The sequence below is a fragment of the Ptychodera flava genome, chromosome 18 (assembly GCF_041260155.1).
Source record: "Ptychodera flava strain L36383 chromosome 18, AS_Pfla_20210202, whole genome shotgun sequence".
NCBI lineage: Eukaryota > Metazoa > Hemichordata > Enteropneusta > Ptychoderidae > Ptychodera > Ptychodera flava.
Genome location: NC_091945.1, coordinates 15,892,542 through 16,161,317, shown reverse-complemented (window position 1 = coordinate 16,161,317; position 268,776 = coordinate 15,892,542). Strand labels below are relative to the sequence as shown.

At 37.6% G+C, this 268,776-nt stretch overlaps 6 protein-coding genes across 33 annotated transcripts in view; 5 read left to right on the top strand and 1 right to left on the bottom strand.

Moving 5' to 3' along the window:
* LOC139116983 (uncharacterized) overlaps positions 1 to 3,070 on the top strand; it is a 26,058-nt gene extending 22,988 nt beyond the window's left edge. Inside the window, exons 8-10 of the mRNA XM_070679765.1 lie at positions 428 to 504; positions 965 to 1,058; positions 1,631 to 3,070. Coding sequence (XP_070535866.1) covers positions 428 to 504; positions 965 to 1,058; positions 1,631 to 1,812 — 353 coding nt within the window. The 3' untranslated portion in view covers positions 1,813 to 3,070. The remainder of the gene's footprint in view (positions 1 to 427; positions 505 to 964; positions 1,059 to 1,630) is intronic.
* A 4,273-nt stretch (positions 3,071 to 7,343) lies between these two features.
* Positions 7,344 to 14,051, bottom strand: LOC139116985 (calmodulin-like). The gene is made up of 5 exons (XM_070679770.1): positions 13,994 to 14,051; positions 13,869 to 13,899; positions 12,209 to 12,349; positions 11,722 to 11,907; positions 7,344 to 8,907 (listed from the first exon to the last, which is right to left on the bottom strand). Exons 1-5 carry the CDS (start codon positions 13,994 to 13,996, stop codon positions 8,795 to 8,797), a joined length of 474 nt encoding a protein of 157 aa, XP_070535871.1. The 5' UTR covers positions 13,997 to 14,051; the 3' UTR covers positions 7,344 to 8,794.
* Positions 14,052 to 14,152: 101 nt separating this feature from the next.
* Positions 14,153 to 31,224, top strand: LOC139116984 (mitochondrial coenzyme A transporter SLC25A42-like). 4 transcript variants are annotated; one of them, XM_070679766.1, is made up of 8 exons: positions 14,153 to 14,285; positions 14,798 to 14,930; positions 18,955 to 19,108; positions 22,724 to 22,832; positions 23,803 to 23,986; positions 24,632 to 24,748; positions 25,320 to 25,471; positions 27,744 to 31,224. In XM_070679766.1, exons 3-8 carry the CDS (start codon positions 18,998 to 19,000, stop codon positions 28,070 to 28,072), a joined length of 1,002 nt encoding a protein of 333 aa, XP_070535867.1. In that variant the 5' UTR covers positions 14,153 to 14,285; positions 14,798 to 14,930; positions 18,955 to 18,997; the 3' UTR covers positions 28,073 to 31,224. The 4 variants fall into 4 exon arrangements, with proteins under 4 accessions (XP_070535867.1, XP_070535868.1, XP_070535869.1 ...); XM_070679767.1 differs by lacking the exon at positions 14,798 to 14,930 and having other exon boundaries at positions 14,192 to 14,285; XM_070679768.1 differs by lacking the exons at positions 14,153 to 14,285; positions 14,798 to 14,930 and adding an exon at positions 16,415 to 16,584.
* A 5,612-nt stretch (positions 31,225 to 36,836) lies between these two features.
* LOC139116982 (uncharacterized) lies at positions 36,837 to 44,948 on the top strand. Its single transcript, XM_070679763.1, has 5 exons — positions 36,837 to 36,919; positions 38,808 to 38,863; positions 39,131 to 39,356; positions 39,877 to 40,099; positions 41,252 to 44,948. Exons 3-5 carry the CDS (start codon positions 39,198 to 39,200, stop codon positions 44,479 to 44,481), a joined length of 3,612 nt encoding a protein of 1,203 aa, XP_070535864.1. The 5' UTR covers positions 36,837 to 36,919; positions 38,808 to 38,863; positions 39,131 to 39,197; the 3' UTR covers positions 44,482 to 44,948.
* A 3,425-nt stretch (positions 44,949 to 48,373) lies between these two features.
* On the top strand, positions 48,374 to 96,712 carry LOC139116981 (tropomodulin-2-like). Of its 2 annotated transcripts, none has more exons than XM_070679761.1 (10): positions 48,374 to 48,565; positions 75,937 to 76,126; positions 76,475 to 76,634; positions 85,960 to 86,085; positions 86,810 to 86,911; positions 88,903 to 89,033; positions 89,812 to 89,919; positions 92,610 to 92,753; positions 93,303 to 93,447; positions 94,200 to 96,712. In XM_070679761.1, the coding sequence occupies exons 2-10, from the start codon at positions 76,004 to 76,006 to the stop codon at positions 94,244 to 94,246; spliced, it is 1,086 nt and encodes a 361-aa protein (XP_070535862.1). In that variant the 5' UTR covers positions 48,374 to 48,565; positions 75,937 to 76,003; the 3' UTR covers positions 94,247 to 96,712. The 2 variants fall into 2 exon arrangements, with proteins under 2 accessions (XP_070535862.1, XP_070535863.1); XM_070679762.1 differs by having other exon boundaries at positions 48,392 to 48,565; positions 75,940 to 76,126.
* A 15,844-nt stretch (positions 96,713 to 112,556) lies between these two features.
* LOC139116979 (transcription factor 12-like) lies at positions 112,557 to 259,228 on the top strand. 24 transcript variants are annotated; one of them, XM_070679737.1, is made up of 21 exons: positions 112,558 to 113,137; positions 113,364 to 113,445; positions 114,549 to 114,642; positions 158,805 to 158,872; positions 167,034 to 167,148; positions 185,467 to 185,540; positions 199,583 to 199,733; positions 205,210 to 205,247; positions 226,690 to 226,783; positions 229,014 to 229,150; positions 230,812 to 230,965; positions 231,840 to 231,943; positions 241,990 to 242,068; positions 244,190 to 244,260; positions 244,903 to 244,980; positions 247,259 to 247,495; positions 253,638 to 253,761; positions 254,530 to 254,746; positions 254,868 to 255,091; positions 255,424 to 255,534; positions 256,395 to 259,228. In XM_070679737.1, the coding sequence occupies exons 2-21, from the start codon at positions 113,371 to 113,373 to the stop codon at positions 256,721 to 256,723; spliced, it is 2,574 nt and encodes an 857-aa protein (XP_070535838.1). In that variant the 5' UTR covers positions 112,558 to 113,137; positions 113,364 to 113,370; the 3' UTR covers positions 256,724 to 259,228. The 24 variants fall into 24 exon arrangements, with proteins under 24 accessions (XP_070535855.1, XP_070535838.1, XP_070535850.1 ...); XM_070679749.1 differs by having other exon boundaries at positions 112,560 to 113,137; positions 256,375 to 259,228; XM_070679735.1 differs by having other exon boundaries at positions 112,560 to 113,137; positions 114,549 to 114,654.
* The last annotated feature ends 9,548 nt before the right edge of the window (positions 259,229 to 268,776 follow it).

Sequence of the window (268,776 nt, the reverse complement as noted above, 5' to 3'; positions counted from 1 at the left end):
ATAATCTCCAATTTTTAAAAACATCTGCACATGACCTGCCACAATCTGCTTCTTTGCATAGAGGACGGCAGATAATGCCATTGTGGTATTTTTTACCAGTATAGATGAAAAGTTGAAAATCTTATGTTGTCTATATTTAAGCCAAGAAAGTTTGACCATACCTTCCCAGTTTAGCAAATGAATGTATAGTTGAACTTATTTTCAGGCATCAACACACAGTAATACTGGTTAAAATGTGATTTGCCCCCTATTGAACATACCAGTGTATAGTTCCCCACAGACATGAGACCTTGGGAACTGGAGCACACTTGAAATCAATACATTGTGAAAACTGTGAACACTTCATATATAAAAATGTCGGTGCTAGGATTTGTTGGTTCATTTCACAAAATAAATGGGTTTTTTCCCTTATTTGCATTGGTTTCAGAACCAGAGGAAGCAGATGAAGAATTATTGAAAGTTATGGAAGCAGACGCAGTGTCTCAAGCTGGAGACTTGGCAGCGGTAAGATCATATTTTGTCACTGGATTTTTGGTCCAAAGCTAACTTAGGGAAAGACTGAACATTATTAGTCCTTGACCAAATGCAGTATGGATTTCAAGATATGCATTTTGAGCATTGAAATGGCATATCCTTGGGCGAAAAAGCTTACAAATTTCAGATATAAACAAATAAGCTTTGAATTTGAAAACTGCCACGTAATCTTTGATCTTTCCTCGGTGTCTTCTCCATTGGACTTTTTCTGTCTTTCATTTTGTGGGGCCTATCCTGTCCACCCCTTTGTTTCGTTCTGTCTCTTTCCATTTCTGTCTCAGTCTTTATTCTTTTTCTCACTCTTTACAGTCTTTGTCATCACTTTTCTCCATATACCTATCTCTTCCTTTTTATGCTGACTTTGATACATGGTTTCTCACTATATCTATTTTAAGAATGATATGTGAAACATTTCCAATTTTTCATACAGGATGTGACTGATGGTGCTGCGGATGATGCCCCAGCACCCACTCCACTCCCACAGAATGAACTGGCACCTCCTCCAGAGACTAGTGATATATTTGGTAAGTATCATATATTAGAATTAGACTGAACTTTATAGTGCTGCCAAAATGAAAGTGGACACACATTTAATATGATATGGAAAGTGTGTATACAAGTAGAAGGCCTTTAAAGACATAATTTTATTTACATTTGGTCAACCAGATATACTCATTCATTGTAAATGTTATATAGAATATTCTAATTTTGGAGAAAAAAACTCAAATATTGATCATGATATTCAAAGAAAGTGTCTCACAGAATCCAGCCATCTGAATTTTGTGATTACAGTCAACATTTTACCAATGTTGAGGCAGTGCGAATATTAACAGATATGGTCACCATTGTTCCATGAAACTTAGATAAACCTGCATGTTTTTTAATGCTTCATACAAGAAAACAGAGTAAAGTAAAATTGATCGCTGCTGTTCCCGAGAATGAGATTCTTGAATTCCTTCACCTTTAAGACATCACTCCTTTGTGGTCACCAACTTCAAAAATTAAGGTAAATGATCCTGTAAGTGCCATTCAACTCCCCTATCCTCAAAAAGCTGTCAATTCTCAGACGACTTTAAATATTGTCCTTGTTTCACAGGCAATATTGAAGAGTTGAAAAAGCAACATGAAGAAGAAATGGCGCAACTAGAGAAAGCCCAGACAGTTAACAAGGCAAGAGCTGATCAAGACCTACAAGAGAAACTTGCTCAGAGGAGGAATCGTCGCCGTCGCATTCAACAACAAGAGTCTGAAGCACAAGCTCTCATGGCCAAGTATTAAGAGTCAGTACAGTGCCGAATGTCAGCTTCTCTTTCATTGGATAGAGCTTGGAGAGAGTTCTATCAGCAACCAATCACACCACAAGACTCTGAAACATGTGTTTGTATCATGGCTTCTGATTGGTTGTAATCTCTTCGCTGTCTTTTGATACCTGTCATTTATTTTGAATCTCTTCTCAGGCATTTAAATTGACCTGTTAAACATTTACAGATCTTACTTTTGGGTTTTAAGTGATGTGAATTTCATGGGAGGAAAATAAAAAGCGGGTCATTTGCTTGAATAAAAAAATAGGAAATGCCTTATATTTCCAAACTCTCTGTTAATCCACTTTCTTGGAGGGGGTTACAGCCCTTTGCAGTTTCATTTCAGAACTTTCTTTCCATCAATTTGTCCCATTTGATACCGTACATCCTTCAAGAGGCCATACTGGATAGTAGACCAGTATAGATGTTTATGTCACCAAAATTGCACCGTTTTTAAAATTTGTTTTTGAACTTGTATGTTGACCAGTTTAGGTACCTAATGGCAGACACCAGGTGTTGAACAACATTAACAGTTAACAAAAATTAACACTGGAATATAAGGCAGTTGTGAAGTGCATATTTTGCATATTTCCTATTTGCTGCATTTGGGATCATTTGCAATAGCACCAGTGTTCAGCTGTGAAAATAAATATCAGTTCTTTAGGTCCTGGGTGTTTTAGAATTGGTTTCAAACAATTTTACTGAGACAGGGTTTCACCATATTAAAAGGTGTGCAATGTGTTTTTGCAAATGTGTCTTTAAGTTATAAATTGACAAGAGCAAGGGTTGTAATTTTTCCAAATCTGGCAAAAGAAGTTACTCGATGGAATGAACTTTGCTGATTGCATATAGATTATTATCTGTAAATATTTGAATCAAAATTCAGGTATATATTTGTGTGTTCATCTTGTTCATCTTCTTAAATGTGTGCTGTTTTTTTATATCGTTTAAAATATTGATGGTTCTGCTCTTAGGGTTTAAGTTTATGGTGCTACACTGGAGAAATGTACGATTGTTCCTCTGCGTCCCTCAGAAATTATGCTATTCTGTGGAGTGGTTTTGAAACTCATTATTCCATAACTGCAATTCCATGATTGTCTTTCTCAAGTTTTCCAAACCATTCTGCTCAGTTGAAAGTGTAGCACCAAGTTAATTCACAAGCAGCCATTGTCATTTTGAATTCAATTTTGATATAAAATTCCCTACAGGGGATTCAATACTATGATATCTTATCATAATTTATAAGGGTCCTTGGACTTCATTTAGCGGAAAGAAACTTCCTTATTTGCATCCTTACCCTTTCAGGTTCGACTTTCTTGTAACTTACCAGAACTACCCCTATAGATAGGGTTTGAGGCCTGAAAGGTTAATGGTACTTTGTTTGAGATTATCATCAAGCGTGTCATGATTGACTGATTTATAACTCTCACTCCATTTCTGTGTTTATAAATCCGACCAACCATAGAAAAATAAGAGATTGCATCAAAGTTCAGTAGTTGCAGGAAGAGTGGTATTTTTAAAAGTGTTTCCCTGTGGCTTCCCTATGTGTAGCAATTGCCATAGTGAATCTCTATCTGCAAGGTTTTAAATGGGTCTACCAAGAAAGTAGAGGCAGGGTTTGTGTAGAAACAAATCCCAGAGCCAAGTTTCTGTCCAAATGTGCTCATTTTGTGGTGAACATAGAATAATTATATTGTTCAAGTCAATCAGATTCCTAGACTGAAGATCAGTCACTTGAGGAGGCTCCCTACACTCCCCGCCTCTTTAAGAGGGGGAGGTTAGAGAGTGCCCTCTATCGACGGCTCTTCCAGTCTATCAGATTCCTTGATTATTGTTTTCTTGATTGATTTGTAGTTTGTGATGCATTTTTCTGTCCAAATGTTGTTGCCTCATTAGTTTTGATTTTGCCATACCGTGTCATAGCACACCAATATGTATGGATCAAAAACTTTCCAGACAGAGATCAAACCCTACATGATCAAAAACTTATCAGACAGAGCGGTCAAACCCCACAACTCTGTGCCTGCAACTATTTGTAGATTGACGAAATTTACCTTCCCTCTGTACCTGAATAAGGGATGATACAACTTATTTCTAGTAAGTAGAATGAGACAAATATTGAAAATAGAACTTGCGAAAGAATGTGAGTGAAGTCAAGAGTTCAAAGGACAACCTCTTGAAGCTATCTGAACTAAATGATGTGAATGAATCAAAAAGTGCCAATAATAACATAAAATTATAACACTTTTTGTCACCTATATGATTTCTGTGAAACCTGCTGTTACAATGAGATGGATTGAGCTCGCAGTCTGAATGTAATAAAAATAAGTCGCCAGTATACTGAACAAACTTTGATCTTATTTCAATGGAATATTGAACCAAATTCCTAAAAGAAGGTTGTAAGAATAGTCCAATCCACTAACTGCTCCACTGAGTAACATACAAAAATGTCACCAAACAAATTATATTGCAGAAATGAAATCTTCCAAATAGTTGATAATTTGACATTTTATGGTTTAGAGGCATAACTTTATAAATTTCTCAAATAGTATTGTGTTAGTTCATTAACTTCAACAGTACATAACAAACCTCAAGTTTGGGCATTTGGCAATAGGGACTGGCAGACGCTGGATTATTTTGCAATATATTTTGTCCTGAGATATTTTGTACTTCATGTCCAGAAATGTCATTTTATTCAGACAAACTTTCCAACAATATTTTACGACGGCAGACTTTTCAATGTCTTTTTCCAGGTCTACTTCATATATTTCTTATCTGTCTTAATATAACTAACTTTTGATTGGCCAACATGTCAGAGGTCAAAGTTCATGTCTTTCAAGTTTTCAGAGTATTATGGTCTACATTTCATTTTCGGTATTCGTATGTATATAGTTTCCCTGACCCCTATAGTGTATATTTTTTATTCCTGACTATTTTGATCAGGAAGTGTTTAGACGACCAAAGATACATATCAGAAAATATTGTTTGACTTTTGTAATCACTTCCTCAGCGTTGATGATTGCAAAGTCTGTAGAAGTTTATTTGTAAATAATATGATCTTTAATACCCCTTTGAGTTATTCTAATGAGTGTATGATTAATATTTATTGGTATTGATTGATGTTCACCTCTGTTAATCAATAATCAAATATTTATATACTCTCAATTAATTGTTCTCCTACCAAAGTGTGCACTTTTTCATGACTATATCAAATTTGTTTGCTCAAATTTATAACTTGCAACTGCACACCCCCTTCCAATGATTTGAGATGGTACTTTTGTGATACTTCTCTGTGCTCTCCAGGTCACAGATAAGTGTGTATTTTAATCAGGGCAATGTATTGAACACTTGTAATATAGAAACAGTAGAACACGGTCAGGCTGAATTTGTAGTTTTCCATCTACCATCATACCTTTATGTTATTGTCACCTTTTCTGATAATTTCAAAAGTTGATATTACCGTTAATACTGTCTTAGCAATTCCACGGTTCCTCTTTGGAGGAACAGTGGTAATTCACTCTCTTTTTAAATGGATTTTAAACTTAAAATGGATTTAAACTTAATCGTATTTTATCCAGCAGGCTGACCATTGTTGAAAGAATACCTGTTTTTCATCATTAAATATTTACAAAACTGTATGTTCCATTTGTGAGCCATGTTGTAAATATTTCCATCATAACATAGTTATATATTTATGTACTTTTTCCAATGTATCAAATCGAAAATGTTTCCAAATATGTCGTTCCCAGAAGATAGCTCTGTTCACACTTGTACATTAAAATACTCCAAACTTTTTCTTTTCTGTAAACTTTTCATGATATTCTGCTGATTACTACAGGCAGTGCGGAATAATTTAATATCATCTTTTCTCGAGCTAGTTTCAGGCGAACAAAGTGCATGTATAAAAAATGTATTCTGCAACAGTTTTTGTTCGGTGCACCCGGCAAAAAGATGTTCACGCTGATTTTTGTTTCAGTAGTTCATTCTACATACTGCTTTGATCGTAAAGGGAAGGCCAATATTAAGTATGATACCATTGTGAAATTGAAAAAAAAAGCCACATATCGACTCATACAGGCTTTGATGATAGAATTATTGGAGTTGGATGAAGCATTACTCCTTGAATCACACACTAAGCTGTAAAAACTTCTTGCACTTCAGGAATTGTGTATTTTGATGTAAAAATTATATATGTCCCATAATGTTGAAGTGCCATGATTTTGATTTCTTTCGTATTCATATACTGTACATTTTTTATGTATATTCTAGATTGTGAAAAATTTTCCCTTTTTTCTGATTTTCAATGTTTGTAATAAACATACCAGTGTTTTAATTCAGGTGAAGTGTTTTGTTTTCTTGTGTGTATTTATGTCCCTCAAAAGTCAAATTTGCTCTTTAACTCATTGCTCATTTAACCTGCATTCTGCCTTTCATCAAGTTTTCACAATGAGATTTTTTTCTGTCATTGTTCTTTCAAGATTCATGAAAGCACGAGGTTTGGAGATCCTTGTCAAGATACAACTTTCATCAGAGTTTTGCTCTCTCTCTTCAACACTGAAGGGCTGATGGTCAAAATTTTGTGTCAGGAATTACTTGGTTTAAACGTTTTTTGACAATTTTGAGAAGCTATTACATTGGTACTTCAAAACATACTAAGAGGTGTCTCTTGGCAAAAGAAATAGGATGTCAGATTCTCACTACCTTAAATCATAGACAGTAGAGAAACTACTGTCTATGCTACAATAGCTTTTGTCTTGTGCTAGAGGGACAAACTACATGATATTGAAATGCAAATGCATTGTGGGTAAAATATCTACTATTCACCACAGCAAAGAGTTTGAGACAGTGATTTCACAACACAAATATAATCACTGTCGTGGCAAAATGTCTGTTTGTTCGTGAAACTGGCTAAACTCCATCTTTTCGTCTTTATAAGCATTTCAAGCATGAAATTCCTATATAACATAAAACTACCTTGACTTCTGTAGAAATCCACCATGTTGAAAATCTGGTCAACCTCCTGACACTTTTATGACTCAATTCGGTGGCAAAATTGTATTTCAGGTATCGACAATTGAAATTAGCTGATGTATCATTTCACAATATGAGTGGCCCTTGCATATAGTATTGTGAATTATATCATACTAGTATATTGATGGTGCAAATACAGCGATCTGATTGGCCGAGACGCGAAAAGAACTGTGGTATATTGGCAATATACCACGGCTGGCATACGCGCGAGCTCTCAGCTTGAGCAAAAATCCACTTATGACGTTGCATGCCAGAATTTCAATATACTGTTATGATATAATGGCAATAAATCACACCCAGCGATGGTATACCACTCGATTTTGACCAGTTCACTCCATATATGCACTCGCTATCGCTCATGCATATATGTCGTGAACTGGTCAAAATCTCATAGTATACCATCGCTGGGTATGCTTTACGGACCTTGCATTCTAGTGCTCTGTACACCATTCTGAACGAAATGAAATCTAGGATAAGTACAAAAGAAATGCAAGATTTATTGCAATGATGTATCATAATATATACAGATAGATCCAAAGGTACTACAAAAATGAGGTTTGATCGTTTTCTATTTCAGAGTATTTCTATCAAGACAAAAAAAATTGAAAAACAACTGTAATAGTAACATATGGTTTGAATTATTCAAGGTGGACATAATATTCTTTCTGAAAAAAGAAGTTATTCAACGGCCTTTTAACTTACAGTTTATAATACACCACTATTCAAGTTCTCTGGTTTTTTGGGAGTTTTTTTTTAGTTAATACAGTAGCGCCCTCTATGATCATAATAATGTCTCTTTTGTTTTACACAAATATGAACACACCTGTCTGTTGGAATGTCAACTATACTGTTCCCTATCTTCTGACCAGAAAAGTAAAATGGTAATAATAATGGTATGATTGTGGCATGCAGTTTACTGCACTTCTTGCACACATAAGCTTAAAATATCCAACAATTCCTGCAGGAAATTGAATAAATCAAAAACTTCTTGAAGAGACCAGTAGAAGGAATTTACAAAAAGTTACATTTTCCACAAATATTTGTTTCTGAACAGATCTTTCTGCTTGTTTGAGTAAAATGTAATTAAAGTATACAACACTATATTACCTATATTCACAGATATCTATTCCAAGAATAAATGTTTTGAATACAGCAAGGGAAAATACTACAAAACATACAGTATAGTACCTTACAAGGGTGATGATACAAACATGTATGATGAATGTATCATTTGGTTATATCAACTTGCAAAATCTGAAGTATTGCTACGACTTATTGAATAAAGTGACATTTCAGAGGATTGCTGATATATGTAATCATGAAATTTGCATGAAATTGTACTGTTCAAATAGTTTATGAGGACAGAGTGACCATTTTTTATGTCTCCTCTTCTTGTTTTGTTATTTTGTATCCATTGGCTCTGCCCAGTTTTGCTTTCAAAAAAATTGTGGAATTTGTTGTTCCTTTACTGTTGTCATGCTCAACATAGAACAGTTACTGGGTCACCATAAATTTGCATATACTCATATAAGGTAAAAGAGATATGTAGGCAATTTTTACTCTTGGAACTATGCCATGTTTGGCAACACACTTTTCTGTGCTCTACGAGTGAAAACGCTGATGGGCTAAAATAAATAGACGTGATTTAATTCCTTTAGCGTGACTTCATTGGGTAAGTCACTTTTACATATATCATATTAATAGACAGAATAATGGTGACCGTTATACATTCTGTGCCTGTGGGCAAAATGACGACAGAATTGACAGTGACTTTCAAATGAACTATAGTAATCTGTTCTTGAAGTAGCTTTGACAGCAGGAACAACATTCCACAGAATACCAAACTAGGAAGAACAAACAAAAAAATGTTTACCTGTCCCCGTTAGTAAAGGCAAATGACATGCACAAAAATAACATATAGTTGGAAATTAAGCATTTGGCAGCATGGAATCTTGGATTGGTCGTGTGAAAATCTTCACAAATTCTTCGTACTTGACAAAGCCGTTTTGGGGAACGTCTGCTTCTCGCAGAAGGTCATCAACTGAAAAAAAACAACAAAAAAAACATGTTACCATGGTTATTTGGCAACAGTGAAGATTATTGGATACTGGGGTCTTGCATTAATCTCCAGAGACCTAGGGAATCTGAAGAGTTCAGGTTAGAATAAGTAGCTTCAGGGTCAATAAACGGAAAAATTCAGTCATGCATGTGTGCTCTGCCATCTTAGGGTCAGACATGTTTGAGTACCCAACCACAACTAAATCTTTCAGTCTACAGGCCAAAGGGAAACCCCTTTTGAGTTTGTATCCAAACATTTACATACACTAATCTTCACTCATATCAGTCAGGTCACCACATTAAGGTGTAAAGCACACTGAGAGGTACTTTTCATCATAACCAAATGATGTCGCACAGTAAGTGAGGCTACCCACAATTCCCGTTGATTTGTTCACTCAGACATTTTTGCTAAAGGCTTTTTCAATTTTATCAGTTTCTTAACAATTTTTAACTTACAATTCAAGTTCAGGTTATTTGTTAAGACTATGTTCCAAAATTATTGATTATGTTTAAAATTCAAGAGTAAATTGAGAAGTTGATGTTTGGAGGTGCTAAAAATTGCACACTTGTCAAAATAAAGTTATCAGCAACTAAGATGGTCTCATCATACCACCTGTCAGACATGCAAATTTCCTTTGTTACGAACAGTAAAAAAAATCAATACCCTTTCTTTCGCCAACACAGATGCAACTTATTCCCTTCGTTTCCTTGAAAATATTGTGCATGGCTGTCAAAAATTTATGTCGACAAAATTACAAAAATTGCTATCTCCTCCGTGGAAAAGGGTTGATCTTCACATTATTCACAGTGAGAAATCAGAAAATTATGATGATCAGAACTATGTTGCCAGAATTTTGAAATATGGTCTGAGTTGTTCTGTGTACAGAAGAAATTTGCTTCAGTTCAGTGAGTGATCTCCGTGTGTACAGATCATGGAGAATTGTGGGTAGCCTCACTTACTGTGTGTCGCAGTGAGGAAACTAGGAAGACACGTGTTTTAATATCCAGAATACATATCATGTAATGAAGAGTACTAAGCTGTAAACTCATATTGCCTGTTATCAGTCTTATACTGTCACTGAATAAATTAGTGAGGAAAGTCAGGAAAACCTTGAAGGACATTTAATACTGCATGTGACACACTTTTCACTTTATGATTGACATTTTGTGGAAGATATTCTGTTAGGAATGACCTTCACAACATTTTTAATGTTTTTACATTTTTTTTAAGTGGCTGATGGTTTTAAGCACAATTCCTGACTACAAAAACTAAAACTAAGTGAAATAAAGAATCAAAAAATAAGACAACTCATGTACAAAGTAACCTAAATATCAACTGATGATATGAAATTTTCTAAAAGTTCAGAAGTTTATTTTTCTCAATTGATCTTGTACATTCTTTACCATGCTATCTATCTTTGACTTTAAAATCTCCCTGACACAGATTGAGAACAATTGGCAGAGGCAGCAAACCATAAATCAGGTACTCAGTACAACAGAACTACATGCTCATTCTGTATGCTCTATTAGAATTCAAAGGGTTTAAAGAAGGACAACTGTAAAAGAATGCTCCTGAGGAAAAACATCATGCCATTGAATGACACACATTCTGTCTGACAGACTGTGACCAGTTCACCTCAAATTCCCTTTTAACAGGTAATCACTCACCATGACTACAATGGTGTTTTGTCAAACCATGGTTGTGAAAGGGTTAACCCTTTGAGGGCTGTAATTTTTTCCTCCAAAATTTTAGTGCATCATTGTACAAATAAATTTTTACTAAGTTTTCTGTAAATTTTTTTGATAATTTTGGACCAAATGGACATAGCATTTCATTAGCTACAGTTTTTTGTCAATATTTTTGCAAAAATCTTAAAAAAAATTGACTGGGTTGTATTTTTAAAAAGGCAACAAAAACTGACCTCTGTGCTTTATGGGTTAATGCAACCGCGGAATGGTGCTTCATCAAGAAGCTTGAAAACCACAGAAGAATGCCCCAGGGAAAAATGACATAACATTGAGTCTGACTGACTTTAAAAAATTTTTTAATCTCATCACGGTTCCTGCATGATCATGATCTAATCTAGAAACAGTACTTCAAGAAGAGGGAAAACCACAAAAGAATGCCCTCAAGGCAAATGACATTGCCCCAGACTTACACACATTCTGTCTGATTTGAGACAATTTTTTTCATATAACACTGGTATGGCAGTCCCTGAAAGGAAAATTCCAGAAGTTTTGCAACTCAAAGAGTTGAGAAAGTGTGTGCGCATGCTGACAAAAACTAGATTTGTCAAAAGTCTGTGGTGTGACCTCTTACTTCTAACATGCCAAACTCTTTGAGACATGTTAAAAATTTCTTGAAGTTTCCTTGGGTGAGATCTGTGTAATACTTTTGATATGTGAAATGTTCCAAAGAGAAAGATAACACTTTTAAGTCAGTGGCATGTGAAGCAGGCTTACAAGGCAATCTTACTACAACTAGTTTAACACTGAAGCAAGAAACAAACACAAGAATATTCATATCATATTCAATTACTGAATGAATCTGTCAATCCTAAAAATTCTAAGAAATCAAATTAGCTATTTTATCTGAGAAAGAACGTCATTTTCCACAGTTTTCAGGTCCAACCTTGTCATAAGAACAGCTGGCTTTTAACCTTTTCACCACCAGGTTTAGCCCAAAACCCATTGTTATCAATGGTGATTGTGGACCTGTTTACAGGGAATTGGGGTGAACAGGTTAAATGATCAAACTTGTTGGTAAATTAGCGGTGTAATTCTTCACACAACATACCTTCTTTTGAAGTAAGTTTTTCACCCATGCTGGTCATGATGTGTTTAAATTCTTTTGCCAGGATGAAACCTCTGTTCTGCTTGTCAGTCCTGCGGAAAGCCTCCAGGATTTCTGCTGTGGGGTCCTCAGCTTTCAATTGTTGGTGCATTATCACAAGGAAATCATCAAAATGTATCTTTCCATCAGCTGAAATGGTAAATAGAAGAAAAGTCTTGAATCAATATGTTTGAAGTCATCAGAACTTGTGTAATATTCTTAAATATATTTTGAAAATGAACTTTCATGTGCATAGATGTAGCAAGGAAATAATTAATGTTCCAGATATGGAATGCAAATCATGTTAAAATGAGAACAACTTGAGTTGGATGGTTTCCTAAATCATTAATGCATTCTTCAAAAATGTTTGCAATGGCTTTTATACATAGCCCTGTACTTCAGATCAAATATATATTTTCGTATACCAGAAGGAATTAAATGGTAACCCTACCTTTTTCATATTGCTTGAGGTATGCTTTTATTTCAACGATTGTAGGATTAGTGCCAAGTGACCTCATAACCGTTGTCAGATCTTTCTTGTTGATTGCACCTTTACCTGTTCTGTCATACAGGGCAAAACATTCCTTGAACTCTGACGGAAAATAATTCAAAATATAAACATGCTGAGTTTTCACATGTCAATAGTGATTCAAGGTAATACATCATAAAAAGAGAAGGGAATAATCACACGCAGTGTTTCAAATATCCAAATGTACCACAAACCACAAGCTAAGTAACACTGTCTCAGTCTACTAAACTGAGAATTTGAATCTAATAATTTTGTACTGTAGATGTGAGTTTGTCTAGTATGTTTTCTTTACTGTGACAGTTCGTGTGCCTTTCCTTTCTCAAAATTGTTAACACTATTGTGAATTCTTTGATGAAGTATCTGTAATGTACACACGTCTTTCAGTTACTGTGACAATGCTGGTGTTGATGACTTTTTGTATCTAAACCATTTGTACTATATTCGAGCTATTCACTTTTTCTGTTAATGCAACAGGTAGACCAAACTTTTCCAAGAAAAATATTGGAAAGTACCAAATATTGTTGGTCAAAAGGTTAGTTAGTGTCATATAGGGACAAAAAATTGTACTTCTTGGGTTGTGTAGAGCTTTGCCAAACAAAAGCACTGCCCGAAAGCCTGCTTTGTCTTCTGAGACGACAAAATGTGAAAACAGCTCAGAGCTATACAATCATCACGCATCAGTGACACATAACATGTAGTGCTGTCCTTGGCCTTTTACTGTCAGCCAATATCGGCCTAACCCAAATATTTCATACAGTATGATATGTTTTGATATATGTACATGGTTCTCCCGACTTAGTTCATTAACTGTATGACAATCGAGCAAAACGCATATTACAAAAACTATCTTTTTTAGTCAAGAACGTTGCAGAATCAGTACAGTCTATGTATCTATCAGCAATACCACACTCAGGTGGTGTATGTGAATAACAAATTCCAATTCAATACAATATTATAGCAGTTGTCATGACCACACTGTTTGCTGGCAATACACCTATGGCGAGATGGAAAGGTTTAGTGGTGTCATAAAAGTTTATGCCAGACCGGTAACAATAGTAGTAGTACACAGGAGATCTAGATGACAGTGGCGACAGGGCTTGAAAAGGGTGTGGCTCCAAAGTAAAGATACATCTGAAAGATGTGAAGGCCAACATTGACCTAAATTTTACAACGTTTTCAGAAAGTCTGGTAATAACGAATTTCGAGAAACAAACACTTTAAGATTTACTAAAAGATCTACAATGTGGATGTTATATGGAACTTGGAGTGGGTGTGGTGCACATGACACCTGTTTGATTTTGTCTGCGAGTAACTTTCTCATTTTGCCCAAAAGCCACTGGCACTTTTCGAGAATTTCACCTATTTTATGGAAACAAAATAGTGCAAAAGGAATTCTCTTGTATTTTTTTTCAAACTCCACCCGGATCCTAAAATAGCAGGCATTACTACAGGTATAAGCCGGGCTTCAGATGCATGAGTAACTTCGTGATATTGTGCCACTGAACATCACTTCCGGTTTTACGCTGCGCGCCGGTCGGCAAAATCATTAAACTGTCGTAAAACACCACACAGATACACTTACCATCGATCTGCTTCTGCGTTAACACGTGTGCCTGAATAATAAAAGAATACAGACATGTTAGGGTTGGTTGCAAACAAGTATTATATTTTGAAGAGGGTCGCGCAAAGTTCCCACTCTGTACCTACCATCTTGAATGTTTAAGATCCAACCTCTGTCGCCAACATAATTACATTCAAAACAATGCTGGGAATAAATATGTGAAATTAGAAAATATGGTCTCTATTTATTACTAAGATATGTTCTGTAACTTCTTCATATCACCACTTGAGGTGACGAGTAAATCTGAATCTCGTCAAAAATTTCACTCTATTCAAAGTTCGAGGATAGCAGAATTGTCAATATTATCCAACATGGCCGCCTACTTGACAACTCCTGGGATGTCGATTGTGCAACGATGATTTTCGGAGATTTCGACATGTAAGTGTTTCGTCTACAATCTTGTGGACTTTTTATGGTGAAGTAGGTGCAGACAACTTTCAAAGTGTACACAAGTTTGAGAGTTAATTTGTCGTGGCGAAGTATTAAGCCTGTGACCCCATCATAAAGGTCATGCTGAGCATGAGCATACTGTGAAAGTGTTATTAGGTCATGTAATAAGAACTGCGTTTCCTTGAGCCTCTCGCGAAATTTGAATGAGTAGAAGAACTTTGCACTCGTCAAAAGACTATCCTCGAGATTAGAACAAACAGTACTTTGATCGAAGTCACTCCTTCGTTGTTATGACCAAAGGTCATGGACTTTGTCTCCAGTAACGCGTTTATACGGTGCGTGCGAATGTTTCCCAAACTCAAACCATTTCATCGCTGATATTAGTGCACGGTTGATCAGGCGAAAATAAACCTTGTATGACGATCAAATTCTTCCACCTGCGGGGCATAATTGCCCAAGAACGTGAGGAGTACTCACGTTGAGTATTTTAATACGTTTAGATTTCAAGACTGCGTGCATTGTCGGACCTTCAGATCACATGATGAGAGAGAAACAGTTGAATATAATTCTTTGAACCACCACGTGTATAACCATTTATTCGAGTCTCACTGCGCCAGGAAAACAGAGTTCAAGGTATGTCATCTAGCTTGTCCCATAGATGGAGCTGCACGATTGGAATTTTACTTTTATTTTGAGCATTTTGTTCTGCCATGGATGTAACTTACATCCATGGTTCTGCCAACTCGTTTTTAAATGATGAATCTCCCTTTTTAACCCAAATTACGTCAATCACAAATGAAACCATAATTGGTGATGAGGATGTGCGTTTGTCAGAAATTAAAGTAGGGTGATGTAAAATGGAGATGTAAAAGGACATAGGATGGATGCTAGAATTGGAGAACAAAGTGCAAAATAATTCTTAAAATTATATGGTTCTAGTTTCGTCAAATCTAGCTCTGCATGGCAGGACTGTGTGTTACCGGCGTTATACGGCCTCCCTCCCTGTGGTGGGAGGCCGTATTACGCCAGTAACACACAACCCTGCCATGCAGAGCTACGTCAAATCGCAATCTACTCCAAAATTGAATTGGCAAAGAAGGGGTGTGTACGTGGTGCATCCAATAAGATCAAATCCAAGGTTTCTGTAATCTTTAACTGTGTCTGAATTTCATATTCCTGATCAATAATTCAGATGGGAAACAATGCATTGACAGTAAACATACCAGTGAGAGAACCAAGGACAATTCAGTGGCTTTGCAAGAACTATGAATTTGTTTTTAAAGGCAGAAAATGTATAACATACTAGATTTGTCATTTGATATTGCGCATTGTCAATGTTGCTTCCTCTCTAGTATTCAGAAAATGAAGTGATTTCATCAACAGAAATGAAAAACTCCTCAAGTTTATCTATAATGCTTGTCTGTATGTGCATAAACAGATAGATAAATATAGATATATGCACACAATCAAAGTTCCTCTAAGGGACTGTGACAAGACAGATAGATAGAGAGAGAGATATTTTATTCTGAGTTTCATTACAGTTGTAATCTCAGTGATGTCATAGATTACATTGTTTTTAACAAGATATTTGGGGGGATTTTCCTAACCTAGCATATAGAGATGAGGATGTCATGCTGATCTGTGTACTTTAGACTTCAAAGTGTGTCCTTATAACCTGCAGTATTTGAACTTTTTTAAGGGAGAGATGCTGATCAATTAAGGAGTGATGCTGTACCACATAATATAAAGAGTGATTAAGAAAAAAAGAAAGTCCTGAAATCCTGTAGTGCTGCATTATACCGCCTTTACAGTGACTTTATGATGGAAGAAAATAGTTTACATGCCATTTTCGATATCGTACTTGAAATCATCAATTCAATATGTATTAGAGTTAAAACTGACTGACAGCATTGAGAATTTCAGATACTGACTCATTTGGTTGCCTTTTCAAAAATTTGTATATTCACTCTGTCTTTTTGTTTTATTAATCGCTTACAATTTACAATCTGCTCTGTAATTTAATTTGTCAAAATACCATATCCAGGATGTAATTTTGGTAAGGTTGAACCATGGTCACTTCACCCCTCCCAAATAGTTCATTGCACACTTTGCCCAGTGTAAACAAACCTTTGTGATTGTTTTTGTGATATTGTGCGCAATTGTTTAAAAAGTATGTTATCAGTGTAGTGACTCACAAACAACTAACTTGTTATGCCAAAGGCTTCAGAAGACATTGTAAGTTGTATCTTGAAAAGGGCTTCAGCAGTTTCACCATACTTTCCTCTATGTAAGTCCACTTTGAGTGTTGAAAATAGTGGGGTTGTTTGAGAATTGATCCCAAAGGAGTTGGCAGTGTGAGTACCTTTGTGTTGATTATTGATGAACTTTGAAATTCAAACTATACAATAGTTCATACTGATTTGCCAAATCTGTCATGAGGACACGAAGTGACATAGGCTAGATGAACTGGCTTTTTAGTCCAAGCAGATACGTGAAATATTGAATTTTAGCCATTCTTGTTTATGTTGTCATTTGCGAAGGTTGCTCCAGTTGATGAGATAGCAATCTAACCCCTGTCATTATAAAGTGGTTGCATTTAATTTACATGCGTCATTGTCAGAATTTAGATGGAACTCATTGTTTATGATTCTGAAGTATAGAAGTGACCTCGAAATGAAGGTTAAATGGGGTCAAATTCACGGTTTGGTTTGTTTTTGAAGTTCATGTGTTTATACAGTGTCCTGAAGGACAAGGATACAATAGTGAGTTTGTAGTCGATGTAGCAAGCTATGTTACAAGAATGTAAAGAAAAATTCAGGCTGTACTTTTCCACATTTGGAGACAATTTCACTGTAATGCTAGACTACTTGTCACTTGACATTTCTCATTCATACATGGTAGTCACTTGCCCCCTCTAGTTGCTTACTTGTTGGTTTCACATTCGCCCCACCAGCTACACAACAGTCTGGCAAAATATATTGCTTCAATTTTGTGATAACCTCACCATCAATGGGACAGTCTGCAGAAGTTTATTCCTTCTATTTACGCCGCTGTGATATTGATAAGCCCTAAAACAACTTGGGGCAAGTTTACCTAAGCATGTACTGCTACTCACTATCACACAATAATCTGTAATACCTGCTGGGACCTATCTACATAATCAAGATTATTTAATTGCACATTTTATCCAACAGGCAAAATGTTCATCCTTATATATTTTTCAATTGTATTTGTTTTCATGTTAAAGGTAATATCAATTATTGTATTCTGCTCACAAAAAAATGCTTAGTCACAAGCAGACAACATATTTGTCTGACCTGCTTTAAGGCGTAACATTGTATAGCTTTGTGATGTCATCACATCGACATACCTGAAATGACATAATCAAGGATGTTACCAGTCATACTTTATGTAGGGCTTTGATATTTAGAGTGTCAAAGATCGAATCTCAGTGGACAAAACAACGTTACCAATCACTTCTTTGTCTAACCAGATTAAATATTTGAATAAAATAGAGGACAACTATATTTGCAAAGGAGAATAGAAACTGGCATTGGGAAAGTTTAGCCAGATATTGTCAAATTAACCCTTTGAGTGCTAAAAGTCAATTTTTGTCACCTTTAGAAAATATACTCCAGTCAATTTTTTTCAGATTTTTGTCAAAATTTTGATAACAAACTGTAGCTAAGGAAATGTGATGTCCATTTGGTTTAAAATGATCAAAAAATTACAAAAACTTCATAAAAATTGGTAAAAATGTTGCACTAAAATTTTGGTGAAAACAATTACAGCACTCAAAGGGTTAAGGCTGAATGTGTGCAATATTACAAAGTTATTATAGATTCAGTGAGGCATGTGAGCAATTTAGGTTTTTATGCATGGTTTTATGCTCCAAGCATCAGGTATGTAGGATATGTTTTTCCAGTCATACCCTGTGGACTATATGTAATAGTGACACATTGCTGAGATGCGTTTCTGTCTCTATGACATTGACATAGTTGGGAAGAGAAAGGCTGGTTTTGACCCAGAAATAGACAAAGAAGAAACATGATATGTTTAGAAGTTCCATTATTGAACCTGTTCACCCCTATTAGCTGCAAACAGGTCCACAATCAGTATTGATAACACTTGGTTTTCGGCCAGACCATTGTTGATAAAGGGTTAAATGGATGTGAAATCCTGTAAAGATTTTTCAGTCACCTAATGCAATGTTTAGACGTATTGAAATAAGGGTTACGAGATGGTAGTTTGTTGACAGAATATCTGCTTGCACATGTGGGTTAACACTTCCAGCTGATTTCCCTGAATAACTTGCAAAGCTAAACTAATGAAAACCAAAGACAATGTACCTCTAGCATAGGCCCATCCACCTGCAAGGATGTATCAAAATGTTGCAGAGATAGGGTTGAACCCCTTCACTACAGTGGTTTGGCCTAATCCAGTTGTTTTCTGTGGCAAAATTGGACCTTTATATAGGAAAATGGGAGTGTTAGGGTCAAGCCATGTACAATGGAGGATCTTTAGTATATGATGTTACCTTAATGTCCAATGGGATATAGTTTGTCGTACATGTACGTACATGTACGATGGAAACAAGGCAACAATTTTTTTGGATACACATGTGAAAACATCCCCTATGTTAATTTTTATATTCTAGGTAGTGCAACATATACTGATGATGTAAAGTGTCGAGTCAAGATATGATTGAATCAGCCACTGTGAAGGAGGATCCACATAGTTTGGACATTGAAGAAGTACGCTCTGCAGCCAGTAAGGCAACCACAAGACTTCAAGATGTAGATCAGGCAAAGGTAATGTATGGTGTCATCGTTGCATCTAACTTCTCTATGAAACCCTCATTTTTGCCAACGGGCATAATGCAGGTTCTGGATCAAGTCAAGATCAAAATTCGTCTTGCCCCACGAATATGACATGACTGTGCAAGCTCATACAATCGTAGATACTCATGAAACATATTATGTAGATGCAAGGAATCATAGTCTTGTCTGTTCTGCAAGTCCCCCATCTTGCAATTTAATCGGGGTACTTTCAAATGTTTTACAGCGCATGCCACACGCATGAATATTTATAACAGCTGAGACTGTGCAGTAGACTTCAGTCACTCAATCTGGTGATAAAGTGTGATCCTGTATTAACCCTTTGAGTGCTTTGTTTTTTTCCCTCCAAAATTTTAGTGCAATATTTTACCAGTTTTTACTCACATTTGGTATACCAATGTGAGGTTATCGTATAAGCTGAATTGATTTGCATGTCTGTATATTTGTGGGTATGTGCAGATGTATGTCCGTCACACACAAAGGCTCCCATACTGCCAAAGCTACCGTCTCAGTATTTGGTGTACAGGTAGATGTAGGGGTTGAGATGTGAATTTGTTCAAATGAACACATCAGTGTCAAAAATGTGCAAATGAGGTAAGAAAAAGGGAAATCCTGCAAATGTGCAGGAGTGCTGGCATGTCAATTAAAGACAGGCTTACTCCACTGACTTGACTCATTTCCTGTCATTATGAACTGTTACATATTAACAGACCTGCTGAAACCATACACAGAAGAGGGGAGGAAGACCATCAGTAGTGGGGAGGAAGACTGTCTATGGTCAAACTAAGAGGGGGCTAGCTGCCTTTCTGCTATGCATGTTGCTAAAGTTGGCATCCAGTACCTAAAGTTTCAGACCTTAATTACTTTTGTCATTCTTGTTTTTCTGGTTTAAATATTTCTTGTTGTTTTTCTGGTTGTACTGTGCAGAAATCATTGTCATAACATCAACGTAGAATTTTCCTGCACTGAACAGATAGAAACAACATTTATTGTTGATCTTTGGTACCCATACTGGTATATACCAATTTTGATCAAATGTGAGCGACACCGTATAATTGCGGTATTTTTAGATTTTTTCTGTAATTTTTTCAATAACTTTGGACCAAATGGACATCACATTTCATTGGATAAAGGTTTTTGTCAAAATTGTGGTAAATATTTGAAAAAAGTTGACTGGGGTATATTATATAAAGGCAAAATTGACTTTGGCGCCCAAAGAGTTAAATTTTGTGTTTGTGCTGGGCTTGAAAGTTTCAGTATCAGCGCTTTACTCTTTACATCCTACTTCTTGATTCAACTAAACTTTTGAAAAGCAAGTTAGTTCTATGAAAGCAAAATCATGAAATAAGAGAGAAATTGTCAGTGAACATTGCATTATTTTATTTATCGATCTAATTAAAATCTGAATATCTGTCTCAAAGGCACATTCTACCTTAGAGGTTGTCACACAGAAAGATTTAATTTCTGCTCAGTACATTCAGCATTCTTCATTAAAATGTGTGAAATTCCATTCAATCATCACTTTTATGTAGGATTTTGAAATGGTGAGAAATTATTCCATGAGTTGTGTGTCCAACTTCCAAATGCATAAAGCAAAGTGTCATGGGTAGAACTATCATGAGAATCGTTGAATACTAGTAGTAGCCTTTCAGATGGATTAACTGCCTGTTTGACACATTAAATTTCTTTGTGCTGCTGGAAAGAAGTGAGCTTGTCATGATAATTCAATAATGAAAGCAGTCAGCAGGGCATAAGTAAAAACACTCAACATACATTCCTTCAGCGAAAAAAATTCAGAGAGAAAATCTCACTTATATTTTGTATATTTTGTTAATAGTCGCGCCAGTGCTTACTGACTACGCATGTGCAGATTCATGATATACTATGCGAGTAACCGGAAGTGTACCCTACTTTCATGGGGGCCGCCATGTTTTTTTTTGAGTGCTCGTAAATAAACAAACATGAAACATGCAAATTATTATATAACATGCCATTTGTAAAATATATTTCTTTTATTAGCCAGTAAATATTATTAACCACCTTGTCTCTGATACAAAATATCATAATAATATAACGCATAAAAAATAGAAAAAGGGAAAACTGTCGTGCATATGAACAGGGCATGCGCAAAGAATACTGGGATTGAATTTGAGAAAAGCGCCCCCGTGTCAATAACTAGATTCAATCATTGCCAGTTTTTAGACAGAACGCTATAGTTTTCAGCTTGCAAGTGGAAGTTGGGCAGTGCGGTTACCATTGCAACAATAATTATTGCATGATACGTCCCTTGTTTAACGCAATAGGCTGTTATCATGGTAAAAATTGCCAATTTTTGTCCAACATTTTACACATTACAGAAAATCTATACTTGCACTGCTGCAGGGTTGTGTATGTACATGTACGTGAACTGCTTTGATCAGAGGGAAACTGGGCATAGTTGTCATATGAAGTAACAATCAATTATATTTATCATGAATCAATACAAATAACATTGCCAATCTTAACCCCTTGCGCGACAGCAAGGCTGAGCCCTATATATATTAATTATCAAATGTTCTGTTTTAAATAAATGTTAAATCTTATTTTTGATATGATGAACATTCACATATGACGTGAAAACTGTGCTTATTATCACATACTATATCTGGCAGACCATAGTACGCAGAATGTTTCTGCATTTTTCTCACTGACTTGTCAACTAGGATTTGTTTTCAAACTGGTGATCAACCATCATATAATGGCCATTCTTGTGTAGCGATTCAGTGACATTGATTATAGAGCACTTAACAAGTCTCCTACAACAAATCATTTCCCGAGAGATTTCCTGTCAGTGTCTGCAGTGTGTCATTAAGCAGTGTTGTAATCCAGAATTGAACTCCATTGTTGTATTGTCAAATGTTGTTAATATCTCCCTTAACCATTTGATTGGAAGTTTTGAGTGTTACAGGGGCGAGACCAATACTGAAGAATTCATAAAACACATGCAGTCAACCTATGATACTTACCAATTTGTTAATTTGAGGATATTTTTGGAGTGTACTGTTGTTGATCAAAAAATAATTCCAATAATTCATTGGTACAATTCTATAGGCTATTTGAGATTGTACCGTGTTGTAAGATCCAAAAATAATTCACATGAAGGGAAGATATTGGTCTACATATAAATAATACATTTATTTTACAGTTTTCTTTTCTATTATTTTGTTATGGGTTTACTTTCTGTACATGTGGTCAGTAAAATGTGACTTTTTTAATTTCCAAAATCATCAAATGATATTGTTATTCCAGGAAATAATCAAAAGTTTATAGAGTTGTATATGCTTATGCACATCTAAATCATTCTTGATTTATAATATTTCATGCATGCATGATACTGTTGTTTGGATTTTAATCTTTCATCAGAATATACATAATATCCTTGATATAAAGTCAAATAATAGAAAGCATATGTTTTTTTATCAGATTGTTGTCATATTTCCTAGATTCGTGATATGAGTTTTTGTTTTGTTTTGTTTTACAGGAGTTATTTACTTTCATAAGTCGATTCATTCTTTTTCATTAAAGTTTATTTTAAAACATATTTTCCAGATAAACACCAGAAACAGGGTGCTGACGTCACTCACAGCTGGGGCCATTGCAGGAGCAGTTGCCAAGACAACCATTGCACCTTTAGACAGAACAAAAATAATATTTCAGAGTAAGTGCAAAGCAGTCATTTATCTGTTTGTTTCACGAGAGTACTTTTATCAGAGCTGTACACCCAGCTTATCATGATTTGTATTGACCCTATTGTGTTTGGACTGATTAATTAAGAAATAGGGATGACAGGTTTAAGGTATGCACAGTTGTGCTTCTGTAAGTCGTACCTATGTAGGTAGCCATTGAGGAAAAGGAAGTCAATCTATTGCTGTTACTAGTGTGAATGGTTTTTACACGTTTGAGCTTCACAAGGAACAGTCTCAGATTGGATATGTTCAGGCACTTGCTTAACCCTTTCACCACCATGGTTTATCCCAAACCCATTGTAATCAATGGTGAGTGTGGACCTGTCTACAGGGAATTGGGGGTGAAAAGGTTAAAGAGGAATGATCATCATTTTACCAATTTCTGAATTCTTTAACAGCTGTGCCCTCGACATCTTCTAAACATGTGGCAAATTCAAGTTCATACCAAAAAACGATAGAAAATTGTTCTTGATGTTCCAAATTTATACCACTCTTCTTGATGGATGGTCTATCAACTCCAATAGAACTTGTCGGAGATAGTTTAAATTGCGTGTTCACTGAATATTGGGCAGGTTTTAACTTGAATTCAACCATTCAATAATGTGGTATAAATTCTTGGCTGAAAGCAGATGTGAATTCCAAGCTGAACATATGTCAGGCTTGTTTATAGGTCACAACATAAATATATGTGACAGTATTGTTTGCCTTCAATAACCACCAAATGAATGATTAATGTTTGCTGGATGAAAAATACATATTTGTTCACAATTCTATTGAACACCACAGGGAAGAAAGGAACTTAAAAATGTCGATACGGCATATCTAAATTGATTGTGCTTTCATCCCTCAAGCAATACCACAATGATATAATTACATAATCATAACGGTTTCATTTCAGATCATCTAACGGTATTATCCATCTATTTCCCCATATCTTCACAGCCTCACACAAGGTGTTTTCATACAAAGCGGCCTTGGAGGTTCTCATAGCCACTTACAAAAGTGAAGGTTTCTTCAATCTATGGCGCGGCAACTCAGCTACCATGGCTAGGATCATCCCCTATGCCGCAATCCAGTACGCAGCTCACGAACAGTACAAACGGTTACTGGGAGCAACGGATGGAAGGTGCGTATTCAAGGAATCTTTGACTCTGTCACAACCATAATTTGGTACAGTCCTTTGTTTTCAGTTGGATGGTTGGATCAATGTACAATAAAAAGGATAGAAAGGTTAATTTAATTTGTTGAATGTTTTGCCTCTGCGTGCATTTTACAAACTTGATATATAAATGCAGAACTTTAAAAATTCCTAGGCTGTCTGGGATAAATTTATTATGTGGACTTGTTAAATCCCCACTTTATTTCATATGTCCTTTGGACTGACCCAGTTTGGTAGACAAATAAATGCAGACATCCAGATATGTATTCACAAGCAACAGAAATTGTATTGAAACTATGTAAACTGTAAAATAAAAAAATATTGTACCGTAGTACTGGTATGTGGAAGTATCATATGGGGATGCCGATACCATATGTTGAGGTGCAATGTTGACTCTTAACTGTACCATAAATTCTTCATTTGGTTTGATGGCAGTATATACATGTAAGGTCATATGCAATGTGTGAGTTAACATAATTGCTATACAGCACTCAGAAAAGGACATTATACGCCCAATACTAATAGATGTGTCTAGCTTGTTATTAAATCAGAAAATGCATAGGATTATCTTTAATCTTTCTCACATTTTCCCCCTATTTTTCTCTCTATCAGAGCATTGGACCCTGGTCCTAGATTTCTAGCTGGTTCAATGGCTGGTGCTACAGCAGTCACATTTACCTATCCACTGGACCTAGCCAGAGCTAGAATGGCGGTCACACAAAGACACATGTAAGTACTCTCACTTCAGGTGGAGAAGCTGCATAGAAATCATCAATATCTCGTATTCTAAAAAGTTGATAGCCTTTCTCAGATAATCCACTACCTTTTACAACATTTCACTGAGTTTTCCTGATGTTGTCTTTTGATTATGAGGCCAAAATAAGTAACTTCTTTGAGGTGCGTCCAGCTAAAATTCCATGAGGTAAGCGGGTAAGTGGTTAAAATCACACTTGATTGACTTTGAAATATGTTCGAATGGTCCACCTATACAAAAGCGTTGATCGCGATTTCAGGTTTGTCACCTAATATAGCTGCATGCGCATGACATCAGACAACACTGCTTAAAATTCAGAGAAATTTTGTTGTTGTATGCACAGCTGTTGTTGCAGCTTGTAGTCTGAGCCATAAGTTCATATGACTTAGTGTGACTTTAAGTAACCATTGCAATACTAACAGGTTTTATTTTCATCGTTTATGTGGAAAATGGGGAAAAATATTTATTTATGCATATCAATGAGAAAAATATTACGTCATTTGCGATCAGCGCTATTTTATCATTTTAACATTTTGTTTCCACCAGGTACAACACACTCTCCAGCGTCTTTTGGAAAATTTACAGAACAGAAGGAGCCAGGACGTTCTACAGGGGTTTCCTTCCCACTGTACTTGGTGTTCTTCCGTATGGTGGCATCAGTTTCTTCACGTATGAGACACTGAAAAAAGTACATAAAGGTATGGTGGAAAATAATGTTGGGGAATATGGGCCTATAATTGGATGTGCGGTGACTCAGAAAATTTGTGGTCTGTAGATGCATAAAAGAGTGAGATAGATTGATATGTAGCTTATAGGAATTTAGTGACCTACGTGACATGCGGATTTTGTAGATGTCAGTGTTTCCGTTAACGCAAAATCCTGCGTATTTTACGCAAAATTGTTCGGAAATACGCAAAAAAAATCATGACTGCGTAAACAAATACGCATTGAGAAATGCCGCCCCATGACACAGACGTACTTGGCTCGCACTACATTGCCTGAACGTGATTCAATGCAGGACAAAAATAGAACATATGCACCTGCTTGCAAGTGACATTTATCATGATATTGCAACATTTTAGACTTTAGCAGACCGCAGCACTTTATGCAACATTGTATTTCATCATCACAAAACGTCATGTCAATCAGTTCTGTACAGACAAGGGCACTACAGATGCAAAAAAAATTGAGAATCGATCGAGTCTACGTTGTTGGTAACACAATACAGTTAATGGTCATTACGTCGCATGTTATTTGGAAAGTGTTTACGGGTGACCATTTAGACTCTGTCGGGTTGCATTCTTGAGAGGTCCCGCTGGACTTTGAACAGTATCTGCTTTTTGTTGGCCCTTTGAAAACACTAATTTCGTAGTCAGAAGGTATTTTCTTTGAACATGATCTCATTGGGCTGCTCAACGATCATATACGGGACATGCATCACGGCATGGCAAACGTTCAGCTACACCTTGAAGCCCCCAGGTTGTTGTTTTTTGTTAATAGAGCATGCGCATTACAGGAAACCCTCAAGTTCTACAGAAAAGACTGCCCAGCTCACTTCAGATACTGATTCCTACCGTACGCATTTTGAATACATTTTACGCAAATAAAAACTCAGTTGCGTAAAATCGTACGCAAGTTTTGAAATTGTAACGGAAACGCTGAGATGTGATATGAGAAGTCACATTTTGACCCGATTTTAGAAACCAAATATTATGCATGACAAGAAGTCACGTTTTGATCCGATTTTAGAAACCAGACATGCATGACTTCAAACCTGTTATCTCCACCAGGCAGAAAATTTGGAGAGATGTGGGATGGATATCAAAAGATGATTGGGAAATTTCCCTGCGTGATTTCATGCACTAACGTATCGCAAATTATGATGCAAGACATGACTATCAGTCGAATACTCAGTGGTGCCATGGTAGAACAACCATAACTATATATGTGTATTGTGTCTATGTATTTATAAAAAACACCAAAGTCAAATTTCGTCGCTGTGATAAAATATACTCGACTCCTGTCAATTTTTTTCAGATGTTTGCCAAAATTTTGATAAAAAACTGCAGCCGATGAGATGTGATGTCGCTTTGGTCAAAAATTATCAAAAACATTACAGAAAATTCATAAAAATCAGTAAAATGTTGCATTAAAATTTTGGTGGGAAATTTGCAGCACCCGAAGGGTTAAAAGGCCCATGAAATTGTCTCACTCAATATTCTTAGGGTTACTCTGAGTGGCCACTTGGCGTGATGTTATCATTTCCATTGCCATCTATTGTGCGCATTTGCTGAATAACAGAAAAGGAAAAGTGAAATTGTCACTTTCTAAAAAATTTACAACTTGATTTTTTGTCACCTTTCCAAAGATTGCCTGATAGTTAATGAAATGTATTTTTTGCCAGCTAAATGAACTTTTTGGTCATGATATCGTTGTGAAATCTCCCATTAAGTTATTCCAGTGCAAATATTAACTTTGGAAAGACCATTTCATATTGGTCCTTTTATTTCCCTTTGTGAATTTTTCATGCAGGATGGCAAAATATGATAAAAGTATGATGTAAGAACACAGCTTATATATTCATAATCACATTATGCTATTAAATTAGCCATGCCATAGTTTCTATGGCAGTATTATCTAATCCCGTTTTTAACAAATTTGTGGAAAAAAATCTTTTTAGCTATATGCAAACAAGGTATGAAGGTCAAAGTTCATGATATGATTTATTCATACCTATTGCAGCTTATTTAAGGGATTGTTCTTCCCTCACACTGGTATGTCTCACCAAATCTCCAAATTGGTTGACTTAGACTGAACTTTCGGTCGCCATGATTTTGACAGTGTTGAACTTGTTCCATGCTCAGTTTCAGGTCATTGCTACTCACGCAAGACATCAACGAAGGGCTTCAATCCATAATCCTAGAATGTTTCTGTAACAGTTACACATTCTCCTTTCTCAATCTTTCACAGAACAATCTCATGGTAAGGAACCTTCCCCGATAGAGCGGCTGGCATTTGGTGCTGTGGCAGGCCTCCTGGGACAATCAGCGTCCTACCCACTGGACATCGTCCGTAGACGGATGCAGACTGCCGGCGTGAAAAGCCACGGACATCTCTACACTACAATAGTCAACACTGTCTTAACTGTCTTCTCCAGAGAAGGCATCGTGCGTGGATTTTACAAAGGACTCAGCATGAATTGGATAAAAGGACCAATAGCTGTAGGAGTTAGCTTTACGACCTTTGACCTCACCCAGAGGACTCTCAGGCAGTATAAAATTTTCCATGACGACTCATGATGATGCGACAGAAACTCTGACAGGGGAAACTTGGATGTTCACAAGATTTAGAAACCAAGATTGTATTGGTTGTTGATGCTATTTTTAAGTTGACAAAGTGTGATGTGTCCCAAAATGACAGACTGCGGGAATGTGCATGAAGTCAGAAATGTACATAGAGTAACTGTAGATTTGATAAAATAACATAAGTGTATGTGATTGCAGAACATTGCTGTGTTTTACAATAGAAGTCTATAAAGTTTAGTTTGTAAGTAAAAAATTGACCCATCATTTGATAGACAGTTGCCTGTAAATAGAAAACAAACTCATACTATGAATGTAAGGACAAACATGGAGCAATATGTTTGATTTGAACAGCGCCCTCTACGGTGTGTCGTTTGAAATTCTGATCTCAGAGGTGCTAACCATTGACCCAAGTAAAAGACCAAGGCTCTTTTTCCTTGTCTCTTAGTGCTTGCCCATTCTTGGTACATAATCTATTCTGAGTATTGATCCAAGCTTTTTCTGGTCTCCTAGTTCAGCTATAACTTCTCCACCCATCATTCAATTACTCAACTACCTGCTGTTGAGCTCAATAATCGACAGATAAAGAGACAAAAACTGAGGAAAATATTGGAATTCATAACTCATATCTCACTCACTTTTGTTGAGTTCTGAAGACAGTCCATTAATCGTATTACCCGATAACTTACAATTTCAATACTGAACTTGTAGCATATTTTGTTGTTCGTTTTACAGTGACAACATACCCTGGGTGTCAACCATACCAGTATATAAATTTAGAAGAAGATTTTATTTGTTCACACATTTCTAATATATTATCAACCCACTTAGAATCTAGAGTCACGAAAATTTTTGCCCCAACTGACTAAGATGAAACAGCAAAACAGACCGGAGAAATTTGGTCCTCCATGAATGCATATATAGATAGATCAATTTACGAAGTCAAGTTTGATTGGCCAATTTGAAACTCAAACAAGGGCAATTAGCCAATGATCAATCAGCATTCCAATATGAGGTGTTTGATTCAGGTATTAACAGATATTATTACCCTTCTGCCGTGAAATTCATTTAGAAGTTGTAAGTTTTGGCTTGATGTATCAGATGAGACCAGTCCGTTGTCTTTGCTGTCCGTAAGCTGACACCTTTGTGATTTGTATTGTGCCATTTAGATCTGTCTGTGCGTCCAAAATATCAAGACTGAATATTTCAAGAATTTTGCTGACATGAATTGGGGGACCTTTGTTATGCAAAGTGTAATTCCTACTTTAAATTGTTGTTTCATTGTTGGATTGAGATTTGTGTGCTACAATATGCAAAATCTATATACTGCAAAGACTTTTCACAACAACTTTGTTCTCAACAACAATTTGCAAATTCTGCCATAAAATGTTCTAATGGCGCTGATCGCGATTTCAGGTTTATAACTAAGTATAAGCAGGTGTGCGACATTGGACACTGTCTTAAATTCGGACAAGTTTTGTTGCATGCATGGCTGTTATTGCAGATTGTAGTCTGAGCCATAAATTCATATGAATGAGTGTTACTTTTAGTATACATTGTAACACAAGCAGGTTTTATTTTCATTGTTCTTGTTCTTTGCATATTAATGAGAAAAATGATGTCATTTGCAATCAGCCCTATTGTTTCTAAAATGTTGAGAAACTTTATACAACTCAAAAGTAATACTTTTGGTAAATGACCTTGCTTAAACAAAGACTAAAAAATGCAGTGTGGGTAGGATATTATTGGACCTGTCCATGCATCAGAGGGCAATACGGTAGCAGATGACTGGAAATGAAAGGGCATTATTAATAAGGTGCAAAGTAGATATGAACTGGGCAATTCATAAGCAACACAGAAATGCAATACATTGAGTAACTTTGAGCTAACAAAAGAATGGCTAAATGCAACTTTGATGAGGAAATAGGGCATCATAAAGCTACGTTGGCCTGATTGCTATATGCTGTGCTGATGTAGACTTCATGAAGTTAGAAAGCATCATACGTGTGTACCGGTATATGTAGTTAGGAATATTGACCTGGTTTCTCGTCTCAGGACAGTATAATAATTATTTACCCATGTCAAGATTTCAGAATATGATATGTTAATTTCATACAGGGCAATATGAAATACTGATTCACCTGTAAACCTAACAAGGTTCAGAGAAGAGTATGTCCTTAATAATACTGTGTACTGAACAACGATGCAATAAATTTTTGTCCATGTATGATAAAAATCGCCTTTGAATTTTTGGTGACTTTGTTAACTGGCATAAGAATTGTATTGTTTTTAGCAAGCATTCAGTTAGATCGTCTCTTGTGACGATGTTCCAGCATTCATGTAAGTATTAAAGAAATAACCTCTTCCCATTATTTTAGTTGGTTTGTTGGACCTACAAACCGGCAGTGAGGGGTGAAAATGTCATAGATAGAGATAGGTAGTGAAGTGTATTACGATAATTTGAGGAACATATGTCAAGTACCCTTGTATGGTACTGTTGAAGAATAGAATTTAATCACAGTGACAGCCCATTGGATGATTGACTGTGCACATGTAAATGCGGCATTTGCATATTTTTATGAGGTAGAGATTTATCCCACATGTTTTATGATCATCTCTGCTGTTTTGACAGTTCTGACAGACTATTACCAAATTCCTGCAAAGGAATTTGTTTTGTCTGTTTACAGATTGAGTCTGTGCCTTGTAGCGTGTTTGAGTCATACAACATAGACTCAAAATACTTCAATTGTTCAAATTGTGAGAAATATGTTCCCTTGATTAAAGGTAAAATTTAAATTGCTACAAAACACAAATTTTCACCTGTATGCTTTTTATGCTGTAATGGTTTGCTTTGAAGTATGAATTCAGCTGTCAATAAAAAAATCAAGATTCATTCTACTTTTCATTCAGAATTTGCGTTTTATGTTCTTTTCAGTGCCAAAACTTTCCATCACCACTTGAACAAAACGAGAATTTTCCAAATGAGAAAAAAATCTTCATCATAGTTGTTTCATAGTCTCATTACCCATCGATTAAAGTTTTGTATTTTAAAGGTGGAACAACGGTTACTTATACTAAGCAATATTTATTTGATTGAGGGGAAAATTTTTGTATTGAAGCCTTCAATAAACTACATGTCATGGTCAAAATGGCTCATCAGTTGTGTGTATATGTACATGTAGTGTTTTGACATCACTAAGTATTCAAAATCCCCAAAAAATCCAAGACTTATTCTTACAATCATGGAAGTCAATGCTTGTGTTGTGCATGTAAAGTTTGTCTTCAGAGGGTTAACCCATCTGAGCAACCCCTCAAATGCCAGATAATGTATTACTTTTTGAACCAGCAGCACTACCGTATGTATTCTATTGTACCAGTGCATATACATGTCGACTCCAATTTTTTTTAGTAAAACAGAAAGTAGACTCAAAATTATTTTGTAAAGTGGTAGCCCTTAATCCTTTGTTCGTGCACTTGATGCTCCTATTGACATGGACTATTTACGTCTTGTTAATCTATCATTTTCCTTTGAAATTGTTATGAATTTAACCAATTTGTTGCCAGATAAGCTGATAAAACATGAGCAGTTGTGTAGTATGGCCGAGAGTATTCTTGAAAAGTACTGATAGCAAGATGGAACATTTGCATAACAATGAAAACAATTGTTATTCACTATTTGGGAGAACATTTAAGGAGGGGTTACAATGTTTTGCCTTTTAGACTTTTTGACTTACATCCAGGTTACTTGCACCAAAGCAAAGTGACCTCCCCTCCCCTCTGAACCAGCCAATCTGATCATTCCCCTGCATTGAATAGCTGGACTACAAACCATTCTCTGTGGGAGGATGCATGGGCAATAACAAATAATTGATAATCAGCGCCCTCAACGTCAACAGTAAAACTTATAGGGGGCGTATGTACGGCGCTTATCTGACAAAACGTGCTTATCTGACAAAAAATAACTAATTACTGCTTGTAGCCTTACTCATTTGTGGAAAGTAATCCCTCACACAATACTTCGTCAGTTAAAACACACAAACGAAACCTTAATTAGAGCAGCCAAAAATCATAAAATAGCCATATAATAGTTAAAAAATACAGTAAATTTCACTGATTGCGTAAAATCGAGCACCTCAATTAATCACTGTGTATACATCGACCAACACACAGAGACTGTCTTAAGGGGTAGAGGAGAGGGCACGAGGTCACATGAGGTCGTCCGCTCTCACGGTGGCGGGGGTATCAAAATCACCACAATGGCAAGCAGCTAGCAGAGCACTTGTGTTGTTGTTTTTGTCACCTTCCTCGATCGCTAATTTTGCCATTTAAGTACATAAATTTTAATCAATAAACATGCAAGTGGATGAGAAGAGAAGCACCCACATGTAAAAATACGGAGCTATCTCCATGGTCTCTACTACAGTAGGCCTACAGTGAGCGAGCCCGAGCCCGAGCCCGGCCGATGGAAGAACAACCACAACTAAAAAAGAATATTAGGCCTACATGTCAACAATTTGAGAGCAGTTTACAGAAACAAAATCCTTCGTATAGAAGACTTCGTACTAACGTTAAATTAGCACACTCCGTGTACACAACATCGTAAGAAGCGCGAAGCGACAAGTACTGCGCGCATGGAGTGCGCTGGCTAAAGTGACTCCCCAGGGTATTGCTAAAAAGAGTTTTGTCAGATAAGCACGTTTTGTCAGATAAGCGCCGTACAGGCGTACTTTCAATATCCATTCTTTTTATTTCAAGAGATCGACTTGACGAAGGCTTGATGTTGTGAGTCTGAAGCCTAGAAGTTGAAGATAATGTTGTTGTATGTTCCTTCAATTTTCTTCTAAAACCACCTGTTGAAAATGATTTTTTGATTGTACTTATCATTCCAAGCATGTGCATGTGCCTTGGGAAATTCCAGTTTAAACTTTAGGGAAATTCATCGGCAAGGGAATAATGGAGGGAGAAGGAGTATATTTTTGATTGATGTTTGCACTCTCACATATCAATCGAGTTGTTGAATGCGACAAAGATACTCCCCACAGATGATGATAGTGGACGTCACGGTCACGAATTTTACTCAGGGATTGATTCAGCTGAAGATTTCGACTTGGGAGGGAGCCAGAGTTAAGTTCAATGACGGATATGCCCAACTACACTCCAGACGTGTTCTGTAGGTTCAATGGCCCATTTTCTTTCCTGACTCGTCTACCAGTAAATTCCTACATGGCTTTCAGGTTGAGTAACTGTATTGGTAGCTTAAATGACAATATTGCCTACATGAGTTTTAAAGTAATGCATTTAGTTTTCTGTAGCACGGAATTTCTTTACAGTTGAACTTTCTCCTCTTCGTCTTTGTGTGACAGTGTCTCCGAGCAGATTGTAGTCTAGTGTCATTGAGGAATAGAAACCAAAGGAGGGAGATCCATCAGAAAATTAACATTCTGGCATGAAGCAACAAAGTCTAAGCGGATTTTGAAGGCTGTTGCATATTAACCTGTTCATGCACATTCCCAGTATACTGATCCTCAATCAATTTTGATATTGAATGATAACAATGGGTTTGTTCCGATGATGGTGAAAGGGTTAATTACAGGAAAGGAGTGTGGAGAATTAACCATCAGATTCCTATGATAGGAAACATCCTCACATCCACCAGTTACATGTGGAATGATCATACTTTACATGCACTGTATATCATTGATTGTTTCTACATTTTGTTTTTGCATTTCAAGAATCAACATTTGACCTTTGTGCAAACATCTTTTATTTACAGGTAGTGACTTCAATGATGTAAGTGGGAAGATGGCAGAAGCAGTAGACAACGCTGTACCATTATTCATGATTTACAAATCCCAGAATCGCAATGGTACCGTCTATGCCAATGACATCATAGAGATTGCTCTACAGTGTCAGCACGAAATTACACTGCCTTGTTTTCACAGTTTTGTATACACTTCAAAGCATGTGACATTCCTTGGTAAGTCTCATGAAAATAGATTATTGTTGAGTGTTAATTGGAAGTTCTACCTGTTTTCAGACTATTTCACAATAAAATGATCCAATCGATCGAAGAAAATTTGATCAATCAATACTTAATGGCTTTGAATTATCCTGCCAGTTGTATTGGTTGAAATATATGGTTTCTATGATTTGAGGTGTCTGTAATTGCAGTGTGTGTTGTAAAGTATCGCCTGCCTGTAAGTATGGTTTTATAAAGTGGAATTATTGCCTGCCTGTATTCAAAGGGGTGTCCATTGTTGATTTGTACCCCATGTGAAGAGATATCAATGTCCGGTGTATAAAAATAGTTGCAATTTAGCTGATGATCAGTGTAGCACTAGTCTCAACTCACTGTATGGACATAAACGGCAACCATGAATAAAAGTTTTCTTTTAGAGCAAGAAAAAATATTTGTTTTTTGACGACATGAGGGATGAGTGGCAACTGTATCATCACATAAATGATAATGATGACATTAAGCGTATCTTTTGTTGTTCATATGAAAATAGACCTTATTTTAGCATACATTTACGCAGCATTCCATTCTGACTTTTCATCAGACACCACTTGTCACTAGATAATTTGTTGTTTAATGGGTAAATCTGATATGCAAAACCTCTCTGCTTGTTCACTCAACAGGGAAGCGTTTAGGAATATTTTGTAAGAAGTTCATGAAACAACCTAGATTTCCAGAGGTGTTCACATCACTTCTTAACTGGTGTGCTCAGACTGTCAAGTTTGTTAACAAGGTGACTGGGCAGGCCCATTTTCCAGGTAGGGTGTTCAGGATTAGGTATTCGTCCACAAACCCACTGTCAAATGAACAGGATGTAGTAGGCCAGATTTTTGACTGGAAAACTTTGCTTTAGCTCTGTGATTAAAATCAAAAGTTTCTTCTATATCAAACAAAAACCAATCAATGTCAGTCTGATCATTGTTGAAGATGAACAGCATTATAGTAACTAATAATGCTTTGAAAACGTCTCGTCGTGATTATTGTGCCAGATTTTTGCTGTGACCATTTCACAGTTGAAGAAATTTTAAATTGACCACCATGCCAATATAATTCAATGTTTTATTCTCTACATTGCTTCCAGTGTTGTTGTCCCACAGTGGTTTCTTCCATGACTTCATTATTCTGTTCCAAGAAATGGAAAAACACAACATAGCCTTGGATACTTTCCGACAACACAGCATCCACTTTTCAGATTCACATTTGCTTTTACTATATGTAAGTACTCTGTGGTTAGTGATGGTTACTAAGTCTTTAACCTTTGACCTGTCACACCATGTGGAAGTAAAATATAAGTTCCAAGGTTAGACTGGTTAAGTTTGAAAATTAAGTATTTTCAACAATGTGAATCATCTTTCTAATTATATCATAGACAGAAACTAGACAACTGTCTATTATTTTATTGATTTTTGCACATTCATAATTTTTATCTGACATTTCTACGGGCATGCTGGTTAACGAATTATTTCAAAGGAGCTGTCCTAAAATGCCAAAATAACAGCATTGGTGATGTTTTTGTTCAGGCTGTCTTGGCTGCCATTTTTTTACATTCTGCATCATTTGTGCAGTAGTTGCTTGGGTACTATTCAAATTTATGTTGAACCTTTATTGACCAGGTTCCTAGACAGTCGACTGACATTTAGCAAATATACCCTAACCATACCTGGTAGGTGAGAAATACCAGGCAGTGTAACGTTCTTTAGGAAATGTCGTGATACAGAGAAATGGCAGCCTTGAGAAATTTTAAAATGATCTATGCCTCATACATCAAACATTTCTACAGAATACTCAACCCGTACGCCCTAGTGTGGTACAAGGTCTCTCTCCTGGATCAATGCTCACATTTACTTCTTTACAATATTTGTGTATCCTGTGATTTCGAAGCAAACTTATCAAAACTGTTAATTTTAACTGTCAGCCAAATTCCAATCTACCTTTGCCACATGTCAATGTTCATGCATGATTGAATGTTTAACAAATTTTTATTTACATTGTATTCTTCAGGAAAAGAAGATATCGTGCCATCCATTGTTGGTGGACACAAAGTCCCTTTCTCTAGAGAATCTGTTGAATGATTGGTTTCCGGGACAGTTCCGAGAAGGTTAGTTTACACTGGTTGGTGGAAGGACTGTAGTTAGTTTGACTCAAAATTACAAGAAGTGCTAACTCTTCTCAAAACACCTAACATCACTCTCTTTGTATTATACCTTAAGTTTACATGTATATTACTAGGCATGAATAAATCTAGCAATTTATAGTTTTTAGCTCAGCACAAACATTTGCTATTCTATGTGTGTGTGTATGTGTTTATATATATATATATATATATATATATATATATATATATATATATATATATATATATATATATATATATATATATATATATACACACACACACATACACGCGCGTATACACGCGCATAGAATAGCAAATTGGTCGTTCTGAGCTAAAAACTATAAATCGCTATATATGCATACATAATCATAATCATATTGGTTGTTATTATTGTGAAAATGATATCACTATTCAATCCAATGGCAGTGTTTCTTACTAAAGTGTACTGTTCTGGATATTTCTGTCATATGGTATTTGTTTCATACTAGTAGCTTGCTGGAATAGTTACATAGCTAAAGCTGACCTTGTTTGAATAATTTTACACATTCTTAGAAATTTTGGTTAGAATTCTTGCAAGTGTTTACCATTTTCTATATTTCTTTGAAGGAATTTACAGACCCCAAGAGGTTAACCAAATGGTTGTCAAACTGTTCACAGACTCTCCACTCGCCCAGTTTGCATCTTTTTTCCCAGTGATCTCTCCTGAAGAGAGGTGAGTTTTGTTTCTTGTTTGTACATGTATGTGTTTACACACCTCAACTGGTGTGGACGCTCCTCAAATGTTTTGCGATTCATTTGTGTTCACATCGTTTGTGACTTTGCATGTGCAACTTTGCTGCAAGTTAGTCATTTTTGTTGAATTTTCAGAAACTTTCTGTTCATTCTTTATATTGTAAAGCCTTTCATAAACTTAGAAGTTTGAGTATTCAAATTTGAATTAAAGATGTTCATAAGTTAATCGTCAATCTTTTTAAATGAAACCTCTTCAGAGTTTCTGCAGTATTTTTTGTCAAAAATGGGTATATTTGAGGAGAGATCCATTGCTTGCTTGAGCAAAGTCTGAAAAACAAAAAATGCTTAAGTTTGGGTGTTAGTCTCAGATAATCTTCAAAAGTTAATAACTAACTGGAATAGGTAAGGTACAAACCCCAAGTTCCAGTTTTTAGCTCCACTGTCAGCGACGCGGAGCTTATCAAATAGGTTGATTGTCCGGCGTCCGTCGTCATCCGGCGTCCGTCGTCCGTCGTCGTCCGTCAACAATTGCCTTCTCCTCTGAAACCACAAGTCCAATTGCTTTGAAATTTTATATGCAGTTCACTTGGGATGACCTCACTTCAGTTTGTTCAAATCATGGTGAAATTTGCATATTTGTATTTTTGGGGCATTTTTTGGTGTTTTTGGTAAAAAAATCTTCTTCTCTGAAACCGCTTGTCCGATTGCTTTGAAATTTGATATGCAGTTTGCTTAGGGTGACTGAAACCAGATTTGTAAAAATGGTGGTGAAATTTGCATATTTGTATTTGTAAGGCAATTTTTGTCATTTTTGGTAAAAAAATCTTTAAAAATCTTCTTCTTCAAAACTACTGGTCAGATAGCTTTTATATTTGGTACATATGTCCCTAGGGATGATCTATTTCAGATTTGTTCAAATTGTGCAGAAATATGCAAATTTGCATTTTTAAGGCAATTTTTGCCATTTTTGGTCAAAAAATGTATTTCTCAAAAAGTACTGGTCTGATAGTTTTGAAATTTGGTATACAGGTTTCTATAGACGAACTAAGTAATATATATTGAATTTCTGATGAAATCTGTAATTTTGTATTTTTGGGGCAATTTTTGCCATTTTTGGTCAAAAAATGTGTATTTCCAAAACTACTCATCTGATAGCTTTGAAATTTAGTATACAGGTTCCTACAGATGAACTAAATGATATTTATGGAAATAATGATGAAATCTGCAATTTTGTAATTTTGGGGCAATTTTTGCCATTTTTGGTCAAAAAATGTGTTTCTCAAAAAGTACTGGTTAACAGCTTTGAAATTTGGTACACAGGTTTCTACAGATAAGCTACGTATATATATTTGAATTTCTGATGAAATCTGTAATTTTGTATTTTTTGGGCAATTTTTGCCATTTTTGGACAAAAATGTGTATTTCCAAAACTACTTATCTGATAGCTTTGAAATTTGGTATACAGGTTTCCATAGATGAACTAAATGATATTTATTGAAATAATGATGACATCTGCAATTTTGAATTTTAGGGCAATTTTTTCTCATTTTTGGTCAAAAATTTTAGCCACTTTTTTCTGGCCACTGCATTGAGTTATCAAAGATTTCCACCTTCTTCATCAACATGTGTCAAAAATAGTTATTCTGTACATAAACACAGCGGAGCTATATCGGCCGCTAGGTCGCTTGTCTTTGAAATATAGTAACTTCAGAAGTGGAAGTTATCATCCAGGAAAACATACCTACAGTGGAAAATTGGTAATGAAATTTTAATTTTTATCACACATCTTTAGATAATAGTACCGATTAAAAATTTTATATTTCAGTAATGAAAACTAAGATACTTTTGATTTTTTCTTTAAAATACAGCATTCAATATTACAAAGAAAAATTAGAGAAGAGAAACAACAAGCAAATGTTACTTGGTGAGTTGGGTTTCCATCCATATTTGAAGATGAATTTTCATTTCTGTTGAAAGTTGATGTACTAGAATGTTGTTGCATGCTGAAAATATTCTGATATTGTTTGCTCAAGAGATGATTACAAATTGCGTGACTCTGCTATAGAGATGAAGTGAATATCAAAAATGGCAGTTTGTCCAATTTGATGGCTTCGATGAGTTAAATGCATTAAGATTAATAACCCACAAGTCAGAAATCTGATGAGTTTCCTATTTTTGTTTTATAATAAAGACAAACTTGAGTCATTGATCAACCAATAGAATGCATATTTGTCGTGAAAGAGCTGTTGAAGAACGGAATGACGTATGAAAAATTGCTGGAGCTGTATATTGGATGTTCGTCTCCTGAACACTTCAAACGAGAACTGGCAATGTGCAAAGTGAAGTCTTCATCAAGAAATAGAATTTCCAGACATTTTGAGGAAATGGGACTTGAACAGGAAGGAAACATTCAGCCAGTAAGTCAGTGATACTATTTATTTTGCTCATTTAGATTCTCTAAAACCTGGGACAAGTTTACTAATTTCTAAGAGAGTGTCTCATTCTTGTTATGAGACCAACCGTCATGACATACTGATTGCAAAAACAATGTACAGATGCTATGAGAATGGATAATGGATGACCATCACTTGCTATCTAATTGCCACCCTGAAATTATGAATAGATTAAAATACTACCAACAATAACTGATAATTGAGAATTGTACTGTTACACCTTTATGACAAGCACTGTCTGCTACCAATAAAACAGCTTCAAACCCAAAAGCCAGTGATGTCAATATGATCTTGCCTTTATATGCTTTGATTTTCATGTTTGTCGGATAGACCGAAAGAAATTCCTGCTAATGTAACAGAACAGTTGACAGTTGTTTACATGCAAAATTTAAAACCATTGAGCAGTCATAGCCACCACCACGTCACATATTCTGTTCCTTCTGCATCATAAAAGTTGGAATAAGTCTTTTCCTCTGACCAACAGCGACCAGCTTCAGTGTTAGTTCACCCACCTGTCAGGATTCAACCAGTTGAAAATCCAATACTTGCTGTGGCCCAGGACGTTGAAAATAGTGATCAGGAACTTGAATATGAATGTGAAGCTGACAATGAAGACAACAGACAAGAGGTTGATGGAGGATGTGAACCAGGAGCTGCAAATAATGTGGCTGATGTGGATAATGAACAATCAGCCAAACCAGAATCAGGTAAGAACTGGAAAACTGAAAAGATGTATAATATAAGGGATGCCTCAATCCTCTGATAAATTTTTGCATAATAATATGCTGTCTGTTACAAAGTTGAGTTTGTTGTGATTTGTTTAAATATTACACAAACCATTTTTATGAACAAGCAACTTTGGTCACCGGCTACAGTAGCATAAGCACACTCAGAGTTCTGTCCATTCCAGGGGCCTCTGATACAACTGAAAAGCCATTGATATGAAAACAGTGTTTAACCCTTTGAATGCCTAGGTCAATTTTTGTCCTCTCTATAAAATATAATCCAGGCAGTATTTTTCAGATTCTCAGACAATTCTTACTTAGATTTTCCTCAAGATTGTGATCAAAAACCGTAGCCCATGAGAAGGGGTGTCAATGTGGTCCAAAATTATCAAAAAATTACAGGAAAATTCATAAAAAGTGGTAAAATGTTGCACTAAACTTTTGGTGGGAAAAATGAAGGCACTCAAAGGGTTGATAAAAAAATTAAAGGCTAGGCCAACAAGAAGGAAGTCAAAGCTGTCCATTATTACCTCCCTGCCATGATTAGGAAATTTCCTCCTCCGCTTTTCCCCTCTTCCCCCTCCAAGCGGAAAACATTGTCCCCTTAACAAAAGCTCCTTACTGCCCTCTCTGCTCCTTGTACACTCCCACAAATGTCAAAACTTGCTTACCTGCCTGCTTACTTGGCTTTTCCAAAGCTGCCAACTGAGCAAAAGAAATAAAGTTTTTCTGCCTATCCTTTCCATGCTCATTGAAGCCAGATATAACTGCCCTCACACTAGCCAGGAAACCACTTGGAAACACCCTTTTCTGCAAACAGCCTTTGCTAAAATTCCTTCTCACAAATCATTGGTGAATTAATAACAAGAACTCAAGGCAACCATAAATGCATTGATTCAATTAAAATTAGTTGGCAGTCTCCCTTTGAGTAGGACCCTGAATTATGTATTATGCTTTATATGACTGCCTATTGTGAAAGGTACCCTTAAAACAATAAGATGACAAAAGTTTAAAGTATATCATAAAATAATTGTAAAGAGAGAAATAATTATAATAATCTTGGCATGAAGGATGGTTTTGTTCCTATGTGAACAGTTGATAACATTTTGTTTGGTTTTTCTGTTTTTTTGACAGACTGTGGTTGGCATGAATCTGCTCATGCAGAGCTTGACTTTTCTCTAATGAACTGTACGGGAATACCAGATATCATTCCTGCGTTTGAGCTGTCCACTCCAACTTTGATCCGGACAGGACAGAAAAGCAACCTGTTTGACGAGGACTACGAGGAACGCCACTACTCAGCATGCCGTCCAAAAATAGATTGGAAGCTTGCTGCGAGACAAAGCAGTGATAAGAAACACAGAAGCCATCTCAGTGATAACCATAGACATTTAAATGCAGCCAGGGAGAGACAACAGGAAAACGCCCCCAAAGACAGTGATGAGTACAGGAGAGCAAATGTCATGATCTATGCAGCTGGAATGGCCATACAGCCCCTGGCATCCAAGAAGAAGTCAAAGAAACTCATGAAATGCACTGGAAGACAGAAACTTCAACAAGGAGCAACAGAATGTGGAAATCCTGGAGAAAAGGATATGAAGCAGAACTTGGATAGTCACAAGCAGAGTGTGACTGAATCTAAACAGGAGTGTAATGATAATTTAGTTGGCAGTAAACATTCTGTAGGTGATGAGAGAGATTTTGTATCTTCTAGACATAATTTTTTGTGGGAAGCACAAACAACGGTAGATAATAACAGAGGATGTTTCAAATTTAAGTATCCTGAAACAGGCAAGGCAGAGCAAGACTGTGATCTCAGGACAAAAGTGCGTGGACCAGTCCTGCCCACCAGAAAGAGTTGTGACGTATTGGAAAGTGATGGGAAGATTGATGTTCAAGAGAAGGACACTGATAAGATCAGTGAACTGAATCTTGATGAATCTTGTAGAGAAGCTACAAATGATGGTGATATGCGATATTATTCAGCAGAATATGATGTCAGTGATCAGAGCACTGTGAATGCAGAATTTGAAGAAAGAAATCTTGCTGTAGGCACATTCCAAAGAATCCTGCCTGGCGATTACCTGACTGATGGCTTCTCAGATTTCAAATTTCCATCAAAAACCATCAGTGCTTGGAATAGATGGTCCTGCACTCCGGACGTAGTGAATGAGATTTTACCAAATCATGATATTCGTAGGGCAAGAAATAGACTTGCCTGCACCAGCGAAACCCAAGCTTTCAATGCTACAGATGATTATATCAGTTTTGCTGACTTAAATGCACACCCACTGATGAGAGAGGCCTACCAGATGAGACACAAAGATGATGCATCTGTTCCAGGCTATGAAGATCATGATCTTTTCCCGTCAGACTGTGCTGGTAAGGATGACTTTCCACATACACTGGCATTTGGAATACCCAACACAGAATCTCACAATGATGGACATTATGGAAATGATAAAATGAGTACTTTGATCTGTCAGAGCGAGATGAATGATACTGACGATGGTACAGGTGCTTTGCAGAGTGAAAATTCAACACAGAGTGGCCAACGTCCAAATCAGGATATCTGTCAAAAGAAAGATGTTGCAGTGATGAGGATTGAAGAGTCAAAGATGAAAAATGAACAACAGTGTGACAAAGTATCAAGAGGATTGCCAGAGTCGAAGCAAGTTTTAAAGAAAGGAAATTCTGCAAGCCAAAGTTCAAGTGTTGATAAAGTTCCGGGGGCAGATGCTGGAATTGGAAAGTCTTTAGGTTGCAGAGGAGATGAATCCAAAAATGGAGCTGAACTTAAAGAGGCTTGCAGGGAGGGTTCATCATGTACTGGATCTAAGCTGTATGAGAAAGGCAGCATTTGCAGAGGAGATCACAAAAATAGGTTCTCTGCTGACAATATGGGATTTAGGGAGTATGGATCATCGGGCAGGAGTTGTGAAAATGTGCCTTCCAGGGGTTGCTATTCAAAACAGGAAAATAACAACGGAATACAGGACAGTGATATTCAAATCCAGGAAATGCAAAAGACTGTCAAGAACAGGAAAGCAGATACATCATATAAAGCCGATCTAAGTAAAGCAAAAATTACCACAGTTGGTGAACAAGGATCTAGAAAAGAATCCAAGAAACGTCGGTCTGGGAGCAGTATGCAAAAACCAATATCAAAGTCATTCTCAGAGGAGAACAAACTTGACAGAAAATGGCCATCAAGGGACTGGACTCCCCATACCGATCAAGATTCCCACTGGACAGCAGGACAGCAGTTTACTGGACAGGAGGAGAGGAGACTGACAGTCTGGGCAGGACAGAACCTCGAATCTCCAGCTGTGCAAAGATCAATGCCTGAAAATCATGACAAGAGAAAATTTGGAGGTAGATACTCATCGGCATGCAACAGAGAAGGAAGATATCACAGCTCGAGTAGTAGTACATCTCACATAAGTCAGCAATCATATGCAAGGCACTTTCATATGAATCAAGATGGTCTCTCTGGCCATCTGAACATTGAAAGAAATTCTGCTATTCCAGAAACAAACAGAAAAAAAGAAATCATTCGGAATGATACTAATCTGTCAGAGCTAGGATTGGGTCAGAAAGATGAGAGACTCCATCTAGGAGATGGGGCACATGTAAGACAGTCTGGTTACCATGACAATGCTGATGATGGATGCCGAAAATTGTACAGTCAACTTGACAACAACAAAAACGATGCTGGGCACAGGGAAATGGAACAGGGTGATCAGTGGAGATTTGATACAAAGTACCAAAATGCCGGTGAATGTGCAGTTGCCAGTGGTACTCTTTCCATCGCATATGATAACCGTAGATCAAAGGCATCTAGTCCATGGTATGAAAACAGGAAACAAAACCCAACAGATACAAGACCGTCAAAGGATGGCAGGAAATTTTCCCAGCACTCCGGAAATTCTCAGAAGAAAGGTAAGGTTGTTTATGGAGGAGACGCTGCAAGCCAGGAACAATGTAGTCATTACCAACACAAAGATAAGGACACAAAAAGAGATAGTTTTAGTGATGCTATAAGTCAAGATTTTCAAATTGATTTTTCATTCTTGAATGTAGAATCATGCGTGACAGCTGCCGTGAGGAAACGGCCTGATAATGATCAAAGCCGTAGATTCTACTCCAGGAACGCGAAGGAAGGAAGTAGCCATTTCCCTGTGGATCAGAACCACAATTGGAGAGAGGAAGACTTTGACATCAGTGAAATTCTTCCATTTAAAAATGAAGCGTATAATTTGTTACTGGGCTGCGGTGTCACTGGAGACGGAAATAGTCAACTGTCATCCTGTCATGATGAGCTGATAAAGATGTACAACAAGGAGTTCTTTGAGAAGAAATGAAACCCTACCATTGAAATTTTGAAAACCTGTCTCATAAAGTGTACTGAGAACAAGATGATGGTTGCAATCTAGACAACAATAACAGCTTTTACAATGGTCAAGGGCAGCTTTAATTCTTGTTGGTTGTTGTTCTGGTTTATACAGGTCTATTTTGCCATTGAAAGGCCAGTTTAAGTTAGAACTTAAAATTCAGCATGGCAGTGCTTTTTTACACTGATAAAATATAGGTCTCAATCACTGCATTCAAAACTGATGATAATTGTCTGCTATGCATGTATTTCCAAGTAGGCCATATGTGGTAGGTTGCTTACATGTCACAAAAATATTGAAAATATCAGAGAAACTAGAATTTGCAAAGGAGGATGTGCGGATAGAGAAAGTACCGGTAAGGTGAAAATTTCTTTGTGCTGGCAAGTTCCCAAAATAGCATAATCTTACTTCAAAAAGAGTTTCAAAGCGCGTGTCTATCTTCAGTGATACATATGTTGCCGTTATACGATCATGTATACTTAAATCATGACCATATGCTGTTTTGAATGTATGCAGATGTGTGATTAGAAAACATACCGTTAATACTAGTAAGTTTTCAAATTCATTTTTGTTTTCAATATGTAAAAAAGGCCACAAATAAAAAGAAGATGGATGGCTCATGTTAAGTATTTTTTTTTTAATTCTTATTCTGAAACATTAAGTAGATTTATGAGAAAACAGCAGTCTATGATGTCATCCATGCAGACATGATACAAATATCTTTAACCAACAGGACAATCATATGCAAAAAACTCTGCAATTTTTGTATTTCTCTCAGGCTTTTGTTGACATTTTCAGATAGTTTGAATGAAATCTTTGATCCATCAGAAATGTTATTTTTTTCGAAAAACAACATGTACCCATGTTATTGTAAACAAGAACTGTAAACATATGTCCTTATTATGTTGAGAAGGGAACCTCATGTTCTTGCATTGAGAAATGCAACCAGGAGAGTTGTAAAATTAAATGATTTATTATGGATAAACTTATAGCTTGTGGCACAACCTCAGTTGTGACATGCTCACTTTGCTTTCTGCAAATGTCAGTAATCTATCATTGTCACCGTAATATCAAAGATTCATTTCATTCTCATTTCCTCATATTACAGACCAACTAATTTCATCAATTTCCTGAGACCTCCATTCATTGACATTCAAATTAGGGTCTATGTGTTACGCTATGATTGGACATAACCTGCATGTCAGGAAATCAGGTCAAAGAATCAAGTCAAGCATGATTTGTTTAAAGCTCCAATAGCACTAACTTTGATGTATTTCCAGTATTTTTACATTGTCTGTAAATTAATGTTTCCTGTTGTGCATCTAAAGTGATGTCAATATGCCTCGCATTCATCTTATCAACACAGCCTGTATGTGTATATGAATGTTGTTCAGCAATGAAATTGGTAAGACTAGAACAACATTACACATCGCACACTATCTTTGTTTTGAACATTTATCAGGGAGAAGAACAGGAAAATTTAATTGTTTCTGGAACAAAAATAATTACAATATTATTAAAAGTTATCGCTATGATCTCTTTGAGTAATTGCATCATCTACTGAACAAAAATAGCTGTTTTAATTTTTTCTTTCTCAAACCTCTGATATTATAATCATTTTCATAAAAGTTAACAGATGAGTAAGAAATAGTAATTTTTTTCCAACAATTCAAAGATCTTACTCTTCTAGGCTCTGCTGATTGGTCTGTGCTTTCAATACTGTGTGTGAATGTATTGTCATCAGTTGTTTTATCATCAGAACATTATAATGTATATGATAATAACAGTATTATAAAACTTTTAGTTTCCAAGTTCAAGTTGCAGTTTCAATCAGTTGATCTTCTTGCTTATGAATGACTGGCAGGCTAATCGGAATTAAAGTGTTTATTGAGAAGATAATTGCATAATTGTTTTAAATTACAGTATTGGTCTTCCGATTATTCGTCTTTTTCATGTTACGTTTTCAAATCAGTACGAAACATGTGCCTTGTTTGTACGTGATCACAATCCATGGTGCCAATAACTGTCAGGAGGGAGCATCTGACTTGATGTCCAACAAAGTCATTATTTCAGATAATTGTAGCTATGTATAAAACTTGAAACAAATTGATTGCTGTTTTTTACCAGTCAGGGAATCATCAAAATGACATACTCAGGTAAATTTTTTCCAGGAAAACAGTTATCATATAAATTATTTTGTACACTGTTCAAAATAGTTACATTTGAAAAAATCATGTTACTATTCAGTGATAATCATGTATAATCATGACATTAAAATTTGCTATGTTTCCATTATTTCATTGTAATTCAGCTGTTTTTACAAACATATTGGTCATTTATTTGTCCACCTAACAAAATGCTCAATGATGTTAACCTTTATATTTTTGGCTTTGAAATATTTGTAGCGTAGCAATTGTAACTTTTGGCAGTTTCACAGTAACACAACATTAAAGTTAACTAAGAATATTATATAAACATATGATATATATAAAAATAGATTGAAATCAAACAACTAGTTTGAATATATATTTACTTGCTTACACGTATTCCTGATAGACTTTAGAGTTCTAGTATGTAATTGTGACAATCAAGTTTTTGCTGTTTTCAGATTCATCTTCACGGGGAATATGTCACAGATTTGCATTCTCTGTGATAATGTTAGAATTCAGATTTTGATTCACTTACAGTGTTGTTTGATGAAACTTTCCCACATCAAAACTACATGATAATAGACAAACTATTGGCAGAACTTGTCATGTCAGGAAGTTTCTTTGAATTGTTGAAACAACTTAGTTTGAATCAGAAATTATGTGCGTTCTTTCTTCAACATTCAGTTCAAGATTAAAATTAGTCTCCCTCATCACTTGAAAACAGACAATGTTCAGGAATAAAGTTTTGATTATAACTATACAACCTGTGGTGTGTTGTGTGATGCTTGAATGTTCTGCTGTACAATAGTTACTCTGAAGAGCTGAAAATGCTCCAATAAGTCTAGCATGAGAGATTTATATGTTGTCGCTGATCTACACTGAGGGTAAAAATTAGAGTCATAATGCTATTAAAGCAGAATTTTTTTTTGGGGGGGGGACATCATCTTAAGATCTTAAGAATGTTAAGATTATAAGATCTTCAGAATCAACAGCTATTCAGTTGGTTCTTATGGACAAGACATTTTTTAAGTGTAAAATATTTACATACCTGCATACATTCTGCATATCCAATCAGATTTCATCTAGCAGCCACTACTGACGTAGTGCATACACTTATGGTAATAAAAGTCACAATTTGTGCTAAGAAATTGTGAAATTAAGCAGTATTACCCATGGTACAGATTACAAAATCATCAGTATCTGATATACATTTCGATTGTAAATGGAACTTAAATTTCACAGAATCAACAGCTATTCAGGTTCTTATAAACCGTTTATGTTTGAGAAGAAGGTTTAGGCCTGCAAGGGATGCTTCTAACCCTTCCATTACTTATTAAGTTTATTACAATTCAATCATTTCTAATGTATACATTTATTAGTAATGTGTACCACTATGTCAGGAGATAATGTGAATACTTAATTTACTTGCAAGAAGAGGTATACCCTAGAAAAAATGTGAAATTTGTCTTGGTTTTATAATTTAATTGAAAAATTTGAAACAACGTTCATATTGTTTCATAAAAATTTGGGATCCTACTATCGCCATGGAAATTGACAGGTTTGGCTCATTTCCTGATAGATTCGTTTACAAAAGATTAATTTCCCGCTGGAAATCGGTAGAGTCATTTCAGCATTCACTGTTATCTATAGATACGTTGTTGTGAAAGACACTTGCAAATTACGTTCCAGGGCTGGGTTTTGTTGACGCCACCAACGACCAAGCTTGCACGAACATGTCTCGCGGTAACGCACGAGATCGTTTGCCTTGCCCCTGATGCTGAGGTCATCTGTGTGTGTGTCTTTGCAGTGTACCTGTCTTCCTATCGAATAAATCGCCACCGTAACGTTCCGAAAAGTGATCTGGTAGTCTTGACGGGAGCGAAATATACTCAGGAGTACACTTGGTGAGTACGAAACCCACGCCCAATAGAGTCGCCCTTCTTTGGGTGGAGCTCTCGTCTGAGACTCGTCTATCTTGGCTGTTTTCAATGTCCCTCGTCTGTCCGTGGATCGACTGTCTGTTGCGTGCAGGAGGTGGGATGGGCTCTCGTTATACTGTATCGTGTTCGATAAGAATCTGTCCTTATCGCAATCTTGTATTTTGTCCGTGTTGAACTTCATCGCATTGATTTACAGACACGCCGATTGCCTCCAATACTAGCTAAACCTTGCACTGTTGGCCACCCGCAGCTGGCATATTGTAATAATATTGGCTTGAATTATTCTATGGTTTTCCCAGCTCGGGCCTCTCGTGTAAGATCTATGTGAAATTTACATTCCTAACGTGTTTCTCGACAGTACTGTTTCTTTTCTAGCTAAAATGAACGCCATCAATAATTCTCAGCTAATTTCCAACAAGTGATTGGTTATTCTCACACAAAGAGGCACATTTTTATACATATTTCCTATGCGAACAGACGACTCTGCAAATTTGTCCACACTAAGACTAACTAATTCCTTCATACAATCCTTGCTTTTTAAATACACCAAACCCCAAGACTGAACTGTAAACATGGATAATCTTAGCTTGTTCGCCGGTTTCCAAAGTAAACAACACATGTGTTACATTATTTATTTATTGTATTCAACAGCAACATGTATGATGTAGTCAAAATGAAGTCAGTGGCGAGACACCCTACATGAATTTTTTAATTTGTCTTGAGTTTGAAATACATTATAACTCTGCAAGAAATGTTCCGTTCAAAGTGCAATTATAAAAGCTTTCCCATGGGTAACATAAATCAACTTCCATTCTACCTTAGTATCAAATGTAATCAAGATTTAGAGTCCATATGATCTTGTTTACATTCTATTGTTAATCTATATGAGTACTGTACTGAATGGTGTTTTACCATTGAACTGAAATCAGTGCTTAAGTTTTGTAAATTCTTTCAAATGATGGAGCCAGCCTAAATAATCAAGACATTTTTATGGCTTCCTAACAGATCATCTCATTGTTTTAGATCCAATTTGTTTTGCTGGATGAATTCCACACTGTGGCGTGATTGATAAGACAATCAGGGTCATTGGATGAAAATAGATTAATCTTTAGATGTGATGAGACTGCCCATTACTGCTTTCCACTTGTTTACAGACATTCAAGGGTTCTTCAATGTCACCTAAATACTGGATTATTTTTAGATCTGTAACACAGCAACCTATCTTACATTTGTGGAGGTTGTGTGATACAGTGCTTGACATTGATTATGTCAAAGGTCAAAGAACAAACCTCATTGTCAACTTTATTCTAATATACCTTAATCAATCCTGGTTCCAGTAGATTTATAAAAAATCATGTCAACAGGGTATTCCTCACATTTGTCACATCTTGTCAACAATTATAACGCTGCCATATAACTTGAAATATAATTTCAGTGCCATTTAATTTCAAGTGTAAGTTCACTAGATAATGTCACAATGGCTCTCCAGTGCAAACAATTTCACACATGACTAATACATGCTAACAGGTGTTAGAGATAAACAGAATGTTTACAAGCCAATCGGGATAAACTCATGAACTCATGCCAGTGACATTTAAAACCTTTGGCTCATGTAGACACCCAAACATATCCCACATCCACAAAACCTTGATCGAGATTCCTTGATCAGGATTTCTGGAATATATATGTAGGTTAAAACTGAACCGTAAACTTGTTTTGGTATGCTCAAAAGGGGATATTCATGAATCTTTTCAATTTCAAACAGGTATAAATCAAATTGAAGCTCCCGTTTTACAATCCTCCTACCGTATACTGTGTTTATAACCATGGAGGTAGTCCTTCTTTCTTTCTGCCTCCATGTTATAAAATACTAGAGAACTTGACCATGGTCACTCCACAACCATGATTTGACCAATGGATGTTTTCTGGGAAAAAGAAATATGCGGAGAAACGAAATATCATGTCATTCCTCCATCAGTTTATCACGAAGGTGAATCATGAGCTGTGTCAAAGATACACCTGTTGTTTTTGAAATTTCAGTTCATGATAGGTTTCAGGCATTTAAATGTGACCCCAAAGACACACAGATCAAATGTTATCGCGTGTTTTGCAAGGTGTTGCTCTAAACCGGTGTTATTGTACATAAACAAAGCACCAATATTAAATCACTTGGATTAATATCATCTTTATAGAATGTTATGTTTGTAATTAAGTGGTTTTAGACCTATTTCCACATGTGGTCCAAACGGCACGTTATAAACAACAAAAGTCGTACAAGTATATTGCAGTTAGGCAAGATTAACAACTTGTAGAGGTGTGCACAGCCTTGCACGTTTATCAGTGGTTGAAGTTTATGTTAAATAGCAGCATTTTGGTGATTAATGATGCAAGTAAGAAAAGCCAATTGTGTTGCTGTCTAATTACTCATTCACTGAAGGTCATGAATTAGACACATTCCCGGGTAGTATCGTGATTTTGATTGGTTTTATATAATGCATCTCTATCAAAATAACAATGCAAGCCTTTCTAGAGAACTACTTGGAGGACTTAGGCCTTTTTTCAGGTGTATTTTTTGCAAGGCTGATCATGGAAATACGGTATGATTATTTCATGATGTGACATCTTGGTTGTAAAGTGAAAATCAAACAGATTAAACTTTAGAAAAATGCATTTTTTGCTCTGTGATTTAATATAGTCCAACAAAAGTGGAATAAAATTGTGCGGGTTTCTTTGCTTTGATATCAGAGTTTTTGCCTCAAGTTTATCAAAGAATGCTAAATTAGGTCTTAAGATCAAAGGTTGATGTCACTCACAAATGGCTCGTGCTGACATACTGTGATGACCTTTCACCTTTATCGTCACTTTCTCTGTCATGATAAAAATTATCAAGGTGGTTGTTTGGTGTAATGCCAGGAACATTGCATCTGTCAGTTGTACCGTGACTTCGTTCCGGAATCTTTCCCTTGCCAGACTTGTTTATCCGATATCATGCTCACCCTTCAAGCACTGGTTATCAATCTTGTCATGGAGCATGGCAATGGCATGCAGGAATGGTGTGCATTTGGTTGGACTTTGCTTTTAGTCAAAGTATCAGCTGGGTTAACCCTGCAATGTAGTTTTTATCACAGAGAAAAATTTTTCAATATTTTGCCAAAAGTATGTTATTGCTCAGGGCAATATTAACCCTTTTCCTGCGAGCGCCCCTGTCCGTTATCCTGCCAAGTCGGTCAAAACCGGCCCCCTTTTCGTGTCTACAGAAGATAGGCTCTCCTGCACGCTTTCCTGCCAGGCATTTGGCGGGAAAATACCGCATTTTCGGGGTACGATTACCGACCATATACGTGTTAGACTTCAAAAATTTTTGCATGCCCGTATAGAGGGGCAACCGCTGATGAGGTTGTGTCCAGAAAATGACGAGGTCACGGGCGTTGTTTGCCCCGGGGGACGTGCACTTTTATGCCCTTTTCTAGCTTACTTTCGCGGAAGTAAAGCTCGTTCGCCGGCACGCACGGCCACACCGGGGAAACGTCACCTCTCTCGTGGGTTAGTAGAAGACCCAGGGGTTAGTGCTATGGGTGCGGGAGCACCCTCAAACCTGTCCTGTTTCCCCTGGGTTGTGTCACTTGGCCACGTACTTTGAACGACTTGGAAGAGTCGCACATTGCAGTCTGCTTTGACGTAGTGTCAACGACATAGTTCCGCCATTGAAGGAAGGCGTGTACGTAGTTTGGCCAGTTCAGTGAACACTTAGCTCGTTAGTGTTACCGTTTCCTAACAGGTTAGTTGTGCAGTTGTTACTAAGGTGCAGTTTTGTACCACCTTAGCTCTGGACAGTGCAACTGCTCTATGCACTAACCCCAACGACAGATGGTTGGTACAACGTCTACGTCGCACGAGCACAGCCTCCGTTGGGCTGTGCCCCTCCCACGTGATACAACGCACGTTCATCCATTACTATAGCGTCCTTACGGATCTGCCAAAAACGAAAGTGGGGGTAAAAACAAAACAAACGAAAATATGCGATCCATAGATAGTATTTTATTCGGGAATAATTTACATTATGCCGAACAATAAATCTCGGAGTCTGTCTCGACGTCCGAGTGCATGGTCCGTGTTTCAAAAATTACAATCGGGGTGGCAGATCCGTGTTTCAAAAATTATAATAGGGGGAATTGTACAAAATAATCCGTCTAAACAAAACAAACGAAAATATGCGATCCATAGATAGTATTTTATTCGGGAATAATTTACATTATGCCGAATAATAAATCTCAGAGTCTGTCTCGACGTCCGAGTGCATGGTCCGTGTTACAAAGATTACAATCGGGGGATTGTACAAAATAATCCGTGTTCAATTTACAATCAGCGGGATCGTAAAGCACAAACAAACGGCACAACCGTGCTCAAAATGTGATCATGGTCCGTGTTCAGAATACAGTCAAGCCACTGTTAGGCGAAGCTGTCCCCTGTCCGTTATTTACGTCGGGTTCTCTTGCTGATGGGTGTCGTCGGGGCTGTGTGAGTAGAGGTCTGCACGCCAATGCTCCTCTTACCTCGTAGCATCATGCGATGATGAAAAGCCGCAAAACACTCGCCCTCGTGAAGATGAACCCGCACAGACTACATCCTTTGGACGTCTCAGACAGTCGTCCGCTCGCAGTGGTCTTACCCTCTCTGCTACATACTTTACAGCATTTCTGCCGCCCCTCCAAACGGCTGACAACGTGCATCGGCTGATTTTGTGGATTGATGTACGAGGCAAGAGAAACAGTGGCCTCGACCTCTCTCACACTGGGCTGCGATCGCCCACAATAACCGCCAATGAGTTGTTTCCCGACACGCAGATGAAACATCTTATGGGTCAGCTTACTATCAGGGTGTACATGCTTGAAGCATATATATGCATTTACCAGGGCAACATCAATCAGGTAACATGCCAGATATGTCCACCATCTGTGGTTCTTGCGCCCAGTGTGAAAGTACTTGCGCTTCTGGTTGGCTCGGTCGACGCCTCCCATGTACCGGCGATAATTATACAGCGACAGAGGCACTTGTCGCCGCTCGTCTCCCTCCCCCACTGGCACGCACTCCAAGGGTGGATAGACCGTATTCAAGATCAGCACCTGAGCGTTACTATCCTGATAAGCAGTGATGTTAAGACGAGAGTCCGTTCTGGTCGTGGCTTTCATATCCCCAACAGACAGAGGAAGGCGCTTCCTCTTACCGGCGGAATTAATTGAGGGGGCATGGTGCGACGATTACGGCGGTTTAAAACTCCCGACCATGTAGATCCCGGTCTCCATCAGCTCTCTAGCAGTAACGACCGTGCTAAACAGGCTATCACAGAATAGGCTGTGATTATATCCACAGAATGGCTGGACCAGCTCCATCGTAATTCTTTTCACCACACCTCGCTCCTGCCGTCTCCCATCAGTCGATCCCGATATTTCACACCTAGGTACGGTGCAAAGTTAGCTATGTATGCAGTGGTGGAGTCGCACAGCTGCCATATCTTGAAACCGTCTCGATCAGGCTTATGCGGTAATCTCTGCTTAAATTTAGAACGGCCCTTAAATCGCACCATGCCCTCGTCGATGGAGATCTCTCTACCCATCTTATAATTATTTACGCACCGGTCAACTATGGGCTCCATCCATGGATTGATTTTTACAGGGGATCCTCCTGACACGACGTCGGCGGCGTGCCTCATCAGGATCACGACGTGGATCGTTCTCGGGTCTGCCAGATGAAAGTATCGCATAAGCTGCTGAAAGCGACTGCGGGTAATCACAGTAGAAATACCCTGGTTTCTCAGAAAGGGATCGCTAGACCAATAATCCTCCACTGATGATTTACGGTCGATACCCATACAGACTAAGACGCCAATGAACGCCTGCACCTCTCGGTAGTCAGCGTTACGCCAGTATTTATCTATTTTCCTAGCGATATGTCGCTGGTGGAATTTGGCGTATTTATTAGTCTCGTCCTTGGCCAATCTGATCAGTGTAGCTGGAATAAACTTAAAAAGTAATCGAGCTCACGGGCGTGGCTGGGCAAGGTGAAAGTCGGTCCTCTCTCATGGTCAAAATCGGTCTCCTCAAATATATTAGCATCGGTAGTCTCCGACATACGCCAGACAGGAGGGGTGTCGTCCTCCGCCAACACAGCAGCAACGTCATCATCGTCGTCAGAGCTTGCCTCACCTACATACTGCCTGTCATAAAAGTCATCGTCCTCTGCCGCATCCTCGTCAACCTCCGAGTCGGACTCAGCGGTGATATCACCGTCGTCTGGGCGTCTGGGCCTGAACTCGCCCGTAGCGGCATCAAGGATCATATCTGGCTTAAAATCAGGTGGGCTATCCTGATAACGAACCCTCCGCACTATCTTTTTCGGCGGGGACATCGCAGCACACGAAACTATGGCAGGAGCGGGCTCGGCAGCCTCTGCTGATGACGAGGACTCAAGCTCTTTCGCACTGGGCACAGGAACCTCTCCTGACGCAGGATGAGGGCCCATTGTAGCAACAGGTGGTGTCTCTCCCGGAGCAGCCGGGGGGAGAACCAATGGCATCAGCCGTCTCATTACTCACTGTCTCACTAGCAGCAGCAGACGTAGTCTGTGCAGGTGAAGTATCTCCCACAAGAGCAGATGTAGTCTCTGCAGGTGAAGTAGTCTCTCCCGGAGCAGCCGGGTGAGAACCACTGGCAACCGGTGACCCGTCATCATCCTCATCGGCAGAACGATCGGTCTTGTTTACGCTTACCACTGGGTTTTTCAGCCGGAGATGGCTTCGCCTTACGGGAGCGTTTCTTGCCCGACTTCTTAGAACGTTTACTAGGGACATCACAACGATCGCTACCACTACCGCCCGGAGACTCTGCATCTTGAGCTTCAGTCGTCTGCTCGCCTTCAGAAAACTTTTGCGGTCCGTCAAGCTCATGTCTGGAACAGTGTCGACAGACTAGCAGGTCCCTCCCTTTTAAAGCCACAGGGAAACAAAGCCCTGGACATGATTGGACGCAGGGGTGTTAATATATGCATCCACCTGTTATTATAATGGACCTACGGCAATCAGTCCACCAACCGGCGCTGACATTCCTACCCGTCATGTAAATTGCCTGTCCGCACCATTTGATATGCTAATAATACTCATTTGCGATGCAAATCCTCGAGCACTTAGCATAACATAGTCAATGTCATTAGCATCTCAACTTGACATTCCGTCCAGCTGGGTACGTGGCATGCGCACCTGCCACCCAAGGACGTTGGCCCAAGCCCATGTTTAGTACGGGTGGGAAACCCGTATCTTTAACCTCATGTCCCTTCTAAGTACGCCTGCGCAGGGCGTATTGTCATCCAAGTCGGTGACAAGCCAACCCGACAGATTGCCCATTAAGCAGTAATGGACTGGCCGTCTCGTTCTTGTACGGCAACGAACAGTGCTTCAGCGGCTTGTTTAGGTCATAACCGTCGCCTGCCGAGCGGCTTACCCAACTAAGGCGGTCAAAGATGAAGGATGCCAAAATTGTCAACGGCTGTCTCGGCCTCGTCCGTTGGGCAAACATGGCTCCTTCAAATAACGTGGCCAGCACGTCTACGTCATCAGCGGTGATGACGACCCGTCATTGACGCCCGAGTGCGTAAAACTCGGAATATACCGACAGGTACCTCTACCTGAGTCGGTCATACTACGGTATAAACCAAACACAGGTCTGCCAACTCCCGTTAGACTCGGCCGTTAGCCGAACTTCACAGGGACAACATAGGCGTAACAAGTCGGTGAACAACGGTTCACGCACCTAACCGCAGCCGCCAAGTCGGTGAACAATGGTATCAAATTTTGAGGCCATGTTCCTGAATGGCAAGGCTGAGGCGGTGTGTTTCGTTGCACGGCTTGAACGTCTAGAGCCAAGTGCAGCCGACAACGTCCGACATCTGAGTGGGTAGTCTTTCGAGAAGGTAACAAGTCGGTTAAAAGCGGTGGTTACCCTTCACAAATGTCGCTCAAGTCCGTTCGGATCAGTTCCATGTCAGGGACTAATCAAGCCGAGTCCGTCAAATCCGTCCGCACTTCCCGTCAATCAGGACCAAGTCCGTGATTTTCGTCTCGCACCATTGGCAAAAAATTGCACCGCCAGCTGAGGCGGTCTTAGGCGGTTGCCTTCGAGAAAGCCGAGTCCGTCAAATCCGTCCGCACTTCCCGTCAATCAGGACCAAGTCCGTGATTTTCGTCTCGCACCATTGGCAAAAAATTGCACCGCCAGCTGAGGCGGTCTTAGGCGGTTGCCTTACAGATTAGCGTTGCCGAGACGGTCAATTTCGGCCGCAATCTATGTAGTGCCTCAGAGCCAAGTTACCCCAAACTCCGCTAGAATACGTCAACGTGCTAACCTGCCAAGTACGCTACTCGTCCCCAAAAAAAAAACCAGTCCCCCACCGGGGTGGGGGACTGGCTGGGTAGCTTCCGCACCTTTCCCTGTCGTTGGACTCTCTGTGAACCCATTTCGAGAGCAAACGCCGTTCCTCGCCCAAAACCTGTCCTCGAACGACCCCTAGCGCGAGCAAGGGTTTGCTACACGTAGTTCCGTCGACTAGGCAGGAAAGGGGGTACCAAAAAGTAGCCCGATTTCCACCGCCTTGGCAGGATAACGGCCGTGGCTGCTCAAAGGGGGGTACCAAAAAGTAGCCCGATTTCCACCGCCTTGGCAGGATAACGGCCGTGGCTGCTCAGATTCTAGCTACACCGAATTTCAAGCGGATTTTCACCGACTTGGCAGGAAAAGGGTTAAAACCATTTCCATTCATAGTCAAAAATAAAAATTCCGGTATCCACTCCACACCAGTTTGTGAGTTTAGTAAATTTACTCATATTTGAAATTTAAAATTGCTTCCACTCTCTGAGTTAGCTTTATTTTGATTTGCAATTTTCACTAAAACTGGATAGCAAAAACTGACTATTTTTGCTACGTACTTGCAAAATGAATCAAGCTCTTGGCCCCGAAAGAGTTGTAAGATTTTTTTAATCCAAATATCTGTTCACTCTGCTAAAAAAAGTCTTCAAGAACAATATTCCTCGGCTTCTGTGTATGTTGTTTTCTGTGGTTAAATTAGACACATGAAATTAAAAATCATTGGTTCAACCATTACAGTAAAATTTAACCTTGAAGTAGTCTTATCTAGGTCATTATATCATTAAGCTACAGAAAAAGTTAAATCATATATTACATATTAGTGATCAGAAGTACTACATTTTAGCAAAGAGGTGTTTTTTGATTTACTGCAATTTTTTTAAAGATCTGTTGTCTAAAAACAATAGTAAATTTCACTTTGCAGTAAGACAGTATGGGAAATATTTTTGTCCGACAAAAATCCTACTGCTTGGAGTTTTCATATCCCAACTGCAAATATTTACAAGCCCCAAAGTGTCTCTACCTTTCCTGGTTCCATTGTGTACAGTTATGCCACAGCAAAGACAGTATAAATGCATTGGTTTTGAAATATGGTGTCACTTTTGCAGTGTTAGCATTCTAACTGTGGCTTTTGTCATACAGTATGATATTTTCACTGTTTCTGTCAAGCTGTGTTTTTATCCATCTAATAAACAGGTTTAAGCATATGTCCAGTTAGTTTGCAAAAAAACTATATATAAAGTTATCGGTCAGCTTTATCAATAGCAATATTTGGTTGCTGAGAAGTATAGCTATTTTCATTTCAGTGATCCTTAACTTTTTATCCAAAAGGGAAAATCCTGTTTTGCTTTGTTTACAGACACAATAAATGTTACAGCGCATAATACTTATACTTGTGGAGGCAGTGGGTTAATAATATCACAAGGTTGATTTGTTAGGTTATTATAGATCTCATCTGACTGGTGAGGTCATTTACCTTTCCCCTTGACCTGCTCACTGTGTCCATGTACACTTCACTGTATCAAGTTTCCGCGCAATTGACATGGTTGATACTGTACACAGACTTGAACTTGGGCATTGGAACAGTCATCCCTGGTTCTCCGGCCACCTACATATATAGCATTCACAGCTCAAAATGTTTGCAGACTTGGAACATCTGACGTTAAAATCTGATGTTGTCTTTCCTGTTTGTATGGACTTTTTACGTATGTGGAGTTTCACAATATTGTTGTCATCTGTATTGCGTGAAATCTATCTGGTCACAGACCGTAGAAGCAAAGCTTTTGCTTCTACTGTCTATGATATGATCTGATCCAATAATCCATGTTTGTGTGTTACTTGACTATCTTTCCCAGTGCCCTCGATTCATTGCATTGCAATGCATTGTGGGTAGTCACATGGTGTGATTGTATCACTCATTTGTCAGTTGGCACAGGGAAACTCCAATGGCATGTGAATACCAAAATTTTGTACATCAGATGATCAGAAGAAACATTTTGTGTCCATGAAGAAAATGTTTTGACGAGTCAATATTTGTCCAGTGAGGCACACTCTTGCTTCTATCAATATTCACTCTTACAACATACTGTATGTACTTTCCAAATTTCATCAATTTTGGTTGCAAAAAGATCCAGACGGTTGTGTCAGCTTTTTTCACACTCAGTAAGTGACAGTGCTAAGCACTGCAGAAAATTTTGCTTGTATATCTATAGCAGTGTGTGTTTACCCTACATACAATTGTGAAGAGAGTTGCCATCAGACAGTTGTGTATCAGAGTTCCCTCTGTACATAGATGTTCCTATTTTGCTGTTTTCAAATTGGTACTTAGATGTTTTGGCTCAAACAAAAATAAAGTGAAGTAAAACTTTGTCACTAGATCATTATTATCAGAGACCTAGGATGAGATACAAATAACCTGAAATTTCTCTTTGCCATAAAGATTATTTTTATCTGTGAGTAAATCGGGTCATCTTCAGATATTTGTCTTTGTGTAGGTTGTGAGAAGAACACACAAACTCAGTCAGTGACTGAATTACAACACACAATGGCTGTATTATGTAAATCCTTTGTTCCTGTGGTTGTGCAGAACTTAGGTTCTGTTTTTCTGAAGTATTGTTGACAAATCTTATGTGGCAAAGAAATTCAATGTGCAAAAGAAATGCCAAATGGGTAAAATAAGGCGTCCTCCGTTGCCATGTTTTTATGACCTTCAGGTGCTTAAAGATGAAAATTCCATGAAAAAAAGTGTTTTAGTACCATGCAGGAAAGGGCAAATGGTAAAATCCAGTCACCAACTCTACAAGAAATTAAAGAGGATTAAAATTCTCGGACAAGATTTGTCTCAGTGAAATACCAACTACAGAAATGCATGATAGTTGTCTGTTATGTCCAGTCTGTCGGCCTCCGCAGATAAAGATTAAGTTGTGAAGAGAAATTCAAATTTCAAGTCAGATTTATAGATTGAAGCGTACATCCTATCAACTTCAAGGTATGCAACTGCAAATTTCACAAAACTACATCGATACAGTCTTGGCATGATTTTTTACAAAACCTGATAACAAGCACATTTTGCATAATGAGTGCGCATGAATATTTGAAGATCTTCTCTTAAACCAGACAAGTGCTTCCTCTTATAAATCCTATTTACGCACAATTTGCATATGAGCCCTGAGCTATGAATTGATCAGTTGAAATTATGGTAAATTATACCTCACCTCAGGGACGAGCCAGCATATTTAGAACTAAATTATACATTTTGAAACATAACTACCAGGGTACTTTAAACTCTATTCACTTTTTGTCATTGAACATGAAATTGACACTCATTTCGAGCCCATTACAAAGTTTCAAAACAAAATGTTTGTCATAATACATCCTAACATCCACAGTTGTTGATCATCTTATAAGAATATTGAAGGACATTGTTTTATCATGATGAGTGAGCAAGCAACACAAGTGTGAAACTAAAAAATCACCAATACATCTAGCACAGTCATGCCAAGATTAGAATTAAATGGGATGGTATGACAAACAACTGCCTATACAGCTTTTTTGAGTCAGTGTGATGTTTTGAAAATTTTTTTTATTTCAGTTCAATACATAGACATTAAATTTTCCTTGCTTCCAGGATACATGCAACTCATCTGTTATTAGCATATTATGTTTGTTTTTTAGACAATGCAAATAGGCTGTTTCCAATGAAGGTTACTCTCTACTTTGTACCAAACAAAACAGGGATTTCATCAATGAAACCTCTTACTATGATACTTACAGTGAATGAAAGCGAGAGGGATTTGTAAACCGGTAGCGTAAACAAGAATAGACAGTAGATAAATTGAATCACATTGAAATGGAAATGAGATTTATAAGAAAGAGCTTTGCCTTAGGAAGAATGAAGTCAAAGTCAAACAGATGGTAGATTAGTATACTGATTAGCAGCATGATTGGTTCAAGAAGAAAAAGACAACAATATAACAGGTGTAGATGTATCTGCTAACCCATGTTCCAGTGTCAGTCAGTCATCAGTAGACAGGGTTATCCAGGTAGGCCATGATTGTCTGAGTCATGGTACAGGTAAGTGAATCATCTGGACCCTTATTCACTTACTTGCAATTTTCCTATGCACCACAGCAGATTATCAGTTTCAATACTGTGTACTGTGGGATAGCAGTCTATGCTGTTGAAGCAGAATAATCAGACTACCCTTTCAGTCAACAAGGGGGATCTGTGTTTATCATGCAGTTTTCCACGACATTTTGAATAAATATGACAGAATCAGGAAAAGAAATCTTGAGTTTCTCTTCAAATAAAGGCAGTGTTGGCTGTTATTTTGAAACGTGACACTTCACCATTGGTATACCATGAATCATCAACACAAACAGCAATGACAAATCAAATTATTTACTGTGCTCATCATAAACTGTCTGTGGCAGAAATTTGATGTTTGCAAAAAAAGACAGCTTGGTATGCGAAGATAGATACAAGTTTTTGTGTCGACGCTGATGTTCCATTCAGCTGCTTGAAAGGCGTCATTCCATGACGTGGTCTTGTTTGTAGTAATCTCCTACCTGAGAAGCAGAGGTCAGCAAAGGTCAAAGTTGACTCATTGAAAGTACATATTGCATTGAAGTCTGTCGCCAAACAACCCAGCCCATACAACCCAGCCCATACGTGTAGATCATGGTGTGGACAGCTGTATTTTCTAACTTCTTTTCAAACATATTTCCCTGTATATTTTTACTTCAGGCTGTGTACGTGTGTCCATCCATTTCTTTGGGTCAAACAAATTTACTGATCTTAGAGGGGTCAGAAACTGATGGGAAGAATTTTTAAAATTCTCATCTGGCAAACAATTGAATCTAATTTAACCCACTCTCTCTGCCCAAAACACTTCTAAAAATATTACTGTGCTTTACGTAACTTTAAATATTTACATGTGATTTAATTATATGCTTCAAAAATAAATCATCAATTCAGACTATCCCAATGCCTTCGAGGTACATGTAGTTTGACTTTCAAATTCATGGTATTTTGGTCTTGCTCTCACCTAACTTCAATATCGCACTTGCAAACTGTAATGCCTTTTGATGATTAAGTTTATTCAGGACCAGCATCATCACCAAAAAAGATGTCATGAAGACAAGGTATAATATTTGTTGTGGTGTCATTGTGACAAATTTCACCTCATTTCTTGCATAACTTTCATACAATTTCTCAATTATTTTATCCCTGAAAAGAGCATAGATCAATAAATGGACTGAACTTTTGCATAAAGTCGAATGCAAAATCTTCAGTTGATATTTATTGTGCAGAATGTACAGTCCAGCTTAAAACTCACTTTCCGATTCGCTAACGCAGCGCTAACGCAGCACCGGCACAGGGTTAACGCCACGTTCTGAAAGGTGTGAATTGGTCGCCAACGCATAGTAACGCATTTTGGCGCACAGTGGCGCAGAATGGACCTCATTAGTCTAACGCACTGCCCGCACTGAACAAAATGTGCCCGCACAATGCGGGTATATGTGCGCTCAGAGGCAGTTGTCGGTGACAACATCGCTACACTTGTATGGTCATGAAATCAATAAAATTGTCATCTGTATTTTGTGCACTACAGAGAGATCAATTTCACTAAAGAAAAGTCAGAGAAATCTGAGAATAAATCAGAGTCTAAACCAGTGTACAGGGATGTGGGAGATGGTTTGACAAAGTGATATTTTTTGAAGGATGCAATGAAGGTACTTTGCTATTATTTTGATACCGTATTTTCAAAAAGTTTGTAAATCGGCTGTAAGGTCGCATGCTCTTCTTTCAGAGTCATTGTTTTTGCATCATGTTTTGTTGAAAGTTAGTATGGTACTGTCTGCAGTCTATGTACAGGTGTTTCAACAGTCGTCTGTGACTGCTGTATATGATGTACAGTTCAGTTACAGTGAGACCGACAGATGGACGCAGTTGAATGGTTGCAGGTGCTGTCTGCAACCATAGACCCTAGGGTCCATGGTTGCAACAGGTTTCACAGGTGCTCCCCAACCGTCAGAAAAAAGTACTGCAACACATGTCATTGCTGAACAGGACAGCATCACTTTGTCTTGGACAAGCTTACCATGTACTCCATGCGGTGGCAGGGTACTCTCTACTCACAGACACAAATTATCAAGTGCAACATCTGACAAATAAGAATCACAGACAATACTTTAGCAGGTTTATTATCCAACGTTAAACACAAACAAGGCTCCCTCAGCATCACAACAGGAAGCTTACCAGGACACCTTTCAATAAATAGAGGTGCCATTGATAGAAATCATACCAGTAGATATATTATTAACATACATTATTTATTCCAAAAACATTAAACATTGGACTGGGAATAAATTATCAGTGTTTTATACCAGCAAGTCTAGGTCGATTAATGTGTATAGAAACTCTATAGGTTCTGGGCTACTCTTACGAATATGATTGAATATGAGAAACATAAATTTAAGTGTCATTCAAACGGAAAAATAATTATTCTTATTTCTTTGTACCGAGGCTAAAGACATCAATTGAAATTACTTGAAATTAGTTAATTGATTATCAGTCAAGAAGAATTTAAAACATTTGTTTTACATTTTACAGGCTTTGCTAAAAGGTCACTGTTGAAAGCTTAACAATTGTTACATTGTACAAGTTTCAATATTTTCTGTTCCTGTTTCTCAGTCTTTTGCATTAACCATGTTGTAATGTGCCGTATTTACATGTCGGCTGTAGTCTGTATTTCCAAGGTACATTATTACTGATGACAATGGAATTTCTGTCTGTAAGGTGTTACCTAACTGTGACAATACTGGCAGTACAACATTCACAGCCTTTGTTGACAGGCAAAACACAGGGTGTTCTAACATGATAGACAAACGAAGCTGCATTTGTAAATTCAACAAACAAATTGAAAACAAAATAATTTCATTAAGTTGTGGTTCACTGGCCCTCTAATTGAAGTTAGTTCTTGAGAACTAGCTAATGCATTTTCACATGCAGGTGTACTAATAGTTCATGCAGTGTTAGATTCTAGACTGAGTAAAGGGATAAAAACAAACACAGTGGACACTTTCCTTGTAGACTTATTTCTGCCACACCTTCCCATAGACTTATTTCAAAGCTATCATGGCTCTCTGGATGGCAAATTTTGTCCTGTTATTTCAGTATTGACATTCTATCATCTGCCCAAACTGCAGAATTTACACTAACACTCTTGAGTTCAGACTTCCCAGACATAACAGAATTGATATCTATGACAAAGTTCTTAAAAAGGTCTTAAATTTATGAAATATGAGTCCCCACTTGATAAAGTCCATTACAGCATGGTAAACATGAGACAAATTTTTTTACCTCCATGATTACACAAGGGTATTCACAGTATCCAATCTAAGTGTCCGGTAGTAACAAAACAGAAATTTATTACAGGATTTCAAAATGTCTGTCTAAAATGTCTTCACAATAGAAGAATATCATGACAATTCATGACATCATCTACCACAAGGTATTGCTATATATCTTTGTTCTCATCCCAGTAACCACCACATTAGTTCACCATTGTTGATTTGCAAGGCAAATTTAACTTCATTTAAGGTAGTGGCAAGGAGAATCATCTTATGTCATTGTTGAAACCATACGCCTGTTATTTGATATGTGGTTAGCATCTTACACAGCCAGTGACATTGTTGTGACTTTGTCGACCAAACTTATAGTTGACTGCTGTGGGGTCATCAGAATAATAAACACGTGCAGTGCAATTGTGAACTAAACAAAGACAAAACTGTTGTGAAAACAATGTTTGCTTTGTCTGCACTGTTATGAAACATGTGCATCAGCAAAGAACCCCAAGGACTTTCACAGTGGCAAACAGTTTTGAGTGGTAAAGCTAGGAAACAGTTTAAGATCGTGATAAACAATGTGAAAACAAAAAGAGAGTTTATGGTCACGATGCCAACATCAGTGCTGAAACAAAACCTTTTGGGAAAAAAATGTTCTGCAAGCACTTTATTTTATTTGGGTTTTTGTAAAACGTAACTGATTAATGGTAAAGATCTTTTCATAAGTTTAAAATTTATGACCAACATTAAACACCGTGAGTCATTATAGAATTGCCAACCTGAAATTTGTGGTCACAATGCTTCATTGTAGTGGTGTATACCGTAAAAGCTATTGTGCAAATTTGAGCATGTGCTCCACATTTTGTACATTGTCAATGAAGGTATGCCATGGAGTACCATTGTTTGATTCACTGTGTTGTTTATCAAGCTAAACAGTTTTGTCTTTGAGTATTTCATTCTTGTCATTTCGCAAGTCTTGTGCAGTTTTTGACATTCTTGAAATGCATAGAAAAGGAAGGGCTAACAAAAACTTCAGCTCTTCATACAGACAAAACGATATTAAAGAAAACCATGAGACAATTTCTGTTTTCTAAAAATATGAGTATATATTTGATTAAAAATGAGTGAAGATTTCCTCCAAAGCATTGTAAAACCATTATAAAGTACCAGTTGATATTCATCACATCCAAATTAATTATTGAATTCATTATTAATTTATGGGGTCATCTTTCTATTGCATTAAACATTCCAAACTCTAATGTTTTCTAATGAGGATATTTTTAATAATTTACCCCCTCCCCCAATCTATTCTTTTTTGATATGTCAGGGCTTGACCTACATGATATAGAGGGGGAAAGTGCAACAACCTCTCACTGTGGGTTATTCCATTGTTTTCAATAGGGTGGTCAGACCCTTGTACAATACAATGTGGGTGAAAAGGTCAACACAATGCCCAAGACAGCTCGTCTATGATGTCATCACAGTTATACCAGTGTCACAATGCTTGGTTCCAGATAGTGAGTCATCCCACATTGAGAGATAGGTTAAATGACTGCTGTTAAGCATTTGTCATGAAATCGCCGCACTCTGGGCTGTCATTCCAAATGACAGCTTTCTATTGTTAACAGAATAAATATTTCAGAATAAATGTTTAAATGACCGAAATTTTTTTACTTTCCTTTCAAAACGTCACCTTATAAGAAAAATGGTACTGTGTGTACTATTTTTCCCATGTTAGGAGGGAAACAAGTTTTTCCAACTTTTTATCCATAGCCACCAGTGTTGCAAAAATTCATCTTGATCAAGGGAAAAAGTGATGACACTGTGATTCAGTCAAGTTGTCTTTCCATCGGTGTCTGCAGAAACTTCACACAGATCTTTTCCTCTTTACTTCAAATGGAATTCACGTCTGTCACTCTCCACAGTTCACACATTCCAAACAACCACGATATAAAAGCTAGCAAACGCAGGCCCTCAGGCACTATTTAACCTCAATCAAGACCTTGAGCAGTTTGGCTGGTGTTGTCAACAGTGAATCTTCAGTCCCGGTTATCTCACTGGTGTTATTTGTCACCCGTATTTCAATGTTATTGATGTGATATTTACTGCCCTCTATGTAATGGTACACCGAGGTATTCATTTGTGATACTGACCACATTTTCTGTAACTTTAGATGCTAGATATCATGATGTAATTTAGTCATTATTCCCGGTTTCAAAATAGTGCCAGTATTTACTGTAACCTAGTACGCTACCTTGTCTGAGTTTGAGTGAAATATTACAGTGTAGCTCTCTGTGACATTAGTGTTGTCTTTCCAAATGTTTACAGTCTGTTTGAGCATTTCATTAGATTTGAACATAAAAACCAGTCTGTGTGTGGTCATTCTGCAACATAAAAAAAAAATCGAGTGGTAGTGGTTGGTCTTGATTTTTGCACTCAGCATAAAAATTAACAGGATAATGTGATTTTGCCCTCTCAATTTACACCATTGTTTAAAGCATAGATAGTAGAGCGGAACATCCACTGTGTATGTTTCAACTAGGTCATATGGCAGACTGTGTACATGTAAATTTGTGTGATTGAAAGAGCGTTCTCTATCGTCTGACAAGTGTATTTGGAGTCTCATTGATACATTGGAAACAAAAAATCCTAAAATAAAACATGAAAAAAATAGGAAATAATTGTCAAAAGTGGTAACTTTTATCATATTTGGTGGTAGACCTTTGCCATAAAATCTGTCAACTCTGGGCCTCTTCAAATCTAAACTATATTTTGTAGAAAAAGTGCTTTTGCATTTTATGACCGACTGCAGCCACAAAGAAGATTGCATAGCACGTATAGTTTGCCGGGATATTTACAGAGCATAAGGTCATTGATTTCGGTCAAAGGTCATTGGAAATGAGGTCACCAAAAACAATCATGGCCTCTGTATAGTAATGCCTCAGAAGATGCTGAATTGTCGTCTTGTCTATATTCTATTGACATCATGACTGTTTGCATGTCTGCAGATCTTGTGGCTCTGTGTATTGTAAACTCTGGGCAGTCTGCCAGAGGTCTGGATTTATCAGTAGACTCCTTTGATAGACACAAGTGTCAGTGTAATCTGCCTGAAGAGTATGAAATGTGCGTCCATGTAGTGTTGCAGGTGTTCAGGTCACATGAAATATTGTTTTAAAATTAGAATAGAAATATTTCAGACAAATATTTCAGACAGGTAGCCCATTGTGTCAGTAGTTTATAACATGGACATCACATACATGCATGTGGCGTTACTGATCTTTTTACCGACAGCAGATTTATAAAATCATCTAGATTTCTTCTGTTGATAGAGTAACTACTTTGACCGGCCATCCTCTACTCAATGCTGTCAAAATTTTCCTGTTGTCATATATATACTGTAAATTAGCAATATGGTTTTATGAACAACAGTTGTGCCGAGCATGATAGTTCAAAAGGTTATTGGTGGTCACCCAGTCCGAGAATAATTTGTATCAATTTCATCCAAGAACAAAAGCTGAGGTCATGACCTTTATAGTTTTACCCAGCAATTGTTGCACCCCTATATGACACTTACAGTCCATACTAGGCATCTGAGTTTGGGTGGGGGCACTTCTCAATAGAGTGCAGCAAAAGGCAAGCAAATGCATTGACCTTCGCTGTACCAAGGTACCTTGCATACAATCCGATAGAGGGCGCCCTTTACTATTCACTCGCCACTCACAGTGTCCCCTTTTGTTGTCCGTAGCTAACTGTATAGGACAGTGTCCTCCAACCTGCTACAGTCTGGTAGTCTCTTTCATATCATGTCTTTGTGTTTCAAATATAGGGAGATTCAGTCTGCAGTGCATCAATGGTGATTTTAGCAAACACTGTAACAGCTGCTCAGTACATCTGTGGAAAATTATATATCTGCAATTTTGGTTGTTGGTAATTTCATCATACCTGAATTGCCTACTATGTTTAAATGTAAAGGGTACTTTGTATCTGAGTATTTGGTACTAATGTAATCATAATTTTTTTCTGTGTGTACATTGAAATATTTGTCCCCTTTTATTATGAAATGTAGTGATTACTCATTGCCATTTAAATAATTCAAAGGAAAGACTGGAGAGTCTGGCAAAATATTTATTCTTGTAATCATAAAAAGGAACAAAAATGGGCTCTATATGCTGACACTACTGATCAATACATATTGACGTCATTGTGGTATAATCATTGTGGACAGTTGATTCACTGCGCTATATTAACCCTTTCAGTCACCTCCACCCCTATCCTTGGGCTCAACCTCATCAGTTAAAACAGTAGGACAGCACCATTCTCCAGGTCGAGAGTGTGGGCATTGTTAAAATATTGTTAACTCATTGCAGAAAGGCTGCAAAATAATTGCTTCAGCTGTACAAAAAAGCTGTTACATACTTTAATAATTTGATGGTTCAACCTTCACAAAGCAGCACGCTTATACGTTAAGTATCCGAGAGACCATCATCAACTCATCCTCTGTGGTGTGAGAAACTTGTCTGTCGCCCTCTAGTGTTGAGAAATGTCTAGTGACTAGCCGCTGAACACCGATGCCATAATTCACTTGGCAAACCTTACGCTTCGTGTGTGTCATGTGTGAACACATTATAGAAACCACCAAGCACCTGTTTCAGAGGTTATATTTTTGACAACTTTTGACACATTCATTTTCCCTCCTTATCGGTGTTACTGCTCCTCTGGGCAAATATTAAAAGGTCATCTTGCGAAAACATGTTTAAAATCAACTTCCAGAGCAGGGTGACCGCTCTGACTTCTGAACTTTGAAGCTGTCAGCATGCCTCTCGAGCTAGATATTAAATTGCCAGAGAGCTTTAAAAAGTCTGCATTTGTCATGGAATACATGACGCTATTTCAGTTCTAAGGGAGCTTTGCAGTCAAATGTGTATTGGCTTGTCTCATTTTATTCCTGTTTGGTGCATGACTGTAAAAGTACAACAATGTCATTAAAGCTTTACTTTAATTTTGAATAATATTTTCATTTTGTTCTGAAACAAACACATTTCATATTCTTTCCCCCGGAGTGTGTTAAAATACAAATTACCTCCGTGACTTTTTCCCAACATATTGTGCACACATTGTGCACAGTACAACATGCAATTTTGCTGTTGAACAAATGTACATGAGCTTTGACAAAAATTCATCAGTTGTCAACAATATTGATGTAGTTTGGGGACCAGAACAAGAAACTGTACTTTACAGAACAAAGGAAACAAATCAAGAGTTACTGTACAGCTGATGGCGCTTTAATTACAGAAGTAATTAGTATCAGATGGAAAAATTTGTGTTTTAATGACATTGTCAGAATTCATTATGTAATGATTGGTATGATCATCTGAGTTATATTACGCCATGTACTAATGTTGAACGCAGTCTCTCCACGAACACTGTGCATTGAACCAAAGTCCCTCTGTGCAATATGGACCAACTGTGATTTAGCCAGCAATCTTCAATCCCTACTTCTCGCATTAGCGCTTGTTGCTATTGATTGTTCGTGTGAAATCAGCCCATAGTTCTCCTTGGAAAGTTGTGTTCAGTGAATCTATTGGTTGAGAGATAAAAATGATAATAAAAAAACCTGCCCATTTAAACTTATCTGCAATACTGCATACATACATATTCATATTCAGGATATTGAAATACACGGCAAGTTTTCATTGGATGGTTGGCAATAATGGGAAGTAATTCCGGGACTATCATCGCTCACAGATGAGAACATTTGGAATGGGAAAACAGGCATCCAAAATCAATAAATAGCCGGTTGATTTGTCCGGTAGCAAGCAGGAAAAATGAATACTCAGCAAGTCATAGTAATATTTGTTCGTGTTTGGACAAAGAGAAGTCAACTTTCTAATGACACTGGGCTGCAGACTGAGTTTTCAGATTTCAATCTCATAGTCCACCACTGACATTTAAGTATCTCATAAATTTTTTTTTGGACTTTTGTCTTTGATTTGGCACACGTGGCTCCTTGAAAGAGCATGTGTCCACCACCTACAGACAAAAGACTTAATCCATGTGAAGCCTCGTGTAAGAGTGTGAACCCAAACTCCCCTCGAAACATTAAATGTTTATTTGTGAGCTGAAAACTGAGTGGAAAAGTCAAAAAAATTAATAAATGAAGCACAGCTGAGGCCGTAAAATTTGCTTTCCCCACCACCCGGAACCATAAACCAAAATTAATGGTTATTTTTATATCACCCAGCACGTGGAAGGAAATGTTTAGTTTGACCCCATACCATGCATACACACGTGCTGTAGATTTAGCATTGGTAATTTTCTAACCTGGGGTGACTTTCTTACTCTAATTTCGCCCGGTAGCATGAAAGCGGCAAAATGTCAGACATTTTCATTTTGTCAGTCATGTTATAGGAGACAACTTTTGTGCAGACCATCTAAATTTAACTGTATTGTGGAATGCAGAGGAAGGTAAAACATTTAATTTGTGAACATTTTTCACCACAGTGCAGGAACTTTAGTCTAGCGCCCTCTACAGTTTACCCATGTACATTTGGTGAACCAGACAATGTTTCGGGTCAGTTTGGGAAAATAAGCAACTCAGTTGGTGATCAGTTTACTTGAATTTAAACACATTACTTTTTTGTAAACTGACAATTGTTTGCCTTTTTTCCTTAATTGCATATTTTTGATGATCGATAATTTTTACCATGGTTGTATTTTCTAGTGTGTGTTCTGCCAGCCGTTATAAAATCTCAGTTGCCATGCTTTCGTCGTGATAATTACTGCTTACAGAACATTTCTCTTTTCTCATTTCTGATTTTTTTCTTCAAATGAATGTTACATTTAATTTAAAGTGAAATAATGAGTTGCAGTCAGATAAGCTCCAGACATTCATACAGTACTTGAGGTGAAACATTTGAAAACTGACGACTATAGTGATAGGCTGAATATGCAAAGCTGGTGTGTTGTGCTGAAAGTACAATGAGTTTTATGACAAATGTGCAGCATTTTTACAAGACTGCAATATTATTCATTTGGGGGAATTATTTTGCCATAAAAATGGGCAAATGAGTCAATGGAAACCGCAATAATTGATAAATATTCATCCGGCGTGCAACATGTTGATGGTGCGGCCAGCTGTCACCACATGATCTTTAATCCCGCTGACTGTTTACGCATTGTTGATCACAATTAGGAACTCAGGAGTGGGAGTACATCCACGGAATGGAAAGAAAACACAGACTCATCGCAAATGAATGACTCTCCATGGTGATAAAAATGTTAAAATCCAATTTCCCTGTTGTCATGGTGTAGTGCCGTCAGGCGTAACGCGAATATTCTTTATCTTTTGAAAAAAAAAAAAATTACACATGCTGCCCTAGATCTTGAAGGTTCAATTTACATCATTTGATATATTTTTGCTTGCCTAATCAGTACAAAGTTCAGAAAACAGTAATGGACATTAATAATTTATCGTGAATAGTATTAATATGTAACAAAGTTTTTGTTCAAAGCTGGTCATCATCAGGATTTACAGTCTCACCCGTGTTATCGGCTTAGAATTATTGAATTAATTCTTTTCAAAAGAGCATCAGAGATGGTTTTAATTTTATGTCCCCATGGACATTTGGGGGCCGATGCACTTGCTTCCATTGGTCCATTCATCGGGAGTCGGACTCAGATGAGCTTTAATCAATGTAAATATAATGCAAACTTGGCTTTTGGACAATGGACAAGTACACGTGTGTGTCTGAATCTGTTTGTCTTGTAAGGCAATCGCAAGTTTTCTCTACGGTGGCCCAAAACTACCTGTTCTCCGTATTCAAAGTCTGCGTCGCATTCAATTGTTTTCTCTCACATATGTCTCCGCATTCAAAGTCTGCGTCGCATTCAATTGTTTTTCTCTCACATATGTCTCCGCATTCAAAGTCTGCGTCGCATTCAATTGTTTTTCTCTCACATAAGCTTATGTCTCCGCATTCAAAGTCTGCGTCGCAATCAAATGTTTTTCTCTCACATATGTCTCCGCATTCAAAGTCTGCGTCGCAATCAATGTTTTTCTCTCACATATGTGTCCGCATTCAAAGTCTGCGTCGCATTCAATTTTTTTTTCTCTCACATATGTCTCCGCATTCAAAGTCTGCGTCGCAATCAAATGTTTTTCTCTCACATATGTCTCCGCATTCAAAGTCTGCGTCGCAATCAAATGTTTTTCTCTCACATATGTCTCCGCATTCAAAGTCTGCGTCGCAATCAAATGTTTTTCTCTCACATATGTCTCCGCATTCAAAGTCTGCGTCGCAATCAAATGTTTTTCTCTCACATATGTCTCCGCATTCAAAGTCTGCGTCGCAATCAAATGTTTTTCTCTCACATATGTCTCCGCATTCAAAGTCTGCGTCGCAATCAAATGTTTTTCTCTCACATATGTCTCCGCATTCAAAGTCTGCGTCGCAATCAAAGTTTTTCTCTCACATATGTCTCCGCATTCAAAGTCTGCGTCGCATTCAATTTTTTTTCTCTCACATAAGCTTATGTCTCCGCATTCAAAGTCTGCGTCGCAATCAATTGTTTTTCTCTCACATATGTCTCCGCATTCAAAGTCTGCGTCACATTCAATTGTTTCTCTCCTAGATGGGCGTCGCAGTCAGTGATTTTGTCACCAACACATGAGGGCGCTGGCAAGTTTTTGTGAGCGTGACCCTCGCTCCATGACCCATGATTGCATCCGGAAAAAGTATCACTCTTTCAGTGTTCGTGATCGCGAAAAGCTCATTTTATTTCGAAGGTAAGTGACAAAGTTATTCATTGTATTGTAAGCTTATGGGTTAATGATCTAGCCACCGTCTAGCCCTGGATGTATTGGCAGTTGTGGGACGGGCTGCCGTTTTACATTCGGACGCTCATGTGGGACCCATTATGATGCGCCCATACTGGTGAGCAGCGTACCCCCTGGCTAGATCATTAACCCCATAAGCTTACAATACAATAAATTACTGTGTCACTTACCTTCAAAAATGAGCTTTTCGCGATCACGAACACTAAAAAGGTGATACTTTTTCCAGATGCAATCATGGGTCATGGAGAGAGGGTCACGCTCACCAAAACTTGCCAATGCCTTCATGTGTTGGTGACAAAATCATTGACGGCGACGACCATCCACAGGCGGCCCAATCACTATTAATAAATCTTATTATTGAGTTTTTCTCAGTTTTCTCTGTCACTATCAGTCCCTCTCCTTTTCTTCATGCTCTGACTGATCGTAGTAAATAAAATAAATGACTATATAGCCTAACCTAGCCTCTTGACTCTTTATTTATTTTACATCCCATTACAAGGATGTTTATCTCTCATATACACATCTTGTAATTAATTAGTCAACACAACTAATTATGCTAATCCGTGGACTTATCAAGGGTTGGTAAATATGGAAAGATAGAGATGTAAATGAAAAAGGAGTTTTAGTAACCTTTCCTATCTTTCGCGATGTTGACTAACCTATAAAATCTCTGATAAGTCCACGGATTAGCATAATTAGTCATGTTGACTAATTAATTACAAGATGTGTGTGTATGAGAGATAAACGTCCTTGTAATGGGGTGTAAAATAATAAAGAGTCAAGAGGCTAGGTTAGGCTATAAAGTAATTTCTTTTTATTTCCTACGATCAGTCAGAGCGTGAAGAAAGGGAGAAGAACTGATAGAGAAAACTGAGAAAAACTCAATAATAAGCTTATTAATAGTTTAGGCCGCCTGTGGCCCATCTAGGAGAGGAACAATTAACTGCGACGCAGACTTTGAATGCGGACACATATGTGAGAGAAAAACAATTGAATGCGACGCAGACTTTGAATGCGGAGACATATGTGAGAGAAAAACATTTGATTGCGACGCAGACTTTGAATGCGGAGACATAAGCTTATGTGAGAGAAAAACATTGATTGCGACGCAGACTTTGAATGCGGAGACATATGTGAGAGAAAAACAATTGAATGCGACGCAGACTTTGAATGCGGTGACATATGTGAGGGAAAAACAATTGAATGCGACGCAGACTTTGAATGCGGAGAACAGGTAGTTTTGGGCCACCGTATTTCTCCCTGAAAATGATAAATCTACAAACACCAGGGTATTTTCATCGGTAAACTTTGTATTGTACAATTTGAAATGTTGTATTGCACGATGGCTGTTGTTCTCAGAAAAATAATGGAATTACAGAAATGTGGACTTAGAAACTCTCCAGAGCATCCTCCATGTATTCATGAAAAAGATTTTTGATCATCCCGACAAGCCTGGTTTAGTGAATTAAAATCTCTACCACAGTGTGTGCAGAATGAAGTGGGTGACAGTGATATACATAAAATGCTCTACTGTAACTGTACCTGTAATTTTCATGCATTTTCTAGTGTTTTTATTCTCTCTGTAAATTTACAGTTTCTGGTTCTACTCCCCAAAACATGTCAAAATGCATTAGTGTTCAACGTCCGACACAATCTGTATGTTTACACTGTCCAGTGTTTGTTACAGAATTTCAGTCTTGATTTGAATTCTTTTATCAGTAATAAAATTGATACTGCAGACAATACAATGTGTTCGGTAGGTATTTACTTCATATTTCTGCATGCCTCAGGGAGAAGAAGAAGCGAAATATAATTCTGTTTCGGAGAACAAACATACTGAAAATGTGGTGAAAATTTTAAGCTATCGTCCCTTTGGTGAGTGGTACAAAGTGTCCTGAGTTCCAGGTTTTCTGACACAAAATATTTTACCTTGATGTCTTTCTGTTCATTTTTTGACAGTTTTTCTAAATGTCCTCTGTACCATCCAGGTTTTTGATGTCAAAGTCACCCAGGCAGCTTAATGCAAAGACAAAGATTCTTAAATAAAGTCTGAATTATTTCTTTCATCTCAAACTTTTCCACTGTTCACACAATGAATTCCAGGCATGAAGTCTCCAAATTTTCACAATGTGTGAAAACATAATCCTTTCCATAATGCGTGTTGAATAAACATACTGTGTAAACTGACATGGCCATTGAACTACCCTGTCACACCCCCGTGTTTTCCAAAAAAAATCTGCCACCATGCTCTCAAACACCAAATAATACACTTTTTATGAAAAAATTGAATATTTTTGTAAATCCATAATCTTTCAACATTGACCTGATGTATTTCAAGTGTTAGCCAGGTTCCATTGGTTTTGTCCACTTCCACAAAAATCATAATCAATTCTTTGAAAGTTTTTCTTTCCCAAAATATCTACAAAAAGACCATTTTGTTCTTTTTGGTCTTCAAATGTTACAGCAAAGCATTGACATTAGTACATTCCAAATGACTTGCACTTCAAAACTTTGGTGATTTCTCCACATCTCAGTTGACAAGTATATATTCTTTTAAAAGTAACATTTCATTTGGTAACCTGCGATAAGTTGTTGACTTCCGGCACTTTGTGCGGTTAATTTCTTTCACTGATATAAATACCACAATTTCATAACAGAATACCCTTACTTACAAGTGAAGAGGCAAGTTATGTGTTGCGAGCCGTGCGATGTAACAACTTTGGTTTGTTCGTCTTTCAGAAGTTCTGTAAGCCATCCCTAAGCCGTGCGATACCTACCAAAGAATACCCAACTCCAAACTCCAAACATGGCACAGAAATACAATATCTGGCAAGACCTGACCAAGTACAAGGACATCGATGAGGATGAGATTTTGGCCAAGTTGACACCGGAAGAACTTGAGGAACTGGAGGCCGAGTTTGATCCAGATGTAAGAATGCCACTTTGATCATAATCTTGAAACAAACTTGCCAAAAAATAGTCCTTGCTGCCTTATTTAAACTTTTTAGATGTTCACTCATCCAATAATTTTGTTTGTCAAAGATAATGAATTGGCAAATTATCTTCTTTAATATTGCGGTCTGATGTTTTGTGTGCCTAACTTTTCATGAGTTTCAATCTGTGATATTTGAATTCAATTTTTACTTTCCAATCATCAGAAAAAACACAACAGTGTAAAAAAGTGGCAGAGACATGGCAATGATATATCCTGCGTTATAGTTTTGATGCATCTCTGTATTTTTTTCATGTTAAAACAAATTCATCTTGGTGTTTGCAGAATTCACTACTTCCACCTTCAGAAAGACAGAAAAACCAGACAAACAAAGAAGCAACTGGTCCGTTTGATCGTCAGCACTTGCTGGAATATCTGGAAAGAAAGGCTAAAGATGAAAAAGACAGAGAGGAAAGAGTACCGTACGAATCAGGAAAGAAGAGAGGTGAGGCATGACCTTTGAACCAAAGGCTTGCTTGAACTCTGACCTTTGCTGCAAGGGGCTCCTTGGCTTCCCGAGAAAAACTGCTTTGCTAACAAGTTTGCTTACTTGTGTATTGACCATGCTTCTTTTCTGTGCCTCAAAGTTTACTTAAGTAGTAAAATTTACCATTTATCTCTTACGATTTCTCATACTTCCCTTATTGCAAGTGAAATTTTCACAAAACCAGTATTGCTCAGGTAAGGTTTCAGTGTAGCTGTGTGAAATGCAGATATTGCTCCAATACAAGAAAGACTACCTTCAAAGCCTCTCACTATTGAGTTTTATGCTGGTCCAGAAAAGTTTCAACTTTTGGGTCAGACCACAGTCTGAAAGATGTGGTGGAAGGGATAAACCCATTCGGCATCAGAAAATGGAATAACCCCATCGTTTTTAACAGCATGGACAGATCTCATTACAGCATGACAGGGTGCTGAGGCTAATGAAAACAGCTTGGTAGTTTGTTATTTTTTGTGGTGGTTCCGTACTCCTTTTCCTCAACAAGATGTAAATCTTGCTTCACTTTGTTAATGCTCTACCGTATTGAGAAGGGGAGTATCTGGTTAAAGATCTACCTAGCTTGTCCACCCTTTGCTGCATTGTGTTGGTTTCCTATCATAAGCACTGGATAAATCACTGTTACCAGGGATGGGGGTGTCTTTCCAGATGGTCGCTCTCTTCTTCCCTTCAATCCCAGAGCCCACTCCTGTAGCCATCCATTCCTGCTGTACCAGATCTCAGTCCTGCCCTCACCAGGCTTACATCCAAATGTCTGGTCAGATATTTAAATCTTTATGCAATCCTCAGGTGAACTTCCATTGTGTTATACCATGAAGTACTGTCAGAACAAAGCTCAGTGTGATAGACAATGTGAAAGTGCTTTAACTTTTTGTGAAAAACATGAAAGATAACCATTGACAATGAACTTGCCACTCACACGATGTATACAAAAGTCAATGTATGTGGAAATCAAGGTTGTTCAGGTGCGTATATATCGACGTCCATTCAATTGAAAGTCTTTGGAATTCTATATCAGAAAGTGTTTCAGCTAGACTGCAGATCACTGGACCCATGTTTGGCTACTGTACAATTTTAATATCTGAGGGAGGCATATTTATTTAATTATCATTTAAACACCCTAGGGCAAGCACTGTTCAAAGGGCTATGCCTAACTTCTGATGATTTTCTCATTACAGATATTTTTTTATGTTAACTTCAGTTTCTTGTTCTACTCCCCAAAGTATGTCTAGGTACAAAGTGTTCAGCTTGTCAACTCAGCCTGTACATGTGTAGACTGCATTGCTATTGTTGAAAAGTGAATTCTGGTCCAGACTAGAATTCAAATGTAAACAATAACAGTGCATTTTAAACATATGGGCACTGTGTTGACAAGCAAAATAGTGTTTCAACATGCTTTTTGGAGTAGAACAAGAACTCACAATTGACATACAAAAGAAAAATGGTGAAAAAAATCATCAAAAGTTACAGCTACTGACTTCAATACCACTTGGAAGATAGACCCAATGTTCTGTTGGTGTACCAGTGTTTCATTGCATCAGCTCTCTTCAACTACATTCCTCAGTGTTTGTGATGATGGCATGAAAATTCCACTCACCTCTCCCCCACTCATCTCAGTGAGATATTCTAACCTCATTGTTAACTGGTATGGCAGAATCCATTCTCAGGTGAAACGCAGGGCAATAGGGCAGAGTGATGATCTCTAACAGTATTAGCTTCAGCAGCTGCATGTTACACAAATTGTATTAACCCTTTGACTGCTGTAATTTTTCCCACCAAAATTTTAATGCAATATTTACCAATTTTTGTGAACTTTTGTGTAAGTTTTTTCATAATTTTGGACCAAATGGATATCACATTTTATCGGCTACAGATCTTTACCAAAATTTTGGCAAAAATCCGAAAAAAATTGACAGTGGTATATTTTATAAAAGTGACAAAAATAGACTTTAGCACTCAGAGGGTTAACCTGTAAAATCAGTGCATTGTGTTCAGATGTTTATCAACTGATCTAGATCAGGGCATCGCAGTCAGTTAAGAATACAGAAGGAGTTTTTAGCTTCCAGTTGGCATGTATTTGGATGTTGTCAGGCAACAATCAACAGCCATGCTTCTGGGGGTTCCCCCTCCCACCCGTTAAGGGTGTTCCCAGAAATTTTTAAGATCTCTGAAGATTTCTCAAAGATTTCTGAATCTTTGAGTCTATTTAACCCTTTGAGTGCCAAGGTCAATTTTTGTCACCCTTATAAAATATACCTAAGTCAATTTTTGTCAGATTTTTGCCAAAATTTTGGTAAAAATCTGTGGCCAATTAAAGGTTGTGTTCATTTGGTCCAAAATTGTCAGAAAAATTACAGAAAAGTTCATAAAAATTGGTAAAATGTTGCACTGAAATTTTGGTGGGAAAAAATAAAGCACTCAGAGGGTTAAGACTTTGAAAAATGCCTCAATCAGCCCTAGATGAATATAAGAAATGTTTTTAAAGATTCTTGCATTCAGAAGGCTCATGAGTCAGTGGCACATCAGCTGGAATGAGAAGCATACAAAAATCCCTACACAGAAGCCAAGACAATACTAATATAAAACCCAGTTCCTCACGACCCCAATTTCCAAAAAGATATTTCAAGAGGTGAAGACTTTCACTGGTTGCACATCAAATTAGGATATTTCATTGCACTGACCCTATTTGAACTCATGAACTCCCCTCTTCGACACATACCTGTTTCCGTCAGTGTCAAATTTCAAGTTGCAAGTTCAAGGTGTGGGATGGAAGATAAAGTTGCAGCAAATGTGCTTGTGCTATTGCATGAATGTACCTCTCTTTTCTGTGATGAGGTCAAATACTTTCTCCAAGATATTACTGAACATCAACTTTTATATTACAGTGTCAATAGTTTACTCCAGCAAAACTTCAGTCAATATTGAATCTAGCTTCTGCCTGCCAAATCGCTGCATCCCCAAAAATTATTGACCAGTGAATAATCACAGACTGTTCATTTTTACCGGTTTATAGTAAAAGTTTTTTCTCACCTCACTTGATATCTCATTTCTGTTACTCAAGGGAACAATGTTTTTTTATCACAATGGGGAAGTTTTGTAGGAATTAAAAGACTTGTGTCTTCTGATTTCCATGCACAGGCAGAAGCAGGATTTTAAATTTTTCTTGACAATTCACAACTTGAAACCCCTTTCCACTTTTTTGTGTAAACCTCAAAACTTCTGGCTTCAACGCTGCTTTTACTTCCAGACCTAAAATGCTGCGGAACCAATACACTGACGACTTTCACTCTAAATGTCTTTGAGATCACTGCTTTCTATGAATGAAAACCGCGACATCTGCAACTTAGAAGAAAAAAAAATATTGCTACCTCTCCTTTCTAAGACATTTAACTCAAGACTTTGCCTGGCAGCCCTCTCTGAATCTAGTCTTAAGGCGGTTTTTGTTTTCTTGAAATCAACCTGCAAGGTGTACAGCTATTTTGCCTGGGCCCCATCAATTCAGTCGATTTTTCGTTAAATAAGTAATGTCCCCCCACTGCAGCTAATGTTAACCTTTCTCCATTCTGTAATGTCTCTGGGCAAAAGGGTGTGTTGTTCCTCAATAATTTATTGCGCTCCGAAATTAATTTCGACTCTAAACTTTGGTGAACATGGTGTGCATTTCACATATTGAATTTCCAATTTTTTTTTCCTGAATATGTGATCGACAACGTCAGACTAACTTCCAATTTCGCACTCAAAATTTTTTTTCCAAAACCTGACTTTTCGTTCCATGCAGCATGCAGATTTGTGCACATCAACGGTAAGGAAGAGAAAACAGAAGGCACAGTATAAAGAGTCTTCCTATTTTGCATGAAATCATGTCTTTCTGAAGTTTGTTCTCAACAGAAGAAAAAAAAATGTAGGGTTATCTTGATCAAACTTTTACGTCAAAATTTGAATATTTGTATTTATACTCAACCATCGTAAAAGAGCAATTATTGTTTGTTTTTTCTGCAATAAAACACGTCCAGGACTAACATGGCAGTACTAAACACAAATGCAAACACATCTAAGTTATTGATATGGGGAAAGCTTTGCTGAGTATCTTTGGTTATATTGCCAGTCGTTCATCACGGTTTTTCTGTCTCAGTGAAGATTAATGACAACTTTTGAAAGCGTAACGAATTTTGTGATTTATCATCTGACAAGACCATGTGTTGCTTCTTTCAAGAAGAATGAAATATTGACATAAGTTATTGTTCTTGTTAATTTCATGGGGAAGTGGATTTAGGGGTTGACTTTTTATATTTTTCGTGGTTTTACGATGACATTTAGTCTCCGAAACGTCTCGATGAGATACCCTGTGTGAATCTCACCACGATGCTTTCACTGTGGTAACAGGTGATCTGGTGATGCAATGCATTTCAAAGAAAAAATCAGGGGAAGATTGCGTGATATTTGAATCCATGAATGGCAGAAATTTGATCTACGATAATCAGCGTCAACGACATTGTCACAAAAAATTGAGGCCGGAAACAATGTCTGCAAACCACATTCATATTTGAAAGCAATTCAACGTGTACATCGCAACCGAATGCATAAACACCCAATATTTTCTTTATCACAACTCTGGTCCTAATCCTATCATCCTATCAAATGCCTCCATTGAAAATCGTTGAAAAACATATATATTTGTTTTTTCAGTTCTCCTAGTCCTGTCTTCTGTGCCAGCTGACACCATCTTTCCTTTTTCTAAGTGCAAAATGTCATTTAATCTTGTGTGGTTTTATGTCAAATTGGTCACTGTAAAAAAAACTCTCTCATCGAGTACAATTATGACTGTAAAAGATGCAAAGGTCGTGTGCAGTGGTAGAAGTAAGGCTATGCATATATCCTATGATGGAAAACATTGATGGATGTAAGTTGCTACAAAGAAGTCAATACAAAACTAAAATGCACTTATTAAAGTGAGAATCAGTGGTACACAGGTATATACTGGCCTCATACTCTCATAACACTTGTATAGCTCAGTAAGACAGGTTCTCAGTGGAGTGTTGGATTCAAAATAAAGTATAATTTTTTGAGTCCGAAACCCACTGATTTCAGGTTAGGCTTCCAAATAAGTATGCGTAACCTGTATGGACCGCCAGTAATTACTTGTACAGGATTTCTAAATTGTCACAGAAATGTTAGTAACCTGGTGAAATAGAATGAGGCTAGTTCCCTCGATTACATTGTCATTGAGTTAGATATATTTTTATTGTGAGATGAAAGATAGCAGGTTGTTTGGTCCACGGTTTGTACAATCCATTTCAGCCATACCTTAACCTCATATTGAAAGATGAATGTTGTTCAGCACAAGGTGAAACCACTGGGAATCCAGGCTGTTAGTTATTAATTTTAATTTTAACTTTAAAAATGTGAAAATAATTGTTATTAATTTTAATAAAAATATGAAAAATTTTATCATCATCATCATCATCATCATCATCATCATGCAGCAAATATTCAAACCAAAGTTCGCTAACCTTTACATTTAGGACTCTTCCCTCACACTCTTCTGTAATTTTTCCTGCATGATGATCATGATGATGATGATAATAATAACAATAATAATAATAATTATAACAATAATTTTTGTAATTTTTATTCAAATAATTAACTAAAAGCCCGGATTCCCTGTGGTGAAAGTAGTGTTGTTAGACAACATTAATTCAAATCAATGACATTTCAAATTGCTCAAGTTTGTACAGATTCTTAGAAAGGTGTCTGATGTCCATAAACATTTCTAAATAACCCTTTTCTCTTTCCATTCTTGCCATCAACATTTATTCTGGCAGTCTATACAGATCACCTTACCAAAAGTTTTAAATGTTAACCCTTGAGTGTATGGTGACAGATCCCATTGATCCAACTGGCTACATCAGCCAGGAACTGTCAAAAATTTCCTCAGTTACATAGCCTACATGTGTTTTGAATGTCCTAGTTATAATACACACAGCCACAATTAATCTATATTAAACAATAAACCTGTCAAATTTACCGTGTTCTTTACTTTGTTTATTTTACTTTTTGTTCATTTGATTGGTTTTGATTAGATGTGATCGTTTTGTGATTTGTTCTGGAATTTTTCACCCTTCCGAAGAAATTCAAATTTATTCATTTTCAGAGGATGTGATAATCCCTGTCTGAGTATCAAAATGATTTGAAATAATTTTTTTGCATTAGTAATACTTTTTATCTATATGCAGATTCAATTTTCATATTGCTGTGGGTTTTTAAACTTGGCAAGCTCTGACATATTTTAATACTTTTCTGAAAATTATCACATTGTGGTGCTTTTTTTCGATTGCACGTCAAAGTTGTTAAAAAAACGGGAAGTAAATATTTATACTGCCATAGAATTAGACATCCTTCTTTAGTACCGACTGTAATCCGATTTTTTTATTTGCTGTGTAACATATGGTAGTCTGTGGGCTGCTATGCAAATCCTGATATTTCTACCAAAGGTCATTGTACAACCCATCTATGCCCTAGGATCATCTACCAAACTAAATTTCAATGAGGAAGTATCAAAAATGTGAAATTTAGATTGTGTTGTTTGAAAATTGTCTAGGAAAAATTGTGTGTTCCTTATGAGATAGTCTCCATACTGCCATATTGAAAGTGGAACTGTAATATGTACCCGTATGACTTGGAATAGAAAAAATATGTTTTATTTCATTCTGACATATTTTTTGTGATGCAATGAGTTGAACAGACATTCAACAATTCAGCAATTACATAATCAGAAAGGTAGTATTAGGCAGCATTATCAACTCTTGAATTTTTGATTAAAAAAATAACCATTTATAAGATGCGGCTACTTTTCAATCGGGTTCGAACCCACAACATACGGCATCAGTCGCCTAGCGGAGAGGCCACAGAGAGAACCGCTCGGCTAAATCTCCACTCCCAAAAAAGAGTGGTTCAATACCAATAAATTAGAATATTCAGTGGTGTATGGTGATTTGGAATATTAGATAGGACCATATTCAAAGCAATGTACAATGGATATATTCTTCTAGTTTTCAGCTCCAGTTTGCCAAATAAGTAAATTTTCTATTGTGGATCATAGACAGTATAACCTGTAGCCGGACACGCCTACAGCTTGTGGCAACTTTACCAAAATGCCTGTGGTCGTGTGACATTAGCGTCATCATGTGTATGTCTGCATAAACAGTGGTGGTAGTTTGTATTTTGAATCAGTTTAGAGTCAGTTGTGAGAAGAGCAGAGACAGAGGGGATAATACGCTGATTTTTATGTATTGCACTGGCATCGGATGTGTTTTAATACTTCTTACCCACAAGTGTAACAAAAAACCCTGATGCCGTCGACATATGTTTACCAACACCTGCCGTAGTCTGCTGTCTCTATCCCCCCGACTGTCCAAATCCCACTCCACGCCGATCACAATACACAACGCAGAATACACATAACACAGTCACAACCTGATGGTGACTTTAGAAAAAAAGACAAGCTGTTTCGGCCTCTTTTTTTTTCAATGCTCCTCTGTCATCAGGCTTGTGCAACACCCCTGCCTTATGCTGTTTGTTTATGGTTCTGTGAGCAAACAGAATAGGACGATGTGAGAATCATGATAGATGGTAGTTTCATCGATGCAGCACATTGGAATTAAGGTGCAGGAGCATCCTAAACATGTGTTTTGGGTTCAAATTAATTCCGCATCAGATCGTATATAAAGTTGAAAACAAATATGGCACATTGTCATTTGTCCGTGTCATTTCAAAAATATGGACTCTGCAAGAATAGGAGAGAGCTATCCATCGTAAGTCAGGTGATCAACACCCCACTGATGTCAGTCAGTATATCGTGGCCAGTGGTTCTTTATGACCCTATATGTCATTATTAACAAAGCTCACAGCCAGTTTGTTTACAGAAGTTCTCCACAAGGTACAAAAGCAATGTCAATCAGGGGAAACTTGGACCATGCCCTTTAATATCCTATAGGAATCCCATTGAATAACAATAAGACCAAAAGTGTCATGTAGGATATTACCATAGGATTTCTGTAAGACAACACATTTGGACTATTTTGAAAACATGTAACCCTGCCAACATCCAAGAGTAGTCCAATTTTATTCCTATGGTACTTTGTCCCGTGGAAATCACTGACTTTGTGTGGGACTTTATCCTAAGGTAATCTTTAGTTTCTTGCTGTATTTTGCCCAACATGAATCATTAGACTGTCCTTTTGGATTCATTGAATTCCTGTTTGGTGTTTTCCTGAAGAAATCCTTGGATTTGTGGAAGACTTCGTCCTATAGAAATCGGATTCATGTGATGCTTTGTCTATAGGAATCCTTGGATTCAAGTGGTGCTTTGTCCCATAGGACTCCTTGGATTCATGCGGTGCTTTGTCCCATAGGACTCCTTGGATTCATGTGGTGCTTTGTCCTATAGGAATCCTTGGATTCATGTGGTGCCTTGTCCCATAGGACTCCTTGGATTCATGTGGTGCTTTGTCCTATAGGAATCCTTGGATTCATGTGGTGCTTTGTCCCATAGGAATCCTTGGATTCATGTGGTGCTTTGTCCTATAGGAATCCTTGGATTCATGTGGTGCTTTGTCCCATAGGAATCCTTGGATTCATGTGGTGCTTTGTCCCATAGGAATCCTTGGATTCATGTGGTGCTTTGTCCCATAGGAATCCTTGGATTCATGTGGTGCTTTGTCCTATAGGAATCCTTGGATTCATGTGTTGCTTTGTCCCATAGGACTCCTTGGATTCATGTGGTGCTTTGTCCCATAGCAGTAATTTGGTTCCTGTGAGACTTTGCCCAACAGGATTCCTGATAGATATTTTTAAACAGACCTCTTGTTTAGGTCCAAGGATTCTTTTTTGCTCTGTGAATGTAGAATCCATATTGAATTTTCCTACATCATTCCCAAACTCTGAAATGCTATATAGTTCATATGTCAACATATGGTACTGATATTGTGGTGATATGTACTTTTGACATTGAGCGACTTTGACCCTGACTCTTTATAACAACCATCCTGTATAGATCTCTTTGAAATCTATCAAAAGTGTTTTAGCAATGGTTTATGAACATTCACTGGTGATACACTGAACATGACCTGAGTGCAATCATGCACATACTGTACCCCAAACACATTTTCTTTGTTACATAAGACACGGAAAAAATAGGCAAAACAAAACAAAGACAAAATCAAAGAAGTTAATTTTGATCCCTGATTGACTTTATGTTTATTGAATTTGTCAGGCAAAGTATGGAAACCCAAAGACGAACCGAAACCTGTCGTCCAGGACGACGGTGATGTCATTCTGGGTGAGGACTGGGAAAGTGCATTGGGCAATGCGACTGAAGATGAACTTGTGGAGTTAGCAGGTAAGGATGAGGTGGACCTTGAGAACAACTTGTGTTCAGTGTTACATTCAGTTGTAGAAGTTTTCAGGGGGGTGTCAATACACTCTGTTGGCCAAGTGCTGTAGAGGTGTATGGCTGCCTCTCCCATGGAAACTTATTTGTGCTAGATGCACGCTTCTGGTATAATGATTCACTAATGAATGTGTTTTGGATGCACCTCAAAAGTGAAAGACTTCAACTTTGGCCCAAACTTTACTGAATGAAACTATAAACCACTCTCTCACCACATCAAGAATAAAAATCAATGGTCACCATGCAAAATATTTTACCAGGGAAACAAATTACCTGACAGTTACTGATATTTGTAATTCTAAATGGCCGCCATTTCTATGTTAACTCTACGGGGGAAATAAGATTTTCAGTTTTCGAAAAGCTTAGACAGTAACATTTTTTCTTACTCCTATAGCTTTTAAATTAGCCCCCACAAGTAGCAGATCAGAAAAGAATTGTCAGAATTTGAGAGTCCAAATATCTGTCTCCAATTTGCAACCCACCTTTAACTTCAATCACACTATTTAACCACTTTTGGAAACCATCTGACTTATTTTGCAGTTTTGAAATCCAGATGTAACTGGCTGAAAAATAGCGGGAAAAAGTGCTCAAAATTTGAAATCCTTTATTAAATTAGAAAATGCAGAGGAAAGTTGTAATTTTGATGTTGATATCCATTTTGATGTTTTTACAGCTGTTCTGGGTTTGCATAGTATGTTAAATCAAGTCCAGTATGAGGCCTCAATATCAAATAAAAAAGTTTCGGACATTGATGAAGAAGCCGGAAAATTTGCTGGTAAGTACAGTACACCCACTCTAGTCTGAACAAACCTTAAAGGGCCAGTAGCTGTATTGTTTGATGATTGTTTTCACTATTTTTGTTTGTATGTCAAGAGCTAGTTCTTGTTCTACTTCCCAAAGGATGTTGAAACACCAGCTATTTAATTTTGTCAACACAGTGTCGAGACGTGTAAAATGCACCGTCATATGACATTTCAATTCTAGTTCTGACCAGAATTCACTTGTCAACAATAACAATGTAGTGTACACATGTACAGGCTGAGTTGACAAGCTGAATACTGGGTATCTCAGTATTCAGCTTGTCAACAATAACAATGCAGTCTACACATGTACAGGCTGAGTTGACAAGCTGAATACTGGGTATCTCAGTATTCAGCTTGTCAACAATAACAATGCAGTCTACACATGTACAGGCTGAGTTGACAAGCTAAATACTGTGTATCTCAGTATTCAGCTTGTCAACAATAACAATGCAGTCTACACATGTACAGGCTGAGTTGACAAGCTGAATACTGGGTATCTCAGTATTCAGCTTGTCAACAATAACAATGTAGTCTACACATGTACAGGCTGAGTTGACAAGCTGAATACTGGGTATTTCAACATGCTTTAGGCAGTAGGACAGGAAACTGAAGCTTACATTAAAAACAAAAATATTAAAAAAATTTATCAAAACGGACAGCTACCGGCACTTTATTAAGTTGCCATACAAGTCAAATCCATAGTCTTTGTATCTGGATGTCTCTACACACTGACCTGGTGCTGTGTCTTCTCATAGCCAAGGTCAAGAATATGTCTGACACTCTTCTACCATAGGAAGTGACCATACCTTGACCTACCCACAACGTACCGGTATCCAAGCAGTCTTGACTTCCATTTACATAATGATGTGACGTCAAGTCCTCAGATTTTCTGTTCTTCTCTTCCTTGTCACATGTCACAATTATTCTCCCCTCCTCCCCCCCTACCCCCCAGGCATCTGGCAAATGTCATCCTAATCCCTGTCACTCTCACTAAAGTCTGAGACTTTTGTCTCTTTGTTTCATTTTGCCGTATTTATCAACGTCACTGGACAGGGTACGCACCATGTAATTTTCTTTAGAAACTGGGTGTGGGCACGTACCCAGCACCATTCATGACATGTTCAAAAATGAATTGGTTTAATTTGTCAGCAAAGAAAAGGCAGAAAACTTGTGACATTTGCTATGTTGTTCAACACAAATTGTCAAATTTGTTTGAGATCAAATGCACAACAAACAGCCCTTTTAAGAGCCACCAAATTTGAAAAAAGAGCTGCAGAGTTGACGTAGCCAAACTATGTAAAATAATTCACACACAATAATATGGAAATTTTTTTTTTTATTTCCCCATTTCTCCAAAATACTGAAAACCGGGGTGGATTCTTGCCCGAATGTTACCTCAATTTCAAGCTTGGCGCTTCCCCGAGCATGGGCGCTTACGAGGATGAATTTGGTATCTTTATCTTTCATATGAACTATTCATCCAAATGAAATAGTCCAGACTTGATCATTAAATCAGACATGGCAGGCCAATTTATGAATTTATAAACCATAGCAACAATATCCAATGCAAATATTCAGCCCTGGTATACAGACAAAAAGAACAGATGCTCCTGTGATTTCTAAAGTTTTTACAGATTTTTGCATGGAGCATGTTTACTTTGGGCAGTGTTTGCATGTCTGTCAGCAGTGTCTGCCATCAAAGTGGTACAACATATGCTGTTTCTGCCTCCTATTTTGTAATCTGACAGTGTGTCCTTTCGATTGACCTTTGACCTTCAGGGAGCTACCCATTTGTGTGTGTCAGTTCATTCGACCCTTAACCTTCTAGTGGCCACAATTTAGCATTTAGTTCAAAGCTTTTGTTTAGACACAGTGAATCCTGTGCTTTGTAGATGTGAAAAACAATTCATCGCAGTGTACAAATCCTGGTTATATTATTGTTGTACAATCCCCCATCGCACAGGTGTTGCCAAATATGCAGCTGCTAAGAAACTACCGATGGAGCCGCCAAATGACACAGATGTGGATAAAAGTGTCCAGCAGGCCAAGGACAATGACCCAGCATTGAAGGATTTGAACCTCAACAACATCAAGGTAATCGGCTAATAGAGAACAAAATGTTTCAATTTAAATTTGTAATGAAAAAACCAAGATTTCACCATTCTAAATTGCCACACAATTGCCATGATAATCCAGTCCGACAATTATTAAGTGATGAATGATTGTGTCTATGTGTGTCTTCAAATACGACTGCTGTTGCAGCTTGGGTAAACTGACTCAGAAAGCCCTTTAACATTTACAGTTTACCCTTCAAATCAAAGGCATCAATAATAAGCTATAAAAATATGTATCACCCTTACTTCAGCCACCAAATGTACCACTAATCTTTTACAGATAGCCTTGATCTGATTCTCAGTTGTAAAATTGTGTCACTCATGGATTTTTTACTCTGTTTGTTATATGTTTTGAATATTTTTTGTGCAGTCCAGAACTTTCCCATTCTGCCAATGAAATGGGAACGTTTCTGATTGTTATGACTGCCCAGGAAGCCCTGTAACATTAACAGCCGCCTCCTCCCCCTCCCCCTCCCCCCCTCATGAAAGTAGAATGTGCCTGGAGACAATTATTTGGGCTTTCAGTTATTTTCAATACTTCTCTGGTATACCACTTGTTGGGGCTCACTTTAAAAAATCAAAAATTTATTTTCCTCATTTAACACAAGCATTTTGGCCATATTGAATATCAGATATCAGTAATAATAAGTAAATCTCAGTAAATGTTCAGTAATTTGTAAATTGCCATCCCAGTTTTCCTAAGCTGTTGAGAACCCTGCAGTTTGTCATGTTTGTTTGTTTGTTTGTCTCCAATTCAGAACATTCCTATTCCACCACTGAAAGAACTAGCGGCTTCCTTGAAGAGCAACACCAACCTAGAGAAACTCAGCATGGCTAACACAAGACTTACTGACGCTGTCGTGCTCGTAAGTATGCTATGAAAGTAAAACTGCCCAAACCACCTTTCAAAGGCAGGACCGTGATTCAACCCAATAGGTCTGAATGGTGATCATGTACCGACTTGATGAGTTAAAAAGAGGGATTTAAGGACAAGCATACACCACCAAGTGATTCCACATGTGATTTCAATGCCAGTATCTTCACAGTATGTCTCATTGCAGCACTGAGTGAGAAAAAAGTCGCAAAATTTGTTGTGTATGTATTTACTGGGGATACTTAAACTTTCCTGTGATAATTTAAACGCATTGCATTTACATTGATCTCGTTTAGCCTTTAAGGATGGGGATAATTCTTATAAATAAACAGGAAATCGGGCCTGCAAAAGTTGAGGACAAAGTCAATGTCAGGGAACATATTTACATCTATTTTCCATCTAACAAAGTGGTATTGCTATTTTATGACAAGATGCTAAATAGTTTTGTATGGTCTTTCAAGTGTTATCAATGTTAGACCTGTTTGAAGCAACAACAGTTTTAATCCATTGTATAATGTGGCATGGTTGGAACTTGAAAAACAGGAGTGGTAGCTGCTATCATAGGCATTATCCAGAGTAAATAACAATTTCAAAGCCCTGGTCAGGAAGTATAACCCTTTGAGAGCCAACATCAATTTTTCTCCTCTTTTACAAAATAAATTCTAGTCAATTTTTCTCAGATTTTTTGCCAAAATTTTGATAAAAAAGTGTAGCCAATGAAATATGATGTCCCTTTGGTCCAAAATTATCAAAAAATTTCATAAAAATTGGCAAAATGTGGCAGTAAAATTTTGGTGGGAAAAATTTACAGCACTCAAAGGGTAAATCCTGTTTTAGATCAGTCACTGTGCAAGAAATGAGACACATCCAAACCCCCACTGGCAAATTAATTCCAACTTTTGTACAGAAAATATGTCACCATGGAAACAACTATCTTTTTAAAACAAAGTGACGTGGTCGGAGCTAAAAGTCAACATAACTCTGTACTCTAGATGTACATTTTCATTCATTAGCTGTGAGATGCATACGGGAAAAGATAAATCATTATCCGGGAGGTAAAAAAAAATATTTCTAGCATATGGATACCAATCTGCTTGGTATTCATTAATCTTATTTCAAATACCCTGGTAGAATATATCAGTCAGCTGATCATTTTTCTTTTGAGCTCATTCGTAAATATTTTCAGCCGTTTTGTACATTTTTTTGTATAAATCATGTTCCTTATGGATGTTTTTTCAATATCTCGTAAATGACATTTTATAGTAACATCAAAATTTTGTATTTCTGAGCATTCAACGATATGACAAAGGAAAAATTAGCAAATTTTGCAGACTTGTCAACCGTTCATGTAATACTTTGTAACACAGAGTATTCAGAACAGGTATTTTTAAACCCAAAATTTATTTATAAGGTGTGTTTTAGGGTGTTTTTTAGAAAAATCCAGTATAATTTTTTGAGAATCAGAACAGACATTTGCGCATTCCACATTTAGACCTAAAAAATGACAGTGCATATACCTGAGGGCATTTTCCAGTCCACCATGGCAACACATCTTTGTTGCTAATTAGCAGACAGTGTGCCACACCCAAGCACTACCACGCAGAGAATCCCGTCACACCACAATACAACCACCAAGAGTTCTGTTTATCAGGAAAATAAACGCACATGTTACCACTTTTTTTATGTCGCTTAATTTGCATCTCATTCAGATCGTTAAAAACCCATGATGAAACGGACACGTGGTCGTTATTATTAATGAGTGACATAATTTTAATTCCTAGTTTTTTAGGATGTGACTTAAGCAAACGTCACTAGTGCGTACTTTCATCGCCATTAAAATGAATGCACATCTCCAATAAAAAATGCAGTATCCAGCAGGCTTTGAGAGGAAGGTGTCAGGTTTTGTAAAGTATAGTCATTTAGTCATCTAGATCTTCTGCTCACGATGGATCTTTGGCTAGCTGCAGAATTGTAACAGAAAGAATGACAGATACAAAGCATTTCTATAAACAAGCTTTATTGTAAACTTTGGGATAAATCCAGTGGGAGAAGACCACACATATGATCTCGCATATTGACAAGCTTGTATGCATATACATTATCGTATCAAGGTTGTCAAATTTTTGCATGAATACATATAAATAATAAGCAAGCAAGATGGTCAGGCTTAGCCCTGGTTATTGTTCTCAGAGATAACTTATTGAAATACGCAAAATATGCACCCACTGATAAATTATACTATCCCATGAGTAATGTTGACAGAATCCCATTGATATAAGTTCTGCTGCTGGAACCATGTGTACAGTTATAATGGAGAGCAAAGGCATTTTACAGTATATTAAAGATATATCTTTTCACATTTTATTCCCTACAAAGATTTACTGCAACAGATTATTGATGTCTATTGTCCATAACACCCCCATCACTAAGTTTTGGTATGGCCCCTTTGTTATCAATGGTGGATTTGGATCCATGTATAGTAAAATGAACTGGAAAGGGTTAAATTTGTGCTATGATGTATCCTTTGTTTTCAAGGTCAATCAGGAAAGTGGAATTTCAGCGGCATATACACTGTGACAATAACTCCTGGCCCCCCAAAACCCTAGGCTTAGCATGTATGTTGACACGAAGAAAACACCACTATAACTGATGTTAAGCCTTATTAATATCTTTTATTCACAGGAATTAGCAGAAGCACTGAAAGAAAACAACACACTGAAAGTTTTGAACTTGGAATCAAACTTCATATCTGGTGCTGGAATAAAGGCTCTCATGGATACAGTCTCTAAAAATACCTCATTACTCGAGCTGAGGTTAGCCAATCAGGTAAGCTGTTTTTTAGACATCATCACATCCTTAACCAATGAGATTGATCCTCACAACAGCTCATAAATTACAGTCTCAGCATGAGAATTGCCAAAATATGACCCTTGACCAATCAGGTAAGACCTTTCCCACTCCCATGACACCCTTGACCAATCGTGTCATTCCTTACAGCAGCTCACAGTGTCAGTTACAGTCTCAGAGTGCATATAAATTTATGACATAGAAGCGTCGACAGTAATGGCTGATCTATGGCATGACTGAGACATAAAAATAACAAATATTTCCATCAGCTCCCCGCGGACTTCAAAAAAAATAAAAGCAGACAAATACTAACCAGTGACCCCGATATTCCATATTGCATCACCTCATTCGTACAACGTAAATTTTCACCAATATAGTGACAAGCATTTATTGAACGTTTCACTTCCTTTCCAGAGACTTAAACAAATCCAAAACATCATTACTTCTACTCACTCTCTCTGAATAAGCCATTGGTTGTTTTTTTTTCTGTATTTAACAATTTTCTGACCGTTTCAAACACTATCTCAGAGAGCAGTACTTGGCAACAAAGTGGAAATGGAGATCGCCAAGGCACTGGAGGAGAACAAAGCTCTACTGAAATTCGGTCTTGCCTTCGAACAAGCAGGTCCCAGATCGAGGGCCCATGATGCAATCTTGAGGAACAATGAATTGCGTACGTATTCATTTGTTGCGTCATATGAGCTTTGTGACTGTAGCCGAGCAGATAACGTTTACTTTTTATGAACTGTTTCATTCAACGTCTGCTTCATCAGGCGTTTGTAGTTGCTACAGTATCTTGCAGATATTTCCCAAAATGAGTTAATTTAACCCACGTTAAATGGACAGTAATGTGTATATTGCCCTCTTATGGAGTCAGGAAATCTTTACCTGCTTCTTTCCTGTCAAAAAGTGTACCATCCCATAGTGTAGGTCAATAAGTGGATATTTTCAAGTTAGCATTGGTTAGGGCACTTGCATGCTTTGTTGAACTCAGTTGGTAGTATCCCTAACTCAAGTCAATAAATACGTATTTTTCCTCCGGATCATGTCAAAACTCCAAAGTGTCGATGAATTATACATCACTTGCCCACTTACAGTGTATTGAATATTTGCACTCCAAATTCCAAGATAACTTATATTGCCCTGATATTTCCTGATTGGTCAATACACATTACCAGTCTCATTTGGATTGATCAATAATAATTTGTCACGCTATCAAAAGTCAATATTATTTAATGTTGTCCTCAGTATTGACCAACAGTTTTGTTGTTGGATTGGTATTGATCAGCCATCATGAAGTTGTTATCAAAGGTGGTCGATAACAGTTTTATTTTATGTGTATGCCAAATTAATTTTATCAATATTTCACCGGGAACTTAAACTTCAGTATAACTAACCATTCTTTGTGATTTTTTTTGTCATCAGATCGCAAGAGGCGTGTAGGAATAGAAGACGATGAAGCAGAAAAATAGAGGAAAAGTAGATTTTCAATTGAAAATTTTAACTTGCATGCAGTGTTTGAAATTTGGGTAGAAACAAGAAATAACTTTTGATTTATCAAAGCACTTTTCATAGGGCATAATCTATGCCTGATTTTTGTGCTTTCCAGTGTATCAAAAATTTGTGTGTAAAAATTTCCTTCAGATGCGTTTCAAAATATTTCATTGCACTTCCAAATAGGTGGTAAATTCATGCTGGCAAGAGTAAAAGTTGTATTTTGCCAGTAATCAGGAAGGCAGCTTTGTAGGGAACTTCTATTCTGTGAAGAAGTAGTTTAGCATTAAACGTGCCATTTTAATTATGCAGACTGCCAACAACATTGCTGCTTTTCAACCCCATGATGACTCTGAAATTGGTATGACCCACTTTAGATTCTTTTGATGGATTATACCAATTTATATGGTACAAGGGGTGGAAACATGTGATATGTCTGAAGTAAGAGTAGTATATAAAGACATTATAATAAGTAGAGAAGTGTTTTGCGGTTTTACATGTGCGTGTTTCTCTACAAACTGAATATTGTTGCCTTATGAATCACGTCTATCTGCAACAGATACAGACATGAAAGTTTTTAATGATAACAGAAACCTGTCAAGAGGCAGCGACATTAGTTATCCCATCATGCATCATATTTTGAAAATATATATTTAAAACAAAGAAGTCTTCAGCCTGCTTGCCATCTGTTTCAAGGGTCGAAGTTCAACTGGTGCCACATCCTCTGTTGTCAAGCGGATGTTTATTGTCATGTTGTAGAACAGTCATTGCTGTCTCATGTGTAGGTTTTGTGATCTTTTGGGATGTATCTGAGTTTGTTTTAAAAAAGGCAAATGTTCTACAGGAAGGGGGTTCGTTGCCATTTTTTTTGTGTGTTTCAGTTGTAATTTATGAAGAATACGACACCATAGGACAACTCGTGATTTCACAGGTCACCATAATGACAGCGTTACACAATGCTCAAACATTTAATTACAATGGTAGTTGACTTACGTCAGCGCAGTGAGGTTCATACATTTTAGTGTCAGTCAAACATGAACACTCGGAAATTGTTAACCCTTCCGACCCCTTTTCCTACAGATAGATTCACCCACTCCCATTGAAATGTGGAGGATGTTCCAAGTTCTTGTGGGGGGAAGGGACACATCTGACCTAAGCATAAATCACAGATCAGCAAAGGAATATGTGTGTTAGATTTTAAATGGTGCATAATCTATTTGATATTTCAACCACTGTGATATATCCGTACTAAGGCAGTGGTTTGTAGAACATCAACGCCATCTTCGTTGTAGAGAGTTGTATTCACCAGAACATTCAGTGAAGTGCTTGGGTACATGACAAACTAGACTAAGTATACCACTTGGTAACTTTAAATACATCTTTTCTTGCTACAGAAACCTCACCATCTCATAAATTAAGAACTTTAGTAATAGAAGTTTATAGCAATTTTTAAAAGTATTTAAAGCTATTTTTCATATTCTTATGTGAAAATTTTTGAGCAAATTGTTTTATTCTACTTTAAGAGGAAAGCGTCCATGCCACAAGTCCAGTATAAGAAATAGAATATAGAATAGCATTTTTTGAGATAATTTAGTTTAGGCAGGATACAAATCGATTAGGTGTGCTGTCATGAAGTTTTTGCGGTACTGCAATGATGGAGTGAAAAACTGCTTGGCTTTGAAAAAAATTAATTAATATTCATTTTTATAGGACATATTAAACCAACAGGGGAACATAAACACAAAGCAAATGCCACTGAAATATCTAGAGTTGAAATTTGCATAAGAAATATCAAATTGAAAAATTTGTTAATTTTTTGTTTTTGTTTTGATAAATGTTATGTGAGAAACATTAAGTAACTTTTGTTTTTGGTTTATTTTTTATGATACAGGAAGTTGAATTACTTGTCAGAACATCTTCTGTACACTTGATATAGTAGCTTTCACATCTGTAGAATTTTATTTCTTGAATTTGAAATCTTTACAGTGGCAAGTTCTGTGGCAAAATGGATTGATATGGCATCCGTAATGGAGATTTCTTGTGACCTTTGACCTTGATAGCCCTGACTCTGTGAGGGGGGACAAGTAAGCAGACTCCATTTTGTCGAAAAAAAATTGAATGGAACATTGTGAACAATTTTTACAACGGTACTTGATACTTTAAACCATAAGTAGGTTTAGATTTCCAAAAGTCAAAAAAGTAACTGTGTATATGAGCAATATGTAGTTGAATTTGTGAATATATAGTCTGTTGTAATGTGCAAGAAAAAAGTAGTTAAAATGTTGTTTTAGATGTGTAGGACCCCAACCTGTGTAATGTTATCTTTATATGCTGTGAGCATAGTTTAGTTTGTCAGAAATTTTGTGTCATGCGCACTTTTCACGCTATATGTAGGAATAATAAGTTCCATTCCATATTTGGATTAAAGTTTTACATTAAAACAATGGCTGTGGGTTTTTTTATTTCGTGACGTCGGCATACTGTAACTTGTTACGATATCGCTCGCCCATTTATGAAGATCTCGTGGAAAAGTCGCCCTGTCATTCGTGTAGCGCCCTCTATCATAAAAGGAAGACTGCATTGCTGGACAAAATTCCCGTCCTTGCTCTGGACTTGGACCGTAACACTCATTATTTGCACTTCGAGCTCAGTAAGTTAACCTTGCGGTTCCGAACTTATGCCAATAGAATTTGATCTAGCGAGTGTCTCAAGGATAACGGCGTCTTTCTCACATCTTCTTTAGCATCGGCTAGTCCAGACATGCAACGTCATGGACCTGGCAGTTTTACGTGGGCTTTATCGCATTGCTTCTTTTTGATATCGTTATTATTGAAGATGCGCAACTTGGCTGCTTATACATCCCGATACACATCTGTGGCCACTTACAACGGAAGCCGAATTACTTGCAACCGTGGTCATGTTTTCCCATTAACTGTGATTCAACGCCACATATATGCCTGATCCGAGAGGGGAAAAGCAATACGACCCCCCCCCCCACCCCCGCGCAAAATTATACCGACCGCCCTTGCGAATACACGTGAAACAATTAGATCTACAAAGTTCAATTTCGTGTAAAAAATTGCAGCCTTTTCATCATATCTTTGGCATGGTATAAACATCTAAGCCGTTTGTTTCTTAAAAGTGTCAAATCATGCATATGTAGTCGTGTGAACATATCCGGATATTCACGGATCGACAGAACTCACGGTGACAGAGTCCAGAGTAGGCCAATTTAAATGCACAGCCCCGCGTGCAGGTCTGCGTGTTATCCAGATGTGATAGGGTTTTGTGCACAACCCAGAGAATACACAGGCAGAGTATGGACCAGATGCACTAATGTAGTCACCACAACGGCACACAGACAGAAACCTCAGGCTTCTTGTCGGGGAAATGTAATATTACGGTTGTAATAGTTCCTTGGAACAAGTTTGCCTTTGTTTGTCACCAGAGTCTACCTTTTTACGGAAAATTGTAAAAAATGGTTATTTATTTTTTCGAAATGATTATTTATTTTTTCGTGGAAGATCAAATTTTTATCGCATCAACGGCATTGTTTGACACATAACAGAGACAATAGCAATATTGCTTAATGAGAGAGTTAGAGAATTTACCAATTACATCTTACTAGAAGTTCAGTGATTAAAATGCACCACAAAATGGTACAACTCGTTCTTTAATGAGCTGAAGAAGAAATAATTGCCAGATCTTGCGACAGCCTTCCCAGCGCTTTTATAGCATGTATAAGGCAAGTGGTAATCAACGCCCTCCGAGCTCACCCGCTGGTTGGCAACCAGGTGTGACGAAAGAATGGAGAAAGTTTAACAGTCGTAGGATGGAATTTTCACACTGTTAGATTCACATTTGTCTGTGGGTGACACGGGCAGCTCGCCGGTGTAGTCGCCACGACACAGGTGCGCAGATCATGTGGAAGAATCCGGTAGTTGTCAGAGTTGTCGATGAGATTGCTTCATACCTATTTTCACGTACCAATAAGCTTACCAGATAGTTTTGGCGACCTCCGTACACCGAGGATAAACTTCAATCTCACAACTGTGACATCGACCACTGCATGTCTTCGTTTAGGTCGATGTAAGCGTAGTATAATCTCCAAAGGGCTCTCTGCCCGAATAATCACCCTTGGCTAGCGAAGTTGACAGGAGGTTACCTGTTCTAAGTAATAACTCGGATCTCTCTCTCTCTCTCTCTCTCTCTCTCTCTCTCTCTCTCTCTCTCAACATACATTGGCATATCGTGACTGGGAGTGTCCATTAGCTATAAAACGATTAGGATATTTGTAGCGCCGATGAAGTCAAACTCTAGCAAATTTTACACATTCCACAAACTTGAAGTTACCGAAGAATGTACAAACAAACATTTAGGGCTGTTTAAAAAAGGTGCTTTCCATCGGACTTTCTACTTCGAGAAGAAGTGGTGAACTCCGGACAACATCAAAACAAGCGATTTCGCTAAAGAAATACCCACGCAAAGTATCAGCTCCGTTGACGATAGACTGCGTGGCAGACGAAATTCTATGCGTTTTTTTCCTTGGAAACAGTATTACCGATGCCATCCCCTTTTTAATCCGTGTAAACATTGGCATTCGAACCAATATTACTGAAGTGTCTTCTGATGTACCTTTTGCGGGGCAAATATAGTTGTTATGATCAACCCAGTTAGAACTGGAAAAAAAAACCGGTATGCTTCATTGGTACGGGTCGACAGCTGGAATCTCTACAACCCTTTATGTCATTTGATGTTGTGTGTGCAATTTTGACGATGAGCAGAATTTCTCCAGAGTTCGCTAGCTGTTACAGAAAGAATATACCTAACCGATGGCGTGACCTGGCATAGGTTAATTGTATATGTCGTGTCAATATCAGCGTTCCCATGACAACCGCCCTGCGCTGAAACAGAAAGTGCAGTGGCAGCCGGGAGGAAATTTATTACTACGCGATATCTGTATGTCGACATTTAATATAAGAAATGATTGGATTTCCATTAAAATTTATATCAGTCCCGCTCGTATCGCGAAGTCTCCCGTTATAGGCCAATTACTTGAATTGAATCTTGGTATAAATACCAGACGGACGAAAAACGGTTTAGCTCCACGTCAAATCATCTTGCTTACGTCACAGCTCGGCCGAACAGCGACCTTTTTGCTGGCGTTTTAACCTCCTGGCCGAATGTACAAAGTTTTATTTTCACAAAAGAGATTTGGTGCTTGCAATTAAAGCAGAGTCACTTTCCTGAAATTTCAGACTGTAAAAGTCACGAAATTGGTGAAGTAAAAACAACATTGCGGACTAATGTGACATGCCTGGGAAATTGGGCGGGGAAGAAGTTATAATTAAAACACGTATACAGCAGGAGTTATAACTACTGGACGGACTATGTGGCGTGTTTGGGATATTTTCTAAGATGACATCGGATCAGATGAGACAAAATTCAACCAGGTTAAAATAATCCATTTTGAACGTGTCAAGTGCATTTTGGTTTTACTGTCAACGATGCAGAGCAGATGACATAGTATTCTATATTAATTACGCCATGTACACAATTCTCTTAAACAGAGGTCGCACAGGCCAGAATTGAATGATTATTTTCAAAACCTTGTATCTTTTTCCACTTTGCTTGCCCCCAAAATACCATCCAATCTATCGAGAGCGTATTTGATACCTGTTATAAAGCCATATATTGTCTTTGAAAATTTCACTATTTTCAATCCTTTGAGCTGGATACGGGCGACTGTTCACATTTTTGTGAACTTGCTCGCAGCAGCTACGTATGACTTGCAAGTCGGAAAATAAGTTTATTTAGTTGTTAAAAATCTAAAACCGTACGTTCGTCGCAAAATTTTGAAAAACTTTCTGTGGTCACACTCCGGTAAGCACTTTTACAAGTTGCGTTTGATTCCAAACCAAAATGTGCAAAATGATACAGCTATTAAATGGGACTTTAACCCTTTGAGCACCTAGGCCCAAGTCATTTTTGTCACCTTTAGAAAATACACTCCAGTCAATTTTTTTCAAATTTTGTCAAAATTTTGATAACAAACTAGCAAATGAAATTTGATGTCCATTTGGTCCAAAATTATCAAAAAATTACAGGAAAATTCATAAAAATTGGTAAAATTGTTGCGCTAAAATTTTGGTGGGAGCATCACAGCGCTCAAAGGGTTAAAGCTAGTGTCTTCGGACTTGTTATTTAGGCAAACGTTGGTATTGATTCGTACTTTTTCCCGCCAGGCATAGCTTACTTCAATCCCGACATTCCGCCATTTGCCATCACTTAGACATGTACTTTTAAGATGACACGCGAGAAGTAAAATTAAAAGTGACGGATTACCAAAACGAGATGGAGTTATTTAAGATTTGTTTGCCTTAATGCTATGACAGATCGCATCTTTCTTTTGTTGCCGGACGATAATTCACCGGTAGAGCGCTGGTAATTGTCGAAAATTAATAATTCTGGACCGGATAGCAAAGTGAAGCGGATTTTGTATTCTATGGATTGGCAAAGTAGATGAACTCCAAACCCGGAGTGATTCGTCATTTCTCAAAGCTTGGCTCTACAATGGTGAGTGAAAGAACGCAGGCCGGCCCGTGTGCGACAAGGTTACCGGAATGCAGTAAAGTTGGAAACCGACTTCCCCACGAGAGAGTTACAATGTAGCGAAGTTTGATACCATGACAATATGCTAATTTATACTCCGACAGGGGCATATTTAATGTCTCAGCCCGTAGTTTATTTCGTTCTGTGTTGGTGTCTCCCATATTTGTATTTACTTTCTGTTCACATGAACTCTGCAAACTGTTCTCAGATAATTTCAATTGTTTTTTGAATATTATGGAAGTACTCCCTATGTCAAGGAATATTGGTTTTTTCGATATAAACAGTCCCCTATGATATGTATTGTCTTATCTGACGGTCGTCAATTTATGTTATTCTGTCTATCTCAAAATCGTTAACCCTTGGGAAGCTGATCTGTCCTTGGCAGAATCGTTGTTTTTAAATAAATGTCATGACTTTGAGATTGTATTGGGCGATTTGCGTATTCTGTAATTGTGCAATATTTCATACATAGCTCAGCGCTCATACAGTAGTGTCTTTTGTTAGGTATGTTTGTTTGGGTGTGGGCCTGTGTAGGTGTGTATGCTGCAAGCCCATCCCTGTAAACAAACCAATTTGACTCTTTACTGCCTTTTCCCTTTTCCAGATAACTGTAGCTTTGTATATTATCTCCGTGAAGAAACGGTCTGAAAGAATTGATGGCACTGAATCACGTACACAAACACCTACAGACCAATAGTTCTTTACTTGTTTCGTCATCGTTGTCAGTATTATTGTTTGTGGCGGCTGTTTTTGATCAACATAGAACACAGCGACTCTACTACAGGTCTGCCCTATACCCTCTGTCTATTAAATGTTGCTGATTTCATCGCTATTGCGTTCCTCGAAGCAAAATCGACATTCTATTGTTTATATTGTACTCTGCAACGTTGTTTGGATTCAACATCGACAGTAAAAACAGGGGTGTCATTTGTCTTGGGCATTCTTAGCATTATAGACACGTTTTGATAAGTCTGGTTTATTTAACAACAAAATATAACAAAAAAAGAAAATAAAACAATTACTTTAAAACTAAACAAAAAGGCAAACAGCTGCATGGAGAAAATATTGTTTGGAAAAATCACAAACGCACACAAGAAAATCAGTAAAAAGAACAACAACAAAAGCAACTAGCAAATAGTTGAGATTTTGTCTGTAATGAGCAGGATGGCAAAATAATTTTGAGACTGGCCTAACGCCGGATATAGTCGTCGGAACTTTGCTCAAAGGTCGCCATACGACCACTGTATCCAAGGTACGATGGTGATTGATGAAAGTTACAACATGTCTGTCATAATCTCAGCATACTCCTTCTCCTACTACATCTATATTGCATTGATGAGGTGCATCTAGATTTTGTGCACGAAGTATATTGTTTGTAAACAAGAAACTCACACAGGCGCAGTTCCGACGACCGTTTCCCTTCAATTAAGTGTTCGCATCTCTTAATCCCAGGTAAAGCATGATACTACAGAGGCTTAGAACTGAGACAGACTGTGGTGTCAATACCTGATATCAAGAGAGGAATCTTCTGAGGATTCGTTCTGTCGAACGCGGATGGGTAAATATAGATATGGTTTTCACGGTACCACGTCTTATCTTTTACAGGTGCATAATCAACTACGTTTATCAGTGACCCTGTCACTTTTTCCGGTTAGGCTATGTCTGTATAGTTTGTCTTTGTTGTATTTTGTTTGTTTTCTGCGTTTCCGTTTTTGCGGAATTGTGTCTGCTAATCTGTCTTCTACAGTTTTTAGGGTTTTTCGGCAAAACAAGACTTGATAATCATGAATTCTGTGTGAGCCACCAGATTGCACTGAATTCCCCGATTCGAAAGCCCATCGCACTTCCCATAACGCTATCACCAAGCATATGATTTGCACTCACAAGCGAACAGTGTTGCCAAGGTAAACTGAGAAAACCATCTGTTTGTAGATCTTGGTGCAGCAGTGAAACATTGCGGAAGTAAAGACGCGCATTGTGTGATGGGAAAATCAAAGCACGCAAACACATCACGATGAAAATGACAACAAAGATGTTCTCAACGATGTAGACACTGTAAGAGTTCCTTAAGGTAGTATGCACCTCGAAAATGATAGGTTTTAATTTTTGCTAAAACTTTTCTCAATGACTCTTTCAACCATTGTCTTTCAAAATCAAGAATAAAAGTCAGGGGTCGCCGTGCAAATTTTGGTTCTAGAGAAACAAATAATAACCAAAGATTTGCCGATATTTAAAAATTTAAAATGGCCGCCATCCCTGTGTTAATTCTATGGAGAAAAATAAAATCGTCGATTTTCGAAAAACTAAGCCGGTGAAAAGTTTTCTCACACCAAATGCTTTAAAATGAACTCCACAAGTGGTATATCAGAAAAGAATTGTAAAAGTTTGAGAGTCCGAATATTTGTCCCTGAGGCACCTTCTACCTTTGGGCTGCGTTCAAAAAATCAGGGGGGGGATTCGAAAATTCTGGGGGTAGTCGAGGGGGAACTTGAAAGTTTTGCTCTGTCTAAGGGGGGACCTGAAATTATTTTGGTTCCCAACATTTTGATGTCGTCCAAAGGTTCTAATGTTAGCAATAACTAAACAAAATCTAGAAGCGTTTTGTTGCATTTCATGACTTTAATCTCGAAAAAATCTAAAAATGTATGAATGCCATTAATTTTCGTAAAAACAACAAGTTGGCCTTGTAATGGGGCAGGAGCTGCTGCTGTTTATAATGTTTTCAATATTTCTACGCAATGTATCAAACAAAGTTTCTTGGTGTCTCTCTACAGCATGCTGAAAAACACAATATTCAGTTTGTCACCAAAGCCTGCTTGTCTAAATATTGGTGCTAGTTGAATTAAAATTCAAACTAAAAGTTATTTGTCGATCTATAAGTTATTTGTCAATGATACAAATGCGTTGTATATACAATTTATTCACAGGCTGTGTTGGTAAGGGGCCGTCGATAATAAAAGCTGACGCACAAGAAACGTAATTCCTTCGTTTTACTTGAAACCCCCTCCCTCCCCCCTCAAAACGAAAGTTCTTATGCGAAATCAATTTCGTATTATGATGCCGTTTCTGACAAACCCACACCCACCTCTCCGATCCGCACGCTCATGAAAAAATACTGGAAGTGCACATTAATTAATAAACCTCCCTTTTACGCGTTTCACTTTTTAAGACACAGAACATTTTAATGCATTTCGCACGTAGGAAAATGTTTCACGTACATGTTTCACGTTGAAAAAGCATACAGGTTTTTATTTCAAATTTATGTCTTTTCGTTGTCTTTTCTGTCTCCGTATTTTGTGGTCAATCTATTCTCGATGAACGCGAAGGTAGTATTGCGCTCTCGCTGCAAAGTTGCACTTCGAAAACAATATACGAAAATCCTTATGCGATTTTGACGCACACAAAACGAAATGAGCTTTTACCCCCTCCCCCCCTTTAAACGAAAGAATTACGTTTGTTGTGCTTCAGCTTTTATTATCGACGGCCCCTATGCTGTATACTGGACAGTTCAACACGCTGTAGAAAGTAGAACAAGCACGTGGTTGTATAAACTGAACAAAATGTTTAAAAATGCAACTACTGCCCTGCTACTGCCTACGGGCAGTGTCACTGTCACTGCACACAGGCAGTGACAATGATAGCTCTGACTCTGATGTACTTTAAGAAGAGTTTAGGTCATAGGACACTCAATTAACAGTGAAACATACATGTTCTTGTACACAAAATCAGGTCCAAGAGCAACACATAGAAGACTAGGAGACTTAACAGTTACCATGGATTTTTGAATTCTGATATATGAGAAATTTAGAATAATCAAATATTAGAGAAAAAAATGGGATCACCATGCTTGATTTTATACAAATGTACGATGAAAATCCAGAGTTTTGCTAAAATCACTTAAAATCAATATATGAAACCATCATTTAAAGTTCATGCAGTGAATAAAATTTTCTCATCTCATCATACAATAACACAAAAGTAAACTTTTGAACAGTGAAGACTCTCATTTAAATGAAAAAATGCGTGATTAAATGGAATTATGTTTTTTTTTTACCAAATTTACCATTAATACACCCAAACTTTATTAGATTAAAACATTTATTTGATGGGATACTTAAACCTTCCAGTATTGTCAATTTTGTAAAACATTTACTAGTAGAATTTAAGTTGTATATGCCTTGCACTTTTGAAAAATATATTTTATCGATAGATCACTGTTCTCAGTTTTCACACTTTGGTAAAATGTAGACAGGAATTCACAATTTGCATACTCTCTCATGATTGTCATTTTGTGTGCTCTTCAGCTGGTGCCATTGACGTGGCCAGAGTTGGCTAAACTCAAGTCGGCTTAGACTGATAAATCCAAAAGTCTACTGATGCATTTTAAAATGAATCAATTTAAGAACTTGCCTTTAGAATACATGTATGGCTCTACAACCTGCTGAAAAGAGGTGGTGTGCAGAAGTATATACGCAATACTGCGTGCATTCCCAATAAATATGCATCTATATGATAATGGGGGGATTTGAAAATTTTTGATCATAGACGGGGGACTTGAAAATTTTTTAGGGTGTGGGGATCTGGAAAAAAAGATTTCAATCGCAAGTTGGCTTAGTGTCAATGTCATCGTTTGTCAACAAGTAAATAGTGTGGAATCGAATTTGTTTCCTACACAACACTATTAGTGTACCAAAGTGTACCAGGATAATTCATACATACCACGTTTTTATGTTTTTTATTTTGTGTTTGGCTTTTGCAACAACACTGGATCACCTTGGAGTAAGAATAAATTCTCGTAACGTAAAATTGAAGACGTCGCTCAGAAATGTCATTTTCCCTGAACAGTTAACAATTGTTATTTATTCCTATCGTTCACCAACAACCTCGACTAAACTTGTATAGTGTTACTGTTATTTTAACCCCTTCTGTGCTGTAATTATTTTAATTATGCATCTAGTCTCAAGATTGTGAGTGCTACTATTTCTCAGTATGAGCCAGTTATGTGTATATCGAACGTGCATGAATGAGTTTGGACCTATAATTCCGTTTGTAATATTATGACCGTGATGTATTTAGGGCCTATATTTGTGTTTGTGTGTTTTTCGAAAAAATCCTTCGAACATTTAAAACTTTGACGATTTCTGAAGCCATCAATGTTCTTAAAGCTCATCCACGGAAGTGCAATCCCTTAAAACGCCAACCGACAGTGTTCTTAAGTCAGCGAGGAGAGGAAACTACTGGAGTGTGAAAAGTCAAGTAATGGTCTCAGCCGCTGCCTACCTACGGCCGTAAAAGGGTACGCTCTCTGCAGAACATCCTGTAAGACGCAAAACTCAAAGGGTAGAAAAGTAGTCATATTCTTGAGTGGCGGACTAAACCATAATCTTTAGGGAAATAGAAATAATCAGGGTATAAAAACTCTGGTTATAGTATGCATTATAATCGCATCATTCAGATAATACGAGATTTCCTATTTCAGATAGCGTCGATCACCCTTCCTCTCAAACTGCTTATACTGGATCCGTTTATCTTTCAGCGATTCTCAGAAGCAAACTTTGGTCCAAACGATCGAAATCAGGAAGGGCTTAAGTATTTTCACTTGGCTCTCAATAATTCAATCTTCTTTCTTGTTAGTGTTATCCAATCCAATTTATAGGAAGAACTGTGGCGATTCTGCTGTGTGGCCCGGGAGACGATCCGTGCACCGACCGCGGTGATGCGCGCCGTTTCCTGTGTGTCCGCATTTGTTCCTGCGCAAACAAACAGCACAGTTAATGGTGTAATCCAGGACTGAACGAAAAAAATATTTTACAAGCGTAGGGACTTTCGTCCAATGATTCTTCTCAGTCACGTGTCTTCCAGGGGTATTTTTTTAAAATTTCTTCGTCTCGGTCCACACACTGCTTGAGATATCGAATAAAGACTGAATACAGTTCTGGAACGTTCCGTATTTCCTTACGGGCTTCCCTTGGATGATAAATCTACTGTTTTTATTATGAAAAATATAATTTCCCCTACAATTACTGTAATCTGACTCCAAAATTCATGCCAATACACACTTACACTTAACCTTGATCTTTTCTTGGTCTTGTGCTTTTATCAAGTTGCACTTCTTTCTGGGATATTTGTCAAACTCCGTTACACCTGCACCTTAAAGTTAACCTTCGCATAGTGACTGCGTTTCACTTTCAGCGGTCGATTTTATTTGCGTGTTCAAAATTACATACGTTTTCTTAATACACACAGTCTCTCTATGGAGCCTCTTTTCGCCCACTTTCCATGGGCAGAGTTACCAAGTGCCGGTCAATTTGCTACAACTGTCCCATGGCGTCCCCTTTCTGGTACCGTCCTTCCCCGAAGGATGGGCGGGTGTCTTTTTACTAGCCGGGCTCATCGTCTCCAGCTAGTTAGAGCTTTTGAGTGTCGGCATTATCTCTTTCTCGTTTCTCTCAGAGCGCAACGCGGCCTTTCTTTACTCCCTTGTCCCCAGACAACTTACAATTCTAAACTTACTGAAATTATCTGAATTTGGAAGTAAGGTTATAGGAGCATTTAACAGCGGAAATAAATACTGCGCTTATCAATAAATATTAAATTAGTGAAACAAACAACCCGACTTGCAGTCAAGCGCTCATCATTAGAAACGTGCGCGATAAAGTGTCTAAACCGTGACCGATATATCTGCAGGGACTGGGGGTTGCAAAACAGAGACTTGCCGGTTCTCGAACTATATTATTTGATATGCCACGGTGAACGGATAAATACTTGGATACACACGATACATGCGACGACAGGGTCCTCAGGATGGTGCCAAGCAAACCAGCAAACATACAAACAGCATAGACGAACAAAAGAAAAGAAAATAGTAAAAAGACAAACAAATAAAACGTTATAAAAATAAACACTGACAGAAATATATATCGACTGCGTTAACATTTAATGGTATACAAATGACGAAGATAAACTGAAAATTTTAATCAGTCCACACGGACAAGTAGTTTTCAAAACTCCTGTCAAAGGCAACAAAGTGCCCAGACCACAGGCAATTTGAGTTTCTGTATAGACCCATAGACCCTCGACGGTCTATGATAGAGCAACGTAACGGTTATCACTTGATTATCTTACGAGCCGCTAACGAGTTGTTTAGCCAGGGTGATAATCATATATGCATTGGTGATCAGTAAAAAAAACTAATGAATGGGAATAAGGGAGGGTAATTAACAGATGTAATATGTTTTCTCTGAAATACTATACAGGGATACCTAGGGTAAAGCTGTAGGCTCACACATGATACAGGTAAGGCTTGTATGAAAAATGTTTAACACATGAAATGTATTTATCGTATACCGAAACAGGCAGACAAGTTTTATTTCGAGCCTTGCCTGGCCGCATTCTAAACCAGCTTCATTGACAATGCCCATAGTACGTTTTACCTCGTACGACCACAAGAGCCGCGGGCCGAATGATAAACAAGTAAACATACAAACAAACAAATGATCGTCTTCTCTCTAAGATATCAAATTCTTGCGAAGATTATAACAAGTGGGAAGGTATAGGGCGGTTGCAATATCGTGTAAATTTTGAACTCAGCAAAGTTCATCACATTGGAATCCACGAAACCTGCTCCTACCATACACCTTCGAATAAGACGTGGCGCCAGAGTGGAACAATTATAGGTGAAAGCGTTTCCATGTCTCCGGACACGCCGGTCGCCGTCTCCATGGTGACAAGGACAAAACTCCGCAACATGGTCATATGTAGCTTGTGTGCAGTGGATACAAAGAGGGTACCGTTTTACGACGGATTGGAGATGTAGTGGATTTCACATCATATATACGATATAATATTGCGAAAATATATATCGTGTTATCAATTAACGTTTTGTGTGTACAAGCAAATGACGAGCTTGATTGTTCCGTGTATGTAATGTTATCAATATATATGAGTCAGTGAAACGCATTCATATGAAATAACAACCAAACAATAGAGGAGTGCTCATAAAGTTACAACGAATAAAACCTTATGAGAATCTTTTTACGACTTGCCTTGCGAATTGAAAGACTAATGATGGCATTGTGAAGGTGTGGTGTCCAAGAAACAATTCAGTGAGCCAAATAATATCATATCAAACTGCATAGGAAGGACCCGAGCTTGCGCCAACGAGTGTGTCATCGTTTTAAGCCGGTTAAACGTAAAACACAAGAGATAGAAGTCAAGAAGAGAGAGATACATGGCAGATGATGACAATTTCACTTGTTACTCATCAACTTTGGTAGAGTATCTGAGTTACAATTGTAAAAGAGATGGGAGAAAAGGTAAAGTATAGTATTTACAAGCCCATATATATATATATATATATATATATATATATATATTATATATATATATATATATATATATATATATATATATATATATATATATATATATATAAAGCATAAATTACATCAAGATTACTTGTATCTGAAAGTTAAGTTTGGTGCAACTCCCAATCGTCAGACATAACTGGCCGAACTATGGTTGACATATGCAGTTCTTCATCTTCATAACTGGGCAAGGTGTCTGACAATTGTAAGATGTTACAAATATTATCATTTTGTACTTGAAGTCATTAATGTTTATAATAAGACTTATGCATGTGTATATATATATATATATATATATATATATATATATATATATATATATATATATATATATATATATATATATATATATATATATGTGTGTGTGTGTGTGTGTGTGTGTGTGTGTATGTGTGTGTATGTGTGTAGTGCTATATATCTACATAGTCACCTACCTACCTACTTACCTACCTACCTACCTTCCTACCTACCTACCTACCTACCTACCTACCTACATACATACATAAAGACATACATACATACTTACATACATACACACACACACACAAAAATAAGCCGACGTCATTAAATGCTCAACACCCCGAAACACGTACAGATACATTACTGGGGAGTCTCTAGAACGTGTACAGTCTTTACTTTTCTATCTTGTTGAACTTGGCAATGACAGTCTATTAGGTTAGAATCCATGCATGAGTACTTGACGGCCGATGTGTAAGTCACCGGTACTGTAATATGAATACAGTATTGTAGTCTGTGACCGATGTAATTCCTGTGTGGATATTGGAGAGACGAGCTTTCGCCTGTCATGGGTTTTGTTCGGTTGTGGCCTTCTCTCCGACTCTTTCTCTCCGAACCGCATAATATCATGTTTCATTTTCAAGTAGTCACGAATTTTCGCTTCGGCTTTCATATGTAAAAAAATTCATACGACTATTCTTCCGTTCCAGAACTTCCGCATTCCTGGGATATATAGTATAGCTGTGGGAAATCGGAAGTGACTGGGTAGTTACAAAGGCACTCTTCTTTAAAAGACTGATGAACATATTTCCCAAGCAGTCCCCCCTCGGGTGCTTTGAATAGAGTGACTTGCCATTCTTTGTCGAGAATTTCAACACCATAGAATAGATTTTAAGCGGATGTTGGGAGGGGCTCGACAAATAAATTATTTGTGTCTTTTTCAATGTTCGATTTTATATCACCGATTCGCCATCAGAACCAACAGTTTAATTATTTGTACCAGTTATTGGCCGCCATTTCTAACAGTATTTCGTCTCCAAGCTTTGAACCCTTAATCAAATGAAGCCGATTAAAATATTCAGTGTTACAGTTACTCAATTTAGTGTTAATTAATTTATTAATTGGCTGCACGGTTTTCAGTCGAGACAAAACGGACCCGCAGTTGTCAAGTTTTCTGTTTTGCAAGCTGTCTGTGAAGCTGAAAACGCTGGTGCGCCTTCTCCCATGTTAAGTATCATTCTGATCTGGTTCGGTTTAATTCGCACTAATGCTTCGGAGAGTTGAGACCCCGGTCCCGGTAATTATCCGTAAATGCCGATATCGCCGACATTTGATATTGCCCATAGTGGCTCGCATCACCAACGACACGTGACCAACGTTTGCTCATAAATTAGGGACCGATAGTCACGTGACCTCAAATTGTTAGTCTCCCAAAGAAATTATGAAATGAAAGTCACCGAAAGATCATTTCGATTAACGTGTTGTAAGGCTCGCTGGCGCGTAAGCTCGTCCACACACTATCTCTGCAACATGTATTAATTACATAAAATCGATTTATGCGTGTAATTGCGTAGAAGTTGAACAGGCATTCACTAATTGGCCCGCTTGTTTTATAATGATTATAATTTATTTCACTCATGAGGTGTACGAGTGAGTGTGTACAGGCAGAATAATACGGAGTATCAAGGCACAGAGGGAAATAAATATATAAAAAAATGCAAACTGAAAGTCATAACAAGATTCAAATAGGCCTAAATATCGGTTCTGTGGAAGAAGGACACACTTCATCTTCTGCCTAGTCGTCAACAGGAAAGATTGGTTCGTGACAGCAAACGTAATATAATTCTCGTCCCTATTCGCTTACGTTAGCAGGCTAAGCAACACACAAATACACACATGTATGCATTTATATAATTATGTATGTATGTATGTATGTATGTATGTATGTATGTATGTATGTATGTATGTATGTATGTATGTATGTATGTATCAGAGAGAGAGAGAGAGAGAGAGAGAGAGAGAGAGAGAGAGAGAGACTCTCGGAGAAAGAAACAGCGACAGACAGACAGAGTGACGGAGTGGAGGGGACAATTTTATCAAGTGAACGTTTTCTCCAATAGAAGCGTACAGGCTCATCGATATTAGACAGGTGTGTAAAACAAGACGGTGACATTTCTATTACAAACTTTCATTTTTACGCAACTGACATAGAAATCGAGGACAGGCAATATACAATACAAATTTGTGATGTTGAGTACATGGGCTTTGTGTATTTTCCAAAAGTTTGTACATATATATATATATATATATATATATATATATATATATATATATATATATATATATATATATATATATATATACAAACACAAAAGCACACGCACACTCACAAACTTATATATATATATATATATATATATATATATATATATATATATATCGCGATATTTGCTCGCCTATAAACTTGTTATATGTCAACTTTCGCTCAAAAAGCACCTGTTGTCATTGGCAGAGTTGTCAAATTATCGGATGTTTTAGTTACTATTACTTCCGGAGTATTTGCTTAAGTGTAATAAGTTATCAGATTTTTAATTTAAAATATTAAAGTTCGTAACGCACGGTAGTTCTACGTTATTTAAACGCTTACTGTGTGGGAGTGCGATTGAACGGTGTTGTGTTTAGATAGGGAGCCGTCTTACAGCTGATTGAATGGATAGCGGGCTAAATGTTATTCTTTTGTAGGATTTCTCGCTTCTGATTGGTCAGTTGTGCGACTAAACTGTCAATCAATTTATCAGCTGTCAGTCAATGGGAGGCTGTTGCACACTTTACCTCATGCACATGAAAACATTGCGACTGTTTACCACGACCCCATCATGACCTTGATTGCGCTTAAAATAGTTCGCGAAATATTTCTGATTACTCTCTTTTGTACACGACATGGAAGAATTTTGAAAATTTAAGAGAGATTCAAAATTAATTTTAGTACACTTTACAAGATACTTTTTAATTTCTTTTGCGAGGAAGTAATAAATCATCGGTACAGTTCCCCGGATGTCGCGGAATAATATTTGACACAGCCTCTTAACAAAGCCCAAGCAGAAGAAAATGTCGGCCAGCACGCTGTAGTGAAAATTAGCCGAGTGTTTGTTTCATTCAGCGTGTGTTGTTGTAAAGTTAGTGAAAATTGCGACGATCCGAGCGAATTGCGGCCATCGAGGAGAGGTTTTCCACTGAGCTATGATTTATGAAGAGACGCCGGTCAACTCGTCGGGGTCATTGCAACGATTGGTAAACTGGTGTACCGTGCGCGAAGTCAGAAAGAGTTGACCTGGTGGTGGCTTCATTTCGCCCAAGATTTGTTATGTGTTCGCGCTTTTAGTTTATCAAACCATCTACGAGTTAACGCCACAGAGGAACATATTGTGTCTCCAAGTACACGTGGATAGCAATACTCGTGAATTTCTACTGCTCTTGACGGCGTATAGTACGCGCCGCTCTGTTGTTGTTGTGAGTGGACCGGATCAGCTGACAAAAAGAGTTGGACTGGCTGCACAGTTGAGTCGAACCGTCTTTGATTGGTGTGCTTGTCCCTCTTGGGGCCGAGAACTTTACTCAAAAGTAGCTGGATACGCCGCTTGTTCCTGAGAGAAGGTAGTTATTGGTGATCAATGATAGACACTCCACAATGTCATTTTAGGACGTCGAGACGTTTTAATTGACCTGTGTGCCAAAATAATTGACCAAAGCGGAATTGTACTCTCGAAAGACGAATAAAAGATCGGAGCTCCTTGTCAGTTTTTCTCCAGCAAGTTAGTTTGCTTGGTTCATTTGGACGCTCGAAACTCACACAAAGCCACGTTTATTTCTCTGCTTGCAGGAGCAAAATGCAGAACAATCCGTCGGCTCGACGTGGTTACAGCACCGATAAAGAACTGAACGATCTTTTAGATTTCAGCGCGGTAAGTAGTTAGAATACGCGTGGCGTGTGCCTTACTGCTTTCTTCATTCAGGAAACAAAGTCTCAGTCTAAAAAAAAATACCCAATTTAGCGTACGTTCGTGACGTTCTGACTAGAACATTTGTTACATTCATAATCTTCGGTGTCAGATAAGAACAAACTGGTATTGAAAAAAGTAAAGGCAATTTGTTTAGTCAATGAAGTATTACCGAATCTTTGATTATACTACAAATGCGCGCTTGGATTGTGAGGGAGACTTTGTTGTACATCGCAAGCGGGCTATTTGTTTTCGTTTAGAAATAGCTACATTCGTGTTGCACTTTTTAATTTAACAGCGTAGGTCGAAGGTATTCGTTTTCGTCGATCTGCGGATAGAGTTTAGCTACTCTAAAGTAGGCCAATTCAATCTTGGAGTGTGCGAAACACTCCCGCACTTATGAAGTTATTATATTAATAGATTGGTGAATGAAATTGTGAAGCAGGTCTGGTTTTGAACGGCATGTGCCGCATCGTGCGTTGAACAATACTCGAACTATAGTAGCCCGTCTTTGTTCGCGCAAAATTGACTATTTTGAAGAGAAACAGCAAGGGATTTCGACTAAATTGTCCGAAAATGATATCGCCGAGATTGGATTATAGCGTTGAGTGTTGATTTTATTATGAATAATAAAGAAATCAGACAAAAATTACTCAACATGTAAGGTTGAGTCATCCGAGCTGATCGGCTTCTGATGGCGATGTTTTCGTATGTAAATTTTTATTAAATCACAATATTTTCTGACAGTGGTGCGAATAATTTTGCGTCGTAAATAAAATATACGCAAATTGAAATAATTTGGTACTCAAAATCGTCGAGTAATGTAATGGAGCGGAGTAATTTCGATCATAAATGGACGCAATTTCGGTAATTCTGTTAAACGCCTTTGAAAGGTTTTGTGTTTCGGTGGAAACTCCTGTTTGCAAAAAGCATCCAGCTAATGTATGTGCATATTTCATCGCTATTTCCCTGCCAAGTGGGTAAAATCGATTTTTCCCTTCAATTTCGGAAGGACTCTGTTCTTTTGTTTGCTTCCGATTTTAACACGTGGTTTTTCTGTGTTTCAGATGTTCTCCCCACCAACCGGTGTCAGTGGACCGAAAAACGGTGCAGCTTCGTCGCTGGAACACCGAAATGTCCAGGGGCCTCACTATAAGACAGGTGCTTACACCAGTATGTAATTCTATTAGGACTCTACTACTGTTAGAGAGAGTGCTAGGACGATGTTGTGAGTGTATTTTCGTGTGGTGTTTGCCTTAGCCTTGCCTTAACAAAAGTTTTCCAGTCTGTGTGTCGATGACTGAGGTAGCTGTCATCGCGTACTTCTCGCCACTTCGGCGTGGTCTTTGTCTTTACATCTCAGTTGGCCGGCCTTTGTGTATGTATAAAACGGCCTTTGTCTCAGAGCTGGAGTCCATTGGGGGCCCATTTAGGGGAAACTGGCACAGCGGCGTACATGTGTCCAAGGAGTGCTTTGTTCCAAGCCCCAAAAGACACTACCACAGAACCCAACATTAGTCATTGGTTTGTCTGTGTGCGCTACAACGGACAGTGCGATGTGTGTCTGGAGAGAGTGAGAGAAAGTAGCAGTTTGCATGTGTGGAAAAATGGGGCACCTGCTGTGAATTATCAAAATACTGAAGCTTGCTCTCCAAACATGTATTATCCAGACCACAAATACACCACCTCTAGAACATGTCATACCTAAGGGTGGCTTAGGTCCCTGGTGCCTAATTATCCATCATAGGTCTACAGATTTAATTAAATGAAATTATTTTTGTTGCCCTATACCCCTCCTACACTTGATAGTTAGGAGGTTGCCATAGTAACTTCTTAAATACCCATATCATTACCAGAAGCTTTTAGAAGTTTGTAAACTTGGCAGTTGGGCTACTGTATTTATTCTAGAAGTGAGAGAGCAAAGGCTGAGGATGTTTTACAGGGTAGAAATATTTGTATGAAAGAGCTCACATTCAACGCACAAATGTTGTGGCATGAAAAGAGTAAACTTCAAAACAACAAACAACACTGATAGGATCACTTCCTGTGCCTTGTTGATATAAGCCCAACAAACTGAATTTTATCAGCTTTTCATTCTAACTTATGAGTAATATTTCACTGATCTGTTATCAAGTGTTTCGTTGTCACAGAAATTATACTGTAATAGAAGTTTACAGAAATATTTATACTGTTCAGTTTAACAAAGGTTAAAGTAACTCACCAAGTTATGGTATTGATGTAAATTCGCACTAAAACTATATTTCACAAAAGGAGCAGAAAGTGACTTGTTTTCAATATCCAATAATGTAATTTTTCGCTTTCACTTTTCCCCCGGTATTGTCATAATTGTTAAATGAAATTCTTCCCTTTCGTTTCCTCTTCTGGGTTGTTCCTGTGGAAGTGAAGGAAGTTATTTTGTATAAATAGACACATTCAAAGATGTTTTGAAAGTTGTATTAGTGAGGGGATTGTCTTCTTTATTGAGTCAACAACTTCAATTATGTAACTGTGGGTAGTTTTACTTCTGTAGTCTTTGTGATATCGTCCAGGTTTTCCTGTCTTTTGACAGTTTCTCAGTTGATGCAACATTTTTGGTAATGGTAAAAGCTCCTCTACATACTGTTCATGTTAGCAGTCTGTCAGGGCGAAATTTGGAAAAAGTATTGATTTACATGGCTGTTGGTTGACGTGATGCAAGAGTTCTCTGTGAAGTTGAAAAACCAATAACGTGGTTTGAAACTTGTACCATTGGGTTCCTGGCTATTATGCAGACAAGCATGTCCCTTGTCTGAAATTGCTACTTGTGAGAGAACTTTCCTTTAATATTGTGAGGTTGTTCATATGTATGGTTTGTCATATTTGTTTATTGATTTTTGATATGCCATCAGTTGTCATTTTTGTATGCCATTAATGTCCTTGCCACGTGAATCAAATCAGTAACGAAAATGTCAGTGTATGAAAATTTTTTCCAACGTTGAAAAGATTGTACTGAATAAATTGAGAAAGGAAATATCTCTGATGAGAGAAAAAATAGTAGAACAGTATCTGATCTTTAATTACTTAGACTTCTGAAATTTCAGCTTCATTTAAAGAGATGGCTGTTGGCCTAATATGATCTCCTCCCACTGTAATAAACAAGCCACACTAACCGTAAAGATGGATCTTTTGGTCATTTAGATTTTTTTTTCATGAAATCACAGCAGAAACTTATTTGAAAGAGAAAGCATGGGAAAATGGGGGTGTTTACCCTCGCAGAAAGAATGAAAGTTGCAAATTAAAGAGTCAAAAAATGCTTCAAAAGATACAGGAGGAAAGATTTGATAGGGATGAGTATTATGCTCATAAAATTACTAATGTGTAAATATCTGATTTTGTGCGTAGGCTTATGGAAGTTACAGTGGTATAATAATAGCTGGTTCTGTGTTGCACAGCTTACCTAGAAATCCTCTCCATTTGCTGGCGTTGATGTTGGTTCAACAATTTTGATGTTTGTGTTGATTTTACTCTACTCTGTGCTGACTTTGTTTCTTTTGGCAGCATTTTGGTACCTTGCCTTATTTATGTTCTGCCGATCACAATGAGTGGAAAGGAGTTCTTTATTGCCACATTGTAAAGGCCGTGTTCGCTTCAATCCAAAAGGCCTTTGCGGAAGCCAATAGAAAAAAACTTAGCCCCGTTAAGCGTGCCCTAGGGGTCTGTTTTGTCCTGTTATAGTCAGAGGAGCGTGGCTGGCATGCGACTCGTTCAGTCACTTGTTGCCCAACTTTGCCAGTCTGAAAAGATAGACACCATTGTCCCTGGTCAGTGGAGCTGTGACAAAAAGCAGCCAATTAAATTATAAGACCGGGGGAAAAGTTTGAATAGATGCGGGGAAGATGAAATGTAGAAACAAAAAAAAAGAGAGAACGAGTTCAGATCGTAGGAATCCAGTGGTTGGTAGACTCCTGGGTGAAAGGACTGACCTTGCTGTTGTTCTGCCTGGGTTTGTTTTATGATTTATGTATTTTGGAGCATTGATACTCTCCCTGCCTTGGTCATTATGCGTGCCTAGTCTCCTGAGTGGGGCACCTGATGCATCGAGAGGTTTTTCCCAGTAGATGAACCTCTGCGTGTTCATGTCAGCAAGCATTAAATGTGGAATTCACAAAATCAGGAAATTTTTTTTCAGTGTGGTAATTTTCATGTAGAGTAATACTGGACTTCATTACATGGCTCCTACATCCAAGGTATTATCCACCTCACTGAGCCAACCATAGTAATAACTCGAGTAGTTAGTAATAGTCACACAGTTTATAAACAAACAAGCAAAAAGTACAATAGTGGCAGGATTATTTACCTAGCACCTTCAGTGCTGTAATTTATGAATACTAAATTATTGACAAATATTAGAGTATAAAGTTTCATATTTTAGGAAGTGCACTAGCTTACACTGGTACCCATCTTTATTGGTTAAATAAACTTCAAAAAAATAAAGCTTGCTTCTTCCGTTAGATCACTCCCTATTTCTGCAATAGATACTTTCTAAATAGAATGAAAGAGGTCATACATCCGCTGTGGGTTTTAATTCAATTGTACGTTCACAAGTACAATGACTGTATAGTCAAGACCAATTGTTGGTATACTCTGTTCTTTCAATGTACTGAAATACATGGTGTATGCTAATTTCTACAGTTATTTTGATAACTTATATCCACAAGAGATCTTGAAATCATTAGTTTAACGTTTACCAGAGCAGTGCATCTTTTCCATAACTTGCTTTCAGTCCTGAACAGGTAAATAAAAGTCTTAAAAAAACCCCAAAACAATCAACATTGCCCCTGCTTTAATGCTGAAAGTATATTTAATCGGATTTTGGAATCATTCAAACTAGATAATCTGCCCAGACAAAGTAGATAAATATCTTTTAATATTGACCCAATGATTAATATTGACCCAATGATTATTGCCCAGCTTTGAAAATAATGTCCCCAATTGACCTTATGATATCATTATTAAATTCATTATCGTACTTCTAGGTTAGTAATGTCCTGAACATAAGAAAAACTGTTTTCAAAGGGAACTAGAAAATGAAATTACATATAAATTTTGATGTCCTACTCGAAATTTAATGGTGTATATTTGTTTTAACTGTTTGCAATAGTTCTGTTTAAAAATGGAGTGTGTAGACATTATTTAATCAACTAGGTACGGTGGGCATTGAATCAAACATATAAATTGTTGAAAAACTTCCAGAATGATTTAAATTTTGTCATGTTAACTTAATTTCATCTTTAAATTTATTAGTTTTTAATTACCAGCTGACTTAATTTTTTTTTTGGTGGATGTGTTGTCAATTTAGTTTATCTTGACAAGTCTGCTTTGTTGCTATAGCAACGTCCTGGTGGTATCCTGATGTGAAGATTGTTTGGTTCTTGTCTGAGTGATAAGTGTTTATCACATCACAGAAGTCGTAAAATGTAGGGCTGTCATCCTGTATGGTGTAACTTCAACGAGGAGAGAAAAAAAGTGGCAGCGATGAGCAAAGGAGACAGATTTCAGGAATCTGTCACAATCTGTCTAACCAGTATGGACACATGTTGTGCCACCATGACATACTTGCTAATTAACTCAGATGATTTCCAAAGTCTGGTTTCGTGTGTTTTAAATACTGTGTCAGTGTAACAGGTGATGGGGCTGTTGTTGAACCACTGAAAACAGCTTGCCACGGTAACCTGTCGCAGACAGCAGTGAAGAAACGGTCGTTTCCAATCAATGCTGGTAGAGAGTCTCGCAGCGTACAGGAGAGCCACTTCTTGATCTCTGCAGTCAGGTGTAGTCTTGATTTTCAGCCGCTCAGTAAATGCTGCTCAGAGGATGAATTGCGTTATTCAGCCATACTGTGTTATTGTCTTATTGAGTCTTTCATATGTACTGTCCAACTGTCCAGAGCTGTGCGGTTTTGATACTTTGAATGTACTGCCCAAATGAAATTTATTGTGCATGCACTTCAACCACCCTTGTAGGGCCAATATAACTTCAAGAGAGTTGATAATCGCACAGAAGTGGCAGCACCCAGGAATCTTCTTAATTCTGCCAGTGAGGAAGTAGTTACTTTCCCTATGAAGTGGGTAGATGGGTTTCCCTGTTTATGTGAGTTAGCTCCAGGAACAGCTCATTGCGAATTGGTTTTTAAACTGACCAATATTCAAAACAGACGCCAATTATAAGAAGATATGGAAATATGTTATCAATAATGGAAAAAAACACCGCAGAATGAGATACAAGTTACAAACGATGAGATTGTCTTTTGAAGGCAAAGTTGGGCAGATCTTGAATGTTTTACATGTCTTGAAGGGAAGAGAATGCAATAGATAAAAAGTAAGGAGTTATTGACGACTAATAAAAATATCACACTGTATGCACGAGCAGTTCCATCCTGTTATCTTGTCTCAACTTTAAGATGCATGGTAGTTCTTGAAGAGAGGAGAGCGACTAGACAGCAGGGATCATTCCTGGAATGGTTGAAATTGACGAGTGAAGATGATGAGTTTTGCTGAGAGACTAACACCTCTTCATTGAGATCTCAGCTATGAAACTTTTCAGCGGTGAACTATTCAAGCAATTTCGGAATGAGAGACATTTCTGACTTTAGAGACACATGCAAATTAGTTACAACGCAAAGGTTTTTTTCTTCTCTTTGTATGTGTGTGTGTGCATCCAAGATGGCATTTATACTTTGTACAGAGACAGCAGAGAGAGACAGAGGGAGAAAAAGATACTGTAACCCCCTGTTGGGCAGTGAATTAATACCCTGTCTCTGTTTGTTGCTACTTGATCGTACAGGCTATTAACTTTAGTTTTAATATATGCTTCATTTTGCTTTCTGACACACTTTTACTTTGGGGGGAAACTGCACTTTGGAACAAGTTACAGCCTTGTCCCCCCAGGCCTCCTAAATGAGGAAGGGAGTATTTGTTTTCCTTGGCACCATAAGTCAACCTCAAACTGGCTCTCTCTCTCTCTGATATACTCATTCAACAGCCGTTATCTCTTGCTCATACTCAAATTGCCGTCTATCATATGTCAGTTGTTTATAAAATGTGTCACACTCCCTTGATTCTGAAGATAGTGATAGAGACCTTGGCGTGTGCTCTCTCTCTCTCTCTCTCTCTCTCTCTCTCTCTCTCTCTCTCTCTCTCTCTCTGACAACCAGTATTTTCTGTTCATCTGAAAAAAGTTTCTGTATCTTTATTTATCTCTTATCCTTCTCAATATTCTGTCCAAGTTTAGTTTTCTCTTTTATAAAGTTAAGTACCGGTAATATAATTGTGTCTATGTGCTTGTACATTGCCATGAACATGCAAGGTCACAAAAAATAATCTAAAACATTACCATGTAAGTGTAAGGTGTCTCTTGTGTGTTGTATATCATGTGTGTGTCGTATGTGTTCTAATATGACTTGAGTGTAGAGAGAAACTAATTTTGACATTTACATATCTAATGAGCCTGGTTATGTGAATTTCATGTGGGTAGAATGAACCTGATTTTTAAGTGGTGTTCTTGCAGGACAGCAATAATCATGTGTTTTTTCCGGTCATGGTTCCAGTTATCTTTCTGAAGGAATGAAAATGCATGCTCAAGAATTCACAAGAAATACAGAGGTTTGTCGGGAACATTAAAAAATAAAATAATGATGAATATGGTTTAGCTGCAGTAAATTTCCCCCCGTGAATCAAATAATTGATGAAATGAAATATGTAAAGCCACTTAATAAAAATTGCTGTGAGCAAGGAACGGGGACTGAAAGAGAGAACCTGCAGACGTCATTATGAACCGCTAAGTAATTAAAAGAAAAATCCTGAAGGGAGAAACATTTTGGTGGGGTTTTCAATGGACAGTTCAAAGCTTAATCTGCAAGGGTGAACATGAAAGCATTCCCCCTGCAAGGGAGACAGGTTACAGATAAAACTGGATTGAGGGCAACGTTTTAAACATGCTGTATTTCAATAATGTAGAAAGGCTAGTAAATTACTTCCCGTAGTTCCCTCTAAGTGGCTTTTTCGCTGGCAGTAGTGTTTGACCCACCATTTGGAGGTGCTGTCCCCCTGGCATGTTCTTTGATAGTTAGTCCATAGACACGAATTGAACAAATTGCATTAGCTAGGGAGTTTTGAGCGAATTGTTGTGATTCTGAGCGCCCAGGGCACAAGATGTAAAATGAAAATAACCCTACTCGGGTTTGTCTAATTGTAGGCATTAGTAGACGCACCGGAAATACGCAGCCCACCCCGCCACTTTTTGAAGCAGCTTCAATAAATGCAATTACAGCTCCGCAGAGCAATAGCGATGTTAGAAAAGCGCAGACTCCTGGTTTGATCATTTCCTTACATGTACAGGTTACTTTCCCAACTGGGGGAAAAAAAACTGAGTTTTCATCCTGTCATTCTGGGTAATTTGAGTCATGTAAATGGCAAACAGAGCGTTTAAAAAAGGTTATGTTCGGGCAGTTTCCCTAATGGTGGAAAAACAGTGTCACTTGAAAGATTTACTTTATTGTGAAGTGGAGGTTGGAAGCTGTGTCAATATTTTGTGGCGAGCAGATATCATTAGATTGCAAAAACGTCACAGAGCGTACAAAATATTATTGCATCAGGGCTTTATTACCAACTGTCAAGTTAGTTTGTCTTGATTGTGGCCACTGAATGTTACAATAGGAAATTAAGTGATTACATGAACGCATATCAGTAATGTCTTTGTAATACGACTCCAAATGTAACCTCCCTTTGTCCATGTGTGAGTTGCATATAATCATATGCAAATGAGTGAAGTCAATTCCTCTGACCATTTTGTGTACTTGATCTGCTTGGATGTAAAAGATTGTCTTGCTGCCTGGTGGAAAGTGAATTTTACTGCCAGAAATTTTAGGGGGGAGAGTAAAATATGGCTGGTAGGTTAAAGAGCCATTGAAATACCCTTATCTAAGCCCCAGTTTCTACTTGTTTTCTTCAGCATTCGTACTTTGGTCCACATATGAGTGGAAAAATTCAATTGTGAGCCCTTGTTTTCAAGCTCAGCTATTGCTTGTGATACTGAAGAAGCATCACTCGGGGAGGCATAAAGATCTCGTATCAGAGAAACCGTACGTTCGTTTTGTATGCTCACTGTGAAATATTAAAAATAAAACTAGCGCTAGGGAAGACTGCAATTTCTGCTTGGCAGCATTCAAGCAAAATGCATTCAATGTTACTCCCACATTGAGTGGCGGAGTAAAAAATGTGCAGCACGCAGAACAGCAACAATTGTCCACACATTAGGAACCTATAGGTCACCACTAATGTAATCTAATATATGAATTATTAACGTCGGAGAGCTACAGCAAATTATAATTAAAATTTCTATAAATTCTGTTCCAATTCCCACTTGGGATGTCTGATTTATTTTATGGAATCTCATTAAGGGTAGGATAGGTTGATTTGCGTTTAGATGATTAACCATATTGAAATTATGATATAGATTAATTTTGGTAGTCATCCATGATGTGAATTTCAATCTTTGTGGCTGTCCTGTTACATGTCACTTTCTTTCTCCGCGATTATTAAATTCTATTGTAAACCAAATTAGGCAGGATAATGGCAGTTTTTACAAATTGAAAATAAAAAATGGATGGGATCAAGCCACTGTTTTTTGATTGTACAATTCTAGTTTTTTTAGAGCACATTTTTGTTCTTGTCGTATTTTTCTAGCGCTTATATCATAAAAAGATTTCAGAATTTGAAATTTTTGACCCAGATTAGCAGATGTTGGTAATCCTTTGTATGTCACAACCTGAAGGAAACCAGTGCTGTTGATTTGGTAATGTACTCAGTTGATGCATTAATTTGTGCCAAATTTTTTATAATTTTCATTGAATTAGACGTTCTCCTATTAAATGTATGTTATTTAAAAGCCACACAAATGTTATCAGTTGAAATTTTGATTGGTATTCATCCTTTGTTCCAGCATGGGAGGTGTGGAGTTGTCTGTTTGCATCTGTTGAAATATGTGATTTGGTATTACTGTCGGCACCTGAAACATCAAACAGATTATTTTAATTCTAGATCATCTCTCTCTCTTCAACTTCCCAGCATTTCACCAATGGTCCTTCTGTAAAACAAACAAACAAACAAACAAAAATTGAACCACAATAAGCATATGGTCAAAATCGACAAATAAAAAAAACAAACAACAAGCACAAGGTGTAGTTATTGGATGATGATAACTCCTTGGTGCTTCTGGGGAGTTATGTTGGAATTATTTTGATTGCAGTGTGTTGAGGTATTTTATCTTGTGTAAAGACACACTGAATCTTAGAATGTTATGCAGAATATTTGTCTTTTTCCAGAAGTAACAAAAACTCAGTTTAATCTCACCAAATTGAATATGAAGCTACTTGGAACAATGTCCTTTTTGTCGAATAAATATTGAACATTACCTCTATTTGTCATTATGAAATTACAGTCATCTTTTAATAAAGTATATCAGGACAAAAGCAACGGTGATTAATTACTGTTGTGATAGTCTCATCAAGTATATTTTGGCATATCTCTGTTGCATATCTCGCACGCGATTTTATTGAAAACTTAAAGATTTTTCCATCGAAGTGTAGCAATGGAAGAGTTTTTATGAACAAGTGTGTTCATAAAACAATTTTCACGTTATTTTGAAGTCTTAGAATTACAAACTGTAAGTGACTTCAGTGACCATGAGTACCATAAGACTCCGAAACTACTTTTCAGTTTTTTAAACTCCTTTCTTTCTTTCTCCTGTTCTGACATTCCCCCACCCGCCAACGCCGTTTGAAAAATGATGGCAACAAAAGGATAAAAAAACAGAACAGAATATATCAATGTATTTTCTAAATCCAAAATATTTCACGTCCTGAAGGTATTTACGATACGTGTATCTGTCACCTGTCAAGCTTGAACAGCATATTCAACCCTTGTCCATGTTTTCTAAACTTTGGAAATGTTCACATTCTCTTTCATCATCATAGTCACAATGCCACAGTCAATGATAAACATTTGCTGTTTGTTTGTTATGAAAGTCTGCCACAAACAAACCTGATAATATTTTTCTTGGATATTAAGACACAAACATATTCAGTGTTTTTATTGTAGATCATGTAAGTACATCTCTGTAATAATTGCTGTTCTTCCTGTGACATTAATCAACTGTTTCCTATTTTGTGTCTAAAGTGTATTTTTAGACGGATGTTAATTGATGAAATTCCTGTTTCTACTTTTTCACTCTTTCGTTTCAGGGTTGACCTTGTACACTAACAAGACTAGTACAGATGGGAAAGTGTGAAAATTATAGTATGCCAGTCAGATTGTGTGACTGCCTTGCTTATTTCACGATCTCATCCCTGATGTGAAACTGTAAATTGAAATTTTAATCCCCTGATTTATGGTTCTTTTAACAAAATAATGTCAGTTTTACCGTCCTGGGTTGTGGTTTAAAGCTGGACATTTTATAAACAGTAAGGCCTAACCCATATCCTGGTACAATGCAATAAAAACTATATATAAATTGTGCAATTTTAAAAGAGAACAGTTGAAAACCTACAGAGGAAAATGTGTCAGAGCAATTAACTATGAAATATCTCGTAAATTTTTTCCTTGCTGAGATCTTGCTTCATTTGTAAACAAATGACGAATTCGGAAATGACCAAACCCCTTTTGTAGGTGGAATAAATGAGCATGTGTGACACTGGAATGAGTTATTGGGGAACAATAAAGTGTTCGGTCCGTAATTTATATTCTGTTTCAGTCAAAGGTGATCCTTTATTAATTTTATTACTGGCCTCAGTAGGGTTGTTATTGTAAGTTCAAGATGACTGCCACGGCAGTTTATGTCAAATTCAATTTCAACGATAACACTTCAACTTTAGGGAGTTTCACGACCCTACTGTCTCCAATGTCTTGATGTCTGTGGATTTAGTTTGTAAGCGGAGGGAATTTCATGTGAAAAATAAACCAAATGCAGTGCTCTGGAGAGATTGGTTTTTCTGCACCTATGAAAATGTGAGATGTGTTCTTAATAATTTTCAGTGATAGCTTTTTTGGCTGATTGTTCTAAATGTTTCCATCATAACTCTCATGTTCACAAATCTCAAGCTGAGTCTTCAAACATCTTGTAAGGAGCTTACCAAGATGAACAGAACATTTGATTTCTTTTATGTTGGTGTTAATTTTGCAAACAGTCATGAGACTTGTGTTGAATTGTAAGGTTTGCTGATTAATTGTTGCGTACTAGAATTTACTATGGAATGGGTGCCGTGCCTGCTAGTGCCTAGCTCAGAGATTTGAGCAGAGGATGTCCTGTCCTCCATCCCTCCCCTCTGTTTGATTTTCTGGAGTCTGTATTGTGGCGTTGACAGTGCAGGTATCCAATAGGTACAGAGATCACACTGCGACCAATACCCATGAAAAGTTGTGACATTGAAAAATTATTCTTCAGGGTTGACGGCATGGGATTGAGTCTTTGATTTTGTATAGGCATGTGATGTAGCGTGACCTCAGAGCTTCTTGGGTTTCCACGAGACCCAGGCATTGGGCGTATCAGTTCCACAAGTCGGCAGGGGCTGCTTTCATAGTCTTGGCCTCATCCAATACTCTGCCCATCAACAATAAACAACGCAAGCATTTTACTGGTCGTTTACCCTTCCAAATATTGAACAAACACTGCGCTAGTTTCCAACTGGCTTTTTGTTAGCACCCGTCCGTGGTGGACTTCGTGGATTTCCAACTGAAACGTCTCGTCACTGTATTCAGAACTCACTGAATGTTGGGTTGTCAGAGTTGAATGACGCTGAATACAAGTTTGATGTTGACAAACACATAATAGCTTTGGTGACTTGATTTGTATGAAAACTGCCAAAGTGGCTTTTTCCCATTACCGACTTTTTTTTACTCCACAAATACTCAATAGTTCCAAATTGTGGCACTCACTGAAAACCTCTTATGTTGATAATCCTTGAAAAACGTTGAAGCTTTTACTATGGGATTTATGTACTCTGTCAAAAGGGAGTATTCACCACCAACTCAAAAGTATCTCTCCAGCTCAAAAATACAAGGCTGGAAAACTGACACAAAACTTTGTTTCAAATTTTTTTTTTTGGTTTGCATGAAAAGGAGTGTTGAGTTAATGCATTGATGGAAATGGACCTTACAAAGAATCGCGTCAGAATGCATAAAATGCATCTGTGCAAATTTTCTTCTGATGATGGTTTCCCAGACTACTGACTTTGGTTGCCATGGAGAGTAAGAGCTTTGGAGCCTAGCATAATTTTTATACTGTCATGTCCGCAAAATAACAGAGCAATTATTTTTTTTATTGAAAAGACACAAAATGAAAAAGCCAGATAAGTATAGCGGTTGTTTGACCTGATCAGAAGTTTTATGTTTTCACATATTTTTTGACAACATTGTTTGAATTTCAGTAAAGAGGAAAAGTGTTCAGTGTTTCTGGAGTACTACTAGTGTCAATGGTTGAAATCTCCCATATACTTTATCCCTGAGTTGCAGCTTTTGTATTGAGGAGACTGGTATTTCAATGGTGTTGGGAGAACATCAGCAGTTATAGTATCACAATGTGCCTGGATTCTGTTTTTGGCATGGATTAGCTCAGAAAACAGACTGTTGTGAGATTTTTGAGGGAGCTTTGGTGAAAAAATAATCAGTTTTTGGGTTTAATCTGTGATACTCTGAAAAAGATGAGGGTTGTAGAGGTGTCTTTTTAGCTCTGTAGTTAACAATATGGAGTTGTAAAATTGTTGTCTTTGTTTATCGTTCATTGTCCTTTAGCTTGATAAATAATAGTCCTTTATATCAGTGTATACTTTTGTGGTCTCAAAGGATGCTGTTTTCAGATTTGTTCAAAGTTTGACAAAAATTTGCAATTTTTATTTGTATGCTTGATCAAACTTTGTCAGAAATCTCAAACATTTGTTAACCCTTTTCCTGCCAGACAGTATTAAGACTGTTACTTCCCCATCAGCCAAGTCAGTAAAAAGCGGTATTGAGCTCAAACATGACGTCTTTTCACCCGCCTGGCTTGGTATGTTATAGCATCTTTAGTCAAAAAAAGTCAAGTTTACAGTATTTATGTTTTCAACAGCCTTCAAATGTACAGTATTATGTTAAAATACACCACATGGAATATGTTGTGTTTCATTAATTTTAACCATCTTGACCTGATAGTGAAATATGGACTTGGCAGGAAAAGGGTTAAAGTATTTTTTACCTTAATTCTAATAAGAATTAATGAAATCATTTCATGTAGGAGTGACCTACGACTGAAAAAATGGGTTAGTAATGAGGTTTTGGTCTTTGAAATATTGTTCATGCTGTATGAAAAATCATGGAATTTTTAGAAACATTCTTAGATATGTCAATATATTAGTTTCAGTTTCTGGTAAAAATGATATAGGACTTCACAGATATTTTTTGTAACACCCCTGAAAATAATTAAAAATTTCAAACAGTAGTTATACAGCTTTAATAGCAGAGTTTTTAGGTAAGGATTGGCATATTGTGATTTTAGATAACATACCAAGGGAGTTCACCCATGTATGTATGATCGACTCCTGCATATCATCATGTACATGGAAAGCATGAAAACCACACTGCAGTACCTGTAACCTTTACAAAAGTTGTCAGTTTTGACATCAAAATATTGAATTTCCACCTAAAATCTGTTCAGTTATTTTGCAAAATGCCGTTTCTATACCTTTTGATGTTCAAGTGACTTAAATTACAAGCAATGAGGCATTCCGAGAAATTATTGGCGTGGTCTTATACATTTGCCTTGGAGCAGTAATATCCTTTTTATTTTACAAAGCTGCCTTTCCAAAGAAGAAGACGAGTTTGTCCGAAGGCAAATGTCATCAACAGAGCCAGCGCTATTGCTCTCTGGAAATGTAGCTTAAGAAGCGATGTTAGCAACCCGATCAAAGATGCATTGTCATTTCAGAAAGGTCTTCAAATTAAAATTTTATGAGTCGTGTCGTAAACATTTCCAGTATTTGGAGGCTACCTCAGCTTAAACGTTTCTAGAACAGTCATTTGTAAGAAATTTAATGAAATTGCCAGCATATCTGAATATTTTTCCCCCCAAAAGAAATTGTAATACACCATTGCATTTGAAATCACTCTTAGATGAATAATTACAGTGTTGCTTTTTATAGTCTTACAAACTATAGAGAAAAAATAGTAGCTTGGTGCAATTAAAATTCAGCGGAAATAAAAGTTGGCTAATTTTGTTGTATTTTAGTGCCCTAAGACATTAGTGGGGTTAATGCCCATTTGAACATCAGTGGAAAATGTAATGAGGAACCTGCTATAAATTATAAATGAAATGTGACAAAGCCTCCCAGTTTGTCTATCAATTTATAGTCAGAATGGAGATGACTTTGACAAATGAACAATGGGAACTGTTTGCTAGGTTTTTTAAAATTCAAAACGAGTAGAGGTTTACTTCAACTTGAAGTGACTCCTGAGATGACCAAATTTGGGGTCTGAATAATTTACAATTATGCCTGATGCCGCCCGAATATTTTCAGGAAAAAATTGTTTGCTTTTCTGTACTTGCATTAAATATCAAAATCTCTCGCCGTTCACAAAATCCATTCAGTGATCCAGCCAGGGTGATGAATCACTGTGAAGTTCATGCACACAGTACCAGGAGAGATGAGTTACCTGCATTTTTCTGACCTTGGTAGAGCCTCACTGTTTTCAGTCAGATTTTTCGATCCCAGTATTTGGAAATAGGGTTGACAAGGGCTCGTGATATTGTAAAAGAGGGTGATGTCATATGTAGGTATGGTGTTCCAGCAGGGACGAAACTTCGTTAGACATGTTGCAGTGTACATCTTAAGTGTATTTCCAGGAATCCATAATTAAGGGAAACGGTTGTTGGAACTGCAACTGTGGGAGTTTCTTGTTTACAAACATGTATATCGTGCATGGCATGATATCTAGATACACTGCATCATTATAGCGGCAACATTTAAATTATACGATGTAGATCATGACAGACATGTTTTAACTTTCATTAATCACCGTCGTACCTTGGATACAGTGTTTACATTGGTCGTATGGGTCCCATACAATCTTGGAGTGAAGTTCTGACGACTGCATCCTTTTAAAGTCGTGTTGGTGCAGTAGTTTTCTGTATCTACAACCTTTTTTGAAACCTATGAGCCACTTGAGTGAAGCCTGAAAACTGCTGGCACAAATGTTGACAGCCACATACTGATCAGAGTGGCTTTACACATATCATTCAACGTTTTCTCCTGTAAAAGTACATTTACAGCTTCTCAGCTTTTGGAGAGTTTGTATATCAAAGGATCAAATCTTATCAAGGGTTTTAACAGTGTGATGGTGGACAGAACGTCCAAATTTCATCAGAGAGATGTAGCAATAATATCAGAATTACTGTCATCCAATAGGATGCAGATTCAAATGGACTCTGCTGATTTAAAACCTACTCAGAGAATATAATAGACATGAATTTTATCATTAGATCATCTTTAGTGTATCTGGGCCTATCTGCAGTAGAACCATGCTCATACTAAGCACTACCATATCACTGACCGTACAATAAGATGTATAGTAACCTCTTTCGACCCCAGGCAACATGATTTTTTGACCAGCCCCACAGTTCAAGGCACCAGCATTCCACTTTCCTGTGACTGGAAAAGTGGTCATATATTGTCGTTGGCTGTATTTTTGCTTTGTTGTTGTGACAACTAGGTGCGACAGGCGTTGATGCTGCTGCAACCATATTGTGACAGCAGCTGGTAAAGTTCAAAGTGCTCTAGTAAAATATTATTACTGACACAACTCTGTAACAGCTTGAAAGTTCTATTCAGAGTAATTTGGTGAAAATGTAACTGGCAGGACTGCTAAGATATAACTAATCAGTGTTTTTGCTTCCCATCCCAAGCTTTTCATATATTTTTAATAAAGTTATTCTGCTTTTTATGCGCCTGTGCAATGACAGTATGCACAGCAGAAAAATTAAAACTTGTACAATTTTTATGCTCACATGCATTTCCCACATTATAAAGTTATGTTGTTGTTTTAAAAATCTAACTGATTTGTGACTTTTTTCACACTGTCAAGTTGCATTTAATAATTATGCTATCTTTGTCAGGTGGCATGGCTTTTTCGATGTTGAATCTCATGCTGAAACTGGGTCTGCTAATGTGAGAAACGTGATCAGCTGTGTTTTGAATCTGATTCAAATGCTCACCCTTCTATCATCACAGGTGTTAAGGAGCTTGTGCAAACAGCTCAGAATTTATTTTTATAGGTTTTCTCTGAATTTGAAATTAGGCATGTTTAATTTCAGGGTTTGATTGAGGAAGATTTCTGTATTGTATGTTGATAAGTGCACAGGCTTCAAAGTGTTTTGTACCTCTATAAATGTGTGAAACCCCTAAATATTGAAATTCTGAAATTTTTTTTGAGAAGTCTCTCTCACGAAGTTGCATTTCCTTTTGCTTTGAAAGTCTCCTACATTATCATTTCTGATGTGCATGTTTTTAAAAAAGTACTGTGTATTTGACTGCAGTAAAAAAATAATCTTTTTCAGCTTTTGAGTAGCAATATTTTTTGTTTCCAGTTGCTACACATTTAAATATGGCAAAAAAAAAATCAATATTTTTTGGTTTATTGAGAATGTTGAAAAGTTTTGATATGAGTGTATGAGTTTGCTGTATCCATTTTTTTCCAAACCTCCTCGGGAATAACTCAAAGATGAATTCACACAAAAAATCTTTCCCAAGACCAGAAAAATTCTTTCAGGTTCAGCTCTCCCTTTATGCCTTTCCAAACCATGAATAGAATTTGTCTACTTCACAGAAACTGGTCTTTGACTGTGCAGTAAAAGCTCACTGCTTGCTTAAAATGCAATGGATGTAGTAAAAATGCGTAAATATACCCAGGGAGAGTTATTTGAAGTTTTAGAGAGCCATCAGACTAACTCAAATTGATAGTCTTTGCATAGGAAATCGACATGATTCTGAGATGGTGCACTGTTGACTGTAGACGGCTTTGATGAAGAAACACATGTTTTTTACCCTCCATTAAAGTACCTTTATCTGGTTACAATTTCCCAAAGGCATCTTTCTTGATATCGCTTATCCATTCTTCTGAAATTTTCCTTTTGTCTACCTGTCCATTGGATCATTCTGTTGTGTGTAATACACAGGGTTGTTTTTGACATCAAAGAATTTTCACAACCATTAAATGTTTACGTTTGATGCCTAACTCAGTAAGGGAAGGGTTCTAGTTATGGCCTTGACTTAACAGTCAAAGAACATAAAAATGACTTAGCAGTCAAAGAACATAAAAATTGACCGCTTACCCTCAGTTTGAAATGTAATCCATGAAATTCTAGAGAACAAGTTGAAAACAATCGATTGGACCAAATATATCCTTAACGTCAGTAAGGATACTTACTTACCTTTCAACCTGCCAAAGACCTTGATAGCTAGGTGAAGGTAGATTTCAAAATGGGTAACAGTGAGTGAAAGACCTTGGAATTTATGAAAATTAACAAATGTTAGATAGCACTGGACAAAATTCTCGGTTTTGGCAAGGGTTTCACTGTGATTATTCCATCCTAAAGTATACTTGATTGAATATTGCTAGTGTCAGTAAAACTTTTAGAACCACGATGTCGAGTGAAACTTACATTTGCTCTTTGCTCTTGATACCATGACAGCATGGAGGTTGGCAAATTTATTTTCTGTCTTTGTTCATTTGGCTTTACTTCTTGATCTTTTCACCTATTGTACCACAATGGTGTGGCCCGTTCGTATAGTTTTCTACAGCAAAGCTGGACCTGTATACAGGATGACAGGGTGACCTCTCCAGGGGTGAAAGGGTCAAAGGGTAAATCTCATCCCCTCCCTCCACTTAACCTCCTCTCCCATCCCATCACAACTCCAGTGCATCATGAAACATAGTTTCACAGTTTTATGCTAACTCTTGAGATATAAATTGTTTGTTAATTTTGTTTTCCTGATTGATTTTTGCTTACAATTTTAGTGATGGCCTCTTTTGAAGCCTCTTCTGAGAACTGTGCAAGTTGAACATGTTTGAAAGATATGAAGCAAAACTTGTCAAAACTTGTTCAACTGGAAACATATCATGAGAACAGTAAAGGAGTTTGACAAATTTTAGATAAAAGAGCTTACACATTTTCTTTTTTCATTTGAAGCCTATAATTAGAGCCACATTTAAGTTCAATAGATTTGGAGACTGAGACAAATGTATTTTGTAATTCAGTCCGTATTTAATTTGTGAAAGTTGAAGTTTTTTATGTAATTAGCAAAAATGGCACAATAGAATACAGCATCACACACATACAGGTTGTGTTGACAAATCATACACTGTGCATTTTGACATGATGTGGGGGGGGGTTGAACAAGAAACTGTAAGTTAACAAACAGGACAGTAAAAAACCATCAAAATTGAATACTTGTGGAGCGTAACTTCAGAATGTTGAACTTTGTAATACTGCGTAATACCCTAGAATAATTAGGGTCTTGCGTGAAGGGTGATACTAGAGTTTGTGCTTGTTCACGTACTAGAAGTTCATACTTGGGTAGTGGATAGTAGGTCATACCTGTCCACTGATTAACTAAAGGTATGCCCTGGTGATCTGTGACAAAACGAGTGTCATCATTCGGTTTGACTATATTCACTATCACTAACACTTACTTGGTGCAATGGCTAAGTAGGATGTCAAGAGAGGACGAACTAGTCTTTGGATCTTTCAAAATGTCAACTTCATTGATAGACCTCAGGACATCAGGATATCGTCATCGTAATATGCTTGGGTACCATGTCATGTTATGGTGTGAATATTTATATCAAGACCTGTCTGTCATCTGGTAAAAATGATAAAAAATGTCTGTCAAACATGTTACCATGGGGATGTATGGAAAAGTTAATACCTGTATTTCTGTTTCGGATCAAACTTCTGCTTTATAGGAGAAAAAATATTAATATCATGATGTGATCTGAATTTTTAATGTGTTTCGAATATTTTATACCAAGTCTAGCGGCAGCCATCACAATCTAATAGTTGTAACTAGTGATTGATGTAATGTCAACAAAATCGACAAAATTGTCATCTGAATTGATGGTTTCAGAATATATACATGTAGCTTGCAAAATCACAACTGCTGGCATGTTTTGAATGTCAGGAGAGAACGTCTGCCAGACTGTGGGCTCCACCCAACATTCTGGCCTTTGAAGTGAGCATTGTGTAGGATTTGATCTCTGAGAAAGCCTGAATGGTGTAGTCTTGATTGTTGTCCCACAGATCACAAAACCAATCTTAATTTACCTTAAGGAGGTGTTAACGTGTACACCTCTAACACCTGCGAAAGGTCCCCCAGTGCGAGCACGGAGAAGAAAAGAAGGCGTGGAAAACAGGAGGGGTCCATGTAATGTCTTTGAAAAGGCTAAAGAGACAGTGAACTTTCTCATATCGCAAGACCAATGAGCCGTACAGGATACTTGGAACCGGCTCAAAAATCCTGGCTCTGTTATTCAAAAAGCACCTGGTTGAGGGCAGCCCTGGTTGATTGTTTGTCATGGCCTGTAGGGTGCTGTTCTGTTGAAATCAAGAGAAAAAAATACCATGTTGAGGAGACTGAATGTGATAATAGGCACACAGAGAGAAGCCAATTCATCGTACTTGCTGGTGTTGCCTACTGTATGGGTGACCCATGAAGCAATACACTAAGAAACGGTCAGCAGTGGGCATTTTTGCGTTCCTGATATGAAAATTGCCAAAATCGTGACTTGGAAGTGACAAATAGCTTGATAAATGGGAATGCGGAGACGTTCAGGTATTCTCCGACCATGAAAGATCAACGTTCGGATAGGCGGAGAGTATATTCCGTTACGTTGAAATTTATGCTTCGCATTTAACAAGTGATACAGGAGTGCAAAACAGGAAAGACAAATTGTAATCTTGGTATCAAGTATGTTTTCAAATTTGTAGCTTTCGTCGCAGAAACTACATTCAGTAGGTAGACAAATTTGCAATGCTCCAAATGTGTCCAACGAAATGTACAGGGCAAGTTTTTCCATTCCTCCTGAGAGTTTTCTCCCACTCACAAGAGGAAAAAAATGGAAATTATCATCTCAGAAAGATCTTTGTTGAGATGGGAAGCCGCTTTTTAGTGGACTTTATTAATGGTTGTTGTAGACATAACGAAAATGGTTGCATTATTGGAGAGAATATTGCCTGTGCGCCGATGTGTAACCATCTACAATTAATGATTCACCAATTTTGCTTGTGTGGGTTCCTGCAGAATAGGAAATTTTCAACTAGTTACGCCACATTGAGCAGGGTCTTTCTGTAGCTGAATTATCTCGTCTGACTGCGGCCAGTCGAACTCCTACTGTTGTGTGTTTGTATCTAATAAGTAGCACTGACAGTGTATTGTGGGCAGTGAAATCCTGTGACACCCTTTATCAAAGCATTAACTAACCACAATCGAAGTAACATTTTAGATTTTACTTGTGTGTTTATTTGTTTCTTTGAAAATAAAATCTAACGTAATATTCAGGGAGCTTTGGTATGGATGTTTGTGTTGCGGAAAAAAATTTTAGCTCTAGACTTTCAAAAATGTGACACGTGAAAATATTAGCCACATTAGACACAAAGGGATTAAATATTCACCGTATTTGATATAAATGATTTATGCATATGAAGTTGTCAAATGATAGAAAGAGTAATGCAAGTATGATATGCCAGGTTGCTAAGCCATGGAGGGTTTGTTACTATGATAAAACCTTGCTGCTGTCCTTGCTCTGTTCCATCATTACAGCTGACATTTCTGCCATGAAATTCAATGCTCCGTTTTTATGGGAGAAAAAAGTTAAATATCATATTTCAAGTGAAGCTTCCTTTCGCTTCAGTGTTTTGAAACTCTTTGCGACAGGGAAGTGTGCGAAAGAAGAGAATTGGAGAGAAAGAGAGTGAGGACAGAGTAGATCATGGATATAGCGTGTCATAATCTCAGTGATTGTTTCTGTGAAGGATGTGAAAATTCTGCATTACGGCAGTCAAGAGAGAGACCGTCTATGCTTGCGCAAACTCGGCCTAGCGTTTTTGAATTCAAAGTATGAGAGTCTTCAATAATACATCAGCTATGAAATATAGAATCCTCAAACGTTGTAAATATGTCACAAATTCAAGTTGTCTTATCAAATGAATTATGTGATAGACTAACTTCAATTACTGTTCTGCTTGATGGAGTAGTGTTAGTGTTCCAACTCCCAGTGGCCTATCGTAGGACTATACGGCCCTATTATACTATGATTCTGGGAATTTCTTCTCATTTCAAGATAACCATCTTATTTGGCTTTGTGTGGTGGAGTTACTCACATTGTGTGTTGCTGCTGCGTAATGCTCCCAAGCCTTTGTGTGCACAATTACTGTCAAATATTTACCTGTGCAGTCGTTCGGGTTTTTGTATCAGCGTTAGCTGCTGTGACTGATAAATAGGCAGTTTGTCGTTAAGGAAATATGATTGGCTAAGAAGTTGAGACATTTTAAATCACCCAAGTTTGATGGGTGTAAATTGCACATGCAAAGCAAATAAAGTAGCTTTATATGGTTTATAAATTTTTGAACCTACCAACTTGTTTCAATTTGTTTGTACAAATTTAACATTTTTTCAGATTTCCAGACTCTTTTTAAAAACTATCCTTACCGTTTCATTCTTCAAATTTTCCTGAATATACTTCATGACAGATAAGGAAGGTTTTTGAAAAATTTGAAAAAGGAATCACCATTTAAAAAATGTCCAGTGTTGGGAATGGGTTTAGTTATTTTGCATGAGATATTTTAATTGAGCATTTTCTAATGAACAATGGAAGAGTCAGTTGTAGTTTTCTCTGATTGTATACGCATCCTTTCCATACTGCTGTTATGAGTGAGTTAATGGCCATATTTCCTTCACAGCCCACAACGCTATTTGTACATTCTGATTTAAATTCAACAATATGTTTCTCTCATGTGTGACAACAGGTAGGTGTACACACAAGAACATATGATGCGCCAGTTGAAATGGCAAAAAAAAATCGAAACGATTCAAACGGGATAATTAGTAACCTTCGGTTTAAAATGCATTCGATTTGAGGCTCAATCAATATGATTTGATGCAATAATTGTAATAATTTTAGTGAATAAAATCATCAATAATACAGGCTTTTACATCGGCAATCATTCGCAATCAGTGATTTTTCGATAAACTTGTAATTTTCTGGGTGACATATTGATTCTTGCTCTTCCGGCAATGCGATGTAGAGGAAATTTTATGTTATACAGACCAGAAGGTTTAAACCATCTGGGCTTGAAAAACATCTGAGATCACCAGAGGCACTTGTTTTAAACCCTTTTTTCATTGGGTTTTCTCCTTTTCGTGTAAGTTGAGCTGTTTGAGATCTTATTTGTGCAATGAAATCAGCATGCCTAAAACTTTGAAAGTGGTGAAATTGTGAAATTGCATCATTCTTTTTCGTGCGTTGGTGGGGTGGTTGTGACTGGAAGCTACAGAAATGGTCCGCTGTTCAAACCGCAATGGCATCGTTCATCTCAACTCTGCTGGTAACAGAGAAAGAATCAAGCCCAAAGTGATGTGATACTATTGTCGAATGTAATGATGGTGTACTACCGTCAGATGAAACAGGTTGTGTTGTGCGTGTCCTAGGAGACTACCTACTACGCACCACAGCGTTCACCTGTCCAAATTTCACAGCTGTTACATGGTTGTGTGTGAAATGTATAGATACTGGCCAATTTCAACACTTTTACCTGTAGTACTGAAAACCTCACTGATGACCGAAAAAAAATCTTTACATGATTTGTGAAAAAGTAAACATTGAACGTGCGCTGTGCCATCTGGTTGGGCAGTTTGTCCTCTTGTTACCTTGGCAACAGCCATCCAACTCCAGAACAATGACCTGACCAAAGTCTGATTCATAGTGAAATAGAATGGCTTCCTGTGTAATAAGTTGTCTTTGTCACAATAATGAGTTAGAGTGACACAGAGGTAGCCTTTTGCAAATGGATGGCTTCTCAGGTAGTTTCACAATCTGGGTTGCTGTGATTTCCATGTCAAATGCCTTTCCTCTGTTGTATTTGCGTTATTCAGTCTCCGCCAGACACACCGAAGTTTATAAGTTGTTCAAAAAATTCCAAATTATCATCCAAATTCTGAAAAGTCACCCAAATTTCAAATTGTCAATCATATATTGCGGAAAAAAGAACTCAGAACTCAGGTATCCTGCAGTTCTTGTTTTCGGAAAAGTGAAAAAAAAAGTCGACAAAGAGGTCAAGGGGTTAATTCTGTCCTGACCTGGTCATTATCATCAACAGTGATCGCAGACTCGGTAGGGTGGAAAAAGTGTGCCTTTGAATGTGAATGCTAAGAAAATTCTCTCGGCCGTTGCTCCTCTGGGGATTGTCTGGGAAAATGCTAAGTAAACAAAGTTGTGTGCCTTTTCTGAAGATAAATGATGGTGAGATGAGAAGTACCCTCTATGAATTTTAGGAGGGAAGGTGCAGCTAATGAGAGCTAGATGAAAAGTAATGAGTGTGTCGAAGAGAGACTGGTTCATGATGGGAATTCGAATTACAAAGGGACAGAGTATTTGCATCTGGGAAGACAAAGGCACAATGCTAAAGTTTCTGCGTGCCTGTGGCAGGAGATTTTTTTGCTACAGAAAGGGGATGTTTTTAACTTCTTGTCCGGTGACAGACTTTTTTGTGCTGAAGAAATTGGATGTTTTGCTACTGATGAGATGCTATTGTCGAATCTGGATGTTGTCAGGTTTTTGTTTACTGCAAACTGTTGATGAAATTTCAATTGTTTTGTTGTGTTTGTAATCCAGAGGATCCTTGCGCCCAATTTCAGGTTAGAGAACATTCTCTATTGGTGATGACTTATTATAAGTTGATTTGCAACATGAAACTGCTCATTTATAAACTCTGCGTGAAGGAATATGTTTGTTCAGGAAAGTGAGCATTTTATTCAGTGTTCAGGGTGACAACAACACCGTCTGGTATGATCCGTAATGCCCAATGTTGATGTTTACCAAGTTACTTCTGATCCTGATAAGAATTAACATGTCAACAAGGATCTTGCAGATTGTACACAACAAACTGTAGTTATAAGACCAATTCTTTGCATTGCAAAATGCTTCAGGCTAAAGAATGAGAGAATATCTTTGGTTTGTAATGCAAAAAAAGCATGAAAACTATTATCAACAAGTACAGCCAATGTCCCTGTAAATTTTAAAAGTTCAGCCCAAAGCTGAAATGAGTGTTAGGTTGTTTCATTGGAGACGAGATGTACAGACGTTTTAGTTTTCAGCTTATGTTGAGACAGTTAGAATATGCATATCCTTTTGTAATCTGCATTTGAAATAAAAAAAAGTGAAAATTTATGTTTGGAGAAGTTTTATTATAAATGTGGAGTTAGAGTTTACCTCAACCTTGTTCACAAAGTGGTTTTAAATATATAGAATTTGGTTTTAGGAACCATAAATATGTTCCTTGCCCATTGAAAATTTCACAAAAATCCATTTGTTTATGAAACAAAAAGAACTGTTTTGAGATGCTTGTGAGAGCGTTTTCTTACCCTGGAAGGGTTAGATCTTGGTGAAGAGGAAGCCAGAGAGATGGTTGGCAGGGGTGCTAAGTGTCGGAAGAAGTAGATGACGTCGTTGCCCGGGATTTGCTGGATGGAGTGATGGCTGGAGTACTCAGAACGGCAAGTAGCAGCTTTAGTCAGGAGTGGATGACTGGATACTTGAGATATGTAGTCGCGAGGAAGACAGAGGGGTAGTTAGCGAGACATGTAAGCGACAAAGATCAAACATCTCATCTGCATATCACCTTCCGAGGTGCAAGTCCAGGATGTGTTTATACGCGGTGAGAATGTCAGATCTTTCGTTCTGTCTTGGTGCTGCTTAGAAAAGTGGTGTGATATTTTTTTTTTTTCAATTGAAAGAAATGTTTGTAGATGTTCACATCAATTATAACGCTTCAGCAGTATATCAGCAATTATTGTAAAGGGTTGTTTTCACAGCGATTTAAAAGAGGTTAAACTGACTGGTCAGAACTCTTGAAACTTTGTTATATCTTATCAGTTTGTAAGGATCTAATCAGAGAAGCAGAGCAGTTATGTGTACAGTCCACTGTTTGTAGGAAAAACATCAAAGGGTCCTGTGTTTGCTGTGGAGTGTACAATCTCCAAACAGCTTTTATAAGGTGTCAAAAGTTTTCCCACTAATTTATAACTGCAGAGCCAGTTTGTAAGGTTGTGCTTTTCTCAGGCATGCTAGGGGAACCTGCGGCTGGAGGGATTGCAGTCAGTGTAAACTGAGCATGCTCAGTACATTGAAGTCCTTTTATTGATTTCAGAAAGGTTATGTTCGGGGAGCAGTGGGGAGTGCGTGTCTTGACACCTTGCCATTGTGGTGGGTTTGTTTATTGGACACCTATTGGCAGCTAGTTCACACCTCTGCATAATAACCACTGTTGTTACATAAGTACTGTCAAAACCTACCTCTGTTCCCGGTGTTGTCACTGGGGTAGAAAAGTATGCGTTTGTTTGTCTGGCCCGATGAAAGGGCAAAGTCAAACAGCACCCGAGCCCAACCGGGGACTGCGCTCTGCATTAGCAATGCCCGATGCTCTTCTCAAACCCCGATTGGATTTCATACACTCTCTCAGGAATTTCCAGCCGCCCTCGGGGTAGAAATTCTAACACTTTCCGCTTTTGCACCTCTGTTCTAAACAAGATTAAGCATGTTTAGAGGGGAAGAAAGGGGCGAGGAAAGCTACCCTGGGTTGTTATCCACTGTTCCAGTTTCTTGTTAGACATCTTGGGAAAGGACTCCAGACAGTGATCTCTATAAAATAGGAACCAATCAAAGAATTTACACAACTTTCCCCGTTTTGGACCAATGATTTCCGATTCCATTCATAAATCTATTGTTTTGTGGAAAACAGATAAATTGATGGTGTCAGTTATTGCTACATAAGAATTGTGTTAAAATCTCAAAGTAATAAAGGGAATGGGGTGAGTTTATTTTGGTCGTTGTTCATGGAAAAGTCTTTTAACTTGTCTGACAAATCTTCAAAATAATCTTACCTGTCGCTTTGAAAACACGTTCACACGTAGGAACAAAATCAACTGTATTGACATTGTACAAATTTGAAAAACAATTTTTTTCCAAGGTCAGGTGATTTGTGGAAACAAGGGAAAAAATGGACTGGAAATTATGTGGTCTTATATGATATGGTGGTATTGCATGGTACATTGGTAGTTGCAGTGACAAAGTCTGTGAAGTCTAACTGGCTTCCTCTACTGCTGTATCAAGATTAAGCAATGTTCAAGTGGCTTCAAGCACCGTGCTGCCAACCAATAACAAGATATCAGAGTACCAAAGGCAAGCTTCTGATCGCTAGGGTATTCCAGTAATTCTCGCCATTAAATGTGGATTTTGAGAAATGTCATATTAGAAGATTACAGTCCCTGCTCTGGCAAGCTCACTCGTTCATGGTTTGCTTTCCAAGTCATCGTGAGAGTAACTATCGAAAAAAGTGCATTTCTTGGAGAGTTGTGGTGAAATCATGTGTTTTCTACATTATATTTTGTTTTAATTGAAATTCATTGCATTACAGTGTATTCAAGGATTAGTTTGTATATCGTTTCCATAGAAACACCAGTGTCATCAATTAATCAAATGTTTGAATTTTCTCAATATGGATATTTAGTTTTAAAAAAGAGAGTTGAATATGGCTCATTATTTTGTTTATGCATAATTGTGAAATGATACTGATAAATTTGTTTAGGCTTGTTGAGAGGGATAATATGAAGATATGCTGGGTTTTCACATGCAGCCATAGTGAGGTGGTTCCAGTGTGTGTAGGATTCAGCGGAAATGGCGTTTGTCCGCCAACAATAGGAAGAAGGAAAAGACCTTATGTATGACAGGAATATAAAGTGCATCATTGAGACTTAAATAACTCTGAATGATGGTTGCTGGTTGGCTGTAACTCAGGATATATCTTGTGTGTGTGTTTATGTGTGAGTGTGTTTCTCATTCCCAGGAAAAAAATAGTGTGATAATATTGACACATCATTATGGCGGTTGAGTGGGCATAGTGTAGGTAGCCACTGTTGACTAATTTATATAATTTGTACTGAAAATAGTGAAACTCGTTTTGAAATATTTAGTGCCGGCACCACAGTGTGTACTGTTCTGTAAAAGTTAAGGGCATGTTTATGAAAATGTCAACAAACAAGAGACTGTCAATGGTTTCCCTAGGTTTGGAAGTTCGCTTTTGTTTTCTCCAGTGAGCCAGTCGCAGCTGAACAATGGTTTATTGCCAGTTCTTGTTACAGTGATAGAAAACGTCTCTATGTTGAAGGGTGGCTCTTCAGAATCTGCTCGGTGACTCAATGATTTTTCAGAGAGAAAGATGGCAAAAGGTTTGAAGGAAAATAGAATCAATTGGTCAAAGTGGGTTTCCCAGAGCAATTTTATATAAGTTTGTAGTTAGGGAATTTTCGATCCTTGCGTAGGTGAGTGATATTGTGCATGTATTGATATTCCAAATGGAACGTTACACTTCTAGAGAAACAAACTGAACCACAGCCTATCAATCCCTGTGTTTCTCTGTGCTCCTGCTTCTCTGTCCATAAACCCAATTAGCCATTGGAATCTATTAAGTTGTACGGTAGTCTAGCTGTCAAAAGGGTAAGATGTAATGGATATTCAAATTAATTGTGAGGGAGGTTCTGAACAAATAAACAAAAGAATTGTTTCCCTCCTGGATGGTAGATTCAAACTTTCTGCTCGCGGCCTCCCAGGGTTCCTTCAAAGTTCGCTGTGATAGTAAACAGTAACAGGTGAACAGAGAAAAGAAGTTTCTTCGCATGGCTACTCTGCTAACCTGTGGCATTTTTGCCTTGGGAAGGCCGGTATTATCTGAATTCATGCAATTCGGGTATTATCTTGTCTTGGCGCTGTTGTTTCATTCAGTGATTCGTTGACTCCGAGGGAACTTGCCGTAGCTGGTAGCTAGAATGGCAAATAGTTGCATGTCATTGAAAAAAGTGAACCGTTCAGTGCTGAAGTGAGGAGCACTCACTGAAAACATTGGAGAAGAAGATACACAACTATATCACAGTTTGATGTTTTAGAAATTGAAGATATGAATAGAAATGGTATAACAGTGGACTGAAAATTCTGATCAGCCTGCCTTTTATGAGTTTTCAGCCTTTCCAACATATTTTACTGTGTAATTATTTAACAAATTTAGTTTGTGCAGTTTACCATGTTTTCATTATTTTGAAAAACAAATCCCGAAAACACTCCCCCTTTCCAGATTTGTTGTCAAAGATGAGCATGAACTTATGTATCAATTCAGGAAAAATAATTCTTGCATATTTATGCTAAAACACAATATCTGCATGTCAGAATGACAACTACAGCCCAGCCACGGATGAACTTGACCACAATATCAAAGTATCTGTATAATCACAAAGAGAAAAGCCCAAGTAATTATTTGGCGTGCAACTTCTGATTTCAGACCCAGTTTAAAAACAATTCTCTCTCACACAGGATATAATCGAGCGCAGGTGTCTATAGGGGGGAATGAAAACTGACGAAAACATAATCAACCATATTACTTGCAATCAAGGACTTGCCTTAATCACATGATCTGTTTGGTTTGAGCAGGCCAATCAAATGGATTATGGTTAGTCACATGATCTGCAGAAAAATTCAAGATACTCCAAACAGTAGTCAAGTTGCCACAAGAGAGACCACTATGCCTTCGGGGCTAAGTAGTACTGGGCGTGCTCTAGCCCCATAAAGAGGTTAGCAAAGTCAATTTAGGTGGTTAAATTTGAGAAATTCTCTTCAATTTGAAAGCTGTATGGAAGGTTAATGTCAGAGCATTTTAGCTTATCATAAATCATTGCCCGGAAAGTCTAGGCCAGGCAATGGCTCTCTGTAGACCCATTCCAAAGAGATTGGTGCCACTCTTCATTTGATAACTACCGCAGATGTGAAGACATTGAAAATTTATGCCAAGCAAAGTTCAGTACTGTTTTCCTGGGATCAAGTATCTGGTTTATGTATTGTGTTTGTGTGTGTGTGTGTGTGTATCTGTGTATATACAAAAATGTATTCATGTATGTGTGTGTGTGTGTGTGTGTGTGTGTGTGTCTATTTTGTGAACACATACATAAAACATACACATGTATTTATATATGTGCATTAATACACTCATGAGCATAGATTAAATGATACACAAATGATACAGAGATATGTAATTGAGTATATGATATTCCGAATTACGACTTCTTAATTTGCTATCGTATACAGTACAAACGTCAACTGATTGTTTCAAGGAAAGGCTGTCCTGTGCTCTGTACTTGTCCAAGCAGTTTTATTATCTGAGCCAAATTATTTATGTCATTTGTCCCGTCCTGTGGCAGTTGACATCTTCTGTAACCGCCGAGTTTAAGTGCTCTAGGCTTGACTGATTTTTCCAAAACATGACATTGAACATGGCTTTCATGTGGGACCCCAATTTGGGCTATCTGATAACAATAGAAATGGGAAATGACTTGTAAATTTGTTAGCACCAGGAATACTCCATTTGAAAATATAGATAATGCTAGGTTGTTCACTCTGTTTATGTTATGTACAGTGGTTTTGAAATTTGTTCCAAATTGATAAAAAAAAACCCAGGAAAATCTTTCAAAGAATAATGTAATAGAAATTCACAAAGATATACTTACGTGGTACAGTACGGTATGTGTTTCGATGAAATTTGCGTCACATTCAGTATCTGTGAAATATGTATTACTTTTCTCTAAACATTTTACTTAAATGCTTATGTGGTAATTTCTGAATAATTTCAATATTTAAAAAAAAGTCAAACAGCAGTACTACAGTTCCAAAGTCCACAGATTATTTCTTTTGATAAGAAATATACTAGGGAGTGAAATCTAGGTTTCCCAGTTGCAGAATTTTGACTTGAATGGCCCGTCTGTGCATGTAGAAAAGATAGAACACATCAAAACATGATACTGGTGATATTAAACCACATAGTACAGAGGCCAAAAACTAACTTTTGATATTAATCTTATTTTTGAAGCTGTTGTTTCCACTCATGAAAGCATTTGAAATCTTTTTGAGTCCTTGATTCATGTGCATTAACACATCAGACGCTGGAGAGCTGCTAAGATGTTGTGAAGACAGTGTATTTTGAAGACTTAAGTCACACTTCAGGTGTATCTGTGAACACTTCATCCCCAACATGTTTGCTATTTAGTGGTGAATGCTGGGATATGATTTTAAAAAATTGGCATACCAAATACGTGTTTTTTGAGGAAATGATTGCATATGCAATATCTATCCCAAAGTAAAGACTTTTCATTTTCAATCTTTATATTTGATAATTTTAGGAACAAAAGAGAAGGAATGTGATGTAGATGGGGAAAAAGATTCCTGAAATGTTGAAATTTGATATAATTTTCCGCTGATTTGAGAAATATATTGAAGCACTTGTCTGTTAGGGATGGTGTCGTGTATTCATTATTGAATGGTTATTTAGCCGTCTTCAGCTTCCATGCATCGCCTCCGTCTCTCTCCAATGACTTCTCATTGTGAATCCTCAATTGCTGCTGAGCTGTTGGCCCCGTTTTTTTTTTGCAATTCAATGGCCAGCTTTGAAGGGATTTTCTTAAGTGAATGCATAGTCCCAGCGTACAACTTGGACGTAGCGTGCATGAAAAGAGCTGTGAGCAAGGGGAAAACATTAGAATTACCATCGAGATAACAGACAAGCATCACTTCGGTAATAGGTCAGCTGGGAGCCGGGATTTTCTTGATTTGGGAAAATAAAGGAGGGAGAAAACGTTGACAGGGGAAATTAAGTGGATGTCTCTAGATGGTCTCTTGATGGCCATATTTTACCGAGAATAGTGTGTTTCCGTTAAAGGCGCACAGAATGGACGCACCCACAATGGATTTCGATTCTTTCAATCGCAGGTTGCCATCATCCCCAAGAGATGGAGATTGTGTCTATATGATAGTGAAAGACACAGACTTTTGCTCCGATCTTTTGCACAAACGTCGATTATTGGAGTTTTATTTTCCACTCGGCAAATGTTTAATCTGAAAGTTTTTCAAAAAAAAGATCTGTTGTAGAAAAAAATATTATTTAAAGCAGGAAAAAAATGTTTGGTAAGGTTAAATAGATAAATCCACCAACTAGCGAGGTTGAAGATAAATCTAATGATAAATAAAGTATGATATGTGAATTTATAATTGTGGCATTTTGGAGGAATTTCAAAATTGGAATGTCTCCAGGTTGTAGAACGCTCGCACTGAGAACAGTTTTTTCGCACAAGGAACTATAACCTGACTCGTCATTACATCGATGATAGGTTAGACCAGATAAAGCAGATAAGTTATCGTAGATATTGTAAATTAGATCTAAACAGTTGAGTTAAATTGTCTGAAATCATCTGTTTGTGGATTAAATGTGTGATAATAGTAGCATTAGTTCATTTCTGTTACATTCTGTTTGTGTTGAAACAGCACCTTATAAAATGGAATTTGATGAATTTGAGAATACACCGATATTTTTCTGACTCTGTTTTGAAATCGGTACATAGTGTGAAAGATTTTATGATGGAGTATTTTATTCAATTTATGACTGTATAGTTGCAAAAATTACACCAAAACACATTTTTATTGACACTTTACTCCGAAAAAAGCAGACACTGGTTCAAGTCTTTTGTGGAGGGAATCACCATTGTGTATTGTTAGCCAAGCATATGTGTGCATTGTTTGTCCTCATAAAAATTACCTTTACGTTAGCAAACTTGTAGCATATCGAGGTAAATATTAGTTGACTAATCACAGCTCTGGTGTGTGCAGCTCCAAAGTTTGAATTGTTTGTACATCAGAAATTCCGTTTCAAATCACTCTGCAAATGCATTGATTTCTCTCTAGCTCTTCAAGCCCGTTTTGTCGATTGTGGTTTTCGTCCACTTGAGTTTGGTCGAAGTGGGGAGTGGAGAAATAGTAAAAAAGCCCAGCATTTTTTCAACAGTATGCTATCATCGTTCTGGTTTGTCAGCTTAATGCATTTGATGCATTAAGGAGGCATTTTCTCATCATTGGGAATTTTTTTCCCCGCTATTTGGCAGGGAAAAATTTACCACTGACTGACAGGCCTTCCAGACCCCATTGAGAGGTTCCATGTACTTAATAAGAATTATTGATTTTTGGTGGCATTTAAATTGAGGCAAATATTACCATTGAAAGCAGTTCCGGAAATATCATCACTGAAAACAAAACTAGAGTGGGCCAGACAAAGCGGTTGCGATTAGTTTTGTTCTTGCGCTAATGCATTCTCTCTGCCATTCATCATTGCAGCGTAATGTGCATGCAAGCTTGAGGTTTTTCCCCAACAATCGTTACCCCATTTCACTGGAAGATTTTTTTTTTTGTATGTGTGTGTCATTGCAAAGCCAGTGGGAAGCTGATTTCGCTGAAGGGGAGTTTGGCATCAAGGATGTTATTATTGACTGAGAGTTTACCGCTGTGTGCCATGGTGATTTCTCTTTTCATATTCTGAGAGGATGGCAGCAGTTTAAACTGGTGAATGGAGTGCATAAACAAAATCTACGGTACGATTGGATTAATTCTTGCTCACTCTGCTGTGGTTGGCTATGAATATGAGTTTTGATACCTGGTTGTTTTGCTGGGAAGTTGTTGCTCAAGAATGGTCCCTGACTGACAGGACAGTTGGAGATTTGATGAAGCATGTTTTGTGGTACTAGCTGACACCTTGCATTTTTCATCACATGAAATGGTCTTGGGTTATGGTCCCATGATGCTCTTGTATACATATTTATGAGGTGGACCAAGGATGACATTACAGCTCGCATAAATTAAATATGGCCTCATTGCAACTTTATCTGGCTAGTGATGATTGACTATTTAATACAGCAAGGCAGGATCTTCAAGGGAGGAGTTGAAAGCCAGTTTTCACAGCCTGTTTTGCAGCCCCCGCTGAAAGTCTCCCCAGTTCTTGCCAGCGATCATGTCCATGTCATTGTGCTGTTCGGGGCAACATGTGCATGTGTGTTTAGTGCATTGTTGACAAGGAGTTTGTGTACAGCATTGGAAAAGCTCCCTGAATACAGAGGAATGGTCTTATTGGTTCGGGTGATGATATCAACAAATGAACAATGTGATAAAACCTGCCGAGGCCAACAGATTGTTAGAATTTTCAGAGCCCTCTAAGACTTTCACAATGTGCGAAAAAAAATTTGTTCAGAAAGAAGAGAATCTGTTATCTCGTTGAACAAGACTCCAATGAAAAGAATTTAATGTTTCCGCTTTTTCCTCAAGTTTGACCTGTACTTACTTGTCAAAAGTGTTTTTTTAAGGTTACTAAATGCTTTGATAATTTCAAAGTTTGGTTTCTTTTGTCCGTGGATTGCTAGCTGCCGTACCAGACATATGCACATGGTAGTTTAATAGTAAACCATTAAAACGGACAAGCACATTTTTGTAATTTTCATTGTTTGGGGGAGAAAAAAAGGTGTGTGTAATTTCCTGACATCAAATAAAATAAAATTGCTCGTATTTTGAAACATAAAATTTTCAAAATAGGTGGACTCTCAAAACAGGTTAAGTGCTGTGGCGTAATGGCAAGACTGAATTTGAGCGAACAAAGACATAGTTGTCTGGTTCATGTTGCTGATGTCAGGCCACAAATATTTCAAAAAAATGTGCGATAAAAATACAACTTTATGACTGTTCATTCAGAAAGTGGCAAAACGATCCAAAATTTAAACTCAATATATGAAATTTAGAAAAATTCAAATTACAGAGAAATGAATGCGAAAAAATATAAAAAGTTGATGTATCCTCCAAATTTAAAAGAGAAAACAAAAAAATTCAGTTTTTTCTTGTTAAAATTATGTGAAATTTTTTATGCCGTAACTGTGTGTTCAAGACAAAATGTAATTACTGCTGTGTTAGCGGTTGGAAATGTGTTCAGTATTGTGTGGAAAACCTCAATTCTCTTGTGGGAGCCGTGATCTGCCAATTATTCATATTTTTATGACTCGTAATTTAATTAGAAAGCAGGCAAGATGAGTTAATGTTTCATAAATGCTGCTAATCATTTCAATTCTCAATTCACCCAAGACCAAGGGTCGGACAATCCATTTTCATTAAATTGAACTTGAATGAAGTATTTTATGTCATGTCTGATCTACTGACAGAAATTGCAGTGAAACTGCACGGTAGACTTGGGACAGACAATAAGAATACCATAGTTTAGTATCCCTGTTCACTTCTGTAAAACATTTCTTCTCAAAGATATTTTTATGTCAAATTAGACTACAACAATGAAATGTTTTTGTCAAGAATATCATGTATACTGTTATCAAGATTTAAAATTTTTCTGAACTTAACAAAAATTAAATACTGAATTTAATGGAATTGGTATGGTGATTCCAATCAGTACAAGTATCTGAAGGCATCGGACCAAATAAAAAAGTCATTTAATTTTGACTGAATACTGAATGCTGTACATGCAACACTACATGTAAATGTAGGGACGTTTCAATCTGCAATTATTATATAGTGACAGCGCTTTTGTGTGTACGTGATGGTATAATTTTACCTCAAAACTATCAAATTTAGAATTTTAAGTCATACAGTTCAGAAGACTGAGAGATTGAATTCATACCGCAATATCCAAGTCTGTCATATACTTTATGATCACATCATGTTTGAATATTCTGTGGGAAATATGATATTTCTCTGAGAGATAGGGTTAGGGATTTTGACAGAACTAGACCCACTGCTCAATGTAAACTAATTACAAACTTTGAAGTGATCAAGGAGTCTTTGCGAAGTTTTTGCTGTTTTGAAATTTTACGGGCAGAAAAATTGTGAAGGTTTGTCATTGAGTAGTCACATAGGCTGTTTTGAATATTTTGAGAGGAAAGGACAAATCTGTTTGTCATTGTGCACATCGTCTATCACAAATGCAAAGAGGCATGTTGCGCTGAAGTGATAACCCTGATTTGATGAAGTAGTGTTGAGAAGACGTCACGATCCATGCTCACTTCAGCAGTCAGTATGGAAAAGAGAATAGGTGTAATACTTGAAGTGTGGTGTAGGAGGTGTTGTTAACAAGAAATTGGGTTAACCATGATGGGCAAGGACCCCTTGCCCAGAGAAGGGTGTGAAGTAGGGTTGCAGAGAGGTTTCAGAAAGTTTTCCCCAAGTGCGTGATAATATCCTTGATGGGAAAATGATAAGTGATCAACTTCACGAAGAGCATTTGCAATTCTGCTTGACATGATATCGTGATGGTGTCAGTTAAGTCGGCCATCTCAACAGTCTGTGAGTCGATCTGTCAGGTTTGTGCACGGTGATTGACATTTGTAAGTTGATACTGCCAGTTGCAGTGTGAAATTGTTTTCTGTGTTTCGGAAAAGATTTTCAAGCAAAGATACCATGTAGCACACTGCCACTGATATGTCGAAGTCTAATTTAGTGGATGATAGTGTGGCAGAGCCTGATTGTTTTGATAAAATGTGATAGTATCGTTCTTGCATGCATGTATTTTGTTTTTACTTGCTATCAGTGTTGTTCTGTTGTTGTAATCCTCTCTCCCAAATGTCAGAAATCAGTTTCCTCATGTATGTTAAGTTGAAAAACCAAAAGGCAATTTGCTGAGACAGTTAAAAAACAAGAACAAAGAAGTGACTCTGACAAATATTTTCAGAAGTTGGAATGAGCGGTTACACTGTCCTGGGTAGACCTTGTCCTGATGTGTGATGACAAAATGGCAGTTGCAATATTTGGGGCTTCGATGACCAAAGAAAAATGACAACACCAGCTGAAGCGTTTTTTCTCGAATGCACGCAGTGTCGACAAGAGTTGACTAATTCACAACCTTCCGCAAGTAATTAGCACCTTTTCAGTGCTATCTGCAGGGCTCTGCCATCAGCCATAGGCAGCTAATTTACATAACAGAGGGTTGTCCGAGATCTCCCACCGATACACAGTATCTCGCCTTTCAAGAAATCTCCATCCTGGATCGGCTCATTGCTGTATTTAATGCTCAAGCATTTCAAATGTTAGGTTGAATGAAATATATCTCTTCCACAATTTAGATCTCAAAAATTCCAAGCGAGATTCTCCCTGGTGAGATTTTTGGACACGATGATGTCAGTAGATTATTTCTTGGCGACATCAGTTCTGGCTGGACTCTTGTGACCTGAGGCCAGTACAACAGCATCATCACTTTCATTAATGTCTGAATACAAGACCGTTTATTAGGCCTTGAATCGTAATTATATCGAAAACTTTCATGTTTTCTAATGTTTTCCACTCTAAATGATGTCAATTAATCTGTACTCTGGCATTTGCGCTGTCGACCCTGGTTTAGGATGGAAATAGAATCTGCAAGAAAGCATTGCCTCAGGCAACTCCTTGATTTGATACAAACAAGATATGGTTTGAGTTTCAGAGTATTTGGTGTAAAAAATAAAGCCATTTGAACATTACAATTTATTTATTCTTCACTATTTCAGACTATTTATACCATGTTTAGAAAAAGATGTTGAATAAAAGACATATCAGAGAAAGAGAGTTTCTTATGTTATCTAATTGAGAGATGATATTTTACAGTTGAAATGAGACAGAAAGTTCCAGTCGTTAAATTATTTTAGCTGTTGCACAGCCTCTGAAATCTTCTCTCTTCCATCAAAAAGAACCATGTAAATTTTAAAGGTGGCGTTCAGCTACAAGCAGGACATTACGCCTTGTTAAGTAACTTCATCGTTTTCAAGAGTGTGTCTGACTTCACATTGCTTGGTTTTTCAACGGCGGGTTAAAAGTGAACACGTTCAGTTGCTAGGGCAGGATTAAAAGTGGACTTGTGAATCTGACAGCCAGGATCGTTAAATTTCTCGGCCGCCTTCCAAGATAGATTTCTGGTGACCCTTTCCTCTTGAACAGAAAGATTGTGTGAAATGTATCCATGCAGTCGCAGGTTTCTATTGTAAAGGGTGATTTATGTGTCTAAATACTTGGGTTTCTAGTACGCTATCAAGTGGCAAGTCTAAAAGGAAGCCATAGAGCAAATTGTTTGCAACTTAGGGAGTCAGTTGGGGACTAAGTGGTCAGTTGTTTCATTCATATTTGGCGTAGATAATGGGAAGGCTAAAATTGAGATCTTTTTAACTTTGGAAATCACTCCACATGCCATGTGTAAATTAGTTCACCAAGCAGCCATGAGGTCCGGATATCCAGCTTACTACTATAGAGGTAGGAGAACGTCTTTCTTTCTGCTAGTCTTTGCTTGCAAGTTAGCGGACTGACTTCTGTAAGTTTACCCCAGAAGAGATTGTGTGCTTGTTGTTTGCAAATCTGGTTGTTTTGATTCCAGATTGTCCACAACAGGTGTTCGCTGGTTTTGGGAGAATCGCTCCGGTCTCAAACTCTCCGAGTAGCTATTTGTAATGTCCATAGGTTTGACTCTGTCACACTGTGGGTGTTTTGGACGTTAGGTTTTTTGTAATGTCAAAAGACTGGCACGATCTGACTTTGGGAATGGGTGCAAACTCTGAGACTTGTGACATAAGTACACTGTCAACAATGGTCTCACTGAACATTACACTTACAGTGTGAAGACTGCTATTGAGTGGACGGGGCTTTTAACTCCCTTTCCCAGCAGAAATCCTTTCAGACAATTCACACCAATCCCGATAGAATAAAAAAAGTCAATTGTCTCAATTCTTCTCACAAGAAAAAAACAATTGTAGAGTTTCCATTTAACATAGGATGCTCCTCAAAAAAATTGTGAAACTTTTTAAGTGTTAGATTGAAATACAAAATGCCTCGTATTTGGCTGTTCATCTCCAAAAATTCTTGGTGTCACACTTCGTGCAGACTATCGCACAACTGCACTTATTGGGAGTGAGATATTTACTTACAGGCTATCTTTTGGTTTCTACTCTCTTGTCTGTTGGCCATATGCAGGCCGAGTTACGAATACGCACATCTTTATTTGAAACCTAATATCTGGAATTTCAGAGCTCTCATTTAAATTAAAAAGCCGTACCTGGTAACAGTGGTGTATTTCCACAATGTGCATATCTGAACTGTCAGGCACCGCTTTTTTTAGAGCTTTTATTTTTACCGGCCTAATCCTCTGTTCTTACCCGACGTGTCAGATCAAAGTAAAATGTTTTAAATTTGCCCAATCTTGACTCTTGGCCTGCATGGGAAACGGTTAATGTTTGATGTATTTTTCCGGTGACAAAGAAAAGGATTAGGCTTCTTTCTGTGTGAAGGGGGAAATGATTTAAGTGTTGAGTTCCAATAGGACTGTTTAAGACGTGAATCCTTTTTATTTTTAGCGTGCTCAGAATCATGATAGTGTCAGTTATTTTGTATTGGCCTTTTATGAGAGAGAGAGAGAGAGAGAGAGAGAGAGAGAGAGAGAGAGAGGAGAGAGAGAGAGAGAGCGAGAGCGGGGAGAGTGGAGAGGGTAGTCAGATTGTATGATTTTTGTCAACAAGAATGGCCCTTTGTCTTTGTAACTATGGGTGCTGTCTGCATCTGTAATCTTGAAGAGATACCTAGTGCAAGAACTTTACACCTTTGAGTGTGTTTATGAAGATAAGGATCAGTTATAGGAACCCTAACAATGGCCGTGCAAACAGTCTTCAGTGGAAGTTGTGAGACCGACAGGAGATAGCAAACTATTTATTGAACAAACTATGACTTTCCGTTACATCAGTGTGCAGATTTAATGCAGAAAATAGTTTAGATAATTTCTGTTGTCATAGAAATGAACTGTTATGGGCAAGTTTTGTAGCCTACAGTGGTGCCGGGCAGATTTACCTCTGCAGCGGTAAATTTCTTATGCTATGGGCACTTTATTTGTAGGGCTGGTTGTGCTAATTTGTGAAACTATTATGATAATATTTGATGTCGGGTGAATGAGTTGAAAAAAACAACAAACGACACATTTTGAGCAGTGTGGGAATTTTTACGTGGGTTGCATTTGTTCCCATCAGTAGTGGGAAGGCTTGTTTCATTAGTCTTTACACAAAACAGGTTGTCCTATTCAATCTTACAGCTGGAAAGGTGTGCTCAATATGACTGAAAAATTTTTATTACAGCAAGGGGAAAAGGCACTTTTATTCCTCACCCAGTTATTGTTGGGTGTAGATATGATTCCATTTTAATGAGCTCCAGGCTTAGCAATTTTCGAAGCATCCACTGGAGAAAAAAGGTCAAAAAAAGGAGCTGGATTATTTAATTTGAATCTTTCTTTGTAGTAGCAGCAAGGAAAAGGAATGCTGAGAGCAAATAAAGCTTTTGGTTTCAAAGTGACAACATAGGATGTGGAATTTGTTCGTAATGTAGCTGTGTTCAGTTCAAGTGTGTATTTTGAATTGAGTTGTATCACCCGCCTGCCTACAAAACTCCTGAAATAGCACTTTGATGTTGTTCGTATTTGATCTATACAGAGGCTGGCAAAACGTTTGCCTTGTCAGCAGCCCAGAAATCTTGCAAATCTATGTAAAGTATTTAAAGTATCGGGGAGGGAGAAAAACACAGCCCAAACTTCAGACCAAAATATTTATAAGAACTCCATGGGAACAAGTGGATCCATTGGGGAAAAGAGTGCAAGTTGTGGCACTGGTGTTTGGTAATGACAGGTCCTTGCTCTGCCCGTGGTTGTTGTGTGCTGGCCGAGGTTTTATCTCAGTTGTTTGATGGATGTTTGAAGTACAGGCATCAAGATGCGGCAAATCGGACCATCTATAGATCCTTATGACGACTGATAATGAACATAGACATGTTGTTCACCGCAAGATGTGCATTTTCTTTCCCTTGTAATACAGATGTATCTTTATATTTGGTCAAATCTCTGTTTTAGAAAAGAGATCACAAACTTACAGTTTGGGAAGATGTGTACATTGTAGGCAATTACAAAAAAAAATTGGCAAAATTTTTTTTAAGTGAATGTTTTATGTCCTAGTGTTTGTGTGTAAGTATAATTTATTTCACTATTTTCTTTTTTGAAATATAAAATCAAGAGTTTGCCCTGCTTTGGTGGAGTCTTAGTCCAAAAAAAAAAAATCAAATTGAATACCTGTAGAAAAAGGACACAGGCTAGCAAGATGCTAAGAAAGTGACAATCGAGGGGAACACTTTTATCTTTGTTCGACAGTCGTAAATCAGCTAGTACCTTTTACAATTGCAATCCAGTGACTTGAAACAAGTGAGATAGTTGCCCAATAGAGTAGCCAATAGGAGAGATATTATATTGAGTAGTTGAACGGCTCAATTGTTGTGACGTTTGTTTGCGGCCGATAACCCGGCTTTTGAAATGTTGCCGGAGAGCATGACACTGTCGGAGCAGACTCGGATTGATTGGTTCTCATGGCAGGTCATAATGCTTCCAGCTAAGTGTTAGATGAAAAAGAGTTGTGGGACTGTCGTGAGATATGAAGTCCCAGTTCAGGGGAGAGAACATCATTGTCAGTTAAATTACTTTTTTCCCCCTTGCATTGTGATTTCCCCCCTGATTTCCCCCTGTCATTACACTTGTTTTGAGAAAAACATTACAGCAAGGCTTTATTAGCTGTAACTTTTGATGTATTTTGCATTATTCTCATTGTGCTAGTAGTTTTATTTCTTTTCCTAAAATTATTTGATATGCCTAGTTTTCAACGAGTACACACAGCCTGTATGCGTGAGAAATGAACTTTAGTCCGAACTAGAATTCATTTGTCAACAATGACATTGTGTATTGTACGAATTGCGTTGTGTTGGGAAGATAAATGGAAATGCTGTGAAGCAGTTCAAGAAAATGAGTTGATATTGTGGAACAAAAATAATGAAAGTATAGCTGAGAGTTTGACCTGTTGTCCCCTCAGTGCTGAAAGTCAGGTATAAAACCCGCTAAACAGCCTCAAGTATCATTTTTAGTCTCAAGCGTCAGAAAATTCAGATTTGTTATGAGTTGTTAAACCATGATAAGCAGTATTAGCTGGTACAAAGTGACGCCCCGTCTCCTGAATGCAACATTAGAACGACACTTGATTTCAATTCAGCCCAGTTTACCCTACACAATGTTCCATACAGACACACTGGACAAAAAAAAAGACAAAGTCTGCCTTTTCTTGCATTTATCACTTCTATACCCGTTTGTGACATACTGATCTTTGTTATCCCCTTTGCCGTGCCCTCTGTGGCATTGTGAGACCCAAGGTGCCCGACTGCTTGATTGTTACTTGATTGATCTCCTATTGATTGGCTAATTTGTTCCACACTTGGGCCATCGTCAAAAATTCAGAGCACCAAAAGCTCATGGGTCAGCCATAACTCAGAGTTGCTGTGTAATTAATTTCAAAACCAACAGTACATAATTATACCTGTAATTTCACGGATGGACGGTGCACAGGTACACAACAGTGATGATAATTCCACGCCATCACACCTTATATCCGCACAAATCGAGCGGAGAAACTGCCTCGTGCACGGCTTTGTCGACCGCTTGGAGTTTGTAATCGAGAGGAGATTGCTGCAATTGTTCTTGTCTGACCCAGTTGTACGGGACAGTTTCTAATGACCGGGCACTTCCGCAGAGAGGTTGCCAGGCCAATGTGTTGAATCCCGTACGTTGACAGCGCGGCAGACTGTTAACCAGTTCAAGTTTCATGCAGATACATTTTTTGCAGATAACAGGATCGATAAGATGAATGTGGGCAGGCTTTTGACTCCATTAAAACCCTGAAAGGGTTACTGTGACGGCCATGTATTTTATGTCGGGTGAAAAACATGAAGTAATACATCATGAGCTGACTACAGTGTTACAGCTCCATTACGTCAAAACAATCTATGAATTTCAGTAGTCAGTTAAATGAAATACATGTATCTGCCACAGGGAGCATACTAAATTATTTTATTTTATGGTATGAACATGGTTAGTTTTCTTCTTTTGTTGACAAAACAGTTTCCATCTTTACAAATTGCCCTTGCTCGCTCGAAAATCAAAAAGAGAGTTTAATTATTAACACCAAGGTTGAGTCTATTTGGACAGCTTGAATGTAGAGATGAAACATTCTTTGATAACTAGCCAGAGTTTAGCTTTTTTGAGTGGAAAAGTTTACTGGGGGAAAAGGGAAATATATAAATCAAGTTATTTTGTCCATTTAAATTTTATGAAATGCACAGTTTTGATGAGCAAGTCTAAAACTTATCAGCTTGGAAGGACAAAGTGTAGGGTTGTATAACTAACTGTTCGATGTCATATTTTGAGTGGCTGCGCTTTCTTATCCAAATTTGGGGAAATTTTCAGCATTCAGATTTTTACCTTTATCATTTTTTTAAAATCAGGGTATATCTTAAATCTTAGCATTAATCTGAATGCAAATCAGATATTTTTTTTTTTTGTAAATGTGTTTCGTGAGGTAGAGAGAAGGATGATGTGAGTCGGGTACCCCTGCTCATTTATCCGTCTTATCTCTTTCTTCTTATCAGCTGTCATTTCCGTGAAAATCTAGTTCTTGGGATGAGTAGCGAAAACGATGAAGTGATAATGAGTAGACAGTAATACAGATAACAAAAGAAGAGAAAGAAAGAAGCTATTGCCAAGGAGGAATCCCCTCTGATGAAGTTCCAAATGAACACCTGTCATGTTCAAAGACAGCTTCTTTATATTTTCGCCTTTTTTTCCCGTTCTTCAATAAGCTGCAGTACGGCTGGGGTTTGTCGTGCTTGTGATCTTCTTCCAGTCTCAAGTGCTATGTCAGAGTTTCCTTCAATTCTGAAGAACACAGAGGAGGGAACTTCCGTCCTTGCCGCAGAAGTTGATTGGTCCTTTGTTGTCGTCCACTGAAAAGTTTGCTGTTCAGTCGCTCACCATACATCAGCCCGCTGTTTGTACTTTCACCTAAATTCTTGAGAGAACTTTGCAGAGAATTCCACCTTTTCCTGTATGAAAGTGGCACTTGGATTATCTCTGTCACAAGGTCAAACTTCCTGAACACAGTGAAAGATTTAATAGCTGACTGAAAGAGAAGTTGGTGCATTGGGATCCCCAGTTAACTCTGAAAAATCAAAGTTTTGTCACTCACTGTAGACACAAGCAAATTCTTCTGATGTTTTGGCATGAATGTTACAACTAAGTGTGTGTGTGCCATTTGTTGAATCTCTACAAAAGTGAAAACTTGTTAGGAGACCATTGCAGGGCTTCTGTGAAAAAAAAAAAAGACACCGATCATTGTTTATTTTTCATCAAGCATAGTTCTGTGGCCGTGGAATGAAACTATGCTAACAGTCAGCCATTGAAAAAATCCATTGTTAACATCTAGCCGGCATACACAGTGTGTAGCAAACATTATCCTATGAGCCCCCTTAGGTTGACTTTTTCAGTCCGTGAAATATTTTCACACATAGCATAGGGCAGTCTTTCTAACACTAAATATGATGCTAGCTAAACATACATGGGCAAACAGAAGCTACAAAAAGTTTGAAATATTTATTATAAATTTTACTGCATGGTAAGGTATGGAAGGTTCTATTGCAAGCAAAAAATCGCTAACAAAAAACCATCTACAGTCAGTTACAGTGTTTCCAGTTTATCTACGATCTGATTGGTTCATTGATAAACTCATCAGACAGTTTAAGTCCATCAGTGGGATATCATTGGTCGATGAATTGATCGCTTTATCCCTGAGGGTGCGTTGAAGAATACCACGGCTTGATCCTTTTCTAATCTATAAACGCCAATTCCTAGACCCTGCCTGAATTCCCCCTGACACCAAGCTTAGTCGAACCTATAAAACTTGTCACAGTAAGTGACACATTATACAGTCATATAGCACTTTAATGTCTACCAGTCAAACACTGTGACCTCGGGGCCAATTTGATTAATTTTCAAAATTTCCCCCTCTGCTCTCGGGTGTGCCGGGGCTCGAGCATACTGCCGTTGTTGGCGGATGGCCGATGATGTGCAAGTGAAATTCCACAACCCCCAGACTGACGGTTGTGCAGCCCCAGCTTTTATGGGATGTTTGATGACGAGTACGTGTGAGTTCAAAATAGCAACATTGTATGATGGATCCCAAGTCTCTAGTAAACCGACAGCTTTATCATCTTTTCTCTCGTCAGGAATGATAGAAGAAGGTCGAAGTTCATGGAGTTCAAGTAGCCAACCAAGTCCCAGTTATGATTCAAGGGTAAGTCTCTCCAGGAATTCTCTCTTTCCTCCTCCTCCTAACCCCTCTGTCCAGTTTTCCATCTTATCAAATCAAGTTCCTGTCTGCATTGGTCCCTTGATGTATATGACTGGTGGCAGTTTGAAGACCTGACTATCTATGGTTTGTGTCAGATCTGATAAAGAGGTAACTGTTGAGGAAATGTAAGCAGTATGTCACCTTACCAACATTAATCTTGCAGCCAACAGCCATTTCAAATGACACAACATTTTTGCCAGTTCCAAATGTGATGGGAAAAAGGGGATTTTCTTTCAAGCATAACTCACTCTGTGACAGCTTCCGAGTTTTTTTCCCAAAAATTCCATTGTTTGCGATTTTGCCAGTTGACCTTCCATTTCTTGGCAAGAGGCCTGTGTGAATCAACTTTAAGTCATTCACATTGAATTTAGCTTTGCAGACTGTAAACCAGAACGTAGTAGAACAAATTTTTTGTCTGAGCTTAGCTGGTCTCCAGTAGTGTGTGTAAATTTAGCAGTCTTGATTTTGCTGCTCACTCTTGACCTCATTGCCCTTTGACCTTATCTGATAGGTCACTGGTGAACTATGGTGATTTGAAGTGGCTACACCTGCACCACTTGTCTTCAATCATGAACCGCTCATTGTCAGGGTTTCAAAAGTGATGGCAACGTAAAAATAATATCAATGGAAACTTGTATTCATTTATTTTGATAGAAATTTTTCTCATTTCCAGTAGGTATAGGGATAAAGAGCATTGTCAAAATAAAACAATTTTAAACAAACTTTGGGACAAACAAAATTGTAAAACCTGGCATAAATATTTACAAAGTCATGTTTGAAATGTCAGACCATCATCTCCATTAACGTTACATACAAATGTAATATTTTCTGGTGAAGTTTAACAGAAATTTCTTATCCAGGCGTAAGGGCTCCCTAGTTTCTGACCTGGGATCATTAAAGTTTTTTTTGTGACCGAAAAATTCCTTTCTGTTTACAATTTTCTCCAATAGCTCAAGTTTGAGCAGTGTCAAATGTACTGGTACTTTTCACCTCTAGCAACTTGTCAAGTTGGGGAAACTTTCTACTTTTTTTGAGATGGTATATCTTGAACCCTTAACCCCCAATCCAGTGAACCGAGAAATGTGTCGACTGGCATCCAAGGTGGACACTTCAGCATTTTTGTCAGGCTCCTCAAAAATGTAATTGAAATGTGTAAAGCGCAGCTCGGCCAATGAGGCTTCATCTGTCACAGCGGCGGTAAAAGTTACGGCTCCTCCTTGCAGTGCAACACCTCCCTAGTAAACGTTAACTGTTACAAATATTGCGCGTTAAAAATTATGTCTTAAACAAACAGCAAAGTGCGCAGCCAGAATTTTGAAATGCGAGAGAGAGAATGGAGTGATACATTAGATGCTTGTGTCATGATGTCACAAGGGCCAAACGGACCTTGTTTTCACTAGATAGCTTCTCATGGTTAACTTTAATGCTCTAACTAATATTGCACATAAAAATTTATGCCTGGAACATAAAGAAAGTGAGCATTGCTTGGGCCCTGTAAGTGTCACTTAGCGCAAATGTCCTGGTTAATATCGAGAATTAGTGCAGCCGGCTCGGCGGTTTATAATCTTTATTTGCAAGTTTACTACCATCCTGAATAAAAGTATGCCTCCGTGTTAAAGACCATGTGTTTACGAGCAAAGGCGCTCTTTTTTTCTCCAAATCTCCGAAAAAAATGTGATCTGTAAAAAAGTGGTTGTCAGTAAGGGGATTACCGATGATCAAAAGTGGCCAATTTAGGTATGTCAGTCTGTTATGATTTTCCTAATGCATGCAGGTCACCACGGATTACATCATGGGTAACTTTAATGATTTATATATCGTCTCATGAAAATTGAATCATTTTGGCATTTAACTGATACGTGCTCGAAGAGTTTTAGGACTTGGATTTATGTGAAAGTTTAATGCATTTGTGGCGAGTAGAGCACTGGTGCATATATACACAGGCGTGACTGTTGAAATATGGTTTGTGTAAAGATGGTTTGATATGTTTTCGATTGAAAGAGATCTATGCAGTGGAATTCAATCAATGCGTAAGTGAATCAATCCGTTCCCAAGTTAACTTGGATAAATGAGCAGAGTACATTTGAAAATTTGTGTGAGGAGATAGACAATAATGTCTTTGTGTGGGCCCATCAATTTGGGAATAGCAGTATTACTGTTGATCGCGGGACAAGTGTAATCCCTCTGCCGTGCCCTGAGGTATGCAGGCTGCGACAGCAATTGAATTCTGTTGCTTTTAATTTTCACCTCATTCAGTTTGTTCCTTAGCTGTTCATTATATCGACATACAATTTGTTTTCAGGGAATACTGAATGGGAATGCTAATATTGAATGCCATACAGAGTGTGAATGGAAGTGGGAGAGTGAAAAAAAGATGGCAAAGCGATGGAGATGTAGAGTGGATAATGAAAAAAATGGGCCTGCCAAGTTGGGTTTCATTTACTGCGGTGTCAACAAAAGCAGAGGAAGCTTAGCTTCCAGATTGTGAGCTGTTGTCAGAACATCATTACAGGCGCGAATTGTGCGTGCAGCGTTCAGTCGCCATGACCTTTCTAAATCCAAAGCCGCCCCGAATTGTACAATATTTTACTTACTTTTTCATTCCTCAACACAAGCTTCTCAAGAGTAATCTACTGCCAGTTTTCCAAGTCCAAAAGGCTGGGCACCTTTCCGGGTGAAAACAGCTCTAAGCATGAGGGGGTCATCCATCGGCACAGAACTGTCAGCCGAGGGTCTTAAGAAAATCTCAGAAATGAAGGTTTTAGTATTATGCCCTGATGAAAGAAAATTTCCCAGGCTCTGCGGAGAGTGTTTAACCTGGTAAGCTGATCTCTGCAGGCCTATCAGAGTGGAATAATTCCTCGTTCTGAAAGAGCTACTGCTCAATTTTGCATTTTGCAGTCTATTTGTAAAAGAATCCGTTTATGTCCTGTCCAAGAGTGTGGAGTGATGACGTCTCCCATGCAACAATTCTTGATGAATCCTGCGAAACTTTGTCAAGAAAGCTGACGGAGTTTATTGAAAATCAAGCACCGTGCCTCATTATGATTAATGATAACACTGCGAGTGTTAATAGGTAGTTGCTGCAATATCATACTTATCAGCCAATCTTCTGATGGCTTCAAAATAACAAGTAAGTTATTTTTCACAGCTGCCTAAGCCTGTTACAGTTATGATAGGAATTTAATGCCATTGTTCAAAAAAAAATTATCAATTTTCAAAGCAGAGAGGCGTTTTTTATTCGTTGTACTTGATAGAAAATCCTCTGAAAAAAAGGACGTCTGACGATGTTACTGTATGAAGAGTTGGAAGGGTAGGAAGAAGAAATTTTCATTTTGATAATGACTTGCCGTGAAAAAGTTGATAAACAAACAGTGGGTTCAGGAAACCTGAAAATCATCAACTTTTAAAAAACAAAGGATAGTAACTGCTCAGAAATTACATGTGTTATTACCATTTACAACTTTTGATAGGGCGAGAGATAGCCTGGATGTGTTTTTTTCCTTGGCACTTATCGCTATCCCATAATAATCAAAGTTATCGTGGAAACCCCTTGTCATATATCATGCATCCCCTGGCATCCGTTTCCTATCTTCCCCCATAAAACTGTTACCCCCTGGATTATGGTCATGCTGAATTCAAGCAATAGCCTTGTTGGATATGGGGCTGATTTACTGTGACCCTACAGCACACTTTCTGAAATTCAAACTCCTCCCCCTCTTCCGGACAGGGTTTCGGATACGGCAGATAATGTGCTGGTATTACTGTTCTCAGTTACATACTTGAAATAACTGCAGAAACAGTAGCAAAATACTAGATGGATAGTGTTTGTGCCTTCTCTTGAAAAAAAAAAAACTATAGCCCAGACTTGGCCAAGCAAGTCATCTGGAATTTGCAATGTGTTTTCCTTTGTAGATTGATTTGTTTTAGTCAGTTTAGCAGACACAAGGTAGTAGATAATTCATCAGATTTAGACGCAAAGCGTGATGTTGTAATGGCTCTGGTTTGTAGAAGTCACCTTTTCCCATCAGCACTGCCACCGCACCTTTAAAAAGAAACAAACAAACACACGAAAAATCGCTTTCTGATAAATTTACCCACCACTGTCTGGTGTAGGTTTTGGCAGCCTTTTCAGTCACAGTGTTATTTTCCAAAAGATATCGAGTTCTCTTCATCAGATCAAGCTGGCGTTGATGTATCGCAACACAAGAAAAGAAAACAAAGTAACAAAAACAAAACCAAGTCATTGTGACAGATGTTCCCATTTGCTATACAGCGGTTTGCAGAGAGATTTTATGTTATTTTGTGATTCGTGTCCACTCAAACAACTGTGTCACAAAGGAAAAAACACAAATGTATCAAAAATAGGAAAAAAAAAAATTTGATGGTGAGAGTAGAAACGAAAGAACTGAATGAAGCCGACATTCATATGGTGTGAATGTACGCCGTGAAAGGAAACTTCAGTGAATAGCATATTTATGAGTCATATCTACTTAATGCACACAGTTCCATTCATGTTGGAAACGATAAAATATATGCACAGTCTGAGTGGAATAATTAAGACGAGAAAACCTCAGATGAGAATGCCGATGTTGTCTTGCTAGTGGTTGCTTGATGCCTACCAAACAGTCAGCTGTGTTCGTAGGGATGCAGTCAGTTGTAAGATAGTACGTGTCATCTTTCCTCTAGTGCAGAGTCACTGACCAGACCTGTCTGTTTTTAATGCAGCGCTGCATTGCATGTGGTCAGAATGAGTAAAAACTCAGAGAATTTAAATGATGCGACCAAAGCATCCCCAACTGTCTAGATATAAAAGAAGAAAACTGCCCACTTTGCTTCTGTATACTGACAGCAAGAATATTAAATCAGGTTTTGTGATTTATGGCAATGACAGATTGCAGTTTCGATTGCTGTTTTGAGGAGAAAGTGTAAGTTACAAACTTCCTGTTGCCAAGTGGCAGGACAAATTCTTTGAAACACAGAGAAAAGAAGCGAAAGGAGACAAAGAGATAGCGTACAGAGGAAGGCACTGGCAACCACAGACGGCAGGCAAAATGACTCATCTTTTCATTACCGAGCTGATATTGCTTGTAATGAACAAAAAAGCTGCGAGAATCTGATTTTGAGCTGGCTGTGTGTGCATAATGAATGTATGACTGTGTGTATTTTGATTGATGGCAAACCTATGCTGAGAGAAGTGATACGGACACCGAGTACTCATCGGATGAAAGATTACAGTCAGGTAGCCAGGTATCAAGAAACCATAGTCTGCGTCCCCCTTGCCAACTGGGTATTCCCTATGGGATTATTCCCATCAAAATGTGTCTTATGAAAACTGAATGGAATCAGACAGAGAAATGGACATTATGATTTCGTCAGGGACTTCCCTGTTCATCCCGGAATGATAGTTGTGACTGCCTCCAGCAGTTTGAACGATGGTTATGACAACTGTCTCCATGTTGGACATGATTTGTCCGCGTGGCTGGTGTCAGTTTTGCCAGCATGCATGTTTTGATAGTGTAGTCTAATGGAGATGTGGTTGGCTAGAGGAAACAGCTTTCAGGGACATTCAGAGATACTTCAGTGAACATACCCCTGTATAACTTCTCTCTGTTGTCATCCAACTGTGATATCAAGCAGTAAAATTGTCATTTGCTGGTAATGATGAAGGCGTATAAAAGAAATTTTGGAAACTAATGAGCAGACTTCTGTAATATACGTTATCCAAGAAAAAAAAAGCTGATCTTGAAAAATGAAAAAATAAAAGAAATGCTAATGTAATGTATGGATAAGAAATACTCTTAATGTTGATCTAAACTTTATATGATCAATTTTATCTCTGTCAACGTTATGTCCTTGCATACTGATACAACTAGACTTAGAAAACTATTGAACACACAAATCCACAAAGAGATACCTGAGCAGAACCCATAAATACAAGAAACTCTGTAAAACTCGTGTATTGAAATATGTTATGTTTTTATGAGAAAAATATGTCTGTGCAATGTTTTCCTAGCTATTAAAAACCAAGAAATGCCAACGTCACTGAAAAGCAAAAAAAAAGAAGAGAAAATCATCATAGCGGTTGTTGGCTTGATTTCCACGTAATAATCGTGTAGTCTGTCCCGCAGTACTCTCTTGACTCATCCTTATGTAAACATCACCCCTAACTCAGAATTCCCTCAGTCAATAATCTGTAATTGGCAGGAGTCTTGGGGTTCACCCGTCTATGGCCAGGAAGAAGAGAAGTCCGTTTCATTAAATAGCTTGGCTGTGCAAGGCCTCAAAGACACAGGGAAAGAAAAAAATCAATATCCGACTTCAGAAGTATCGGCATGAAAAATGCAGCTCACATTCAGGCTATATGGCAAGCCATGAATCAAAACGACTGTGTAAATTTGTGAAAGTGGTCGTTTAAATGTAACATCCTTAACATTTTTAACCCAGAAAATAAGTTACTGCGTCCCACAACAAATTCAATAGTATCTCAAAGGGATCTTGTATTATAGTACATATAGGTCATACTGTTGGGAAGAAATATTTTCAGAAAATTTAGCCGTTGTTGTGCATGGAGAAATTTGAAATGGAATAAGATGGCCAAATTATATCGTCAATTTCCCAAGAGGTGCTTGCCTTTGAATGTGATGGCTTAGAGGGATATCTTACAAAAAAAGAATTAATATGCATTTGGCCATGAACAATATTGATGTATTCCTCAGGATTAGTGTTGATATTCAGCAAAGATGTTTCCATAATTCACGAGTGTCGATGTTGTATTGTACACGTAAACAGGTTGACAGGGGTAAGGGGAATTTTAAGCTTCAATTGTGATATGCAGAAAGCTAGAATCTCAGGCTAACAGAACTACCATGTAGTAAATTGCAAAAGATGGTTTTTAATAGTGTTGAAAATAATTATCTTATGTTAAATACCAAAAAAGCTGTGATGATGTGTTGATTGGGTATCTGATAGCCAATCAAGGGTCAATATCGATAACTTTTGATAAAATGTTCGTTATTTTTGTCCTACTAAACAACTGTATTTTCTCATTCTTGTACCAAAAGTATGTTGGAATACGAAGTGCTACCAACCACGGTCTCTTGATGGGTAGCGCTGAGCTGTTGCCGTAAAGAGGCCCGTGGTTTACGACGATGTGCTACCTTTGCCAAAACAATGTGTTGTGTAAGGTACAGCACACAGTGTTATTGTTGACAAATGAATTCTTGTCCAGACTCAGACTCAAGTCTTCTGCAGGCATCACACACATGCAGGCTGTTTTGAGAATTTAAAAAGAAGGGGTATCAAACAGACACAACAAAAAATGCTGGAAAATACATCGAAGTTAATGTAGCTTTGAAAAGAAGAAACAAAACGGCAACATCTATTTTGCATCGCTACAGAGGAGCTAACAAAAAACCCTGACATGCTTGGTTACTTGTGCGGAATCTGGAAAACTTGTGATCAACAAAACGCTCTGTTGTGGCTGAAGAAAATCGAAGAATGTTTCAGAGTGTTTTAATTGGCATGGACAAGTGCACAATCATCTTATAGCGTGGCTGGCCAATACCCCATGGACCAACTAAACATAGCAGTTGTGTCCGTATTAAAAGAAAATTATGACTGACAAAAATCATAAAAACAGACTGGTTGTCAGATTTTTTAATTTACTGCTGTGGTTGATGTATAGGTTGGTAGACTGTTCTCGACAGTTTGAACTGGTGAAGGATCAGTTTACACTCATTCTGACAGCAAATCTGAAGACTCGGTTGTGATTTGCCAGCGGCCAGTATGGTGCAGACACTGCAAATGTCACACAGAACAGTTCAGTGAAGTTGATTCTTGTCCTGTAGATATGGACGAACAAAAAACATTTACATTAATTTGAACCGCCTCCGTGGCTTGTGCTTGTCATCATGAACCCCGTGAAACAGATTTTTTTTTTCTGTACAGATATTGCTACTGTCAAGTGCAGATGTGGAAAATTCATGTTACACTGTGTCTTGTCTTTGTTTTAGCGATGTCACATCAAAGCCCCACCGCTTTCCTTCATACAGAATGCATCACAGCACAGAAATGTTAACACTGTTTCCTTTTTTCGTTGCAGGGGTATGAGGGTTCATCGTATAACGACCACATGAACGACAGAGGAATGCTTAATAACAATATGTCCAATCCGTACGACATGAACTCCAATAGCAGTAGTATGTCATCTTTCATGGGTGAGTATACATATAGCATTTAGTCTTATGGCAGAGATTGCACCCACAGTGCTGCACCTCATATGCAGTTTAGGTAGTGCCAGTGTCTCTGGTGATTAAAATATTTGATAATACCCAAGCCACAGCTTCCTGCCCAGATGTACTCAGGTGATGGATGGTGGGAACATTCCTAATTAAATTTCAAGGTTATAGCTGTTGAAACTCAGGATGACTTTCCCCCTTTGTTATTATGCAAATGTGCATTGGATGAGGCAGGCATTCGATGACCATGGATTGTCGGATGATAGCCCTCAGCCAGTCATGGCTTTATTCAGTTGGAACAAAAGTATCGAGCAATTAAATGAGTTTTGAAATCTGTGTGTAATGACTGACAGAGATGTCTGCATGCAAGGTAGATTTCCGATTATTATTTGTACTGTTGACAAACAGTGCTGCAACTTATTTACTGCTCTGTTGCAACTTGAAAAATTGAAAACCCTCTGAACAACTTTCAACAAGATAACATGTCTCTGAGAATTGTTTTAATATATGAGAGAGGGAGAGAATGAGACAGACAGACAGACAGAGACAGAGTGAATGAATAACAACATGAATATGAATGTTTATAAATAATCTAGGAAAAATGCCCATTAGAAAAATTACCAGCATTTCCTGGCTACATAAGCAGATCATAAGTTCAATTAGGATGTGTGTGTATGTGTGCAGGTAGATATTTATAAAGTGGTGAGTTTAACAAATGTCTGTCAGTGGGCTGTTGAACAAACAGTGGATAGCGTGGTGTAACAGTCTGCGTGGTAATACTTGACGGGAAGTCCATGAAGATAGAGGTGTTTCAGAGGGCAGGTGTATTAATTTGTACTCTGATGAATTGTCAGTTGTTCATTTGTCATATGGGTGTGTAGCTGATGTAAACCTGTTGACTTGTGTGTGTGAATATATTTTAAACATTTTTAACCCAGTTCACTGAGTATTTGTTGCAGTACCTCTTGTTGTCTCTCTATGAGTACAATATAGGCCCATGGGATGACTTGCAATTGACTGATCTGAAAAATATCAGGTCTTTGGAAAGTAAAGCTGGATTGTGCAGAAAGTGTTCCATCAAATTGCATGTTAGTTTGTGTCTGGGTAAAAATGTGTGATGAAAAAGCATGTCAAATAGGATATGAATGTTTGGAAATGTGATAGCAAATATCCTGAATCCTATCCACCCCTTTGTCCTGAATACAGATGCAACTTCACCATCAAAAATAATTATCAAATTTATGTGGTCATAGGTTTAAATTGGATCAGTAAACGGTACATCATAGTCGCATCTTTTTTTGTTGTTGAGCAGTTCAACAATTTTTATTAGCAAAACAATTTCCTCCTTTCAGTAAAGCACAATGAAATATAATGTATTGGCTTGGGCGTACTGTGTGCAATGTTTTCGTTAACAAATGAATTTTAGTCTAGAACAAAATTTAGTTGTCAATGATAGAATTTAGACATCGCAGATATAAATGTTAAGTGGACATATTGGATACTAGGCACTGAGACATGAGTTTGGGTTAAAACAGGAAACTCCAAACTGAACTAAAATAATGGAGATTCTGAAAAATACGGTTAATGTGGCTATAACAACTTAAAGAGCGCACTTCCTGAAACCGAGGGAAAATATGTAGCTGAAATCAAATGTAACGTAGCAAGGTCATTTTTGCCAACAACGGAGTCATAAATTGATGCCATTATGGAAAAGTAGACTGTGTACAGTACAACAAACAGAGCAAATGACAGTGTTTGCTGTACGCAATCAAATGTGCCAGCAACAACTCAAAGAGCTGAGACAATAATTTCACTGCCCTAGTCATAGTTCTGGCGAAATATCAGCAAGATTAACGACTGGAGTTGTGACAAGTGACAAATAAGTGAACCTTGAGAGGAAACACTCCCCACTCCGTGCTTGCCTGCAGAAAAAGGGATGGAGTCGGCCAATGAATGCAGATGAACCACATTAAAAAACAATGAACTAAGTGCCGGCATGGCTTAGATGATTCCTCTCAAGATGCAGACACCACGGTGTCGCCAACGTGTTGGAATCATCTCGCATCATATACTTTCATCAGAGTGATATATTTGGTCAAGATTTTGACTGGAATTCCAAGTGGCAGATTCAAAATATCTGAACTGCATGTATTTTTTTTTTGTGCTGTAAATAACTGAATTGTGAGGTCACGATTGAATGCTGACATGAGACATCCAGCTACAGAATTAAGAATCGGTCAAAAAACAATGTTCTCATCGGTATCTGATCAGATCTTAATGTACCTGTCATCTTCATTTTAAAAGGCAAACCTTCACAGGTGCTGTGTTTCCAGGTGTTCGGTGAGGTTAATAGGTGTGAGCGATCAAACTGTTCTGCTGTGTGTAAAAATCGACAAGACAATTGATACAATCGGGGCCGACTTTTGACCCCCAAACATCCACGGGGACCGGTTTGTATGCAGTAAAATTATTAAACAAACTAAGCACTGAAATTGTAATTTGGTTTGTGGGTTCAGCGGACAGGATTATAGGGTCAGTCAAGTATTTGCCCTCAATTTCTTTGGGTACATTTTTCAATCAGGAGAAATCGTGTCTTTGTTCTGACGGGCCGTGATGAAGTGCGAGTGAAAAGGGCGTCTTTGTGATACATCTTGTTGCATCACCGAGAGGAATCAGTAAATTAGCGCCAATTGCAGTCACCCAGTGTTGTCGTTTAACCTGCATCTTGCCATCAAGAGGGCTGGGGCATAGTGCTGTGTTTTTTAAACATCAGAAGGAAATTGGCCAAATAAGCATGCCATTGAGTGTGTTAGCGGCAATATTCCCGGCGGACATATTGACTTATTAGGTTATTATGGGGCACAAGGCTTCGTAATTGAAATTGTCAAATCTCAAAGCGGACTTGTAGCTGCAGACAATTGCTTGCTGATTATAGGTTGAATATCTTTGGTGATTGAAATCTGGTGATATTAGCTGATAAAAAGAGCAACCGATTGAGGAGTAATGTTCAAGAGGTTTTGAAATCAGTGTTTTATTTCAAGTTGGTGCAACCAAGGTAAGATCTAATGACTGGTCCTTTTCCTTCCTGTTTTACAATTCTGGACTGAATTTTCTTTGAGTGAACACTGAGGCGCTGACTGTGCTTTTGGATTGAGTGTGATTTTTGTGACAAATGTCTGAGAATAATATGTCTTCAGTTGGTGTAAGTAGTTGTGAACGGGACCCTTTTGGGCAGGATGTATCGTGTTAACAAAGCAACTTGTGAACATCATCGGAACTAGTTTGCTGAAGACATCACTGTATAAATTTGTTCAACGATAAATGTATCTGTAAACTTTGAAGCCAGGTATCAAGACGTGACTTCTTCTCCATAGATTCAGCATTATAATCTTATGTATGCAGTGAATTTGATTTCTACACCAGAAGTCTGAGAGAGAGTTGTGGCTAGTGTTTAGCACAACAAGTGCTTTTCTTCTCAGTGTGACAAGCGTTTTGAACTCTTTTCATCGGAGAAAAAAATTGAAAGCAACAGTACATTCGGCTGAACAGAAGTTATGTATTACCAGAAATTTATAGCCTTGGCATACTGAAAGTGTAGTATCTGGAAGATTTATCGGATGTCACTGTGATTCCGTGGTCAAGAAGGAGAACAGGTTCTTTTCATTAGTTTCTTCATTGTAACTTTTATTACTGTCAGGAATGCACTAGCAAAAATTTAAATGCCAAAATTTATGACTTCCCATGAATTATTGCCCGAATTTTCTCGATTAAGGCTTGTAAGGTAAATTTTCAGAGTCTGAGCGGTCATAGTGCAGACGTGTGTTTTCAAGCAACAGCAAACAGTCTCTCCTGCAAAAAAAGAGGTTGGGGAGAACTTGGAACTTGGAAGGGGAAACTGAAGTGATGTTTGAAGGATATCACAATAATACCAAGTCACCAGTATCATTTGTATTCTGTATGCACATACATGGCATTCATAAAAAACTGTTTTGTTGCTTGTGGATTTTGCAAGTCAGCAAACTAAATTGATAGCTCCCAGGAGGCAAACATAAAGCCATGTTTCAGTTTTCCAGCAGCACGATAAAGCTGTTATAGAGAAATTTGTTTCTGTCAGGGACATATTACGGGGTTGGTATAACTGCTAAAAGGTAAACCTTAGAGGGCGGGGGATTCCCAGGTATGGGTATTTTATATCACCAAGGATGAGTTTTAATGAACAGGGTAATAAATAAAGACAGACCAGTGGCTTTAGAGAGGAAGTTACACCAGAAACAGTTACCCAAACTATCATCTCAGAATGTTTTGTAAGAAAATATCGAAGAAAAAGATTATTTGCTCATGCAGTGAGTGTGTGTTCTGAATATTAAAGCAAGCCCATAGCAGTCATTCCTTGAGTAAAAAAGAAACATGTTTCAGATTGACACACTGGTCCTCAAGTGTGATTGGTCTAATTTATAAAACTGCAGTGCATAGATCTCAATAACTACAGAAAATAAATCATAAAAGATAAGAAAGGCATGTAATGACATTAACAATCTATTATTCGAGGCACGGAAACATTTGTCTTTGGTAAGGATCCATGCATGATCTTTTATATCGTGAAAGGAAGTGTAGATTAGATAAAAAATGATAACTCAAAACTTTAGTCAGAAAAAAATTCCAGAAATCAATTTTAGGATGGGCATTTGGAAAAAGAATTTAAAAAGCCAATCAAGTGGTATCTCCCCATCTCTTTCCGGAGGTATTGGTAATGGTATTTTGATCAAAATGTTCGCCCGCGACGCCAGGCAAAATCAGCGCTTTGTGGATGACATTTCAGTTTGACTTACTATGGAAATATACGGCTTGTTGAAGCGGACTGAAGAGCAGCAGGTAGTGGCCCCTGTTCATATGTTCATAGCAGACATAGCAGACAAAAAACATAACTGAAACAGTTATAAAACTGGCTAAACAGTATGATACAGGCAGAGGCCCTGCATGAATGTCACTGTCAGTAACTTTATTTATATACATACCGAATGATCCAGCAATCATCATAAAGGCAAAAAGTTGACAGGTCAACTTTGGAATATGACAATTGCACACTTTCATTTGTCAGTAATTTTGCAAATGCACACAATAAACGACCGCAGAAATGATCATATTGCATTCAAGGGCGACAGGGAGTGATCCGTCACATTGGCCCTTTAGAGCTTGGAGTGCACAATTGTATGAAGAAAGACTGTGATGTGAAATCGAGGTGGAAAGTAAAAGGTGCAAAAGGAGGTAACTGTGCAAAAAAGAGAACTTGTTGATATATGAACAGCTAGCCATTCGCCACTATTGAGTGTCAATCAAACCCGTTGTCCCAAGGACTTGAGTCTGTTCACCGTCGGAAACAACTCTCAAGTGGAAGAAAAATAATCCTAGCATATGCCCGCTTTGTATGAATGTTGGTTGATCTCTTATTGGATGTTTGTTAATTGGCAGCCTCTGCTGTCTGACCATTATCATGATATTTTCCATGCCCAGGTGTGTGAATAAGCTTTCATTCAGGGCAGGTAGAGTTTCTTTATTACCAGAAAATACAGTCATCTTCCATCTCCCGCCAACAAGTGCGACAATTAAGCATCTATATTTCTCGGTGTGTATCACCAGCAAGAACCTTAGTTAATCTCATCAGATTCTTAATTGTATCAAGAAGTAATTTCTTGGAAAATGGATTGCTTTGGATAATGACATTGTCCCCATAGCTGTTTCTATTAAGTACTGTATGCTGCCAATCAGTGTCTGGGGACACAAAACAAATTAACTGAGAACTCTGTAGACACCAAACATAATTTATCATATTAGTGTCCACTTTGGCTCCTATTTATTTCTAAATTATTCCCACTCCATTGGCAGTCATTACTGAGTCTATCACAGACTCATTAAGACGATGCTGCTCGGCCCACAATTCCACAATGACTTCCTTTGATGGAGCACGTCCACAATGCGCGCATCAAAAAATATGAAATTATCAGCCACGGGAGCTTTCTGCCCGGAAGTCTCCACGGAAAAATCTCTCTCCGGAGGCGCAGATATTTTAAAGTGAGTTTCCCAGTGTGTAAGTGTTGTAGACAGTTTATTTTTTTGTTGAAAGTTTAAGATTGTGTCGACTGTAATTACTGGCTTCGAGAATAGGTTTAACTATTGCAATGAAATTGATGTTGGCGTATAATTTGAATGTGTGCCTGTGACAAAAACCTAACGGTCTGTATTTCCCTCATTGTTTCAGTCAATATATTGAGTGTAACCATCAGAATGAAATTTAGACATTTCTTTGCTAGATTGTTATTGTGATAGAGGATGCGGCCAACGGAAATATTGCTGTAATAAAAACGATTTTCACAATCGACCAGAGAGTAGAGCATTGACAGCTGCTCATGACCAAAAGTTATACGACTGGCAAAGGAATTGAAACGTTTCTCTTTCTCCGCCATTTGGAAAATAAAATTGTCATTTATGTTTCTCACAAATGCTCAGTATCTCAGAACGACGTGAATTCTGATAGCCCTTTTTGGTTTGTCAAATGTTGATTGGCACTACTTAATGTGTTCTGGTGTTGAAATACCTTGTGGGAGAGTTGTCCAACCATGTTTGGACTCTCTATATCAAAATACAAAATTTTACAGTGTGGAAGTGAACCGTTGTTTGTTCCACAGTGTCAATGTGATCGCTTGAAGAGACAAGACAGTTGGCACTTGATGTGTACTGTATTAAATCGGGAATTCTCTTTCTTGTGAAGTGTTTCTAGGTCAGTTGTTCAGTTTATCTTACAGAACGTGTTGATCATTATAATTTGGCTGCTGGTGTTCGGGGAATTCTTGTTAAATTTGATTTTCTTGGATGGATAAGTTTCCAGCGGGGGAGTTCATTGTAGTGGATGAACATATCCTGTGTGTGAAGCTGTGCACGGAGCATTCCATCTCATGAATTTTTTACAAAAGATATTGTTGCCAAACTCAGGTATACCTGGATATTTTTTAATTCTTACTCATGTCAAATAGCTGACTGTTCAACCGTTTGTTTGAAAAGTGTCATAATTTTGACAATTTTTGGTTTGTCGAATAGTGGATAACAAAACTGGGAAAGTAAACAGGGCAATGGAGGAAAAGAGCCGGCTTAATTCCTGATTTATGGCAATCTGTATTAAAGTGGATTTCAACCCTGGAAAAAGTAATAGGCACAAAACTGTCGGCATACCATTTCAATTCATACGTTTATATATCATGTGTGGATTGATTTCCAATTTGATGGAGTGTTTGAGTGTGATCACCGTGTGTTTAATTTGGGCGAGTAGATTATCAAATTGAATGTAATTGTTTTATCTGCATGGCTAGTTTTGTTGTCAAACAGAAACTGAAGTGATCAAAAACGACACTGCTCAAGGTTTTTTTCTCCTTAAAAAATGACTGCCTAACTGCTGAGAAAACAATATGTTATTTTTGCTTGCTGAGATATTGATGTGTAGGGGTTGACAGTGAAAACTGTGGTCACATGCACTTGATTACTTTAGATTTACTTAAAAGTCTGAATTTTCCGCATTTATGTACAACTTTGCTCTGTCTGAGAAAATCTTGTAGTTTGCAATGCTTGTTTTGCTTGACAGACACAATCATTTGAACTCTTAGTCTGGGTACCCAACAAGAAATAAATTTGATGTGGCCAAGATGGAGAGCTCGTGGTTGTTCTCTGCAGTGATTTATCCATAGGTTCCAGGCATGAATTGTCGACAAGGCAAGGTACTTCTGTTTTCCACATTGACTTCAGCGAGAGAGTGTATCCAGACTGGGCTCAGGGATGTGTCTCCTGGTAGCGTCTTGTCGAACAATATTGATTTTTGTGTCCACAGACTTGCAAATTTTAGAAATTTGCAGAAAAGCTGTTCATTGCCTCCATTTCTGACCAGGCAGAAATTGCATGTTGGTCTCGTTGAAAAGTAATCTTGAAGGTGATGAGGTCCTCTGATTTTGGGTTCAAGTGGCAAGGCTTTCTGGTCAAGTTCATGCATTCCATCTTAATTTTGTGTATTCAGTCTCCACATCATCAAAAGTACGGAAGTCTTGTTTTTTTTAGATGTGCCTGATCTACAGGGCAGGATATTTTATCTCTGTTTGTAACTGCCATTTCAAAGTTTTTGATCAAAAACAGAATCTTTTAAAACTAAATGAATTGTCGGTCAGAAATTATGTTATATTTTTGCACCAAGGAAGAAAAAAACAAAAATGTTTGTACATGCATACAGGAAGTCAAAAGCTGCCAGAAAAGAGTTTCAACTGCAAAAGTCGTGACAAAAAAATCAACTCGCCTCGAGAAATTCGATCAAATCCAATCATGAAAATTATGATCAGGGGAAAATGGTCCACTGAGAAAGGAAATATTATTTATTAGAGAACATAGTGGTTTAATGATCATGTCATACATTCAACCACAGGTGCGTTTCCACTTTTCTGCTAACCGTCTCCCTGGTTGCTTTCCCAGTAAATTATAGTTATTAGGACTGACAGTTTGATAGTACTCCAGAGACTCTGAGATGTGTGTGCCGGCTCTGCCAAGTTATGTGGTACATTTCTTCAATTTCTGGAGTTTTTCATCAGATCAGAACACATCCCCTAGACTTTTTCACTTTCTCAGTGGGTTTGAGTGATGGGTTTTGTCTTGTTTCAGAGTGTTTGGAAATATGAAAGACTGACAAAAGATAGTCTCTTCAGGTTTTTTGTCTCACTGGTGATCAGCCATTGTATCCTGCTACAGAAAAAATAGTATAATTTGAACTAAAGAGGTGTAACAAGTAATGGCCTACTGAAATTAATAATCCCATTTTCTTTGCATGAACCCACTTAGCTTTGCTCATTTATTATTTCAGATATTATGGTATGCTTTTTTAAAAAAAATGACTGCATTTGATGTCCACATCTCAATAGTGGGATGGAAAATGGATGTTGGTATCGTCATTGGACATTTTATGAATTTTTGTAAAAATTTGATGCCATGAATGTGAGAACAAAGTTTAAGGATATTACATGTGTTTACTACTGAAAAGTTTTTGAAACAGTGATCACATGTTAAATGCCTATCAAGTTTGCATATTGGCTGAAGCACCTTGGCGAGTGCGTTGAGTGTTTGGTTCAAGCAGAGCACGCAAGTAGCAAGCGCTGTCTAGGCTGCCAGTTTGTAGCGAGTGCGTCACCTGTTTTGCACAAAAGGTGGCATTCTAGTGTTAGCGAAGTGTACCAGAGTAGATGGCTTTGTCACGTCGTTCTGTGAAGCCAAACAACTAATCGTCAGGAGTTCATCTCAGGCAGCGCCATTTTCGTCAAAAATACGATGGCTTGCCTGAAATATTCATCATTGTCGCTAAGCAGAATTGTTCGCTCAATAATAAATTTATGTGACTCCAACGACTTGCCACAGAACTTGATATTCCATGAATTGTGATGAAGCCCGCTGTGTCAGGGCTCTGTCAAATGGGAGTTTAAGTAATTTAGGCACAGTGAAGAAGCACTCCTAGTATCTGGATTGGAATCCTTTAGGAGATGTCTCTCCTTTTGCGTGTTCTGTCCTCATTTGGGTTTGTCACAGTGTACAAAGAAAAATAGTTGTGCAGCTCTTGGCTGTAATTTAGGAATATGTTCACAAGTGCATTTGCAATGAATTTTTAAGTAATACTGCAAAACTTGACGTACGTTTTGACATTAAAGATGAGAAAGTTGATCGTTGTTCAGCATCATTTACAACACTTGGCATAACTATGGAACCTGTGAAAACGAAATTTTTTCGCCTTCTCCTCTAGCATGTCAAGTTCACATAAATAATATTAACCATGAACCTGAAAATTAAGATGATAAAGACCTTGATTATCACCGATACTTGGACAGAAATTTCGATATTGGCCGATGTAAAAAAAGGTCAGCTCTCCATATTGTAGTTTCATGAAAAAATTTTCAATCAATTTTGCTTGAAGTGTGAAAAAGTAATTTCTTCAAAATGTCTGATGTTTGATCTTCCAGTACAAGAAGCAGTCCCAAAATATTTATAGTTCCAATTTCAACCTTTTTCTGAAGCTGTGAAGTTACGATCGATCATAAAATTTTTCTATTGAGCACAGAGAGCTCTTACTTGAAAGGTTTTTTTTTCTGAGGGATACTTTTACATACAGTCGTACAGTGAAGAAGCTGTCACATTTTTTTGGTGAAATGTAGCATATTGAGTGAAGCACATGATTTTGCTGATTTGAAATATTCCCCTTTTAAATTTCTGTATTGTGTTATCAGCTATTATGAGGACAAACCGAGTGCGAACAACATACTGGTATCGCTGAATCAGTATGGATGATCATAAAAGCAATGTGTCATATTTTATTATGCGGCATGTCAAAGCAGAAAATATATGCAAGACTTTGCATTTCATTAGCATAATAGTTGCCAGGGTTACCCAGAAAAAGTGACCTATTGGAAATTGAAATCAGGGTCGAGCCACAAGGGAGCCAGATTGGAGTCTGTTTGTTAAAAGGTGTCTATGTCTACCATTAAAATTAATTAAAGCTGAGAAAAAAAAGAAGAAAAAAATTTTGTAATATCCCGGCTGTTTATTAACTGTGTATGCAGAGTAGTACAGGATTTTTTTTCTATGGTAGTACATTCTAGGAAATGGAGGCAGGTCTCTATCTTTTGATTCTGTCATCATGAGAGATGGCAACATATTAATTGCAAGTGTGAGCAGGAAGACGACCTAGCTGCATTGAATAGAAGATTCAGAAAAAATGAAGTGGTGACTGATTTGAGATTTTGCTTATCTGATGGAAATATGACCAGAAATCATGTAGCGGCGAGAATAAAAGGAGTTCGAGGGGAAAAAAGAAGCTGATAAAACATGTAGTGTTGAAAATTGAGAAATGCATTGATATAAACAGCAGGGAGAAAGAATGAGATGAGAGAGAGAGCATTAGCGCATTTGAAAAGCAAAGAAGAAAATGAAAACAATGTATAGCCGACGTTGATTGTCAGCAACTCAGCACAAACCATATGGTCAGGCACAGTTCTGAGAGCGGTGTTGAAACTAGTAAACCATTAAGATAGCCTTCCACCACAGTCACTATTCCACACATTGTTTTCAAAAGAGTAAAAAAAAAGCACCGTGCATTTACATTTCCCCATACACTGCCATCAAAGCTTTCTCTTCTAATTCCATCTTAACCCACACAGTGCTTGAACATCAGCAAATTTTTTGACCTGTCAGATATTTAATCTCCTGATCTTTTATTTTTTAACTCTCATTTTAAGATGGTTTTTGATCAGGCGGTAGGGTTTGAACAGGGCAGATTAAGCCCGCAATCTTCTAATATCATTAGAGTTTAATCCCTTTGATTTAACTGGAAACGTTAATCTTAGTTAAATGGCACCAGCTTTCCGCGCAAGTCATCTTTGTAATTTAGCCGGCAGATGGATTCCTCCGTATGCCCTTAAGTGTGCTACGTTACTATGATCAGTGAGATGCTGTGGCCAATTTTCACCGCCAGTCAGGGGGGATCCATGACTAGGATGTATTACTGCAGATCATGATGATACTTATAACAGTCTCTTCGTTATCTTCGTTTTTTTGTTGTGTTTGTGAAAATTCTGTTTCACACACTGTGGAAGGGCTAAAGCTGCTCTGCAAATGGTAAGGTAAATTAGAGAGACAACGAGGAGAAAAGATATGGGTGTTGCAGTCTTGTCTGGAGAGATATACCCAGATATACCCAGGGTGTCATATCAATGCATGATCTGAAAATCAAATAATAATCACAACTTATGATTAGAATTTTGTCGGTTCAAGTTCAGTTAGATTTCATATCAATACAATTTCTGTCAGTGATCGCAAATATCCTACTCACATTTCTTTTGAGTCAATCTTTTTAAATTGAATACAGCAAAAAAAAGAAAAATTGTTTTCTTTAGCGACACATGCAGAAAAAAGTAGCATGAGTTTAGGATAAAGGTGTAGAGAAAATGTAAGAACAAATGTTAAAATTCTTTGGAAAAATGTGAAAGACATTAAAATGAATACATCAGTTTTTCATTCCCATACTCAAATTTGAATTTTTTTCAAACCACTTTCTTGGCAATAATAACCATTATCACTTTCACTGTATGGGACTCTGACACTGCTGTTGACTCAAATAAAGACTAAAAATGAATTTTTTAGAACAATTTTTTGTTTGGCAGGAAAACTGCTTGTAGTGCGGCTCTCTTCTAAGCTGGATACTGCCACTGTTTGATTTTGTTCATGTAGGTTGTATTGATTTTGTGTTTTTCAATTATGTCAGCAGTTAATCGAGTGTTGTCGGTCATCAAATAGTGAATGGATTTTCTGTGTCACTAGAAATCTTAAAAGCAGTTAAATGCCACCAGATCAGCAAATCAAACCACTGCAGGAGTGCTCTGTATTCGAACAGTCGCTCCTATTTCCAGACCTAGAATATTTTCCGCCCACATGAAATGATTTTTTCCTACAATTTTTACATTTCCTATTGAAACCGATATTAAAGATTCATATTTTATATATTTAAAGAAAATATGGATAACATTTGTCATGGCAAACATGCATCAACCTTGATGTTTGTAATATTTTCCTTCACGCAGATAATCGTTTATCTGAAAATATTCACTCACAGAAAAAAATCATTCTGTTTTGCGATAGATTTTTTCAGCTGGCTCTTTGCATCAGCATGTAAGAGCTAATTTTAGATGAAATTCACTGACCCGGTTTTGAGCCATAATTATGATCTTAGCACTGCATTTGTCTGCCGTCCATTCGTTACCCGGGAGTTACAGTTAATGCGAAGGCAATGGAGGCAGCCTGTTCCCTAACATGGCCGCCGCCACTGAATCATGAACACTGTATCCTACCAGTATTATTTACAACACCAGCCTTGTGATGCAATAAAAAGGAACAGTACCCTACCATTGCTCAGCTGATAATAAAAGCAGTTATAGAGAGAGGAAACTATAAGAACAAAAAATAGAAATTATCCTCACAAATTGGTATCATTTGCTGGTGCCTTGCCATAATTATGTATGTGAAACGCTGTGCACTACCAGCCTGGTTTTATACAAAGTCACCCGCCACAATGCATTTACTGCCATTTTGACGTCGTTTTCCCGTCTTTTGCGTCTTTTATCTGTGTGAAAAAAATTGTTAAAACCTAAAAGCAATTAATTTACATTGTTTCATAACTTTGCAATAATTTCCAAGTGAATTATATTGTGGAATTGTAACCAGTCAAAGCAGCCTTTTTCGCTTTGTAATGTTTGCTGTCTAAAAGTTGTGATAATATAAGGTCAAAGGTGCCGGCAACTAGTGGTCATCCTGACAGCCTGTGTTGTTTTCCTTGCCAACAAGTGTATCTCTGAGTAGATTTTATTTTTAGCGCGCTGTAAAAGTAATTGATAACAGTGGCACATTTTCAGACGTTAAAACACGAGGAAGGTGCGCTTGACAAGTGTCGCAGAGTTGATGTTAACTGCGCCTGTGTATGATGGGCGTGAGATTGAAAGACCCACCTTCTGAAAACATCTGTTCTTGTCTCGACTGACACTGATAAATAATTGTTCTGTTGAGATTCCAGTAGATTCTATTTTTTGTGTGGGAAAGACCATCAGGCAGCCTTGGAAAAAAAAAATTCCAGATGATGCTAAAATAAGAGAGGGGAGAAAAAAAACTGTTGACGCAAATGTTAGATGTGACACAAGGTTTGTATTTTTAGTGACAAGATGGTGCAGTCAACTGGGAGGAAAGATGTGTGACCTTTTCACAACTGAATGAGCGATGGAACACAAAAGATGCCTTTCAGAATTTTTAGATGAAATTTTTTGTGATTGTGTCGTATACCAGAGATGAAAAAACGGCAAAGTTTCTTTTTTGTGGTTTTACATTTGAATGAGATGAGGAACTCACAGCCGAACAAAACTCAGGTGATCTGCTAGTAGTGGAATCTAGATTTTAACCAAATGATACACATTTATGTTGGAGATATGTTAAGGCAGAGAAGCGTTGATACAGTTTTGCATGCTGGATGTGGTAATGAAGAGAGGACAAGCGTATTTGTCAGGAGTCCGGTACCGTCCATGAATTGATGAGGGCAGTTTCGTTGTGCAGCATCTGTACAGAGATATGTGTTTACGTTTCACGGCGCACGGTGCATTGTTGGCCTGAACTAATAACACGGTTTAGGTCAGCCCAAGGAAACAACTGTTCATGAGAGTTAACATATGCGGCCGGTTCACCCAACAGATGCCTGCTCCATTGCTCCCTGCACCTGTTCCGAAAAACCCTCCCCGCCAGCATCTGTGCCTGAACCAAGGAACCCAGCTGCATTCTATCACATAACATGGAAGAGGGGAACCCCGTCTTGTGTAATCGCTCTAGATCTGTAGAGCTCAGGCACTCGTTTCTCTAGGCTTGTGTTGAGTGAAACGGGCCATGCTCCAAAAATAGCTGTTATTCAGTGCTAGTTCCTATCCACCTGTTGTTCTCTCACGGTTAGTGGTTGATAATGCGTGTTCGCCGAGTTTGAATTGTGAACCAGTGTAGAATTGTCGTCATTACCTTAGTGATGAAATCTGATAGGCAGTGATATACATCAGTGTATGCCTCCTCCTACAAGATTAAAATTTCACTTCCTAGCCTGATCACATGTTAAAAACAAAAGATTTGAGATTCATGCGGTGCTAAAAATTAAATTTTTTTACATTAAATTTAAAATTTATCAAGAATGTTTGCGTAATGCCCTTTAATATGTAATTATATTTGATATGAGTGTCCCTGGTATCATAGCTCATAAATAGTGACAGAGTTGGTCAAAATATTGTTTACCTCAAGCTGGTCGTCACCCGCACAAGATGGCGGCTTTCTCTCAGACACACAGAATAACACAATTCCGTAATGTGATTGCTCGTTATGAAATCTAACTGTAATTAGTCACAGTCAGTCAAATTTGCGTGGAATACTATTTCACAAGGAACGGAAACAAAAGGAGGGTCTGTGGTGTGGGCAATATGGCAGGAACAAAGGATTGTAGAGGTTCCAGCTCTCTGGCTCTTGTTATGCATTGTCCTCCGCTCACAATGGAACACGGAGCTGGTCATTCTAACGCAAATTGTTAACTGTAATAGGGCTGCCTAGATTTCATTAATAGAGACCATAGGAAAGCTCGGCCGTAACAGATGTAGAACTGGGCTCGACCCATTGGGAATAATTAAGCAAGTCAGATAGGCTCCGCACACTACAGCAAGCATATTGAAAGGCATAAAACGGAACAAAAGTAATATATTGTGTTATGGATCTCAAAAGATGAACTTTTCAGCAGTAAAGGTTCCTGGACAAGGACGCTGATTAGGAATAAATTGGAAGGCAATTAAATGAGCTTAGTGTGTATGTTTAATTATATCAAGTAATTAAAATGTATTTGTAACACTCGTTCAGTGTACGTGAGCTTTTCCTGAATATGATGTGTAGTTATGCTTCATAGAATTCAGAATAGAATTTAGAAACGAGATCATGATTAATTACAGTAGGACAGTCGCCCGCAAAAACTTTGATTACCGAAAACAGAAGTGTAATATTATTATAAAATGAGCAGACTATTTTAACATGAAAATCTTTCAATGAGTGTATTCTGTTTAGATTATATTCACTTAGCAGTTGTATTGTCTTCGGCATTTTTTTGCAAAATTTTTGTTTGTTTGTAGTTTGAATAGAAAATGTATTGTGTGATCATAGAACATTTGTTAGAAGCATATGGTCGTTACTTCTGGCTGACTTGAGTAAACTTTGCGTGTCTGACATGGATCCAGTAAATGCCTTAAATTTAATTTAATATTCCTTGTCTCTCCGGAGGAGGAATCACAAAATAATGAGGAAGTCCCAAAATGGCAGGCTTCATAATTGGCTTGTATTTTTCACGTTCATTAGAAAGCTGTCACAGAGTATTAAGACGACAGGTGCCGCACTAATCCCTCTAGGAATGAATGCGTTTGTAAGTCAGTATCGCTGCAAACTAACTAGCAGTAAAGTTGCCTGTTAAACACTGAAGTCAGGTGTGGATTGGCGTGCCCCATTACTTAAAAATAGGGGTGTCAGCTTTGTGATTGGAGCCAGTTGAAATGAGGGACTGTTGTGTGATCTGAATGTAGAGGATTTTCGGTGATACTGTCAAGGTGTTTGTGTGAAAATTTGAAATAAAAATTGTAAATTTTGATATTGTCGAACTACAACGTGCAAGCATCCAGCTTTTATTCACTGACTAAAAATATTTACATCCATTCTAAGATTTTCTGAAACAAAGATGCCAATGTATGGCTAACCCACTGGTAATTGGAAGATAAAATACCATTGGTTGTATGATTTAGCGACCCATTCAACAATTCACAAATTTTGCTTAGAATGGAACTCAGAGAAATGGACCAATGACAGACAACCTTGCATGACAGCTCTTGTGTACTTTTTAATGCATCTATATGGCATAGTTTTTGGTGTTCAAAAAACAAAAGACAATTATAGTTGGCATTTAATGTGAGAGTCTTTAGCTTTCAACAAACTGCAAACCAAAATTAGACACTAATCAAATCATGAGCAATATCCAGTGTAAAATGCAATAACATATGGCACAGCAAAAAAAAATATCAGAACTATTGGATTTCCATTATTCAACAAGTTGAGGATATTCCTCATTGATTGATGATCCCAGCCCCATGACATGCAAGTAAAATCACCACTTTCAATTTAATTCTATTTTATCCCTAATGAAACAAGGACGTTCTTGAAACTAACAAAATGCAAAGCGAAGTATGTTTCCATAGAGGGTACACACATGCACACACAAAAAATTGTGCAGTTACTGGGTACATTGATTTTTTGATTTTGTTGAAATCGACTGGAGTGATCGTTAGTGAAATCAAGCCTTTTAATTTAATTTGGAAATAATTTGGCTGCAGGATTGGAAATCCATCGTGGCACTAAACCTCGATACTGAACAATAGAAGATTGATTGGCAGACAAAAAGTTCATTTTTGTCAGTCTGGCGGAATATGCGAAAGGACTAGCACCAAAGGGGATCTTAATTTCTGAAATCTGCTGTGAGAATAAAATTTTTGTTCAGCGTTTCATTCAAAAGATTAATGTCATTTTCCTTTCATCGAACCAACCTCTATGGTAGCTCTGATGTCCTCAATTTCAACAAATAATATGTTATATATGAATGGATAGAATACAGCTTTAAAAATTATCCCATTTCCCCCTCTGAACATTGATCACGGCATTGTTTTGTCTCCGGCTATCAAAGAGGAATTCAATACCAACAGTGCACTAGAGTTAATACCGATCTGTATTAAAACTGCAATATGACCTTCCTTTTGCTAATTGATGTTCATTTTTCCCCTCAAGTCTGCGGAGTTCGTCTCCGGCATGTTTTCCAGAAAATCAATACTTGATCACTTATGCATTCAGGGAAGCAGAATCTCCTCGGCGGGTTTGATATTGAAAATTTGTAATTCTCTTCTGAAGTGTTGTGCTCGGCAACAATTTTTTGTGAGTTTTCCTGTTCTTTTTCCTCCGGCAAGAGTTTGAAATTCTGGTTGCATATGTGTAGTCGTTTCTTATGCTATCCACCCCGTGTACCAGGGACTTCCCTTGTAGAATATAAAAAGAGTGACAAGTGCTTTTCACATGTAAATCAGTCTTCATGCCGTCTAATAGCATGTTCATATTAGCCACGATAAGACATTTCGCAATGCTCTCTGCATACCAAGTGGAGCAGCCAGCAAGTAGAAACCCCACACAATTGGCCTGGGACGGTGTTTTGAAACAGCGCCCTCTGGTGGCCTTGATGCCTCTAAAATTTTGGCATGCACAGTGTAGGCTTGTTACATGAATCTGTGTGCACTACTCATTATCACAATAAGACTGTTTAGTTTACTTCATCAAGAAAATCAGCTATTAGCATCCCGACATGCACCTCTCTGGAATGTCAACCTGTGTGTAGATAGAAGAGACATGTTTTACACATGATACAGTTGATGCTTTTTCAGAAATTTTTGTCTTAGTTTGTGTGGATGAGGCTGTTTTTTGTCTCGTGTTGTGAAGTTGTACGTTGGTAGGTGTTAGATGTACTATATTCAGCATAGCAAACTTTAGTAAACTTTCCACTGATGGCTAACTAGATATCTTATATAGTGTATACCAAAAAAACCTGAAATCCCATACATTTATGGCAATGTCTTGTTTCTTTTTCTACAGGGAAACCCATGGATAAATCTTACCCGATGCCTTATTCATCTATGTCTAGAGAACCTACAATGCCACCTAATCAGGTAAGTCAGAACATTATTTTCTTTTAATTCCTGTAAGGAAAATAATTCACAAAATTTGTAGGTCAGTTATTATATTTTCTTGTTGTCATACATTTGTATGGGTTCCGAAGTCAATTTTTTCCCCCGTCAACAGGATAGTTCTGTATTTGAGAACAGTGTCTGTGATCTACTGAAATATGACTGTGTGAAGGTACACCAAATTCAAAATATGAAGTATGTAATTATCTACCATGTGAAGCACGGTGCAAGGTTTCGTTGAAGACACAACTTCTCAGTTGGGATACTGCATAAAAATTGCTAGTTTTCAACAGTGGAATAGCGATGCATGTCATGTTGGAAAGATGTTACATCAGGTCATTCTGATGATACTTTGTATTCAAAAAGGTACAATTTCACCCCATGACAAACTCCAGGGAGACACAGCATCCCATTTCTGTCAGTTTTGTCCAATTGTTACTTGATCAGATGAAAAGAGCTCTTGTGTGGAATATCCTTAAATAAAGCATTCTCATCATTGTTCAGCAGCCCACTGTGGTTTACCATTGAATAGAAAACTTCTAAGGGTTGTGAAAATTGGTATTGTCCCAAAGTAACAAATAACTATCAGTTTCCATCCTCCTCTTGTGAAGAAGATAACTATAGTTGTGTTGCCATAGATACCGGACAGATAAAATCAGATCAGAATATGAGCCCCGGCAAATTCAATTTTTTGTCAGTCGTCTGCATGGCTGAGTTGGTCGCTGCGGCTGGCTAATTCGAACCCTGAATCATTGTCCCGCAACAAAGGGATCTGGAATTAGGATGTGACTCCAAATTAAAGAGTCATTCTGGGGAAATTGCCGAAAATTACGAAACTGATGAGGAACTTATCAGGAGAGTTGTCAGTGTGAAATGGGGTCAAGGAAGAGGTCAGCGGAGTCGGAATCCGTGATTCATAGTGAACGTCACACACCCATGGCAAACTCCACAACAAAGGCATCCTTTGTAATAACATTTTGTGCTGACAACAATTTGGAATGTCAGGATTTCATTTTATGCAAATTGGATAAATTTACAAAACTTAGTTTTATGACACAAAACCCCCCTTGCTTTAGTGCGTGGTAATATCATTTAGACCAGACCAGGCAAGCTGTTGTTGGAGCTTTTTTTGGCAGAAAAACTCTCTCATAGTAGTCTAAAAATGACACTGATTTACTGAAACCTTTCAAAATAACAAAAGCAAATTGGGTTGTTAAATTTTTTTTATATACTGAGATTTTGTACTTATTTATATGTTAACTGTACACACATGACTCAATGGAGGTACAAATTTCCTGTGTGAATGAATGGGTATTTTGTGGGCTCAGTGTGCTTGAAAATATCTGTTTTATTTTAAGGACCCAGTAGCTGCAAAATTTGATAATATTATATAATCATTTTTGTTCAATAGGAAGCAAAGATATTCTCTCTATAGTATGTTGCAATATGAAGTATTCAACATTCAAACAACACAAACTATACCACATGCAATGTTATTGCTGACAAATGTCTAAGATTTATTTGTCAACAATAACATACAGGGCGTGTGGACAAGTGATACAAAAGGCATCTCGATGTGATTCATAGAGTACACGGAAATACTATTCCATCATTGAATGAAAAATACCACATCTTTATTTTATCCTCTACTTTAACCCTGTTATCACCATGGTTTGGCCCAAACCCATTGTTATCAATGGTGATTGCGGACCTGTTTACATGGAAAAGGGGGTGAACAGTTTAGGCAGGCAGGGTAACAATTTCATTCATACTCTTTTTTCATGACATTCGAAACAAATTGAAAACGATCAGGCTTTACTAATATGTTAATATTTAAAGGTTGTATAGTGGGGCTTTCAGATCTGCTTTAGAATTATTATTGCCAGTTTCAGTATTTTATCCTCATGAAAACTTGCAAAATGTAAATTTATTTTCCTTTTTGCAATTTTATCATTTTCTAATATCTTTTATTTGCACTCTGGTTTAACTAATATGTTGCTAATATCATTTTGTGATACGATTAGTATGTTTTGTATTTGTCAGTCAGTGAGTTAGTTTGTTTGTTTGTGTGCATGTTTGCTCCAACCACTCTTCTTTTACACAGCTCCAACCATGACTTTCCGACAAATATGAGTTGTTCTTAAATTTCAACAGGAATATAACCATCTCTGCCTGTCTTTCCCAACACTACATCATTATTGAGAATTTGCCTTTCTTACAAGATATATACTGTATCGTAGTCATGTTACCTACTGTAGTTCAAGTCTGCCAAAACTCTTCTTAAATGTGCAACCATCAAAAGAACATGTTTCATCAAAGAAATTAGCCCTTTTACCACCATGGTTTGGCCCAAACCTATCGTTATCCATAGTGATTATGGACCATATTACAAGGAATGGGGTGAACAGGTTTCAACTTTTACCTCACAACTTTGGTACATCCCCAGTGTTTTCAATAGGGTCAGTTTACCCTTATTCAGAGCCAAGGGGTGGAAGCTACTATCTTGTGATGTGTTGTCAATCTTTGTCAAAGTTTTGCCAGAAAGTTCTATGAATTGAACATCACTCTGTACAGAACATTGATTGACTGTCGTCGGCTCTGATTATGTCGTAGGTGGAAAAGCTGTTGCGACAAGACAGATGAGGCATTATTGTAGGACGTTGACCAATTAGTTTTCATGTTTATTCACATAAAAGTAGCTGGTAGCTTGTTAGATTGCTGGTATTGTGACCGTAACTGCTCCATGTGAACACTAATCATTATTTGTCATGCTCATCCTCATATATGACTTCATTGAAATATTATGGCAAGTTTTGAATGACTTCATTGAAATATTATGGCAAGTTTGAAAATATTATGGCAAGTTTCAAATGACTTCATTGAAATATCATGGCAAGTTTGAAAATACTATGGCAAGTTTTGAATGACTTCATTGAAATATTATGGCAAGTTTTGAATGACTTCATTGAAATATTATGGCAAGTTTTGAATGACTTCATTGAAATATTATGGCAAGTTTGAAAATATTATGGCAAGTTTTGAATGACTTCATTGAAATATTATGGCAAGTTTTGAATGACTTCATTTGGCAAGTTTGAAAATATGGCAAGTTTTGAATGAGTTCATTGAAATATTATGGCAAGTTTTGAATGACTTCATTGAAATATGAAAATATGGCAAGTTTTGAATGAGTTCATTGAAATATTATGGCAAGTTTTGAATGAGTTCATTGAAATATTATGGCAAGTTTTGAATGAGTTCATTGAAATATTATGGCAAGTTTTGAATGACTTCATTGAAATAATATGTCAAGTTTTGACCATTTAATAACGTTCTTTTGTACGTCTCTTAAAAAATTTCACTGGTGTATTTTAGTAAGTGGCAGACTCATTATTTCATGCATTACATACCTCAAGTCAATACAGTTTGTAAATATGTATGTCTTGAAATTTTACTCTTGTCACATATACATAGCATCAACCTACTGACTTCCCATTCTAAATTACCAAAGTAGTTATCTAGCTTTGTACAAAGTGTGTTTTCAATCTTTCTCCCACCAGGCCTTATGCCTACTTTCTGCATACATTTAGTTTGGCATGCTCTTGTTATCTACCTGCTCATAGTTCTTACTGAGTTCCCCAGATAAATATCTTTCTATCATATGCAAACCTACTGGTACCTATCTCCTTACCTGTTGGCCTTCTTAACCATGTTCTTAGTAGTTAGGGTACAATGTGCCTTGGGTATGGATATTTCCAACTCTCAAACTTTTTACAATTTCCTTTTGGCCTTCAATGTGTGAGGGCTGATTTTGAAGCTTAGTGAGTAAATAAAGTTTTCACTGCCTTAGTTTTGTGAAAATCTTGAATTTTATTTCCCCGTAGAGATAACACAGAAATGGAGACAAATTTGATTTTGAAATATCAGTAAATATTGGAAAATTTGTTCCTCTCGTACCAAAATTTGCATTTACTTGATTTTGAAAGAGAATGGTTTAAAGTTACGCAGGGAAAGTTTGAGCAAAAGTTTAAGACTTTCATTTTTGAGACACAAATTACCTTAACCTTCCTTACTGAGTCTATCAATCTAGATATCTACTAACCTGATGTTGACTTACTTATTTGCCAACCGTGCAATCCGTCTGTCAAGTATATGCAAGGTTCTTCTTGCCCAGTACAAGCCTGCTTTCTAGCAATCTTACCGTATGTCCTCAAAATTAGCAAGTGCACACCTACTTGTTGGTATGCTACCTGTAACTTATGTGGAGTATTTTTTTTTGGGGGGGGGGAAGTCCTTGCCCTTGTGTGCCAGGTAAAACCACATGCAATAATTTCTAAACATCGGGAAATAAACTGTAAAAAATGAACTATATTTCGATCATGTTAAAAAAATCCCCTTTTATAAATGTAGCATGTGTTGGTGACAGCTTCTGACTGTCAGATGTACCTTTCCCCGGAGTTTGTTAAGTTTGTTGCGAAGAAGAGTTTAAATTTTCAATTTTGATCTCAAAATCTGGAAAAAAGGGATTCGATGTCCTAATTTTGACTGACAGGAAAAAAAATATCAATTCACTGCATGCCTGTCCTTTATCTGAAATCTCCCTGATGACTGCCCTGTTAGTTTGTAAAATCGCAGCTTGTCAGCAAGAAAAAAAAAGAGAGGCAGGAAATTTCCTGATCTAATACAATATGCATTGTGTGCCGTGAGGCGTCTCCTGGCTCCCAGGATCTAGTCATGAAAATTTGTCCCATGTTACTGGCAGGCTTTGGAAGGACTGTCATCACATTTGAAATGTAAAGTACCTATCTACAATCACCACAAGCCAATGACATTTTCAGGGGCTTAAATATCATGCTAGTGTTTTGGTCAGTGTTTGTACCATAACAAAAGGCTTTGGGGGAGAAACGGGGTTAGGAGGGGAGGAAATTTGTAAAGTTTACGTTTAAGTATAAGGCATATATTCATCAGGAAGAGAGATTTTCAATTCAATTTATCAAAGACAGGATATCTCAGTTGTTGGTTGGTCGTTTGGCTAGTATGACAAGACTAGCCAATCACATCAAAGGTACTTGAGGGATCTAGCATTTGATTGGTCAGTTTACTGTCAGTGTTTGCCAGTCCTGTTGGAGTGACAGAGAATGACTGCAACGTTGCTCATGGCCTGACATCAAGAGTCAAGCGTTGCAAAAGTCTCTGATGATCTATACAAATTCCGTGTATTGTGTTCGTCGCTTGAAAATTTTGGGAAATAAAATCGGGATATTATCTCAGTATATGACCCATATGCCAGGAACATCCACCATTTGGTATATCTTAGCTGTTAATGTATTGTAGAGAGAGATAGTGCTTGACACTAGGGGTGAAAGAGTGAAATATCTGTGGAAATAGCACATTGCAATGATCCCAGGCATTTATACTTTGTCAAGTTTCAGGGATTACCTCAGGGCTTTGCCGTAACTTATTCTTTGGGCAGTATTTGTAACTTTCTTGTGCAGTCTTTGAGAAGGTTACAAAATTTTTTACTAGACAAACTGAAAAATAAAGAATTTGTTCACCCAGTGAGTTGGCATAGGTCCTGTACTCCATTTGTGGTGTCATTCAACATTGATAGAATACGACTGAAGAGGAAAAGGTGATAGCCACTGAGGAATTAAATTACAAACAAACGCGGTAATATACTCTTGTCAAAATTGATTGACTGCTCTTCCCCAAAACAGGAGCATTAAGCATTTTTTTATTGAAATATTGTACCGCAGAGTCAATTGAGGAATGATTAATATGTTTGATAGAATGTAAATTTGTATTAATGATAAACAAGTGATAGGCAAAACAGAGAGAAATTGAAAGATTTGTTGCTTGATACGAATAAAAGAACCAAAAATGCTTATCACCAAAAACCAAAATAGCCTTTTTTTGGTATTCAGAAGTGACCCTGGGGTTTTGAAGAAAAAAAAAAATGTTTCGAAAAGAAATTTTATGGTTCTAGATATATAGTACATAACATGCCATGTGCCTGCATAATGAACATAGAACGTCAGGTAATTTTGAACCAAAAGCTTGAGATAGAGTTATAGCTCGCCGATTCTGAAGCATTGGAATCGATATCCTAGCATAGACTTGCCAACAGTGAGCTGTGTAGTTTAGCAGTCTGAAATCAAGGCCATCTTTGAAACAAATCCTACCCCAAGCACTTGTTTGAGTCCTTGGGAATCAATTATAGGTCAGGTAGGGAAAAAGATCTGTGTCTCTCCAAATGTCATATTTTAGTAGTTAGTCTTCTCCTTTAAAAGGCACCAAACCATTCGATTTGATGTATCGCGAAATAGAATTTTTACATCATGTCAGTCATATCCTGCTTTCATGATTTTCATAACACCAGTATAGGACTGTTAGATTTATACAGATAAGATAAAAAAACATCATGAATATTATCTCAACATTAATTAATTACTGCTGTAGTTGGTAGACGATTTTCATGTAGATAGGGAAACTGATATTTTTTTTTCGGTTGAGTCAACTTCAAGAAAAGGGAGTACTCTGTGAAACCACCTGTGACTAAACTCGTATGCAGACAGAACACAATCCGAGTCCGTTATTACAACAAAATAAAACAATGAAACAAAAAGAGCCCGGAACAGAGAGGCGATACTCTAAGTATTGGGTCAGAATATTTTTTTTTTAGGCATGTATGATAAGTGACATTTGTCTGATGTGGGATTGGTGGAAAAAATTATTACTACGGTAACAGATGGCCAGAGATGACAAAGAAGCCATACAAATTCAGTTATTAGTTTCTCATTGATCAAATGTGGCTTATTATGCCAAATTGCTGTTGGCTGCTATTAGCTATTACGTATAATTTTCAGAATTGTTGGCTCTCGTTTTTTACTTAACAAAAAGCACCAGCTATTAGCGAGACTTTAAATATCATGACATTTAGCTATTAATTTACCAACCCATTCATATTAGTGAAAGTAAACATCGCATTGAATGCAAGTTTTTGTAGCTGTAAACGTAGTAGGCATTACTTAACCTCCTTGAGATCTGGAGTGTGTATAACAACCTGCTTTGAAAATCTAAGGATGAAAAATTTGGAGAACGCCGAATCTTACGAAATGTTCTTGTTACATGAAGTCTGAAGACATGAGACTCTTTATTGCATGCATTGTGATTTTTTTCCCCACAAATATCAAAAGTGTAGGTCGATCGTGAGTGTAGACTCCATTATCATTGCCTATGAACACAACACAAGTCTCTTCATAGCTAAAAGTCCCGGCATAAAAGTTCTTTTTTCAGTACATTCCATTCCACTGTATGATGAAGAACGATAGTTGTTTTTTTTTCACAACAGAAATGAATGAAAAGAAAGCAAAGGAACGCGAAGTTTCATCAGACTGCTTGTCTCTGGGATTTCAATTTGGAGAATATCTCTCTATCAAGTTCCCAATATCAGAGTATCTTCCACATAAAACAAAAAACTGTGAAAGAGAATACTATGAAAAGAGTCATGTTAAAAAAAATTTGTGTCGATTGTCTAGTGATAAGAATCTAACAAGAGATCCACAAAATAAAAATAGGCTGTCGACAACCAAGAAATAAACCTGGTATAGCTTCAAATGAAATTTAGCAACTCATCATTTCAAAGATTATAATTATTATGAAGAAAACAAAAATCTCACGGAAATATCAAAAACTGAATTAATTTTGGTAAAGATGTTGAAATATGTCCCAGCAAGTGTATGTATTTTTTCTGTCCGCGATGATGAATTTCTGCGATTTTTCTCACCAGTTATCGGTGTGTCGTTTTTGATATGGTGAAATTTTTTTTTGTATGATTTATATTGTGGATTAGAGTGCCGTGCTCTGAGGCCTTGTGACAGTCGCTAATCCCATACATATGCATATAGGCAAATGATATCAGATTCATACTAACATTTCATAGTGTAGGTATAGTTGTAAGGATACTGCCTGAAGTATCAACCGTGAAAATACCAAACCAGAAACACGAGGTTTCCATGGCAATTTCCACCCATCTGCAGATCTTGGCAAGACTAGAAGTGAGTATGCAATACAAGAAGTGGAGGAAAACTTTCCTTGGCGTTTGGTTTTTCTCTCCAATGATTGTTGTGCCACACATTGCCAGCCTATTTGGAATTACTCAGAGTTGGTGCTGATGCCATGGGTGTCCTGTTGTGAATAACCATGGTATCAAAGCTGAAATATTGAAGCCCAGGATCTGCCTCCTGGCACAAATTGGTGGGCAATTACTGATAAAAGTTCAGAATTTGTGAAAAAGTTTTAATCAGATTTCAGAGGTTACTAGCCTGATAGCTTTTATCCTTTCTAGTCGCACGCTCACGGCACACGCCAAACATCATGCTTCTTTCACTGTGTTAAAAAAGCACACATTCAGGCTTCATATGCAAATTTTGAGCAATGTGGACGGTTTGCCTAAAAGTGGTATACATAAGCATCAAATTTTTTTTCCCCTCTGTATCTGCCAGTTTTGTTACAGAAACCTTTCCCAGCATTTTGTTGACTTAATATATCATAAAATATGCTTTTTAGATTCATTTAAAATAAGGAAATGATTCATCATAAGAATTGTTATTGATGGAAATTGGCCATTCACCATAATTCAGTGAATATAACTTGCCCGGAAGACTGCTCTGTTTTCCAACCCCTTTGAACAGAAGCTAACATTCTGTGCGTGCTGTTTTGTGGAAGTTGAACATTGGTTGAATCAAATGTAACAGGTCCCAGGGTTGTGTTTTGACCCTGCCAGATGAACATCCATTTGTGGTGATGAAGTTTCGGTTGTCAAATTTTTCACAGGTGTTATTGTAACAAATCTACTTGAACCATCAATGGGAGTTTTGTAATTACAGAAGCAATGTTAAGTGATTGTATGACAGAAGATGTGAACACTCTTCATTTTGACCCAAACTTTTTCAAATCGGAATGTTTACATCAAAATTTCTTCGTAAGGAAGCAGGTTTTAGAGAATCCAGTAAATGAAATGTTGAAAATGAATAAAAGTACTGAATTACACCATAAGCTTTGTCAGTCACACATGAATAGGAAACCTTACATTTATTTTGATAATTCAGTTTGATAAGTGACAAAAATTTGCTGCCAGCCCACATTATTAAGGAATTGTAAGTTGGACCATCATATGTTTTTAATGTTAGCCACTAATGCCTCAGCATGAAAGATCAGCAAGCAAAAACAAAAATGAATTTTGTTTCATTCCAGTTTTGCAACTCAGCAAACATTTTGTGAAGCCATCCTTCAGGAAAAAGTGTTACTTTTGAAGTAGGACAGCGGAGTTAGAGCGGTGGGAATGCTTTATGTGAATACAATAAAAGTGAAGGCTTTCAAAGATTTTTTTTTTTGAAAATGACCGTCAGAGTGCAAAGTAGAAAGTAATCATTGAGATATAGCTTGATAGAAAAGTTGCAGTAACGAGAGGAAATGTCTATCTCTGGAGGAAATGACAGACATTCATGCTGCATGGATACAAGCGATGTTGCGCATCTGGTTGCCAGGACGCAAGGTCTGGAAGAGTGCAATGTTGTGGAGAAGCCTGTGTCAATAGCAGTGGCTCAGATGGGGAACGTTTATGGCTTTTCATTCTTAATGAGATCAGATCGGAGAGTCAATGTAACTCAATTGCTTCTATTCCATCCAAGACTTAGTTCTCATCAATATGAGCTCAGTAAAAGAGGAAATTGTTCAAGCCCTTGATAGTGAGCCGTTTCTGCCACACAGAGGATGTGTTCAGGCTTCTTTTTATTTTTTTTGTTGTTGACTATTTGCACTTTTGGTCAAGTGACCGTTAGTCAATTTGCCAAACCATCAATTAATGGGCTCGATTCAATATCCCTTGATTGAAAGCCATTTCTTGCAGTTTCAATACAATTTTTGTGCACTGTGATTCCATTGGTGGTCGACAGAGGAGACGAGGCAGTCAGTATTGATGTCACAGAACCCGTGTCTGTTCACCATTCTCACCACACTTGGTAGAATCAAAGGTTCTTCATAACTAGAGACAACAGTGTCAAGACAATCTCCATATCACACAACCATCGCGGCAGTCATCCGATCTGTGCATTGTTTTTTTTTTCTGCGCCATGGCCGTGTATCCCAACATGCTTTGGTTCTGTCCGAGGATCTACTATTATATGCCAGTAAGAGACGTCCTCCTTTCTCTGTTTTCACATTGAATTTTTTCATGCTGGTCTTCTATACACTTCTCTTCCTTGAAACTATTCCCTGTTTCTCCAGTTTTAAAAGCTGTAATTCATCTGTTCAGTTTGTGCATATGGATATGTGTATGTGTACATCATATCAGTGCTGTTGTGTGAACACATATGCATGTATGCAGACAGTTTCTTGAGCCAAATATACCGCCTTAATATTCACTCACCCAGTATCTGCTTTTCAGTGTGTTCATGGACAGAAAATGCTAAGTTTCTACTTCGCTCTACAGTATACACAAACTCATCATTTTTGAAAAATGTCATTTTCGTTCAATCCATCAAGATGTCTTTCGGTAACAAGAAACTTCACTGATGCTTGAATTGATGTTTTTCATGAGTTGGTTTCTGGCGTGATCTGCCTTGTACAAGACAGATGTCAAATTTTGTATTTAGGTGAACAGCAACAGATGATCTACAACCAGTCTTTCACTTTAAGGTATGGACAAAGTCCTGGAATGGAAACGGTATTCATCAGAGACAACAACACCCCCCCACCCCACACCCCCTGTTGTGTCTTTCTATCTAAAAACCAACATCAAAAAACTATAAACACCAGCAGAATAATGCTGTTCTTGAAACTGAGTCGTAAGGAAGTTCATGTTTATGCCACAGAGTGATTGATTCAGATCATCTAAATCAAAAGTAAGCAGTCCGTTACCACTGCGAATTACTGCTACATTGTTGGGGCGTACAGGCACTTAAAAGTTTAATAGTTTCATCGAACGACCCATGGGCTTTTTAAAAGCATTTCCGGCTCTCAACAATCGTCATAAACAGATTACAAGAAGTTGTCGGTAACCATTGAACTGGGATAAACTCCTTCACGATTTGTTTACAGTGTCATGCATATACCGTAAAATGTCAAAATACAGAACAGTCAGTTTCTTGTTTTCAACTCTCCAAGAAAAAAAAAAAGACACAGTTGATATGTCGTCGGAAGATCATTGTGGAGTTCTAAATCACTTGTGTTTCTGTCGGAGCGGCCTCTTTCATCTTGACTGTCAGTGTAGGTAGCATAACACTGAAATCCTTTACCAGAGGAATGTTGCCGAATGCCGAAAAGCGTGTTGTTACCACTGTTTATTTATGGTTGGGGCTAATATTTCATGGATGTGTATAGTGTTTTCTGGTTTGTTTCTGTTTGTGGAGATCGGTTAGGAGTAGGGGGACCTCCGAAAGGCACCTTTGAAATTTTATCAGTCAAGTTAGTTTCTTTTTCAGTGGAGGAAAGATTTGAGGTGGCGGTTTGAATTTTCTTCGGTACTCGGCAAATCTTCACAAAGTATCCAGTTTGTTGAGTTTTTTTGATCATGCAGATCCCACAAAAGTGTGTCCTTCAACTGATTTATAACATTTATTAATATTTACACTGTGACAAAGAAATATTAAGTACATGTTCCTCTTTAGGTGCCATATTTGTCTCTACCTGACATATCTTGGTTGAGTGGAGGTCCTTGGTTTATTTTGAGGACTGTGTCACAAATCTGGTGTGAAATTTTAATCATGTATTTTATTTCAATGCCTGCTGCAGCTAAAGTTTTTTTTTTTCCAAAAAATTGTAATTTATTTGCAAAATATTCAATAGAGACATGCTTGTAAGTTGTTGATGTAAAAATCTTACTCCGGCAATTTTCTAATGCTCCATGACGGAGCCTCTAGTAGCAAGATAACGTCACATTTTGAGCTCTATGTTGTTATAGGAAACTATAATGCATCAAGGAATATAAAATAATTTGTGAAAAAAAATTATTTGGGGCAATTGTTTTAGATGTTTATTTATGGCCTGGCCTTTTTGTGTTGATTTTAATCATATCTTGAAATCAAAGCTGTTTAGTACATATTGACAGATCACAGATTTGTGATTGTTTTAGATACCTGGGATTTGTCTGAAGCTGTGATGATGAAACTGTAGTTTGCCAGAAAAATGTGGTAAAACTTCATTTTCAGTAAAGTTCATTCAGTGTGAAATCGTAATTCTCAATATTGGGTACAGTGATTGGTTGGTTTTGCTTGGTTCTTGTCTGTGATCAGCTGTGAATCAGCTACAATTTGAATATATTGTTTTGTCCATCTGCTGTGCCATCAGTTGACATTCAGCAACTTTGCCAATTGCCGACTCAATGCATTTACACACACTGTAAAATCTTGAATATCCAGTCAAAGAAAAATTATACTATCTTTGGGATTGGAGTACAAACAATTTGGCTTCGATCAAGTTCACCTTTCCAACAACATGGTTTAGCCCGGACCCTTTGGTATCAATGTTGATTATGGACCCATTCACAGGGTATTGGGGGTGAACAGCTTAAAATTGAATTGGTAAACAAAAAATTTGATGTGTGAATGATATAAGTACATGTAGACCAACAGGTGTACCTCATCTAAAAAAAGTAGCTGCTCACCGTGAAAAAAAAAATTGTGATTTGCAGCTGCCGAAATATCTCTGTGAGTTGTTCAACCTGGCTTGTTTGCTGTGGTTCTAAGCATTCTTCTCATATCACCAGCGGACTACAAAACCGTCTTCTGCGGTTATATTTGTTGTTTCTGCATGGCAAAACATAAGTAGCCTGAAAACATGAGGTGATTTGATTCTGAGAAAAAGATTTTCCTGATTCTTGTTGCAGGTGTAGCGATTTAAAAGTAAAATTAATGAAGCAAAATAGCGTATTCATCCCGTTGTTTGTCAGAAAAATTTATGGCTATATCTACGCTTTGATTGATGTATAAAAGAGGGAATAATCCATTTATTCTTGCTGCTCATGTAAATATAATTCTTTAATGGCAAATTGCACCAATGAATTATACATAATTCCTGTTTGTAAGATAATAGCATTTTTTGTTGTGCAGGGATGATTTCATCATGTAAGAAAAAATAATTTTCCTGTACCACGGTGAGACTGTTGTGTTCAAAAAACAAAAGTGCTGTCGAGAGAATAAGTAAAGAGTTTTTATTTTTTGTTCGTCGCTTCCAGTATTTTCCAAACTTTTCTGGTCAAATTTAGATACAAGATGGTAGTAATTTGTACGCCAATACAATGTTAAGCCTATCACACCGTTTTTATTTGAAGATCAAACCCTGATACTAGAGACAACTGGGTTGTGCAAAAATGTACAGCACTTTCCCAAAAGGTTGAGTGATTATTTAGTAAAGAGGAGTGCATTTCAAAGTCGCATATGTTGTAGCTTTTGATGTGTATTCCAATATCTGTGTTCTGTTCATGGACTATATTTTCCTATTATTCTTCAAACATAAAAATGTTCAATGTTTGTGGACTGGACAAAACAGCGTGTATATTGTGGGTATTGTCCCATGCCGCTGTTGGTTGCAAAGTATTATTGGGTGTAGAATTTATTGATCATCAATAACATTGCATATTTCGTGCAATGCATTGTGTTTTGCAACATTAATACCTAGTATTTGACCTTTTTTAGGATGAAGAAGAAAATATAGAATTAAAATTTGATCAAGAGATGTATCTGCTGTCCATTTAGTGTGCATTTTGAACCATTCACATTATTACCTGTCAAACTGTTTGTCTTATTAAGTGCAGTAAATTTTGTTATCAGAACAGATCAAAAGTTGGCCTATCTTTTATGTATAATACAATTTAGATTATTTAACTTCATTCACTCTTGCTGATGGGATAAAACAAGATAAAACAAACTAGATAGTAGATAAGCATTCATTATCGCCAAAGTGAAGATGATGTTTTTAAATGTTTGATGATTCGATTTTGATTGTTAATTTTTCTTCCTTTACAGCCTGGTATGTCGTCTCTAGGCAGTGAAATGCCATTGTCAAGTCCGAACTCATTATCGCCCCACAATAAAAGAGGTTCACCTTACCCGTATGGTGGCTATAACAGTGCTAATGCCCGACGTCCCATAGTGCCTGAATCTTCAAGATTACCAGGTACGTATATCTGGACTAAAGCAGTCAAACTTCCACAATCACAACCACACGGCCTGTTCAGTTTTCTTCCCAAGAAAAACACTTTGGTGTCAATTCTGTTCAAATTGTCTAAATTTCTGTATGTGAGAATGTGGAGTCAGTTGGAGTTTGATTATTTTCATCATTGAACAACAAAAATAAGAACTGTGGGAAGAAATAATAATTATGTTTTTTTGAATGAGAGACATACTTTCCGACGTGTCATCTGAATTTATTCTTCTCTGACGAAAGTCGAGTTGAATTCAAATTTCTTTTGCTGCTTCATTGATAAAATGTGCCACCACCTGAAACATGAAAACCCCCAAAAGACGAAAACCTCCAAAATATGGAACACAGAATTTGTGCCCTCAGGCCTAGTATTGAACCATTCCTTTGTGTATGGTACTAGAACAAATCGATATTCGTGATATTGAGGGTACAAAATGTGATGAGATCTTTTTGATTGAAAATGTCAAACTCTCAACGTTTGGTCACAAAGTAACAATCATTTGTTTGTGAAGTTGTGGGTAGATGCGTAGAAGGTTGTCCTTTCTAATTGAATCCAGTGCTTAATCCATATACTGTAAAGATGTCAAGGGTTTTCACCTTTGAATTCTCTAGAAATGTCTCATAAGTGGGTGTGTATTTTTTCACATCGTCAGTGCGCATGGAGTATGTGGAAATGTTCTCACAAAACATTTTCAACCATTTAATTGATTATGAACTAAATACGCTTTTATTTAAGTCAGGCTGACTTTTTCAACAATTTGATGTTTCTCATTTTAACTTTTAATCAAAGTGAAAATATGTACACAATGAGTAAATAAGTTTTTTCACAACATAGTAAGTAAGTTAGGATCAGTGACAGAGTGGTATCTAGTAGTATGTGTGTGTTTTTAGGTGTGTCAGTGTGTGTGTATCCATGTGTGCTTCTATAGTTACTGTAGTAGGTGTATGGTGTGGTTGTGCCCGTATGTACCAGTGCGTATGTGTACACAAGGTTTTAAGGATCACACCTATTTTTGTAACCATGTATGAACACCTGCTACAAACAAATCAAAATTCATCAGTGAAAGTTGGGGGGGAAAAAACCAAAAGCGGCAAGGAATGAGTTAAAGTCCTAACTGAGTCTTTATGGTCTTATGCCTGAGTCTGACAGTATCCATGGCGATATATGGTTTATTGCAAGCCTGTTAAGCTTTGCAGAGTAGAAAGAAGGAGATTAATATATCTGATTGAGATGTCGTGTTTCAAGTTTAAGCTGAGATGATGAAGTAATGAAACGAATGTGTCGCATCTCCCAGAGATTAGAAAGTGATCTTTGTGGTTCAGAGCTGTTAACTTTAAATTGATAACTAAATTATTGAATATGATTAATTGGCGGAGATGAGATCAAATCCAGCAATCTCTCAAGGGAACACGGCAGAATACACATCGGTGACATTTTCGGTTGCTTTTCAATTTTTGAAAATGAGCCGTGATTATTTTTTTATTGGAAGAAATGGCTGGCAAATCGAAAGTATAGAGTTGCTGCCTTGAAGACACTGCAGAAATTGTAAACTTCAGACTTTGAAACAGTGGTATGGTAACATGTAGTGTTCTGAAGGTCCCCTGTGTACTGAGCTGGGAGACAAAAGTATTGATTCCCTCTGATCATTTTTTCCCTCCAATGAAGACGGTATATACTGTTTCATACAGCAAGATCATGTTACATATATCTGATAAAGCAGAGGAAAATTTAGGTAACCAAGGTAATTTTGTTCTTTTTTCTGACCAGAAATACAAAATGAAGAGTGACCATGTTGTCTTCAATGGGTCAGTGTTTTTTTTTTTTTGGCTTGAAAACTGCTTCAAGTGTTCAAGATGTGCTGCTGCCCGTTATCGTTCGCGATATCTCACATGTCACCAAGTTTTCAAACCTGTAGCATCTTTCGCATGAAGTTATGGCGTACCTTGATGGAGTCAAATTGAAAAACCTTTATCCCTAGCAAATTGTCATCAGGCCACAAGCTGCAGATATTGGAAACTAGTTGCTCATATTAAGATTATAATACATCACGTAATTGTATCTGCTCGGTTTCATCAGGTGTGGTGCATTCGAAAAGCAAATTTTGAAAGTCTCCGTAATCTGTTTGCTTTGGTCTGTGTGCCGCCATATTCATGGAAGGAAAAAAACTTTTATAGCTACTAGAAGAGAAGGCACGACGGATGTTTAGAGACTGACTTTCCTGGCTCATTTGCGAGAATGATGAAATTCACATCAAGGGTGTCATCATGAGTGGGAGTGATATTGAGAATATGTGGGTGATTTAACAGTCGATGATATTTACATGGATAGGAAACGACGCAGATTATAGCCATAACTGTCGCAGTAACTGGCTTCATATATTAAGCTCAAACTGGGGGAGATGAGATGAGAAATGGCGGCTGTGTCAGATTTTCAGCAAATAAAAGATTATTTTGTGGTGAAGCTCTTTTGTTGGCCATCTCTCAAAGCCACTGATGAAAAGAAGCAATCGTAAAACTAATTACAGCCAAAATCTCATCTCCCCTATTAGCAGATGTTGATGTCGTATTTTACGCAGTTTAGTTAAAGAAGTTTATCATGAAAGAATTGAAAGAAATTTGCATTCATTAATCACTATTAATACTATCAGTTTAGAATATAACTTTGTTTTTCATCATTTGCAAAAAGTGCAGGCTTTTAATATTTTTTTTCCTTTTCTGGCATATTCGTGGTCATTGGCAATTTTCCTATTCTTCAAAATCATCTCAGAAATACCTTAGAATTTCTTTCAATCAATCCAGCTTTCATAGTTCCCCTAAAATGTCAAGGTGAAAACTGCATCTCAGATGTAGGCATACAGTCCACCAAATCTGACTCTTGAATAGATTGGGTACAAATTAAAAGTTAAGTCATGGTTGTAAATAAAGTAAATTGATATTAGTGTCAAGTGTTTGGTGTCATTTCCAGTCAACAAGGATAGAGTTGATTCCATGTGCATGACATGTTTCTGATCAGCTGTGGAAAATTAGGCACTTCAACTGTCGACATCAATGCGTGACCACATGCACAGTTCTCTTCGTCACCTCCTCTCCTCCATCATAAGCTGACGATTGGGAAGAGACCCACATTGTCGTGGACACCTTATCAGCATCCGATTCACGTTGCTGTCAACATGAATTTTTAGGCCTCAGATTCGTTTTCAAATACTCTCGCTGAATCAAGCTACACACTGTCAGCACATTTCCTTGTTTCACTGACATTTTTCCGACGTGATGATAGGCCTCTGTCATTTGTAGTGACATTCTCTCTGACATTTCACCAGAAAAACCTAGAACCAATCGTATTTCGTTTGAGAATATTCACTTTTCACACACACACACACAAAATATACACGAAACATTGTTGCCTTTTCCTCTGTGGGTAATCATTTATGGCTTAAAAACTGAGAAATTTCCGTTTTTAATCCAGAAAAATAATATTGTAGGATTTTGAGTGGAAGGTATATAGAGTTACATATTATCCATTGTCATATGATAAGGAATTCTGACGGAGGGAACATCACTTCTTTTGTGTCGCTTCAAAAAAAAAGATTTGGTTTCATTCTGGCACAAAAGGTAGGTGGAAGTGACTGTAATATTAAGAATGACAGGTAAAGATCAGATGAAAACATTTTGGTCTGACTTTGAAACCCAGCACCGCCGTGATTGCTTGCTGCTCCTTTTGTGGATGTTAGCATCGCCGTTTCCGACGAAGCAGTCAGACAATTTCCCCCCACTTTGCCACGCAGTATCTTTTTCACAACCGTTCCAATCAGCATCATCTATTCAGAGAGAACCCTAATTAAGTTGGGGAGATTGTGCTTGTTAGCGCATTGAGAAGCGGGGCTAACAGTGTAGGATTGCCCAGAGGAAAGCTTTCTGCATGAGGAATTCATAAATTCATCTTTGGTTTCACAAAGGTATCAGGTACCCACAATTGCCGTGACAGACTTTGCCTGCAGTTGGCCATAATCCAACTCAAAAGAAACATTTTTTTGGAAGGCATATAACTCCAGAATCAGTCAGCTGAGAAAATGACTAGTCCTCACAGAGGCTGGTGTGTGTGTGAGTGAGTGTATGTGTGTGTGGAGAGAGAGAGAGAGAGAGAGAGAGAGAGAGAGAGAGAGAGAGAGAGAGAGAGAGAGAGAGAGAGAGAGAGAGAGAGAGCGAGCTAGCTAACTGGTAGTCTTCATAGAGACTGAGAGAGACAGACAGGTAGATCGACTGACAGATAGACTGACAGATAGACAGACAGATAGACATCAGGGCAGAAGCAAAAAGAATGATGACGAGTTGTTGCTTGAAATTTTCAGACTTTGATTATTCATAATTTGGACATTATTGACAGATGTGAAGGCTTGACAGGTACACGAGATAGAATTTGAAAATTTTTATGACTTAAATGGGAAACTTGTTTATCTATAGTGCTTTTGTCTCATTATCCTTCGTATACCTTCATTATCCTCACAGCATTTAAATTAATATTCATGTTTTTTCGTTGGCATAATGCACAAAATAATGATGGCCTTGGGTTTAAATTGTGTGAATATCTCTTACAAAAATTCCTGAAAAGTCTTATGTGCTAGTCTTTCAGTTAATTATTGCTAGCAATAAAGTCAGTGATAAGAAAAGTGTGTTGGATGCAGCAAATGTCAAATTTTGTAGTTTTCTTGATTTAGACCAACCTATTGGTGATGCTCGACTTTTGAGTGTTCTTGTATGCTTTGCTTGAAGCAGTGAAAAACTTCAGTCGTTTTCCAAATATTAAATCTGCTGTAGAATGTGCAGGAATGTAGGTATACCTGGAAATCAATACAGGCAAATGAACTTGCACTGTATTTTGAGTCTTCTCTTTGTTATTTTAAAGGAAACCACATATTTCAATGATTTAATAAAAAAGGTCAAGTTACTTGAAGATAGCTGTGTACAATGGCTTAAAATCAGTATACAAGGGTAGCTTTGTCAAAGCAAGTCAATATAAATCATTGAAATAATTTTAATGATTGTTTGAAGTAATTTTAATGATTAATTAAATGATCTATTATTGCTCAGAAAATATCGTTTTATTCAAAACTTGTGCAAAAATTTATATTAACAGACGGAAAAGACAGTGTTAACATTTTATGATTCCATAGTGTTGTGTAATTGATAGAGAGAGCGGTGTTGTTGGGAGTTGATATGGACAGCACAGGTGTCGCCATCACCTGGTCCGGCATATGTATCCCAGCATACACCTGCTGCCATCCGTATCTTCTGCATTTGACAGCCATTCATGCAAAGAACCCAGCTGGTATCTCCATCAATCTTTGCATTGCACTCGTGAAGGAGATAGTGAATTTTAATTCTTAATATGGAGAGTAAAGTCAAAAAAGTTTTACTGAAAAAATTTTTTTTTCCCTTTTCTTCATTTCAGGAGGTCCATCAGCGAAGAGATCGAGAGGTCTAAGTGCTGTAAGTAAAGAATTTTTTTTTACCGAAGAGCTGGGATGTGATTTTGATTTTTGTTTCAAAGTCTCTGAGGAATGTTAGTCTTTGGTCTGAGTGAAGTGTTGATGGTTTTCAGTGTATGAAAATGTGAATGGAAAACTACGAATAAATGTTCATTATTGTGTGAAGTGCGTGTAGGGGAAACAGTCTCCCGTGTTTCTCTGTCATTGAGATCGCTGAAAGGGACATCAGAATTCAAAAGACGTAGTGCACAGGCATGCACGTAGATTGGCAGGAAGTTAAGCATACATTCATACATGGGTGTGCATATAAATAGAGAGATATACAATCTGATGTCAATGGAGACTCATAGAAACACAGACTTCAGCCCGTCCTCCTGAAAACCTTTTGATTTTAAACGATGGGATACAGATTTTCATGGAAAAAGGATGGTCCATTCAGGCTCATAGCCATGTCTTTTGTTTAGAACTCATAAAATTTCTTGACAAAGAGAGAAAATTATCCAAATTTTCAAGTGGCTGGGCAGGAAACTATAAAATGCAGTGGTTGTGCATATTGTAAACTAAGACGAAGATCTTAAGATAAAGGTCGAAGGTCAAAGGGTTAGAGTTCACATTTCTTCCTTGCGCAGGAAATGTGAGGCAGGTCAACTCATGACATAAATGATTTATAGTCTTGGCTATCGGGAGTTGGTCAATTTAAACTTTGATAATGTACTCTTTCTTCAACATATTTTTTGTCCTTGACACATGTTAAAGATGGAAAAAATGCCTTTTATTTTGTAAAACAAAGTTCCAGCAGAGCTATTTTCAATAGATATAACTCAAACATCGATCAGAGATTAACTAAAAAAATTTATAGGAATATCAAATTTGACATGATGATTGCAGATATTGAGGAGGGGTTTTCACTTGTTCATACTCTGAAAAGTATGAAGAAACAATTTATTAATTCTTATTCTTGTGGGAGATTACGATTGCTATTTACCAGACAAAATTTAATTGCAACTATACTTAAATTGAACAAACTTGAAGATCATATCTTCCACAAGTTCCACATGCTTTGATGGGAAATCCTCTTATTCAGTGTCCATAAATGATTTAAATATGGACTTTATTTTTTTTAAGATCAAAACACAGTTTTGCGTTACTTCACTGTTAATCAATTGACTGAATTTTAATTTGTCATATTTCTGGAGATGGCATTAGTAAAACACAGACTGTAAGTGAAATTCCATTTGGTTAAAAAGCAAAGAATTAACCGTCATCTCATCACAATTGAATGTGTCTCCCAAAGTAAAATAGAGCAACATACCGGTTTTAGACAACAACATCAACAGCAAGATCAGTTGTAGAATTCAATGGCCAGCTCAGTTTTCGTACAATCTGACATATTTATAGGGCCTTTCAGCTCCCCACGCAAAATAACAGTTGTATCAAAACATTCAGTGTGTGACCACTGAAGCGACAACCCCAGCTGATTAAGTGTCACAGAATGTTGTATACACACGCCGGAAAAGAGACACCGAGAACCGTGATCAAAAAGTGAAGGGTTTGTTGATGACGGAGATCTTTTGGTGATGTCAGCGATGACAGCATAGATTTACATGTCCAGTGTCTGTGCGAATTTCATTGCCTCTTGTGGCCAGTCTTTTCAAATACATGAAAGCTGTCTCTACAAGTCAGTGACACCACAGACAGTGTTGTTTCGTTTTTACTGCCAGTCTTTCAGCTAGATAATGAACCCTATCCTCTTTGAGAGGGACATGCCCCTTAAAGAAGCTGCGTCAACGATTTTTAGAACTGATAGACAAATAAAAGATATGTAAATTGGATCTTTGACGCCTGTTAATGAGATGTGATTGATTAGGAAATTAATTAAGGAAGCTTTGTTTTTACACTGGTAAGCTGAATTGTAAGAGGCTGGCTGCAATAAAATAAAGTGATAAAAGTGTTTGTGCTACAAAGTAAATCCCTTGGAGCTATATAAATGAGTAAAATTGCTGAAAATTAAACGTTTCCTGATACTGTAACAGAATACGATGACAGTTTTCTGAATATTGGAATATTACCCACAAATTTGGTATTGAAAAACCTCTAATCTTTGAACCCAATGTTTTGTGCCATTTTTCAACCAGCCGATTTTTTTTTTCAAAGCAGTTAAGGCTAGCACAATTTTATATCCAGCCTGAAACTTGAGGGATATTACCCTCTTGCTTTTGAAAGTGGATTAATTTCCCATCAAAAAGGTATCAGCTCCGTGGGCAATTAGCGGACAAACATATGGAATGGAGACAGAACAGGGATTACAAAATAGTCATTTTCCACCCGAGTCGGCTCGATCAAAGACAAGGAAGATGATGACGATTGGTGTGAGTGGTGCTGTTTTCCTGGTGTCCCAGAAAGCAGCAGACAGATCAGCGATTTGTTTTAAAAGCTTGCCACGTGCTCTTTTTCATCTCAGTTAGATTGTTTGAAGTCATAACCACAAGACAACGGTTCAAATTTTTGATCCCAGCTAAATTCAGATCTTTCAAAGAGCACGCTGTAATTTTTTTGGTTCAACTGACACATTTCCAAAGCAAATATCCTCACTGAGCGTGATGGCAAAGATGATGTGCCATCTCAGGAAATTTGATCAATCTGTTTCAAGAATTTTGTCAGCTCAGGGGAATGAGGGAAAAAAAAATTGGTTTGACTGTGCTGGAGAGAGAATGGTGTATCTATGTGCAGCATTTAATCATTTGTTTTCGCAATTTTATTTTGAAAAATGAAAAGAGTATCTGCAACAGGGGACTTACAGTAGTTAAAATAGGCAACACTTAATCTGTCAATCATGGGATAAATGGGCATCACCACCTGTTGCCAGGGTGGGAGGAGCCAAAGCTGAGGGCCACAATGAGATGAGTCAAGTTTCATCCATTTTGTTTGAAAAAATACAAAAATAGGAAGTTGTCATTAGCCACCGCACAGAATACATTCAGAGTCGGTAGATTAAAGGCCGGCTTGGCATTTACAAAGGAGACATGACAGTCTCGTACGGCGAATGTTTGAAAAAGTTCTTTGTGTTGTGTCAGAGGTTGAAGCAGGGACGTGATCCCATAGGTACACCTTCAAAGTGCTGTACCATCGTTGTCATATGTATGACTCAATTTTGCTGTGAGAACCAGATGGGGAAATCTATGTACATCTATATGACAGAGATGAGATGACAAGTATTTTTCTGATGCATGCCTCCTTTGATTTTGATTTTTTTTGCATGGTTGACATGGATGGTTTTGAAGATCACGGATTTTGTGTGCATGTGAACGATATGAAAACCTCCTTTTAGCCCGAGATTAAAAACTTACTATCAACTGAAATTAAGATGGTTTTAACGCTTGAAAAAGTCATACAATTCAAATTTAAAGTGTAGTACTTCAACTTTACATAAGATACGCAGAGTTTATTTCTTGGCCACTGATTTCCATTAATGTGTTGAAGAGCAATATGACCCTCTCACCCATATCCTCCACAACACCATCGCTTGTTACGGCAAAGGTTGATTTCAAAAGAGAAACCAGGGAATCAAAGATGTTACCTTTATTGTTTTCATGGATACGGTTTGACCTGTGTCCAATATCTTTGACAATGGAAGGTTTACATATCGGGTTCATTAATATGCAAAAAAAAATTGTTGGAAATTTTTTGGATAGGATTTTCAGAAATGAAACCAGCAATACCGGCGTGGTGAGATTGGTACTTTGTAACCACTGATGTTCCAATTGAAGCTGTAAAAATCACATGTTCAAAAGATCCGAGCACGTGCTGCAGCAATAAACACAGGTGCAAAAAAAAGAGAAAAATTGTGGGAATTTCTGTCAGTGTAGCTTACTACATGTTGTATTATTATGTTTACAGTTGTAATCAGCAGTTTCACCAATAGGTTTCGGCTGTCCAATGGTTTTATGGCAATGAAATGTCAGGGAAACCTAGTAAAAGAATAAAGGAACCCTCATATTAATCACACAAGTTTACCAACCTATACGAACACTATTAAGTTAAAAAGTAGTTTTGATTCCTAAAAAGGCCACCAGAAATCTGAAAGTTTATAGAAATTTCATTTACTGACCACCAAGTTTTCATAGAATTCTTTTGCCAGTGCCTTGACAAGATTGACAATAATTTTGGCAAGAAATTTCTGTTTAAGTTGTATATGTCAGGTTTGTTTTGTGGTGAGGACATTGATTTGTATATAGTTTTGTAATTAATTCCCAGTTAGCAAAGCCATTTTCACTAATTTTGAATCGTACCTCTGATTTGCTTCTTGAACTCTATTTTCAGAATTTGTTATGCAGAAACTGTCAATCACAAATCTTTTATAGCCAATCAGATTCATCAGAAATGTCTGTAAGAACACTCTTGACTTCAATGTGAAAAAAAGGAAATTACTCTTTGTTTTATTAAATGTGCGAATCTAATTAATGTGTGAATTATTGAGACTGTTTTCATGATTAAAAATGTTCAGCAAGGCCCGAGTACAGCGTGAAAAGCTCACCATTGAAGTTTTGTTAGCTTATCATTTTTCACATGGCAACAGCTGGCCACAATTATGAGCTGGTCATACAAATATGATATTCTTTCCTAAAAGCAGTGGATATACTATTTTTATTCCAACGGATTTATAATTTTCAGATTAAGTTGTAAAAAAATACAAAGAAATGTTCAATTAAAAAAAAAAGAGTTTTGTATGATGTTTTTTGTATGATTCTTCTGTTGAGATGGTAGTTAATATTATTCAAACAGGCCATGCCAGATCAGTGGTAGGAGACATACTTTTCTTGGAATGAACGGATGTTTTTACGAGCACTGATTCACAGAAATTAGTTTTAACGATGTTTGGGTTGCGGTTATAAAGGACAAATTAATTTTTGTTAATTCTATGAGCATACGAATTCCAGGCAAATGTTAGTCAAGTTCTATAGCAGGCATTGATGACATGCCAGAACTTTTCAGCATATGTCCTGTTGAAAGTAAGGAGCAAAAATCCCATGCAAGAACTTGATGATTTTGAAAGGTAAACGATCTCTATCTCTTGATGAATTTTTTCGCCATTTTGTGCAATTAGAATAGATTCCTACTCTTTGCTTGAAGGAAGTTGAAATGCAGAATATTTGCCTTGCTGATAGAATACACTGGGTACGATATGAATTCTTGAACATTCCGTCGTCAAGGATATTGGACGTTTGACTGTGAGTTTTTCTAATTTGATGCATGTTTAGTACAGCCCAAATAGCTGAGAGCCAATTATTCACACCGACTCGGTTCTTCTTTGTTGATGGCTGATAAACAATGGCCGTAATCCAAATCTCAAAATTATTAGTTTTGTGAGATTTTAAAACTATGCATGTCATGTCAGAGTGCATTGAAACCTGTATGTAAACCGCTTTCATTTATCCCAGTCAGTTTTTGTCCAGTGTATTGTCTGTCAAAAATTGATGAATTCATACAAGTTGAGATGAGACACCCATTGTGAAAGGGACCGTGATTTAATGATCTGAAGTGCCTCGTATATTGGAAGACTGCATAGCTCTAGAGTGGTCTGTTATAAACAGGGTGAAAACCAAAACTATGCAGTGGAGTAAATTGCTCCAGGGTAACTTGGTTTGCCGACTATCAAAGACAACGTTGATCAGCCTCAACTTGACCTAGGAATTATAAGAGATGATCTGTGAGCTGTAGACTTCCCTTCACCCTGTTTGAGCGACTTTTTTTAAAGCTGTCCATTGGTACATCTGAAGTGCCCTTGGACATCTATCAAATTGTTGTTTAGGATCCCAGTGTTTTATGTCCTAGTTCAATGAAACCCCAAACCTTCAACGAATGTAAATGGAGTTTAACTCGTCGGCCCCCTGTCTGATGATCACACGCTGCGATCAATGCTACATGCATCTCAGAAAATTTGATCTCAATATTTAACCCTTAATAGATTCTTTTGGGTACTGCGCTTGCTCATTAACTATATTGTACTGCTACCAACATGCTAAACCCGGTTCCCTCCTATTCCCCATATGTAAATCCACCCATCCTATTTACTAGTAAAGACAGTATGGTCACGCTGAACTATGGTGTCAAAGAGGTGCAAACATATGAAGGATCATCAGGCTCCTACAGAAACCCTCTCTCTCCCATGGATCTTGATGGTGCCAGATGAAAAACTGTTGATTTTTGTCCCGTCCATACTCTACTTTTCCAACTTTGCCATTTAAAATAAATTTTTCAGAGCAAGGGTTGATCCCAAAATTCATTAATGATATGTTATTTCCACTCGGAATGATTCTCAGTTCTCTGTGGAGAAAAGTAATTCTCTTTTATCATGGTAGGAAGTATTTAGGTCATTTTGACACGTAGAGGTGCTCTCTCTGTGAAGTTAGCTGACAGCTTTAAGTAACTATTCCAAATAAAAAGTCCCCTATCAAATTGATTGAAATATTGCGGTGGTGAATTTTTACCGTGACAGAAAATCTTTTTTTATGTAGGTCATTTCCCCCACACTCATCATGACCTGAGTTCAATTAGTCTAGAACATCCCAAGGTCACTGCCCTTGATGACCTCACAACCTTGAATTCAATTAGTCATGTTTGGAATGTTCTGGAAAGTTGATTAGTTGTGTAAGGGAGATAATTTTAGAACAGTAATTAGCATGTCAATAAAAGTTCTAGATTGTTCTTATATGCCTTTATAAAAGGGACGTGCACAGCTTCCAGTCAGACTTTTGGGATCGTGTCTCTTGTGTGTTACTAAACTCCAGCAGTAGTCATTCTCAAGACTTTTCAAGACCTTCACTGCCAACGCTGGATTTATACTGTGGACTTTGTGCAGCTTCAAGCCTGCAAGCCAAAGGACTGTTCATTCATCCAACTGACTGTTACAACTCTGAGACTGGAGCTTTGCCGTCCCAGCTGAGATAAGTAGTCTGTACACTTTTAAAGCTTGTACTCTATCCCTGACTTAGCAATTAGTTTTATTTTCGTAATAAATTTTGTTTAAACGTTAACTGCTGAGTTCACCCTTTTGTTCGTTTTCTCTGCACGTAACAAAATTGGGGGCTTGTCCGGGATACGAATATTTTGAGCCGTTTGACAACATTTTGACAGCCTTTTCAAAACTACTATATACTGTGAACTCAGCGAAATTTAATCATGGCGGAATTTAAGCCAGACGAATTTATGGATGACCTTGATCAGGACACATTTAATTCCCTCAGAAAAGACAACCTCATAGCACTGGCAAATTTCCTTAAAGTAGATGTCAAAAGATCTATGCGCAAGCGAGAAATTCAGTTCAAGATTGCAAAACATTTAGTTAATTCTGGCCATTTTGAAGAGTCTGCCTTAAAAGATTATGAGCCTGAGTCTTCCTTCGAACTCAAAAATTAGAATTAGAAATACAGGCAGATTTGGAGCTTAAGAAATTGGAATTAGAAAAGGAAAAATTGCAAATGGAAGAAAGGGAAAGGCAGGAAAAATTACAAATGAAAGACAAAGAATTACAAATGGAAGAAAGACAGAGAGAAAAGGAGAGAGAATTGGAAGAGCATCGACTACAGTTAGAAATGAGACGTTTAGAGCTTGGACAGTCAGGAAAATTCTTCCCTTCAGACAAGTTTGACATCACTAAGCATTTCAGGTTAGTTCCCCCTTTCCAAGAAAAGGATGTTGATAAATATTTTCTCCATTTTGAGAAAATTGCTCAGAGTCTGAATTGGCCTAAGGAGTCCTGGTCTATGCTTTTGCAGAGTGCTTTGGTGGGTAAAGCCAGAGAAATTTACATTCAGTTGTCAGTAGAGCAGGCTTCAGATTATGATTCTGTGAAGGAATTAATTCTCAAGGGCTATGAGTTGGTGCCTGAAGCTTACCGTCAGAAATTCAGGGATTGTGAGAAGGTGAAAGATCAAACTTACGTTGAATTTGCTCGAACAAAAGAACAACTGTTTGATCGTTGGTGCTCTTCTGAAAAGGTCAGTCAGAATTATGACAAATTACGACAACTTGTTTTGATTGAGGAATTTAAAAGGTGCATCCGGAGTGACATCAAAACGTTTATCAATGAACAAAAGGCAGATACATTGGAGGTTGCTGCACGTTTGGCCGATGATTATTCATTGACCCACAAATCTTCCTTTCTCAACAAACCATCCCAGTCCTTTTCTACAGAAACAATGCAGGTAAATTTAACTCCCCCTTTTCATCCAAGAATTTCTCAAAGGACAGTAGAAAATCAAATGACAACAGTTCACAGAGTTCAAGTAACACTCCCACATCATCAGATCCCAAGTCTCAATCTCCTTCTGACAAACAGTTCGGTACACTTTCTTGTAATTATTGCAAGAAAGACGGCCATTTAATGTCAGAGTGTTTCAAGTTGAAAAGAAAACGTGAAGGTCAAAGTGGTCAAAGTGGATCTAAGCCCACCGGCTTTATTTCTTCATCAACTCAATTAGAGTCTAATAATGTGTGCAACACATTTTCTGAGGTTAAACCCCTCTTATCCCCAATTAATGAGGTCAAGGTCAATTCTTCTCAAGATAGCATTATGGGTATTTTCGAACCATTATTCATGATGGTTTTATATCACTTTCTAGTGATTTCTCTTCCGCTACCCCTGTCAAATTTTAAGAGATACCGGGGCTTCCCAGTCTCTTTTGTTGGCAGATACCCTGCCGTTTTCTGAAAAGTCATTTTCAGGTTCTAAAGTTCTTATTAAGGGGGTAGATTGTAATGACTACATTCCTGTTCCTCTCCATAATGTCTATTTGTCTTCGGACTTTGTTTCTGGACCTGTGACTTTAGGTATTAGGCCTTTTTTGCCTTTTGAAGGGATTCACCTTCTTCTCGGAAACGACCTTGCTGGGGACAAGGTCATTACTAATCCACTTGTGACTGATAATCCTAGTTTAGATCAAAATCCAGAGCCAATAGAGGAAGACATTCCCGGCCTTTTTCCATCATGTGCTATTACTCGAGCCATGTCAAAGAAAACTTCTGAGAATCAAAATACTCTCAAAAATAATGTCACAGATGTTGACTTAAATGACACCTTTCTCAGTCAGGTGTTTGACACGGATCATTCCGTTATCCCTCGTGGATTTGAAACTTCCAGTAAAACTTCTGCTGACCAAAGTCAGACATTTTCTAGATCAAATCTCATTGCAGAACAACACAAGACCCAGATATTTTGTGTTTGTTTGACAGGGTAGATGATGAAGATAAAACTTCAGATAGCTCTGTTTCCTATTATACAAAATCTGGTATTCTCATGCGTAAATGGAGACCTCCAGATGTCTTGGTTGATGACGACTGGGCTATAAAACATCAAATTGTGGTTCCAAAGCCCTATCGTGCTGAAATATTGCGCCTGGCCCATGAAACGCCCTGGGCTGGTCATTTGGGAGTAAGGAAAACTTATCATAAAATTCTCAGTCACTTTTATTGGCCTAATCTCAGGCAGGATGTAACACATTTCTGTAAAACTTGTCACACATGTCAGATGGTAGGAAAGCCGAATCAGACCATTCCAAAGGCCCCTTTACAGCCAATTCCTGCATTTCAAGAACCATTTAGTAGGATTCTAATAGACTGTGTTGGGCCCTTACCAAAAACAAGATCAGGAAATGAGTACATGCTGACAATAATGTGTACATCAACTCGGTTCCCAGAAGCTATACCACTGAGAAATATAAAGACAAAGACTATAGTGAGAGCTTTAGTCAAATTTTTCACTTTATTTGGCCTCCCTAAATGTGTCCAGTCCGATCAAGGCTCCAACTTTATGTCTGGTATTTTTCAACAAGTAATGGATCAGCTAGGCATTAAACAGTATAGGTCATCCGCCTATCATCCAGAAGTCAGGGTGCTCTTGAGCGATTTCATCAAACTTTGAAAAACATGATTAGGACCTACTGTTTTGACACAGAGAAGCAGTGGGATGAAGGAATTCATTTTCTGCTCTTTGCTGTTAGAGAGTCAATTCAAGAGTCTCTTGGTTTTAGCCCATTTGAGCTTGTATTTGGACATACAGTCCGTGGCCCACTTAAGCTCGTTAAAGAGAAATTCCTATCAGACGATGATGATTGTCTGAATATTTTGCAATATGTGTCAGATTTTCGTACGAAACTCTCTAAAGCATGTGAATTAGCCAGAGAAAATCTTGAGTCATCTCAGCAGTCAATGAAAACCAAATATGATAAAAGCACCTCAAAACGGAAGTTTAAACCAGGTCAAAAAGTTCTTGTTCTACTTCCAATTCCTGGCAAACCACTCCATGCTCGTTACTTGGGCCATACCTAATTGATAAGAAATTGAGTGATTTAAATTACATCATAATAACACCTGACAGGCGAAAACAAAAACAGCTATGTCACATAAATATGCTTAAGCCATATTTGGATAGGGATAATCCTACTATAACTCAGCCTGTCAGTGCAGTCAGTTCAAACCATTATGAAGATAGTGATACTGAAACTGACTTGAGTGAAAATACTCTAAACTCAAAGCTGGGCTCGGTCAAGCTTCAGAACTCAGAAATCCTGGAGAAGCTGGAGTCTACAAAGTTGGCACACCTCCAGCCAGAACAACAACAACAGGTGAAAGAACTGCTCCATGAATATAAACACCTGTTTCAAGATGTTCCAACGAGGACAAACGTCATCTATCACGACGTTGATGTTGGGGACAGTAAGCCTGTAAAACAACATCCATACAGACTGAATCCAACAAAAGCGAAATATCTCCAGGAAGAAGTCAAATACCTGCTGGACAATGACTTTATTGAACCCAGTAAAAGTAACTGGAGTTCGCCGTGCATACTTGTTCCCAAATCAGACCACAGTTATCGTATGTGCACGGACTTTAGGAAGGTCAACGCTTTAACAAAGACAGACACTTTCCCAATCCCGAGGATTGATGACTGCATCGACCGAGTGGGAAAAGCCAAGTATGTGACAAAATTTGACCTACTGAAGGGATTTTGGCAAGTCCCTCTGACGGATCGTGCTCGTGAAATATCCGCCTTTGTTACACCAGACGGATTGTTCCAGTACAAGGTGATGCCATTCGGAATGAAGAACTCTCCGGCAACGTTCCAACGGATGATCAACGACGTCATATCCGGGCTAGACGGGTGTGCAGCTTACGTTGACGACGTCGTCCTGTATAGTGACACCTGGGAGGAACACATCAAGCTCATGCGGAAGTTCTTTGAGAGACTGAGCAAAGCAATGTTGACTGTCAACCTTGCCAAATCTGAGTTTGGTTGGGCTAGGGTAACTTACCTCGGACATACTGTAGGACAGGGTGAGGTAAAACCTGTTGATGCCAAAATCAGTGCCATTTCAAGTTTTCCCATACCAAACTGCAAACGACAACTGATGCGCTTTCTCGGTATGGCTGGTTACTACAGAAAATTCTGTCCAAATTTCTCCACAATTACTGAGCCTTTGACTAACTTACTTAAAAAGAAAGTAAAGTTTGTTTGGTCAGAGCAATGCCAACAGGCATTTGATACACTTAAAGCCATACTGCAAAGTGCCCCAGTGTTGTCTGCACCAGATTTCACTTTGCCATTCAAATTAGCTGTAGATGCTAGTGATACGGCTGCTGGTGCTGTTTTATTGCAAGAGGATAGTCATGGTATAGATCATCCTGTTTGCTATTTTTCACGCAAATTTAACAAATCCCAGAGAAACTACTCTACAATTGAAAAAGAGTGTTTATCTTTGATATTAGCTTTACAGCATTTTGAAGTTTATGTTACTTCTTCAAATCAGCCAATAGTGGTTTATATTGATCACAACCCTCTTGTTTTTCTGCAGAAATTTAAAGGCAAAAATCAGAGATTGCTAAGATGGAGTTTAATGTTACAGGAGTTTAATCTTGACATTAGACATATCAAAGGCAGAGACAATTTAATTGCAGACTGTCTCTCTCGTATTTAGAGTTTATTGTTGTTCACTTTCAAGAAATTTTATTGTTGTTCACTTTCAAGAAATTTTACTTTAGAGTAAAACAAATTTGAGTACTTAAATCCTTTTCAAGATTACATTTGTAAAAGAAAGATTTTCTTTGAAAAATTTTCTTTTTTGAAGAGGGGGTGTGTTATGTAGGTCATTTCCCCCACACTCATCATGACCTGAGTTCAATTAGTCTAGAACATTCCCAAGGTCACTGCCCTTGATGACCTCACAACCTTGAATTCAATTAGTCATGTTTGGAATGTTCTGGAAAGTTGATTAGTTGTGTAAGGGAGATAATTTTAGAACAGTAATTAGCATGTCAATAAAATTCTAGATTGTTCTTATATGCCTTTATAAAAGGGACGTGCACAGCTTCCAGTCAGACTTTTGGGATCGTGTCTCTTGTGTGTTACTAAACTCCAGCAGTAGTCATTCTCAAGACTTTTCAAGACCTTCACTGCCAACGCTGGATTTATACTGTGGACTTTGTGCAGCTTCAAGCCTGCAAGCCAAAGGACTGTTCATTCATCCAACTGACTGTTACAACTCTGAGACTGGAGCTTTGCCGTCCCAGCTGAGATAAGTAGTCTGTACACTTTTAAAGCTTGTACTCTATCCCTGACTTAGCAATTAGTTTTATTTTCGTAATAAATTTTGTTTAAACGTTAACTGCTGAGTTCACCCTTTTGTTCGTTTTCTCTGCACGTAACACTTTGAACTTTAAAAAGTGTCAGACATTTCAGTCCAAACTTTTTTCACAATAAGAGAACTGCTGTAAAAAGTTCTATCATAGGATGGAGTTTTCTTGAATTATATAGTTTTTGAAAAATCTTCACAACAGTTCCCCTGGTGTCAGTTTGTGGGAAAGCCCCCTGGTGTCAGTTTGTGGGACAACATGTGATGGGTGAGTACACAGTAACAGAACATGATATGCTTCTTTGACCTTTGCTAGGTTCAACAGGCTTGAACCACACTCTGCAGCCTCAAAAATATGTATCGGTAATCTTCTCTCTCAGTGACATGAGAAATGAATTCCAAAAAATACTTGCTGCTTCCCAAGTAAATTGTGCTCTTCATTCAAGTTTACCGTGTTTTCCGAGGGAGAAGAAGGAGGGGGTTTTGTAACAGCAGGTAGCATATGTTTGCCCCCTCCTATTGTTTCAAATTGAGTTAACAGAAAAGCACAGAGAGTGAGAGACAGTGAGAGCTAGAGCCAGAAGAGAGAGTGTAGCCAATTACCAAGCTTATGAATATTAATGAGGAGAGGGGTGGTAGCTGGCAGCATATGGTTAGAGTTTTCAGTTTGGTGGGGTATTTTACAAGAGTTGGCGACAGTGAAGACTGGTTTGGTAGTAAGAGGTGGACTGTTTAGGGATACCAAATCAACATTTGTGACTGGGTAGTTTCACTCCGCGCTCTTCTTTGCCACTCACCATTGTCAGTGTCAAGTTACTCCATGCTACCAACGTTCTGATGGGCCCAAGATAAAGCGCATTCTCAAGAAGTGACTCCAGTCTAGCGAGAGGGAAAAAAAAAATTATTACCCAAAATTGGTCAAGTAACGGAAGTCGTCTGCGTGACTCTGACATTCTACCATTGAAAGAGAGAGAGTAAGTTTTCACCCACTAAGTCTGTTGTCCTGTGAAATCTCCGGTCGCCACTGCCGCGGCACAGACTAGCTGTCATTCGGATATATGGACATCGCATCTTCAACAGCACCAATGTTCTGCACATATAGGCCGTACTACAACCCTGTTATGTATCTTCATAACAGATCATACTCTGTAAGTACCACTCCACCTGTTGCCATAAAATCCCCTGAGTCGTTCCCCTTTTCATCCATTTGGATTATGAACCTATCCTTCCCTGCTAGGCAATGTTTTTCCTCAAATGTTTAATATTCAGCCGGTACGGAAACCAGAGATGCCAAGTCGATGAGGGGTATCTCCCAGTGATGCTATCTTAAACCGTGTTTCTGCCTCGTTCCATACCAAGGGTTAATTCAGAATTAATTGTGTCTTATCAAGCTTGTATTATCATCTCGCTTACCCCTGATGATTCTGATGGCAAACGTCACCCAGCTACTGAGGCACAAAGTGTCAATATTGATCTCCAACTCTCCCATTGGAAATGTTGCTTTGTTGTCGCCAAACATCCCAATGTGTACACCATCATGCTCACTGACTTTGTCCATTGTCTGCTTGCCATAATTTTTTTTTACTGCTCTTCCTATGCCATAGCAGTATTATCTGTGATACAATTAATTCTGCAACATTTTTTTGGTCAGATATTTCAAAAAAAGAACAGCTGTCAACAAGGAAAGTTTGAAATGCATAAAGAATCCACCGTAGATGTTTACTGCTTGTATTGTTGGACCTTCACAATATTTAGAGGGAAATTCAGTCAATATCGCAAAAAGACTACGGTCCGTCACATTCCAGTGTTGTCAGCAATTTTAATTGGCAGAATCGTGTAAATATGTTATTGCCAGTCCATGTTCACTATGTCAGTTTGGTATAACCAGTTCATGCAGTACTTGGCGGTCGTTCTGATCCAATGTATGCCGTCCACTAAAATTAGTTCATTGCCACTCATTTCACTGTGATAAACTCATGAAAGAGGCTTTACGACATGTTTTCATAGTTTTACAGCCAAAAATTTTGCGATCAAATTTTTTTATTTGACATAAAAATATTATAAATATTTCCATCAAATATAATGGCTGGATTTCATCTGATTTTCGTGGCCTTTTGAGTGTTAGATCAATAGAAAGATGATGACAAAATGCTTAAATGTAGACAGGATTGCTTACAACACATTGAAATATTCTTCAGATTCTGAAGCTTAAAATGAAAATATAGAATTCAGTATCTGCAGATTAGAGTATTTCTGTCGTCTATAAATACATAAAAGTAACTAGGTTAATTAGAAACCATTATTTCAGGATTTGAAAAATTTTAGTAGGAAGGCATCAGTTGTCGTACGGAGACTGAAGCTAGATTATCCAAGGCTAATATCCAGCCATGGCTGTTATTGTCTTCTTGATTACCATAAACTAGATGAAAATTGGGAATAAGTGGCTGAAAATTAAATTGCATTACTCGGTATTGGAAGGAGCAGTCTCAGACTGTCCTTAATTGTTATTTTAATGATTTTGATAAAGAATGGCTCTCACTTCATCTCAAGTGGTATGTTTAAAAAAGTAAGGGATGGGGAGAGGGGGGTTACTGATGGGTAGCTTTCATGATTTTGTTCAGGGTTTGTCAGAGATGATCTGTGAATCTCTTATCTTTACTGCCTACACCAATTAGTTTTAGCGAATGCATGCACTAGTGCAGTGTTGCATATGTGTGAACAATAGTATGCAAGTGCCTTTGTTTTGATAAATGTGTGTTTTTTTGTTCCTGCACAACCCAAAGCACGATTGCAGTGTTATTTTTGCATAATCTTTTGCAGTGAAAACACTTCCACATCACAGACTGCCCGGATAGTTTAAATAATGCAAGGCGAATAATTAGCTCCCTGTTTTCAAAGAAAGGAAACCGACATGCCTCTGATTTGTTTCTGTGCATCGTGGTTCATGTTTAGGCAGTAATGTAGCAGAAGTGAATAACACTTAATAAATTTTTCAAAGTTGCCAAGAAATGCTATATCTTAAGCAGTACATTGTGCTCCTGGATGCTGTTTAAATAACCAAGAAGTCTGCTTTAATATGTTGAATGACATATGAAACTGAAAAACAAATCTTCCTTTCATTGCCTTTTCAATTTCCACTTAGGTAAAATTTTCAAATCGCCAAAAAAGCTACAAAGATGTTCCGACTGAACAATTTCATGCATATATTTATCTGAAATGCTCTGTCAAAGCGTTCTCCTGTTTCCATGATCAAGCTTTTCGGTCAGCCATTTTTTTTCCCTGTAGAAATTTGTGTCTCCTGAGAGGCTGGCTAACTTGCTTGGAACATCCCTATCATGCATGGAGAGCCAGTGTAAATAGTGTCAGGCCGGTAGATTGATATTTAATATGCCGTATGGGGCTCTGACTCGGATATTAGTCACTCGACCATTACAGCTTATTAAAACAAGTTTTTAGAGTCCTGTCTTGTCTGATTTACTGAGTGAACAAGAAGTCCAGAACTGCAAACTGAAGAGATCCACGATCATTTGCATTTACTGTGCTTGTCATGATCCTTTATGAAGTTTGAAACAAGTGCTGTCCCAACTGTTTGTGTTGGGTGCATAATACATTTTCAAAGGGATAGTAGACTGTAAGGAATTTCAATCTTGAATGTTAAGCCTCCACAAAAATATTTTTTGATGAGTTTGAACTTTCTGATAAGCAAGCAGTGTGATCTGTAAACGTGATTTTCCCAAAATGGAAGAGGATAAAATTAATTTGTTTTGATCGTTTCATAATTTGGCCAGTAACCACATACCTCTCAGAATATTAGCACTGCAGCGTTCATAAATTATCTTCGTCAGAATTTTTTGCGTCTAGAAAACTAATTTTCTTTTATGGCTTGTCTGGTATAATTCCTTTATGAGGAGTATGATTTATTGAATAAAACAGTGCTTTTTGTCAAATTTATGACAAATAAATCACTCTGGATGATGTTGGCCCGAAAGGCACACAGCTCTCTGAAGTTAGAAAATCTTGTCAAACAGTTCCTATGCTCTAATTTGGTCTTTCCGTTCGTGTTCTTCTCCCTTCATATGTAAAATACCGTCATCTGTCAAAAAGTAGTTATGTACAAATTTTACTTGATTGAAAAGTAACAGCAACTCAATTAAATTTGCTCAACTTCTATTTTGATGGTACCAGCATACGCAAGTGGACTATTTCTGAGAAAAGTGAATATTCTATCAAATCTAAAAATACAGCACAGTTAACCATAAGGTCAGATTTTAGAATCTGGTTAACAAAAACAAAATATTTTATTCATCATTCGGTGGCGTATTTCACAGCTTTTCATCGTTAATTAAGTCTTTCATCAAATTTGTCCGATAGTGAGTTTTCAAAAGAGGATAGGAAGAGAGGAAAAAAAAAAGGATCGTCGTTGACCATAAGGTCATGCTTGTGCATCTCATTAATAAAAACAATGTCGTAATCATATTTTTCCTGCCATTTCCATCAATGAGTGGTTTCCCATGAATAGACCGTAACCAGTGCTTAAAGTAGTATCTATGACACACACTACACACAGTGCATTAATTAACAAATCATTTACCACTGTGCCAGCTTGGATTTCAGTTACTGCATGTTGTCAAAAATGAAAAACAAAAGCCTTTGTTTCAACTTGGAAATTATAGTGTACCCAGCTATGGCGAAGATGATGTATTGGTATATTTCCACAAGCAGCAAAAAGATTTTGCAGTCACTTTCGTCAAGTTTTTTGTAATGGGATATGAATGTTAAAATGCATCAAAATAATTACTGAGTTATTCAGTGATTAGCAAATTCCCACTGAGAATTGTTACTGCGTTGTCCGGCATTCAAAATGCGTACCTTCACTGTGATGTGTCACTTGCACTTCAGAAATAGAGATTTCTCCTCAATCAAAATATTCACCAAAGCCAAGAATTCAGCCATTCCAATATTTCTTAAAACTTAAAGGGGAGGGTATTTCCTGCAATTTTTTTGGATGAACACACGCAGACTAATGAGTGTAGTAAACTCTATTGAATGCTCCACAGGACAAAGGCCGCCTAACTTTATTAGTCACAGCTTCTATGAATTGTCAGCTAAATCCCAACAGAATTAACATGCCTGGCATGTGGCTGGCTGCGGGCTTTTTATTCCATTCAGCTAGCTCCCTCCTCACCCATTTTAATGTAGATTTGGGATATGAAAGCTATGTACATGGTGCATTGTACAACTAGACTGGCTGGTAAGAGAGAGCCCCCTCCCCCTTTGTATTGTCTTTGATGTGTTTGGCTATTAATAGGGTTTTTTGTCAACTACTGGCCATTGTGTGTTGTTGCTGCTTGCCTGCGAGCAACCCAAGTTTCCAGGCTGACTCAAGTAACGGTAGTTTCTGTTTTTGTATGTGTGTGTACATGCCATTCAAATAAATTTCAACTCCTCTTCCACCCGTTTTGCTGTGTGTGTGTACCTAGCAGCACTACAGAAAACATTATTTATACAATTATTCCAAATATCAGTTGGTATTAAAGAAGATGAAACAAAGAATCAAAAAATGAAAATATCATAAACAGATAACATCTCCATCAAACAACACTCCAATTTTTCGAAAGATGAAAACGTGACATAGCGCTTAACAGGAAATCAACACTAATATGTTATGAAGGCTGTGTGTCAAATTGTCAGGTAGCGTAAATACAATTTTTTTGTTAGAATTTTAAGGTGATTATCATTGTGGTATATTAAATTCATATTTGACCAGTGCTCCTCAATATATCCAATAACTTTTATATTGATAAAATAATTACAAATATCACGTAGTTGATGAAAACTTTTATGACTTTGAATTTGGATGTTTTGCTGTATTGATCATCAGAATGGTTTTAGCCATGTGTGTGTCATCAAATTTGTATCTTTTTAAACGAGAATGCAAGTTCTTCTCAGAAATCTGGATCAGAACTATATGTTCCATTGTCCATTGAATTCAATAATGCCTGTAAATCAATGTAATTGTTCTGCTGTGCGCTTTCAAATTTAATTTCGACAACTTCTGAAGTGTTAATCTTGTTGTAATCGTCTATCGCGAAAATGACGAACTGGATGGAGGTCAAAGGTCGGCCGTTATCTGCGCAAATCATGCCAATAGCCCCAGGCGAAGACTCTCAAACTGGGTGTATATCCGATAGGTCGGTCCACGAGTAGACAACGATTAAGCAGGAGTTTAATTTCCGTTAGTGATCAATAAATGGATAGAACGCTGGACATACTCCTGTCATCTATTATAGTGTTTGCTGTGAGAGATGACAGTGCTGTAGCTATTTGAAGAGAAATATTGCCAATATTAGAAAACAGATATTGGGTGAAAGGACCCAGGTATCTCCTGTCTGGATATTAGTATGTAAATACCTGAGACAACTTTTCAGTCTTCATGCAAAAGCCTATCAGATCTTGAGCTGTTTAATCGTTCATGTATGATATTTTGTTACAGTTGCATGATTGATGCAAAACCTTAGACAATGGAGTGGTTCTTTCTGCTCCAGTGTCCGCAGCTAAACCCCGCATCAGTTCTTTGTCTACTTTCCGAGTGAGGAATGCTGTTGGTGTTTTTTGCCTAGAAAGTAGCGAAAAATTATTTCCACCAATAATATGAGTTATTTATTTTGCTAATTTCAGTTATCAGTGATATGGGTCAGTTCTACTGATGACACAAAATTTTCATATCAGTAAATTTAAACCATCTATGGACTTCAATGGCACAACTCATTTCACATTGAAAATTCGTACTTTGAAAAGCATTGAAACAAGAATATTGTGGTTTCATTACTGGGTTGGTTTTATTTTTATGGGTTTTCCTGAAGAATTAAAATGCCTGTATTTTTGCAAGTATGCTGGACCTAACCATTTAGGTCAGTTGCAGTCCAGGTTTTGTGACTCAGCCCAAGGTGTGTTACAAATCCAAAGTTTGCACAGTGTGGAAAGAGTCCGTATCTAGATATTCCGGGCAACTCATCGAGAAGTGGCTGCGCATTAACGGCAAGTGTGTTTCTACTCCATAAATGTAGCTTGGCTCCTAAAAGGTCATAGGTCAACAAAAGCAGCCGTAATAGTCCACTTTATGGTCTTTCCGATTTTTTTTAGTGTTTTACATTTTTGAAGGCCATTAATGTGGATAGTGCCAGCCATGATGAGTGACTGTCTCAGTCCTCTTTTAGCACAAGGTTGTCAGAAATACAAAGAATAAACTGGTACGAGACTCTCATCACAGGAACCTTAGCATATGTGTAATTTCATAAAAGAGAAACAGTTGTTGAACAAATGAAGCAGAATTTTTGTTTTATTGAGAGCCTGATAGAAACTTTACTTGTTGGTATTGCTTCGTTTTCGCCCCTTTGAATACATCTAAACTTTGTACAGAGGCCGGTGATCTGCTTCCAAATGGACAGTTGAATGTCTGTGTGTATCTTCACAAGGACATCACTGACAGACATGTACAGCAGATGATGCAGACCTGTTGAAAGACAAAGAAAAGGGTTTGAGAGAAAAAGAAAAGGGATAGTGCTTCACAAGATGTGAAAGATCCGTTCTTGTCGTTCACTGTCCTCTTTTTTCCCATCGCAATGCCTTGTTCTCTGCCCCCTGTAGTCAGAAGCATACCACTTTAATTGTACAAAAGTAAATCTACTCATTGCACCCCCCACTCATACCAGTACAAAAAAACCATGCTGTCGATATCTATAGACAGCCATGCCAATGCATAAGAGAACACAACAGCAAACTGACTCTGCCGGTAATAATAGAAAATACCAGCAAAAATTGGTAAAACGAGTAGGTCCATGTCAAATTTTGGCGATAAATATTTGAATAGAAGCACAGTACGCTATCTCACTGAATATTAATATATAAAAGAGGCAGGCCGATAAGAATTGTTTTTATTATCGTGAAAAGCTTGTCAAATGTTTGCCAAAGTGAAAGTGTGCACAGAAGCCTTATTGTTACTGTTACCCTAGAGGCGGTTTATGAGTGTACGCTGGCGCAGTTCGGAATGGTAGTGTAGACGGAAAGGAATAAATGCTTGCAACTAGGTGTGTGTGTGTGTGTGTGTGTGTGTGTGTGTGTGTGTGTGTGTGTGTGTGTGTGTGTGTATAAAGGAGGGAGGTAGGAGGAAAGAGAGAGGAAAAATGTGCATTTGTATGTATGGATATTGGCATGTATGCTGTTGTACTTTGCATTTTGAATTACTCATAATGTAAAAAACACATTTTTCATAAAATTTATGGCGCAGATCTCCGTGATGATAATATTTATCTCCTGATGCTGCAGAAAATGAAAACTTGAATATTTTGAACCTCAATAAATACTGCACTATGAAAATGACAAATTGTAGCTTTGTAAACTTCCTCTAGTGATAACAGTCACGATACTTAAAGATAAATTTTGAAGAGTGTTCAAACCATGGACGTTGGAAATATCGATTTTGCTGAACAACAAAACTTTCTTGAATTAATCGTCTACTATGTTGAAGGTTACTTCACATTGAAGTTTTCCCGGTGCTAAATTATAATTGCAAGAAACAAATATATGAGCTTAAAATACATGGAGACATCCATCAATTTCTCAATGAGAATAAAGACTAGAAAACTCTGGATAAAGGACATGCATTAAGACAGAGTTTCATAAAACAGTGGACAACATTTGCGTGTTTCTTTGTAGTGGAATGACTGTCCCACGGTGTTTTCAGGTAACAAAAATTGGTATGACAACAGTGATTTGAAATTTTGAAAAGACAGTTTTTTATTTAAATTTGATTTCCAGGTTGAGTCTCCGTCGGGTTCATATGACCCTTACAATCAGGACTCTCCGAGATACACATCACCGAAACCACCGGGCATGTATTCAGATTTTATGGGTAAGTAGAAACTACGGAGTCTTGAATTGTCAGTTTTCACCCACTTTTGAAAATATAGTGATGAGGTTTTTCATTCTGGAGAATAAAGTGTGTTGAAGAACAAAGTATTAGGCTAACACAAACACAACACTGTATACATTTTACACTGTTATTATTGACAAATGAATTCTAGACTTGACTAAAATTCAGTTGTCAACAATAACATTGGACATGTAGCACACATACAGACTACACATACAATATGCAATGTTATTGTTGACAAATGAATTCTAGACTTGACTAAAATTCAGTTGTCAACAATAACATTGGACATGTAGCACACATACAGACTACACATACAATATGCAATGTTATTGTTGACAAATGATTTCTAGTCTTGACTAAATTTCAGGTGCCAACATTATCACTGGGCATTTCACACATACAGGCTTGGTTGACAAGTTGAACACCGGGCAACTCAACATGATTTGGGGAGTAGAACCAAAAACCAAATTTTTTTTAAAAACATAAAAAATCACTTGAAAATACATGAAAAGTTACCGCTTGATGATTGGAGCTTGAAACTCAAAAGTCGTGGTCTAAATTCACATATCAGGCTGTGTTGATCAGCCGAATGTCTCATCATTTCTCAACATTCTGTAGAGAGTAGAGCAGAACACGGCAGTCACACAGAAAATAAAAATTCAAATACTTACAAAACTTTACTGTTATTATCTCTCAAAGCTGTCATTGTTGAAGACTGCAACATTACTTCATTTCCTATATCCCAGCTTAATTTACATACTGTAGTTGGACAATATTCTTACATAGGTTGTGGTATTTACCGACTAAAGAGATCAGGAATCAGCTGAATAGTTTCAAATTGGCGTTATGTTTAAGTTTCAAAAAATTTAAACATTATATGTATTGAAAATGTGAAATTAACTTTTAATCAACATTGGGACAGGGAAAGGCCATCTAGTGTTGAAGAAGGCACATCAATGACATAGCTGGTCTTGTCTACCAGCAGCTTTTCACATCAAGCCAGGAAAACTCTTTTTTTTCTGATCTGGGGATTCTTAATGCTGTGGAAAGTGCCTGAAAAAGAGCATTTGACAATATGGTGTGTAGTGTTGCTGGCAGTGGTATTCAAAAATATGCCAGGGTTCAGCCTTCTTGTGACAAGTCCACCCTCTCGTAAATTTTCACATTAAAAAGTGAGAGAGAGAAAGCAATTTTGCAGAAACCATCAGACTGAACAGACCTAAGTTTTTTTATACCTGTATAGAGGGGATACGTTGTAGTGCGTTTACTTCACGATAAAAGATGGTTCATGAAAAAAGGCAGAAGGGAATTTTGATGGTGTGAAGCATTTTTGAAGTGGGAAAATACCTGCAGCATATGTTATCTTACAACATGAAACATCCCCTGTCTGAGCATGTGCAGTCACAAGACTGTGTGATCCTCTGTAACGTAAGAGAGGAACAGTGAGACAGACAGGTGGCCAGTCAGATTAACGTACAGGTAGACTTGTTTGGGTTCAAACATCAGCCGTTTACAACAATAATCAAGTTCGTACAAGGTATCGATAGAAAAGTGAAAATTATTCAAAACTTGTCAGAAAGCTATTGAAAATGTAGGCATGTTGTACTGACCAATGATCAGCTTGAAAATGATCCCAAACTCCCTGACTCTGTTTGTACATTGAAAAATCAGTCATTCTCCTAATTATCAAGTTAACCATAGAGATAGACCCATCATTTGTAACTTTCGGTCTGTCATTGAAGCCTCAGCGGACTTTTTTGTAACTCTCATAGGACCATGTTATGAATTCTATCTTTCCTTCAAAAATTGTGTGTATCAGATAAGAGTTTGAATTGACAATAGAAAGACCTGTGCAGAATCTGCACTGTCTAATGGTGGGTTACTGAACATAAGGCTTACATTCTACAGGAATGAAATCAGCCTCTTCTGAGAAAGAATGTTATGTAGATATATCTTCCAGTTTCTTTGTTAAGAAAAGCTCTCCAGCTATTTTGGCATCAAATGGGGGAAATGTATGTTTGTTATTGGTTACTTCAACATGAACAGATGGTCTCTAACCACAAAGAAATCAGCTGTTGGACGCCTGTTTTAACTTTCAGTTGAACAGTGTAAATATAGAACTTTTCTGAACTTGCATTTACTAACCAGTTTTCCCTCACTTTTCATTCTTGTTTTTCTGTTTTTGTTAAAATCTTTCCCACCATAGATGGATCACACGGAAGTCCTGACACTTGGCATTCGAACGGAATGCCCCCGTCCACCTCTGGGTACTCCTCCGCAATGTTAAGTAGTAATACGACGAGTAGCTATGGTAACATGCACCAGCCGCCACATGATCCCATGGTATGTGTGCTTGTTTTTTTCTTTTTTCTTTCTCAGAGAGTCTTTCCCCGTCGGTTCACTGACGTTCTTTTGAAATGCTGGACAGTACGCATGATATAGACCCAGCGTTGTTCATAAATTCAGCCTAGCCAGTGAAAGGCATAGAGAGAACATACCATGCTACTACCTTCTTCCATGATATTGGTCAGACCAAAAGTAAATTTTGAGAAACACGTAGATCAGCCAAAAACCTGACACTCAAAGTATAAAATATCTTCTATCTTCTAAGATATGTGAAAAATTTAATTCGAGTAATGAGATGACGTACATAATTTGCTTGAAATTGCCCTGTGTGATTTCGACTTTATCAAGGTGACCCAAGCTTTTATGAAGACAGTGACATTTACCTTATTAGAAACAATGTTACCTTGCCCTTTGTTCAAAACTACCCACAACTTTTTTATTGCACTTCTGAAATCGCCATCATTATATTTCAGTAACATAGGGGTGCCCATGCATATCACAAGAGAACTAAAGGTGCCTTCCCATTTTTGTATGCTCAGTGGACAGTAAAATTGTAAGTTTATGAGAGAAAGAGTGATGTTTAGCGTACTCAAATTATCTCAGAAACACTGTATCGCATGCGAGCTGTTTCAACTGATAATCATTTCGTCGTTGACAATCAAGAGCGTGAACCAAAATTATCCATGAGCGTGGCAATCGTTGTGCAGTTCTTTCCAAGGAAAATTACTTCATTAAAAGTGTTCCAGTACATTGCAAGCAGTTCCCCCAGTACATTGCAAACAGATCCCAATAGTACAGCAGGTTACACACTCCAAACCAAACTGTCTGCAATGAGTGATTATTGCTGTGTTAAAGAGCACATGGTTCTGTGGTCTTTCGAAGGTGCTCCTCATAGGAGATAAGATTAGAATTTGCTATGAGATGAAATCAGCATCATCGTCAGCTGGACGCTAGTAATGACATTGGCTTAAGAGGGAGTGAACGCCATTAACACTTGGGAGGGTCAAGTGTTGACGATGTCCTGTCTGGCCATTAGCAGGACTGATGGTTTCGTCAGGCAACACTGCACATTGAATGTCAAGTCAGATGGTCAGACTGTAAATGACATTTGAGTATTTCTGCCCTTGCAGCAATTTAGAAAGGTCCGTAATGATATTAGGGATCAGTTTTTTACTCCAGTTTGATATTTATCTCTGCTAAACTGCTGATCCTGAGGGCAAAAACAGAGAGAGACATGCACATCATGAAAAGGATATACACAGATTAGACGGCTGTGGAACTGTAGAGGGCAGTGTTTCAAATAGTTGCAGAATAGGCTTTGTGTGGATGCTTGAAATAAGTTTTTAATAGCGTAATCAAAAATATCGTAAATATATTGATGTGTCAACTGGAATTTTAGAATTTTCATGTTCTTTATATTCTTTTGTCGTGAATATATAGAAAACATAGAATATATAAGAAGTGCATGCCGTGAAGCTAAACCGTAGTTCCCAGCAACCAAGCTTTGCTGCCCAGTTCTTCAAAATCAGGCTTCAATTATGAAATACTTTTCCAGGTTCAATGTTAGATTGCCATATTAAATTTTAATCAAGTATAATGTATCATGATTTTTTTGCAAAATTCTGTTTTAACAAAATTGTTGTTTTATGTCTGTCCAGGGCTATGGTCACCCGATGTCACCAAGTAGTCACGAAGCACTCAGTATGCACCAAAGTCTTCCGCCAATGAGCACCTTCAGTGGCAACCCAAACAGAGGCAGTGCCCCATATCCATCGAATACGTCACCGTTGAATGCATCAGAAAGTATTATGGGTAAGTGCATTTCCTGTGTGACATTTCTGTGGGAATTGTATTCTTGAGGGTTACACGTGGAATATTAAACTTGAACTCCCCTTCCTGCCAGGGTTCATCTGTCACTATCAGGTCAAGTTCATTGAAACCAGTAAAGCGTGACACATCTCGTACAGAATATTTTCAATGGCTTCATATGTGTCCTGCATAAAAATTTGACAGTTTGAAGACACCTAGAAACATGCAGATACGCCAGAATTTGCACTGACCAGCTTTGCTGAGACATACTTCTAAAGCACGGTAACTTTGACTGACATGATGCAACAGAGCACTATGTGACAAACTATCTTCTGGGTACGGTCATTTTTATCCTGATTTCTATGGACTTGATGTGAAGGAGGCTAATGTGTCAAGAAATCTGGATCCCCCAAAATGATCTGTTTCTGGTTCATTTTCAACAAACGATAATATTTGAGCAGCATTGTTAGTCTTAAGTATGTTGTGATTATCTCCTTATTTTGGATAAAATACGGATAGTTTTCAATCGGATTCGAAACTGTCACGTAATATCATTGTGTCGATAATCAGCAGAGTCTGCAAATCCACCGTGTCATAGTGACCCAAACATACAGATATTGACACTGCATGTTTCACACAGATAAAGACGGATTGAGATTTAGAGATAATCTGATAACAGAATTTTATGAAAAATATACGTTTGCCTTAGGAGAAGACTCAGATTTAAGTAGGGATTTTCACATGGCAGATCACAAGCCAACCATATTAGATTATCACACAGTTACCCCATGTGATTAAAAAAATAGGAACAGTGTATTTTAGTGAGGAGTTGAGTATCTGATTACAAGGTAGGTTTTCTCGTGTGTTTTGTCTCCAGGAGGCAGAAGTAGCACAGGGCCGACACCGGGCGGAGCAGCGGCGAGCGGTGCCTCGGGTGGAGGTTCACAAACAGGAGATGCCTTAGGAAAAGCGCTAGCATCTGTAAGTTTCAAACCATCATCACTTTTGCTTCCCTGTGATTCTAACAGATCGTTATACAATGCAAGATCCCGAGGTACATGAATATTCCGCATTGATTAAGGGTCATAACATAGAATTTTAATACCGAAACAATGCTCATTAAGGTAATCTGCATTTTTGAATATCATTATACCTCGGCTCTTGCACTAATAGCGATCATACTGGCTTTTTTTATTGAGCTAGTAAGAACAAGTACAGTAATAACGCACAGTACTTATTGCGTCGTGACTGTTTTTATTTTAGCATTAGCAATGCATCACAAGGAAAGTCACTTTAAAATAATCAGAGTAAAAGCTGATGGAGAAAGAGGGCAGTTTTATCATTTATTAACAGAGAAAGAAAAGAGACGCATTATCATTTTGCATGCGCTTTTCTCATCTCTGTAAATTCGTCTCGCAGTTAAATGAATTTTAGTGACTGCAGCCACATAGTCTGGTTGAGCAATATAGCCGAGTGAAGCAGACCAAACATGATTCATCGAATAATAGCGTTATTTACGAGATAGTTGCCTGCAGTCTGACAGCATCCAAAACCCTGTCCACTCCAGGAACAAAGTCAACATACCAGAAACGCCAAGGTACATGCGAAAGCTTTCTATTTGACAAATCAAAGCCAGGAAACTCGATACAGGACCATTGAAACCGTGGTCTCATCGGGATCAACTAATACAGACATAAAGAGTGCCGTTAGGTCTTTGTTAGGTATCTTCCCTCACACTGATTATTTTATACAGTCTCTGTGAGTCGCCAAAGACAAGAATTTGAAATACTTTGGGGAATAATTCCAGAGTTTGTACAGAATTTTATTTAGGCTGATTTCTGTGCTGATTTCTTGTACTGTCAGGTAGGTCTCTCTGAGTTTGCCATTTTTGAAACACAGCAGAGAGAGCGTCTTCAAACAGGAAGTTGCCGCCACGATTTGTAGACTCGCATTCTTTCAGAAAGAAATTGCACATAAACTGCTGCTGTAATAAATCTTGAAAGAGAAAGACATGGTCCCCCAAAGAGGAGGATAATCAATAACACCCAAAAATGTTTGGTTTCTATTGGGTCCCTCTTGGCTCAATTCCAGATGACCTGCTGACCCAATCTTTATTTGAAGGCAGAACAATTTGCCAAAACGTTCACTTACAGACAAGGTCATTTGCTTCATTTCGTGACATTTTTTGTTACTGCCACCGTGCAATATAATTAAGAATGGCTATTATTCGTGTACAGTCAGGGTTTTGGACTTGTTTGTTTTGATCTTACAGGGAGAATTGAACAGAAAAACGCAAGAAAAGAGAATAATCAGTCAGTTTTAACCATCAAAACACAAACACGGAAATTCATTCAACACCCATGTTGGAGCAACGAAAATCCAAAATGAATCTGTTTCTGGAATAATTGTTTTTTTATTGAGTTTTGATTCTGTCAGAGCCAAAGCAAATTTGATCACAGAGAAAATCAATGTCACTTATTGATATTGGGGAAAGACTATTTTCAAGGTTTTTGGCTGATAGTGTTACCTATGGGAAAGCAACCAGCTGATGTTAGGCCCAGAAACGTGTATTGTTACAAAAACCCAGAGATGTAATATCTCTAGGGACGGAGATATGAGCTCAAGGGAAGTAATTACACTCCAAATATCTCTCTTGTGATTTTGTGAATTTAAAATCCATTGTATAGATATTTTTGCCGTGTGAAACCCATTTATTACCTTTTACCATGGTAACTAATTGAATCGATGTCAAGCCTAGAGCATTCTAAAGTGTTTTGTACTTTCTGGCAGCACTGCCCGTGTCCAGGGTCTGAAATTCTAGCAGACACAATGAGATGAGGATCTTCTGACCTGCAAAATTTTGATTGACAAAGGTCTTCGTGTAGAATCTCCTTAGTTTATTCTGGGGCACTGCAACCGCCCTTCCCCTCCCCCTCCCCAATCCCCACGTGAGGTTTGCAGACCTATAGATTGTAGACTCTGACACACATACTCATGGACTACATGTTTTGCGTTTTTCACAATTTCGCTTAATGAAGACTCATTCGTGAAATGGTAGTTTTGTTCTTAGATCTAGCCTGAGTTTTGTGTGTGTGTGTATGACATGCTAATACAGTTTGTTCATATCAAGTATTAGTGATGAATTATTCAAAGTGCAACCAAAATTTTTGATTTTTGTTTTCATTTCTGCAGATGTGCCTGTTTTTTTGTTACTATCTCTTTTCCACAATAAACTTAGCAGCTCTCCTACTTTGTATGACAATTTTAGCCTTGGCTGGACCATTTGGGTGGGTGTTGTTTCCAGTTTGAAGTTTGTTAGTAGTGACGTTTTAATATTGATATTGCTACGTAGTAGACTTGAGTGATACTATCCACAGTTCCAATGAACCAGTTCAAAACTTTGAATCTATGGTGTGTGCATGTGTTTTCCATGTAAACGGTTAGAGGTCGAGTATGATCCATCCGTTCTTGCGGACAATTCAGGACCTGATTGGTAACATATGTTGTGAATTTGAATAAACATGAATGACTCTTGGATTGCATTATGGAATCCTAATGAATGACACTTTCTTTGCAATTGATATGGCTCTACGTCCAAGGATACCCACCCCTTGGTGTCGCCGCAGTCTTAGCAGTATCAAATCAATGGAGTTCTGTCCAGTCTGAATCATAAAATAAAAAAGAAATGACCGAAGTTTGCCCAGTGGACAAATGGCTATCCAAGTTCCCTTAGGCCTTTCTCTGTATTAAATATTCTTATTGTATAGCCTTAAATTTCTATATATTAGGTATTTTTTTCAATTTGCGTGTTTCTTCTGTTCGCCAACTTATTTCACAAATTGGGTCAGTCAGATGGAAATTGAGTCAGATCAGAGAATTGGGTAACATGGCAAACTGGCACGCTCACAGGTGCTAAGAGTCTCCAATGTGGTATATTCAGACTATGTTTTTACGTTTGTACACTGAACACTCCAAGCACCCGTTGATTGGCCTACAAACTCTTACAGACAGCAATTTATTTGCTGTAGTGCAGTGAACAAGTAGCTGGCAAAAGTGAAGCTTTATAACTTCCAGTTTTCTGTCATCTTGCTGTATGCCGGCACACGTAGTGTCCCTCATTTCCCACATCCTGATCATAAACAAGAAAATGGAAACGCTAAGAACCACGGATCAAGCAAGTTTACTGAACTGGATTACAAAACTTGATTGTAATATCTTCCCCCTGCCACATGGCGTGCACCAAAAAGCAATACCAGAAATGATTGTTTATTCTTTGTAGGATATTGGATGAAATATTATCTGAAATGCTCATATGTAAACATTATGACCTACATTCAACAATGATCAACAACTTGAAATTTTCGAAAAATGTCTTGGTGAAGGAAAGTTTTATGGAAGGTAACTTTCCCTGAAGGGGAAAAGCTTTCTCCTTTTAAAGACAACTCCACAGCCAAGATGTATTTGTGTGATGCTGGTGAAAGTGTTTTGGAACCACATCATCAAACAGCGAATCAGTGAGCTGAATCTGTGTAGAGTTGAAAAGAAACCCCCAAACTCTACATGGTTGAGAAATCAAGAATGAAGTCACCCCATTGGATTTTGGCTACTTGATATGATAAGATTTAATGGCCCTGGCGATAATTTCAAACAATAATAAAAAGAACTGAAGGCTTGCCAAGTAAAATGATTCGATGCAGCAATCTGGATTTCATCAAGATCATTTTCCCCCCTGACCGAGATCAACTCTCTGACATTCCACTGATCAAAAGTACTCCCCCTGGGTGCAGATTCCCGTATTGTGTTTCCCAGAGGGACAGCTGAAACGAAGTGTATCCTGTTATAGCTGCAGGTTTTTCTACGCTGTTACATAAGTACTGGATATGTTACCGTTTTACATCATCACTCCCACAGAAACTTCCCCCCAAGTTGCCACAGCAACAACCATGTTTATTTGGCCATGTTCAGGAGTTGTGGCGTTGAAAAACCTATGGCAGCTGCTTCCAAGACAAGCGGTTTGGGTTCTGTCACTGTTGCACAGTTGAAAAAATGTTAGTTTGTTCATCTCACAGTGTGTTTAAACACAGTCACCAGTATCTCAAGTAGGTAGGGCTCTTGAGTGCCGTCAGATTTCCTGACTCCGTCCGGACTTTATGCCAACTTTTGTTTCTGTGTTGGGTCTTTCTACCAGTGACAAGTCCAGCCCAACTGGATCTTGTCAAGCTTAACGTAATGGTGAGAAGCAGCAAAGGTTTCTGGGAAAGAAGAACTTTCTCATATTCCAGTGGGAGGTCAAAGGTTAATTAGATGTAATTGATTCCCAGTGTCCTTCCATCAGTATGCTAGCTATCATTTGTGTATGACCATCTTCTGTGTAAACAGCATATAAAATTCTGCTCTTGTTGTGGAGGCTGAGCTGAGTAGCTTTGCTTAGGATTTTACCCAGCATGTTTGTTTCCAGTTATGGACAGATCCGATATCCATGGGTAGGTTTTTGCTTTGTTCTTCCAACTCGAGTCTGTGCTGTAGTCATATACAGCGTGTGTGTTTTTGTGTGTGAATATGTGTATGTGTGCACGTTGAACGTTGGCGCCTTGGAAGAGGCAGGCATGTGAGTCCATGTGTGTTGGTCAGATATGAGTTGGCATGCTCCTGTGTTTTTGAGTATGACCATCCAGATTCCAAGTCTTCAGTTGTAATGACAGGCACAGCCAGATGATCCACCATAGGTGTGGTTGTATTGAGGTTTCAACCAAAGTTCCTGAAGTTGGATTTCAGACCGTCCCCCTCTTCTTCAGTTCGGCATCATCAGGTCTGGTCATTGCGAAGGCAAAACTCGGCCTCTTCCTGAATCACCCAGCGGAGGCCTCTGCTGAGCTATCACTGTAATTTTTCGAGACATGCTGTTTGCATGGTTTCCTTTGGCTGATGCGAAACCCATTTTGTTAAATTATGTCCGGTATTCAAACTGTCCCGGCAAAGTCGCTTGTGGTGCCTGCTGTCAGAGTCATCAACGTGTCACAACTGTGTCCCGTAAAAAAAAAGGAAGGGAAAAAAATTGTCCCCTAACAAGAAAGCATAAAAAGACTTTATAGCCAAGGTCAGTGGACTTGAAGTTTCATTGATAAATTCAGACCGCCTGGCACACGTTAACCCATGTCTATGTGTTCCCTGATGGATGGAAATACCATCCGGAAGGTAGCTGTAAATTGGGAAAGTAAGTGGCAGTTTCCAACTGGTGACATTCATCATCATGTCTCTCCCTGTCAGGACAACGGATCAGTGCATTGGACGGATCAGTACATTGGATGGATCCGTACAGAGAAATTAACTATGAAACTAGAATTACTCTTTGAAGATATGTCCATAAAAGTTTCATAGCTTGGAATTATGTCCTATTGTAGTATAAAAACTCTTCGGTTTATGCAAGGTTCTTTAACTAGTTCCCCCCCCCCCCCCCCACCCACCCCCCTCACCTCATTCCCTGTAAAAACAGGTCCAGTATCATCTCTTATAATAATAGGCTCGGACCAATGTATGGTTGTGAAGGGTTAAACTATGACATAGAGAAGAGCCTCGGATTAACAGGATAGATTCTAGACTGGTATCTTTGAAGTTCAGCTTTTTGATAGGCTTTCTGAAGAAAATAATCCCAATGTAAAATAGTTTTAAAAAATTCTCTTTAACTTCATTTTATTTTCTGATCATGTACCCTGTTAGATTCTGTGGCATATAAATCAAAATCCTGGCTTTATCTTGAAGCTATTTTGATAGAAGTCATTATTTCATATTTGGTCACTTACTTGTAGGGTCCCCACCAACATCATACTGAGTGCAAAAAGACCATGAAGTTTCTCATTAAAGTGTTGGAGAGCAAATCTGAAGTTGTACATTTTCAATTAAAGTACATTTGTGTATAGTAATTTGATGGAAAGAACTTGTACCAAGGATCCTCAACATGCTAACCACAAATTTGTTTCAGAAGAGAATGTTTTTCGATCTTGCCCACTTCCAGGGAAAGCAGAAAACCTAGAAAAAGACCAGATTAAAACGATATCTCAGCCTGTTAGGATTTGGAAACATGTCACTTTGTCAAAAGCAATAGTCAGTCACAGTCAGTCACAGCTGATATTGTCATTAAAGACCAACAACGTGATTTATCATTTGCTTGGTATCATTCACCATAATGTTTTCACCAAGGTTCAGTTCTCCAAAACAAATTTCCCATGATGCACCTCTTTGATGACGTAATCATTCCAGAAATATTCAAACATAATAACAATTTTAAGCGTACCATTATGATATCAATAGTTTTACATCCACATTTTACATTCTGTCACGAATTACAGAACATCTAAAAATGTTTAAAATTTGATGCAAGGTTTTGGTGCAGTCGTAAAATGACCGCATTTAGTGGTCTAGTAGTCTGGTCGTTAACAGATTCAGCATCTTGGGACAGGTATTTTCAGATACTCTGCAATAACACTGGGAGACTGGGACTCATTACACAGGAGAGCATATTATGTTTGTACAGTCTGATGATAAATTCATACCAGGTTTTACCCAGTGAAGATCAAAAAACTTCATTTTTGAAGAAAAACAAACAACTTTTGCCAGAGTGTGGTAAAAACTTTCTGCGTAAGCCAGTATGACTTGCAGATGGGGAAAGACTTATCAAGCAGGCTGCCAAGGCTATGGCAGTGATTAGTTTTCTGTGTCCAATTTATCTTTCTCAAGTCTTAGAGTTCATAATTCACTGGCTAGGAAGAACCTTGAGACAAAGTTTTGGGTATCCAGATTCAAGGTTGTGTATTGGTAAATTTAGGTTGCAGCCCCCGACTGTGTCGAAGACTACACTGATATGTTTTAACTATTAAACAGAAATTTGAGTTCCAGAACGGAGAAGACATTGGGTATTCTCTTCACAAAGACTGTGAATGTACAGTTTTAGGACTCCCCTGGTTGGCGTGTAAAACATGACAACCGCTGTTTCAATATTTGCAGTTGAAAAATAACGACTTTGAATTTTATGAGCCTTGTTTTAGCTCAAAGGATGTTCTTTTAGGAAGAATGTATCATAGGTAAAGACTTTCAGAAAATGAATATCTTCCAAGACAAGACTGTCAGTGTCAAGAAAATCTAGAATTGCCTGGCTCATTGTTCAATATGGCAGCCATTTTGACTTCTCTCTTCAAGTTCTTGGGTGAGATTGTATGAAAATTTGCTGAGTGAGAAGGCCATGATTTTTAAAAAAGTTATGTTGTCCCAAAAGAAGATGTGAGCAGTTTTATTTTTATACACTGTGGGTGTATGTCAGTGGCTGGTGTAATCTGTTGGTACTTCCATGATAAAAGTTGTGACAGATTGATTCTCTTTGTAACACAGCCTTTGATTGGTTACTTACAGACTGCAAGCCAATATGCACACTGCACTGCACTGTCACTGTGACACAAGTCATGTGTTCAGGTTACATGGTTGTTTGTGGTTTTTACCCATTATGTACCATGGAACCTAATTTATTTTCTTAAGAATGGCTATCTATTTAATGACTTTCAGACCATCACACCAGTGGAAGGAATTTGACCATTAACATATCTTTGCTTCGAATATTAGGATGCAACTCTGAGAAGAGGCTATTTTCTGGCCCATGAAACTCAGAAGTGAAACCTTGCATTAGTAATCAGTTATTTTGTCACACCATTGCTTCTGCAGTAAACCTATTCCTGTAAAATATAAAACAGACAGTATCTCTAAGTCATGTTTTTTCCTTATTGTTGTTTTCTATGTCAACTATAGTTTCTTGTTCTACTGCCGTAAGCATGTTTAGATATATCGTATTCAAGTTAGTCAGTACATGTATAGACCGCACTGTTATTGTTGACAAGTGAATTCTGGTCTGGACTATAATTCAAATGTAAACAAAAGTGCATTTTACACATATAAGCACTGTGTTGATGAGCTAAATGGTTGGTGTTTCAACATGCTTTGGGTAGTTGAACAAGAATATGCAATTGACATACAAATGAAAACTGTGAAAAAAATCATCAGAAACTTCAGCTATTGGTCCTTTACACTCTATTTGGGCTGAATGATTACTTGCTGTCCACCTCAAACAGTGTTGTGTTTACACCAAGGACCGGGCTGATCAACCTCTCAGTAATAACTTAAATTGAAAAGTGACACTGAAAATGCTACAAGCTAGCATTGAAAGAGTAGAATAACCAATACCCGCCAGAGAGAAACTCCATCTTCTGTCTTCAGATTGGCGTTTATTTTGGTCTTAAGTAACTGGCGTTGAGTGAAAGAACCAGGCGAATGTCGTGGTTATCATACAGAAAGAAAATGCCGGCTATGACCCGTCCGTAGTCCAAATATTTTTTCTCTGGTTGTTTCCGTCATCAGAATTTATGAAAGTAACAGGAAATTTTCCTCTTTAATGGTGAAATGTATACTTGCTCTGCTAATGCCCGCTTCCTCGTTTTGTGTACAAGTTTGATCCAAAGATACAAAAACAAAGCAATCTTTTTTAAACACGGACTCTTCTGGTTTTCCAAATTGCTGCGCAGAGTACTAAAAACTTGTTTATTTTGTGTGAAAGCACCCAACTGCACATGTAAAGTACTGGCTCCAGTTTGAGGAGCTGGCCCGGTGATTCTTTGTGTTCAATATAAAATCTCTCGTGCTGTTTCAAAGAAAATTCATTATGTAAGAGGCAGAGTTTCTCTGGCGTATCTGGTTTGGGAGAGTGGTGGAAGAAGAGTATATCAGCTCCTGCGGGAAAACTTTCCAAAGTGTCCACATTTGAAATGGCTGAGTAACCACCGAGGCAGTGTTGCGGAAGTGTGTGATACAGAGGCGCGCACAAACGCTTTGTGTGATGATGGGTCCGTCTCCAATCTTCCATCAAGCAATTCCAGCATTTCTGCATCGTTTACTTTTATCGGCGTGTTTCATGATGCTTTTATCACGATCTCTTCAAAAGCTTTATCAGCCATGTTTTATTCACTGCCACGGAAGATGTGCCGGTCGGCAAACAGATTCATCCACTGAATCAAAATATGCTCTGACTGCTGTCACAGAAAGTTGGAAGATAAAATATGAAAACAACACCACTCATATCTGTGTGTGAGGCACTCATATACTATTTCAAATACCCAGGAGCTTTCCCCTCGACTGACATTTTTCCCGGGTATATTTTGCATCATACTGTTTTCAGGTTGTCACCACCCCTGCAAAGCAGGTTCAACTATCCCAAGCTCAAGCTGTGCCCGTACATGAATCCAGAAAATGGTTTCATAGAAACATGATGCCAAACCTGGAACCTGCATATACGAAATTTTCAAAACACAAGTGAAAGGGAACAATGCACACACTTTGGTTTTATAAATGTAAATGCTAAGCTTTAGCAAACAGGGTGATGCGAACAGGGTGATTAAACGTGCTTCTCACATCATTGGGGAGGGGGGTTTGACAGCCTAGAATCATGTTACCGCCATTCAGTAATGAAAGTAATGCAAGGAAAACTTCATGAAAGTCACAACCGCCGTGCCTCAAGGCACATATTGGTCAAGTTTTTCATATCTCAGCGTTGCTCTTCAGTTTGAGGGTGGCATTTGTTAAATGGTTTTTCATTCGCAAGCTCGAAGTTTTCTGACATCATTTATCTGCACTCACATATCATACTTACCCCTGAATACAGCTCAACAAACATTTAATAAAAAAATCTAAAATTTCTTAAAGATCTTTGGTGGCATTTTTTGCCTTTGCACACTTCAAAAATCTGCACTTTTGAAAATTTTATGATTTAAACATATTTCACTTAAAATCTTAATGATAATATCACTGCAAAAATGATCTTTTACAAAATATTGCCGAGAGAATTGGTTTCATAGTAATGATGGTCTGATGGAGTCAGAACCAAGCTGTTTCCCAAGCTTTGTAGCAAGAAATGTTTGAAGTGCAAGGGTACGTGTTTTCACACGGCCATGGGTAAACGGCTAATGCCCATAATTTACTGTTGTATATTTCAGATTTATCAGCCAGACCACACAAGCAGTAGCTTTCCTTCCAATCCATCGACACCGGTCGGGTCACCGGCCCCTATGTCAGGTGAGTGTATCGGTAAAATGTTTGGGGGTGTTTTTGTGCAGTTATCATTGAAATTTGACCGATGTGACAGGTGTCTGATCCTAATCTGTCAAAAGTGGATGAAAATTACCACCTATGCGGTAGCATGTATGATGTAACTGCCTATTTCACTTCTGAAACTTCCAAAACAGTGAGACTGAACAGTGTTCTCATTTGAGGTATGATAAGCATGAATTAAGTCTTGAAATTGTATATTTTGCTGATAAAATAGATTGGATTTTCTTGGCCAGGTTTTGACAAATAAAATAACTTTCATACAAGTTTTGTTGAAGGATATTTGCTGTTTTGTACAAAACATACCAGATAATGTGAAAGATCAATATGATGTTACTGATATCCGTCTATTTAAAGATGCAACAAGATGCAACTTTTTCGTGTATTTTCCTCTATATTTCGTTCTATTTGTAAAATACAGATACATGTCCTACATACAAAATGCCTTGTGTTCAACTTTTGGTTGCAGTCTGGAAGCATGTATGGCAAGTTTTATCGTTGACAACTGCATTTAAATGCAACTAAAATTCATCAGTCAACTGTAACACTGCATAATGTACACAAGTATTTCAGCATACTTGTTTTTTTTGTCAAAAAATAGTGAAAGTGTTATTAAAAGTTACGTCCATGTCCCTTTAATTTCATTTCTGCAAAGTCTTGTTTGATTCAATGATTGTCATCAAATGAAGCAGGAAAGCATTCTTGTGTGTTTTCCTACAATTTCTGGATTCTGTATTTTACAGCGTCTGCATTCTAGCTTTATATCAACAACAGTAATATCAGCCTTGTGCTATCTGCAGTGATAAAATTGAATCAATATATGTAGTAGAATTTAGTAGAATCGTCACCTAATAAATGTAAACCCTAGATGCTAAGTTGCAACCGGATAGGTTCCGTGAAATGTGCAATGTTTACAGAAGAGGAGAAAGATCTTTAAGCAGAGTTTATTTAGCAAGAAAAAGTAGTGTATGAATACAGAAAATGTGAGAGAATTTCTCCTTAAGAACATTAGTGACCTAGTTCTTGCTACTACACAAAGCCTTATCTAGCTTTTTACACCAAAGGCCGACCAAAAGATCAACGGAAAGTGTTGCTGGATGACAAAAATTTTGTCAAGAACCAGATTTGATTATTTATCTTAGGGGCAGAGAATATCAGCTAAAATCTGACACTTTGGGCCTGTCTTTCATCCGGTGAAAAACTTTCAAAAATTAAAATTGAAAGTTGATCAGAAATTTCACTGGTTTGGAATGCCATAAGTTGATGTTCACTGAAGCTTTGCTGTGCCAGCCATGATAAATTATACCCTCCTGATAAACTTTTACCCTTTGAAATCCTTGTGTGAAAAAAAAATTTAAAAATGCCCTGATTATGCAGGAAATGTTGAATTCTGTGAAGTTGGATGGTGTCTAGTGAGGAAGATGTCCTGGTTTCTTTTGATTGTTATCGAGAGATGTATTGAAAAGTTGATAAACCTCGTTGTGAGGGCAGCACGCTGCAAGCATTGTCACACAATTACTGGAAGATAGGCGATGCAAATGGCCACATTAAGGAGCACTTTCAGTGTGAAAATTGTCAAAAACATCTCAAGTTCATGATTAATGAAGACAGCCGTGATTTTGTCCATTCATCAACCAGCCTCTCCACTTTTGTATCAGTTCTCATTCTGTCAAAAACTCTTTCCGTTAATTCCCCTCAAATATATCAGAAAATGTAGTAGATTTTCCAGTAAGTCAGACCTGTTTTAATAACGACCTACACACTTGACCATTTTCAATCTTTGATATTCACAATAACAGAAGATAGACACAAGCTATTTCCCTGTACATGCTAAAAAATTTGTAAAATCTTTCACAAAATCTAGGATTATTTTTACACGTATAGTCTTCGTTATATTATACGGAATACTTCATTAGTCATATTCATGCATAAAAGTTTCGATTCATAATTTTCCAGCGACACTATAAATCAGCTTTTGCCTTCAGGTAAACTTTATAAGTATTTTAACATTTCAGCAAACCATAACTTTTGGAGGAGACGTGTATTAACCATATTTTGTTAAATTTTTCCCTGTATCTGTTTAAACAGGAGCACAATGGCCAAGACCAAGTAGCCAAACCTCACCAGGGCCCTATGGGGAAAGCCATCTACATTCACTGGTAAGTTGTCAAATCTCATTTCACCAGACAGAAAACTAGAATGTTAAAGTTTGGATTTGTTAAAGTAAAAAAGAGAACCTATCCAATGGATTAAAATTTCTTGCAATAGCTGGGTAAATGCCCTGACCTATCTTGATTTTATCTGATTGAGTAAAACCAATGTTGTGAACATGTTGGATTTTTTCACTCCATTTGAATTTTACAAAATAGCAAACTAGCAAGGGATACTCACAAAGTCGAAGGACTGCCTCCGTTAAGATGTGTTACCAATGTGATGCTGTATAGCTGTAGATGCTTTCTCTTCCCAAACAATCTTCGTCTCATTATCTTAATAAATTCAATAATTTTTGACGGAGATTGTATCTTGCATGGCTTATGATACATGTAGGTTGAAGGGGAAGGGATCGGTGTTTTTTCTGCATGGAAGAAAGAACTTTAAAGAATTTGTGTTTTTTCTCCCTCCCAAAGTGAGACAAACTCTGTGCAAAGGTAAAACTGTTGCCTTCTGTGTACTCTTGAAAAATAACATGTTGAAAAATCTGAGAATTCAAAACAAACCCAAACCGTCTAGCCACATGTTGTGGGGAAACTTCAAAGGGAATCAGTGAGACTTCAGCAAGTGTTCTGTGTTATTTGTTGTAGTATAATGAGCCAGTGTCGAAACCAATTCATGTACAAAGTCACACCGGCAGACAGCACAGATTTACAGCCACCAACAAGGTTAGCTCTTTCTCTATTTAGCGCGACCCCAGTGCCCTGCGATTCATATTTATGACCGGGCGCCAGCGAAAATATTTTATTCGGCAGTTTTTGTAGAGTGCCAAATTATCCAAATGTATTTGATTCGGGATCATGGGGTTCAGCCGGAATAAAACACTGTGTACTGATCGCAAAGGATGTTCGCAAGACAATCTGGAACTCATTACAGACAATGGTAGCCATACTTCTCAAATTTCAAGGAAGTGGCGGGTACTAGGTTGGTGGTTTATCCAGTGGATGAGGGATATTGCTCGGAGCGGTACTCCCTGGCGTAAGCCACATGATTGAGGCTGCCTTCTCACTTGTGCCAAATTCTACCTATTGACACGGTCAGAGAGTCGAACATTTCTGTTAGAATAGAGTAATATACGCGCTGATTCTCTAAAACTTTCTTTTTTTATTCTCAAGAAATTTCAGGTAGTTAGTAGTAGTAATTACTAAAATCTAATAAAATCTCACAATAGCTTTGTGCTGTGGTGCTTGTAGTAAAAATTGCTAACACTCTTTCACGATTCTATGAAATGTCACAGAATTTCACCGTTTTGGTAATTTAATGTTTTAAAAATTTGGTTGTGGTGAACTTTTAACCGTCTTTCTGAAGCACTCTTGTTTCTAGGATGAGAAGAAAACACGTAGATTTTTTCTTTCACTGTACAAAATGTTGATCTACAATACTTCCTAGAGTCAAGCCTGCCTGTTCCAGATCATGCCACATGGTTGTCCTGTGTGTAGGTTTCACATCAACTCTGTCACAGCTTCGTCAATATCACTGAAATCCAAAAACATTATGAAAACATGAAACATATCATGTGATGAATATTTTGACGGTGAATATTTTTGGCTCCTTTGTTTCTGAAGATAAAAGAGGAAGTGTGCAAACGTATTGGTATTGATTTTTTTAAAATGAGCACAACCATCTCCTTGCTGCTTCTCTGATCTTTTTGAAGTTTGTACCAAATTGGAGAATCACAATTTTTGGAAATTAGGAGAGAATGATTCAGCTTTGATATGCTTTATTTCCTAACCTGTTTTATCGAAATCTGCATATTTGTGTCAGCCCCAAAAAAGCTCATAGCAAACACTTTCAGTCTTGTTTAGTTTCTCTCTGATTCAATCAGGCATTGGAAACTGAGAGATCTCCTTATATCCTTGTGTTTCAATTTTCACAAGCTCTGTCACGCTATGCACACGCAGATATTTTCCGGCGTTCAGGTGTGAGCTTCATGATTAAGACGCCAGTTTCTCAGCTCTTCATATCATTTAGCACAAAGTCCAGCCATTGAATTTATATCTCAAAGGCTTGGTCTCATTAGCTCAGACCATTACGCATCATTGAGTACAACTAAGATCCAGCCATTTGTAAAATTGTGTGGACTTGTTTCTCAGGATTTTTATCAGCAAGTGCTAGCACTTAATTTTGTTTAACCTTGAAATTCAGAAATCAAATTTGGTATAAAAGTATTGTACTTAACATCGGAGAGAGGGAGACAGTGTCATCATTTAGAGTGATTTTATCGATTACTGCACCGCAAACCATCAAGCAATACCTTTGTTACCACAGCTGAAAAGATAGAAAATCAAGAAATTTACCAAAGTGATGAAAACGTATGAAGTTTTCCATTTGAATTCCGTCGTGTGTATCAGATTGATTCAGTGGTGTAGAAAAGACTGATGAAGTTGACTGGTTTTCCGAATAATTTCAGACAATCATTTCCTACTGCATGATTAGGCAATCCCGGCTTGTTTGTTTTTTCTGCATGCCTTGACCTACGACCTCCTAGGCATTTGTTAGTGATTTCTTTCCTTCAGTTGAGTTTGTAATCAGTTGACTGGTTATAACGACAATATTGCTGATAATGGGCACAGGGAGAGAACACATAAATTTTTGTACTTAACGTAGCACAATACTAACATTTAACATGTTTGACTAACCAGTAAAAGTATTAATGAAAACAAAGATATTTTCTGTCTATATGTGATAATATGTGATAATACATGATTTATCTATTAGTGCTATGGTAGAATTGGGAATATTACTGAACATGCTTACCCCGTGGTAAAATTGCAACAAACCTTGAAGTTGAACTGCAAAAATATTCAGATAGACGAAGAGAGAACTTCAAAACCATTGGAAAGCATTGAACTGAGAGTTTTTGATGTCATGTACCATCTTTTGGAAAAGAAGTTTCCTAATCAGTGCTAGCTCATCAGTATTTTATCTCTTGTACTTCTCCCACAGCAAAGTCGCATGGAAGAGAGGTTAGACGACGCAATCAATGTCTTACGCACTCACGCCATGAGTGCCGATGGCAGTATGTTGCAGGGACTGCCCAGCTCCAACCTCAACAATATCGGAATGGGTGGGAATGTCCTCGGCCACCACCCAACTCACGCTAATAATGGCATGGACTCACACATGGGCCACGGAACGCCTTTCGGACATGGGCAATATGATGCAATGGTACAGTCACACATGGTAAGTCAACATAGCCCTATATCGCTTTGCCCCCAGGTAGTCATCAAATTTACTGCAGCAGGTCAGTAAATTATTATTTTGTGACTGACCAGACAATTATACACCCTTGGGATTATCAGCACAACAAAATACTCATCATTCAGCCTACCCGTTGGCAGTGTTTCTTTGAAAAAGAAAACATTTCTGATCCATAATTAATCCGATAAATCCTGATACCAGGACTCTGATCTGTATGTTTACACTACCTTCAAAACTTGTGAGAATGTGAAACACAGCAATAAGTCAGTGCACCAAAGTATTTTTCCATGTCATGACCAGCCTACACAAAAATATAAATAAGTACTTGATTGAAATCTACAAGACCTTCAGAGTATGCAATCAAAATTTCTCAAAAGTTGATCAATTAAAGTTGGTATCCCTGCCTTTCAAGACTGATTTGCACATCGTATTTCCACTTTGCCTGGTCAGTATCAGACACTTGAGACCCTGAATGGGCCAGTCTCTCTGCATTGTCATTGAGGTTGAGGCATATTGCACAAAAAGCTGGTAGAACAATCAGATAAAGTCCAACATCTGGTGATTGTTACCCCAAGCTAACCTCGCACAGGGCAGTGCGTCTGTAGGGGAGTACCCTGTCCAACCCTTCATGTCAATCAAAGGAGCCCAGCGATTGCAAAATATCACAAGGTTTTCTTGAACATTGACCCGAGTTGAAGTTGGTATTTCCGTGATTGTAACGTGTGGGTACTTGTACCAGGGTGGTGTTAACACGGTTGGCATGGATGCTCATTGTGGTTAGCTAGTTCTAGGTGCAGTTGCCACGGTAATCCGTGATGCTTGTGAAATAAAGGAAAGATGCTAAGAATTTAACAACAAAGTTAAGATTCTGTTGCTAGATTGGCAATTTTACAACTACAGCAAGTCACAGAATACTTGCAGGAGTATTTTCACAAAGTTGGCGAAACACAGGAAGTGGTTTGGCTGACATGAAGTTTTTAACATTCCAAGATGAATGCAGAAAAATTGTGCAGAAATTAGTAACTTTTTACCCATTGATTGAAAAAAAATACACTATTGCTTATTTTGAACACCTGGAAACCATACTATCAGTTCAAAAGGTGTATGTGAAGGTGAGTAAGAGACGTCAGAGACGCTGACTGTCAGTATGAGCACTGGAGCTCACCATGACCACCCAATGAATGGGAAAATAAACAGGTCTACATGTCAGTTTTGATATCGCCCCTGTGATTAATGTGCAGGGCTAGATTAGTCAGTGAAATTCAACAGAATGTTGGGAGAGTTCACAACCTGCTGATAACAGCAGAAAAAAGGTATAAATCAGTGTCTTTGTGTGCCCAAGACATGGAAAGTTTTAGAGTTTGTTGTATTAAGTGGTAGAATGAAAATTGATGCATTCTATGTGAAATTGTGAATTGTGAAATTTTTAGTATATTATTTGAAAGTAATGTTGGATTTTTAGATATGGTCCACACGATGATAATAAGTGAAATTTTTTATTGTGTCAGACATGTTTGATCGTTTAAATCTTTCACACAAGTAGATGGAGTAGTAGATTGCTTTGTTTTAACTTTGACAGAAATTGAATTGAACATTTGACATAGAACATTAACAGATTAAATTGCCCTGTGTGAGTAGAACGGAAAATGATCAGTGTGGCAAACAAAAAACACATCCCAAAGTCATTTTGTTAAACCCATTCTGCCTGTCCCCATGTCGCTTTATATATCTGCGATTGTAACCGTGAAGTTTAGATGATAGACAGTCTGTGTGTGTTAAAATAGGTGACTGAAAAAACAGAATGATTGAGGTATGTGGTTAACAGGTTACCTTGCTCTACTGACTGGGTTATCAGTGTTCAGCGATTGAAAGTTTACCAGGGAAAAAAAAACGTGAGTGGGATTTGAGTATTGCAAATATCATGATCCACTTGACATAGAAGTTATCTACAAGGAGTGATGGAAATAGTTTAGATCCTTGCGGAGGAGTATTCCTTACTTCCGAGCTTCTCCTGAACGCCAAGAATTCTAAATACTGTCCAGTGGATCTTCTTTCTGGAGAAAAAAATTGTGAGATGGTCGAATACCTATCTGTTCATAACTCGGGTTACTTTTGTTTATTTGTCAAGCATTTAGATAAGTGTTTGTACATGGTCAGAAACATCAGAAGCTGAATTCGTGATCTTTGTGGTGTTTAGATTTGGCACATCTTCCCAAGGGGAGAAAACAAAATTTCCGTGGACATCACCGAGTGTTGAAGGCCTGCTGGGAAGCATATTGTACCCTGCCTGGTGGTCAGGGTGATGTCAGTGATATGTGTTGTGAGTTCTGTGTGGTGTCTGTTTGGTCAACTCCAATACCCTTAGAGCACCCTCTCTCCAATACCAATTGTGCTCCACGAGGTCTTTTTTTTTTTGGAAAAGCGACGGGTTTCCACGTATTATTCTTAAAGTGACTGACATTCTTGTAATCAGATAGGGAAGTGTTTGCTTGTGTAGGCAGTCCAACTATTCTACCAACTGAGCCAGCGGCAGCTCAGATGTTTTTCAGCTTTTTTCGGTGGGTTCCACTGGAGCGATGCATCAGAGCTGCCTAGAGATGCACCTTGACATGCTTCAGAGGACGGGTATTTTGACGATGAGTCTCGCTCAGTTTGCCGGAGGTGTTCCCATCCATGCCACACATGTGCTTAATTACTGACCTCACATCAAATGATGTGTATCCTCGGTATAAGCAAACCGTGTAGCAGTGGTTAGCAACTATAAACAGCGGTTTTTCTAGAGCGACCTATTTTATGCGCAGAGGGCCCAGCGTTCTCAACAACATTTTCACAAACTTTATCCATTATGGCTGTCAATTATCCGGGTTTCACCAGAGAGTGCCTGGAGTTTGGCCGCCTGCATATGCCCACCATGCCCGCCCACTGGTAATGATTTCACTCTGGTTTGCATTAGGTGATGCAAATACTTCGGAAAAAATCTGTCTCTTCGGAAAAAATCTGTCTATGGAACATTTCATTTCACTCTCTCCAGCACTGGGCATTCTGTTTTTTCCTTGACATAAACTGACCAATGGCTCCGGAGACTTAAACTCTAGGTATTAAGGCCAGACGGACATATTTTTCCGGAGATGATCATCGGAAAGGGTACGGATAAAAACTTGTCAGTAAATTGGAAACATTCTTGCAAGTTGTAACATGGTGTTTACCTAGTCTACAGTTACTGTTCATAATAAACAAGGGGTCAGCGGAGGGGTCACGCATTCAGCCAATTATGCTTGCCGGGGAGATGCTGCGGAGTTGCAGGTTTAAAGCTCCAGTGGGCAGTCGTCCTGGCGGCACAGCCTTGCCACGGACGTCGAGGACATCGACAAAGCTGCCAGGATTGAGAAATTGCATCTCCAGCGTGCAGACTTGGTGGGCTTTCCAGTATGTGGTGTTCGCAGTGTGACTACGGCAAGACGCCATCAGCCCGTCTTCATTACTATAACTATCATCCGTATTACTGGGTAAGCTGTTTGAAAACTTGTTTGTGTTGTGGTATGCCTTGCTTACTGTTCAGAGGCAGGATTTATTCGTCTGGCTTGCTGGTAGCAGAGTGCTGAACACCTGGAAGGTTCTTTAGTCTGAGTCTTCTGTATCCCTGCCTGTGGATCCAAAACAAAGATTGTTTATCACAAACAACAACAACAAAATGCATGCAATTCTCTTATAATGCCCAAGAATGATTGATTTATCATAATGTTATAAAACAAGCTTTACAATATACCTACAGAAAGTTTTCTTTCTTTTGTCATCACAGGAGAATTTTACAACAGAAAAAACTTGTAGGACACCGCTGCTGTGATTATGTTTGAATCATAGCTACGACACAATTTACCATAAAAATAACGTCATGGCTGGAAATGATGGAAAAAATGATATGATCTATCATGTGCGATGAGAATGAAACTCTTTAAGTAGTTGTACAAGCATGCCTTAGGGTTGTGTGATTGTTGTATATGCCCACAGTCCAATGATATTATGTACATGTTCATTTGATAGAAATTTTAATTTCTACTAGGGGCGTTTTATGACTTGCCGCTGGACAGCACCATCTGTTCCTCAGCACAATTCACATGTACAGTGACAGTGTATACCTAAGTTGTTGGTTTGATTTGATTTAATTCCATGCAGTATACATGTACACTTGAGTGTTCTTCTTTGGTTTTGAAATCTTTGTGTTTTTGTTTCTACGGCATTATATCAGTTTGTTTGCCACTTTCTTCCCACAATGCTGCATATTGAGAAAAGTAAATATCGTCAAAGTACGTCAGTACAGTCATGCCAGCTACGTAGAAATTGATGTGTCATACATAGAGTTATTACGCACATGGACATCTGATACACAGAGATCCATCTGTCGAAGGTCTATTCTTTGTAATATCTGTAAATCAAATTTATTCATCTGTTGCCCATTGGGTTGTACTGTTGCTGATTTGTAAAAATAACAGCCTCTAGAATTTGTGTTGTACCTAATTGCCAGTCAACTATGCCCTGTTGAGTAAGTTCATACTGAAGCATTTTATTTTCTACTAAAATTGGAAGGAAAGTCAGACTTATGTCATGTGTGGTGCAGACATATTTTGTGTCAGAAAATTGAAAAGTGCTGCCTCGATGAAATCTGGTAGCAACAGCACGTGGTTTGACTTGACCTGGTGTTTTCATAAGTGGACGCAATCAGGTGTGTGTTGCAGGTGAATGCGATCGGCTGGTTTCAACAATGACAGAATAAATACTGCAGTTCACCACAGCCTGACCTGTGGTATTTGCTTTGAGATACTGAGGAGTGAGGCAGTTGTTTTTCCAGTCAAAAGTAAATCCCAGATGCCTTTTCCGTTTATGAAGCTGAGAATTCCAGAGGGTTCATCAGAAGTTCCTTCTTATGTGTCAAGAGTTTTATTCAAGTATAGAACTCAGATGAATGTGTGTCAGCTGACATCATGTTGCTCTAAATATGACAAATTGATCCTGCTTCAAAATATAAGGAATCTCTGAAACTAATATATCTGTTCATTAATAGAGATCACAGTATTCAAATCAATCATTGTTGATTTTCCTTTGCTTTTATATTGATTATTTCAATCAACATTCTGTATTAAAATTGTTTAGTTTATGCTGTTTGTAGTGTTTCCACATTAGATTCTGGACTCGGGTGCAAACTCTAATTATTATTATTGACTTTGGTGAGATTTTTTCAGTTTCAGAGATCATTTTCAATTCCACAAAAGCATGCACTGTATATGACTCTGTATAGAGGAAGCTGTTTTCTCGGTTTTGAGCACATGACAGCCCTTAACATTGGTAGAGAAGGGACCACAGTGTAAATATTTCAAGCAGTGGCCCAAACACTGTGTCAGCAACCATCAGCTGTTGCAAGTCTTGACAGATACAGTAAATGCTCTAGGTGTTGGCTGGATTTTCCACAACCGACAACCATCCAACTGTTCCACATTTGCGATAGCCGATCCACGGATGAATGAGTTCATTGATAGGTAACCTCTTTCGTCAGGTCTCAACACCTGTTAATAATTATGGCTGATTACGCCCGTTATCTCATTAGACTAACCGCCCCAGTGTGAATCTGCGGCAACTCAGGATGTAGACACTGTGGCAATGGCTCCCTTCGTCTTTGAAAACGTACATTGTGGAAATATTGTCGGGTCACCTTGGATAAAACCAAGCCTAGGGGAAGTCTTGTTTCGATACGGAAAACTTCAGAAAGGAGAAATGATTGGTGTTTGTGTGATCCCTTTCACCAGCATAGCACTGTTTATTTATGCATCCCCCTGCTGTCGAAATGATTGTAGAAGCCTGTCAAAAAGTACATTATGAAATCACTAATGGAGCAAAGTTAGAACTACCCACTGTGGTTATTATCATCATCATTTTTGGCCTAACCATCCATAATTATGACAGTTGCACCCATTTACAGCTAATCTTTCTACAGAAAAAAAAAATTGAATGAGCTACATAAGTCTCTAAAGGTCAACAAATAACAGAGTACCTGCAGACTGCGTGTTTTAGTACAACCATCAAGTAACTGTAAGCATCCTAACACTTGTCTCCTTTCTCTCTTCACACATAGCCTGGTCCGCCGACGCATGGACATCAGCCAATGGCTGAGGATGGTACAGTTCGTCTACGCAATTCAGTGCCTGTCGGCCCAACCACAACTCCAGAAATTGCTCAACCCCAGCAGCCATTTAATGGTAAGCCTCGGCATTATCAAATGACAGAGCTATGAATCAGAACAGATTAAACCATTGACTCGACATTTCTGAAAGTTTCAACGTCCTATGGAAATATTTTTTCCTTTCTTCATCTTAATCGCTAATTCTATAATTATTATCCGTTGCAATCTGGTGCACACATAAAGTGTTTACGTTCAACCATGTGGAGTCAACCGATTGTACTTTTAATAACTGCTAGCCCATCAAATGTGCTGCATTGCGTTTTTCAACAACTTCTCTCAAAACAATTTGCAGTCATGCACCCAGAATTGAAAATGCTTGGCAATTTATGGAGTACAGTGTGTCATTCATGTTGGCAACCATCCACTAATCAATTTCAAGTTCTTCTTATATCGCCACATCTTGTGTAAAATTGGCCACATAAAAAAAAGAATATGATATAATTATTGATAATGAACAATTTAAAATGAAATTGCTTTCTTCAATGAGATGACAGTCTTGCTAAAAGATGAGTCTGTTTTGCTGTATAGTTTGAAATTGTTTAAACAAACGAGTGAAATTGATAGTTTGAAATTGTTTAAACAAACGAGTGAAATTGGTGCCATGTTCATTTAAAAAAACATTGCTCTTAGTACTGTAAAAGTATAGAAACTGTTCGAGACTTTTGAAGGCCAATGTTCTCTTGTTTACATGTTGTCAATACATGCCAGATAATCTTCCCCGATTAAAGCAGATCTCACAGGTTTAACTTTTTTTTTTAATCCTCCTTCCGTTCTCTCCGATCAGCTGTTCACAATGAAATTCTCAGTCAAAACGGAAACCAGGCTCAGGGTATAAAAATTGAGAAAATAGATCAAAAGAAGAAGAAGAACAGCAACAATAATCAGGAAAGCAATAAACGAAACGAAGACCTAGATGACAAACTCAGTATTGCAGACGACGACGGCACCGACTCAGAAAGACAAGGACAATCCTCTGCATCAGCAAGGTCGAAAAAGTCAAGGTGAGCGAAAGAAAAAAAAAAACGTTGTATTCATCAGTCTCTTCAAGTATTTACTGTGTTGAGTTTGTGCAGTGTGTAGCAAGATAAATCTCTTCATGGTATCGTCTCTTTCTCTTTCTAGACCAACTGAAGATGAACCACCAGAGGTGAAAGTTGTCCGCGAGAAGGAGAGACGGCACGCGAACAATGCGCGAGAAAGGATAAGAGTGCGTGATATCAACGAGGCTTTCAAAGAGCTGGGGCGGATGTGTTCTATTCATCTCAAAAGCGATAAGGCACAAACAAAACTTTGTATATTACATCAAGCAGTGAATGTCATCACTAGTCTTGAACAACAGGTCAGAGGTGAGTGTCAAATTGTGAAAGTCGAAACTCTGTGATCAGTTTGTGTGAAGTGAAGTGAAGAGACCACATCAAAGTGAAAAACTCAAGATTTAGAGAGAGAAAAATAATGTGTAAATTGCGCAAAATGTTTTCATGCCTTGCCGAGATGTCATTCAATTTCACTTGAAAAATAAAGATTAAGAAGAATACCCAGCCAGTATTTTGCTATTCTTCACTGTTTTTGGTCCACTTGTTCCACCTCTGGACTCTGTCTTGTGTCTGAAGGATAAACTGGAGGTAAATCCCAGTGCAAAATACAAAGTTTCACGATCTTTTGTTTCCTCTCCTTCCAGAACGCAATCTTAATCCAAAAGCAGCGTGTCTCAAGCGAAGAGAAGAAGAGAAAGTAGATGAACTACCAAACAGGTCTTCAGGCCCGTCAATTGCTGAACAAGCCCTAGGAAGTATGTAGTAATATCACTGAACATTTACATTATGGTCCACGGCAAATCTGGAGCTCAAGTCTGAGCTACCTTAAAGTCACCACCAGAGGGCGCTATCCCTCTTGGCATGTGACAGCTGTCAGGCAGAACCCTTGTCTTTACAATGCTTGCAATAAAACATCCTGTCCTTTGTATCACAGAATACAAAAATGGTTTGGCGAATCAACCATTCAAGAATATTTGTCTACTCACAGGATACTTGGAACAATCAGTGCAAATTAAAAAATGAAAACCATAAATACTGCACCAGTTATTCTATCTTATTTGTCAAAATTTGTCTTTGGAGATAGCACTTATTATCCATCTACCTGCATCTGCATTTGCAACACGACATACACAGAGATATGAATACCATCTTCAGAGGGTAATTTTACTGTATATAAATCAAAATTATGTTCACGTATGGAGTATTTGCCTCTTGTCAGCTTTTTACCCTCCCCACACAGTGCATTGACAGAACAAGCAAACTTCGAGTTTTTTTAACATTTTGTTTTGCAACACTGCAGGCATTCTGACACAATTTTTGGTTTCATGTGCAGGCTGTAAGCTGTAGAAACATAAATAGCAGTCAACATGTATCTAGCAATCCACCAAGTCTGATATTTTGAACAATATTATAAGTTTTATGCTTGTTCTGTCTGTTTTGTGAGAGCAAGTGTCAGGAGTTGACATATGAACTCTGTGGACAGACCTAAGGCCCAACACAGGTGCTGCCCCCACCCCCACCCCCACCCCCTTTTTTTTGTGTGTGGAATTTTTTGTTATTAAAATGCCTGCGTGCGATGTATTTCTAACTTACAGTGGTGGCTCCTCTTCTGCAGGCAGTGGCGCAAGAAGTGGAAGACGCGCAAAACGAACTGAGCCAGGAATGTCTCCCTTAGAGCACGAACGGTTCCCAGGAATTGACATTTTCGGATCTCAAATGGATCCCGCTGACAACAAGCAATTACAGCAATCTCACAATCTCCACGTAGATGCCGCCACAATATCACCAACAGTGTCTTCAACGTCAACCCATCAGCAGCCACCATCCCCACCTGTCTCCTCAACAGTACCTTTAACTCACGCGTTACCAACTGACCCGTTTCAGACTTCTCCGCACGACCACTCGCTGACAATAACTGAGGGCTCTTCTGTAAACCTCCAATAAACATTTTTTTGAGTCTCGGTTGGTGCTTTGGCAAGAGAACGCATGAAGGACTGTGCTGAAAGTTCTGACAAGGAACCGATAAACAAAAGACAAACACTGACGTTAGAGTGAGGGCAGTCTACAGTTTGTGTGAACTCATTAAAGAGACCAGTGTGGACTGCTTTTTCTTCTGTACTCATTAATACGACAGTTTTACAAATAAATGAAGTCAAGTGCCGCAGTGGTTGTCTTATCAAAGGACAGAAAGACATGACGAGAAGTGGGGACTTCACTAAAACTGAGAACAAGTTGAATCAACTCAAGACTGATAAAAGCGAGCATGACAAATCAACAGAGAGAAGAATTTTTTTACTTATTTTATCCACTTTAAAGGAAGAAATTGACGAGAAATCAAGATGACAATTTTGCATTTTGATCAAGATTTGGAATTATACTAGCCTTAAAATGTTGTTGCTAGGAGGAGGAGGGTTATAACTTGGTTGCTAGGAAGAGGGTCATAGTTCGTGGGATTAACCAATAGGAGGAAACAGAGAAGTGAACACTTTTTGACTCAGTCGTGTACCTCATTTTGTAACTGAACCTGACGCTTCCCTTTGGCAAATACAAAAATCACACCCTGTATTTGTTGTTATACTTAAAGAATATTACGAAGCTGTCATGTTTCAGACACTGATGAAACTTCTTAAAAGTATAATATTTTGGAATCAAAAATATAAGGCAAACATTTTTCAAAGTTGGGCTGGTACTCCTTGAATTTTTTTTCCTATTTGATGTTTTCATGTACTTTAATGATCATGCAGTTGTGTTTTAATTTGAAAACTCATTTTAAACAAAAACAAGCAAAAAAAACACCAAGATTGATTTCCTTCTGCCGTGTACTCTGAGAGTCTCCGTGGAAATTTCAAAATGGAAGAGGTGACTCCTAAACTCAGTCAGGTCACACTTCACTCAGAATGTAACCTGTATAAACTTGTACATGAAGAAACAATTTCAGTGTTTGCCCCGACAATGTGTGCTCAGATTATATATTAAATAATTTCTTCATTACACCTGTTACCTTGACAAGTGTCTTCCTCAAAAGAAAAGAACTTTAAAAAAAATACGGACGAACACTGAAAAGTGCAAACTTTGGGGCATCACTTTCAGAGGGATCTCTCGTTTGTGTCGACCAGTCCACCACAAACATCTCATGTCTTGTTGTCCAACGGGTGTCAAAAAAACCCAGTTGAACTTTGAACTTTCAAGGAAAAAAAGAAATACGTGGAAAAAAGCAAATAACTTAAAGAAAGAAATTTATTGCATATTTATGGAGTATTTTCAGAAGAAAAGTAGATTTTTTGAGCCTAAAGCTTCTTAGTTCCAAGTTTTGAAGCCTAGCTCAATGAATCAGTCAAGAAACGAGAAGTAACTACTGGCACACAATGTTGCAAGAATAGCAATGAGTAAAACTTAATATATATATTTTTCTCATCTCATTATTACGAGATTGCTCTATCAGATTTTTTTTGGTCAACTTCACATCAAAAAAGGACATACGTCGTAGTTTAATATATAATTTATGTGAAATCTGAAAATATGGAGGCTGACGCATAGCGCCAATGAAAACACCTGTGTCCTGGCCAAGATCAGCCTAAACAATTGATCATTTATGTTATGTTTCTGTTCGTTTGTTTTTTTTTCGTTTTATAACTTTTTTCCTGAAATGAATAATCGTTTTAGCCATATGTCTGGTGTTGATTTTTTTTTAGCAAGTGATAGTTTCTCATGTTTTGTTGGTTAATGTTAAAGAGATTACAATTCTTTGCACGATTAATAAAAAAAATTAAAATAGCATGTTAATTAAAAAAAATTAGCATTGCTTTTAGGTAGTTCAAACATCCCACCTTTCACTAGTATTGTTAGGGATTTTATACATTTATTGACAACAAAAAAACAACATAATCATAAACTGTTTGCGTCAATCTTGCGTTCATCTTATGTTTATTGCGTTAGCAAGTTTAGAGGGAGTAGATACTGGGATATGTGGGCACATACCCCTCTGCATGCTGCTTAATGGAAGAATGCGAGTGGACTGGACCTGGAGTGCGAGGACGAGCGAGAGAGCGAGAGAAAAGGTGAAAAATTTTATAAATAAAAATACAAAATCAAATATTTGAATAAAGCTATCGCAGTGGTTTGGGGTATACATATGCTGAGAATCAGGAGCTTTTTGCCATTTCTTTGTCATATCATTAACACTGAGAAATAAAAAAAAATATTTGAAAGGCATTCATATCAGTTTTTACTAGGCACAAAAATGTCATAGATAACAAATGGCATATTGATTCCCAATACCTTGAAGATATTTTGTCCAGCTGTGTCATCTTATGTATCAGTAAAATTATTGGTAAAAAAATACCCATCTTTTTCTTGTTCACATCTCTTTCTGTTTTCATTTGCCTTTATCAGTTCATGTACATAGCATTTATTTAGAAGAAATACATGTGCCATTCTTAATAACAAGAATTTATGACGTCGACTTTGGTGTTATTTCTTCCAGTGGTGAAAAAAGAGAGAGTGTGTGTCTGTCCTTGTATGTGTGGGATTTGTTATTTTCTGTGTGATGTCTCGCACCTGTACCTTCTTTAAAATTTCCTCTGCGATTTCTAATGACAGTTCAACCCTTGAAGTGAAATGTCATAACAAAAATGTCCATCAGATGCGAACCAAAAGTTTCAGAAACGTGCACTGACTTTCACCAAAGATGGTATACTTTGCTTTCTACACTTCTCTACTGAGGAGTAGCAGGTGCTGTATTTACTTCTCTTATGCAAAAACAAAACTGACAACATCTTGAAAACTAGATGATGAAAACACCATAACATGATGCCAGGAGCAAAAGTCACTCCATCAGTATGTTCTTTTGAAGTCCAATTTAGCTGTATGTTTTCGTTATTTGAATCCATAAGCTGGTCTGAATATACACACTTCATCATCCTCTCCTGTGTGTTGATGAAGCTGAGTGAAAAAGCATGTTTTCGGAAAAGTATGTTTTGGCTTTTTTTCATGACATGAAATCTCCCTGGGTGTTTCAATGAGGTTTCTTCGTCCTGAAGTCTTTTTAGTTTGAAATTTGCCAGTGCATGGATCACTTGACATGGTAGGACTTCCTGTTTAAAAAATAACAACAACATACGCTCACTCAGAGCTCCTTCGTGGTCATGAGATCTGATAAGTCTTCCCTGATATCCCTCTGAGGTGATTTCGCGGTGTGGAGTTCATTCATGCAAAACTGAAGGCCACCCTAACCTGGGTTCTGTGGAAGTGCGCCCTCAGTGGCAGGTGTAGGTAGAATGTGGTAAACTGAAGTACTGATACTCCAGTTATGGTTCGCTACCCTCTGCTGGTAGCGAACCAGACTGTCCCATTGCACATCAATTTAAATTGTCAGTTTGTTGTGCAAACTTTGACCATTTCTAACAGTCAGTTTGTTGTGCAAACTTTGACAATTTCTATCGGTTTATACGATAGATTTGTCTGGAAAAATCAACAAACTGTGACATTTTGGCTTGTTGTTAACATTGCAATCACGGCAACTTCAAACAAACTACTTGTATTTCTTTTGTCACACCAGGAAACTATTAAATGCTTTTCACCTTCATTTTGAAAACCAAACTGGGATTGAAATTTGCATGTGTTTTAGAATTTCTCTGAAATTAGACCACAAAATTTATAAATTCAAATATTTTTTTCAAAATATTTAAAAAATCATATCAATATTTGTATCAGTGTACAATACTATGCAAAAGTCAAGGTTGTCATTACAGTCTCAGAGAGCAGTTGTTCACATCCAAGTTTGTAAAGCACTTGAATTACCCATGCATTGCTGCAAACTCATAGGCCATTCAGCGCTATGCTGACAGTCATTTCTGCACACAGATCAAGTATGATCTAAAATTTTTACCAATAAGTAAATGTAAACGTGTTCATATAAATATTTCTGTACAGCTAAGAGTAATTAAACCACAGACAGAAAGAAAGCCCGTACTTTCTATGATTCCACTGAAACTGCATGTTAGCAAGAACCTTCCTATCAATTTGGATCAAGACTAACAAGTCTTTGGCAACCGTGACACTGAAGTCCTAAAGATAAATCTTTCAAACTGTACCGTGTACGTTCCACCGATGACACTCATATTTTCCCTGGCAACACAATTCATTACTTTCACGTCAGTGTCGACGCTTTGATTCATGCCTATGGTTTCCTCAGAAGAGGTAAATATGATGGCAGTAAAAATGAAGTCTGACTATAAAAACTAGTTTTGGTTGAGTAAATAACAACTGGAAAATGAGAGCATCTGAGTACATCTAGTTTAATTTTGAGGGTACTGACTTGTTTTAACGTCGTGTAATAATTAGTTTATTAAATTAGTCCAGTTTACAGTGCAGCCTTTTGGAAAGTTTCTCATCTCACATTGATTTGTTCAGTTTTATAGGAACATTTACGTGTGATTGAGCATTTAATACTTGGTGAAAATACAGGCATTATGGAAAAGAGAGCAAGTACGCTTGAAAATCATACTGTCGTTGTATTCTCACAGTTTCAAATGTCTGCGGTAAAATATCAACTGATAACAGAATTCATTATGAGAATATATAGACTATGTTTATCATCTTTGTTATTGCGTGGTGATTTTGTAGTTTTTCTGAAGTGTACCGTGACCCAGTTATTGTGTACAGTCTCTATGGCGTCTTACTGGGTTTGTTGGAGATGAATTGTCATGGTATCATGTGTTAGGTCAAAGGTTAAAGTGCAAGTTCTAATGTCAAAGGTCACAGTTTCGATTGATGCCAGCTTTGGATCAGCAGAAATTTCATAAACAAGAATGTACATTGGGAGATGGTTAAGTGTGAAATACTGTGTATGATGGGAGGAGTATTGAAGACTTTATGGTGAAAAATGATGTCAGTGATTTCAAATAAAGCCGTATCAAATCAAATATCTTTGCAACGCTTGGACAAGTTTATTTCACCATAATAAATGGTAGATTGGCTATCAGTAATCAACAGCATGACAGGAAAATGTGTTTTACCTCCAGCAAACGTGTCATTTACAAAATCAAATCTCTGCACAACAATGCAGTGGGCACTAAACCTGGTGCTCAGTACAAGTAGCCAGAAACCTGCAACTTATTTTTACCGTGTTGGTTTCAAATGCTTGTTTAACCCCTTGACACTGGTTTCACTCGTTAAAGCTCTCACTGTTCTAAAAGGCCTTGGAATGAAAAAAAATTTGCAGATGAAAACAATTTTCCCCTCTTGAAACAAATATCGAACCCTCCTGTCAGCTTGCACCTCCACACAGTGTACAGAAGCCATACATCGTGGTATCATTTTCGTTTTTCACAGCTTTATGCCAGACTGCTTGCCAAATTATCTTGTTTTCTGCTTTCTAGAGCAAGGTCTTCAAACTGCATGGTTTTCAAGTTCATGGCACTGTTGTTAAAAAGTTCCTTCTGAAGGATAGGGAATATCTCTCTCCTGTAAGAAAACAATAAAAATATGAGAAGCTTTGCTTCTTAGGGGAAAGCAGTCGGAGTACACAATCAAATCCCTCCACTGTAGTTAATTATCCAATTTTTAGACCATTGTCTCAATATCTATGGCTGAGCTCCTATTCTGGTTTGTACGTATACTTTTCACTATACACAGTTTAAAATATATGGGTTAAATTTGACCATTTTTTCCAGTCATGAACCATAAATATTAGTCTGTCAAAGAGCATATTCTCCTACACCTTTCTGTGAAATGAATTTCCTTCACAAATAAAAGTTCACGTTGGAAGTTGAGGAAAACTTGCAAAGTATGGACCACTACAATTGGTGGCGCCACCAAGTGTTGAATCTGGGATATCAAACTATTTTGACTGAAAACAGTCTGTGGAAATATGTATGGTGGCAAATCTCTAGTATGGCTGAACGACATGATTGTGAGATCGACAATTCATTTGGAAGGAAAGACTTTCATGGATATTTATTTAATTTTCTCAGAATATTATTGGTTTCTAAAATATAATTTATCAAAAACTATTCATAAGTAGTTGTAATACAGAAAAAGGGGAAAAGTAACTGAAGTTTGACATCAAAAAAGTATTTCCCATCAGCAAGACAAATAAACAAGTCAAATTGGCTTTATTGGTGAAGAAGGATCTACAGATGAAAGACAACCTTGAAGTCAACACACTTTTTCTTTCATATGGCATATTACGCATGCTGACCAAAGCCAATTAAAGTTCCTGGAAAAGAATGCATATTTCATGAATGAATGGTATTTTGCAGTACAGACGCTTGATGGGATTAAATGACTCAGGGATGCTTTGACTTTTTCTGAAGGCAAGCCTTTGCTTACAACTTTTGAAAGTTTTAAAAGTTCAAGCATGATATTTCAATCATGAAAGTACATGACAAAAAGGATGAATGGCAGTACATTTTGGTAGTATTTCATGATTTTCTACAGAAAACTCAGGATATTTTATCACATGTCTCTTTAAAGTCGGGCATTACATAGTTCTGCTAAATATGTCACATCATCTACAATATATCACAGTGGATGCATGGAGGGAATGTGACAATATTATTGTTGATATATGAATTCAAGTCTGGACCATAATTCTGGTGTCAACAAGTATTGGACACGGTACACACTGCACCCCTACATCAAGTTGAACACCTGGCATTTCAACAGTACAACAACAAACTGTGTTTTTCAAACAGAACTGAACAAAATACTAAAGTGACAGTTACAGCTGATGGAACTTTAATAGGATGAAATTAATTAATACACATCTAAAACAAAAATGATTGTAAGTACCGTAATATGCAGACTGGAGAAGTTGCATACTTAATGTTCAATCACAGTTCTACTATTAACCCTTTGAGAGCTGTAATTTTTCCCTCCAAAATGTTAGTGCAACATTTCACAAATTTTTATGACTTTTTCTGTAATTTTTTTGATAATTTTAAACCAAATAGACATCACATTTTACCATTACAGTTTTTTATCAAAATTATGGCAAACGTATAATTTTTAAAGGCGGCAAAAATTGACTTTGGCACTCAAAGGGTTCATCTAAAGTCATCCTTTCTCATTATTTATTTTATATTGCAAATCAGCTATTATTATGCTTCAAGGATATCTTTACCATAAAACTATATTTTCCCATCCAATTCCTGATCCATTGATAGTAGAAAAGCACTTGACTTTTCTTAGCTTTTAATGAAAATTCATCAAAATATGTCTGTCCTTTTTCAGTTTAACCATGATTTGAATCCATCAAACTTTGTTGAAAGATTTCTTTCTTAATATGTTCATAATTTTTGTCATAAATTTTGCTGTCGTTGTGCTGTTTTTTGTTTTTATGACATTTTATATTCCAGGTGGACAATTTGAACTTCCTATTGAATTAGTCAACTGATCAAATAAAATCAATGAAATAAGTAAATAAAAGAAATGAAAAGGTTTATTTCTGATAGAATTCAACAAAGGCAGCAAGAGCAAATATTAATGTAAACTTTGGTCCTGTGCCATCTCATTATTCTGCTTGATGTAAAAATATTTCTCTTTTACAGGTGAGTTGTTCTCTCTACAGTCAAGAAGGCAATGTTGTTGAAATCATTTGTTTTGCTCTGACTTTGAGTCAGTATATTGTTCAGTGAAGCATGACCTAGGTTGGTTGCAAAGCAGTACGACACAGATACTGTCTTGGATTCTTTAAGCCTAGCAACCACAGGTGAAGACTTTTATGATGTATCTGAAGCAAACAGCCATTCAATGGCATACTGTGTTCTCTTACAAAGTGTAAAGGCACTGCCAGAGTGAACGGAGTCCATCATCCCGATTTGTTCCAAAGTTTGGGGGTGAAAAAGAGCTGGGACTGTTTTGACAGTGCATGATTCAGGTAAAACAGAATGTCTCCCATGTCAAGATGGAATGAATATAATGAAAATTATGTAAAATTAAAATCACAAAAGTCATTTACAATTTTATTGATACTTTTTGCATATCTTGACCTTGTGTGCGGATTTTGTGAAACAACACATTTAATTATCAATGCAGGGCTTCATCTATTTTTATTTAAATGGTAATAGCGGCGATGCAATCAACAGTGAGAAACATTTAGCAGCTTTTCCAAAGATCCACAGTGTTGTGATTTAATAGCAAAAGTCATATTCCTGGATTTTACTTTTGAAGTATGTTTAAAGATGACAGCTTTATTATGCAGCCACAGGTTTTATCTTCCATAGTTATATATTGACTGTCATCAAAAGACCTTGAGTTAAGACTTTTAAAACACCCATCGACCGTAACATAACTTGGTGTCACCAGTTTCACTTGATCATAACTTTAAACTACCCATAGTGTATGGGTTTATGCCAGTCCATCCTTCCATGATATAAAACATGGCGAGAATAAGCCCGTGTAAAACCTATTCAGATAGAACTTCAATGAATTGAATACATAGATTTGGTCATCCATACAATGCTACTGTCATTCTCATGAAGTAGGCATACAAGAACTTTGAAACAGCTGGGGTCATGCAATTGTGATCCACATTTATTGACAACAAATAAAAGGAACTGCATCGCTCTTTTCAAGCCATAGCTTTATTGAATCTATACTGGAATTGGTTTTGTGAGTTAAAAACCGAGCAGTATAAATAACCTGTCCTCCATGGAAGCCACACTGGTACATTTTAGATATTTCAAAAGTATCAGCATGATTCAATCATACATTATATCTTGGATGTATTTTGGGTTTTTGAGTGATGCACACAGATAATAGTATAAAGAATGACAGTGACCTTTCATGATCCACAATAAAGGCAAAAATTAAATGGGAAAAATGAAAGAAAACAAATAAAAAAGCAAATTTTCTGACAGAAGGCAAGAGTATCACACAAAATTCTTTGCATAATTTATCATTTTTCCTACAGATTGTTCTCTAATACTGTTAGAAAAAAGACGTTGATTAACAGAAATAATTACAATTAATTCATGCTGAACCAATGAAGAGAAAATGGGAACGTTTCAATTTAAGGTAACACAGAATTTAAGCCATACATGTTTTCCTGGAAGATGGTAAAGTCTGAGGCACCTCATCCTGTAGAAACTCTGGCCAAGAAGAAACACTGTAAGACCAATTATGGAATTGGAAAGAAATGAATTACACTTTCAGGTCAGTTTCAAAGTTACAATTAACATATGAGTGGCTAAAGTTAAGTATTATCAAAGTAATCAATAACTAAGTCATCTTCTGTTCATTGAAAAAATACAAAAATTATGGAACACTTGTTTCATATTTTCCATTACAGAAGAAGCTTTTCTGCCATGAAATGATTTTGACGAATGAATAAACAAATGTACACAAATATGAAAACTTGATACATTTCAAAAAAAACAAAATGCAAAACTGCTATGCATACAGAGGACAATAGATGACCCATCTAATCCCTTCCCCTCCCCTCCTTTCCCTTTCTCCTACCCTCTAACCAATTCCCCCCTGTACTAACTTGTATACTTACGATTTTTTTTTCTCATTGTTGTATGTATGGTTGATATTCAGGTTATCAGACTGGGTGAATTTTTCCACTAAATTTGTCATTGGTGTACTTTTTTTTTGTAGATTCCTCTTGTATTTTCTTTGTTTGACTGAATAAATGAACTGTTCACCAAATTGTTTGATGGGCTTATGGTCATTGAAAGAACTGTCCACATAGTTAGAATTTGAAGAGCTATCACACTCCCTCTGCAAAGGACTGTGCCATACAGCATAATGGTTTACAGAGTATCACGACATGTTGGTGTGTAAAAATCATCAACGGATATGCGGTTTCTTCAATGCAACTTGTAATAACAGAAGTTAACTTTTAAGAATGCTTTGTATGCTGTAAAACCTTGAAACAAAATGATATAAAACTTCTTTTTTATGAATTCTGTTATTGTTTTCATAATAGGGTTACACGTACTTTAACATATGCACTACGTTACTTGCAATATGGTACTTTAGAAAAACGAAACACAGAAAAAGGGCAGAGCAAGCAAATTCTTTAGGAGTCAGTGTTCAAAAGATGAATTCAGCCAACAACTGAGGAGAGGTGTGGTGCATAATTGACAACAACGACCCGATGGCAAGATCTTTTTTATGAAGTGAAGGGCGGGGAAGAAATCTGTCGGTTCTGAAGTTACAATGGTAGTGGCAGGCATGCATGAAGATGACTAGAATTGGAACGGTTTTTATTGGGGATTGAACAAAGATCAACAAATTATTGCATGGACACAATGAGCGGAGTTGAAAAGCCATATGATACCCCGAACCAAACCCTGAGGAATGACTTTATACACCTTTGGACGTATTTCGTGAAAGTCGTGGCCTGGGATAAAAAGCTGTTCCTGTAAAACAGAATTGCCAACATTAGGATGGAGGAGGTGAGTGTATGATGTCTGATATTCATAAGGAGTTGCTGTTTTTACCATTGTTACACACCAGTGTCAAGGACAATAAATAATAGGACATTGGATCTCTCTCATATAAACACTACGTTGCCAAAGCAAATACATATTCAGCCATGAGAGTGGGAACAAGCCAATTACACATACACTATACCAACAAATCCCCGACTTTCTCCTGTGAGAATTTAATGTTAAATCTTTCTTACAAAAAAGAATTGCACTTATATTCTAGTTGAAATTAATATTAATCCTGGGGAGAGAAACAAGATTGCTGCTTCTAGTACCTTTTTTATCACACATATTTCTGCCTTGCAATTCTATCAGGATTTTCCAATAACCAGTGATCATGTCCTTGTTTCATTTAATGGTGAATGTATTTGTTTGAAATGATGTTTAGTGTTGGTTTATCTATGATGTATACTTGCTCTGAGCAGGCATTCAGTGTCATACTATAATAACAGGACAATTTACTGGCCCATAGTAGGTGTCAGTTATCTATGATGGCTATTAAGGTAGTATGCGCCTCGAAAGTGAAAGACTTAAACTTTTGCTCAAACTTTCCTTGAAGAATCTTTCAACCATTCTCTTTCAAAAGCAAGAATAAAAACGGGGGTCAATGTGCAAAATTTGGTACCAGAGTAACAAATAACCCAAGATTTACCGATATTTGAAATTCAAAATGGCTGCCATCCCTGTGTTAACTCCAGGGAGAAAAATAAAAATTTTCGATTTCTTAAAAACTAAGCCAATGACAAGTTTTCTTACACCAAGAGCTTTAAAATGAACCCCCACAAGTGGTATATCAGAAGAGAATTGTAAAAGTTTAAGAGTCCGAATGTCTGTCCCTGAGGTGCGTTCTACCTTAAATAATGCATGTCAAGTATCAAAGGAAAATTGAGTTCATGAGGAAAGTTAATTGTTCAAGTTCTTGAATAACCTTAGTATGAATTTTTATAATACATTAAATAATACAAAAATGAGTATTTGCAAGTATTTTTGCTCTATCTATCCTTTACCTAACTTTATAGTTGGGTTTACTGAACCATTTCTTGAAATGAACCTTACAACACAGAAATGTGATATTAAAGGAGGTTTTTATAATATTCATTTGTAATTTTTAGCATTTTCTACAGAAAAGAAAATGTAAACATTATTTTTAAAGATAATACATTTTACCATGTTTGTCTGGGTAAATACCCAGGACCCTAAATGAATAGTAAATGTATACAATACATCGTAAAAAAAGTAAAGACTGGGGAGGGTGGTTGAAAGGGGCAGGGAAAAGAATGATCAGTTGGTTAAACGCCCTATTAGACAAGACAACCATATGTTGGCCATATTGGTATGAAACAAAAATTGTTTTTTTGTTATAATATATTGTCCATATACAAATTTTAAATAAAGACAGGTTAATAGCTCATTAAGCCAAGTCTTCCGTGACATAACTGTGAGATTAACAAGCCTATATTCAAAATAAAAACTTGTAAAAAAATTCCATTAAAAACATTACTTGATAATATTGCGGAAAATTTATTTAAAATTACATGATCACACATTTTCAAGCAT

Coding starts and splice junctions, on each gene's coding strand:
- LOC139116985 (XM_070679770.1), bottom strand. Junction 12,350..13,868: donor AACGCAGAAGCAGATCGATG/GTAAGTGTATCT, acceptor ATTTTCCGTCAG/AGTTCAAGGAATGTTTTGCC. Junction 8,908..11,721: donor AAAACTTACTTCAAAAGAAG/GTATGTTGTGTG, acceptor GTTTTTTTTCAG/TTGATGACCTTCTGCGAGAA.
- LOC139116984 (XM_070679766.1), top strand. CDS start 18,998: ATGATTGAATCAGCCACTGTGAAGGAGGATCCACATAGTTTGGACATT. Junction 23,987..24,631: donor CTGGGAGCAACGGATGGAAG/GTGCGTATTCAA, acceptor TCTCTCTATCAG/AGCATTGGACCCTGGTCCTA. Junction 25,472..27,743: donor ACTGAAAAAAGTACATAAAG/GTATGGTGGAAA, acceptor AATCTTTCACAG/AACAATCTCATGGTAAGGAA.
- LOC139116982 (XM_070679763.1), top strand. CDS start 39,198: ATGACGTATGAAAAATTGCTGGAGCTGTATATTGGATGTTCGTCTCCT. Junction 39,357..39,876: donor AGGAAGGAAACATTCAGCCA/GTAAGTCAGTGA, acceptor TCTGACCAACAG/CGACCAGCTTCAGTGTTAGT. Junction 40,100..41,251: donor ATCAGCCAAACCAGAATCAG/GTAAGAACTGGA, acceptor TTTTTTTGACAG/ACTGTGGTTGGCATGAATCT.
- LOC139116981 (XM_070679761.1), top strand. CDS start 76,004: ATGGCACAGAAATACAATATCTGGCAAGACCTGACCAAGTACAAGGAC. Junction 76,635..85,959: donor CGAATCAGGAAAGAAGAGAG/GTGAGGCATGAC, acceptor TGAATTTGTCAG/GCAAAGTATGGAAACCCAAA. Junction 86,912..88,902: donor AGAAGCCGGAAAATTTGCTG/GTAAGTACAGTA, acceptor CCCATCGCACAG/GTGTTGCCAAATATGCAGCT.
- LOC139116979 (XM_070679735.1), top strand. CDS start 113,371: ATGCAGAACAATCCGTCGGCTCGACGTGGTTACAGCACCGATAAAGAA. Junction 185,541..199,582: donor CTACAATGCCACCTAATCAG/GTAAGTCAGAAC, acceptor CTTCCTTTACAG/CCTGGTATGTCGTCTCTAGG. Junction 229,151..230,811: donor AGCCGCCACATGATCCCATG/GTATGTGTGCTT, acceptor ATGTCTGTCCAG/GGCTATGGTCACCCGATGTC.